This window comes from Neoarius graeffei, chromosome 26 (genome assembly GCF_027579695.1).
Source record: "Neoarius graeffei isolate fNeoGra1 chromosome 26, fNeoGra1.pri, whole genome shotgun sequence".
NCBI lineage: Eukaryota > Metazoa > Chordata > Actinopteri > Siluriformes > Ariidae > Neoarius > Neoarius graeffei.
The window spans coordinates 44,449,074-44,698,038 of NC_083594.1; the positions used below are offsets into that span (position 1 = coordinate 44,449,074).

Sequence of the window (248,965 nt, forward strand, 5' to 3'; positions counted from 1 at the left end):
CACTGATTTCAGTGTAACAATGCACTGGATGCCTTTCAGCTTGGTGAAAGGGTGACGATAACAAAACGTCTTTGTAACATTTATGAATAAATAGGTGTGAATGGCTGTTAACACAGCGTCTTACTATCAGCTGCAGCTATCGCTTTACACAACGATATCAAGTGCAGCCAGCGAAACTAGAAACTCTCCGTACTGATGCCAGCTTCACTAAAAAGGCAGTGCTGACACACCCAGTCTCGTTGGATCTCCAGTCATCCAAAGGGAATTCATAAGTGGACAGATTTATTTTAGCCGTTTCATTCTGGTGTGCATTTCAACTTATTCTACTGCTTATTAATATTCCCAGATACACTACAATATTTATCTAATACACCACGAAATATACCAAGAGGCTCCGGTTGAAATTCTGGATTCTCTGAGGTGACCGAGCAGCACAGCCTTGAAGAAAATAGTACTATGCCAGTCACTGAAGAGAATCCAGAATTCTCGGAGCCTCTCAATGCATGGTATATTTGATATATACCCCTAATCAAAAAATTCCAAGCTAAAAGTGTTAAGATTGAATCTCGGCATAAATTCACTGGAGGCAGCCATGTTTGTCGTTTACGTCGGATCAACCTTCGACCTGACCTGCACACGTGCAATGTACCGCGCTATTGTGCGCCTCGTTAGATACGTAGATTTACACACACAGAAATGCTCACAGAGCCACAGCTGTGACTCGAGTCAGCCATATAGCTTGAAATTGTGATGTCAGTTCATGGTTTAAGCCAGTATCTCACTGGGCTGCGACAGCTTGCGAACATCATTCGCGAGAGAGTTTCAAAAGTGTCTTGAAACATTCACGGGACTTCTCAATTTCCTCGCATGAGTCGCAAAGCGTCGCTCCTTCGTCGCTGAAATTTTGAACATGTTCAAAAAATTCGTGCGACAAAATTTCTCTCAAAATAGCCGCAAACGCGTCGCTGGTGTCGCAAAGCCGTCGCGAACCCTTCTCAAGTCAGTTTCCGTGAGGCTTCCTCTACTTCCCTACCTGCCGAGGGAAAGCCGGGCTGCGACAGCCTGCGACTAGTTGGAGACGCAACAATTGCGGTAAAATATGCGAATATCAATTCAGTGTGATTCCAAGTGAAAATTGTCGCTAATTCACATATTTTGTCACGGGCTGTCACAGCCCAGTGAGATACTACCCATATCCAGGATATATAACCCAGGATATACCATGACTAACTCGCATTAAATTTTTTTTTTTGACGTCATGTGATACATTGCTTAATCAATGATGGAACTATTTCATGTCACGTGAGTCATCCTTGGGCAATCCCTGCACAGGAATATTTTGATGAAGGATATAAATCTAATATACAATGCATGCACTAAGAGGCGCCAGTAATTATGGATTCTCTGAGGTGACCGACGTGGTACTATTTTCAGGGTACTTCAGAAAATAGTACTATGCCAGTCACCTCAAAGAATCCATAATTTCAACCAGAGCCTCTGAGTGCATGGTATATTTATTATTTTATTGATTGAGCTGCTTTCAAAAATACTTATTATACCGCAATAATTTATAGCATTGCACGAAGACATACTCCGCTCAGTAATCAGTTGCTCAAAAGTAGCTTGGTGTAGCCTATTATACAGGTTTATAGATTTAATGCCACAAATCAACTGCAATTCTCTCTTTATTGGTTTGTATGTATGTATGTATATACAGTGTTTGTTAACCTTTTTCCACTGTACTCTGTTTTTGACAGGTGCTCTAAAATTGCTCTACATTTTTAAGATATTTATGAATCACATGATGACATTCTATATATTCCATACGTTAAGCTACACATCACTCGAAGTGGATTTCAATGCCAGTGGATTTCTGTACTTGTAACATCGTATGAAGGACCTGTAGATGGTACGGTCTATCCATCTGCGGAACCTGGCCACAGCCGTGTAGACTCCTGGAACCCCGGTATCCCCGCAGGTGTTTCCCCAAGAGGCAAGCCCATAAAGTTGGCCATCACACACAAGCAGCTCTCCAGAATCCCACTAGAACATCACAACACAAGCAGCATTGTAGCCCTTATTGTTTACACAACATCACTAGCATCTTCACACTCATCAATCACTTAGAATCAATTAAAGGGAAGGGGATTAGGGAAGGATAGTGACGTCTGTTCTGAAGCAGGGGTTATAAATCAGTGGGATTATTGATACTAGTGGACAATTATTTAAAGATAGATACGGATTCTTTAATCAAGCACTAAAATCATTCTAAGTTGGTGTGTCAAGTGCTTGTGTGAAAAGGTTTGATACATGAAGACTCAGAATAATAAAAATAAAAGTGTGTGGTTGGAGAAACTCTTGCCGATATACAGTAAATTTTCATACGATGACAAAAAAATAAACCTTTTATGAGAATATATAAAATTCACCAGCTGGGAGATCCATATCGTGAAATACCGTGACCGAGGTCTTGAAAATACTGACCTCGGCCCAGAGGCCTTGGTCAGTATTTTCAAGACCTCGGTCACGGTATTTCACGATACGGACCGACCTTAAGCTGGTAAATAATATATTTATTTTTTTCTTTACCAAATTTTAACAGAAAATGAGAGCGCCTGAAAGGGAAACCATATTTAAAACAAACCTGCTACAAGCCCGTTTTCGGCTTTCTCCTGAAATGTTTTCTTTTATTTCGTCTTCATCAGGGTAGTAAAACTCGCTTTCGCTGTGAACACTGTCGTTATCGTTATCCATTAACGCTATTATACTGAGAAATGCGAAAATAAATGTTGACAAAAAACTGCTACTATGTTGTTGTTGTGAACGAGCGAGTCGTCAAAGGTCCGTAACCGGGGTCCGTATCGTAGGATTCTGGACCGCTCGCAAGCCAATCAGAGCGCACGATTTGATGGAAACTGGACCGCGAAAAAAATAAATAATATCACAATGCTACACAGTTAGGTACAAAGATACAAACGTTAGACACCTCATGTTTTGCTCTTGTAAAACTAAAATAGCTCGTAAACTAAATGTATCTGTAGGTGTTTCGCTAGTAAGTTCTAAAGATACAGTTTGTGTTTTATCACAAGAGTAAACTTAAATAGCTAAATGTGAGCTGGCTGATATAGATAGCCACTAAACGTGCTACCTAGACGAGTTAAGTTAGCTAGCTACTTTACTGTGCTTATCTTTTGCTATAAGAGTTAGCTACGTCGTTATCAGGTTCAACAGTTTAGTAAAGTTATATAGTTCATTTTTCTGTGACCAGAATTCAATCTCGTAGCAAAACATTAGCTGACTGATATAGTTAGTGAACTACAGTTATCTAGAGATCGAGAGCTCTGCCTGTCAGCTCATGTTATGTTAGCTCTCTAACTGTAATAATAGGAATGATCTTTGATGATTTACAAATTCAAAAGGAAAAGAGACAGAAAAGGAGGAGACGTTTGCTATGGGACATTTGTAAATGTGTTTCTCAGTCTGAGCAACAGTTAGAACATGTTAAAACTCAGAAAGGATAAAGTTAAATAGCATATTGCAACAACAATCCAAGTACTGAATTATGAGGTTTTGGAAACGTAAGAATTTCAGCAATCCATACTTCTTGAAAACATTTCAGTATATTTTAGTAAACTACTAAGGCTACATCCACATGACAACGGCAACGAGATTTTTTTTTTTAAATATTGCGTCCACATGGGCAACGGATCAGTAAAATATCAGGTACATATGGCAACGCAACGCTTGCTGAAAACGATGCAATACACATGCCACACCTCTACATGTGCTGTAAGACGGTCCCATCGGAGACACCAGAACAATAGAAGAAGTAGACGCATGCGCATAAACCCCTTCTTCTGTAGCATCAGCCACATAAAGTTTTGATTATTAATCAGTAGCGTAAAACGAAAGATGCGGAAAGAGGAATGAATGGAGGTAGATGGAAGCCGGTACGCCAACATTCTGATATCTTCCAGAATTCTTTAATGGGCCGGAATAAATTGAATGCTACACGTTGATGGATTACTTTGTTCTTCTACGCCCTTTTTGAGGAATGTATTGTCGGACTTAAACCAACATCTGAAGAGGTGAGATCGTTCCTTTTTTTTTTTTTTCCTATTTTTGCTGGCGGGATTGTTTTTGTTTTTGGAAAGCGCACGGGTGGTGCGCGGTTTGGTACTGCTTCCGCAGTGTTTGGACTAAAGACTCTGCCCTAAGGGCTATTTTCTCACTCTGTCTCTCTCTCTCTCTCACTTTGCACCATTACACAATAAATATTCACAGTGAAAATATTTTGTAAGCGCGTTTCATGAACCAAGTTATAGGATTTGTTGACAACTTGCATCGAGTTCGTTACACTTCTACCCAGCGTGAAGCACTGACAGTCATGTGGTTGTGACGTCATCGTAAACAAATCCGTTCTACTCATCCAGACGACTTCGCAATGGGGCCGTTGCCAGATTTTTCCACTCTGGAACCCGTTCTCAAAAGATTTCGTTTTGGGGCACCCAAAACGCCGGTGTCGTGTGGACGCCAGGCCGAAACGATAAACAATTTTATCAGATTCACCTGAATCCGTTGCTGTGTGGACAGGGCCTAAATCCAGTGTTGCCAAATTAGCATCTTAGCTCAACTCACAGCAAGTGGGTAAAGCCTGATTAAGTTGTGTTTGAGCTGATATCCCAATGACCAATCACACATTATTAGTGTTCCCAATGACCAATCACAGATGATTGTCTTCAACAACCAATTGCTGATCGCCATTGTTCCCAAAGACCAATCACTGATCATAATTGTTCCAAATAGCCAATTACTGTTCACTATTGCTCCCAATGACCAATCACCTTACACTACATTCATGGCATTTAGCAGACACTCTTATCCAGAGTAATCTAGAGCAGCCTGGGGAGTAATTGGGGGTTAGCTGCCTTGCTCAAGGGTACTTCAGCAATTCCTGCTGATCCAAGGAAACAAACCAGCAACCTTTTGGTCCCAAAGCTGCTTCTTCCTTTAGGCCATGGCTTCCCCATCACAAATCACCATTGTTCCCAATGACCAATCATCCTAACAAAAAAAAATCACTGTCAAGTGTCGTGTAACACATCTTCATGTAACACTCATATAACACTTCTTCATGTAACACATTTTGACATGCAAATGATCATGATGTGTCGCTGAGTCTATGACATCACCTAGACACTTCTAGCAACTTCACAGTTCACAACACTACTAAAGCCTAGATAAAGGGGAAGCCATAGCCTAAAGATTAGAGAAGCAGCTTTGGGACCAGAAGGTTGCTGGTTCAATTCCCTGAACCAGCAGGAATAGCTGAAGTACCCTTGAGCAAGGCACCTAACCCCCAACTGCTCCCCAGGGTGCTCTGGGTATGTTGTACATTGCTCTGCATAAGAGCATCTGCTAAATGCAGTTAATGTAATAAAAATCAGGTAGAAATATACTTTTCTCAGATTTTGAAAAAAATATTTATACTAACTGTCCAGTATACAGTATTATATTTTGTGTAGCATTATTGTATAACTCTTAATAGGCATATCAGACACTCACTGGCTGTGCTGTGAAAATGGTCCATGCAGACGCTCATCAAAGTTTTCAAATCTGTCATTGCTTAACTCTTGAATATTTTCTATCGTGAATAATATCATAAAAAATCTTATAATCTCTGCTTTCCAAAGAAATTTATCTCGTTAAGATCTGTTCAGTACTTTAGGAGTAACGGCAGGTTGAAGTCGGTACAACAGAGTACACTCTCTGCTCGCGGGACGTCGGGAAACTGCCGGTGCTTTCTGAGTCACGGGAAAGTGCTCAGGCTCTCCCTCTCTCTCTCTTCTGATCGGTTTCCGACTGGATTACTCATGAATATCAATCAGATAACTTTTATAGGGATGTTTTCTCGCTCTCATGGTTTCTGATGAAGTATTCAGCAAAATTTTCCATCTGCTAGTTTTGATGTTATGATTCACGGGAGACTTTGAAGTGAGTTTTCATAGCTTTACCTACTTATTTTTTCAAATCAAACTGATTCCTGTAAATAAATAACTATTTTGGAATATAACTGTAGTTGTTTTGATGAAAAATATGGAGATCTTAGTGGTCGGAATGAGATTTTAAAAAACCGGAAGTCAGAAACGCAAGTGTCAATTTCAATTCAATTAACTGGAAGTGTTTATTGGATGTGGATCACACAGTTTTTTCGTGGTTTGCCTTGAAAGCTGTGAATATTAATCGAAATAATCATTTATATTCTTTCATATCAACACTAGTAGGCTCTACTTTTGAGAAATACAAAGCCCGACAGGGCACAAAGAGGGTATTAGAAATAATCTTTTATTACTTTTTTTTTTTACTGAGTGTACCGATTTAACGATTTTACCTAGTTAGCATAATTAATACGAATTAAATGCATAAATTAAATACATCATTTGCATAGTTTGTTTTTACTAATTTTTCAAACTTCGTATTCAGTATACAACCATCTATGTGCCTGCTGATTTCCATGTAAATATCTTGAAAAATAGACGTTATTAAGAAAAAACATTTGATTTAATTCGTTAATGAGGCCCATCTTGGACTGTGTGATCCGAATCCATAATATTCCGGCAGTTTTCTAAAAATTAAGCTGTTTTTTTCAATCTTTGATTTGTAATATCTCAAGAACGGATGAACGTATTTTAATTCTGTAGAAAATATGTTGTTCTGCATTCAATTCTGAATTCAATTAGAGCAGTTTCAAGCAATTTGGACTGAATTTGAATTTTCAACCTGCAATGTCTACTGTTAAACATTTCTTGTATAGTGATACTACTACATCATCAAACCTGGAATAGAAACATCTCCAATTCTCATCCCCACAACCTGATGGCAAAACATCTTCAGGGTTATACCACAAGTTCAGTCACCTCAGCTTAAAACTACAAGACCAGAAAAATAGACATTTTAGCACCTAGGCTGACCTCAAACCCTTAAGTTCAGATACCTTGCATGCATCCTTTCCTCCAGTACTGTAGCCAGCACAGATCATATTACTTGTAATGCTTCCATTGAAGGACTTGCTGCTATTACACCTAGTTGTGGAGATGATGGGCAGAGTTACAGAGTGAAGCGTAAGGGGACTCGCACCCCTGCCCTGGCTTGTGGAACCCCAACCGGACACCTGACACTGCTGGCCAGGCAGCACTCCTGTGTTTTGTTTGGGTAGAGGAGCCAGGGAGACATACCTGTTCAGCTTTATTGGAGCCCGGAGCTAAAGCAAACATAGAAAGGGTGTAGAGATTAGAGCTGGGCATCTGGTTTATTCTCAGGCATTTAATCAGAGCATCCTTCTGGTTAGGATTAAAGATAATATTTACACTGGCACTGGTATCAATTTAAGTAATATACGGCCAGTTGGTTATTAAATTTAATATGCTGACCCATTTCAATCTTAAACGCACCTGTATGTATGATTACCACCTCAGTGAAATGGATTGGATTAGGAATAGGAAGTTCAATATGTTACTAGAAAACTTGGTCATATTTTCTATGAAGTACATAGAGGATATTACACGGTTCCACAAAGATATGAAGTTTATCTTTGGGTGGTGAATATATTCCCGAATGAACAAAGCCAACGAGTGAAAATATTTTCAACACGAGAAGATAAAAACTTCATATCTTTGCACCACCGTGTAATGTTCTTTATATATGGACACATCCAGGGAAAAAAAAAATGCAAGTTAATGAAAAGAAGTTTAATTTTGAACCGGTTCGCCATTTTGACAACACTTGTCTAGCAGTGTTGCCAGATTGGGCTGTTTTAAGTGCATTTTGGTGGGTTTTGAACATATTTTGGCTGGAAAACGTCAGCAGTATCTGGCAACGCTGGTGTCTAGTCAGTGGGAAAACACTAGGAATGACGTCATCGGAACGAAATAAGTCACTCAGATCCGTGACGTAGTTCGTATGAAAAATACGAGTTTTTCAACACGAGAAGATAAACTTCATATCTTCAAGTTAATGTGCGATTTTCTTTTTATATGACACGTTCACAAACAAAAAGTACTCAAATTTATCACAACAACTCATCGATTTCCTTACGAGTGACATATAGAGATTTGTCACAGTTTTGGTTCGAAACAAACTCAAGCCTACTTTTCATAGTGTATTATGTTTAAGTATTGATACTTTGTCACGGTACTGGATTTGTAAACAAGCTTGGTTTAAAATATATCGCAGTTTATCACATGCCTGTTAATGATTTACACTCAGAAATGAAAAGTTTATACTTTAAGTTACTTCGAAAATCAGGACAGGTCTCAGTGGGTCATATATAAACCACTATGGAAAGGATTTTGTTATTGGTAATCTATATATTATTTACCAGCTGGGAGGTCCGTATCGTGAAATACCGTGACCGAGGTCTTGAAAATACTGACCGAGGACTCTGGGCCGAGGTCAGTATTTTCAAGGCCGAGGTCATGGTATTTCACGATACGGACCGACCTTAAGCTGGTAAATAATATATTTATTTTTTTCTTTACCAAATTCTAACCGAAAATGAGAGCACCCGAAAGGGAAACCATATTTAGAACAAACCTGCTACAAGCTCGTCAAAAATCTGTTTGACAAACTACGTCAGCTTGGAATTTTTCGAAAAAAAAAACTTGATCTAGATCACTTCCCTGATCTAGGCAACAAAAATGTTGACAAAACATTGCTACTATGTTGTTTGTTGTTGTGAACGAGCAAGTCGCCAAAAGGTCCATAACCAAGGTCCGGATCGTAGGATTCCGGACCGCTCGCGAGCCAATCAGAGCGCATGATTTGATGGAAACCGGACCGCGAAAAAAATAAAATGTGTTACAAACCCCACTTATAATGCGTCAAATTCACAATGCATTATATTCACTGAACAAAAGTGGAAGGAATTTTCAAGTGTAATTATAACAATATATAAACACGAGTGTTTTACTGGGAAATATACCACTTGCGTTTTTATACGAGCTACATCCAGGACATGGAGACTCAAAATCGTGACATAAATCTCTATAGATCACCCGTGAGGAAATCGATGAATTGTTTTGATAAATTTGGGTACTTTGTGAATGTGTCTATATAATAATAATAATAATAATAATAATAATAATAATAATAAAAATCACATATTAGCTTCAAGATATGAATTTTATCTTCTCATGTTGAAAACCATCGTGGATCTGAGTAACATATTTAAATAATATTGGCTGGCTTTATTTCGTGATATATCAGATATATTCCATTCAGCTAACATGATACTGAATGAGTCGAAGACAAGTTCAATAGCATGCTAGCTAAATGGAACATATCTGCCAATATTATTATTATTATACATACACATTCCTTTTGAGTGTTCAACGCAGCTTTCTCTTTCAAAATCTTCCATATTTAACAAAACAAACCTGGCGGCCATGTTCATGTTCAAATTGATGAGTTCAATATCATGCTAGCTGAATGGAATATATTTGATAGACCATGAAAAAATGCCAGCCATTATTATTAGAATACATACACACTCGCTTCATATCACCATTCTCGAAGGCCAACACAAGCTTACCCATGACTCAGTGTTATTAACGCAGCAGTCCAGTTACCTTCCAGCCGGTGTAGCATTGAGCAGTAGCGTTAGCAAAGGCCAACGCTCACGCAGTCAAGCCAGTGCTATCAAGAGCTACTAGCACAGGCTAATGACTGAGAAACTAAGATTTCTGTCTCCAGACTCTTCTTCCATGCTCGATCGCCACAGTATTTTTCATTTATACTTAAGTATTTATTTTCCAATGTAATTTACTTAGTTACTTTTAAAATCAACATTGACAGCTACACACAACGGAGCGACCTGGCAGCCAAAATTCTCTCAAAATCTTCCATTTTTAATGAAGCGAACCTGGTGGCCATGTTTGTTTACAAATTGTCACTGTCACTTGCTAGCATGGAAGTTTTATATCTCTGACGTGTGATGTCGTGTTGTCTTGACAACATGCAATATTGTAACAATATTGCATACTCATTCTCCATTGGGTAGAATGACGGAGTACAAGTAGGATAAGTGATATGCTAACAATATTGCATGCTATTGAACCAAATGAATGAAACCCACTAGAAGGGAATAGAACACGTTTTTATTCCATGGAAAAAGTGTCCTGCATATATAATAATTAAATAATATTGGCTGGCTTTTTTTTCGTGGTATATCAGATATATTCCATTCAGCTAGCATGATATTGAACGAGTCGAAGACGAGTAGCTGAATGGAATATATCTGATATACCATGAAAAAAAAGCCAGCCACTATTATTATTATTATTATTATTATTATTATTATAATACACACTTGATGGAACAATTATAGATTTTACAAAAAGTTAAGAACAGGGCAGTAACTTATCAATATTGAATGCTGATTCTGATTGAATGTAATTCAACGTTCTGTCAATCCAATGTACTGTACAAAGTCAAAGTTCTAACAATAAAAATGGTACAAGTCCAAAAAGCCTGAACAACAACCCAACTTAGATACAAGCTATATACAGGTAGACAGTTCAAGTTCAAAGTTACTTTTGGTAGAAGTTAATTGTTATATTGCAGTTGTTCAAAACAAAAGGGCTTTGCTGAGTCAAGTCCATGAGTGAAGTCCTCTTGTAAAAGTCTCCGTCACTTTTCCTCACCTCCAAGTAGAACTTTATATTTCCGCTATTGCTCTCTTTTCCAATGTCCGTTGGTATGTTTTTCTCTTGTAAATATGCGTGAAGAATATCCAGTGAAGTTTTGGTAGCCTTTCGGGTGTTCAGCGCATCTTTCTCTTTAAATCTTCTGCTTTGAATGAAGTAAACCTTGCGGCCATTTTTGTTTTTCAAACTGTTACAGTCACTCGCGAGTGCGGAAGTTTTACGTCGCCGATGTCTCTTTTCCAGTTTTTCCATATATTTAATGTGAAAGATTAAACGCGTGAAGAATATCCAGGGAAGTTTTGGTAGCCTTTCGGATGTTCAGCGTGTCTTTCTCTTTAAATCTTCGGCTTTTGATGAAGCAAACCTTTGTGTACAAACTGTCAGTCACTCACTTGTGCCGAAGTTTTACATCTCTGACGTGTCTCTTTACCAGTTTTTTGATGTCCGTTGGCATGTTTTTCTCTTGTAAATATGCGTGAAGAATATATAACGAAGTTTTGGTAGCCTTTTGGGTGTTCAGTGCATTTTTAGTTTCAGTTTATTTATTTAGTGCTTAAACCGAGCACTAAATTGACCCCGTCTTCTCTCTTTCCCAGCTGACAAAGAAATGACTGTGTGCATACGCAACAGAAAAGTTGTCACTGGATCTTCGCGTGTGATGTCGTGTTGTCAACAATGTGCAGTATTATAACAATATTGCATGCTCATTCTCCATTGCGGAGAATGGCGTAATACATGGAGGCAGTGGCGATCCTAGAGTAATTTACTCCCCGGGCGAACCCCCCCCCCGCCCCCGCCCGTCTTGTTTTTTTTTTCGGGGGGTTTTTTTTGGGGACCTTTTTTTTGGGGGGGGGACCGTTTTTTTTTTCGCGCCCGCGCTCGTGCCCCCCCCCCGCGTTGGGCTCTGTATTAGCCAACAGAATGTTAACAGCTTTACATGGTCGTTTAAACATTTCTCGTCGTGTGTTGTATGTCGCGGACGCGGCCCGTTATAAATTTGCTGTTACCAGAATGGCAATGATCCAGTTGTAATGTATTACTTAAGACTCTGTGTAATGTCATAGTAGTGTAGTACTATGGTAGTAAAGTCGTTTTGATGACTAGTACAATGTTCCGCTGGCGGGATTGTGCATATTATGGGGCTACGACAAGTTAGGCACACACACACACACACTGATGACGTCACCCGCGCAACTTTGGTATTGGGCTTCCCCATCCAAAATGTTCACCCCCCCCGCCCGTCTTGTTTTTTTTTCGGGGGTGTTTTTTGGGGGAACTTTTTTTTTGGGGGACCGTTTTTTTTTCGCACCCGCGCTCATGCCGCCCCCCCCGCGATGCCGCCCCGGGCGGCTGCCCGGTTGGACCGCCCCCAGGACCGCCCCTGCATGGAGGATAAGTGATATGATAATATTGCATGCTATCAATAAACCCACTAGAAGGGAATAGAATACATGTTTTTATTCCATGGAAAAAGTGTCCCGTATGTATAATAATTCCTGATATTTCACTCTGATGACGTCACTCCCAGTGTTTTCCCACTGACTAGACTCACGTTGTCAAAATCTCCCTGTAATATCCTCTATGTATAAAATGCCTGAAATATAACGTTACATATTCATGTCATTAACATCGAAAGTGTACTCTGTACGCAACATAGCTGTACCTTAATGAGCATGAGGTCTGCATTATTGCTGCTCTTGTTGTACAGTGGGTGAGGTGTAATGGAGCGTGGTTTGGAATACTGCTCCATTCCTTCATACTTGCCAAGAGAGTTGTCTCCAGCCACTATCATCATCTGATCCACCCTGAGTGCAAGACATCTGCATCTCATACATGATAAATAAGTGTCATGTCACACCTGAAACTCACTACAGACCAGCGACATTCAATTCACACTCTGAAAGTGTGATAGCACAGGGACTGCTCGGTTATACTGGCCACTGAATGGACATTTTGCTGCTATGGACTTGCTTAGGTGTATAAAAAAATCTGGATAATTGTCGATACAGGGAATCTTTTGGTAAGAGTAGCTTTGCGTTACATCACATCACACCACCCCACCCCTTCATGGGTTATTTTCCTAACACAACATGTCCCATTGTGTCTTATTCATTAGATCTCTTTACTCTTCACCACGGCCATGAAAAATTATTCCAATCAATCAATCAATCAATCAATCAATCAATCAATCAATCAATCAATCAATCAATCAATCAATCAATCAATCAATCGCTCAATGACCCCCAGTCCATACTTTAGGAACCAGGAACTTACTTAATAGTTATTAAATAAGAGATGGGTTTAGAATCAAGCAAAAGGTTCATCTCATCTCATCATCTGTAGCCGCTTTATCCTGTTCTACAGGGTCGCAGGCAAGCTGGAGCCTATCCCAGCTGACTATGGGCGAAAGGCGGGGTACACCCTGGACAAGTCGCCAGGTCATCACAGGGCTGACACAGAGACACAGACAACCATTCACACTCACATTCACACCTACGGTCAATTTAGAGTCACCAGTTAACCTAACCTGCATGTCTTTGGACCGTGGGGGAAACCGGAGCACCCGGAGGAAACCCACGCGGACACGGGGAGAACATGCAAACTCCGCACAGAAAGGCCCTCGCCGGCCACGGGGCTCGAACCCGGACCTTCTTGCTGTGAGGCGACAGCGCTAACCACTACACCACCGTGCTGCCAAGCAAAAGGTTATCATCTTAATTTTATCCTATATTAACCCTTACACATAAAAAATATTTGTTATTCTTGTTTACAATTATGTTCTACAAAACTATCAATTGCTTTCATGCACTTGATTCAGGTGCCTACTGAGATACAATGGGCCAGTATGGGAGGTTTGGGGCAAGAAACTGCATTCACAACTACAGATAAGCATTTGTGTTTTTTCGTGAAACACAATAATGACACATCAAGGTTACTCTTCGTAGGATGTGCCAGTTTTCCCTGTTTGTTTTTTTTTGTGGCTTGTACTGCATCCAAAGGGTGTGCGATTGGCCCGAGACTCTGTTTCTTCCATGCCGTGATTTGTTTGCAAACAGCAAAAAAGAGAATAATTTGCCAAGTAAAGAAGGAGGGACTCACCCTTTATTACAGTGTGCAGCAGTGAGAACCCAATATTTATGCACCAGGGATCCTGCACAGAAATGCTGGCCTTTTGAGGTTTGCAAAGACACAATATATTTGATTGAATGTATTGATGGTGCGTAATCACCAGCTCTCTGGCCTTGAAAGAAATCTTGACCTGGTATAAAAAAAAAAAAGAACAGATTGCTCAAGATTTAAAGACCTTTCAGGCATCACAGATGGCTTATCTAAGACACACACACTTAAAAAAAAAAAAAAAAAACCTCAGAGAGAAGGGCAACAACAGAGTTACCCGCTGTCTAACGAGAAATGTGAATATTGAGCAGGTTGAATTTAAAAAATAAAAAATTTAAAAAATTAAAAAAACACATGAAAAGCATAAGTTGTTCTTGATTATAGAGGGAATCCTGTATATCCAGAATGTAAAGATAAACAGCTTGTAAATGAGTGCTCGACTGACATTGATGATAATCGCATCATACTAAAAACCGGCAGGCCAGCTTATAATAATCTGTGGTTGGTAGAAGAGAGCAACTGGACTTGCTTGAAAAGTCTTGAAGACGTTTCGCCTCTCGTCCGAAAGGCATCCTCAGTTCTGTCTGTCTAATCAAGTATTTATCCTCTCATGGATCATCATAGAATCCGAATCAGAATGCTGATGGCTGCATTGTAGGTGGCTGATAGATGTCTTAGACACCCACCTCTGTTCAGTGATGGTTGTTCCAGGTTGACAAAAATGAACGATCCTCTCTGGCTAAGATGTCTGCCAGTTTCCTGGAAGTCCTCTCATACTCCCGCACCAGTCGAAGGGAACTCATCCCAAAGTGCTCTCTTCTACCAACCACAGATTACTATGTACCTGGACGACTGAGTATCTTCACAGATATGTTTCTACGCACTTTGGGATGAGTTCCCTTCGACTGGTGCGGGAGTATGAGAGGACTTCCAGAAAACTGGCAGACATCTTAGCCAGAGAGGATCGTTCATTTTTGTCAACCTGGAACGACCATCACTGAACAGAGGTGGGGTCTATGACATCTATCAGCCACCTACAATGCAGCCATCAGCATTCGGATTCTATGATGATCCATGAGAGGATAAATACTTGATACTCCCTATTAGACAGACAGAACTGAGGATGCCTTTCGGACGAGAGGCGAAACGTCTTCAAGACTATTCAAGCAAGTCCAGTTGCTCTCTTCTACCAGCCACAGATTACTATGTAGCTGGACGACTGAGTATCTTCACAGATATGCCAGCTTATAATAATATTTAAGTATGCCTTTCCGCGACTACCTAAAGAATAAGTCAAAAACACATAGATTAGTTTTCCGAATGCAAGCGTTTATTAAAAATCTACTTACCGCTGACTGTGAAGACCTTCACAAGCACAAAGGACAAAAACAGTATCCTGTGCATGATGGCAAGGCAAGGCTAAAGCGTGTGACTAGACCTGGCTAAAACTGAAGAACCACCTCTCAACTCCAAGAGGAAACCACAGCAGAAGCTGTCCACAAGTATCTAAGGTTCCATTCAGGCAAAAAAAAGGAAAAAAGAAGTATGTTATCTCCTCTATTCTACTCTCCTCTTTGACCCAGCAAGGAAATACAATGCTTGTATTAGTACGGTGGCTAAAATATGTCCGTAAATTATGCTTTATAAATATTCAGTATAAAATTTCGATATATGAAGCATTTTAAAAACAAAAACTTCTTCCCAGAACATACAGCCTTTTTTTTTTTGGTGAAAATTGCATAATTCATTAATTTTCTGTGCTTCACTGATTAGTATTTCTTTACATTATATTACATTTCACAGACGCTCTTATCCAGAGCAGCCTGGGGAGCAGTTGTGTGTTGGATGCCTTGCTCAAGGGCACTTCAGCCATTCCTGCTGGTCCAGGGAATCAAACTGGCAACCTTATGGTCCCAAAGCTGCTTCTCTAGGTCATGACTTCTTGACATGGGTACAGTATATGAAACAGAGTGATATATATTTAAATAATATTGGCTGGTGTTGAGCGGTATATCAGATATGTTCCATTCAGCTAACATGATATTAAACGAGTTGAAGACAAGTTTCTGATATAACACGAAAAAAGTCAGCCAATATTATTATTATGATACATACAGTGGGGCAAAAAAGTATTTAGTCAATCACCAATTGTGCAAGTTCTCCCACTTAAAAAGATGAGAGAGGCCTGTAATTTTCATCATAGGTACACCTCAACTATGAGAGACAAAATGAGAAAAAAAAAATCCAGAAAATCACATTGTCTGATTTTTAAAGAATTTATTTGCAAATTATGGTGGAAAATAAGTATTTGGTCAATAACAAAAGTTCATCTCAATACTTTGTTATATACTCTTTGTTGGCAATGACAGAGGTCAAACGCTTTCTGTAAGTCTTCACAAGGTTTTCACACACTGTTGCTGGTATTTTGGCCCATTCCTCCATGCAGATCTTCTCTAGAGCAGTGATGTTTTGGGGCTGTCGCAGGGCAACACGGACTTTCAACTCCCTCCAAAGATTTTCTATTGGGTTGAGATCTGGAGACTGGCTAGGCCACTCCAGGACCTTGAAATGCTTCTTACGAAGCCACTCCTTCATTGCCCGGGTGGTGTGTTTGGGATCATTGTCATGCTGAAAGACCCAGCCACGTTTCATCTTCAATGCCCTTGCTGATGGAAGGAGGTTTTCACTCAAAATCTCACAATACATGGCCCCATTCATTCTTTCCTTTACACGGATCAGTCGTCCTGGTCCCTTTGCAGAAAAACAGCCCCGAAGCATGATGTTTCCACCCCCATGCTTCACAGTACGTATGGTGTTCTTTGGATGCAACTCAGCATTCTTTCTCCTCCAAACACGACAAGTTGAGTTTTTACCAAAAAGTTCTATTTTGGTTTCATCTGACCATATGACATTCTCCCAATCCTCTTCTGGATCATCCAAATGCTCTCTAGCAAACTTCAGATGGGCCTGGACATGTACTGGCTTAAGCAGGGGGACACGTCTGGCACTGCAGGATTTGAGTCCCTGGCGGCGTAGTGTGTTACTGATGGTAGCCTTCGTTACTTTGGTCCCAGCTCTCTGCAGGTCATTCACTAGGTCCCCCCCGTGTGGTTCTGGGATTTTTGCTCACCGTTCTTGTGATCATTTTGACCCCGTGGGGTGAGATCTTGCGTGGAGCCCCAGATCGAGGGAGATTATTAGTGGTCTTGTATGTCTTCCATTTTCTAATAATTGCTCCCACAGTTGATTTCTTCACACCAAGCTGCTTACCTATTGCAGATTCAGTCTTCCCAGTCTGGTGCAGGTCTACAATTTTGTTTCTGGTGTCCTTTGACAGCTCTTTGGTCTTGGCCATAGTGGAGTTTGGAGTGTGACTGTTTGAGGCTGTGGACAGGTGTCTTTTATACTGATAAGTTCAAACAGGTGCCATTAATACAGGTAACGAGTGGAGGACAGAGGAGCCTCTTAAAGAAGAAGTTACAGGCCTGTGAGAGCCAGAAATCTTGCTTGTTTGTAGGTGACCAAATACTTATTTTACCGAGGAATTTACCAATTAATTCATTAAAAATCCTACAATGTGATTTCCTGGATTCTTTCCCCCCCATTCTGTCTCTCATAGTTGAAGTATTCCTATGATGAAAATTACAGGCCTCTCTCATCTTTTTAAGTGGGAGAACTTGCACAATTGGTGGCTGACTAAATACTTTTTTGCCTCACTGTACGCATTCTTTCCGGGTGTTCAACGGGGCGCTCTCTTTCAAAATTCTCTCAAAATCTTCCATATTTAACAAAGCAAACCTGGCGGTCATGTTTGTTTCCAAATTGTCGCACTTGCTAGTGTAGAAGTTTTACGTCTCTGACGTGTGACGTCATGTTGTTTTGACAACCATGCAATATTGTAGACCATATTCAACGCTCATTCTCCATTGGGTAGAGTGACGCAATACACGTAGGATAAGCGGTATGCTAACAATATTGCATGCTATCAAATCAAATAAATGAAACCTGCTAGACGGGAACATGGTGGTGTAGTGGTTAGCACTGTCGCCTCACAGCAAGAAGGTCCTGGGTTTGAGCCCAGTGGCCGACGAGGGCCTTTCTGTGTGGAGTTTGCATGTTCTCCCCATGTCTGCGTGGGTTTCCCCCACAGTCCAAAGAGATGTAGGTTTGGCTAATTGGTGGCTCTAAATTGACCGTAGGTGTGAATGGTTTGTCTCTACGTGTCAGCCCTCTGGTGACTTGTCCAGGGTGTACCACCTCTTGCCCATAGTCAGCTGGGATAGGCTCCAGCTTGCCCGCAACCCTGCATTTTTACATTCTGCATTCATTGCAGTATGATCCTGCGTTTTTATATTTTTTAGTTCCAAGCCTTGGTTTTCTCTCTGGCTTTTCCAGCTTGAATTGTAGATTATCCCAGTTTATCGTTCCCAAACTTTTCTTTGATTTATGCCACTATGGATTTGTGATTTCACCCAAATGAAGAACATGCTGAAATTACACACTTGCCTCATGCCTCCTACTACTTCACATTCCATTTTCAAATGCGTCTTGTTACTTGAAGCACTTTCAAATCTTACAAATGTCAACTTTAATGAGCCCCTATTAATACGCCCACAATTTCAATAATGTATCAAGTATTCTGTGTAGTTGTGAAATCATATCCATCTATCTAATCAGTGGAGGTTCCATTTGGTGGGTGACCACCAAATGGAACCAAACAAATTTTTCATGAATGTGTGCCCAACAATTAACGGCATCAGGGTGAGTCCACAAAAACAGCTAACTTTTGTAACAGTACTATACAAATCACATATATCCCTCTTCTTCCATATGGATATATTACGCATGGTAAATCTAACCCGCGCTGGCCTCTCTGTGCTGGCCTGACTGCTGTATTTCAACTTGTGGGTTGTAACTTGGTTTGGACAGACATACTGTCCCGGTGTAGCTATCAGCCCAGGGGAGAAAGCAGAACAATACCATATAATGTGCACTCATTCTGTAACACTGCTTAAAGAGGTCAGGAATGAACACAGAAACAGACAGATTATAAGCTGATAATACAGTGGGAAACAGCCTGATGTCGGCAACAAAATCTAGGCATATCATCTGACTGATGACTGTGGATTAGTTCGAAGGAACTGGTTAAATTAATCTTGAATGGTACATCCAAAAAAAAATCGTGCTGGCCCCAGTGGTTGGCATAGCATGGCAAAGAGATTCGACTTTTCAGAATGCAAAATAACCTAAATATATCGTGTTATTTGAATCAAATTTCTTGAATAACATACAGTATCAATTAAAAGTGTGGACACTCCTGCTCATTCACAAGTTTTTCTCTATTTGGACTATTTTCTCCATTGTGGAACGATATTGAAGACATCAAAACAATGAAATAGCATATGGAACATAGACAGAACATCTCTATGACATGGTGGCAAGATGATATGAAGTTTATCTTCGAGTGGTGAACATATTTCATGAGTGAGTGCAGCAAACAAGTGAAATATTTTTCAACACGAGAAGATAAGCTTCATATCTTTGCACCACCATGTAATATTCTTTATATTATATGGACGCATCCACACACACAAAAAAAACATATACAAGTTAATCAAAAGGATTTTAATTTTGAACCGGTTTGCCATTTTGACAATGCACATCTAGGTCAGCAGGAAAACACGAAGAGTGACGTAGACCCTTTTCAGTCACATGACCTTCGTAAACGCGACCGCCATTTTGGACATATAGTGGGCTTCGGCTTGAATCGGTTTGAATGCGAGGAAGGCGACAAACTTAAAAGAAAACGGAGCGAGATGCAGAAAACTGTATTTACTAGTTTACTGTAATTATGATCTGGCAGCTATTTACACCGGATCCAGTGTAAATAGCTGCCGGAGCCAACGTCCGAGCTTGCCGGAGTGCGCTCCGGCCGGCCGCGAGCTAGCGCGCTCCGGAACCTCGGACGTTGGCTCCGGCAGCTATTTACACTGGATCCGGTGTAAATAGCTGCCAGATCATAATTACAGTAAACTAGAATGGAATGTTAACAGCAATGTAATGCCTTTTCTGGCTAATTTTATTCGTCTTACCTCCAACAAAGTGGTCACTACACAAGCGTTGGTGTGCCGCTATCCATCTTCTCCGTCGGTCAGCATCTACCGGGATCCGATAAAATGATAACCCTTGCCTTGTTTGTTGATGGTTACTACATCCAGGTGCACAACAATATAGTGGCATGATGGAAGTCTTGCTGAAAATAAACACTTTCTTTGCTGCCGTTCCTCAATGTTGGCTGTGGTAAACTACTGGTAGTACATGTCCAAAATGGCGGCCGCATTTGTCGTGACGTCACGTGAAAAGGGTCCATACTGTACATACAGGACACTTTTTAATTCATTTGATTTGATAGCATGCAATATTGTTAGCATATCGCTTATCCTACGTGTATTACGTCACTCTACCCAATGGAGAATGAGCGTTGAATATGGTTTACGCTATTGCATGGTTGTCAAGACAACATGACGTCACACGTCAGAGATGTAAAACTTACATGCTAGTGAACGACTGGGACAATTTGTAAACAAACATGGCCGCCAGGTTTGCTTCGTTAAATACGGAAGATTTTGAGAAAATTTTGAAAGAAAGACGCGTTGAACACCTGAAAGGAGTGTGTATGTATTATCATAATAATAATAAATATTATTGGCTGGCTTTTTTTTTTTTCATGGTATACCAGATGTATTCCATTCAGCTACTCATCTTTGACTCATTCAATATCATACTAGCTGAATGGAATATATCCAATATACCACTCATCAGCAACCAATATTATTTTAATATGTCACTCAGATCCACAATGTATTTCATCTGCAAAATGTGAGTTTTTCAACATGAGATTATTAACCTCATATCTTCAAATTATTGTGTGATTTTCTTATTATATAGACACATTCACAAACACAAAGTACCAAACTTATGAAAAAAAAATTGATCAATTTCCTCACGAGTGAGGATATTGGAAAATATGTTACTCAATATCCCGGATGTATTTTGTATGAAAAACACTCTTACCTATATAATAAATGGAATTATCTGGTAAACAAACACAAAGCGTTCAAAAACAAAATTTGTTTCATATCTTAGATTGTTTAAAGTAGCTGCCGTTTACCTTGATGGTGCTTCGTACACTATTGGCATTATCTTAACCAGCTTCATGAGGTTGTCACCTGGAATGCTTTTCAATTAACAGGCGTGCCTCGTCAAAAGTTCATTAGCGGACGAGTTTCTTGCCTTGTTAATGTGTTTGAGATCAAACAGGCCATAGTAAACAATAAAAACACAGTAAATAGCCCTATTCCACATCACAACTGTAGTAATCCATATTATGACAAGAACCGCTCAACTAAGTAAAGAGAAACGACATCCATCATTACTTTCAGGCATGAAGTGTTGCAATTAATACAAAAAGAAAGTATATAGTTCTGCCAAGTACATTAGCTCAATCCATTATTATCTTGTCAAGCTACAGAAAAACTGGAGAGGCCCAACAGTTACTGAATAAAGGGAGTCCACCAACACTATTGAAATCTGTTCTACAGGACTACGGCATTTCTTACTATTGTCTCGGTCTGTGTTGAGGAAACAATACACACGGGAAGCTATTATATCTAAGGGATGGATGTGGTTACAGTATAAAAACAAACTGAAGGTTCTCAGTGTCACCAGTGCTGAAGGACCTGCTATTCCCGAGCTGTGATGCGCGTACCAGATAGAAAGTGAGTACTGCAATTGATATTATAATAGTCATTTTTATAAGATGGTAATATACTCTAGAATTTGCATGTTAGACTGTTTGATCGATCGGGCCTTACATTTTATGGTTCTGCGTAGCTGGTTTTTAACTCCTCTAACTTTTTTGTGTTTCTGATTTTTTTTTTAAAGCATGAAGAACTGTGTTGAATATTCACTGCTTTTTGTCATTTCCATTATTCAAGGTAAAGTTTTCCTTGCTTATAATGTAAGTGAAATATATCTAATCCAAAAACACAGCGTTAAACAACCAAACTAGATTGTGTTCTATCACAATCAGCTACAGTATTGTATACAGTATCTACAGCAGGTTTGTAGTACTGGAATCTGACTCGTGCCCCAATTTTAAGGACTCGTGACTTGACTTGGACTCGTAAATTGGAGACGAGGACTCTGAATTTTTCTTTTTTTTGTAGCATGCCATAATAAATTGGCATAAGATATTTATATCTAGATTAATTTTTATACTAATTTTGTGCAAGAGAATGCACATTGGCCTGTTCATACGTCATGCTCAGGAACAAACTAACGTTAATGACGCTAAAATGCCTGGAGAGACGCCCCTAGGATTGTCCGCTTTGCTTATACAGACTTCTCGTGCAGTGGGGGGGGAAAAAAAAAAATGCACTGCTATGTGTTCCATATGTAGAAGAACTATTGAGGAGACGACGGGGACAACCTCGAACTTCAATCGTCGTTTGGCGAGACTCCACCCAGAGAAGGAAGTGACACGCTATGTTCATTGCTCTGTTGATCGCGGCGCTTGCTTGCTGACCGATGAACTAGCTAGTGTTAACCCTTTCTCATGTTATTTGCCCTGTTGATAGTGGGCGGGGCTTGATGAACAAGCTTTTTAATCTGTAGCCTATTAACTAAAATGGGGCAGTCGAGCAGTAACGTTAGTCCAACACAGTAGCAGAGAAACTTTCACAAAAAGGTAGCAACAGCCACCGTTCAAATGGTGCAGGTGGAGTCTTGTTCTTGGACTTGACTCGAAATTTTCTTTAATGACTTGGACTTGACTCGGACTTGAACACTGGGGACTTGAGACTGGACTCGGGCTCGAAGTTTAGTGACTCAACTACAACACTGATATACAGTCTATAATTATAATAATAATAATAATAATAATAGGTTTTTATCATTTGAAAAAAATCAAACTACCAACAGACAATTGTATAAGATATAGTAAAATGGTGGGGTAGAGTCTTGGGTTACACTGAGTTTCATATGTTGTCCCCATGTCTGCATGGGTTTCCTCTTATTTCCTGAAACATGCCAGTAAATAGATTCATTCATTCATTTTCAGTAACTGCTCTATCCTGGGTGGCACAGTGGTGTAGTGGTTAGCACTGTTGCCTCACAGCAAGAAGGTCCTGGGTTCGGGCCCAGCGGCCGATGAGGGTGGAGTTTGCACGTTCTCCCCGTGTCTGCGTGGGTTTCTTCCGGGTGGTCCAGTTTCCCCCCACTCCAAAGACATGTAGGTCTAAATTGACCATAGGTGTGAATGGTTGTTTGTCCCTGCAATGACCTGGCGACTTGTCCAGGGTGTACCCCGTCTCTGGCCCATAGACAGCTGGGATAGGCTCCAGCTTGCCTGCAGCCCTGTACAGGATAAGTGGCTACAGATAATGGATAGATGCTCTATCCTGTCAGTGGATCCAAAATCTGTCCCAGGAATACAGAGTACAAGGCATACCAGGATATCATACACACTCATTCACATCTGTGGGAAATTTAACCCAGAGGAAACTCATGCAAAGACAGGAACATCATGCAAAACTCCACTCTAACAGTATCTTGAGCTCAGGATTGGACCCAGGACTCTGGAGCTACACTGCATCGGTAGGTGGACTGGCTACACTAAATTGCCCAAGGTGTAAATGAGTGTGTACATGGTACCCTGTGATGAACTGGCATCCCAGCTTGGGTGTTTACTCACACCCTGGGATAGGCTCCGTATCTGCATTGACTCTGACTAGGAGAAAGTGGTTACTGAAGATGAATGAATGAATCCAACTATTGGCATGTTGATGAATGATGAATCATGAACCATGATCCCAAGTACTAGAGCTTCTTCCTATCATAGTTTCCCTACAGCAAAGGATCATTGGAGGCCCAGAGGTTAAACTGTATTCCATAAAATACCAGGCGTCGCTACAGTACAACAACCAGCACTACTGTGGAGGAACTCTTATTCACCCACAGTGGGTGGTGTCTGCTGCACACTGCTGGAAGCCGTGAGTACTGCAGCCACGTCAAATCGGCTTTAATCCAGTTGACTGCACTCTTGTTGATTCTTTTTCCTGCCTAAATCTGAGCATTTAGCTTGATAAATAGAAGCCATCAGACTAGAAAGCATTACAATGAAACAACTAATGAACATTTGCGCTTAGACTATACTAACATCTCTGATCTGCAGAAACTATTTGATCAAAGTAGTGCTGAGTGAGCACGATCTCTTCAAGAAAGAGGGAGTGGAGCAGGAGTTTAATGTCTCCAGAACCCTGGTCTACTACCTGTACAACTACAGGACATTTGATAATGACATAATGCTCCTGAAGGTAAGTGAAACCAAACATCATTTGGTGGGCCACTTCAAATTAGATTCTCCAACTGGTTTAAAACATTGTTTACAGTATAGCTTACATTACATTCTTAGAAGCAAAGAGTTTTAATTGGAACCGCTTCGGATGGGGAAACCTGTAGGTGTGTAGAATTTAGCAAGGAACGTACCTTAACCTAGCGGGGAAAGAAAAAGTCAGATTTTTAAATAAATTATCAAAAACTTAATGATCATAAACTGTTCATATTTAGCGATAACTAATTGTGAAGCAATTGAGGTTTAAAGGCCTTTCTTGCGAGTCCAGTTGAATGAATCTGGCAGTTTAGGGATTTAAACAAATCCCATTCTCATTATCTCTAGCCGCTTTATCCTGTTCTACAGGGTCGCAGGCAAGCTGGAGCCTATCCCAGCTGACTACGGGCGAAAGGCGGGGTACACCCTGGACAAGTCGCCAGGTCATCACAGGGCTGACACATAGACACAGACAACCATTCACACTCACATTCACACCCACGGTCAATTTAGAGTCACCAGTTAACCTAACCTGCATGTCTTTGGACTGTGGGGGAAACCGGAGCACCCGGAGGAAACCCACGCGGACACGGGGAGAACATGCAAACTCCGCACAGAAAGGCCCTCGCCGGCCACGGGGCTTGAACCCGGACCTTCTTGCTGTGAGGCGACAGCGCTAACCACTACACCACCGTGCCGCCTGATTTAAACAAAATACTGTGTAAATTGTAAATAAAAACAAAATGCAATAATTTGCAAATCATGGAAACCCTATATTTCATCGAAAATAGTACAAAGACATCAAATATTGAAACTGAGAAATGTTGTTTTTTGAAAAATATATGCTCATTTTGAGTTTGGTGTCAGCAACACGTTTCCAAAAAAAAAAAGGGGGGTGGGTGGGACCGGGGCATGTTTACCACTGTGTTGCATCACCTCTACTTTTAACAACACTGTAAACTTTTGGGAACTGAGGAGACCAATTGCTGTCGTTTTGAAAGAGAAATGTTGGCCCTTTCTTACCTGATATACAATTTCATTTGCTCAACAGTCCAGGGTCTCCTTTGTCATATTTTGCACTTCATAATGCTTCACGTTTTAAATGGGAAACAAGTCTGGATTGCAGGCAGGCCAGTTTAGCACCCGGACTCTTTTACAACAGAGCTATGCAGTTTTAATACGTGCCGCAACGTTTTTGGAATTGGGGTTGTAAACAATCATTTCAAAAAGTCTCATCATGATGAATCCAATTCTTTGCTTTAGGAAGCTCAGTGGGTCACTGTGCTGTGGTTGTACAGTGAAAGTATTTGCAATTTGGAAAGACCTTAAAGCTCCAGGGAACAAAAACATCCTGATGGCTGGATTGACCATACTAAATTGCCCCTAGGTGAAATGGGGTGTGTGAATTTGTGTGGAAACGGTGCTCTGCGATGGACAAGTGTCCCATCCAGTGTGTATTTATTTCAACCTTGCATCTTCAGTGTTCCTGGGATAGGCTTCGGATCCACTGCAACCCTGACTAGGATAAAGCTGTTACTTTAGATGAATGACCGAATGAATGATCGTGCTCCTGTGTGTTTCAGCTTGAACGACCAGCTAACCTGAATGCTAACGTGCAGCCGGTTCAGCTGCCAAGCACAAACATGCCACCATTCTCCAGTGACATGATGTGTGTGGTGAGTGGCTGGGGGGTCACGGAGGTCTACAGCTACCATCTGTCTCCAGTCCTACGTGCTGTAGATGTACAGATCATCCCCACATGCCAGCTCTACTATTACTACAAGATAACAAACAACATGGTGTGTGCCGGCTCTCCACTGGGAGGAAAAGACTCATGCCAGGTAAATCAGGTATAAAAACCAAATACAGATATTAAGTACACAAGTTGGGTTCAGTTCTAGTATGTACATAATGGCACTGAATGTTAATTGGACAAGGCATAATGAATCAAAATTGCCTGCTGGTGAGAGGAAAACTCTGTTGCCAGGTATGTTAGGAATAACTAAGTTTAATAAAGTCTAGAAATGGGTTACCAAAGACCTTCTTTTGCTTGTCCACCAGCCACTTTATTAGGAACACCTGCTGTTTTATCAGAATCACTTTTATTGCCAGGTATGTGGGGACACACGAGGAATTTGACTCCGGTTTCACTTAGCTCTCATAGTACAAAACAGATAAAAAGCGTATACACAAGTTCTCTAATCAGCCAATCCTTTGACAGCAGCACAATACATAAAATCATGCAGATACAAATCAAGAGCTTCAGTTAAATGTTCACTTCAAACACCAGAACGGGAAAAATTGTGATCTCAAAGTGTGACTTTCTTCCACCGTGGCATGGGTGTTGGTTTGAGCCAGATGGACTGGTTTGAGTATTTCAGAAATTGACGATCTCCTGGGATTTTCACACACAACAGTCTCTAGAGTTTATACAGAATGGTGCGGAAAAAAAAAAACGCACTGAGTGAGTGAGCGACAGTTCTGTGGGTGGAAACAAACGTCTTGTCGATAAGAGAGGTCAGAAGAAACGGCCAGATTGGTTCGAGCTGCCAGGAAGGATACAGCAGCTCATAAGTAACTATTTACAACTGTGGTGAGCAGAAAAGCATCTCAGCATGCAACAGCAGACGACCACATGGGTTCCAGTCCTGCAGCCAAGATCAGGAATCTGAGAATCAAGAACAAGTTCCTGTTAAAGTGGCCTAAGGAAGCTAAAAACCCTGAAATATATTTAAAAAATAAAAACCAAATGAGGAAGCCTTTTTACAGTACAGGTTACACTGTAGTATGCAAATTAGACTGTATTTTCCACAGAGGGTGGCGCCGTGGGTAGCACTGCTTCCTCATTGCTCCGAGGTCACAGGTTACATCCTGAGTTCTGGTTAGAGTCTGTGAAGCGGTTCACGTTATTCCTTTGTTTATGTGGGTTTTCCAGTATGGTAGGTGGATTAGCTAAACAAAATTACCCCAAGATTTGTGAAGGTATTTCCTGGGAAAGGCTCTGGATCTACAACCCTGAGCAGGATAAAACAGTTCCTGAGAATGAATGAAAATAAATGTATAAAATATGTACTACATCAAAATCCTTACACTTGGTATTAGTCACTAGTATAGATGTACAGTATATGGTATCGTCTTTCGCTACCATTGACCATAAAGTAAATCCTTCCTCGTAGGTCAATGATCATGATCAAAGACTATGGACACCGTGGCATTTTAACTTTTATTCCTTTTCATGGCAGGGTGATTCTGGCGGCCCTCTCGTATGTAACGGCTACTTTGAAGGCATCGTCTCCTGGGGCATTGGTTGTGCCAATCCATATTTCCCTGGCGTCTACACCAAAGTTCGTAACTACATCCAGTGGATCAACTGGATCATTGACACCCAAAGTGGCTAGACTGTTTTTGTTCTTTTTGCAGCTTTTTACAGGAAGAAGTGACATATCAATTGTTGAGTGAATATATCCTGCCTGGTAGAAGTCTGGGGAAACTGTCGTTCATAAATTAGTTTGGGGTCAGCGAAAATCGGACATTACGAGGTAAATTACGAAAGGTCAAAGGTAAGGGGTGTTTCTAAAACTTTGGTGGGGAATGTATGGGAACGATCACACATTTTTGGCACATAAGACTGAACAAACAAAATCCAAGGCATTTAATGGTGTTAGGTTTCACACAAGTTTCTTCATTATTACAGGTTGCAAAAGCTTTTTCTGACATTTTTGTTGGACAAGGATATTTTAGCAAGTGTTAATATCTTGAATATGAGCAAATGGATCTCTTTCTTATTATGAGAATTATAAATCAAATATAAGATTATATTCAGCCTGTTTTGTGTTTTTTTTTTTTTTTTTAGATGGGGCAGCACAGTGGTTAGCACTGTTGCCTCACAACAAGAAGGTTCTGGGTTCGAGCCCAGTGGCTGATGGGAGCCTTTCTGTGTGGAGCTTGCATGTTCTCCCCGTGTCTGTGTGGGTTTCCTCCGGGTGCTCCTGTTTCCCCCACAGTCCAAAGACATGCAGGTTAGGCTAATTGGTGGCTCTAAATTGACCGTCGGTGTGAATTGTTGTTTGTCTCTATGTGTCAGCCCTGCGATGACTTGCTGACTTTAGTCCAGGGTGTACCCCGCCTCTCACCCATAGTCAGTTGGGATAGGCTCCAGCTTGCCCGCGACCCTGTACAGGATAAGCAGTTACGGATAGTGGATGGATGTTTTCTAGAGGTTTGCCCATTTCAAGCTTTAAATTTTCTTAATTTAATGGCTAGATCATTTTGCTTCTTCTAAGAAATAAATAAAAGAAAAATCTGCCAGTAGGCTAGAACATCATGATTTCATGCTTGAAATGAGTAAAACATGTCTAGAAATAAGTTTCATAATCATATATTTGGTTGATTGTAAGCTTATAATCGGAAATACTAGACCAGTTTGTCAATATTCACTGTATTTTCACTCGCTAAGATGTTCTACAGATCCTTATTCAGATCCAACCTGGGATAACTTTTTGTTGATTATCTGACCATATAGATTGTTGATTTGTTCCAGATTTCATTTACGTTCCTGGAATTATTTTTATTTGCAGGCAAATTGTAAAGCAGAAGTCCATTTTAACGCTTTGTGTTTGAAAACCCCTTGGGGGGGGGGCACAAACTTTCACACACGCACATATATAAACACACACATAGTACTGTGCAAAAGTCTTAGGACCCCTATTTTTTTTCCATACAAACTTTGTTATAGATTTCTATTTTATGAAGTCTACATTACTGAGTCAGTACAAAAACATTTTAGAGTCCAAACGTTCGTTTTCCAGCACAAAATTAAATGTTACAGGAAAAAAATGCTAGTGTCTGAGCAGCATAGTTTATTTTATAAGAGACCACTTTGCAAATCTCATCTCATCTCATTATCTCTAGCCGCTTTATCCTGTTCTACAGGGTCGCAGGCAAGCTGGAGCCTATCCCAGCTGACTACGGGCGAAAGGCGGGGTACACCCTGGACAAGTCGCCAGGTCATCACAGGGCTGACGCATAGACACAGACAACCATTCACACTCACATTCACACCTACGGTCAATTTAGAGTCACCAGTTAACCTAACCTGCATGTCTTTGGACTGTGGGGGAAACCGGAGCACCCGGAGGAAACCCACACAGACACGGGGAGAACATGCAAACTCCACACAGAAAGGCCCTCGCCGGCCACGGGGCTCGAACCCGGACCTTCTTGCTGTGAGGCGACAGCGCTAACCACTACACCACCGTGCCGCCCCACTTTGCAAATGAAAAAAGAAAATATAATGAAGGCGACTGGGTTTTGGTGCAAATTTAAGAAGCAAGTATGACCATCCAAGTGTCCAGAAGAACTGTGGCTGGCTCTGTAAGATGCTCAGTAAAGCCTACAGCTCATTTCCTTATAAAACTGCACTCATTGTACCGGAGACGACTATTTTTCAAGCAAAGGGTCATCTCACACCAAATATTGACTTTGTTTCATTTATTATGGCTTGCTGCTGTTTGTAGTATTTTTTTAATGTTGAAACATTTCATTTAATTATTTTTAAGCCATTTTTGGTCTACAGCCTTTATTTCCATGTGCCTAAGACTTTTGCACAGGACTTTATTTATAAAAATAAAATCTTGATACTTGGGGAAAAAGGTGTTTATCTGGTTCTCCATTGGCCAATGTCTTGAGTTTGACCAAAAAAAAAAAAAAAAAAAGACTGAAAAAAAGAAAATGGAGTCAGAATGTCCGTTTGTGGTGAGCCTCGTTTGCGTTGGCTTGTGACTAAACTGACAGTTTTAATGTTTGCTAATGAAATGTCACTCTACCCTGCAAAAAGCAGTACTGTACATGAATGTGCTGTAATATAAAAATACATATAGATGGAGTATTTGTACTTAAAAAAAAGGAAGAATAAAATGGACTTTGTGTTATCACTCTGCATTGTTGCTTTTCTGCAGAATTTCAATGCCATAACCAAGTATTAAGACCAATATAATTATTTTTAAAAATGATAATCACTTGATTAATTTCCTATTGTATGAGAAAGCTTGTATCACCCAGGCACATTATTGCACATGAAGCTTTCAATTTTGAAGAACAAGTTGATTTCATTCCAGTTTCACACAAAGCATTGCAGTCATCACTCACTCAGTGCGTTTACATGCACATCCAAATCGAGCTACTGTCGGTAATCGAGCTAAGGGTCCCAGCACGGGTGCCAGAGAAATCCAATCCTACATGCACACAAGGAAATCGAGCTATTGTGTGAGGTACATTGTGCACCCGAGCCACAGGTGGCGCTACACGCCCCATCGTGTTGATACACTTCTGGTTGTCATCATGAAGAAGAGCTATTCAAGAGTATAAACAAAGTTATCAGTTCCGTGTTCACAAGAAGAACGACGACGTTCGCTCTCCTTGTTCCTCCTGACCTCTTCTGCTGCTCGCTACTACTACTGTTGTCATGCCGACCGAGGCTGTTGTTTTTCCTGCTTGTGGTCTCGTCACTCGTCACTTCTGGAAGGGGCAGTGCTGAAGTAAGTAGCTCGACTACGTAGCTCGATAGGGTTTACATGCACTAAGTAGCTCGGCTACAATCGCATAATCTAGGTCGCGTAGCTCGATTACGAGAAATCCAGTTCGATTTCAGCCGAGCTAAGGTGTTTCCATGGCATTTAGAACTTCGATTTCAGTCGCGCTACGGCAGAAATTCGATTTTCTCTATGTGCATGTAAACGCACTGAGTGACCTTCGACTTTGGTGTGGTGATGAAAGTCGTGTGTGCTCGATGCATAACGGCGCTCTGAATAACATGGGGTGGAGTAAAGGAGGAGAGAAGATCCTAGAACAGGGATTGGCTGTGTGTCAACTCAGGGTAAAGTCTGCAAAGGGATTTAAAAACAAAACACTGAGCTATAGAGGACTTTCAGTGATAATCGCAGATTTTTGCTTATCATGCAGCACCCACCATATTGCCAGGCAAACAAAGAAACGTAGCCACGACAGGTAATGAAGAAAAATCGAGAGGACTGCAGTCAGTACAATCTGTCTGAAATGATTAAATTTTTTTTTAATATCAGCAGATCATGTTACATCCAAAAACTGAGTCATGCAGGTATCACAGATCCATATAATTTACCCACAAATGTATTTATTTATTCTGCCCGCTGTTCACTCGCTCTCGCTGGCTATAGTCCCCAGGTATTTTCGCTCTCAAAAATAGTAACAGATTAATTGAAAACAACTGACTTGGATGTCATCTGGGATTTTGAATGTTGCAATATAATAATGTACCTTAGAATTGGTGTCTTTATGGTCCTAAAGGCAAGATATTTGAGTGAGAAATTATATATTTTTATTAAACTGATCAATTTTAGTGATATTTAATAGTCAATTGACACATGACTCAGTTTCCTAATGCATTATGGGTGTTGATAACTTAATAATGAGACAGAAACTGAAGTGAAGTAGCCTATGAACGCATCATGCAGCATCCAACCCACCGGTGGTGGATGATGGACGTTAAACCGGATAGTGAGTGAGTGAGAGAAGTACATACATTTAAAAAGAGCAGTGCAAACATCACTAATAAAAGATGTCATAACCTTTGAATGTGTGTGGGTGATATCTTGTAAAGTTGGATACAACCTCCCCAACCTATCTGTGCCAATCTCCCTTAAAAAATGCACACCCCAGGAAAACTGGATTTAGCCCCTGGTCTTTTCAATAGCTAGAAACAGCCCTGCTCTGTGTGTGCACGCATGCCCGCTGGTTAAATGCGGAGAAGGAATATGACAAAAATAAAGGCTTGTTCTTCTTAATTTACGCACAAATGTATTTATTTCACTTGAAGTGTTCAGCAAACCAGCTTCCTACGTGTATTATGTCACTCCACCCAATGGAGAATAAGCATTGAATATGATTTACGAAATTGCATGGTTATCAAGACATGACGCCACACGTCAGAGCTGATGAGAATATCCAATGAGAGTTTTCTGCTGCGCATGCGCAGAAACATTTCTTTGTTCGCCGACAAGTGAAAATGCCATAAGATACATATTACATGTAAAACTTCTGCGCTAGTGAGCAACTGTGACAATTTGTAAATGAACATGGCTGCCAGGTTTGCTTTGTTAAATACAGATGATTTTGAGAGAATTTTGAAAGAGAAAGACACGAATGCGTATGTATAATAATAATAATAATAATAATAAATAATACTCATCTTCGACTCGTTCAATATCATGTTAGCTGAATGGAATATATTGGCTATACCATGAAAAAAAAACTAGATAGAACTCGACGCCGACGGCGTCGATGGGGATGCCTCCGCCCGGTAGACTACACACCTTATTAAGTTGTGATTTGGGGATGGACATTTGACCTCACAGTAATCTTGACCTGGTGAAATTACCTGTATCAGCCTTGGAGATATTGTGTTCACAAGGTTTTCGGACAGACATTTGACCTCACAGTGACCTTGACTTTAGACCTTTTGATCTCAAAATCTAATCAGTTCATGTTTGTCCCAAAGTGCACAAATGGTGAAAGTTTGGTGAAATTCCTGTCATTAGCCTTTGAGATATCGTGTTCACAAGGTTTCGGGACGGACGGACAGACGCACAACCCGAAAACATAATGCCTCCTGCACCAGTGTTGCCAGATTGGGCGGTTTTAAGTGCATTTTGGTGGGTTTTGAACATATTTTGGGCTGGAAAACGTCAGCAGTATCTGGCAACACTGTCCTGCACCTTACGGTGGCGGAGGCATAAAAAAGCCAGCCAAAATTAAATATTAAATGTGTTCCAGAATGTAGTGTAGAATGTGTTACAGTATATAGTGCATAGAATGTTTATGGAATATAGTGTAGTGTGTGTTATAGAACATACTGTAGAATGCATTACAGAATACAGAAAGTCCTGTATACATAGCTACAGACACAAAGACCACAGAGTGAAATGGGAGACCTGAAAGGGGGACAGGAACTGCTACATGAGCTGACACGGGGTTCGAATATAAACTCCTCCGGGGTAAAGGAGTTGATCCGACACTCTCTGGAGGCTAAAAATTTTGCATACTGTCCCTACAGCAAGTTCCGAGTTGGGGCTGCACTTGTGGCCCATGACGGCAAAGTGTTCACAGGTGAGACTGAGGCTGTAAATAAAACAGACATTATTAGACAGCCAGTGAAAAATTACCAGATTACCAACACTTTATTTTAAACGTGTTTTATGGAATTGATGGACGCTGTGGATTGTAAAATTCAATTTAAATGAAACAACTTCTATTATATAACCTATGTACTGAAATTCTTTACATGTATTAGAGAGAGTGTGTGTCTGTGTGCGCGCGTGTGCGGCTGCGCACTAACGAGATGAGGAGGAGCTAGGGAGAGAGAGCGTGCGCAGGCGCACGACAAGGAGGAGGGGAGCGAGGGAACGACGCAGCGCACGCGGGAGAGTAACAAAGGGATCTGTAGCTTAAAACTAGTCCCAGCTAAGCCTTAAAGGAACAGTCCACCGTACTTCCATAATGAAATATGCTCTTATCTGAATTGAGACGAGCTGCTCCGTACCTCTCCGAGCTTTGCTCGACCTCCCAGTCAGTCAGACGCAGTGTCACTCCTGTTAGCAATGTAGCTAGGCTCAGTATGGCCAATGGTATTTTTTGGGGCTGTAGTTAGATGCGACCAAACTCTTCCGCGTTTTTCCTGTTTACATAGGTTTATATGACCAGTGATATGAAACAAGTTCAGTTACACAAATTGAAACGTAGCGATTTTCTATGCTATGGAAAGTCCGCACTATAATGACAGGCGTACTAACACCTTCTGCGCGCTTCGGCAGCGCATTGATACGGAGCTCAGATATCAATGCGCTGCCGAAGCGCGCAGAAGAATCTGCAGAATGCGCAGAAGAAGAGAAGAATCTGGAGACAAAAATCTTAGTTTTGTTGGTCGTTAGCCTGTGCAACTTGCTCCCAATAACACTGCTTTTTTGCGTTCACCAACACTACTGATGAACACTACACTGGCTGGAAAGTGATTGCACTACCGCACTAACAGCGCCAACTCGGGCAAGCTAACGATGGCCTTTGAATATGCTGATATGAATGGCATATCAGATGTATTCCATTCAACTACTCGTCTTCGACTTATTCAATATCGTGCTAGCTGAATGGAATATATCTGATATACCATGAAAAAAAAAGCCAGCCAATATTATTTAAACTAGTAGTTATTGCTAGTGACAGTCGAAACTCTCAGGTGTGTCGTGTTAGAGAACCTAAGTCAAATTTAACTGCTACACAATGTCGACACTGGAGACTCCTTCCAAAAAAAAAAAAAAAAAAGTGTGTCTTTACAGAAAACTTCATACCAACAATTGCACATTTTTTTTTAAATCCGTTCATCAGCCATAGCATCAAAACTACCTTTCTAATACTGTGTAGATCCTCTTGTGCCACCAAAACAGCTCTGACCTGTCAAGACATGGATGCCACAAGATGTCTGAAGGTGTGCTGCGGTATCTGGCACCAAGATATTAGCAACAGATCCTTTAAGTCCTAGTTGTGAGGTGGGGCTTCCATGGATCAGACTTGTTTGCCTCGGGCAATCCACAGATGCTCAATCGGATTGAGATTTGGAGAATTGAGAGGCCAGGTCAACACCTTGAACTGCATCAAGTTCCTCAAACCATTCTTGAATAAATTTTCTGAAAGAGGCCTCTGCCATTTGGGAATGCCGGTACCATGAAGGGGTGCATTTTGTTTGCAATAATGTCTAGGTAGGTGGTATGTATCAAACTAACATCCATATGAATTAATTCCCAGCAGAATCTAATATATCCCAGCCCTTGACAGGTGCCAATGTAACAAAACGATCAATGTTCTTCATCTGGTTTTAATGTCATGGCTGATTGGTGTATGAAATTAAAATGATAACGTGCTAGAAGGAGTGCATTAATACAAACCTTTCCTTACTTTTGGCTGGGCCCCACCCAAACTGATAATCACATCAATCAGTTTTTCTTTGGCTAATCAGACACAAGATATGCTAGAGCAGTTGGAGTTAGGTGCCTTGCTCAAGGCCACTTCAGCCAGTTGTGCTGGTCCAGGGAATTGAACCAGCAACCTATTGGTCCCAAAGCTGCTTCTCTAACCATTAGGCCATGGCTTCCCCAGTGATTTGAATTTCAGACTGAACTACCATCAAATGTGCTGTAATAAACAAATTTGATCAAATCACAATGAAAAATTCAACTCAATGCGACAATAGCAACCTGACCTTGTTTATTTTCCCCAAAATAGGCTGCAATGTTGAAAATGCCTGCTACAACCTGGGCATCTGCGCAGAGAGGACTGCCATCTCGAAGGCCGTATCAGAAGGATACAGAGATTTCAAAGCCATCGCAATAGCCAGGTACAGCGCCAGTGGTTATTATGGTTATTATATACATTCATCAGCTGTTAATATAGCAATCATTTACGTCAGACCACTTTGCCTTGACAGTGATTTGTGTGAACAGTTCATCTCCCCCTGTGGAGCGTGTCGGCAGTTCATGAGAGAAGTAAGTCAAGCATCAAATCTTTATTATTTAAATGGCTAGGAATGTGCAGGAACGACTATGTCATTTTTCATGTCATCAGTTTGGTGGCAGCTGGGTGGTGTACTTATCCAAATCAGATGGTTCGTACATAGAGAGGACAGTTGAAGAACTGCTGCCCGAGTCTTTCGGACCAGAGGATCTGAAGAGGAAGAAGATGCACACTATTCCAAAGGAGTTTTAAGATTTTAAAATAATTTGGAATAGTTACCGCAATGTTTTGCAGACTCTTTTCCCAAAATATCCAATGATACAGAATCTTATCCAAGTGGATGAAGATATAAAGGGCGCTGTTGTAGGTCCTGGTGGGAAAAAAGTTCTTCTGGGATTTAACACTTTCCCAGGATCAAGAGAAGCGGAAAGCATATGGAATGAAGGTATTTGTACAACCCCGATTCCAAAAAAGTTGGGACAAAGTACAAATTGTAAATAAAAACGGAATGCAATGATGTGGAAGTTTCAAAATTCCATATTTTATTCAGAATAGAACATAGATGACATATCAAATGTTTAAACTGAGAAAATGTATCATTTAAAGAGAAAAATTAGGTGATTTTAAATTTCATAACAACAACACATCTCAAAAAAGCTGGGACAAGGCCATGTTTACCACTGTGAGACATCCCCTTTTCTCTTTACAACAGTCTGTAAACGTCTGGGGACTGAGGAGACAAGTTGCTCAAGTTTAGGGATAGGAATGTTAACCCATTCTTGTCTAATGTAGGATTCTAGTTGCTCAACTGTCTTAGGTCTTTTTTGTCGCATCTTCCGTTTTATGATGCGCCAAATGTTTTCTATGGGTGAAAGATCTGGACTGCAGGCTGGCCAGTTCAGTACCCGGACCCTTCTTCTACGCAGCCGTGATGCTGTAATTGATGCAGTATGTGGTTTGGCATTGTCATGTTGGAAAATGCAAGGTCTTCCCTGAAAGAGACGTCGTCTGGATGGCAGCATATGTTGCTCTAGAACCTTTCAGCATTGATGGTGTCTTTCCAGATGTGTAAGCTGCCCATGCCACACACACTAATGCAACCCCATACCATCAGAGATGCAGGCTTCTGAACTGAGCGCTGATAACAACTTGGGTCGTCTTTCTCCTCTTTAATCCAAATGGCACGGCGTCCCTGATTTCCATAAAGAACTTCACATTTTGATTTGTCTGACCACAGAACAGTTTTCCACTTTGCCACAGTCCATTTTAAATGAACCTTGGCCCAGAGAAGGCGTCTGCGCTTCTGGATCATGTTTAGATATGGCTTCTTCTTTGAACTATAGAGTTTTAGCTGGCAACGGCGGATGGCACGGTGAATTGTGTTCACAGATAATGTTCTCTGGAAATATTCCTGAGCCCATTTTGTGATTTCCAATACAGAAGCATGCCTGTATGTGATGCAGTGCCGTCTAAGGGCCCGAAGATCACGGGCACCCAGTATGGTTTTCCGGCCTTGACCCTTACGCACAGAGATTCTTCCAGATTCTCTGAATCTTTTGATGATATTATGCACTGTAGATGATGATATGTTCAAACTCTTTGCAATTTTACACTGTCGAACTCCTTTCTGATATTGCTCCACTATTTGTCGGTGCAGAATTAGGGGGATTGGTGATCCTCTTCCCATCTTTACTTCTGAGAGCCGCTGCCACTCCAAGATGCTCTTTTTATACCCAGTCATGTTAATGACCTATTGCCAATTGACCTAATGAGTTGCAATTTGGTCCTCCAGCTGTTCCTTTTTTGTACCTTTAACTTTTCCAGCCTCTTATTGCCCCTGTCCCAACTTTTTTGAGATGTGTTGCTCTCATGAAATTTCAAATAAGCTAATATTTGGCATGAAATTTCAAAATGTCTAACTTTTGACATTTGATATGTTGTCTTTGTTCTATTGTGAAAACAATATCAGTTTTTGAGATTTGTAAATTATTGCATTCCATTTTTATTTACAATTTGTACTTTGTCCCAACTTTTTTGGAATCGGGGTTGTATTAAGAATGGCACCTAATTTCTGGAGAGGAAAACAAAACAAAACCAAAAACCCAAAAGATAGTGTGTTTCATGTACAACAATTTTTCCCCATCAGAAAGGGAAAAAAAAGAACCCCTTCAGGAAGCTACTATCTAAAAAATATAAACAAACAAATAAAAAACAAGATCAACTGTGAGCTACTGCTCACTTACGTATCCCCCCCGCTCTTGCTTATATCAGAATGCAAGCAATCGAAGGATTAAGACACTTATTAGGAACGTTGACTTCAACAAATAATGAACCCTGAAACGAGTAAGTAAAGAGCAGTGTCTCTCCACAGGGATTTCAAATAGCATCCTGGTAAACTGTCATTCTGAAATAGCATTTTGCTTCTTGAAATAGCATCAAAATCCACCCTATACGTTTCATAAATACATTCAGTCAGTAAACAGGAAGTTGATGTGCGACAAACCTGCAAACAGTAAACATGGTATAGAACCCCAAGCTGAAGCTCGGTACCAAATATCAAGCAGTTGTGATTTGTAGTTGCTGAGAAAAATGTGAGGAAAATTTAGTAAATCCACGCTACGCGTTTCATAAATACATTCAGTCGGTAAACAGGAAGTCGATGTTGGACAGCCCTGAAAACGGTATACAAGGTATAGAACCCCAAGCTGAAGTTTGGTACCAAGTGGCTATGATTTGTGGTTGCTGAGAAAAAGGACGTTTCGGACAGATGGACGGACAGAGGTAAATCAGTACCCCATCCCCCCACCCTTCGGAGCAGGGCTATAAATAATAATAAAAATTCCCCATATTATATATATTTACTAGGATACATCCTGGACTTAAACATTTGTGCCTCTCAAAAAGTGAACCCAGGTTTGTTATTTTTGGTGCTCATTTGTAATATGGAAAAAAATAATTTTAAATGTATTTTACATGTTGTAAATATAATTGTGTGTAAATTGTATCCTGTATTTAAGGTACATTTGTGTGCTAAATAAAGTTGATACAATCCAGTTAATGGAGATTTAATTCTGTCTTTCATGGAACTAAATCTGAAACAGCATAGATCAGAAATATTCAAAACTGGATCAAGAGAACTGATTTTCATGTTTTTTTTTAAATATATAAATTGAAATGTTTCAAAAATATAAACTCTCTTGGTTATAGACAACTAAAGACGATTAAAAAAAAATGAAAACAAGAAACGGATATATGACAGCTGCTATTGTCAATGAGCAAATCTGTCTTTTGTAGAATTGGTTTCAGATTATTGTACATGTCTATTATATGCTTATACAGTACCAGTCAAAAGTTTGTACACCCCACTCATTCATAGATTTTTCTGTGTTTTGACTATTTTCTGCATTGTAGAACAAAAGTGAAGACATCAAAACTCATCTCATCTCATTATCTCTAGCCGCTTTATCCTGTTCTACAGGGTCGCAGGCAAGCTGGAGCCTATCCCAGCTGACTACGGGCGAAAGGCGGGGTACACCCTGGACAAGTCGCCAGGTCATCACAGGGCTGACACATAGACACAGACAACCATTCACACTCACATTCACACCTACGGTCAATTTAGAGTCACCAGTTAACCTAACCTGCATGTCTTTGGACTGTGGGGGAAACCGGAGCACCCGGAGGAAACCCACGCGGACATGGGGAGAACATGCAAACTCCGCACAGAAAGGCCCTCGCCGGCCACGGGACTCGAACCCGGACCTTCTTGCTGTGAGGCGACAGCACTAACCACTACACCACCGTGCCGCCCGACATCAAAACTATGAAATAACAAATGGAACATGTATGGAATTATGTGGTAAACAAAACATATGTTTCATATTTTAGGTTCTTCAAAGTGGCCACAATTAACATGTGCCTCGCCAAAAGTTAGTGGAATTTCTTGCCTTCTTAATAAGTGAGATTAAACAGTAAATAAAAAAAAAACACAGTAAATAGCCCTATTCAACACCCCAACTGCAGTAATCCAACTTTTGACTGGTACCGTATATTTTACTGTCAAGGACGTTGGGTGGAAATACCACTATGCTACATGGTTGTAGTACAGAATAAAACACTTAGGATGTATCGTCATCAGAAAACGATCACTTACTTACATTTAATGTTGTGGAACGTCTGTGAAACTAGTTAGTTCATGTTATCACTTACCCTATAGCAGGTATAAAAGGTTGTTCCAAAAGTCACCAGCCTTTTTCCTCTCTTCTTGAATAAATTACAAAGCACTGACACTAGAGACTCCTTCCATAAAATGTTAAAACACCTCCATATCAATGATTCTCCATTTAAAAAAAAATTCATCAACACCTGACCAATCAGAATTGAGAATTTAACAGTACTTCTAAAACAAAAATAAAAATACAGCCTATTTTGTACTGTTTAGAGTTTATTTAAATTAAAACATTATGAATAAGACACAGACCAAACAAAAACAATGCGTCATCTTATAAATTAAATATATCTTTCTTTAAATTATGATATCATCTAACAAAATCTTTTGAGGTCAGGATGGTATTCGGTTAACCTCTGAAAAGAGGATCAATAGTTTAGATGCAGTGTAAGTAAACTCGTCAAACACACTTGTGTTAAATTATTTTTGGATGATGATTTACGCACGGGAAAATGTAAAAGTGAGACGTTTACATGGTCCAAGTGGTGAAATTTAAAGAAAGGGGCTACATGCTAGAAGTCAAAGCAAAACGTGGCAACCATAAGGCTTTTTTTTCCATGCAAACAACTCGAACACACAAACTCACTCATAAATGGAGAAGTAATAATGCTTTGAACAGGATTTGTTTGGTTATATATATATATAGTTTTGTTCATTTGAAAGCGCATTCATCAGCTAAAAACACTACTGACCTATCACGGCTTTTCATTCGCTGTGGAGTAAAGATTCTACAAACACGCTGGACGTTTCTGTTCCTTAATGCACTCAGTAGTAAAAGACGATCAAGCCACGTATTATGAGCAATAGTGATATTAATATTCTTAGGAAAATAATGGACAGATCATGTACATACTCTAATTTAGAGTTACATCTAAAACAGCATTTGTGGGTAAAATGAGATCATTTCCAGCACACAAAGTGCAATAATTTCCTAGAGTGTACACATCATCCCAAAAGTGGTCTTTTATCGTTACAGAGCTCATGTCTTGACAATAAACATGTGGGACCTGATCCTAGAACAACTTTCAGTCGTTACATGTATATGCGCTTTCATTCTGGCAGAATTTTCCTCTCTTGCCTGTGCATGAACCGACCTGTGAATGCTTCTACAGCATAAATCAGCAGCTAAAATAAAGTCCAAAGACTATCTCCCCCCCCCACACACACACATTGAAAATAATATGCAAGATTGGTTGGTAGTGCAGCTCCTTCTGGCAGCAAAAAGTGCGTACCTGGTGCTGCCACGAGGGAAAGACTCGGCCAGTGCATAATCCTGAAGAACTTTCTGCACAAGTACATTTTCTAATCAAGCCTCACATACTACACACAGAATGTACCTGTGGTCAACTCCCAGCCAAACATCAACAGCTCCTGCTTTCTATCGTACACACAAACCACACAGTGGAGTCCAGACCTGATATTTAAGAAACTCCCACAAGGTTTCAAACCCACCTATTTATTTGTTAGGGCTTGTGGTGTGCAGATCAGGCCAGGCAGGAATGTGATGCCTGGGCAGCGTGCCCTCTGTCAGCTTCTCCATCCATAGGTTCAGCCGGTCCAGCTTGTGCTGGAGCTTTACAGTGTCATCCTTGTCCTTGGTGAACGTGGGCCTGAAAAGGCAAAAGTACTTTTTATGGCCATTAAGGGCCAGCACATGGCCAGTGTAGTCTGGTTTACAGGAGGACACGCCCTCTTCTTCCTCGTCTTCTGAAAGCCTGGCAGAGGGCGCCAACTGCAGGAGTGAGTCCATCCACCGACTGTGCTTGTTAGTGTTAAAGAAGGAGTAGTGAAGAGTCGGATACCTAAGAAAAGGCACACAATCGGATTGGAAATATTTTACGAAATGTAAATATTACATGCAAACAACTTAACAGGAGTTCAATTGAGGTATTTCACCTGACGTCACAGGGTCACGTGACGCCCCGGTGTCCGCCATTTTGAAGGTCAAGCTAGCTAATGTCAACAACATAGTAGCTAGTATGTTACTGTAGCAATGTTTACGTTCAGCCATTTGGATGACTTAAAACCTTTCAGTCTCAAGTTTTTCCTTTATTGTATTTACTAGTTTACTGTAATTATGATCCGGCAGCTATTTACACCGGATCCAGTGTAAATAGCTGCCGGAGCGCGCTCCGGCTTGCTCCCCCTCAAATTAAGCAGCGCGCTCCGGCTTGCTCCCCCTCAAATTAAGCAGCATGCTCCGGCTTGCTCCCGGAGTGCTCCGGCCGAGGTTCCGGAGCACGCTCCGGCTTGCTCCCCCTCAAATTAAGCAGCATGCTCCGGCTTGCTCCTGGAGTGCTCCGGCCGAGGTTCCGAGCGCGCTCTGGCTTGCTCCCCCTCAAATTAAGCAGCGCGCTCCGGCTTGCTTCCGGAGTGCTGCGGCTGAGGTTCCGGAGCGCGCTCCGGCTTGCTCCCCCTCAAATTAAGCAGCGTGCTCTGGCTTGCTCCCGGAGTGCTCCGGCCGAGGTTCCGGAGTGCGCGCCGGCTTGCTCCCCCTCAAATTAAGCAGCGTGCTCCGGCTTGCTCCCGGAGTGCTCCGGGAGCAAGCCGGAGCGCGCTGCTTAATTTGAGGGGGAGCAAGCCGGAGCGCGCTCCGGCAGCTATTTACACTGGATCCGGTGTAAATAGCTGCCGGATCATAATTACAGTAAACTAGTAAATCCAGTAAAGGAAAAACTTGAGACTGAAAGGTTTTAACAGTCATTCAAATGACTGAACGTAAACATTGCTACAGTAACATACTAGCTACTATGTTGTTGACATTAGCTAGTGCTAACAGCTAGCTGCTAGTACACTGCTACAACACAGACACCGACCCTAATAATACAGTTCTTGGTCATTGCCTGGTAACAGCAAATTTATAACGGGCCATGTCTCAGCAGACTAAGAAGTTATTTCAATGACATTTAATAACATTTTGTTTATCCTGAGGACCGAAAGTAAATGAAAATGTGAACAAACCTTAGCTGTAATAAGATGGCGACCACCGGCTCCAGGGACGACCCGCTGATGTAGGCATCCAAACTCTTATACGCTTTCAGATCAATACCTGTGTATGGCGATGGATTTTTAACGACATAGGTATACAGATCATGTGGGCCGAAGTCAGGTAAAGACGAGGGCTTCGTGTACTTCCGTACGTCAGTGAACGATCCTGGTGGAAGCAGGTAAACGTCGTTCTCTAAGCCTGCTAACCTCAATTTTTGCAAATACCTCTCCCTCTGCTCGCCCTGTAAATGCCCTACGTCGCTGGATAGTGAAGGTGTTTTCTGTATCTCGCTCCTTTTTCTTTTATGTTTTTCGTTTGTCGCCTTCCTCGCATTCAAACTGATTCGAGCCGTGACGTCCAAAATGGCAGCCTAACGATGCATCACGACTTGGTCACGTGGGTGAAAAACCTCAATAGGTACAAGCGGCTCTAATCTAGCTCATTTTCCAACATGTTTAACAGTACAGTGGTAAAAGTGATCAAAAAAAAAACAACCACCCATGCTGTTTCTTTGGCCTTTTCAGCTTTTAGGAACATTAAAATGTCCTGTCGATAATAACCTTTGTTATACATTTAACCCTTTGGTGACTGACCCCTTGAAAATGGTTCCTCCAGGAACGATGACGTTTCAGTTGTCAAGACAACGGAAAAACTAAAATACAAGAGCATTTTGTTTTGTGCACAAGAGCATTGTGACGCATCTTTCTGTTTTTGTATTTTAGTTTTTCCGTTGTCTTGACAACTGAAAAGTCATCGTTCCTGGAGGAACCATTTTCAAGGGGTCAGTCACCAAAGTTAATAAAAAAAACTAGCAATAACAATTTTGATATTGCTTGTTTTTATTATTAAAGAGTAACAACACGAGGACACGAGTAAATAAAGAGCAGTGTTCTCACCAGGGATTTCAAACAGCATCCTAATAAACTGTCATTTTGAAATAGCATTTCGCTTCTTGAAAGAGCGTCAAAACCCACCGTGTGTTTCGTAAACACGTTCAGTTGGTAAACAGGAAGTCGATGTGGGACAGACCTGAAAACGGTACACACGGTATAGAACCCCAAGCTGAAGCTCGGTACCAAATATCAAGCAGTTATGATTTGTAGTTGCTGAGAAAAAAAAGTGTTACGAAAATGTTGTAAATCCACGCTATGCGTTTCGTAAATATGGTAAACAGTCGGTCAACAGATAGTTGATGTGTGACAGACCTGATAATGGTATACACGGTATAGAACCCCAAGCTGAAGTTTGGTACCAAGTGGCTATGATTTGTGGTGTTTCGGACGGACGGAGATACAGACAGCTGGATGGACAGAGGTAAATAAGTCAGTATACCCCCCTCCTATTCTATATTAAACTTCGGTCAAATATCTGTAACGTTCTGCATTCTCTACAATTTTTTTACCTTGCGCAATACCAGAAAAATTCAGTTGAAATCAAGCCATGTGAGGCGAATTGGTCCGCCTCTGAAAAAACTTGGCGTTTGAATTTCCCGGGAAACATTGATTTCCGTGACGTCATCTGCGGGACGCCTCCTTCTGAATCCTACGTCAGCGCTGGTTTGTTTATGAGAAAACGACCTGGTTTTCTGCAAATTTCTTCAACGTTATCGCGTAATTATTAAAATGGTTAACAGATGTATCGTAGGAGGGTGTAGCAACACCAATCTTGATGGGATTAGTACTCATCGTTTCCCAAAAGACCGGACAATGAGAGAGAAATGGGAGCGCTTGGTCTACACAGGCTGTGCACTGAAACCGTGCAAAGCTCTCGCAGCCTGCTGGCGCTTCCGCAGGTAACGTCACGAATCTGGCTCCAGACTCCCTTTGGGATTTTTCCAGACGCGTTTTGTTATTTTATTTTTTTCTGCTGTAGACAGATGGCCTTGTGCAAAATTACCCTTCTGGATGAGTGTGTAAAGGGACATTCTTTCATATAAAAAAAAAAAAAAAAAAAAAAAAAAAAAAACAAACATGAAATTGGTCCAGAATATGCACTTTAACGGTTAAGGCTGTGTGTTACTGATCTGAAGATCATGGATTCAAGCCCCACCACTGACAAGCGGTCACTGTTGGGCCCTTGAGCAAGGCCCTTAATCCTTTCTGCTCCAGGAGCACTGTGTCATGTACCTCCTTTGCTGGACGCCGCCCTGGATAAGAGCGTCTGCTAAATGCCTGTCATGTAATTATCATCAAACTGTTTATCTGAAACATCCTATTTCTCAGGAAACGGTTTACCATGGTGCGTTTTCTCCCACTTCTACATTTCCTACCAAAGCACGCTGCAGCTACTCCTTGGCTTTTCCTTCACCTGTTTATAAAACAGGGATGCAAACAGCGCGCCTTTTGGCGGATGGCGCCTTTTTCACGGCTGAATCGCGCAGATCCGAATTTTTTTTTAGGGGGGGCGTTGGAGTGTCTGATTATAATTTCAAAGTAAATTCTGTATTAAAATTACTAAATAAGCAAATCCGTTACAGTCCATGAAACAGGAAGTATAAGGATGAGGAAAAAAACAGTTTAAATCAGGAAGCTACGCACATTTGTGCAGCCTGAGCGGTAGGACTGCGCAAATGTGCGCAGCTTCCCGATTTAAACTGTTTTTTTTCCTCATCCTTATACTTCCTGTTTCATGGACTGTAACGGATTTGCTTATTTAGTAATTTTAATACAGAATTTACTTTGAAATTATAATCAGACACTCCAACGCCCCCCCTAAAAAAAATTTTGGATCTGCGTGATTCGGCCGTGAAAAAGGCGCCATCCGCCAAAAGGCGCGCTGTTTGCATCCCTGATAAAAACATAAATGCGTACATGTGAAAACCGTGAGCCTCACCTTGAAAATGAGTACACTTCTTTGGCAAACTTCTTCAGCAGGACCTGTTTGGATGCATCTGTGAGCACCAGCACCACATTGATGTGTCCTGGCTTTAACTTCACTAGATTGCTTGTGTAGGTCATGTCTGTCAACTCTGTTACCTCTACAAAGTTCTTCTTTGAAGGACGGCTGAACAAATGGGGAAAAACAAAACAAAAAACAGGAGACACTCTAAAGCACAGACCAACCCCAAAGTTACAGATTTTTCATTTTCGGTTATGTGCCTGTAAAATCCTCTCGTGTGTAATTTCTGCAGTAGAAATTGCGAAACTGTTCTGCTTCGTACGATTTAAGCTTTTTTAATTTGAAGAACAGGACGATCAAATCTGTCGCACCTGGATGTGTTTTCTGTATCCGAAGAGCTTCCTGCTGCCTTTTGGGATTCTTTAGCCTTCCGCTTGGCCGTTTTTTCCTCTGTGTCACTGCAAATTGGTGGAGTTTGAAAGTAAAGTCAAGGCCAAGCTACACTGTGATGAGTCAGACTTGTAATGATGTCCCGAGTGTGTTTCAGCTCCTACCTGAAAGCCTGAATGATGACGGTGCCAAAGAGGATGAAAAGCGCAGAGAAGATCAGAGATACAATGGGCATCACCTCTCGCCTGGGGGAGATAAACAAACTAAATCTCAGTGTTTTACCGCACTCTGGTTGCTCTCAAACTTGAAGCTTGCTTCTGTCTGTTCCGACAAACATATCGGCTGTATTCTATCTGAAGAACAGTTTCATCATACACCACACAAGTGTATAACTTGAATAGAAATTTAATGCTGATAGAATCTTAAAGTGCATATTCTGGACCAATTTCGTGTTTTTTTTTTTTTTTTATATGAAAGTATGTCCCTTTACACACTCATCCAGAAGGGTAATTTTGCACAAGGCCGTCTGTCTACAGCAGAAAAAAAATAAAATAACAAAACGCGTCTGGAAAAATCCCAAGGGAGTCTGGAGCCAGATTCGTGATGTTACCTGCGGAAGCGCCAGCAGGCTGTGCGAGCTTGCACGGTTTCAGTGCACAGCCTGTGTAGACCAAGCGCTCCCGTTTCTCTCTCATTGTCCGGTCTTTTGGGAAACGATGAGTACTAATCCCATCAAGATTGGTGTTGCTACACCCTCCTACGATACATCTGTTAACCATTTTAATAATTACGCGATAACGTTGAAGAAATTTGCAGAAAACCACCAGGTCGTTTTCTCATAAACAAACTAGCGCTGACGTAGGATTCAGAAGGAGGCGTCCCGCACGCGACGTCACGAAAATCAATGTTTGCCGGGAAATCCAAATGCCAAGTTTTTTCAGAGGCGGACCAATTCGCCTCAAATGGCTTGATTTCAACTGAATTTTTCTGGTATTGCGCAAGGTAAAAAAAATTGCAGAGAATGCAGAATGCTACAGATATTTGACCAAAGTTCAATATAAAACAGGAGAATTACATTGATCTTGCTCCTGAATTTACCCGTGATATGCACTTTAAAATACCAAGGTCACTATTTGTTATACTACACGTTATTACAGGTCTACAGTCAAATCTCTTCGACAAATTACGTCTCGAGTACCGTTTAAAAAAAAAAAAATTCAGGTGCTACAGGTGAGACTCCTGAAACTTCTCATACTTACCAGTTTGAGTAGAGAACGTCAAAGTAGACTTGAGAAATGTAATCACAGGCAGCATTCAACCAACGAATTAGAAAAATCTGGAATGGAGATGATGAGAATTAAAAATGAGATCGCAGACTGGGACAGTTCAGTTTACACTGTAGAACAAATCCAAATTATTTCTGAACTGAAAATTATAATGCCTCCAATCATGTACAACTCAAGAGGGTGGTTTATGGCATGGTTGTTGATACGGACACAGCAAGTACTGCATTTATGTCCTTTTTTCTAGCAAACTTTCCTGCTCAAACTGCATACTGGGGAAGAGTAAGACACCATACCGCATCTCTGAGCTTCATCAGTTCTAAATCCTGTATGATATCCTTGGAATAACCCGTGTGCGTCAGCATGATTGGTGGAGGGCTGACAGACTCACCGAGGCGAGCTCATTATTGAGTTCGGGCAGCATGGCGTCATAGGTCAGAAAAGTCGGGTCTCTCTGTAGGAGCTCCAGCTGCTTGTGGAGGCGGTGCTTATCATCGTCACTCCCATTCCAGCCACCTGTCACTGTCCGGTACAGCACCTTTCCTGTGGCACTCCGCCTCTCCAGAATGATGACCTGGTAAACGTTTGGGACAAACACATACAAACATGCACACAGACAGACATGATGTGAATATGAATACTAAATCTTAATCCTAATTTATAAATAAATAAATAAATAAATAAATATTATGTACTTATTGACCGAGTTAGGTCAGGCCAGACGTGAAAATATTTGGCTTGAGGTCATGCCGTACAAATGACCAAAGGCCAAATATTTTCCCGCCCGGCCCGACCTAACTCAGTCAATAAGCATTTTATCATATGACCTTTTTTAACGGATGTACACAGTGGAAAGCAATGACCAACGGTGTGCGAGAAACGCCTCAACTGAGCACAGTGAAAGTGAATTTTATTATCCAGATGATTTATCAGACACAGATCGAACTGAACAAGCTGAAATTGTCAATGAAAATGAAAACGAGGTACTTTTGAGTGAAGAAATTCACTTGTTTATACAATGACAACAAGAAAACACTGTAAAACGAGTGCTCCGAGAGCACAATATCCTCTGCTAGCAACTATGCCAGAACTCTGGTAAAATATGACCGAATTGAACGAAATTGGAATATGCGTATTACCGACATATAACAAAGAATCCGGTCAAGTTTCGTGAAATTCCTCCAAAAACCGTGAGAGGAGTTGATTTCAGAAGGTGAGCACCCTTCCCGGGACGGACGGACAGATATCGCCACGACATAATTCCTCTTCGGGCCTTTCGGCCAGCGTGGGATAATAAAAACTGAGGGAAGTTGATTTCAGAAAGCAAGCACACGTTGATGAAATTGCCAAAGGACAAGTTTGTTAATTATCAAGCGCTCTGGTAAAATTTACCCAAATTAAACGAAATTTCGATATACGTATAACTGTCATATAACAAAGCCTTTTGCCAAGTTTGGTGAAATTCCTCAAAAAATTGTAAGAGGAGTTGATTTCAGAAGAACGTACACCCTCATGAAATTGTCCAAGTTATTTAATCAAGGGTCAAATCTCTGGTAAAATTATAACAAACTAAATTAAATCGCAATATGCGTATTACCGTCATATAACAAGGCCTTCTGTCAAACTTCAAGAAATTCGTCCAAAAATTGTGAGAGGAGTTGATGTCAGAAGGCGAGCACACCTTCATGAAATTGTCAAAGTACAAGGTTGTTAATCAAGGGCTGTAACTCTGGGAAAATGCGATAGAACTGAATGACATTACAATATACGTACTGCCGACATACTGTACATCAATGCCTTTTACCAAGTTTCGTGAAATTCCTCCAAAAATTGTGAGAGGAGTTGATTTCAGAAAGAAAACACACTCTCAAAGTATAATTTTGTTAATCAAGGGCTGCAACTCTTCTAAAATGTAACCCAATTTAACGAAATTACAATATGCGGACTACAGACACAGAACAATGCTTCTTGTCAAGTTTCCTGAAATTCCTCCAAAAATTGTAAGAGGAGTTGATTTCAGAAGGTGAGCACCCTTCCCGGGACGGATGGAAATCGCCACGACATAATTCCTCTTTAGGCCTTTCGGCCAGCAGGGGATTTAAAAAAAAAAAAAAAAAAACCAAAGTACGACATGAATGTTTTCAAAAGATTCCTTGTTGAAGTTAAGGAGGAAAAAGACATAACAGTCACCCCCCCCCCCCCCCCAAGGACCTGGACAGCTTGCTTTGTATTTTTTTTTTATGTACAAGCTAGGGCGGCATGGTGATGTAGTGGTTAGCTCTGTCGCCTCACAGCAAGAAGGTCCGGGTTCGAGCCCTGTGGCCGGCGAGGGCCTTTCTGTGCGGAGTTTGCATGTTCTCCCCGTGTCTGCGTGGGTTTCCTCCAGGTGCTCCGGTTTCCCCCACAGTCCAAAGACATGCAGGTTAGGTTAACTGGTGACTCTAAATTGACCGTAGGTGTGAATGTGAGTGTGAATGGTTGTCTGTGTCTATGTGTCAGCCCTGTGATGACCTGGCGACTTGTCCAGGGTGTACCCCGCCTTTCGCCCGTAGTCAGCTGGGATAGGCTCCAGCTTGCCTGCGACCCTGTAGAACAGGATAAAGCGGCTACAGATAATGAGATGAGATGTGCAAGCTAAGATAAAAGGACATTTCGACTACGAACCCGACGCCTTGTCTTCCTTTTCGTGAAGTATTCAATGCTACCTTGCCAACAACAGTAGTAAGATAAACATCCTGAAAGACGAAGACTTTAAAAAGTCCAGGGAATTCTTGAAGTCCAAGTGCAGAGAGCTCAGAAAAAATGGCAAAGGCAAGAAACCAAATGCCACAGAAGCCTTGCTGATGGAGATCTTGATTGTATTTTTGAAGAAAACTATTTTAATTAATAAAATTGTTCAAAATAATACAATTCACTTTCACTGTGCTCAGTTGGATCACTCATTTTTCAGAGCAAAATGAAAACGGCGGATGCGAGGGAAACGGATCCGGGGCCGCATACGAGTTTTTCCAGACTGGATTCAAAAATCCGTATCTGTCCAGTTACGTGACTTTTCCCAATGGTTTTATTAAAGTGCCATTCCACCATTGGATGTATTCTTTGGCATAAAATACAATATATTTTATGACAACATGACTAGACAGAGAAATCTTTTAGCTTCAAAATGATATATCAAACATAATTTTTTGACAACGACAAGTATATTAATTTTGCGACCAAAGTCACCTACCCTTTTAATTTCCGCGCGGTAGTGAAACGTGATGTCATCGGCAGGTTCCCCTTCTTGTGTACCACGTGTCGGTCTATTTTTAGACCAGGAAACCCCCAAAGTGAGAGAGTCATTTCTCCTCGTATATGGGGGCCAAAAAAATTGCAAAAAATTTTGAGTTAATCTTTCAGTTAGCTAGATTTATTGGTATTAGCTAGATTTATTGGTATTATTTTTATCGCGTTCTATCCGCCATTGCTGATAATATGTGCCACGTCACACGTCACGTGGTACACAAGAAGGGGAACCTGCCGATGACATCACGCGCGGAAATTAAAAGGGTCGGTGACTTTGGTCGCAAAATTAATATACTTGTCGTTGTCAAAAAATTATGTTTGATATATCATTTTGAAGCTAAAAGATTTCTCTATCTAGTGATACCATTTATATATGTTGTCAAAATATATTGTATTTTATGCCAAAGAATACATCCAATGGTGGAATGGCACTTTAAGAGCCTGTACGAGTCATATGATAAAACGTCATACAACTGAAGCACTGAATCTGTCCCCATGCGTGTTTGACTCTGACCTGGGGTGGCCTCATGTCTCCCTTTTTGAGCAGCGTATCACAGAGAGGCTGCTGCTGCCTCTGATAGACGTAGGCGAATCTCACCACCTCTTTTGTGTTAGAAGACGCAAAGTCAAAGAAGGCGCCGTTCACAGACACAAAAGTCTCATCCTCCCCAGTGATGAGCAAGACACAGTATCTGAAAGGATGAAAGAACACATTAGTCAGTTTCCAGGCTCCAGTGAAAAGACAAACGTTTTTAAACATGTCAGTTTGCAATTCATGAGTTTGAAAAGGAATTTGAAAATGCTCCAAAAAACTAAAAACTTCTAAAAACTAGGTGCGTCAGCGTGGCTGTGAAATTCGTAAGAAAAGACACAAGCATTCAGAAACCAGCCTTATTGGACATAGCAGATGGAGGATGTATTATATAATACAAAACCCAGAGAAGAAAGAGAAAAAGAAAAGCAGGCTCTCTTACTTGCGACGGCGGTGGAACTGTTTGACTGGACACAGCTCGTCAAAGAGCTTCTGATTGACCAGTCGAGGCACCAGCAGGAAACGGTTGCTAGACACAAACTCGTCGATGGTCTGCTTTTTCAATCCCCTGGACTGAGTTTACAAAACCGGAACGCTTGACTTAAAAATGTGTTTAAAGCAACAAAGCAATCTTATATCCAGAGTAAACAAGCTCAACTGTCAGCTACTGTAAACTGTGAAATTTTGTAAATCCATGCTATATAGTTCGTAAATACATTCAGTCGGTAAACAGGAAGTCGATGTGCGACAGACCTGAAAACGGTATACACGGTATCGAACCCCAAGCTGAAGCTCGGTACCAAAGATCAAGCAGCTGTGATTTGTAGATGCTGAGAAAAGTGTTAGGAAAATGTTGTAAATCCACGTTATATATGTTTCGTAAATACATTCAGTCGGTAAACAGGAAGTCGATGTGCGACAGACCTGAAAGCGGTATAGAACCCCAAGCTGAAGTTTGGTACCAAGTGGCTTTGAGTTGTGGTTGCTGAGAAAAAGGGTGTTTCGGATGGATGGAAACACGGAGATACGGAAGGACGGACGGAGGTAAACTAGTATACCCCCCCTTCCTTCAGAACAGGGGTATAAAAAAAAAAATTTATCCATCTTCTACCACTTATCCGGATCCAGGTCGTGGGGGTAGCAGCCTAAAGCAGAGCAGCCCAGACTTCCCTCTCCCTGTCCACCTTCACCAGCTCTTCCGGGGGAATACCAAGGCGTTCCCAGGCCAGCCGAGAGATATAATCTCTCCAGCGTGTCCTGGGTCTGCCCCGGGGTCTCCTCCCGGTGGGGCATGCCCAGAAAACCTCCCTTGGGAGGCGTCCAGGGCACCTCAACTGACTCCTTTCGATGTGGAGGAGCAGCGGTTCTACTCCGAGTCTCTCCTGAATGACCAAGCTTCTCACCCTGTCTCTAAGGGAGAGCCCAGCCACCCTGCGGAGAAAACTCATTTCTACCGCATGTATCTGCGATCTCATTCTTTCGGTCACTACCCATAGCTCTTGACCATAGGTGAGAGTGGGAACGTAGATGGACCAGTAAATTGAGCGCTTTGCCTTTTGGCTCAGCCCTCTCTTTACCACAACAGACCGGTTTAACGTCCGCATCACTGCTGACGCTGCCCCGATCCTTCTGTCCAACTCCCGCTCCCCCTTACCCTCACTCGTGAACAAAACCCCGAGATACTTAAACTCCTCCACTTTAGGTAGCAACTCCCCCCTGACCTGGAGTAGGCACTCCACCTACTGTACTAAATAAAAATTATTTATCTTAACTAGAATATTTATCAATTTAGTAAGCGCACCTACCTTGTCCCATTAATACTTGAGCATTTTACGAGTTACAGAAAGTATAATATAGGAATACTTTTTCTTTTGAACCGCGAGTTGGCCTAGTGGTTAGCGTGTCCGCCTCTCGATCGGGAGATTGTGAGTTCTACTCATGGTCGGGTCATGCCAAAGACCATCATAAAAATGGTACTTACTGCCGTCTGGCAAGGCACGCTACAATACAGATGCGAGTGGGGAGTCAAACTCTCGCGGTTACCAGAGGACTAGCCAACCCCAGTGTAACCCTAGCTATGTAATAGGCGAGAGGCCGAGGGCTATGGAAACGGAGATCGGCGCCGCCCTATGCGTCACCTGGCGTGGGAAGGACTTTGAATTTTTCTTTTACTGACTTCCTGTCAAAGTTATGTTATCATCTGAATTCTGGCACCTCAAACAGTTAACCTGGTATTTGACTTACAAAAGTACAGCTCTACACTATACAGTAGGTGTTCCTAATAAATTAGTGTCATTGGCTGTTCATATGCATGCATCTAAAATCACGTCAGGCCTTCAAATACCCGAGTTAATACTAATAAATCTTCATTTGTGATACAAAAAGGAGCAATCCAAACTACAGAATCAGTATACGAGCTGACATTGAGACAGCGTTCATTACCTGGATAGCATCTGCAGGTTTCTCGGTGTTCTCTTTAAACAGCAGCATGGTGGGAGCGTACATGTCGATGCTGAACTGCTGCTGGATACGTGTCGTCCCACTGTGATCTACGTACCCAAACCGCACGAAGTCCCGATATGCAAATGCAGACAGCTACAAGCAGAGCAACACAGTAAGGCGGTTTTCCTGCTCGCAGACAGGGCATGTGTACACTAGGGCTGCATCTACTGTATTAATCAACAAAACTGACTACGCTGATGATGAAAATTCATCGACATGGAGTTTTAATAGTCATTTACTGAACCGAAAGCAAAGACCTGGGATGATGCAAAACTACAGTCCCTGATAATGAAAGAGAAGTCAAAGAAAGCACGAACTAAAATGGAAAAACGTTCATTTATCTTAGGCCACACCAATTTAATTAGTTGGTTCTCGGATTTCTTCAGGAAAAATATGAAGCGAGCGGGGGAAATTAAAAAAAAAAAAAAAAATGCTCCGATGGTAAAATTAGCGGTGGAAATAGACCAAACAATACAGGTAAACCAGTAAACAAAATTTCAACACGCCTGTCAAAGATTTCACGCTTCTGCTCGCTGAATATCCTAACAATCTCAAACACAGCCTTTGCAGGACTCCCCTCCACAGGCATGTTTCTTCCACAAGTCTTTATCGAAAGTGAAAGGGGCGATTTGATTGGTTTTCGATGTCACGTGCCCTCATGTCACATGACCTTTTCTGCTGGCGGGAGTTTGATTTCGATTTTTTTCCCCCCATTTTGCATTTTCTTCAAGCGGCGATTCCGAGAACCAACTAATTGAATTGGTGTGGCCTTAAATTAACAAATAATAATGGTAGAGAATGACAGATATATTCATTAGGGCTGTAACGATATGCGTATCGAAATCGAAATCGCAATACGCAGAGCCACGATCCGTATCGCGATACAAGAAGGCAGAATCGCGGTACACCCTTTCAAACTTCTCCTCAGCCCAAAAACAGAGGCGCTTCCAAACTTCAATTTATGAATACTTTACTTTTTATTTAAATTACATTTTAAACTTACTTAAATTACTTTTATTTTTTTATACCTATTAGTAAGTCGCTTTTTCGCCGACCTGCGACAATCTTCTGCGAGTCACGCAACGTCCACACTCGCCACTGGCAGAGCATTCATTTCTTTTAAGCGGTCGCCATTCTGGTTGCGATGCGGGGAGCGAATCTGTAAAGAAGCAGCTCATTGGCTGGCTAGGTGTGCCACAAGCCAATCGCAATCACTTGACCGGAAAGGCATGCAGTGTTGCCAGATTGGGCGGGTTTAGGTGCTTTTTGGCTGGTTTTGAACATATTTTGGGGTGGAAAACGTTAGCAATATCTGGCAACACTGAAGGCATGTCTGCTTGGGCGGAAGCCTTCTGCGGCAGTTACATTTTGACACGCGAGCAATGTTTCACTATAAAAATTCCGTAATTTCCATCTGTTTTCTGCGATCACAGAAAATCATTGGCCCTATGAGAGTGAGACAGTGAGAGAGCCACCCCTATACCCCCCCCCCAAAAAAAAATCTTAACGGATTTACACGATTTGGAAAAATGACTTTTTCAGAACCGAAAAAAACAGAGCTTCCGGCTCAACAGTATTATTTTGAGAAATAAAACAATCTTTGGATATACATTTGTTCATTTTTGCATACATATTACTCATTCTCTGCAGTGGTCTGAATTATTTATTAAACAGTTAATGTAAGTAAGTAAATGTTAATAAGTCAAATTTACTTCTTTAAAAAAACATTTTTAAAAAAAATCGTGGGCGTATCGAATCATGGGTCAAAAATCGCGATACGAATCGAATCGTGAGCTGGGTGTATCGTTACAGCCCTAATATTCATCCATACTCATTACACAAGGTTTAGTCAGTACTCTCTGGCAATACCCAAGTTTGGCAGCTAAACACTTGTGTGTCCAATGATCTGCCAAACAGCATTCGGTCAATCCAGTCTCTCTTTAGGTTTTAAGCCCAAAGTGAATAGGCAGCGGAGAGTGGGCAGGTTTAAATTATTCTGATCAGTTTAGTTTAACTGGTCTGCGGTTAGCCTTCTGCATGTTCTGCGACAGGGTTCTTGATGTGACTTGGTGCTCAACTACATAAGGCTACTCTTGGGTGCATTATAATGCGATTGTATCTTGTCTTTTATATCCACATTCAACCAGCATTTTTTTTTTTGGTGCCGTTAAAGATTTTGTGGCTACTACCTCATAGAAGTGAAGTGAGGCAGTAACCACTATGTCATCGTGTTGTAAGAATGAGCGTAACAATACCACACTGCGCATACGCATAAGCATTACAATCACCAGAACGGCGAATCATGATCTCGCGTTATCAAGTTCCACAAGAATGAGTGGCGAAGCCGCTATGTCATCGTGTTATACAAATGTACGTAACAATAGCGAAGCTTCGTACCCAATCAGCACTCATCCTGATCAAGTTCGATTACCCGTTCTACTTCTTGATAAACTTCGGAACCAATCAGAACCAGAATCAAAACCTCGTTATAACTTTGTAGTATCAGAAGATAACCGGCAGATAAAAAAAAAGATAAACGAAATTCACCTCGTGGTTCGCCAAGGCTGCTGATTCGATATCAAGTAAGTGCTGTTTATTTGAGACCTTTTGCTTATCACAGCTTTTGTTTGGTCATTCTGAAAGGTCAAATGAAAGATTTTTTTTTTAGCAGATATATTGAAAAGCCGATATCAAACTTCTGCTATTCGCATTAATTTTTTTTTAATTTTAGATTTTTACACTACGCTTGTGAAACAAAATGTGCTCATTAGTACTAAATAATGCTTCTAAGACAATTCATGAACGAGTGCTTTCTTACTATTTTGAAAATAGATCTAGTTCACGGCACCGGATTTTGAACAAAACACAGTCAGCAAAATTGGCAACCAAAACACTACAAGCCCTGATGCTGCTCACAGCTCGGTGACGCTTGCAAGAGACAAAGCGAGTATAATTGATTACGTATATGGGTCCGTCTCAGAAACTGGTCTCTCATTTGGGACATTATGGTCAAAAAATACATTTTCTAATTTTACTATTTTTTTTGCATTTACCTAACACTCAATGTTTCTTCTGTGATGTTTAATAAGCATAAAGATAGTATCTTGCTTTATCTGGCCTCCACTGTGGAAATTTTTTTGATTACAATTCAAATGCTTTTGTAAAACTGATTTACATATAAAATAACCACATCAAGAATTAAAGCCCCTCCTTCACAGATGAGTGAAAATATTGAATAAAATTTCCTCTTTTTGATTGCTTGGGTTAAAAATGCCAAGTCATGATGACTGAATTGATTATTCACTTAAATATGAATAATATGATACATTTTGGGTATTTGATATGGCGAAATAGGACACAATGGAAAAATCAAGAACACACCGGAAAGATGAGAATAACGGCGGTGGTAAAAAAAAAAACCGCGACTGTACCGGCTGAAGGTCGCGCGGGTCTCTGCTGCGGAGCGCAAGCAATGGGACATCACTACCGCACCGGACAGAGCTCGAGGCGGGGGCGGGGCAAAATGACTGGCCGTAGAGTCTATCAAAAGTTCGATCTAAATTGACCATGGTTGCAAAATATTGGCCAAAAATACGCAAACACTACGAAATATGAAAGATGAAAAAGAAACATTCTGTTGCCTTATACTGCAAGACTAAAACAAAATAAAACTGTCAAAACTCACCTTTTCAGTGATAACGTCCGAACAGATCACTCGCGTAACAGAAAGACCGCAAATGGAAGCACGATCAACTTCTAACTGTTGGAGTGGAAAATTCCATTCTACACATGCAAATTGTTAATGTGTGTCCTTCCCCGCACACAAATAACACGCTACGGTAAAAAATAGACCACAACTCATTTTATAGCTCAGAAATTCATACAAGACCAGCTACCATCGTAACATATTCTGTAAGAAACATATTCTATACCTAACTTTCAGCTTTCGTTTTAAAAAACAAAATCGCAGATTTATGACTAAATTTTTATATGGCGTAGTAATTTTAAGTTACTACTTTTGGTGAGGTAGTGACCTTGACCCTGAGGCTTTCCGTTTAGATCAAAAAACACGATCGTATTGGTTTTGGGTCTGCGGGAAATGGAGCTACGACGGTGATCAAATATTTTGCATGATGTTCTATTACGGTTATGATTATTCTGTGAGCGCACCAATCCTTAGGTGTATAAAGTTACAACTTAAAATACAATTAGTGATAACTGTAGACTTGTCAGTGGACTACAACCTTTTTAAGGGAATGCGATGTAGTCAACAATTTATCATGTCCCAGATCAAGCAGGGCTCGAAATTAACTTTTTTTCTTTGTGTCCCCCAGTGGTCCCGAATTCTGTGTTGTATTGTCCCGAATGGAAGCAATAGTGTCCCCATTTTTTTCCTTTCTGAAATAACCAGTGGTTAATATTATCATATGAAGTTACTATTATACTTGTAACTATGCGATTTTGAACCCTTTATATAATTTTTACAATAAGTCACAAAACACAAGTGACACATGTCCTATACATCATCTACTTCAAAATTACAGTTAGTGCATTTTCAGTTTATTAAACTTTGGCGATCTCACTGTATGAATAGATATCCATTTATTTAACGGGGCCAACTAGCTCATTCAGAAAATGTTTCAACTCCCTACATCTGCAGTACACTTTAGTTGAAAATAAGACCCCTTTTATGTTCATTTCATCTACTTATACCTTGAATATCTGTTGGCATATATAAGGCCAACTTATCATTTTCACCATTACCGTTATCCATTTTTATGTAATATACCTGTTGCCCCATTCAGAGATGTTTTGAAAGCCATCAGCTATACCATCAATGGATGAAATGCCCTTGAGCAAGGCACCTACCCCAACATTGCTACAGGGACTGTAACACTCTAAAAAACTGTAAAGTCACTTTGGATAAAAGTGTCGTATCATATAAGTGCAAACAAAGCAATGTAATGCAAGTTTTTTTTTATTGTAACCTTTAGTCATAGAGATCATTTACATTATTTACAGTGACTTTTCTGATTTTGCAGTCACAGCGCAGCCACGTTTATAATGGCAGTCTATGGGGCTGAGCGCCTGTCCTCTCCTCACTTTCAGCCTTCTCATGCAAAAACTCGTTTTTAACTCGCTCTAGTGACCTTAATTTTTACACTACAGACAAAAAAATTACATCGTGTTCAGGAGAGCCTTGTGGCACTCAATGTGAAAGAATTTTGTGACTATCTCCTTCCGTTTTCGTGTAAATCCCCGTTGTTTGGAGGGAGCGCTCTGAGCAATTACTGCCCTTTCTGTGTCTCTCAGCACAGCGCGCGGGTGGGGGAGGGGCTGCTTGCTCTCACACACACACAGCGCGCTGCTCCCTCTCAGAGACACACAGGCTTGTCGCCTCAACGCAAATCATTCATTCACAGAGTGCAGCTCAGGCCCTGCAATTGTGACTGCTACGCGCACTGCATCACTCTCACAATTTCCCCCATGTAGAACTTTTTTTCTAGATCTATTTTTTTCCATTGTCCCGGGATTGTCCCAGATATGATAATTTTGTGTCCTGATAACATTTTTTATGGTCCCCGGGACGTCGGGACACCGTTAGTTTCGAGCGCTGAGATCAAGCCGTCATTTTTCCACAAATATGCAGAATTTTTGCCAAATTCTGAATATTCACATCAAAGATTTAGTTTTATCTGCATTATTTCTTTCATCATTTTATTTCAAATTAAAACCATCACCATTCAAAACCGTATAATTTATTGACTGAGTATATTTAGTGGGGTACCCCCACAGTACCCAGTTTCTGAGACAGACCCATATATGGTATGCTATATTTACTGTATGGACATGGGATCAGAAAAAAATTTATTTATAAACAGTAGCCACATGTACACATAGGGTACCTATTTTTATTATTCTACTCAGTTCATTTTGCACAAATTTAGTATTGATAATACACTTAAAAAACAAAAGGTTAAACAGTCTACTAGTGCATCTCAAAAAATTAGAATATTGCGAAAAAGTTCAATATTTTCCATCAGTTATTTAAGAAAGTGAAAATGTTATATATTATAGACTCATTACACAAACTAAAATGTTTCAAGCATTTTTCTATTTTAATTTTAATCAGTATGGCATACAGTACAAAACATAAAAAGAACCATCTCAAAATATTAGAATATTTCATTTTGAGTTTGAGTAAAACAGTATGAACACAGTGTATCTCTCGGTCTAGTTCAGTACACACAACCACAATCATGGGGAAGACTGCTGACTTGACTGTTGTCCAGAAGATGATCACTGATGCCCTCCACAAGGAGGGTAAGCCACAAAAGGTCATTGCTGAAAAGGGTGGCTGGAAAAGGTGTACAAGCAACAGGGATGGCTGCAGTCTTGAGAGGATTGTCAAGAAAAGTCGATTCAAGAACTTGGGAGAGCTTCACAAGGAGTGGACTGAGGCTGGTGTCAGTGTATCAAGACCCATCACGAACAGACATCTTCAAGAAAGGGGATACAACTTTCTTATTCCTCATATCAAGCTACTCCTGAGCCAGAGATAAATGTCAGAAGTGTCTTATCTGGGCTAAGGAGAGAAAGAAATGGACTGTTGCTCAGTGGTCCAAAGTCCTCTTTTCAAATGAAAGTACATTTTGCATTTAATTTGGAAATCACGGTTCAAGAGTCTGGAGGAAGAGTGGAGAGGCACAGAATCCAAGGTGTTTGAAGTCCAGTGTGAAGTTTCCACAGTCTGTGATGATTTGGGGTGCCATGTCATCTGCTGGTGTTGGTCCACTGTATTTTATCAAGTCCAAAGTCAACACAGCCATCTACCAGGAGATTTTAGAGCACTTCATGCTTCCATCTGCTGACGAGCTTTTTGGAGATGCTGATTTCCTTTTCCAGCAGGACTTGGCGCCTACCCACAGTGCCAAAACTACTACCAAATGGTTTGCTGACCATGATATTACTGTGTTTGATTAGCCAGCCAACTTGCCTGACCTGAACCCCAGAGAGAATCTATGGGGTATTGTCAAGAGGAAGATGAGAAACAACAGACCTAAAAATACAGATATGCTGAAGGCCACTATCAAAGCAACCTGGGCTTCAATAACACCTCAGCAGTGCCACAGACTGATCATCTCCATGCCACACTGCACTGATACAGTAATTCATGGTAAAGGAGCCCCAACCAAGTATTGAGTGTATACATGAATATACTTTTCAAAAGTTGGACATTTCTGTATTGTAAATCCTTCTTTTGATTTATATCTGTGAAGATACTCAGTCATCCAGGTACATAGTAATCTGTGGTTGGTAGAAGAGAGCAACTGAACTTGCTTGAAAAGTCTTGAAGACGTTTCGCCTCTCATCCGAAAGGCATCCTCAGTTCTGTCTGTCTAATAGGGAGTATCAAGTATTTATCCTCTCATGGATCATGGATTTTTTGATTGATCTTAGGGAATATTCTAATAATTTGAGATACTGGATTTCTGATTTTCATGAGCTATAAGCCATAATCATCAAAATTAAAACAAAAAAGGCTTTAAATATTTCACTTTACATGTAATGAATATAGAATATATGAAAGTTTACCTTTTTGAATTAAATTATGAAAAAAAGGAACTTTTTCATGGTATTCTAATTTTTTGAGATGCACTAGTATATAGCAGCATCCTGAAACTTTTTTTTTTAGGACCACAATGGAAATAAGTGTTTTACGCTTTGTTGTGTGATCTTTTGTTTAGTTTCATGTATTTAGTTCAATTGGACATTAGTATACTGTCCTACTTGCATGCAATTTTACTTTAATAAAAATCCATCCATCCATCCATCTATAATAACAAAAAGTGATGCACTGTTATGACCTCATATAGAAGCATGTTGCTGATGCACAAACGTTTAAAACACAAGCTTATCCTGTACTTTATGAAAGACTAATATCATTAGCCTCATATGATCTTGTGTTTTATGGAAGGTATTTTGAAGCTGTGTCTGGAATAGAAACCTCATAGTTTAACGACAGCGGTTAAGCTAGTTTGATTTTGATTTGTTCAAACTAACAATAAGATTGCGTATCTAGGTGTAGGCTATTGATCAGAAACTTGATACATTTGCTTCTTAAAATTTCAATGTTTTTTGTCATTAGAATTAAAAATATATCGGGGCATGATGGGCGCATGATGGTGGTGTAGTGGTTAGCACTTTCGCCTCACAGCAAGAAGGTTCTGGGTTCGAGCCCAGCGGCCGGCGAGGGCCTTTCTCTGTGGAGTTTGCATGTTCTCCGTGTCTGCGTGGGTTTCCTCCGGGTGCTCCGGTTTCCCGCCCACAGTCCAAAGACATGCAGGTTAGGTTAACTGGCCTACTGCTGCAATTCTGGCCAAGTCAACCAAACATGGTTTGCCTCAAGCCTGGATCAAGTTCAGCAGTGATGACGACAGGCACGATATACAATTATAAAAATATTCATTTGATGCAGCCCTGATGAGTACATTTGCACTTTTAATATTTTATAATTTACTATAAAAAGGTACATATTTCAAATTAACAAAAAAATAATAATAATAATTATATATATATATAAATAAAATAGCGTTTTACCTTGTAAAGGAAAGGTGCTGAAGGAGCAACATGAAAGAGTAGGACGCTAGGCTTGTTCTCTTCCCGCCAACCGTTCAAAAACTGTATGTAGTTATCGTCCGTCACCTAATCAGTAAGTAAATAAAATATCAAAATCATTGTTTTATATTTAAGAATGCAACATCATATTGAAATTAAACAGTTACCCTGGAAACAACTACCCTGATAACTGGGTCCTTATATTCTAACACGATTAAAACTTTGTATATCTCATACCAGCAGTCAAACGTGTGGACACACCAATAGTAATTCAACTGTTTTTCTTTTTTATTATTATTATTAATTGTCTTATGACACGGTGGTGTAGTGGTTAGCGCTGTTGCCTCACAGCAAGAAGGTCCGGGTTCGAGCCCCGTGGCCGGCGAGGGCCTTTCTGTGTGGAGTTTGCATGTTCTCCCCGTGTCCGCGTGGGTTTCCTCCGGGTGCTCCGGTTTCCCCCACAGTCCAAAGACATGCAGGTTAGGTTAACTGGTGACTCTAAACTGAGCGTAGGTGTGAATGTGAGTGTGAATGGTTGTCTGTGTCTATGTGTCAGCCCTGTGATGACCTGGCGACTTGTCCAGGGTGTACCCCGCCTTTCGCCCGTAGTCAGCTGGGATAGGCTCCAGCTTGCCTGCGACCCTGTAGAACAGGATAAAGCGGCTACAGATGATGACATGAGATGAGTAATTGTCTTATGCCGCTTTTCCACTACCAACGCAGCTGAGTTGGGCTGAGCCGTGCCGTGCTGAGTTGGGCTGAGTCGAGCTGAGTGGGGCTGTTGGAGTTGCATTTCGACTACAACCACGCTGAACCGTGCTGGCTGGAAGTGGGTGGACACATTGGGTGGAGTTAGCGAAAGTGGGTGGACGTCACATGATGTCGTTAGGCGGCGCAAACAGTGACATCAGTGACCTTTTAAGCGGTAGTCTCACGACTCGGATAGTAAACAATAAACATGGAGGACATGGAGTCGTTAGTGTTGCTGGTCTTGGTGCTGTGGCTTGTTGTCACCGACAACGCCAACAGATACTGGCAAGAGCGTATAGATGAGGCGAGGCGCATAAGGCTTCAGAAATTCTCGTAATTCTTCTTCTTCCGGGTTTACGGTGTTTACAGATCCCAGCGTGCTCGCGGGGCGTGTTTGGGCATGTGAGGACACTCCTCCTCACCAATCAGTGCACAGGGGAGTGTCTCCTCACGCCCCTAGCCCCACTCAGCTCGGTTTGGCTCGCTTCAGCCCCACTCCAAAACCGTGCGAGTTTTGGGTGCTGAGTCGGGCTGAAGCGAGCCGAGTCATGCTGTTCTGAGGTAGTCGAAACGCGAGCCGTGTCGGGCTGAAATGAGCTGAAGCGGGCTGAAGTGAGCTGAAAAAGGGTAGTGGAAAAGGGCCATTAGTCACTTCATGTCCTAAAGTAATGATGGATGTCGTTTCTCTTTACTTAGTTGTTCGGTTCTTGACATAACATGGATTACTGCAGTTGTGGTGTTGAATAGGGCTAGGTACTGTATTTTTATTATTTACTGTTTGATCTCGAACGCATTAAGAAAGCAAGAAACTCGTCCGCTAATTAACTTTTGACGAGGCACGCCTGTTAATTCAAAAGCATTCCAGGTGACGACCTCGTGAAGCTGGGTAAGATGATGCTTTGTACACTATTGGCATTATCATTTAACACAGGGGTTTTCAAAGTGTGGGAGAGTCAGCCCCCCCTCAGAGAGCAAATAAACAACAGCACCCCCCCCACACACACACAATTTTTGTTGTTGCTATACTTAATGTTCCATTCGTATTTTAAAAAAAAAGGTTGTTGTACACAATTTTTTTCTTTTACACATTTTAAACATGTGCTTTTTGAAAACATCTTTTTTACACATTTAAAACATGAGCTTTTTTAAAAACTCTTTTTTTTTTTTTTTTTTTACACATTTTAAACATGTGCTTTTAAAAAAAAAAACATCTTGTTTTACACATTTTAAACATCTCATAGCATCGTTAGCTATCACCTCTTGGCAGACAACACACTGTGGCAGTGGAACATCTTCAGATCCAGTCCATGAAAATCCAAACTTTAAATAATCGTGGTCATACTTCCTTCCTTCTTTTTTTGCTTGGCCCAGACTCTGTCTCCTCACTCACTGTAGCTTTAGGTACTAAAAATCGATCCATTTTGTCTCTGGCAAAGGCTAGCTGAAGTTCGCTAAATGTCCGCAATAATAACTTATTCTGGTTTACTTTTCCTCACGTTGCGCCCCCCCGAAGAACTCTGGCGCCCCCTAGGGGAGGCGCGCCCCACACTTTGAAAAGCCCCGATTTAACACATTTTTGTTCACCACATAATTCCGTCTATATTATTTCCTAATTGCGATGCCTTCAGGATTGTTCTACTCTGTAGGAAAAAAAAAAAAAAGTTATGAACGAGTACGGACAGGTGTCCAAACTTTTGACCGGGACTGTACATGTCGCATGCATGCTCACATTTATTTATTTTTATATATATATATATATATATATATATATATACACACACACACACAACTTTTCCATCCAACCTTCTCCACTAGCTGATGTGGCAGCAAGCTTTCCACAAACTGCCTGAGGTTCTCTCGGGACACGGCGTTGTGGAAGGACGTCACTCTGCCGTTGATGAGCACCAGAATGGACGGGGCGCCACGGACTCCGAGATGATTAGCGAGACGCTTCTCATAACCAATATCCACAACGCCAATTCCCACACCTAAAACCAAAGAGTGGAATGCATCAGTAAACACACATTCAGCTTTTAAAAACAAATATAAAACACTTCCTAAAGATCTAGTGAGCGATGTTGAAGGTTAAATGAAGCAAGCAATTTTGAAACTCAAAAATTTATACAAATCCAAAGGAAGAGCTTTGCGAATTAACTGGCAACATGATATACAGGTGAATAGCGATGCCTCCTGGTCCTGACTGGTTGGATGTTACTGGTTTATTATGAGCGTTGGATGGCACTGGATCATCCTTTCTTCCCGAAGATGTTTTATTAAATGTGAGAACAACAACAACAACACCCAAATACTGTATTACAAAAGCTTTTAAGCCTTCAATCTTTCAAGAACCGTGCTCATTATTTTATACAAGGAATGCCATTCATGAATAAAGTAAAAATCGCAAGCGTTGCTAAAAATAATCCACATCTCCGAACGAAACTACTGCTACCACCACAAAGTGGATTATTTCATCAACGATCGCAATTTTTACTTTATTCATGAATGACACACAGTCTGTAATTACAATTAAGACTGTTGCATGATTGATCATGAGACAACTTAGTTGTCGTCATCACTTACATTAGAACAGCTATGGAGCACTTGCATGTGACGTCACAGCCGATCCAGATTGTGACAGACGCCATCTTGTCGGTCAAACGCCATATTTCCGCCTTCTACTTCTACCTTTTCTTCTGGAAAACCCTACTATATACAATTCTACTACAACGGCTGCAGCTACAAGCTCTCCCTACCTGTGCACGTTTTTTATGTGTATTTTTGCGTGTTGTTCGTCTGTACCGGACTTCAATATCCACTACAACCGTATGGACTTACTGGACATTGGTTTCCAGCAGAAAATGACGGTTTGTAGCGATTTCCATCGCATGCACAACATTCCGGACGAGATAGCGAGACCAGCGGGGTCTCCGTGGATTGTTATCGGAAGCAAAGCGAAGGAGGCAGCGCCGGGAGCGGAAGCAAAAGCGAGGCTGCAGGCAGAGCCGGCCTGTTGACTAAGCTCAGAAAACAGCCACTCAAACCTCCACTGCTAAGCCTCTACCTCTCCAACGCCAGATCCATGTAAACAACACGGACGATTTGGAATTACAGCTGGAATTACCTTATTCTATTCTATAATCGGCTGGTCAGTGCTATACTCAATACTTAAGTGACTTACCCGTCCAATGAGGATTATTATTTTCTTGTTTACAAGATGCCACATCTGAGTCGCTGACAAATCCTGAATTTCTGTAAAGATAACTGTCCAGAGATTTATAAGCACGCAGTGCTTCACCACTGAACAGCGAGGGAAAGTTAATGAGGTAATTATACACGTCCGGGTATTCCGCTGGCAGTTCAATATCCACTGACACGGTGCGAATAGCAGAAGTTTGACCAATAATACTTTTAACTTTTAGTTTTCACGAAGAAGCTGATTTATTCCCACACGGGCCTTTTGTAATTGCAAACCGAGCAGCTCGCTCAAAAGATTCCAATGTTGTTTTTGCTGCCTTCTCCAATTTTTGTGAAATGGCTGGAATTCCTGGCGTAAATATCCGCCAAAAAGCTAAAAAAAAAAAAAAAAACCTTACAAAACCTTTCATTTGACCTTTCAGAAGGACCAAACAGAAGCTGTGATAACAAAAAGGTAAATTTTCTTCAAATAAACACCACTTACTTGATATCTAATCAGCAGCCTTGGCGAACCACGAGGTGAATTTCGTTTATCTTTTTATCTACTGATTACCTTCCGATACTACGAAGTTATAACAAGGTTTCTCTTATTTCGTTTCTGGTTCTGATTGGTTCCGAAGTTTATCGAGAAGTAGAACGGGTAATCGGCGGCACGGTGGCGTAGTGGTTAGCGCTGTCGCCTCACAGCAAGAAGGTCCTGGGTTCGAGCCCTGTGGCCGGCGAGGGCCTTTCTGTGCGGAGTTTGCATGTTCTCCCCGTGTCCGCGTGGGTTTCCTCCGGGTGCTCCGGTTTCCCCCACAGTCCAAAGACATGCAGGTTAGGTTAACTGGTGACTCTAAATTGACCGTAGGTGTGAATGTGAGTGTGAATGGTTGTCTGTGTCTATGTGTCAGCCCTGTGATGACCTGGCGACTTGTCCAGGGTGTACCCCGCCTTTCGCCCGTAGTCAGCTGGGATAGGCTCCAGCTTGCCTGTGACCCTGTAGAACAGGATAAAGCGGCTAGAGATAATGAGATGAGAACGGGTAATCGAACTTGATCAGGATGAGTGCTGATTGGTTATGCAGTTTCGCTGTTGTTGGACTCGTTCTTACAACACGATGACGACATTCTTGCGTACCTCTGACAACGCGAGATCAGCTGTTCGTATCGCGAGATCACGATTCGCCGTTCTGGTGATTGTAACGCGTACGCGCAGTGTGCTACTGTTACACTCTTCCAACACGATGACATAGTGGCTCCGCCTCTATGAGGCAGTAGCCACAAAAAACAAACAAACAAAACTACAGCGTGTCATATTAGAGAAACCTGAAAGCATAAAGCTTTGAAAACTTACTGATGGTTATTAAGCGCTGACAATGGAGACTCCTTCCATAAATAATATTTTTATCATTATTATATTTAGCCTTCGATTATGTTGAAGCTCTCTATCTTGTATTACAGCAGGGATTACTGTCAGAGCTACCACTACAGAAAACGACTCAACCTCTTCTGACCAATCAGTAGTATAAATATAGACAGTATCAAATTACAGAAAATAAAAACACATTTTCACAGCACCCACCTAGTGGCTCCAAATCCTGAACCGTTTCTTTCCAGATGGGCTCAATGTGCATGCAGCTGAAACACCACTCTGAAGTAATTTTAATCAGGTAGGGCTTTTTGAAGCTATCCGGCACCACTTCATTCATATACTTCTCATACTGAAGCAGGTGCTTGCTGTCTGTGAAATCTCGAGTGGACTGTGTGAAGCGAAAGAACGACTGATCAAAGTAAAAACTGTCGTGGAAGTGGTGGAAACCATGCGGTGCCTGGTTGTGGTGTTGGTTCTCATCTGTCTGGCCGAAGCGATCATAGTTTGCTCTGCGATCCTCACTCGACAGGATCTGAAGAACACAAGACGTATTCGAGGAGACAGCCACGCTAATAGACATTCAATTATAACGCAAATCAGCACATAAAAATTAGCAACAGAGTTCTTCAAAAGTATTGTAATATACACTACCGTTCAAAAGTTTGGGGTCACCCAGACAATTTTGTGTTTTCCATGAAAAGTCACACTTTTATTTACCACCATAAGTTGTAAAATGAATAGAAAATATAGTCAAGACATTTTTCTGGCCATTTTGAGCATTTAATCGACCCCACAAATGTGATGCTCCAGAAACTCAATCTGCTCAAAGGAAGGTCAGTTTTATAGCTTCTCTAAAGAGCTCAACTGTTTTCAGCTGTGCTAACATGATTGTACAAGGGTTTTCTAATCATCCATTAGCCTTCTGAGGCAATGAGCAAACACATTGTACCATTAGAACACTGGAGTGAGAGTTGCTGGAAATGGGCCTCTATACACCTATGGAGATATTGCACCAAAAACCAGACATTTGCAGCTAGAATAGTCATTTACCACATTAGCAATGTATAGAGTGGATTTCTGATTAGTTTAAAGTGATCTTCATTGAAAAGAACAGTGCTTTTCTTTCAAAAATAAGGACATTTCAAAGTGACCCCAAACTTTGGAACGGTAGTGTATATTTAATGTGCTTCAACCTGGAGTGGCTATAGCCATTCTTAAAAAGAAGGATTGAACAAATCCAGCACTTCAGATAAGTCTAAACCTACCTCATAGGACTTAGTAATCTTGATAAACATGTCCTCTGCACTTGGATCTTTGTTCTTGTCCGGATGCCTATCATAAAGCACGACACATTCTTAACACTAATGCAGTGCAGGCATTATAAGGTTCATATGCTCAATTACAGACCAGTTTTGTTTTGTTTCCCCCCAAGTATTCCGTGAACGTCCTCATGACTACTCACCACTCTTTGACAAGCTGCTTGTAAGCCTTCCTGATTTCAACCTGACTGGCATGTTGAGACACTCCGAGCACCCTGTACGGATTGAACTCGGAAGCTGAGGCATTTCCCAAAACAAGCAAGAGTACAGCCAGACAGATCAGGAAAGGCTTGGAGAGCGCTTCCATCTTCTCAGACTCAGACAGGCTGCCTAGAAAAAGAAAGAGAAAACAAAACTATGGGTAAAATGTTGTCATGTGAAATGAAAGTGCTGAATACATAAACATATCCAGACGCAGGAGTCAAACTGGTAGACTTCTTTTCCAGCTTATTATTAACAGCATTTAGCAGACACTCTAACCCACAACAATGTACAATATACCCAGAGCCTTGCTCAAGGGCACTTCAGCCATTCCTGCTGGTCCAGGGAATCAAACCAGCAACCTTTTAGGTCCCAAAGCTGCTTCTCTAACCATTAGGACATGGCTTCCCCATTTTGAGAGAAAACATTAATAAGGAAGGTGGAAAAGAATAAGCAGCTGGCAACTGGTCAGTTTAAAATCAAAATCTCAAAATGCTCCTGCCGTTGGCAGCTTCAAATCTAGACTAAAGACCAAGCTGTTTTCAGATGCTTTCTGCTAAATTATTAATATTGTCATCTCTACATGTTTTAAACTCTTTACTTTTACAGTCTCTCCATGTTTTAAATTTTACTTAACTTTTATTCTATTTTATTCTGCTGTTTTTTTTATTGAACTTTTCTCATTTTATTATTTTATTTCTACTATTGTTTAATTCTTATTAATTTTCTTCCCCATTTATTTTATGTAATTTTATTTTCTATTGTTTACTGTTTTGCTTTTACTTCTGTAAAGCACATTGAACTGCCACTGTGTATGAAATGTGCTATATAAATAAACTTGCCTTGCCTAAACTGGATTTTAATCTGACCATCAAGGATGACAGACCTCAGTTAAACAAAAATGCACCATTTGAAGGGTTGTAGATGGGTTACAAAAAGGAGAAATCAGGCTGTCGGGTTGCCAGACATGTTTGAGATCTGAGATGAAATCTCTATTTCAATCATTGTTGGAATCTAGATCCATAACCGTTCTTTTTTTTTTTTGTATTATCCAGGCACAAATAATGAACATCATCTCCTAAAGTTAAATCTAAGAAATAAAAACGAGGACGGTGTCAATGAGATGAATTGTGTATATGACAGAGAGAGAGAGAGAGAGAATAGCGAATGTACACTTGTAAATAACAACCTTGGAAACTGGCCAGCTCGCTAATTTAGCCAGCTAATGCTACTGCGAGGGAGTAATACTAACATAACTGTTAAAGAGAAATAAAATACAAAGTCACAGCACAACACCAGAAACTCCTAAAATAGAAAACAAACAAACAAAAAAGGACTTACAAAACCTTTAACTGGTTTATTTGCATAAAAAATATACGCTCGGTGACAAGCACTCACAGGCAGATCCCGTTGCTAGGCTAACAGCTTTCCCACTAGCACTTCCGGTTCCGGTAAACGATGGGAAAACATAACTGTTAAAGAGAAATAAAATATAAAAAAAGTCACAGCAAAACACCAGAAACTCTTAAAATAGAAAACAAACAAACAAAAAAGGACTTACTCACAAAACCTTAAATTGGTTTATTTGCATAAAAATATACGCTCGGTAACAAGCACTCATAGGCAGGTCCCGTTGCTAGGCTAACAGCTTTCCCACTAGCACTTCCGGTTCCGGTAAACGATGGGAAGACATAACTGTTAAAGAGAAATAAAATACAAAAAAAGTCACAGCAAAACACCAGAAACTCTTAAAATAGAAAACAAACAAACAAAAAAGGACTTACTCACAAAACCTTAAATTGGTTTATTTGCATAAAAATATACGCTCGGTAACAAGCACTCATAGGCAGGTCCCGTTGCTAGGCTAACAACTTTCCCACTAGCACTTCCGGTTCCGGTAAATGATGGGAAGACACTCTTAGAGTTAACATAACTGTTAAAGAGAAATAAAACACAAAAAGTCATAGCACAACACCAGAAACTCTTAAAATAGAAAACAAACAAATAAAAAAGGACTTACAAAACCTTTAACTGGTTTATTTGCATAAAAATATACGCTCAGTGACGAGCACTCACAGACAGGTCCCGTTGCTAGGCTAACAGCTTTCCCACTGATACTTCCGGTTCCGGTGAATGGTGGGAAGACACTCTTAGAGTTAAAAGACCCGAGTACTGAGCTGTATGATGTACTGACTCCACTCACAAGTGATTATTAATTATAGATAGATAGATAGATAGATAGATAGATAGATAGATAGATAGATAGTAATTTTGCATACTAGATTATATAATACCATGTTACAGCATAACATACTCATTAGACCTGATGTTTTCTAGATATGATAAAATCATTTATGTTGTTTTCCTCCCCCACTACAGCTTTTCTATTTTTATTTTATGGAAGCCCCTGTTTCTGCCACTTGAAAAAAAATGGCACGTAGGATGTCATAATACGGAGAAAGTATCTCATAATTATGACTTTGTATCTTGTAATTATGATGTATGGATTGGAGACGGGGCGGCACGGTGGTGTAGTGGTTTGCACCGTCACCTCACAGCAAGAAGGTCCTGGGTTCGAGCCCAGCGGCCGGCGAGAGCCTTTCTGTGTGGAGTTTGCATGTTCTCCTCATGTCTGTGTGGGTTTCCTCCGGTTTCCTCCACAGTCCGAAGACATGCGGGTTAGGCGAATCGGTGGCTCTAAATTGACCGTAGGTGTGAATGTGAGTGTGAATGGTTGTTTGTGTCTCTGTGTCAGCCCTGCGATGTGTACCCCGCCTCTCGCCCATAGTCAGCTGGGATAGGCTCCAGCTTGCCTGTGACCCTGTACAACAGGATAAGCGGCTACAGATAATGGATGGATTGGAGACAGTACCCTTAACGAAGAGACAGGAGGTGGCAGAGTTGAGGTTTGCGATGGGAGTGACAAGGTTGGACAGGATGAGGAACGAGCACATCAGAGGGACAGCACATGTACAGAGTTTGGGAATTAAGCTAAGAGAGATGAAATTGAGATGGTATGGGCACATCCTGAGAAGAGATGCAGAGCATGTGGGAAGGAGAATGTTGAGAATGGAGCTGCCAGGGACACGAAAATGAGGAAGGCCAAAGAGGAGATACATGGATGTGGTGAGAGAGGACATGAAAGTGGCAGGTGTGGTAGAGAAGGATGCGGAAGACAGGGAGCAATGGAGACGAAAGATCTGCTGTGGCGAAATCGGGAGCAGCCAAAGAAGAAGAAGATCTTGTAATCATGAGATATTGTCATAATTAGGACTAAAATTGTCCAAATAATATTTACTATTTCATAGTAATTGAAGCATTTTCTCATAATTATGACTTACTTTCTCATTATGAGAAAGTTATTATTATGAGACATAAGTCCATCCATTATCTGTAACCACTTGTCCTGTGCTCATCCTCGACTGAGATCGCCACCTTACCGTGGTGAGGGTGTTTGCGTGCTCCAGTGACCTCTAGAGCTATGTTGGCTGGAGCTATGCTCCTGGTAGGGTCACCCATGCCGGACAGGTCGAAAGGTAGGGGCCAGACGAAGAGTGATCCCCTGGTCCTCCAGGTTGGGGGTTGGGCAAAGGGTTAATAACCCTCTCCCATAAAAAAAAAAACAGTCTATCACAGAAACCAGAAGCAGAGCAAATCCACTTAATAGAGGGAAGACTGTGGCTGCATCTCATGGAAGGGATTGTATGACACACAGAGGCCAAAGCCATCCGGACGCCCCTGGGCCGAGAAGGCCATTGGTCCACCCAAAACATGCAATGAGAATTGGTAATTGGAATGTCAGAACATTATATAGTAGTGGCAACGTTGCCCAAGCAGTAAGGGAAATGAGCAGGAGGGATATTGACATAATGGGAATCAGTGAAACTCACTGGACAGATCAAGGGAAAATGCAGCTGAGAGACGGCGAGACAATGGTTTATTCCGGGAGGGAAGATAACATCCATAGAGAGGGAGTAGGGATCCTTATGTCGAAAAATGCAGCGGTTTGTTTAATGGAATGGACTCCTTTGAGTGAAAGAATGATTCAAGCAAGATTCTACTCCAGGCACATTAAATTGACCATCATTCACATATATGCGCCTACGGAGGAAGCAGATGAACAGGTAAAAGATAAGTTCTATACACGGCTGCAGGAGGTACTGGATAAGAGGAATCAGCATGACATGTTAATCATCACTGGCGATATGAATGCGAAGGTTGGAGACCAAAACTGGGACTTTGAAAGAGTCATGGGGAAGCATGGATTGGGAGTACGTAATGATAACGGAGAACGATTATGTGAGATGTGTGACCTTAACAAGCTAGTGATAACCGGGATGCTTTTCCCGCACAGAACCATCCACAAGGCAACATGGATTTCACCAGATGGAAAGACAAAGAACCAGATAGACCATGTTTTGGTGAATAGGAGGTTCAGGAATTCAGTGGAAGACACAAGAGTAGACAGATCAGCGGATGTAGGAAGTGATCAATACTTGGTGTGTGCAACTGTGAAACTAAGGTTAAGGAAAGCCCCAGCACGGAAGAATAACATCAGGGTGAAATATGATACATCAAAATTGAAGGAAGAAGACGTGAGGAGCACATTTAGCATCAAATTGAGAAATAGGTTCCAGGCATTGGAGCAAGAGGGTGAAGAAGGGAGAGTGGAAGAAGAGGCAGATGCAGAGGACGAAGTGGAAAGGGACTTCAGTGTCATGAAGAAGGCATTTTTAGAGGTTGCAGAGACAGTTTTAGGTAAGCCTCGGAAGAAGAACAAGCCATGGATCAGCGGAGAGTCATGGAGTCTGATAGACGAAAGACAACAGATGAATGAGAAGATCTTGAGCACACGGTCGGAAAGAGTAAAGGGGCAGTTGAGAAAGAAGTATAGAGAGAAAGACAGAGAAGTGAAGCAAAGTTTGAAAGCGGACAAAAAGAAATGGTTAGAGGGCATTGCATCTGAAGCTGAAGAGGCGGTGCGTAGCCAGCATATGAAGACTTTATATGGTTTGACAAAGAAGCTATGCAATGAGAGACCAAGGCATAGCACTGCGGTGTTGGACAAGGATGGGAACCTTCTCAGTAAGAAAGAGGAAGTGCAGAAGCGGTGGACAGAACACTTCAAGGAGGTATTGAATAGGGAACAGCCAGATAATCCCATAGGACCCGAGGATGAAGTAGGATTTGAATTCGGAGAATTGATAGAGGAAATAGCCATCAGTAAACCAACTATTGGAGAAGTAAAAGATGTAATAACAAGGCTAAAGAACGGAAAGTCGCCGGGTATTGATAACATCACAGCGGAGTTGCTGAAGGCAGACACAGAATTCTCGGCCAAGCGAGTGCAGGACTACTTGGAAAAGTGTGGAGTCATGAAACCATCCCACATGGCTGGAAGAAAGGGCTAATAACAAAGCTTCCAAAGAAAGGAAATTTGAAGGAATGCAAGAACTCAAGAGGTATCACGTTATTGTCCATTGTAGGGAAGATACTTGGAAGAATTGTTATTGACAGGATACGGAATGGTGTTGACAATAGGTTAAGGAAAGAACAGGCTGGATACAGAAGAGGAAGAGGAACTATAGAGCAAGTATTTATACTGAGAAACATCATAGAGCAAGTAAATGAATGGCAAGCAACTCTGTATGTAAATTTCATAGACATTGAAAAGGCATTTGATTCCGTTCATCGTGAAAGCTTGTGGGTAATAATGCAAAAGTATGGAATTCCAGAGAAGATTATACGCATTGTGAGGCTATTTTATGAAGATTTCCAATGTGCGGTTGAAGATCAGGGTGAAACTGGAGAGTGGTTTAATATCAAGACAGGAGTGAGACAAGGTTGCAATGTCAGGTTTCATGTTTTTACTGGTCATGGACTGGATACTACGAAGAACGGTTGGAAAAGGTGAAAATGGAATAACATGGAAATTTACAACCAGACTTGACGACCTAGACTTTGAGGATGATATAGCATTACTTTCCTCCACTAAACATCACATTCAGGAGAAGACAGCAAGACTGGACGGTGAGGCCAGGCAAGTGGGATTAAGGATAAATTGGGACAAAACGAAGATGTTGAGGATAAACGCAAAGCAACATGGAAAGATTACAATCAGTGGAAAGGAGATTGAAGATGTCAGCGAATTTACTTACTTGGGAGCAAAAGTCTGCAGAGAGGGTGGGGGGATGAAGGATCTCAGAAATAGGTTATTGAAAGCAAGGAGTGCATACACTAGGCTGAAACGTATATGGAACTCAAAGAAGATCATGAGAAGAACAAAGATAAAACTCTACAAGTCATTGGTACTTTCGGTTTTGTTGTACGGTTGTGAGACTTGGAAGATGAATAAGGAGGATGAAAAAATGTTAGACATATTCCAACAGAAGTGCTTGAGAAGGATCCTGAAGATTCGTTGGGACGACCATGTGACGAACAAAGAGGTGCGGAGAAGAGCAGGCATACAGCAATTGAGCTGTGAAGTGAAGAGGAGGCAATGGAAAATGATTGGACACGTGTTGAGGCAGGATAGAGAGAATGACTGCAACGTAGCATTGACCTGGGCACCAGAAGGCAAAAGGAAACAGGGAAGACCAAAAACAACATGGCGAAGGACTGTGGAGAAGGAGAGAGGCGAGGCGGGGTGGAGGACCTGGGAGGAGGTGCGGTCAAAGGCAGCGAACAGGGAAAAGTGGAAAAGCGATGTGAAGGCCCTATGTGCCACCAGGCGTGAGGATGACAGGTAACTTATCCTGTGCAGGGTCACGGGCAAGCTGGAGCCTATCCCAGCTGACTATGGGCAAGAAGTGGGGTACACACTCACATTCACACCTACGGTCAATTTAGAGCCAGCAATGAACCTAACTGCATGTCTTTGGACTGTGAGGGAAACCGGAGCACCCGGAGGAAACCCATGCAGACACGGGGAGAACATGCAAAGTCCACACAGAAAGGCCCCTGTTGGCCACTGGGCTCGAACCCAGAACCTTCTTGCTGTGAGGCGACAATGCTAACATGGCCCCAGACAGTGAGTCCCAAGTCATTAAGTCACATCCATCCATTCATCCATTATCTGTAGCCGCTTATCCCATTCTACAGGGTCATGGGCAAGCTGGAGTCTATCCCAGCTGACTATGGGCAAGAGGCAGGGTACACACTCACATTCACACCTACGGTCAATTTAGAGCCACCAATGAACCGGTGAATGGCCTAGTGGTTAGCATGTCCACCTCTCGACTGGGAGATCGCGAGTTCTACCCACAGTCGGATCATATCAAAGGCCATCATAAAAATGGTGCCTACTGCCATCTGGCAAGGCACGCTGCAATACAGATGTGAATGGGGAGTCAAACTCTTGTGGTTACCAGAGGACTAGCCCCCTACTGTAACCCAAGCTATGTGATATAGGCGAGAGGCCGAGGGCTACGAAACGGAGATTGGCGCTGCCAAACGCACCATGTATGGTGTGGGAAGGACTTTGAAAAAAGATGAACTTAACTGCTGTCTTTGGACTGTGGAAACCGGAGCACCTGGAGGAAACCCACGCAGACATGGGGAGAACATGCAAACTCCACACAGAAAGGCCCCCGTCGGCCACTGGGCTCGAACCCAGAACCTTCTTGCTGTGAGGCGACAGTGCTAACATGGCCCCAGACAGTAAGTCACAAGTCATTACTATGAAGTCACATAGTCCGCCATAATAATGAGAATGTATCTCTTAATTATGAGATACTGTCATATTTGTGACATTGTAATAATTATGACATTTCATAATAATGAGAATATTTTCTCAAAATTATGACTTACTATCTCATTATGTCATAATTATGAGATACTAAGTTGCTATCTCATAATAATGACTTAAGTCATTACGAGATAAGATCTTGTTGTTGTTATTATGAGACTAAAAATCACAAGATCTCATTATTATGAGTTTGTATAAATACTCAGGAGATTATAGAAAAAAAACGTGCATGCTGATTGGTTGATAAATTCTGACTATTTCTTGATAATCACCTCGAGCAACTTGGCAAAATGGCGGTCAATTGCTTCGTCACCACAAGTGAAGAAGAATTACAAATTCTGAAAGAAAATATTCCTAAAAGCATAAATGATGCTACGAAGTTTGGTCTAAAACTATTCAAAGGTAAGGCAAGGGTAAGGTGGAATTGTGATTTATTTTATCGATTTCAAAATAAAGTATTTTATGTGAGTGAATCGGCACAGATAAGTGACACAAGTCTGCGCTGCACCGTTATTACATTTGCATGCCACTTTTGAAGTTTGAAGTAAATTATTTTTTATACATTTTTTAAAATAATCACCTGTACTAAAACAGTGAGGCGAAGTGGCCAAGTGGTTAGAGCGCTAGCCCACTAAGCGAATGGTGCCCGGTTCGAGCCTCGCCTCGGATGGTGATCTGGGGCTCGCCTCCTGTCCACCCAGCAGTGAATGGGGACCCGGTGGAAACACTGGGGAAGTTAAAGGCGGCGAGGAAAGGAACTGGCCACCCTACCTCACCATGCCGACGGCCTAGACAGAGTGTGCTCTCTAACAGGCACTCCCCAACGTACGTATGAAAACGTATATGGGACTCTTTAACTCTTGACAGTGATCCACCTCAGGCTCAGTGAATACCGGTGAACAATAACCTCGTCTTCATTTCAGTTATTATTCACCGATATTCACTTCACCTCAGTGAATAATTGTTAAATATTAAGTAATTATTATGAGAACTCAAGTCATAATTATGAGAAACCTTCTCATTATTATGGTGGCGGAAACGGGCTTCTATAGTATTTGTATGGCTTTAAACATATTTGTTATTTACCAGCTGGGAGGTCCGTATCGTGAAATACCGTGACCGAGGTCTTGAAAGTACTGATCGAGGCCCTCTGGGCCGAGGTCAGTATTCAAGGCCGAGGTCACGGTATTTCACCATACGGACTGACCTTAAGCTGGTAAATAATATATATATTTTTTTCTTTACCAAATTCTAACAGAAAACGAGAGCGCCCGAAAGGGAAAACCAAGCCGAGGCGCCATTTTGAATCCTCATTCACGGCTGTAATGCAAATTGCTTCCTCCTCGGTATACAAGTGCACTTCCATGGCAGGAAAAAAACTACATTTTGCCAGCTATGTAGTCCCCTATTTATACAAATAGGAGTCATTCAGGATTCAGCCATGTTTTTGCTCGGCGTTAGCAAGTTACAGGTTTTTAGCTTTCTCCTGAAATGTTTTCTTTCATTTCTTTTTCCTCAGGGTAGTAAAACTCGCTTTCGCTGTGAACACTGCCGTTATCGCTATCCATGCTGTAAAATTAATGCTATTCTCCTGAGAAATGCTGGCAAAAATTTATAAGATTTTTGATAATCTTGTAAATAAATTTTATAAAAAAAGATAAATGTTGACAAAAAACGCTACTGTGTTTGTTGTTGTTGTGAACGAGCGAGTCGCCAGAGGTCTGTAACCAGGGTCCGTACCATAGGATACGGACCCGCTCGCCAGCCAATCAGAGCGCAGGATTTGGACTGCAAAAAAAAAAAAAGTATATTATTTTGTGTTTTTTTCCCCCCATAGTACATATAAAAACACATGGCACACTAAACTATATAAATGTATTATTTATATTCAGATTTATACTTTAGTGTAATGTGCATTTCATCCATGTTCTACATAATTATAACGATATTTGGATAACAGTCAGCTTATTTTTATTTTATTTCTTATCAGCATGTTTTGTCTTTGGTATGAAGCACATTTTGGAGACGTTTTCATAACCATCACTGCTTGTTAAAGACCCTCTTCGAAGAGTGTTTTTTAGCTGATCATCATGTGATCACTCTTTAATGGTGTTTTGTGTCGTGTTTTTATTTACAATATAAATATTATCAAAAATGTTGCAAGCTCCATGTGTCTTATTGTGCTATTTTTGACTTTTCCCCCCCATTTGCCTTACTCCTGAGTGGATCTTTATTGTTACTCTTAGGCATACAGACAGGTAGTCGTCGACTTACGAATGCATTTGGTTACGATTGACCGGTCGTAAACCGATCTGGTTGTAAGTCGGCCTATGTTAAATGAACGTAAGTATATTGTGATGTGTAATAATATTGTAATCATCTTAAAGTCTTATTTTATCAACATTTTCTTATTTCATTACCTTGGCTCATTATTTGGTTTAAGTCAAACGCTGCATACTACACTGCGTACAGTACAATTCGTTTAATATGTGCAAAACAAAAAATACGAAATACAGGTGTGAAAAATAGAAAACATTTTAGTTTGAAACATTCCAAAATACAAATGTAAAACATAGCAAAATACAAAATGTAGTGACCGCTGGCATCACTGGTGCTTGGCTGTGGGTCGTCTACATCATCATCAGCTGTTGCAGCGCTCGGGCTGGCGGGAGGATTTGCTCGTTTCATAAACCAGGAGCTGGGGCGGAAACTGTATGAGGGAGCACGAGAGAGACTGCGCATGTGCCTGGAGCTGGGGCGGAAACTGTATGACGGAGTGCGCGAGGGAGCGCGAGAGAGACTGCGCATGTGCCCGGAGCTGGGGCAGAAACTGTTGTGCGCGGCGAGAGGCGCTGCCGGGAGTTGGGGCGGAAACTGTCGTACGCTCAGCTGGGAAACACTTGCCAGTCATAACCAGACGGTCGTAAAGTCGATCGGTCGTAAGTCACATAGGTCGTAAGTCGACGACTACCTGTATATGAAACTATAGGGACTAAAATGCTGTAAGTCATAAACTATATTTAAAATAAAATAAATAAAAAGCATTTGCATTTGTTCTTTACAACGTAATAGTAAAATCACAAATATAAATCTCAGATTATATTCGAACGTCGTCAAATTTAAATGTTAATCCATTTAAAGAGTTTTGAAACGATTGAGTGAACCTTCTGTTAGTTTGCGAATTTTAATGAATTATCCCTGTAGAATAACGAACAGGTTTAACGCAGCACTCTTCCATGTTAATAACCTCTAAGAGTTCTTACAAAGGTTTTGGTTATTATATTAAACCACTGAATTGAGCTAAATGTGTGTAAACTTCATTCTTCAAACTTTCTCAGGATGCAGGGCTCAACGTTAACTTTTAAACCCTTTCCCCTTATTTTGTGAGTACTAGTTTGTTTTTTTTTTAGGAAAAACCATAGAATAGTTGTGAATTGCAACATAAAATGAAGATCACACATTGAGTTGAAGTTTGGTTATTGGTTGCTTTTTACTTGCAACGAACAATAACAATTTTATCCAAAATAGTTTTTCCTGCTTTAGTCGATTTATTTCCATTTCACATGCATGCAGCTGTTGTAAAATTCAGTGTGTTTGTGTAGAACTCTCACAGACTGTAGGTTCATTACTCGATAATACAGAAATCATAAAATAGTAACCTATAAAGCTTGTATGAAGAAAATAGGGTGCCAATACTTTTGAACAATATTGTGTTTGAGAATATTTATATATTTTTTTTGTTATATATGATCCACCTCTAAGTTTAAAGAAAAAAAAACATGCTGCGTCATGACAGACAGGATAATGTTTGAGTTTAAAATGATTGTTCAGTGTGTAGGTCATGGGTGTTCTATACAGACCTGGCAACCTGTAACTGGATCAGTGCAGCTGGTCTGTCATAACGCAGCACAGGGTTTTTTTTTGTTTTTGTTTAAATGATATATATTTAAAAACAAAACTACATATAAATATTTTGCACAGGACTGTGTTCCTCTGATAACAGAAACAAAGCTCCAGCTCTCTCTGCTCTTAATCTGTTCTGTTCTTTCAGGATTTATCGCACACGTCGCTCCTTGTTGAGTTTTTTATGCCCGAGTTGTTTGAAACCAATCTGGATTTTCTGTGTCAAATAAGGAAGCGGCTTCACCTGTAAGAAAATCAAACCCTTTCATGAAGGAGCTAACTCAAATGTGAGCAGAAAAAAAAAAAATAAATGAGATTCTTAAGCAAACCCTTCCATTCTCACTTCCGACTTTGTGTTTGTAAAATACATTTTAAATACAGTCGTGAATTTCTCTGGAGTTTTCAGGCTGAGCTCCTCTCCTTGTATTCTTTAACCACTCATTTCCTCATTGTTCTTGAAGCATTTGCTTCTATTTGTTAACATTTTTCTTGATAGTGGGGAGACGGTAATGCCTTTTATCTATTTCTCTGTTTGAACAAGCAAAAACAGCGCAAAAAAATAACCATATTGAAGACAGATGAAGCCTTGCTTGCATGAAAGACGGTGTCTGTCTGACCCCAGCTGTAATTATCACGTGTTGCATGACGTCATACACAAGGGGTCTATAAACAGTACGCATACCAACAGTGGGGGTATATAAAATAACTTGCAAAGCAGTAAAGGAAACCGAGACTAAGAAAACAGCCAAGTCATAATTGCAGATACGTAGTGAGGGACGCTTTTAGGAACTGAAATAAAAGATCAAAAAGCCTAATTTTTGTGGTGCTAGTTCGTAATATACTGTACGCTCATTCCAAATTGCCCGGTCAGGCATGTCAGGGTCAGGGACATATCCCACTTGCCCGAATGCATATTTCACTTGCCCCGGGCAGTCAGGCAGTCCTTAATGTCGAGCCCTGGGATACAATGCAACAGATGAACTGACAAACCACCACACCTAGTGGTTGACGCATATAGTTATAACTTCCAGCTAGTCCTACTTTGGTTGGGATGCAAGATTGCAAAGCGCCTCGTTCACGTGACCGAAGTGTCAAAAGTGATATAGCACAAATATAAGGACACATAAATAACACCAAGTCAAACACAGGACGATTCACTTTTAAAACAGCCCGTTTATTCATTTAATTTTAAAAAATAAAAACTAAAAAGGACTATTTCATTGAAGCTATAAGAAACAGTACGGAAGCACTGATAGTCTTTGAGCCTTTCTAGCTCTTCAAGTATGTTCATTCTGTTAACGGGTTGGAGGCAGTACCTCCATCAGAGCAGGCCAACAGGAGGCTAGAGAAGCAAAGGCGGGGCAGCCTGGGTCTTTGTTAGGCCAAGAACGTTCTTATTCTATGGCCCAGTCCAGTACAGCCCAGCTTAATCAAACGCAGAACTCATTTGCACAAGCTGAAGCCATTTCTTCCAGTAATGATTATGCGGAAGTCCTGTCAGCAGCAAAGGGTCAAAAGGAGGAGGAAGAGGAACAGGACGCAACGCAGCAGGGGAAAGTGAGATTTAGAGACAGACAGATGTGCACAGTGGGGGGGGGGGGAGAGAGCGCGAGTGTGTGTGAGAGTAAAAGCAGACTGCATGGTTTTGAAAGGGAAACAAGCCGAGTGATGATAGCGAAGAGAGCTGTGCTGATGAAGCTAACGTCATCCTGTTTGCACTCGGAACACTCCAGTGTTATTTCAGTGCCGCAAAACCAGATCCTGGTTATTTGCATAAATTTTATACTTTTACTATAATTAATTATACAAGGACACCAAGCAACACAACTTGCATCACTTTCAACACCAAAGAAAAAGAAAAAAAAAAAAAACCTCTGCATTACAATTTTTTTTTCCAGTCGACAGAAAAAAAAGGTCTTCATCAAAATGTAAACAAATTCACTCCTTGGGCAAGAAACAAAAGCATAAAAAAATCATCTGTGAGATCTCTCTCGACATCCATCCTCGCTGAGCTCCGTCGTCTGGAGCTCACAGCGGCTGAGGCAGTGCGTTATCTCCGGGCCTTGCGTCAGGCCCCACCCCTTCTTTCCCTTCATAAAGCCGATATCTTTTTCCGTGCAGGTCATCTAGAGTGCAGCAAGAAACGGTCCAGGTACTGTGACATGGCCTCCCAGTTCCTCCAGAGGAAGGCCAGGACGACGACGAGGAGCACCGTGGAAAGTGTGCGGCTGCGCGTCTTCATAAGCGGGACCACACAGTTCGCCACCGTTGACACGAACACCAGCAGAACAGCCATGACCGCCAGCAGAACGTTGATGAGCTTGCCGAGCAGGGTGCGTGCCGTGGCGTTCTCCAAGCCCTCCAACTGCACCACTTGCTGCTGCTGCTGCTGCAGCTCCATCTTCGAGATGCGCGTCTGGCAGGCCTCCAGCGCCTCCTGCAGGCGAGAGTGCAAATTCAGTCAATATGAATCTAGACGAGCAGCCTGACTGAACGGTCACAACAGTTACCATTGAATGCGAAACTATTAATGCTTAGCTTAGGTCCATAAATAAGAATTCAAAATAGTGATGTTTCGGTTTACAGTAGTGCTTCATGCTAACACTTTTGAATCGAGTTACAGACTCCGCACAGATGAGAATGACTTTCAGCATTGATCGTTTTGTGTTTGTTTTTTTAACCCTCTGGGGTTTCGAATGAGAAGGTCATGCATTTAGATAAAGTTTTTATCACACAAGCACGATAAACATACCGACAAGAAAGTGTAAAGAATAAAGTTTCTCTGTGCCCACTGCCTAATAATATTATATATTTTTTAATTACCTACAAAACTTGTCACCTTACTCGGTCACAATGGAGTTGGAGCACTGAGCGTGCACTTACACATTCATAAAAGACTATTTCACATGCTAACGGCATGATAATCACTTTCACTCTTTCAGTTTTGACTGGTTTCTTTTTCGCAGTAGGAACGCCCACCATAAACAGGATAAAATCTGTCAGACATGGTTTAAGGCTACCTGTTTGGAGGTAAAGCTTGTTATGGTGAGCTGGTACGGCGATTTGATGCTCAGGACAGCGATCCAATTCATGATAGCGATCCAATTCATGATTCAAGACAGCGATCCAATTCATGATTCAAAACAGCGATCCAATTCATGATAGCGATCCAATTCAGGACATCGATCCAATTCATGATTCAGGACAGCGATCCAATTCATGATTCGACAGCTCAATCCAATTCATGATAGCGATCGAATTCAGGACAGTGATCCAATTCATGATTCAGGACAGCGATCCAATTCATGATAGCGATCCAATTCAGGACAGCGATCCAATTCATGATAGCGATCCAATTCATGATTCAAGACAGTGATCCAATTCATGATTCAGAACAGCGATCCAATTCATGATTCAGAACAGCGATCCAATTCAGGACAGCGATCCAATTCATGATTCAGAACAGCGATCCAATTCAGGACAGCGATCCAATTCATGATTTGGGACAGCGATCCAATTCATGATTCGAGACAGCGATCCAATTCATGATTCGAGACAGCGATCCAATTCATGACAGAGATCCAATTCATTATTCAGGACAGCGATCCAATTCATGATAGCGATCCAATTCAGGACAGTGATCCAATTCATGATTCAGGACAGCGAACCAATTCATGATAGCGATCCAATTCATGATTCAGGACAGCGATCCAATTCATGATAGCGATCCAATTCATGATTCAAGACAGCGATCCAATTCATGATTCAGAACAGCGATCCAATTCATGATTCAGGACAGCGATCCAATTCATGATTTGAGACAGCGATCCAATTCATGACAGCGATCCAATTCAGGACAGCGATCCAATTCATGATTCAGGACAGCGATCCAATTCATGATTCGAGACAGCGATCCAATTCATGATAGCGATCCAATTCAGGACAGCGATCCAATTCATGATAGCGATCCAATTCATGATTCAAGACAGCGATCCAATTCATGATAGCAATCCAATTCATGATTCAAGACAGCGATCCAATTCATGATAGCGATCCAATTCTGGACAGCGATCCAATTCATGATAGTGATCCAATTCATGATTCAGGACAGCGATCCAATTCAGGATAGCGATCCAATTCATGATTCAAGACAGTGATCCAATTCATGATTCAGAACAGCGATCCAATTCATGTTTCAAGACAGCGATCCAATTCATGATAGCGATCCAATTCATGATTCAAGACAGCGATCCAATTCAGGACAGCGATCCAATTCATGATAGCGATCCAATTCAGGACAGCGATCCAATTCATGATTCGAGACAGCGATCCAATTCATGATTCAAGACAGCGATCCAATTCATGATTCAAGACAGCGATCCAATTCATGATAGCGATCCAATTCAGGACAGCGATCCAATTCATGATTCAGGACAGCGATCCAATTCAGGACAGCGATCCAATTCAGGACAGCGATCCAATTCATGATTCAGGACAGCGATCCAATTCATGATTCAAGACAGCGATCCAATTCATGATTCAAGACAGCGATCCAATTCATGATAGCGATCCAATTCAGGACAGCGATCCAATTCAGGACAGCGATCCAATTCATGATAGCGATCCAATTCAGGACAGCGATCCAATTCATGATTCAAGACAGCGATCCAATTCATGATTCAAGACAGCGATCCAATTCAGGACAGCGATCCAATTCAGGACAGCGATCCAATTCATGATTCAGGACAGCGATCCAATTCAGGACAGCGATCCAATTCAGGACAGCGATCCAATTCATGATTCAGGACAGCGATCCAATTCATGATAGCGATCCAATTCATGATTCAAGACAGCGATCCAATTCATGATAGCGATCCAATTCATGATTCAAGACAGCGATCCAATTCAGGACAGCGATCCAATTCATGATTCAGGACAGCGATCCAATTCATGATAGCGATCCAATTCAGGATTCAAGGCCATGACCCAATTCATGATAGCGATCCATTCAGGACAGCAATCCAATTCATTATTCAGGACAGCGAATCGATTCAATCTTGAGAACTGCGATATGGATGATCAGTTGATATGTGCATGCTGGAGTGCATAATTTTTGCGTGCTTCTTGAGTAAATAAAATGCACACCACCACTCGTTTGCTCTCTTTTCTTCTTCTGACACTTATGATTTTGGCATGCTCTGATGTTAGTGTCAATTTCAACAAATCTAAGCGGTATTTTCAAAAAGTCATGATTTTTTTTTTGTATTCAGCACAAGTTCAGCTACAATAATATCCATGTAGTATGTCATGATTGTACTTTTAAAAATAATAACAGATAAATGAAGATGTTGTAAAAAGCAGTTTTAGAACTGTGTTGGAATGTGTGAAAAAAACATGACCTTACCCATTGTGACGAACTGTTTTGATCACTTGACCTGATGGGATTCAGAGTTGGCAGTGGGAGACGTTTTCACTCTTCTCATTGAATGGAATGGAATTTTTTACTCTTCTCATTGAACACCCCTCCCACTGCCAACCCTTTATCCTAAAACAATAGGACATAATTTTTTGATGGCCAGTTAATTGTCCAAATCAATAGAGCAGATTTAAGTTTTTGTGCTTGATCCATTCCTAAGATTGAACAGAATCACCTCAAGTGATCAAAACGGTTCAACATAATGGGCAAGGTCATGTTTTTTCACACATTCCAACACAATTCTAAAACTGCTTTTTACAACAACATCTTTGCTTATCTTTTTTTTTTTAAGGTACAATCATGACATACATACTACATAGATATTATTATAGCTGAACTTGTGCTGAATACAAAAAAAAAAAAAAAAAGTCATAGGACTTTGAAAATACTGCTTAGATTTGTTGAAACTGACAACACCACCAGAGTACGCCAAAATCATTAGTGCCAGAAAATACTCTCAGATGATTCTCGTTTAGGAAACTAGAGCTGCTGATCTAGAAACTACGGATAGATTTCTTTCATAAACATTTATCAGTTCTGGTTCGGTATCCCCTTGCTCCCAAAGTACGTGATTCAGTTAGCTGAAATACTTTATTAGGTTTGTATCTGGACCACTGTCCACTAGTTGAGGATCCCTGTTTTAAAAATAGAGTAGCACGCAACTAAGATATTTTTAAAAAAAAAAAGTTTCTCTGAAATTGTTCAGCAGGAGCTAGTTTTAGTCTCTAAGCAAATCCAGCCCCAGGTGTCTGAAAATAATCCATACGTTTCATTTTTTTCCTCCCAAACATCCAATATGACTGATGAGGTTTAGTAACCTGTATATCTCTGGCCCGTTCGTAAGACTGGTACGCGATTTTTTCTTCCATGCTGGCCAGCTCCTGCTTCAGGTTGAGTATTTCATTCTGATGGAGCTCTGTGAGATCATTCAGCTGCTCCTCTAGGCGTTCACATCTGTTCATCCGTACACACAAACAGATGGACAACACAGGCTTAAAATGGATCTTTACGTCAACAGCTTACTGAGTTCATTCATAAGTCCCATGTCACTTCTAGTCACAGATATCTAAGTGTCTATCAGTTTTCCGAAGTGTTCGAGTGTGTCGGTGTGTACCTGTATCTCTCCTCCTGCAGGGCTTGCATGATAAGTGAATAATCCCTCTGATAGTGGCTCTTCAGACTCTCAAACGACTCCTCCAGCCTGCCCTGGTTCTCCCGCAACTCCTGAATCTCATGAAACAGAGCATCAAGGCCTGAGACCTGGCCTTGCTCTAGCGTGTTGCCCTTGGAGCTCGGGGGTCCTCCAGGGGCTCCAGTGGTGCTGTTGGCTCCTGCGGAGCCTGACGTGGCGCTCGAGCAGTCGTCCTCGCTGCCGTATTTGGGGCTGGACTGCAACTGTCCAGGTGCTAGGGCTCTACTGGCTGATGTCCCGGCTCCTGGTACAACGCCTGGCACAGCCTCGTCCCCCTGCGTCTCGTCCAGAGAATCTTTTAGGGACGAGATGTTATCTGCACTGCCGAATTTGTTGCGGATGAGCGAGGCAAACTCACGGGGTTTGGACACAACAGCGCCCGCAGCTGAATGAGTGGCCTGGGAGAAGCTGGAGAGACCTCCGGTCACCTGTCAAAAACATGTAATCGCTTTATTGATTGTAACAAACTGTCATAACGGTTATAAAATGACAGCCATGGGATGACAGAAATAAAAGGACACTGCGGTAAATTCCAGTTCTTTCTACATCAAGTGACAAATTAGCATTCTTAAATCAAGATTAAAAACTCACATTGATTTTTATTTAAGAATCCTGATTTGTTGTTGAATTGGTTTTACGATTATGCTTATATTATTGGCTTCAGATCTTATTTCTGATATGGTTTCATTTCATTCCTTTATTAATTTTGCTTGCAATTTGTTTGTAAATCCACTGTCAGATTTAAAGTGCCATTCCACCATTGGATGTATTTTTTTTGGCATAAAATACAATATATTTTATGACAACATGACTAGACAGAGAAATCTTTTAGCTTCAAAATGATATATCAAACAATTTTTTGACAACGACAAGTATATTAATTTTGCGACCAAAGTCACTTACCCTTTTAATTTCCACGCGGTAGTGAAATGTGATGTCATCGGCAGGTTCCCCTTCTTGTGTACCACGTCACGTGTGACGTGGCACAGATTATCAGCAATGGCGGATAGAATGCGATTGTCAGCTTCGGAAAAGAAGCGAAGGAAAATAGCAAGTGATGCCCAAAGGAGACGGTCGATGGTGAAAATCGGCACAGCAATCGACAAGTGGAAATCGTGTTCTATCCGCCATTGCTGATAATCTGTGCCACGTCACACGTGACGTGGTACACAAGAAGGGGAACCTGCCGATGACATCACGTTTCACTACCGCGCAGAAATTAAAAGGGTAGGTGACTTTGGTCGCAAAATTAATATACTTGTTGTCAAAAAATTATGTTTGATATATCATTTTGAAGCTAAAAGATTTCTCTGTCTAGTCATGTCATAAAATATATTGTATTTTATGCCAAAGAATACATCCAATGGTGGAATGGCACTTTAAGTGCACTTCACTGGCTGGCTGGCATCAGCCAAGTTTCCAGTTCACTAGTGTTCAGTAAACTAATAAATCTTGCCAGTCTGTGTATTTTAAAAAGTCATCATTCAATGACAAATTAATGCAAAAATCGTGTATTAAATCTCTCTTTGTAAGATCACATTTGTCACGGATTTGGGAACAAAGGGGTGGCAACTGGACGCAAAATGGCTAACATTCGCTGTTAGGTTGTTAATGCTAAGTAAATAATATTTATTGAGGAAACTTTCATGGTACAGGATTTTCAAAAAGGACCTCATAAATTAAAACTACTAACAGAGTGTTTAAAACTATAAATGCATTAAAAAGCTAATTATTATGAAAACCTATTACGTAAAAACAACGTTAAGTTACGCTTAAAAATACCACCGTTCCTTGATTCTCTAATTCCCTAATTAAGTGTGTTGTAATCTTTGACTGCATGAAATTCAGTCCTTTGCTTTCCCCAGTTCCTCGGAGTTTTGAGGAGCCTGAGTTTATTAGGGCCCGAGCCCTATGGGCGAAGGCCCTATTGTTCTTGTAAGAGTTCACTATTATTATTCTTCCGTCTTCTTTATTTTTCTCCGCTGTTGGGCCATTTTCGGGGCGCTTGCCATGGGCGAAAACGCACGAAATTTGGCACCACTTCCGAGAATTGCCACCGCTACTCAGAACCAAAAGCCCAAACTTGGCCGGGGCTCAGGGCCTCTATAGCGCCCCCTAAGTCGTTGTGATTTTGGCCTCCCGCATTAAGGTGCCTGGTTGCCATATAGTTTGTAGTACTGGCATTCCATTTGGTACGCATATGTATCTCACTAAGCCGGACAAAAATGTAATGCCAATGCATTAGCCACGCCCAACAGGAAGTGAGGTAATTTCACTTTTGTGCGAAATGCATGGCCACGAAGACGGCGCAACTCCTCCTAGACCGTTCATAGGAATGTCACCAAAATTGATACACATCATCTACAGACATGGCTGACAAAAGTTACTAAATACGTTTCACGTAGGATAAACCGTTCAGAAGTTATACGTCAATCAATTTTCACTTCAAAATTTTACATGCTAAAAAATTCATAACATATCTTCTAATTGCTCAAAACTGCTCATACTTCACACGCTAATCACTCATTGGGCTTCTGACATGTTACCCAATTTCTGTGATATTTCGCCACTGGGGGCGCTATTTTTGGGCAAAAAATCCAATCTTTCCTCAAATTTGGTCAAACTTCACGGCCACCCTCTTACTACCTCCCAAGTCATGTATACCACATTTTGGGAATTTTCGTCCATGGGGGGCGCTGTTTTTGGCCGACGCCATTTCTCCAAAATGGGTTTTTGGTTAATAATTCCATAATGCTTTTCCTTCACACCACTACCTTGTGATAGTACGTTGCTGTTGTAGACACTTATTTTTCCAACTCATAATCGCTCATGTACAGCATAGCGCCACCTACTGACATGGGAAAAACCAAAAAATTTATTCTTCAAAAATCTATATCTCATCTTCTATTTACTCAATTTTCATCACACTTCATACGCAAACTCTTCATAGCTCACCTGACATATACGCCAAATTTTGTGCACTTTCGCCCCTGGGGGTGCTGGTTATGGCAGAAATGATATTGCAGCTTCTGATTTGTCAACCTTGGCAAGCAAACTCTTTACAAGACCCTTATTGGGGCGCTTGCCATGGTCGACAACGCTCGAAATTTGGCTCCTTTTTCTTAGACTGCCACCGCTACTGAGAACCAGAAGCCCAGATCCAGGCGGGCCTCAGGGCCTCTATAGCGCCCCCTAACGTGTTGTGATTTTTGCCTCTCGCATTAAGGTGCCTGGTTGCCATGTAGTTTGTAGTAGTGGCATGCCCTTTGGTACGCATATGTATCTCACCAAGCCGGACAAAAATGTAATGCCAATGCATTAGCCACGCCCTACAGGAAGTGAGGTAATTTCACTTTTGTGCGAAATGCATGGCCACGAAGACGGCGCAACTCCTCCTAGACCGTTCATAGGAACGTCACCAAAATTGATACGCATCATCTACAGACATGGCTGACAAAAGTTCCTAAATACGTTTCACGTAGGGTCAACCGTTCAGAAGTTATACGTCAATCATTTTTCAATGCAGAATTTTACATGCTTAAAAATTCATAACAAATCTTCTAATTGCTCAACACTGCTCATACTTCACAAGCAAATCACTCATTGGGCTTCTGACATGTGACCCAATTTCTGTGATGTTTCGCCACTGGGGGCGCTATTTTTGGGCAAAAAATCCAATCTTTCCTCAAATTTGGTCAAACTTCGCAGCCACCCTCTTACTACCTCCCATGTCATGTATACCACATTTTGGGAATTTTCGTCCATGGGGGGCGCTGTTTTTGGCCCACGCAATTGCTCCAAAACGGGTTTTTGGTAAATAATTGCATAATGCTTTTCCTTCACACCACTACCTTGTGATTGTACGTTGCTGTTGTAGACACTTATTTTTCCAACTCATAATCGCTCATGTACAGCATAGCGCCACCTACTGACATGGGAAAAACCAAAAAATTTATTCTTCAAAAATCTATATCTCATCTTCTATTTACTCAATTGTCATCAAACTTCATACGCAAACTCTTCATAGCTCACCTGACATATACGCCAAATTTTGTGCACTTTCGCCCCTGGGGGTGCTGATTATGGCAAAAATGATATTGCAGCTTCTGATTTGTCAAACTTGGCAAGCAAACTCCTTTCAAGACCCTTATTGAGGCGCTTGCCATGGTCGACAACGCACGAAGTGCGAGACCCTATTGTTGCCATGTGTCCAATTCTGTGCTTTGTCGCCATTGTGGGAGTAATGTCTCTTGCCGCAGAAGCTGTGGAAGGTTTTTCGCAGGGACGCATGCCCCCGCCCCCCTTGGCCGCTGGCGCGAGGGCCCGTCGAGGCCGCTTGCGGCTTTAATTCTTATTTCTTGTGTTATAGCTATGTCGATCTTGATGCCTAATCAAATTCAAATTGTGTTCTGCAATACACGTTTAACGTTACGTGCCGCAAAATTTCAGTGTGCATATATGTAACCTCAGTCTCACCTGGCTCTCGGATACAATGTCTTGCATATATATTGGTCTTAATTGGGATTATGGTCTTTGAAAACATATTCAAGGGTACCGTTCAACACGATGCTACCGCCACCGTGCTTCACTGCAGGAATGGTGTTCTCAGGCTGATAAGGGCTTTTGCTAAACTTAGCATTAAAAAAAAAGTTCAAATCTGGTTTCATCAGACCAAATAACCTTATTCAATATGTTTGTCGAGTCTTCAGCATACATTTTGATCAGCAGAATTTCATACAGCTCACCACTTTTTCAGAAAGCCCAAGCTTTGTGCAGAGGCCAAGCTATGGTGAACATTATATTACATTACAGGCATTTAGCAGACACTCTTATCCAAAGTATTGAGCAGCCTGGGGGTTAGGTGCCTTGCTCAAGGGCACTTCCGTTTCTGGTTGAGAGTACGCCGTGCGCATTCTGGCTGCCGCTTCTCACCGGAGCATTTTATTTTCTCTTTTGTGTTTGCGTAGTTTCATGTTTGCTTGAGTGTTTTTGTCCGCCGGTTGTGGTGTAGCTCTGGACCCAGTTTTGGGCGTCGGTTCCCTCCAAGTCTTGGTTCGCCGTGGGTGATGCCTGTGTTCGTAGCTATGGACTGCAGTGAGCTCGTTGCTCATTTTAACATCGTGGTTGTCCAGCGCTCTGTGCAGCAGCGCTTTAGTGCTTGGCGTGATGTTCCGAGTGACGTTGTGGTGGCTGTGCAGGCGGTTTGGGACATACCGGCGCTCTGCGTGGCGGTGCATCTATGCTCGCTTTGTGGATCCATGGCGCGGTGTTCTGAGTGATGCTGCCCAGTGGCGTCGCGGCAGCTGTGCTGGTGGTGTGAGACTTGTTTTCGTGCGCCTTCTGGTGGGACTGTGGCTGCGACACCACTGGAATGACATCCTGACCTTTATTTGGTGGACTTTTCCCCCCCATAATTGTAAAGCAACCTTGGGTTTTGAGAAAGGCGCTATATAAATTGAACTTATTATATTATTATTAGCCATTCCTGCTGGTCCAGGGAATCAAACCAGAAACCTTTTGTTCCACTTCTCTAACCATAAGGCGATGGCTTCCCCAGGGTTTCCCATCTGAGCTGTGGTTCTTTTTAGCTCCTTCAAGGTTTCTTTGGCCTGCTGGTTGCTTCAATGACTAATGCCCTTGGCTTCCTCTAGGTGTTTTGGTTGCGCCATACTCTTTATGTTTTAATAATCGATTTAACGGTGCACTGCAGGAGGTTCAAAGTCTGGATGATTATTATTTTTTTTTTAGATAATCAAAGCTTGACTGATACTTTCCCAGAGCTTTATCAAAGATTTGTTTTGACAGCTCCGAGGTCATTACGATGCAACTTGTTGAGGTATGTTCCCGAACAAACTCTGGGGCTTTCCAGGAACAGGTGTAATGATACTCAATGATAAGGAGATACTTGAATTACAGGTGGATTCCATTCAACTAATTATGTGACTTTTGATTGTCCTCATTTAAAAATAAATTCATTAATTCAAAACAATTTCATCATCCCCCCCACTTCAACATTAAGGACTATTTTATGTAGATTGAGGACACATGCAAGTCTATTTCAGTTCCAGGTTGTAACAATACATAATGTGTAGAAGTTCAAGCGGGGTGAATACTTATGCAATGCACTGTATAGTCCTTATCTCGGACTCCGCGGACTCCAAACTACTAAATACAAGTCCATGAGGACACGTCGCAGCAGCTTAAAGCGAGACAGCCTTTCGGTTTCATAAAATCGGTGAAATTTAGTTCCCTCTGAAATTGGGTCGTTGTGATACGTTTATTTCTGTAATATCTTAAATTATACAGTGCCTTGAAAAAGTATTCATACCCCTTCAACTTTTTCACATTTTTCCACCTTACAACCACAAACTTAAAAGTTTTTTATTGAGATTTTATGTGATAGACCAACACAGAGTAGCACATAATTGTGAAGTGAAATGAAAATGATAAAAGTTCTTCAAAATTTTAAACAAATAAAAATCTGAAAAATGTGGTGTGCATTAGTATTCGGCCCCCTGTTCTCCAATACCTCTAAATACAATCCAGTGCAATCAATTGCCTTCAGAAGTCATCTAATTAGTTAATAGAGTCCTACTGTGTGTAATTTACTCTCAGCATAAATACACTTGTTCTGTGAAGGCCTCAGTGGTTTGTTAGAGAACACTGAAGAACAAACAGCATCATGAAGACCAAAGAACTCACCAGACAGGTCAGGGATAAAGTTCTGGAGAAGTTTAAAGCAGGGTTAGGTTATAAAAAAAAAAAAATATCCCAAGCTCTGAACATCTCAAGAAGCACTGTTCAATCCATCATTCAAAAATGGAAAAAGTATGGCACAACTGCAAACCTACCAAGACATGGCCGTCCACCTAAACTGACAGACCGAGCAAGGAGAGCACTGGTCAGAGAAGCAGCCAAGAGGCCCATGATCACTCTGGAGGAGCTGCAGAAATCCACAGCTCAGGTGGGAGAATCTGTGCACAGGACAACTATAAGTCGTACACTCCACAAATCTGGCCTTTTTGGAAGAGTGGCAAGAAGAAAGCCATTGTTGAAAGACAGGCATAAGAAGCCATGTAGGGGACACAACAAACATGTGGAAGAAGGTGCTTTGGTCAGATGAGACCAAAGTTGAACTTTTTGGCCTAAATGCAAAGCGCTATGTGTGGCGGAAAACTAACACTGCTCATCACCCTGCACACACCATCCCCACTGTGAAACATGGTGGTGGCAGCATCATGCTATGGGGATGCTTTTCTTCAGCAGGGACAGGGAAGCTGGTCAGAGTTGATGGGAAGATGGATGGAGCTAAATACAGGGCAATCCTGGAAGAAAACCTGTTGGAGGCTGCAAAAGACTCGAGACTGGGAAGGAGATTCACCTTCCAGCAAGACAATGACCCTAAACATACAGCCAGCGCTACAATGGAATGGTTTAGATCAAAGAATATTCATGTGTTAGAATGGCCCAGTCAAAGTCCAGACCTAAATCCCACTGAGCATCTGTGGCAAGACTTGAAAATCGCTGTTCACAGACGCTCTCCATCCAATCTGGCTGAGCTTGAGCTATTTTGCAAAGAAGAATGGGCAAAAATTTCAGTGTCTAGATGTGCAAAGCTGGTAGAGACATACCACAAAAGACTTGCAGCTGTAATTGCAGCAAAAGGTGGCTCTACAAAGTATTGACGCGGGGGGCTGAATACTAATGCACATCACATTTTTCAGATTTTTATTTGTTTAAAATTTTGAAGACCATTTATCATTTTCGTTTCACTTCACAATTATGAGCTACTCTGTGTTGGTCTATCACATAAAGTCTCAATAAAAAACTTTTAAGTTCGTGGTTGTAAGGTGGAAAAATGTGAAAAAGTTGAAGGGGTATGAATACTTTTTCCAAGGCCATTCTGTGACTGGGAAGTTATTTAATTTGACTGGATTCCTGAGCAAATAACGTGCACGAAATCACTTGCTTCGCGCAGTCAAGCAGACAGAGGAAGTCCGTGTACACATGCGTAGGTTTACCTTCTTCTTCTTCTTTTGGGTTTTACGGCAGCTGGCATCCGGTGTTGCGGTCTCAGTGTTTAAGTCAAGGCTGAAAACATATCCGTTTAGTCAAGCCTTTATGAGGTAAAGGAGCACATCCGGAAGGTCCTCAGGCATAGAGTGTTTTGGTAAACTGGGATGTATGGATGCTGTCAGCTAGTCTGGCTAACGCGACTTCAAAGCTCTGCAAGCATTTGGTCTGGCAAAGATATCAAGCCCAACCGTTTCCCAAAGTGCGTGGTTGACCCGCCTCCCTGAAATGCCTCAGTTTGCTACTGGTCGAAGCCAGAAAAGGCTGTGACGAAGCTTAAACCAATCACATCACTCTTTCCTCTGACGTATGTGACACGACGGGGCTAACTGGTAGATTAAACTCTTACCGAAGCCGGTCGGGAGCAAGGCGAAAACGGCCTTCCTTTCAATAAATACCTCCAGGGCTGCTCTTTGCTCCGTTTTCAATGAGAACTTGCTCCATGTTCGTAATGTTTCTAGTGAATGAAGCGCTTCCGGCACAGATTCTGAAAACAATCTATGGCTTCCGGTCGCAGTTCTACTACGTCAGTGCCTTGAACACGCCTCTACCCAGGGCCGTTGGAGATACTCAAAGTTGATTGGCTCCCGATTTTTCGGGAGCTTGGAAGAGCTGGAGATAGCTTGCCTTGCCAGACTAAGCTCGCAACAGGCCCTCGTGTTGCGTCACACTTAGGATGGGCGGGCCCAGGCTAGCTGTCAGCCCCCGACTCACTTGCTCACTCAGGTTTGTTGACAGTGTAATGGCTGGCTGCTTTATGTCCCGGGGCTCCCTCATGCCTGCGTTACCTTCTGGCTCTCCCCTTTTAGTTATACTATCATAGTTAGTTTTGCCGGAGCCCCTGCTTGCATTCAGCGCAAAACGTATACCGTTCTTACTCATCAGGTGACATTGGGCATACCTGACAACCTGCGTTTTCTCTCTCTTTTTCTGTCCCTCTGAGTTACACGTTGATCCTGAGATCGAGATGCTGACCTCTTCTGCTCCTCGGACCTGCCTGATCCATCCTGATGCCCTACGTCTGGCTGGAGTTTCATCACATTGCTCCTGTAGAGGACGGCCCCATATGGACAGTCGAAAGTCAAGTCGCACTTGGAAGACGCTCTGGACACTCAGTTATGCTTTTATGGCTGAGGACTACAGTTAACTTTAGGACTGCGGTTGTCATGAACAGTCTGGCACTCAAATTTCCATCAGTGAACAATTTAGAATATTAACTAAACAGATTTCATGTTAAAACTGTTAAAAATGTTATAATCACATTGTTATCACTCAAATGAGGATGGGTTCCCTTTCGAGTCTGGTTCCTCTCGAGGTTTCTTCCTCATGTCGTCTAAGGGAGTTTTTCCTTGCCACCGTCGCCACAGGCTTCTCATCAGGGATAGATTAGGGATAAAATTAGCTCAAGTCATTAAAATTCTGTAAAATTGCTTTGTGACGATGTCTATTGTTAAAGTGCATATCACGGGTAAATTCAGGAGCAAGATCAATGTAATTCTCCTATTTTATATTAAACTTTGGTCAAATAGCTAACATTCTGCATTCTCTGCAATTTTTTTTACCTTGCACAATACCAGAAAAATTCAGTTGAAATCCAGCCATTTGAGGCGAATTGGTCTGCCTCGGAAAAAACTCGGCATTTGAATTTCCTGGGAAACATTGATTTCCGTGATGTCGCGTGCGGGACGCCTCCTTCTGAATCCTACGTCAGCACTGGTTTGTTTATGAGAAAACGACCTGGTGGTTTTCTGCAAATTTCTTCAACGTTATCGCGTAATTATTAAAATGGTTAACAGATGTATTGTAGGAGGGGGTAGCAACACCAATCTTGATGGGATTAGTACTCATCGTTTCCCAAAAGACCGGACAATGAGAGAGAAATGGGAGCGCTTGGTCTACACAGGCTGTGCACTGAAACCGTGCAAAGCTCGCACAGCCTGCTGGCGCTTCCGCAGGTGACGTCATGGACAGTGTTGTGCATGAACGCGTTCAAAAGAACGCGTTCACTGAACACGCTCGTTTTTCCATGAACTTTGAACTGAACGCAACAACTTTGTAATGAAAGAACTTGAACGTGAATTCGTTCAAATTATGCGACATGAACGACAAACATGAAGATGAACGAAACATGAAACCTGATGAATCGAGTGGCATGTCTCCTTGCAAGATATTTTACGTTCTACTACTTCACTGTCAGTCTGATGTTGTCACTCACTGCCCTGAGGTGCCGCGTGTGTGCAATGCATCATGGATAACGTAGTGTGAAGCCGGAGATAGTGGATGGCTCTATGATTTGGCGCCATACTACGTTACCCATGATGCAGCAGAGCAGAGTAGGCGTAACCTAGCGTTCCCTAGCTACAGGCAGCAGACAGCGCGCACACCACAGCCGGCGCACACTCACAGCAACATGGCCAGTGAAAGTTCAAGTAGCGGCACGGAGAACACAGATGAGTACAATGCCAAATAATTTTAGAAATTTGATTGTTGTGTGCATACACAGATGTGTACTGAAGAATGAGGCTATCTGAAGTTTTCCTGTTTTGTATTTTGAGAAATAAAAAGCCCTTGAGCATGCATCCCTCTGTATGATCAATATGGTTGATATGGTCAATGCTGTTGATATGGATCTTAAAATAGCACTCCTTCAGTGTATATACATATTGGCAGTCATCTTTTTAGAAACACACACATTTATGAGGAAGGCTAGTTGTCGTTTATTAAAAGTTACTGTTAGTTGAAATTGAAAGCATTTGTTTGAAGTCACGTGTAACGTTTTGGTAGCAGTACGTGGTTGAGTCAGTGAAGAAATCAAAGTATTTTGTCCTTTTTTCCATATATAGTATGTACAATAACTTCCATTTTGTGTGATAGAATATAATATCTATAATATGTGAGTAGTTTTGAGCTAGAATGTAGCATATGATTTTAGTCTTTATTTTCATATCCGGGCGGCACGGTGGTGTAGTGGTTAGCGCTGTCGCCTCACAGCAAGAAGGTCCTGGGTTCGAGCCCCGGGGCCGGCGAGGGCCTTTCTGTGTGGAGTTTGCATGTTCTCCCCGTGTCCGCATGGGTTTCCTCCGGGTGCTCCGGTTTCCCCCACAGTCCAAAGACATGCAGGTTAGGTTAACTGGTGACTCTAAATTGACCGTAGGTGTGAATGTGAGTGTGAATGGTTGTCTGTGTCTATGTGTCAGCCCTGTGATGACCTGGCGACTTGTCCAGGGTGTACCCCGCCTTTCGCCCGTAGTCAGCTGGGATAGGCTCCAGCTTGCCTGCGACCCTGTAGAAGGATAAAGCGGCTACAGATAATGAGATGAGATGAGATTTTCATATCCCACCTAAAAGTAAAATGAACTGAACTTTGAACTAGTTCAGAATTAAAACTGTGAACTATGAACGTGAACAGTTCACTTTTAACATGTTTGAACTGCACTTGAACTAGTTCAAAAAAAGTGTGAACTTGCACAACACTGGTCATGGATCTGGCTCCAGACTCCCTTGGGATTTTTCCAGACGCGTTTTGTTATTGTATTTTTTTCTGCTGTAGACAGATGGCCTTGTGCAAAATTACCCTTCTGGATGAGTGTGTAAAGGGACATGCTTTAATATTAAAAAAAAAAAACAAAAAAAAACAAAACACGAAATTGGTCCAGAATACGCCCTTTAAAAGCGCTATAGAAATAAACTTGACATTACTCAGGGTACCCCCAGGATTGTTAAACCAAAATTTAAGACTTAAGACTTTTTTAATGCCATTTCAAGTGAAATTTAATACCTTTGTCGCACTCATTAGGGAAGAATAAATCATATTGAGCACCAGATTAAACCTCAAATAATTACTATTTACGAGTGTTTGAAATAACAAAATTACATTTATTAAAATAATCAATCAGAATTCATTCTACTCACACCCCCTAGACACCATGCAGAGGAGAGCACCTCCATGTAAGTCCAGACAATCACCCCTCATACACACACACACACACACACACACACGCAAACAGCGGGAAATTCACGTCGCGCCGTAAAGGGTTCACACGAAACGAGAGCAGCAGGCACATAGAGCAGAGAGGGTGAGGGGGAGAGAGCATGGGGAAGTGCAGATAATCTGCACTTCCCCATGCTCCCTCACCCTCTCTGCTCTATGCGCCTGCTGCTCTCGTTTCGTGTGAACCCTTTACGGTGCGACGTGAATTTCCCGCTGTTTGCGTGTGAACGCTAGGGCAGCGCAAAACATTTTAGATTTTGCTTCATTTTCATCACAGAGAATTTAATCTAGGTTACGCAACGATGTTAGACTTTCTTTGGAAAATTAAGACCTCCGTGGAAAAAATTAAGACTTTCAAGATGAAATTTAATACTTTTAAGGCCTTAATTCTGGAAAATGAAATTCAATACTTTAATACTTTTAAGACTCCGCGGGTACCCTGATTACTGCCATCTACAGGTTTACCTTGACCGTGCACTGACCGTGACATCGTTCTGTCTCTAAACGAGCAGCTGATCACACCAAGGTGCTCGCTGACCGCCGATATTTATTAGTTTGGTCCTGTGTTTCCTTTCCTTCGTATATAACATAACGTCTTCTCGCTTTCTTTCTGTTACTGTAGTCGGTCTTTCACGTTTCATTCGCACACTCACGTCCTCCATTTTTCTCTCCTGTTTCAAATTTGTATCCCACAATGCCTTGAGTGAACGAGGAAAGCCCACCACGTCATGCATGACGTCGTATCTTGAATTGCGTCATGGTGAAGCAGGGAAAAATAGTGGAGAATTTAGGGCCACGTGGCTCTAAATTCATTAATTGTTCTATTTTTAAAAAACTAATAAAAATTGGAAGTCTGTGATTCGAATTCAGTAGCTTTCGATCCACTAAACAAAAATAAAATCAGGTGGTGTTGGGGAAAATTCTTTTTAATGACCTACACTTGAAAAATCTGAAAGGCAGTACAGTTTTTAACAGCCAAACTTAACCTTATCCAGGACTTCACTAATATTGTAAGAACATTTTAATCTTTTTTGTTTTCTCTCAGATCAAACAAGTTCTTACTTTAAACAATCCATTAAAGGAGTACGCCACCCCCAGGTGAAACTGAGTCAGTCCCTAGAGTTGGATGAGTGAGCCAAAGCGTTTTGTAGCCGACCCAGCCATTGCCCTGATCTAGAAACGCCCCGGTTAGCTTTAGCTTAGCGTAGTCGCTGTAATCCGGCGTGTCCAGCTAGCATGTCGTTGCAAAAGTGAATCAAATCACTCAAGATTTTTTATAATTATTTCTCATGACCTGTACATTCACAGAGTACACATATCAATGCAAATTAACACGAAGGGATTTACTAGACCAATTTATATCTGGAACTATTTTCGGCCACAGCACAGGCAAAGCACCGCTGCAGGCGCAAAGACACCACGCAGCACCTGAAAACCCTCAACTTCCGTCAATACACCAGCATGACTACTAAGTTCTCTGGTGTATTGACGGAAGTTGTGGTGCTGCGTGGTGTCTTTGCGCCTGCAGCGGTGCTTTGCCTGTGCTGTGGCCGAAAATAGTTCCAGATATAAATTGGTCTAGTACCGTATTTTTCGGACTATAAGTCGCACTTTTTTCATGGTTCGGCTAGCCATGCGACTTATACTCCGGTGCGACGTATATATGTTTTTTTTTTTTCACCGCGGAATAACTGGAGCTGATGCTGAGTCTGACGACAGCCACACAGAAGAAGAGGAAACGGCGCTTCATCTGCCGCTGGAGGCAGAGTTGTTCAGAAGCGACACCGAGGATGAGGAATTCAATGGATTTGCTGATTTGGAGTGAAATCATCAGCTTGATAAACTTGATTGACCTGTGTTTTATTATTAATGATAGGCCTATAGTTATTTAAATAAGTTATGTAGTGATTTTAGGCAGTGCTTAATTTGTGAAGTGGGAGGTCCCAGAACGCAGGAGGTGGGTGGGTCCGGCGACTCAAAAAAAAAAAAAAAAAGGCGGGGGATGGTTCACTATAACTTTACGCACATGCGCTTATTGTGTGTGTAAAATAATAATAATAATAATAATAATATCAGACATTATGATCTTAGAAAACGCTTTAGTGACAAACAGTTACAGACAGTAATATGTCGTGATATTATATTATAAAATATTAATTTTTATTAGTCTATATATTAAATTATATATTACATTTATCTTCTAAAATAACAGACTGTACTCATCACAACCGGTTTATTTCACCATTGGAGATCAGATCACACAAAACATGAGTTAAATGACTCATTTTAAGGATTTAAGTAGGGGATTTAAAAGCAGTTGTTGTTGTTGTTTTTTTTTCACTAGACGGTTGTTTTTACTACCGTACCTGTCTTTGGAGATGATCTACCTATAGCCTACTTGACCTCTGATTTGATGAAATAAAATTCGACAAAAATGAAGAATGACACTCCTCGATGATGACTACAGCTTTAATAACACAGATGAAAGAGCCATGGGGCGATAATAAGCCCTACCGGTAAAAATATTCTAAAAGCAAACTGATTAATGCATCAGTAATAGGCTACTAATATTAGTTATAATAATAATAATATAGGCTATTAGTAATAACGATAGTGATAGTATTAAAGATAGTAGTAGATATTTAAAATAATCAGACTAGGCTACTTACAGGGCAAAGGGCGCGTTATCACTGCTCAGCTGTTCATTTATTAAATAAACAATGCAGTCGCGCAGTAACCACACGCCGCTTATCAGATACAATCACAGATTCTATGGATAGAATAACCCTTCAAAAAAGTGCGACTTATAGTCCGGTGCGACGTATATATGTTTTTTTCGTCTTCATAATGCATTTTGGCTGATGCGACTTAAACTCCGGAGCGACGTATAGTCCGGAAAATACGGTAAATCCCTTCGTGTTAATTTGCATTGATATGTGTACTCGATGTGAATGTACAGGTCATGAGAAATAATTATAAAAAATCTTGAGTGATTTGATTCACTTTTGCAACGACAATGCTAGCTGGACACGCCGGATTACAGCGACTACGCTAAGCTAAAGCTAACCGGGGCGTTTCTAGATCAGGACAATGGCTGGGTCGGCTACAAAACGCTTTGGCTCACTCATCCAACTCTAGGGACTGCAGAGACTGACTCAATTTCACCTGGGGGTGGCGTACTCCTTTAAGAGTTCATGAAGATAGTCGTACCGAAGAGCCCCTTTTTATGCGGCTCCTTAGACATTTAAGTCAACTTGATGATTGAACGATCATTTCTATTCCGATGACACAATTATATGCATCAGTTCTACTCAAAAAAGTGCCATATTAATGAGACCAATTTCCATAAAATACACATCATAGTGACTTCAAATAACGAGATAAATCTGCACTACAACGGCCTATAACTTTAAATATGATGAAAAATACCTTGGCGCCAACGTCCTTCAGGCCCTGGTGCATGTCACGCAGCACGTCTTTGGGCTGGCGCGGGATGCCGTTGTGTTCCACCTCCCTCAGCTTGCGGTGGTAATGCTCCAGCTTCCTCTGCAGCTGCTGGATGGTCTGGGCTGACTTCTGATTCTTCTTCTCAAATACTTGCTTGATGCGTGCGCTCTGCTGCTTGTCAGCATTGTTGGCCAGCTTCAGGTACTCGGCTACGTTGTCGTCGCGTGCCGTCTGCTCGATCTTGATCTGTTCCGTGAGCTTGAGGATCTTCTGCTGCAGCTGTGAAATGGCTTGTTTGGTACGCTGCGGATCAGGAGCGCCATCCACCGAGTCTACGCCGTACGCGCCACCGCCATCTGAGCTGCCGGACAGAGCATTCGGAGATGCTGCCAAGCCAGACACCTCTAGACGATCCACCTGAGAGAAAGAAATAGAAAGAGAAATAAAAAGACAGACAAGGAAAAAAAACAAGAAACAGAAAGGAAGAACAGTTAACAAGGTCACATTCCTGTGCAATGACAAAACTTCATAAAAAAGAAAATAATTTAAAAAAAAAAAATCACAAAATCAATAAAAATCACCATGACTGCGAGTACGCTCTCGACGCAGGCCATGACAAAGCACACACGCTGTAGCCGCACTCCCACATGTCTTATGCGGGAACTTGCAACAGTCGCAAGAGACTCTGACTGTCTGGACCTCTGTACTATGACAAGACTCGTGCAATCCTCAGAGATAACACCTGAAGCTCGGCTCACTGATAAAAAAAATAAAAAAAAAAATAAAAAAAGTGTTGAACTGCTCCACGTTAAAGAGCACATCAACACAAACAGAATAAGCAATACCTCAGCCAGAAACAGAAAACTCCAAATCCAATTTCAGAATTTTTATTTTTTATACCGAGGGAGGAAAAAAAAAAAAAAAAAAAAAAAGGTTCATCTAGGTGTAGGGCGGCACGGTGGTGTAGTGGTTAGCGCTGTCGCCTCACAGCAAGAAGGTCCTGAGCTCAAGCCCTGTGGCCGGTGAGGGCCTTTCTGTGCGGACTTTGCATGTTCTCCCCGTGTCCGCGTGGGTTTCCTCCGGGTGCTCCGGTTTCCCCCACAGTCCAAAGACATGCAGGTTAGGTTAACTGGTGACTCTAAATTGACCGTAGGTGTGAATGTGAGTGTGAATGGTTGTCTGTGTCTATGTGTCAGCCCTGTGATGACCTGGCGACTTGTCCAGGGTGTACCCCGCCTTTCGCCCGTAGTCAGCTGGGATAGGCTCCAGCTTGCCTGCGACCCTGTAGAACAGGATAAAGCGGCTACAGATAATGAGATGAGATGAGATCTAGGTGTAGTTGATGTAACAAAAATATCTACAGTAAAGACTTTTTTTTTTTTAAACCTGCCTCCGAGCAATGTTTATAATTTTTAGAAATATACCGAAAATATCCGCAATACCTCAGAAAAAGTGTATGACAAGCTTATCAATTTATTTATATCCACATTCACTGGATATGAGCAATCGCATGCTCTGATTGGCGACTCTACTACTAGGCTATCAGCTCATATACTGTGAGTAGAGAAAAAACAAAATGGCGGAGTATGTTGCTGAACCAACCGAGGACGAAATAACCCTCCTCGAAAACAAAACGGGGAAAAAAAAAAAAAAAGGGGGACAACAAAATCAAAATGTGGAATAAAATATTTGATGGTAAGAATGTTTTTTTCCCCAAGAATTATTATGATCGCATTTTTCACAAATTGCTCCTGTCATTTCGCCGGTTTGTTTAAATTCTTCATCTTTAAGCATTAAAATTTGTTGAATTTTTTTTTTTTAGACTGATTCAAAAGCTCAAAAGACGTTTGAAAGTTACAGAACTGAAATGTTCAAGGAAGAATTAAATAAATGTCGAAAGCGATTCTATACCTCGGCACGACAGCGCTCTCTAGAAGAGAGAGAGAGGAAAAAAAAAAAACCACAGCAGCCAATTCGTGTAGCCATCGATAGGTTAAGAAGTTCGCCTAAGCAGAAATTATTTTGTCGGACATTTTGTACGAAGTTTGTGTTTATCGAATTTGCAAAAAATAAAAATGCTCCGTTTCTCAAAATCCAGTGAATGTGTATCGAATAAAACAGTTATTCCACTCAATCTTGTCGTACATGGCTTATAGCCAACTTAGCGCTACAGTATCAGCTCATGTATGACTTGATTTCGTGGAATAATTTAAACATCTCCTCATATTTCCCAGACGGAGGTTGAAATCACATTCTCTGAGGAAAAAAAAAAAAAAAAAAAATCATTATTAGCAAGGCCATCCTTTAAAAAAAATCCCTTTCCTGTCCACCGGGTGAGCAAAAAAATTTTCAGTCGGGAAGGAGGGATTTTTTTTTTTTAACTATATGGATGGATAAGAAATCGCAATGCTGTGTTTGCTTTTTCTTTCAGTACTTTTTTATTACAAAAGCAGACACATTTAATAAAATGACAGTTTAATCAACTGAAACTTGTACAAAAACTTTAAGTTAGCATTTTAAATGCTGACTGCAACATTTGCAAAACTTTCACAAAGGTACTTAAAATGTCCGACACACGGACTTTTTGTAGTTCTAAATTGACCGTTAGGCCTAGTTCGGATGAAATTACACTATTAAAATGATCACTGAATGATTTGTTTTTCCTGAATCTTTACTATTTTGTTGTTCGCTAGAATACCATTTTGCGATTTCACACTTAAGCAAATGTTTGAAAACTCCGGATATCCTTCCTTCATGGTGGCTGCCATTTTTTTGTGCCGCACGGCGCATGCGCAGAGCTGATTCAATTCTGCGCGGAATGCAGGGCTTTCCACAAGCGCCGTGACTATTATTTTTGTAGCCCACAGGCTCTAAATATTAATTTTCGATTTTAATAAAATTAAATGTTTATCTAACGGACTGACAATGTCAAACTGAACCGCACTCATTTAAGTTGTGATTCGCGCTGTTTGTACCGATAATAACCACAAATTCCCCGCCGACTCCGTTGATCGAGGGAGAATAACTCATCCGCGGCCCTGACATGCGGTGTGTGCGTGCGCACGCACTTGGCGGAGGCAGTAGTGTGTCGGGGCCGTCGGAGGGAACAGAAGCAGAGATGACGCTTATTTTGTCTCTGGTAAACCAGTCTTCTCTCGTTCAATTACGTGCTGGCATCAAAAGACACCGTTGGTTGTAAATGAAACCAAACTGAGTGGTTGGAGTGTATTTTCACACACAAATGGAGAAATGTTCGCTGAGTGTTTAATTGTGTAGCCCCACTGCAGACCGTTGTCGTTGTTAATTCATAGCATGCTCAGCTGCGTGAATGTGTCATGCACCGAAAATAAGAGATTTACAAGCCAGGAACGAGTTCGAGCCCCGTGGCCGGCGAGGGCCTTTCTGTGTGGAGTTTGCATGTTCTCCCCGTGTCCGCGTGGGTTTCCTCCGGGTGCTCCGGTTTCTCCCACAGTCCAAAGACATGCAGGTTAGGTTAACTGGTGACTCTAAATTGACCGTAGGTGTGAATGTGAGTGTGAATGGTTGTCTGTGTCTATGTGTCAGCCCTGTGATGACCTGGCGACTTGTCCAGGGTGTACCCCGCCTTTCGCCCGTAGTCAGCTGGGATAGGCTCCAGCTTGCCTGCGACCCTGTAGAACAGGATAAAGCAGCTACAGATAATGAGATGAGACAAGCCAGGAACGCCTCATGATGCAATACGCAAGAAAAGAAAGATGATTTACTGCCATTTTACTTTGTATTTGAGTAAAGTGAATAAATAAATGGTCTGTGGAAAATACATTTAATCCTGGGAACGGATTAAATGTAAAAGGAGTTTATTTTGTGTTTTACTCCCCCCCCCCGGCTGGCTACTTATTTGTCATGGCTGGCTAGTATGAGCCTTAGTGGAAAGCCCTGGGAATGCGGAAATGTCAAGTTCGATTTTAGATTTATGAACTCGAAAAAAATGTCAAAAAACCGGCGTTAAAAAAAAAAAATTAAACCGCACAAACGGCACTCACCCGGCCGGTGGACCGGAAACGGAACATTTTTTAATAATGGCCCAAGTGGCTGAACTGAACTCAAACTAATGCCGTATATTAGTTTCCTTGACGGGTTACATACAGTCAGTCAGTCAGAAAGCGATGGAAAAACTTTTACTGCCATCCATTAAAATAGTTTCAGTGCCTGGTACGAGTGTTTATATCGCTATCATTCTTTTTATTACACAGAAACTGCTATAAAAAGCACTGAGCAGCATTACATCATTCTAAAACATATGTGAACAACCTGTAAAACTGGACAGACCCTCACCACAGATGCATTTATATGAATCGGCCTTCACGCCTGGTGAATCCGCCGTGACCCTGGGTTCTTTATCTCGCACCCCATGGTTAAGTTTGATCGTGAGAGTGGGAAAAGAAAGCCGACTTTGCATGTTGAGCTGTTATGACATACCGTATTTTCTGGACTATAGAGCGCACCTGTATATAAGCTGCATCCGCTCTATTTTTTTAAAAAAATTTAAAAAAAGATATACAAGCCGCACCGGGCTATAAGCCGCAGATATCTATGTTGAAAAATTAGATATTTACTGCATGTACAGAACGATTTTGTACTGTAAATGTACATGTATGTACCTGAACAGATTCTTTCCGAACAGTGCCTTTTAACACGGCAGCAACTTTGCTGATTAAAACGGAACAGAACCAAGAGAAAATAACCGGTATTTATTTACCTTCATTTCTCCTGTGTTTGAAACCACAAGTCACTTTAATCATCTTCGCTGGATTTGAAAATAATTACCAGTTAGTAATTTGTCGTGCGTGTTCTATCTGCTAAAGATCTGCTAATTCTTCTTTGCATTGATTTTTCGTCTATCTTATTTTTGATTCTACTTCTGGTTAGAGCGCCCCTAGCGGTGGAAGAAAAATCCACAGAATAGCCGCACCTTTGTATAAGCCGCATGGTTCAAAACCTAGGAAAAAAGTAGCAGCTTATAGTCCAGAAAATACGGTATGTCTTAATAATGCAAGAAATAGTAGGAAACCGGTCACGTTGCGTTAGAAATTATAACAATGCCGCTGACTACAAACCGATGTGTGCTACCATGTTTTGAACGACAAATAATACAAGAAAAACCCTGACAGTCAAACGTATTAGCTAGTCCACTCGGCAGGCAAAAGCTACACATGCGCTACCAAGTCCTGAAGTTTACTAAACGAAAAATAGTAGCAATAGATGAGATCAGTAAGCGCGTTAATACAGACTGCAGGACACAAATTAACGTGATCATCATCCTAATCCAACAACATGTACGCCCTTGTCTTTGGCAAACGTTTCTTTTATAAGCGCCGTTTTGTCTTATCACACACACACACACAAAAAAAGTTGTTATTCAAACCAAGCAACTTACTTTACACCAGACCAGTTTTAGTACGCCTTTGCTGTTCTAACACTCTTCTGGGAAGGTTTTCCACTAGATTTGGGGGCGTGGCCGTGGGGATTTGTGCTCGTTCAGTCACAAGAGCATTAGTGAGGTCGGGCACTGATGTTGAGTGAGGAGGCCTGGGACACGGTTGGCATGCTAATTCATCCCGAAGGTGTTCAGTGGGGCTGACATCAGATCTCTGTGCAGGTCACTCGAGTTGTTCCACTCCAACCTTGTGCACACCATGTCGTCATGAACCTCATTTTGTGCACCGTCATGCTGGAACATGTCTGGATTAGGCCTCTTATCTCCGGTTAATGCTACAGCATACAAAGGCATCATATAGAACTATGGAAGAAGAAGAACCACTTATGAATGTGGTAATCAGGTGTCCACATACTTTTGACTTAGACTGGAAACGCAATCGACCGCAAAGTTGGCATTTAAGCTGCCAGCCAGCCCTGAGCGCGTGACGTCACAGCGGTAATCGGTTTTAAGGCCGAGGCCTTTGACAGCTATAGACCAAAGTCATATAAATAAAAAGTTATGGTGAAAGTAAGAAATACCGTGACTGACTTGCTCAACTAAGACTGATTTGACTTCATTGATTGTGGGTTGACTCTCATTAAAACAGGATAGGTGTTATAACTTATGCAACATGCATGCATTTTTCACTGATAAAACGTAAAAGGCTAATTAAATAATCAGATGAACTGAGACAATCACATTCTGAAGCAAATTAAATAATCTTATACCGGTAACTTAAACACACAATACAAGTTACATGTATTAATCTAAATGCAGGTAAACAACGAGTTGTTTTTGTTGTTTTGTATCCAAATGAGAGTCGGAGCTTACCCGTCTGTGTTCTCGCTTCTTGAAGGCCGACTGTTTTGAAACAATCTGACTTTCAGTTGTTCGTTCAGTTCTCTGTTCATTCGCTTCTTCCACATAAGGGCGAGATGGCAGCAATATCCAGTTTAGAAATAAGACGACTGCTCCACTCATTCTCTCCATACTGAGTACTCCGCCATTACTGCTCAGCTCAGGCAATTACTAAAACCCGGGATGGAACGGGATGTCACTGGTTTTAGCAACAACCACGGGGAGGTCACTGCCCGAGCGATATGTCCCGTCCTGGGTTTTAGCAACAACCCTCGGCTCACACTCCAGGAGGACTGGTGCAACTGAACTCACTTTAAAAAAATAAAATACTTTCCTTTCCTTGTTTTCTTTTTCTTTAACTGTCGGTACTGCACCCTCTTTCAATACAGGCTTATAGCCAACGCTCCTCAATAGATCAGAGGTCTCGTACGAGTCTTCAGTAAAACGTGCAGAGCAAAGGAGAGACCACTTCGTAGGCGCCCAATGTGCCCGTGAACTTCTCGCAAAACACTTTCAAATCTTTGCAGTTTGAACATTCTTGGGCCATGAATGCAACGTAAATCCACCTTCTGTCATGTTGCTGGCGGGTGCAGCAACACATCTATGTGGCATGGTGATAAATTAGCTCAAAGTGGAGGATCAGAGTTGCAATCAGCTGTGTTTTAGTATAGCGGAAATGGCGATGAGACCGATAGCCTTCCTCAGGGTTCTTGCAGGATTCAGGAAGTTAAATTTTAGACCTTTTAAGACCATTATGAAAATTTTTTTAGACCAACACGAAGCATTACAACCTGCCCTACCCCCGCCCTTCCCAAAAAAAGACAATCGAGTTCAATTCTCAAAACAAAGTCATTTGTACTGGTAAACTGACTATCAGGGATACAAACTGTGTGCTTATTTATGTCATATGGCAACATTAGTACAACATTAGTACATTATGTCACAGCAACAAAAGTACAAGACAATAGAGTGATAAAGGGCATTTATGCAGTAAATGCAGTCTGTAGGGATTTGGTTTTTTCCCCTAACTGCAACAGAACTCATTTAAACTTTTGATCAGTGGTGTTCTGGTAATAAAACAGCGTTATTATATAATGCACTGTTGTCAGATGTTGACTTTCTTGAATGCTCATGTGAACCCCATGCTGCAAACCACAGCATCGCAGACCTCCACTTGCTGTAGCAACCATTTCAACCATATTAACAGTAAAAATGCATACACGTCTTTTAAAACTAAATAGTTAAAACATACGTAGTATCCCCGTAACACACGTGCTTCCAGTTAAACAGCAAACTCACGCAAGGCGGCAGCGATTTACCAGTGAAATCAAGTCATACCTTGCGAGAGGTATACAAGGGAGACAGCAGGTTTTTAAGCAGTAGCGGAGCAAACAGGGGCCATTTGAGACAGAGGTGTAAAATCATTGCAAAATATGAATGCAAAATTAATAAATACTAAATAATAAAGCCAGGAAAGACACACCATTGGGGAGAGAATAATATTAAAAAAAAAAAAAGAGCACTGTTAGAAAGCTGAATACGCTGACTGGACTCATGCACTCCATGTTGTCATGGTAACGTTGACAACATGTAATGTGAACGCTAAGGCCAAGTTTACATTAGACCGTATCGGTCTCGTTTTCTTCGCGGATGCACTGTCTGTTTACATTAAACTGCCTGGAAACGCCGGGAAACGGGAATCCGCCAGCATCCACGTATTCAATCCAGATCGTGTCAGCTCCGGTGCTGTGTAAACATTCAGAATACGCGGATACGCTGTGCTGAGCTCTAGCTGGCGTCTCATTGGACAACGTCACTGTGACATCCACCTTCCTGATTCGCTGGCGTTGGTCATGTGACGCGACTGCTGAAAAACGGCGCGGACTTCCGCCTTGTATCACCTTTCATTAAAGAGTATAAAAGTATGAAAATACTGCAAATACTGATGCAAATACTGCCCATTGTGTAGTTATGATTGTCTTTAGGCTTGCCATCCTTCCACTTGCAAGTGGTAAGTGATATGCGCTGGGATCACACACACACAGCGGCTCAGTCCCGAATCACAGCTTGTGCACTTCACTCGCGCGCTCTGTGAGCTGCGCAGGGCCGGAGTGCGCACCCTCCAGAGGGCACTCGCTGTTCAGGGCGGAGTGATTTGGAGCGCAGGATGCCTGCGGAGCCGAGCGTATCCGTGTATTGGTATTGCTGTGTGCACGCAAATCGTGTATTGGTGTTGCTGTGTGCACACTAATCGTTTTAAAAACGTTAATCTGATGATCCGCTGATACGGTCTAATGTAAACATGGGCTAAGATTGTCTACAGCAAGGGTGCCCAAATTCTTCTCTACAATGGGCCAAAAATTAATTCTGTGGGTGGGCCGCGGGCCAAAAAACGAACGTCCACATTACGTTACCTTACATTTTATTGAAATGTGTCATTTTTATATAGGCTAAGATCATTAAACTCAAATGTAAATGTTTAAAGCAATTAAACACATATTTTGTATATTTATAGTAGGCCTACCTTTATTAATTTCAGAAGATGACAGAACATCCACATGGCTTATTTTAAGAGGTAGAAACATATTTGAAAGGAAAGCAACATTTCAGACTATATTACAAAAAGTGCTTTGGTAGCTTGAACAAGTTGAAAACAGTTCGATAAGGTCCAGGACAACCAAATATAGAATTCTATTTAAAAATTAACTAAAATGTGAATTGAGCAATAACACATGCCCTTGTAACACTGTGCCTTTTAAGCCATTTGAAACCAGCTGGATTGCCCAACTTATGAAACCAGAGAGAATTTACTTTAGACGGAATGTGAAATTAGATTGAGTATTAGGTATGGAATTGGACAATGTGAACTGAGCAATATAGAACACAACACAACATTTCCCTCGTGTTGTACCTGAAAGTGTCTCAAGGCCAGCCAGCTCCTGTGTCACTTCAAAATCCTCACTGACTCCGCGCAAAAACGCCATCAATTGTGCATAGTCACATATGTCGGTGCTCTCATCGCAAGCAATAGAAAAGGCCGTAAATCTGGATGCTTTACCAAAGATTTGTTCTCAGAGATCCTCAGCCATGTCCTCGATGCGGCAGGTAACTGTGTTCCATGATAAACTAATTTGCGAAAAGGCCCGTGTCTGGCTCGGGGACACAGTCTCTGCAGCCACAGTCAGGCAACTTTTAACAAACTCTCCACATGACAAAGATCTCCCAGATTTCGCTATCATTGCGCTGATCTTATCGCTGGCCTTAGTTGCATTTTCTTGAGCAGATGACGGCTGCAGTAACGTGCGTTGTTGGGCACTGAGCCTGGCTAACAGTTTGCTAGCCTTCTGCTTTCTTATTTCACCACTGTATTTCGCAAACTGAGGTAAATGTTTTGTTTCATAATGTCTACGGATGTTGTATCCTTTCAAAACTGCCACTCTCTGTCTACAGATAAGGCACACTGCCGAGGAATCGATTTCCGTGAAAAAAAAAAAAATCTTGCCAACTATTTTTGAATTTTCTTTTATCCGTGTGCCACTGCCTAACACAGCGCTCCATCGTAACCTCTGCTCCTCGCTTGTGTCATGAGCCTGCTGACAGGCAGAAGAGCCAGCAACTCAACAGCGCCCCCTTGTTCCCCCTTATAAAACTGTGGTCAGAAAGTGAACTGCAGGCAACTCTTCGGAGCCATTGGGACAGAAATTCCCAGCGGCTGGCACAGACCTGGCACTGACGGGCGGGCACAGATGGGAAAAATGAGGCGGGCCAAAAAAACCGGAACATGGGCCAAACTTGGCCCGCGGGCCCCAAATTGGGCACCCTTGGTCTACAGTGTGAAAGCTCTCCGCGCTAATGTGAGCGGCTATTTAACCAACCGTTCCAGCCCAACACAGCTCCTTTTAGCGATAGTGTGCTTCAGCCTATTGCTCGCAGAACATTCTCGTTTTTCATACTTACGGCGGTGTTTGAAAGTTTGTGAACCCTTTAGAATTTTCTATATTTCTGCATAAATATGACCTAAAACATCATCAGATTTTCACACAAGTCCGAAAAGTAGATCAAGAGAACCCAGTTAAACAAATCAGACAAAAAAATATTATACTTGGTCATTTATTTATTGAGGAAAATGATCCAGTATTACATATCTGTGAGTGGCAAAAGTATGTGAACCTCTTTACTCACTATTATTCGACGCGCTATCCACACTCTTCATCGCACTGCCAACACAACCACTAACCTTCTCTGACTGCCACAGACTGCATAAACTCGGCAGGAACTTAGAAGGTAGAACTACGGTAGGCGTAGTGGACAAACTGGACCGTTGCATACTTGCCGCGATCATCGGTGATTGAAGTTTTTTAGCAGGCAGACAACAACGCAACCGGCACATTTTTTATTAATGTTTTGCAGGCACTTCTAGGAACGGACTGAGCGGATGTAAGAATTTTAGACTTGGATAAATTAAATTTTAGACCTGGGATGAAAATGTGTGTGTTTTTTAGACATTTTAAGGCCTAAAATTTAACTTTCTGAATTTTAGACTTTTTTAGACCCCGCGGGAACCCTGCTTCCTGCAGTGACGTCACAGACGTCAAGGTCATTCACTCAGACCGCTACCTATAGAAATCACTTTAATCGTAAAAATGACTAGATTAGATTTATTGTTGACGCTTAAAACTATTCCTGTGCCATTCTTGAGGTCTCAAGGCATTTATAAACGAAAGTGAGGCCATGACTCTGCGTATACGCTTTAAGTATTAAAAGTACATTTTCTGTCAACACATTGTTATATTATTGCCACAACGCTTATAATACCGAATGCCGCTACCAAGAACAAAAATGTGAATTCACAAAATGAACGCGTGCTGTGCCATCATGGTGGTTTAACGTTAAGCTAGCTAGTCAGTGAAGCTCCACCTGACATGCTAGCAAACTCTTTTCAAACTCCAAATCATATCGGGTAGCTAACGCTACTAGAAAAGAAAGATTTCTACATTCTGTTTATTTGGCAAGATTATGCTAAAACCTATTTCTGAAAGGACTTCAGATAAGTTAACATTATTCATGTTAGCATAACTCCATGTTTACATGCTAACTAACAGGGTAAACGTTAGCCGTGGACAAGGCTACGGCAACTTGGTGGGCAAATCCGTAGAAAGTCATTTGACTAACCAGACTGCTTAGCTACACTACCGTTCAAAAGTTTGGGGTCACCCAGACAATTTTGTGTTTTCCATGAAAAGTCACACTTTTATTTACCACCATAAGTTGTAAAATGAATAGAAAATATAGTCGAGACATTTTTCTGGCCATTTTGAGCATTTAATCGACCCCACAAATGTGATGCTCCAGAAACTCAATCTGCTCAAAGGAAGGTCAGTTTTATAGCTTCTCTAAAGAGCTCAACTGTTTTCAGCTGTGCTAACATGATTGTACAAGGGTTTTCTAATCATCCATTAGCCTTCTGAGTAGGGGTGGGTATTGGCAAAGAAGTCACGATTCAATTCGAATCACGATTCACATGCTACGATGCAATACTATCACGATGCATCACGATTCTTGAATTATTGCGATATATTCAACATACTTCAGTGAAAATGTAAAAAAAAAAAAAAAAGAGCATAATTACCAGTGGCTGTGTACGATCTGGATAGTGTCTCCAATTGATGCATAACTCAGAGCAACTCAGTTCATAACTGAATTTATTGAAACGACTTTGGAGGTAGTTGCCATTAAAACAAATATTACTGTTTCCATACTTAAGTGGACACACTAATGACAAAAAGTGCATAGGATTTATAAAACTAAAAATAATAAAAGAAAACTAATAGCAGCAGTTTTCAGTTTCTTTGCAGCACCTGCAGTATGGGAGGACAAGGCAATAATAAATATCAAAATATATATACTATATTACTCAGTACATTAAATTATCATCATCATATTATTATTTGTTACATTACTTTACATTATGGCGGCACGGTGGTGTAGTGGTTAGCGCTGTCGCCTCACAGCAAGAAGGTCCGGGTTCGAGCCCCGTGGCCGGCGAGGGCCTTTCTGTACGGAGTTTGCATGTTCTCCCCATGTCCGCGTGGGTTTCCTCCGGGTGCTCCGGTTTCCCCCACAGTCCAAAGACATGCAGGTTAGGTTAACTGGTGACTCTAAATTAACCATAGATGTGAGTATGAATGGTTGTCTATGTGTCTCAGCCCTGTGATGACCTGGCGACTTGTCCAGGGTGTACCCCGCCTTTCGCCCGTAGTCAGCTGGGATAGGCTCCAGCTTGCCTGCGACCCTGTAGGACAGGATAAAGCGGCTAGAGATAAATGAGATGAGATGAGACTTTACATTATATTTAAATGCCTTATGCATTTATAGTTTGTGGAGCATCCTCAAATTAGGAAACAATACACTCACTTAGCATATTTCTTTTAGCATGTTGTAATACCGCAGCAGTTATGTCAGACTCGGCGAGTGTGCAGATGTCCTTCTCAGATTTACACATTTCTGCAGACAGGAGTGCAGCGTGGATGGCAGGCTGTTGCTCTAAAAAGCGCTCAAGCATGTCGTGCGTGCTGTTCCAGCGAGATTTGTAAACAGAGTCGCAGTCGCATATGATGTCTATGCAGAATGTCTAGTTCGCAGTAGCCCGCCGTCGGAAATGCCACTGGCATGAAGGCAGCGGGCGTCAAAAACTCCACGGCGACATCTACAGGACTGGAAGTTGTATTCTACTTGTTTTTGGTTGATGTTCGCCAACCATTCATACAATTTTATTTATTCATTTTTTAAAATTAATAATCGATATTTGGCGTCAAGAATCGATGCAGTATATCGTGAAAGTTAGTATCGCGATGCATTATGACGATTATTTTGCACACCCCTACTTCTGAGGCAATGAGCAAACACATTGTACCATTAGAACACTGGAGTGATAGTTGCTGGAAATGGGCCTCTATACACCTATGGAGATATTGCACCAAAAACCAGACATTTGCAGCTAGAATAGTCATTTACCACATTAGCAATGTATAGAGTGGATTTCTGATTAGTTTAAAGTGATCTTCATTGAAAAGAACAGTGCTTTTCTTTCAAAAATAAGGACATTTCAAAGTGACCCCAAACTTTTGAACGGTAGTGTACGTTTGCAGCGTTATCGCTAGCTCTAAAAGCACAAACAACTTCATTGCAAGCTTCTCTTGGAACAAAATGTTTATATACCTCGATATGCTTCCGCAGGTTGGACGGCGAGTTTTTGTAGGCTGTGATGTGGTTCGTTTTCGGCAAACAAAGCAAACATTTAAAACGAAACGTAGCTTTAATCCTTTCAGAAAACCTTGATAGAAATGTAGTACAGTGAAAAGTACGATATTTGCCTTTCAAATGTGGTGACGTTAAAGTCAGAAGTTGCCAAAAAAAAAAAGTACAGATACTCAAGTAAATGTACTTTGTTACTGTCCACCTCTGCAAGCAAGTAAAAAGTAAAAAAGTAAAAAAAAAAAAGTAAAAAAAAAAAAAAAACATCCTAAATTGCACGAACACAAGATCTGCTTGTTGCAGATGCCCTCGCTTGCGATATGTCCCTGTCTGATTGCTGCAACCATCCACTCAACACCTCCGGCTCATTTATAGTCTGTGGGACGTCTGGCAAACACTTGAGCCTGCCATTCCACCAAGGAGAAGCATGGACAGATGTTCTGGATGGCTCCACTGGTATCAATACCAGTTTGAGTCAAATGACTCCTGTTACAGATACCTCACTAGTAGTAGCTGGAAAGCCAACACACTGCAGTCAGAGATAGAAAGATGAAGGCAGGCAGGCACGATAAAGCAGCAGCAGCAGCACCACCTGCTGGGAAAACTTAACCTCAGACCAAACCCTTTAGAATAAAAAAAAATAAAGCGTGATCATATACCTTGAGACCACATCCTAGCCCAAAATAAAACGTACAAGGCATTCATTGGATTTATTACAGCCTGGTTCACTCATCTGGAGTACTCGCTTTGTGAAATTTGCCTTGACTTTGAAAACATAGTAACAGGTCAAAGATTATTTACAAATCATTGTTTTCAATTTCAAGTTCAACATACCGTCCCAACTTTTTCTGATTTGGGGTTGTAACTTATGTTCTTTATGTTCCTCGTTTCAGTTTGGTCTGGTCGAACAGAATACACAGATACTTTTACTAGCATTTCTGCATTCTCGGGCATATTTCAAAGTCAAATTTGCCCTGACTTTGAAGACAAAGTAAGCTTCGATAATCTTCTCAGAAAAGTCTGTCGTTGGATAAAAATTCTAGCAACCTGCTTTAACGTGCAAGGACACGAATCCTATGACTGGCATAAAAACGCTGGAAGTAAATTACGCATGCTAATGATGCAAGTTCTTGTTATTATGCAATCATGGCTGTGGTGTGAAGCAGAATAACAAAAACACAAATGTTCACACCTCCAGCCTTGTGACCGTATTCTGGTACAATGCAAGTCTTGTATTCGTTTCCGTTTGAGCCTGCCGCTTCTCACCAGAGCTTTTTCTTTTTGTGTTTGTATAGCTCGATGTTTGTTTTTGTTTGTTTGAATGTTTTGTCTGCTGGTTGTGACGTGGCTCCAGACCCGGTTTTGGGCATCGGTTTCCTTTAAACCTTGGTCCGCCGTGGGTGATGCCTGTGCTCCTCGCAATGGACTGCAGTGAGCTCGTTGCTCTTTTAACGTCAGGGTTGTCCAGCACTCTTTCCGGCAGTGCTTCTGTGCTCATTTTGTGGCTCCATGGCGCGATGTTGCTTGGCAGCGTCACGGGATTTATCTTTGTGTGCCTTCTGGTGGGACTGTGGGTAGCTACGCCACTGGAATTACATCGTGACCATCTTTTGGTGGACTCTTCCCCTCCCCACTAACTGTAAAGCGACCTTGGGTGTGAGAAAAGTGCTATATAAAATTGAACTAATTATTATTAAATGAGCATAAATACATGTTATTTACCAGCTGGGAGGTCCGTATCGTGAAATACCGTGACCTCGGCCTTGAATGCTGACCTCGGTCCAGAGGGCCTCGGTCAGTATTCAAGGCTGAGGTCACGGTATTTCACCATACGGACCGACCTTAAGCTGGTAAATAATATATATATATATATATATATATATATATATATATATATATATATATATATATATTTTTTTTTTTTTTCTCTTTACCAAATTCTAACAGAAAACAAGAGCGCCCGAAAGGGAAAACCGAGCCGCCATTTTGAATCCTCATTCACAGCTGTAATGCAAATTGCTTCCTCCTCGGTATACAAGTGCACTTCCAAGGCAGGAAAAAAAAAAAACCAAAAACTATATTTTGCCGCCGGTGGTGTAGTGGTTAGCGCTGTCGCCTCACAGCAAGAAGGTCCGGGTTCGAGCCCCGTGGCCGGCGAGGGCCTTTCTGTGTGGAGTTTGCATGTTCTCCCCGTGTCCGCGTGGGTTTCCTCCGGGTGCTCCGGTTTCCCCCACAGTCCAAAGACATGCAGGTTAGGTTAACTGGTGACTCTAAATTGACCGTAGGTGTGAATGTGAGTGTGAATGGTTGTCTGTGTCTATGTGTCAGCCCTGTGATGACCTGGCGACTTGTCCAGGGTGTACCCCGCCTTTCGCCCGTAATCAGCTGGGATAGGCTCCAGCTTGCCTGCGACCCTGTAGAACAGGATAAGGCAGCTGGGCCATAGAAGGTTCACGCTGCACGCTGCATGCTGCACGCTACACACGTGTAAAGAAAAGTGGACAAACGTAGCATGACTTGCTCTGGGCCATAGAACGGCGTTCACGTTGCATGCTGCACGCTGCACACTTCACGCGTGAAGTGAGAAATGAACATGCACACTTTTTTCTAGGCGTGAAGATGGAAATTCCAGTCAATGCATGCGGTCACCGCCGCGCCAGCCAATCAGAACGGGTCTAGGGAGATAACTCTATGCTTTCAGGGGAAAACTTCAGAAAAAATATAATTGAATGGTATAATTGAAAAATAGTTCTTCATCGGGATTGTCAAGCAGATTATAGAATGTTCGGTGAAATTCACCACGGGTTTCTCTCAGAAGGAAGTGTTCTCGGCTCCAAATTCTGTTCCTTTTTCTCTTCCTCTGTCTCAGTAAAAGCAGAATGAGGCAATCGTCGTCATCCGAAGAGTCCATATTGTTGGTTACTCGGTCAAAGTAGAACAGACGCAACACGTGAACATCCAAGCATGAAGTTTAATGGCCCAGGGTCCGGTTCTTCACGTGAACGTGTAGCGTGCAGCATGCAGCGTGAACCTTCTATGGCCCAGCTGCCTAAAGCGGCTAGAGATAATGAGATGAGATATTTTGCCGCCTATGTAGTCCCCTACTGATACAAAATTGAGTCATTCAGGTTTAGGGATGCCGAAAACTAAAAAAAATCTTGACCGACCACCGAGCCTCATTAGCCGGTTAAAGTCGGTTAACCTATGAGTTTAAACAGGGATGCAAATGGCGCGCCTTTTTCACGGCTCGTGCAGACCCGATTTTTTTGTGTGTGTGGGGGGGGGGGCGTTGGAGTGTCTGAATAATTTCATCAGAGTAAATTCTGTATTAAAATTACTACATAAGCAAATGCCGTTACAGTCCATGAAAAAGCCGTGAAAAAGTCGGCATCTGCACCTTTAGTTTGTGTGGAGAGATGTGATCTGCAGTAACATGCATTGTTGGCTACAGACCGAAACATACTTTCAGAATGCACTGGCCAAGGCAGGACTAAACTCGACGTGCCTTCTAATAATAATTAAAAAAAAACAACAACAGAATAGTAATTTGTAAGCTAAAAAGCCTGTGTCTACACTTTTTTTCTTTCACCGAGTGGCAGCTGTGTTCAACTGGGGCGGGACATGACTGAATGGGTGTTTCTGATTTGTCAGCTGTCTTTAACTGGGGCGGGACATGACTGAATGGGTGTTTCTGATTTGTCAGCTGTCTTTAACTGGGGCGGGACATGACTGAATGGGTGTTTCTGATTTGTCAGCTGTCGTCCTTACACCGCATGGCATGCCCCAAGCGTTTACAACACAGAATTGCAGGTTCTCCGCTCCAAAATCGGCAGCTTCAAAACGATTTTTTTTTTTCACCGACAACCAAAAAAAAATTAACCAGTTGACGTTGATTCGGTCAACCACCAGTCAAACGGTCCTCGGTTAACATCCCTATTCAGGATTCAGCCATGTTTTTGCTCGGCGTTAGCAAGTTAGAGGTTTTTAGCTTTCTCCTGAAATGTTTTCTTTTATTTCTTCTTCCTCAGGGTAGTAAAACTCGCTTTCACTGTGAAGACTGTCGTTATCGCTATCCATGCTGTAAAATTAATGCTATTCTCCTGAGAAATGCTGGCAAAAATTTATAAGATTTTTGATAATCTTTTAAATAAATCTTATAAAAAAAGATAAAATGTTGACAAAAAAAATCCTACTATGTTTGTTGTTGTGAACGAGCGAGTCGCCAGAAGTCTGTAACTGGGGCCCGTACCGTAGGATATGGACCCGCTCACCAGCCAATCAGAGTGCAGGATTTGATGGAAACCGCACCGCGAAAAAAATAAATTTACTTATTTCAGTGTAATAAGCAATGACTGAGCTCTTGGATTGGGACACTCCTGGGTAGCGTGTTAGAAACAAAACACCAGGAGACATTTTTCAGCTTGTAGAAATGCCCAGTATTTCCATCATACAAGAAAGGTAACTCATGCTTGCCCTGAACTGTTTCATCTTGTTCTCAAAATCAGTCAATACATGCCCGATATAAGCTCAGAAACCAGTTGGTCACATTTCTATAACCTTTTCTCCCTTGTATATTTTAGGCACTAGTTACAGTCAGGTCCAGATCTGACGACTTAGTCCTCTACAGCATTTCATGCTTTTCCTCTCTGCCCACAGCTTCGGAAACTCGTTAATTAGCCCAGGAGCAGAAAGGTGAAACAATCAAACAACGAGGATGGTCTATGGAGAGGTTTCTCAGAAGGCCGAGATGAAGACACGCAACTTTACATCCCACAGGAAGAAGCAGCTCTGACTAGCTATGAGCTTCGGCCACAAAAACATCGCGAAAACCTTTATCCGGGTCTGTAATTAAAAGAATCCATCTTGGCTACAGTGAATAAAGAAAGCAATTGGTTAATAAAAGAGGTTTTTATTACTTACTCGGTCTGATTCCTCGGTGGAGTGATAACCAGAGGTCAGGAGCATGTCGACCAAGGCAGGGCTGCTGGGAGTGTCCGTGGTGGAGGATGACCGTGGGCGTCCAGCCTGCATCAAAGCCTCCTGGGTGCTGCGCCGATGGATCTGGGGGCTGCCTTTCTGGGGGGGCTCCCCTCCCCCCCCAGTCTTGCTGCGGCGACTCTGCAGGCTGGTCCCTCGCTTCATCATGGGGGGAGCACCTCGGATCTGCTGCAGCACACGGCTCAGAGCTGCAGGAGGGGTGGAAGTGGGTGGTTGGTCAGAGTCAGGGGGCGTGATGTTAGGGGTGGAGGTTTCCCCCGACTCTGACCCTGCCTCTGCGGCCTCGGGTGCAGGGCTCGCAGAGGAAGAGGAGAGGTCTTGCGGCACCACAGATGAGCGCCGGCGCTGGGGCTGGAAGAGCTGCTTCAGGCCATGGCCGAGCGCGCCCATGTTCTCCAAGGCATTCTGAGTAATTTTGGATAAACTGTGCTCAGCCTCAGAAGCCCTCCTGCTCGCTCCCGGATCGGCTCGAGCCCCAGAGTCTGGCTCCTCCGCGGCAGGTTGCTCGCTAGTGCCCTGATCCATCTTAGAGGGTTGGCATAGGGGGCAGGGTCTAACTACGCCCCGCCACCACTAACCTTCAGAATCAAAAGCCAGGAAGCGGGGGGCTTGGCACTCGGGTGGATTCTGTGAGCGTGCATGCATCTGTGGATTGGCTCAAAGTCATGCTCGTCTACCACAGAAGGAAAACAACATGGATTGTGACATGCAGCACTGAGTGATGGAACACAAGCAACAAATACAGGAAAGCTCAAGCGAAAAACAAAGCAGAAGCACTTCGGTTGGCTTGGAGAGATGAAGGTGTGGCGATCTTTTTAATCATATTCTAAGGTGTCAGGTTCCTCGCATGATATTATTAGGATATGACTCATTGCTCGGCCAATCCCGCAAGTCTTAAGTCACCGAACAAACATGCCAAACCTGTACATTTCTCAAAGCCAAGGTACTATTGCTGCATTTGTTACACTGTTAATGACACACTCTTCTAAGCAGTAATGGGTGGTGCTGTAACAAAAACGTCAAAGGAACAACAGCTCGGAATTTCTGCAGTGCTCACAGGGAGGGTCTTCGTTGAATTTCAAAGCACCACCACGTGTGGTTTTATATAGGATTCGTCGCCATATGAACAGAAATGGTCTGATAAAATTTGCAAACCCAGAATCCGATCCCTTCGGCAAGGTTCAGTGCAGAAATTCAGCCTTGATCTATTGTTAATTATGCTTGAGGATGACATCGAAAGCATGAAGACGAGTTAAAGCAGCGTTTTAGCGTCTGCGAGTCACGTGGCGTGTGAACTGGGGCAAACTCGGGGAGCAGTTTCTCACTAGTGATACGAGGAGCCAGTAACCCTGGTACTCTCTTGCCAAAGCACTTTTCCATTAAGTGCAAAACACTGCGCTTTTAATCACGGGCAGATTAACGCTGATGCACGTTTCATATATTGTAATAACATCTTGTAAAGCAGCACTAAACATTTCAGAGAATATTTGGCAGAGAAAACATCAACCCACACAGTACATCTTTTTTGGGATGAACAAAGAACAACACACAGTTATGCATAAGAGAGAAGAGAAAGGAAAAAAATAAATAAAAAACATGGAGAGTGTTGCTTACCATCAGACCAGCCCGGCCTCCTCTGGCTCTCAATTCAGGAATGACTATGGAAGAAAATGGACGCTGTTGTCAGACTCACATCATCCAATAACCAGTCTATTCTACACCCGTGCATATCAGCCATCAGTGAAACGAAACATTAGACAGGCGCAATAATTCACAGCAGCGCAGAAAACAGGCCAGCATGCAGCATTTTCAAGCTCTCGAACCCATGCTATTACAGACTACTTTCTCCAGCCCACTGCAACCTGATGACCAGATGAACATTCTAGAAGTTCCTGGCTGACATTCATAAAGCTTGAGAATGCTCAAGTGACATCACGGTAAACAAGTCTCAAGTATGATCCCGAATCAACAGTCAACAGCCTTACCTTGTCTTTAAAAAGCTGCATTTACATTTCAATTACTTCGAATTATTCGCTGAACGCACTCGAATCCCAAACAGCTCTTTATTCACTATACATGCTCGCTACAGCGGGCTGGACAAGGCACGTCGACTGGCACGCAGAGGTCCAGATATGGACTCAGGAAAGTATTTCAGCAGACCAAATTGAGCACTTGGGGGGGGAAAAAATATTATCAACCAAATTCTTATCGCAGAAGAGATCAGCGTATTAAAAGATACCCTGTTGTTTCGGGACTCCAGTTTTCTAAACGTGAACCGGTCCGGCTTCTGTAGCAGAGACGTGATTGCTCCAAGACAGCCAATTGCATCTTTATGAACAGCTACTCATGCGGTGTCTCAGGATAGCATTATTTAAAAAAAAAAAAAAAAAAAAACACCTTAGAGAAAATTGCTATCTACCCTCTTCTGCATACATGACCACGATTGGCTAGTGTCGCTGTGATTAGCACAACCAATTTTGCTCCTTGGATTATCACTGGGATTTGAACTCCTCATCTCTCGAGGACAGAAAAAACACTTGTTTATTGCAGAGAGCCCTACGTACAGAATTTTTAAAAGACAAAATGTATGCATTTCTTCGCTTGGTATCAAATTCAGAACAGGTGTCTCACTGTTCTTGCTTTTGTCTGTCTCAGTCTCTAGTCAGAGTGGTAAATAGCCAGGCGATTATAGAAAATCGCACGCGCTGATTGGTCGAGAAATTCAGACTATTTCTCGATAATCACCTCGAGCGACTTGGCAAAACGGCGGCCGATCACGTCGCCATCGTAAGTGAGGAAGAATTACAAACGATGAAAGAAAACGCCGTTCCTAAAAGCGCTAAAGATGCTACGAAGTTTGGTCTAAAACTATTCAAAGGTAAGGTGGAATTGTGATTTATTTTATCGATTTCAAAACAAAAGTATTTTATGCGAGTGAGTCGGCACAGATAAGTGACAAGTCCGTGCCTCACCATTATAACATTTGCATGCTGCTTTTGAAGCTTGAAAATTTCTTTAATACGATTTTTTTGAAATAATCACCTGTGTATTTATACGAAAACAGTTATCCACCTCAGGCTCAGTGAATGTTGGTGAATAATAACAGTGACTTGGGCTCGATTGAATAATGGGTAATTAAGCATTGAAAGGTAACTATGGCCAAAATTCAGTCACAGTCATTCCCTGCGCAAGCAATAGGGTTCTCTAGAAAATCTTGGGGGAAAAAAAAAGTAGTATGCTGCTGTGGAATTTGCTCATGTGGGGTGGGGGGGGTGTCTGGGAGCACGACACTGTGGAAAATTTTGAAATTTACATGCCTTCTGGTAGGCTGGCAAGCCAGACTAAATGTGAATATTTAGTCTGGCCTCGCTTGTAGACATTTCCGAAGGGTGGGGGAGGAACAACCCGCTGTCTTTCAAACTGTCTCTGTGCGTATAGGCCAACGCTCTGACCAATCAGCACAACAGTGACTGTGACGAAGTCAGAGCGACAGAAAGCAGTGGGGGAGGCCTTGAAATAAATAATTTTTCAAAATGCGTATTAATTAATAAACAGGTTCTAGATATTAAGAAGTTTGGAGATAATGACCACAAGTTTGGAGTCTGTACCACATACTTAACATACACTCATTTTTTTCAAGTGTTTTTCAAGGGTTTGCTTAAACTGTTTTTGAGAGTTTTTATTTAGTGGTGTTTGGTGAAATAATTTCCCTTAAATTTAAAATAACGGGAAAATAAGAAAATCAGAAAGTAATGTTTCAAAGCTGTTTATTAATTCTTCGTACTGCACAAACTAGCCCATCCTTTTGGCTACGAGCGGAGCCAGCTGGTAGATCAGACTTTTGCCATAGCCGGTCGGCAAAACAGCGAAAACGTCCTTCTTGAAAAGGAATGAGCGGAGAGCCTCTTCCTGCTCATGTTTCAACGAAAACTCCAAGTCTAATTCTTCTAAAACTGATTCCAAAGCAGAGTCAAACGTGCGCTGTTCACTAGCCGTAGCCATCTTTCCTGTTGCGCTTTCTCCAGCGTCGTGCAGCCTTGTCGTCACTCCTGCAAAAGCCCGCCCAAAGAATCCAAACAAAAACCTTGCGTTGTGATTGGCAGGCACGATTTGATGCCCGGGGTGTTTTGTTGATATGGTGCGAGGCTAGACCCACTCGTAGGCAAAAAATATTTTTGGCCGCTAGGCGGGTGGGTCTAGTTTACTAGGCTAGCCTTATGGTAGCTTCTGGTGCATTCTTAGCGAATAAATTACCAACAATTTCCCTGTAAAATACTTGCAAAAAAAAAATACCTATGAAATTTCCTTTCAGGTGTGCGTGTGTGGCTTTCTCAGTTACACTCTGTAGTACGCTTCCTGGCTCTGTAACATAACTACATACGCTACGGCGTGGTCAGGCTCAGCCAATCAGAATGTGAGAATCGATCAACAAATATGGCGTCGCTTTCGGTCATGCTAGACCGCGAATCGAAGACAATTTCCTGGTGGAATAATTGGATTTGCAGCAATGATGATATAAAAATCACTTGAAAATTGAAAGGCAGGTTGGTTTTTGTTCCCTTCTTTTCTGGGCTTGAGTGGCTGGCGCAGAAAACCGCCGGTCGCCGGCGCTTGTGGACATCTCTGAAGCAAGGAACGTTATGCAATTGGACCTTTACGATTTTTCGTTGAATAGTTCGACGGAATAAGAAAAAGAAAGCGGTCAAATGCTTAAGAGCATTTAAAAATCGATTGCGTTAAAAGCACAATTCACAAATGGCTTCCGAGTCACTATTTGCGCTCACTACATAGAGTATAGCGTAAAGGCATTACAGAACCAGTGTAATGTAATGTAAATGTAGTGTACGAGGCGATATAATCTCAATACGTTCTGGGAGGGTGACTAAACGTTGCCAAGAAAAGAACAAGACCGAAGTTATATAGCAGAAAACAGACCGTTTTCCTGTAGCCTATCAGCAAACACAGGCTCTTTCTACACTGCTGACATATCAAGAATTATCAGACTCCCCTCATCAGCTCTTTACGCCTATAAAAAGACAAAGGATGCCGCAATCCTGTGTACACACACAAAATGACCACACTAGCCAAAATCAGATACTTCCTGGGCAAAGAAAAAGCATTTACCTGGAGAACAACACCTCGAAACATCTCCCAGCTGACACCATGGATGACTCAGAGCTGTTATTCTGGAGTGTCTGTGTCCATTTTTAAAATGTCAGTCCGAAGCTCTTTACAAGACGACACCGTCGATTAATCTTTCAGGAGAGTCGCGGAACAGTCAGCCGCGCAGAGACGCATCCTTGATTAACACGAGAGACATGTTGAGCAGCGTACATGAACTGTCAGTGACTGTGCCAACGTGTTCAATAATTAATTAACCAGATAAACAGCGACACGTTACATCCGCACACTTAGCACAGCCACCGTTACGCTCATTACCACATGTGAAACACCTGAAGGGATTGGGCTGCGAAAAAAAAAAAAAAGGTGAATGACAGCAAACAATTGGCTCAAGAAATGAGTCATGGTCCCCATATGCTGTTCAAAAACACACCCAACGCTTTGTGTGGATGAAGTGGGTCAGCTCGATCTCTGTACTACTACCCTCTCCGCCAGTCTTACTCACACACCTCGTCAAGGTCATATCAGAGATCAGCTGGTACAAACGAGCGAGCATAGCTTATCTTATTGATACAAGGCTTCGTTTTTGGTATCAGATTTTTTTTTTTAACTGTAAGAAATTTCTCAAAGCGGATCACTTTCGAATTTTTTGCAAGCAAGGACAACACACCACGGGACAAAGATAAAAGGCCGGGGCTGATTTCTTTCAAGCCCAAACTGTAGATGTTCATGCAGCCTATTAGTGACGGTCCTGTCATGTGACTATCCAGTTTAAAACACAACCTAGATTTCACGTGCACTTGGGCTGGCTCTTTTCACCCCGTTTCGTTAATACGTCTATTACACATCATCGGCAGAAGGCGCATGTGAACTGCGGCTGGATTATTTACTCTGTCATGCTTTTATTCCACATGAAAGTAAACACAGACAAAGCACACATTGTCTGATCAAATAATGAATTACATAAAAGGAGAGTTTGGTTGGTTTTTTTTTTAAAGTTTGAACAAAAAGTATACACCTTTCTTGTTTGGTATTGGGAGGAAACGTTGCACAAACCCGGTAGAGCAGGAAAGAAATCACAAATGCAGCTCGTTGTCTGTCTTTAAAAGCTGTGGGAGATCATTTTAGAAAAACCAGCAAGATTTTGAAAGTATCCAAGTGAAAAATCCCACCTGTTTCCTAACACATGAACGTGCACTGCCCGACTACTGCTGGAGCACGGGCTTTTAACAGGCCTGTGACTGCCACAGGTGACGGATTTTTCTTCTTTTTATTGTCAGAGCATTTGATTTATTCATAACTGTCATGATGTAAAGATAATTTCAAAAATAATTTTCAAAAAACAACCCAAACACCAACCCTAGCTTTAAGTGTGTGGAATAGTTTGTTCCACATTATTCTCATTACGCTATCGACGAGTCCTTGTGATATAATGCACCGCTCAACCCTGATGGCTTCATCGTCAAGCTACTGACAGATATTAGATTTCAGCCCTCCCATCTAATATCAAATCCTGTTATCACTAAAGATCAATGTGTGTTTATGTAAGCACATATCACAAAAAGAACGGTGATAAACTGCCTACTACGAACAGCGTTACACAAAGACAGCTACAAAATGTAATTAAAGGCAAAAACTCCTTAAAAGGCTTTCTCCCTTCTCATCCGAAACTGCAATCAAGTCAGAAGCCATCTCTCACAACATTGTGACCATTTTCTCGAAATGACAAGATAATTAATAACCAGTGCTGTACCTCGTCCCATTCATCAGTTCGCCCGCTCTGTCGTCTCCATTTAGAAAGATGGTGTGAATTAATCCTAGGGGGTAATCCAAAATAATCTCTTCAGGTCATAGACGAGAACTGCCGCTCGATCCAGACGGAGGGGACGGAGTAGTTCTTCTTGTTCCTGTCGACTAGTCTGGCAAGTCTGGTGATATTACATGCTGAAACACATTACAGAAAACCTGTCAGGTCGTTAAATCAGATCGGACTGGATGAGGGGGAAATAATAATAATAATAATAATTGCAGTGCCCGTATAGATCACTGCAAGCTGAGTCTCGGATCTGATCTAAGGTTAAATGTAAAACCTGCACACAATCAATCATCTCATCAAGGCAATAAAGCTTTAAAAGGCATGCAATATTTCATCACAGTTGTGCAGGGGTTGGAATATATATCATCTAGATCTTTGGATCACTATGCCTAGGACGAGCATCATATGCCTCAGACACAAGTAATCATGGTCATCATCAATTATCTGATCAAATTAGCTCACTGGGATTGTGAACGCATGATGGGCAGTTTACGCCCTTTTGGCTAGCTTGGTGTAGATCAAACAACAGAGAGATGTCAGAAGAAGATGAAGATCATGAATCTGATCTCATGCATTTGAGACAATCACATCAGCTCGGGTTATGAGCATGACACCTGTCGAAATGTCATCAGGTCCAAGTCTTGTTCGATCTAGAACAGCTAAGGTGGCAAAAACACCTGTCTCACCATTGTGTGTCCGGCTGGAACGCCAGTGTGGAGACAGGAAGGGAAGGGAAGGGAAGGGAAGGAGGACATGTAGCTATTCCAAGGAATAATACAATCATTTGACAACCGTTTAAAAACCATCCTGAAGCTCGTTAACGTGACAAACCGTGGTTTGGTTGGTTGTGTGATCAATTCCGAGATGTAATGTTGATATTAATATTAATATTCGTGCCCCTTGACGTCTTGCTAGTCCCAGCTAGCCAAAGTCATGCTTAGTGCAGAGTCTACGTATTCCGGCTAAACATGCTAACTCAGCTAGCTTAGCTAAACGCCTCAGAGATGCTAGCTTAGCATAGAGTTAGCATGCTAAGGGCAGCAGCACAGGGTTCGGTACATTAACTGACCCGACAGCAGCTCTGGTGAATAATATAACTATTAATATTCGCTGTTGGTACCGGGTGTTATTTTGTATTTAAAGAAAATACAGTGCGATACAAACTTACGTGAGCCCTGAGAGGATTGCGCTGATGACCGTTCAGTTCATTTCATTTCATTTCTCCCGTTGAGACACGCCCACGATGACGTCAGCAGCGACACACGCAAAAAAGGCACGAGCTCAGCGCGAAGAACACAACGCGTCCTCACCCAGAAGCTGCTCCCTTCAGCACGTGTTTCCATCCAGGCTATTCCACTTATTTGCTGATTTCTGGAAGCACTGCATAAACATCCACCTCTGATCTGATTTTTTTTTCTTCCCACATCACATTAAAACGAGCTTCTAAATCAGGAAACATCATGTACAGTATTTGAGGATGCATTTAGACTGACAAGCAATGTGGGTTTTTTCTGACAACATGATTCCAAAAGTAACATGGACACCTGACCAGGACACCCATGTGTGTTCCTTTTTCAAACCGTCCTAGCGAGGACGCAATTGGATAAAATGTCTTTATTAGGGCGGCACGGTGGTGTAGTGGTTAGCATGGTCGCCTCACAGCAAGAAGGTTCTGGGTTCGCAACCGGCGAGGGCTTTTCTGCGTGGAGTTTGTATGTTCTCCCCGTGTCCGCGTGGGTTTTCTCCGGGTGCTCCGGTTTCCCCCACAGTCCAAAGACATGCAAGTTAGGCTAACTGGTGACTCTAAATTGACCGTGAGTGTGAATGGTTGTCTGTGTCTATGTGTCAGCCCTGTGATGACCTGGCGACTTGTCCAGGGTGTACCCCGCCTTTCGCCCGTAGTCAGCTGGGATAGGCTCCAGCTTGCCTGCGACCCTGTAGAACAGGATAAAGCGGCTAGAGATAATGAGATGAGATGAGTTTGCATGTTCCTCTGGGTGTTCCGGTTTCCCCCACAGTCCAAAGACATGCAGTTAGGGCGGCACGGTGGTGTAGTGGTTAGCACGGTCGCCTCACAGCAACAAGGTTCTGGGTTCACAACCGGCGAGGGCTTTTCTGCGTGGAGTTTGCATGTTCCTCTGGGTGCTCCGGTTTCCCCCACAGTCCAAAGACATGCAGTTAGGGCGGCACGGTGGTGTAGTGGTTAGAACGGTCGCCTCACAGCAAGAAGGTTCTGGGTTCGCAACCGGCGAGGGCTTTTCTGCGTGGAGTTTGCATGTTCCTCTGGGTGCTCCGGTTTCCCCCACAGTCCAAAGACATGCAGTTAGGGCGGCACGGTGGTGTAGTGGTTAGCACGGTCGCCTCACAGCAACAAGGTTCTGGGTTCACAACCGGCGAGGGCTTTTCTGCGTGGAGTTTGCATGTTCCTCTGGGTGCTCCGGTTTCCCCCACAGTCCAAAGACATGCAGTTAGGGCGGCACGGTGGTGTAGTGGTTAGAACGGTCGCCTCACAGCAAGAAGGTTCTGGGTTCGCAACCGGCGAGGGCTTTTCTGCGTGGAGTTTGCATGTTCCTCTGGGTGCTCCGGTTTCCCCCACAGTCCAAAGACATGCAGTTAGGGCGGCACGGTGGTGTAGTGGTTAGCACGGTCGCCTCACAGCAACAAGGTTCTGGGTTCACAACCGGCGAGGGCTTTTCTGCGTGGAGTTTGCATGTTCCTCTGGGTGCTCCGGTTTCCCCCACAGTCCAAAGACATGCAGTTAGGGCGGCACGGTGGTGTAGTAGTTAGCACGGTCGCCTCACAGCAAGGTTCTGGGTTCGCAACCGGCGAGGGCTTTTCTGCGTGGAGTTTGCATGTTCCTCTGGGTGCTCCGGTTTCCCCCACAGTCCAAAGACATGCAGTTAGGGCGGCACGGTGGTGTAGTGGTTAGCACGGTCGCCTCACAGCAAGAAGGTTCCGGGTTCGAACCCAGCGGCCGGCGAGGGCCTTTCTGTGTGGAGTTTGCATGTTCTCCCCGTGTCTGCGTGGGTTTCCCCCACAATCTAAAGACATGCAGTTAGGTTGACGTGGGGTGGCCTTGGGCTGAGGTGCCCTTGAGCAACCCCTGACTGCCCACTGCTCTGGGTGTGTGTGCGCGCGTGTGTTCACTGCTTCAGATGGGTTAAATGCAGAGGATGAATTTCACTGTGCTTGAAGTGTGCATGTTCTTCTAGATTAGATTAGGGTGTAGTGGTTAGCACAGCAAGAAGGTTCTGGGTTCTTTCTGTGTAGAGTTTGCATGTTCTCCCCGTGTGTGCGTTGGGTTTCCTCCGGGTGCTCTGGTTTCCCCAACAGTCCAAAGACGTGCCAGAGTTTCTCAACCTTTTTTCAGTCACGGCACCGTTCAGAAGTATGCAAATTCTCAAGGCACCCCCATATAAAATATACGCAGTCCATACGCTGATCCCGGCAGTGACGTTGTGGCATGGGAAAGGGGGCCGTGAGACAAATTTTGATGATGCATGAGGCGCTGATGATCTGCATTAGTGTAATTATTGCTTTTTTGAATTTTAATTCATTTTATTTATTTCAATGTTAGAATATATAATTTTTTGACGGCACCCCTAACGAAGCCAGAAGGCACCCCGGTTGAGAAAGGCTGGGTTAGGCTAATTGAAGAAGAAGAAACCTTTATTTGTCACATGCACAATTCAAGCACAGTGAAATTCATCCTCTGCATTTAACCCATCTGAAGCAGTGAACACACACACACACACAGAGCAGTGGGCAGCTACACTAGAGCACCCGGGGAGCAGTCAGGGGTTAAGTACCTTGCTCAAGGGCACTTCAGCCCAAGGCCGCCCCACGTTAACCTAATTGCATGTCTTTGGACTGTGGGGGAAAACGGAGCACCCGGAGGAAAGCCACGCAGACATGGGGAGAACATGCAAACTCCACACAGAAAGGCCCTCGCCGGCTGCTGGGTTCGAACCCAGAACCTTCTTGCTGTGAGGCGACCGTGGTGGCTCTAAATTGACCGTAGGTGTGAATGTGAGTGTGAATGGTTGTCTGTCTATATGTGGCAGCCCTGCGATGATCTGGCGACTTGTCCAGGGTGTACCCCGCCTCTCGCCCATAGTCAGCTGGCATAGGCTCCAGCTTGCCTGTGACCCTGTAGAACAGGATAAGCGGTTACAGATAATGGATGGATGGATGGTTAGCACAGCAAGAAGGTCCTGGGTTCGAGCCCAGCAGCCAGCAAGGGCCTTTCTGTGTGGAGTTTGCATGTTCTCCCCGTGTCTGCATGGGTTTCCTCTGGGTGCTCCGGTTTCCCCTACAGTCCAAAGACATGCAGTTTAGGCTAATTGGTGGCTCTAAATTGACCGTAGGTGTGAGTGTGAGTGGTTGTTTGTCTTTGTGTCAGCCCTGCGATGACCTGGCAATTTGTCCAGGGTGTACCTCTCGCCCATAGTCAGCTGGGATAGGCTCCAGCGTGCCTGCGAACCTATATAACAGGATAAGCGGCTACAGATAATGGATGGATAGATTAGATTAAAGTTTATTGTCATTGTGCAGAGTACAGGTACAAAGCCAGTGAAATGCACTGTGTTTTGCAATACTGTGCAAAATACAGTATTATTTACAGGGAGGAAGTGGACAGGATTACAGAGTATGTAAGATTGTATGTACAGTTAGCAGTATTTAACCCATGTGTACCTGTACAATAAAGTGGCAGTGTGTGCAGCAGCAGTATAAACACGTACAATTATTTATATGTACAGTAATATCACATACTGGTAAGTGGCATAGTTTGTGCAATAATTTAAATGATCCATTTTGTGCAAGAGATCCATCCATCCATTATTCGTAACCGCTTATCCTGTGCAGGGTTGTGGGCAAGCTGGAGCCTATCCTAGCTGACTATGGACAAGAGGTGGGGTACACCCTGGACAAGTCACCAGATCATCACAGGGCTGACACAAACAACCATTCACACTCACGGTCAAGTTAGAGCCACCAATTAGCCTAACCTGCATGTCTTTGGACTGTGGGGGAAACCGGAGCACCCGGAGGAAACCCATGCAGACACAGAAAGGCACTCATCAGCTACTGGGCTTGAACCCAGAACTTTCTTGCTGTCAGGTGATAGTGCTAACCACTACACCACCGTGCCACCGTGTTACAGGTTCGCTTCATGGGAACTAACAGGCTCAAACCTGTTTCATCATGACAGTGTCCATGCGCACAAAGTGAGGTTCATGAAGACACCGTTTGCCAAGGTTGATATGGAAGAACTTGAGTCGTCTACATAGAACCCTGAGTTCAACCTCACTAATGCTTTTGGGATCCCCATGCACCATGCTCTGAATTCTAAAAGTTTCCCCAGAAGAGTGGAATGTTATAACAGCCAGGTGTAAGGGGTATGGTCAACTCTGCATTACTGTCTACGGTTCTGGAATGGCCGCATACGGAAGTGACGATCAGGTGTACACATACTTTTGGCCACAATGTCTCATCTCATTATCTCTAGCCGCTTTATCCTTCTACAGGGTCACAGGCAAGCTGGAGCCTATCCCAGCTGACTACGGGCGAAAGGCGGGGTACACCCTGGACAAGTCGCCAGGTCATCACAGGGCTGACACATAGACACAGACAACCATTCACACTCACATTCACACCTACGGTCAATTTAGAGTCACCAGTTAACCTAACCTGCATGTCTTTGGACTGTGGGGGAAACCGGAGCACCCGGAGGAAACCCACGCGGACACGGGGAGAACATGCAAACTCCGCACAGAAAGGCCCTCGCTGGCCATGGGGCTCGAACCCAGGACCTTCTTGCTGTGAGGCGACAACGCTAACCACTACACCACCGTGCCGCCTGGCCACAATGTCTGTCTGATATCTGGTCATTCGTCTCACTTGCATCCAATCATTGTTATGCAAGGATAGGCTAGGCCAAAATTCATCTTTTGGTGCTCAAACAGCACTCACAAAACATGCACGTTAGTCACTGAAGACTAGAAAAAATGTCTCATCAGTCTGAGGGGATACAACCTGGGAAATGCCATGTGTGGTGCAAACCCAACACTCTGAGAACACCATTCCTACAGTGAAGCATGGTGGTGGCGGCGTCATGCTGTGAGGATATTTTTCGTCTGCAGGGACAGGAAAGCTGGTCAGGACTGAAGGAAAGATGGGTGATACTAAATCCAGGGCAATTCTGGAGGAAAACAGAGGTTTGAGACTGGGACGTAGGTTCACGTTCCAGCAGGACAATGACCTTAAACATACTGCTTAAGCTACACTGGAGTGATTTAAAAGGAAACATTTCAAAATCTTGGAATGGCCTAGTCAAAGCCCAGACCTCAATCCAATTAGGAAGCTGTGGCATAACTTGAAGATTGCTGTACACCAATGCAACCCATCTAACTTGAAGGAGTTGGAGCAGTTTTGCCTTCAGGAAGGGACAAAAATCCCAATCGCTAGATGTGCTAAGCTAATAGAGACATACCCCAAGAGACTTGCAGCTGGAATTGCAGCAAAAGGTGGCTCTACAAAGTATTGACTTGGGGGGTGAATACCTATGCGCACTCCAGATTTCTGTTTTTTCATCTTAATTATTGTTTGTGTCACAATAAAACAAACAATTTGCACCTTTAAAGTGGTAGGCATGTTGTGGAAATCAAATGATGATAACCCCCCAAAAATCCATTTTAATTCCAGCATGTAATGCAAAACAAAAAAACAGGACAAACGCCAAGAGGGATGAATACTTTTGCAAGACATTGAATATGGAATTATGTGGTAAACAAGTGTTAAAAAACAAAATATGTTTCATCTTTCAGATTCTTCAAAGGAGCCACCATTTACCTTGATGACAGCTTTGCACACTGGAATGCGTTTCGGTTAACAGGCGTGCCTCGTCAAAAGTTAATTAGTGGATGAGTTTCTTGCCTTCTTAATGCGTTTGAGATCAAACAGTAAATAATAATACAGTAAATAGCCCTATTCCATCCACAACTGTAGTAATCCATATTATGTCAAGAACCGCTCGACTAAGTAAAGAGAAACGACATCCATCATTACTTTCAGACATGAAGTGGTTTAATTAGTGCTGTCAAGCGATTAAAATATTTAATCGCGATTAATGTCGCGACAGTCATAGTTAACTCGCGATTAATCGCAATTTAATCGCACATTTTTGTCACATAAAAAACCACTGTAATTCTTTTATCAGCATAAAAAAGTGAATGGGCTTGGTTTGTACCAATGTTTTTTTTTATTGCAAAGCATAACACGTCTTGACACAGCCACTGCAAAGTGAAACCTAAGCTGAGCACCGGCGCGGGGCTAGCAAGAGAACCATGAGTGAAATGATCTACTGTTTGAGTTAGTCTACAACTCTAATCAGAGAGATAGGTTACACAGTGACGGTAGGCTTGACATGCTTGATTATAATATAAAGTACACTATTATATTAAGTTTAAGTTGTTCGTTGATAAATATTGCATTGAATCTGATCTTTACTGTTTCAGCTCACTTAACACATTTTGTACTTTTACACTTTCTTTCTGTTGATGTGTCGCGCTGTCCAATCAGAGGCTGCCAAATTTGCATATTACAGGAAGGATTTCTGGGATAGCATTGAGTTTACACTTCAGAGGGATCTGGCTTCTTTAGACACTGTCTTCTTAAAACTGAATAAATATTTAAAAAGAGCCAAATTAGCCAGTCTTTTGAACGGCTCTTTTCAAAGAACGGATCACAAAGATGCGGATCCCATCAAAGAGCCATAAATCCCATCTCTACTAGCGCGCCCTGCCCGCGCTGGGTCTTGGGGGGGGGGGGGGGGGGGGGGGGGGGCAGAGGACTCTGGCTGTGCGGGGCGTGGCATTACAGTCTAGCTGCTATCGGTTTTCTAAGCAAAGTCTCTGTTCCAAGTTCCTGGCAGTTTCAAAAGCTTATGAAAAACCTACATCATGTCACAGAGCGTTAATCTCACGATAAAAAAATTATCACCGTTAAAATTGAGTCAAGTTAACGCGTTAATAACGCGACATTTTTGACAGCACTAGTTTTAATTAATAAAAATAAAGAAAAAACACTGAATTAGAAGCTGTGTCCAGACGTTTCACTGGTACTGTATATCATAATTTGACTGATACGGTACATAGACAGGAAAAAAAAAGAACAGAACACACAACCGAACAGGATGGTCACAAAAGATCTCATGTACTTCATACACTTCAAAATGAAAAGCTACATTGAATAGCATTAGTGAATCCCTTGCCTCTATATTTTCCATATGGCAGCATAGCACCTCTGCAAACCATAGCCTATGAACCAGTACCACCTTCCCACTAGACTATTCTAGGTAATCATCACCATGGTAACAGCTTTCTACTCAAGAAAAACCACAACCAGAGCCCAGTCTTCAGATTTCTTCTTAATTTAAACCAAGTTCAGCCTTATAAGATATATAACACGCCATTAAGAGTGAGTTGTCAGACATGAGCTCATTTGGAAGATTTGCGGAAGGATTTGTGAACTCCATTTTAAGGGTCGTGGTTTTGTGTTACGGATGTGGCACACTTTTGGCCATGCAATGTAAATAAACTGAGTAAATATAGTCAGTTTTGAGAAAACTCGACACAGACTATAGCTTCCACTGGAAAACAACTTACTGACAACACAATAAAGGAAAGCCCAGCAGGTGAGAGTATGGTTTCGTGAGGGTCTGCAGTGGGAGGGTGGTGTTTGAGGGACAAGCCACAGGGGTAAGAGTAAGAGTTAAAATGGCTCACCTTCACCTTGTTTTAGCGTGATCTCCTTTTCTCTTTCCCTGAGCAGTAATAGCAACTATGTGTGTATATATCTACAGTGGTGCTTGAAAGTTTGTGAACCCTTTAGAATTTTCTATATTTCTGCATTAATATGACCTAAAACATCATCAGATTTTCACACAAGTCCTAAAAGTAGATAAAGAGAACTCGGTTAAACAAATGAGACACAAATATTATACTTAGTCATTTATTTATTGAGGAAAATGATCCAATATTACATATTTGTGAGTGGCAAAAGTATGTGAACCTTTGCTTTCAGTATCTGGTGTGACCCCCTTGTGCAGCAATAACTGCAACTAAACGTTTGCAGTAACTGTTGATCAGTCCTGCACACCGGCTTGGAGGAATTTTAGCCCGTTCCTCTGTACAGAACAGCTTCAACTCTGGGATTTCGGTGGGTTTCCTCACATGAACTGCTCGCTTCAGGTCCTTCCACAACATTTAGATTGGATTAAGGTCAGGACTTTGACTTGGCCATTCCAAAACATTGACTTTATTCTTCTTCAACCATTCTTTGGTAGAATGACTTTGTGCTTAGGGTCGTTGTCTTGCTGCATGACCCACCTTCTCTTGAGATTCAGTTCATGGACAGATGGCCTGACATTTTCCTTTAGAATTTGCTGGTATAATTCAGAATTCATTGTTCCATCAATGACAGCAAGCCGTCCTGGCCCAGATGCAGCAAAACAGGCCCAAACCATGATACTACCACCACCACCATGTTTCACAGATGGGATAAGGTTCTTATCCTGGAATGCAGTGCTTTCCTTTCTCCAAACATAACGCTTCTCATTTAAACCAAAAAGTTCTATTTTGGTCTCATCCGTCCACAAAACATTTTTCCAATAGCCTTCTGGCTTGTCCACATGATCTTTAGCAAACTGCATACGAGCAGCAATGTTCGTTTTGGAGAGCAGTGACTTTCTCCTTGCAACCCTGCCATGCACACCATTGTTGTTCAGTGTTCTCATGAACATTAATATTAGCCAATGTGAGAGAGAAGCCTTCAGTTGCTTAGAAGTTACCCTGGGGTCTTTTGTGACCTCGCCAACTATTACACGCCTTGTTCTTGGAGTGATTTTTGTTGGTCGACCACTCCTGGGGAGGGTAACAATGGTCTTGAATTTCCTCCGTTTGTACACAATCTATCTGACTGTGGATTGGTGGAGTCCAAACTCTTTAGAGATGGTTTTGTAACCTTTTCCAGCTTGATGAGCATCGACAACATTTTTTCTGAGGTCCTCAGAAATCTCCTTTGTTCGTGCCATGATACACTTCCACAAACATGTGTTGTGAAGATCAGACTTTGATAGATCCCTGGGGCCGCATTACAGAAAGTTCCTAACTTGAGAATCTCATCTTATCTGTCTAGTTCCCGTGGCAACGGCACTTTAGGATCATATTTAGGAAAAGGCTATTACAGAACAGCCGTTCCTAACTCTGTTGTCCTATCCTATCTCAAGTTAAGAAAAGTGTATTACAGAAGCATCCTAACTTCTAAAAAAACTAAAAAATTCTTAAATACCCGTCCTAATTTTAGGATATCCCCACCGCTGTCCTAACTGTCATTTTTACTGTATAAATCAGCTAGTAGTCTACTATTAGACAGAATGGCAGGTATTTTGCTTTTGAGGCGACAACAACAACGTAACCGGAATTTGTTTATTGAAAGGCAGTTGGTAGACCAAAACGACGTTTTAAGGTTTGATGACAAAACTTTGATAAATCGCTACCGGTTACCCCGGGCCATGATCATACAGTTAGCTGATAAACTGCGGCCAGATTTAGAGAGGCCGACTCGTCGACATGGGGCTCTCCCGGTTATAACGTTTCAATTTCATCCGGTTTAAAATTTAAAGCCCGTCGTTGTTTGTCCATACTGTTTACGTCTCTTGCTGTCTCGTGTCAAGTCGTCACTTGTAGCAGGGTATTGTTTCTGTTGTAGCAGCTAGCCAGAGATCACTGGATGTTACTTCACGAGACGCAGTGTAGCTTTCGTTGCTAGGTAACAGACATTAAAGGCGATCATAGATGTTTCGATCGGTTATTTAGGAATCCTAACTCGAGATAAGATAAGAATCCTAAATGAAGTTAGGATTTGCTTCTGTAATACCAAACTGAAAAGAATCCTATCTCACAGCTGTCCCATCTTAACTTTTGACTTAAGATAGGAACTTTCTGTAATGCCGTCCCTGTTCTTTAAATAAAACAGGGTGCCCACTCACACCTGATTGTCATCCCATTGATTAAAAACACCTGACTCTCATTTCACCTTCAAATTAACTGCTAACTAATCCTAGAGGTTCACATACTTTTGCCACTCACAGATATGTAATATTGGATCATTTTCCTCAACAAATAAACGACCAAGTATAATATTTTTGTCTCATTTGTTTAACTGGGTTCTCTTTATCCACTTTTACGACTTGTGTGAAAATCTGATGATGTTTTCGGTCATATTTATGCAGAAATATAGAAAATTCTAAAGGGTTCACAAACTTTTAAGCACCACTGTATGAGCAGAGTGATGAGCAAGCTCGAATGCTGCCAAGTTATTTGTGTTGATGAAAGGTTTGTGCCACAGTCGTACACCTAAATCAAAAGCTGACATGCTGCTGTGTTTCTGAGCAGCACACACACGACGTTATTGTGCTGGTGCTGAAACCTGGGGGCTGCATGGAAAACGATGCAACACGAATTGTTGCATCAAGATTTACGTAGATATGTAAAAGGCACTGCAGTAGCAGTGTGTGAAAAATTAAGTACACCCTTACTGCTTCCATAGAAATTATGAAGGCAGTTAGCAGCCAGGTGTTGCTGATCAAATGAATTTGATTAATTGATCATCAGCAAGTGTGGCCATCTCTTAAAAAGCAGAAGTTTTGGCAATTTGCCGGTCTGGAGCACTCAGGTGTATGTTAACACAGTGCCAAGGAAGAAAGACATCAGCAATGATCTTCTCATCTCATCTCATTATCTCTAGCCGCTTTATCCTGTTCTACAGGGTCGCAGGCAAGCTGGAGCCTATCCCAGCTGACTACGGGCGAAAGGCGGGGTTCACCCTGGACAAGCCGCCAGATCATCACAGGGCTGACACATTGACACAGACAACCATTCACACTCACATTCACACCTACGGTCAATTTAGAGTCACCAGTTAACCTAACCTGCATGTCTTTGGACTGTGGGGGAAACCGGAGTACCCGGAGGAAACCCACACGGACACGGGGAGAACATGCAAACTCCGCACAAAAAGGCCCTCGCCGGTCACGGGGCTCAAACCCGGACCTTCTTGCTGTGAGGTGACAGCGCTAACCACTACACCACCGTGCTGCCCAGCAATGATCTTAGAGAAGCAATTGTTGCTGCACATCAGTCTGGGAAGGGTTATAAGGCCATTTTCAAACAACTCGAAAACCATCATTCTACTGTGAGAAAGATTATTCAGAAGTGGAAAACATTCAAGACAGTTGCCAATCTTCCCAGGAGTGGACGTCCCAGCAAATTTACTCCAAGGTCAGACTGTGCAATGCTCAGAGAAATTGCAAAAAACCCAAGAACTACATCTAGGACTCTGCAGGCCACAGTTAGCATGTTAAATGTTAAAGTTCATGAAAGTACAATTAGAACAAAACTGCGCAAGTATGGCTTGTTTGGAAGGGTTGCTAGAAGAAAGCCTCTTCTATCTAAAAAGAAGATGCATCTGAACAAGCCACAAGCCTTCTGGAACAATGTCCTTTGGACAGATGAGACCAAAGTGGAAATGTTTAGCCATAATGCACAGCGAAACCAAACACAGCATATCAGCACAAAGACCTCATACCAACCATCAAGCACGGTGATGGAGGGGTGATGATTTGGGCTTGTTTTGCAGCCACAGGGCCTGGGCACCTTGCAGTCATTGAGTCAACCATGAACTCCTCTGTATACCAAAGTATTCTAGAGGCAAACGTGAGGCCATCTGTCCAACAGCTAAAGCTTGGCCGCAATTGGGTCATGCAACAGGACAATTATCCCGAGCACACCAGCAACTCTACAGTAGAATGGCTGAAAAAGAAAAGAATCAAGGTGTTGGAATGGCCAAGTCAAAGTCCAGACCTCAACCCAGTTGAAATGCTGTGGCAGGACCTTAAGAGAGCTGTGCATAAACAAATGCCCTCAAACATGAATGAACTGAAGCAATGTTGTAAAGAAGAGTGGGCCAAAATTCCTCCACAATGATGTGAGAGACTGATAAAATCATACAGAAAATGATTGCTTCAAGTTGTTGCTGCAAAAGGTGGTTCTACAAGCTATTGAATCATGGCATGTACTTACTTTTTCACACATGGATTCTGCATTTTCCCTTAATTTTTGTTAAACAAATAATGACACGGTGGAATCTGTTGTGTGTTGCTTTACACCTGAGGTTAGATTTGCATAATTTTCAGACCTGGTAAGGATCAGATGATTTTTTTTTTGTGATGTCTTGATTGGTAAAACCATGTAACTGGAAGAGGGTGTACTTTCTTTTTCACATGACTGTACTACTGGTCAGTTACAGTTTATTGAAGTTATTTTTTTCAGTTGTACAAGCTCTTGAGGTACAGTATACCATAAGAACATGCATTTAGTTTAAAAAAACGCTGAAGGTGTAGACATGTACAGTACATTGACGCAATTATTATTTGGAGAGACACAAAGGGCATTAAGAAGTCCCCCTCATTTGGCAGAGATGACCCAGAAATCATGAAGAAAAAAAAAATTGGGAAAACAACCTCAAGAAGTGCTCGCTTGATTTGGTAGGAGTAGTAATTATTGAAAAGACAAAAAAAAAAGAAGGAAATAAGTAAAATCCATAAAAGCACATGAACAGAAAACTGAGTGTCCCTCAAGTAATATATTCAGAAATGAACTCCAAGTACAAATGAAAAAGTGAAAGCGACATCCGTGACTACAAAAAAGGAAAAACAATGGAATATGACAAGCCCGTTATTATTCTTACTTTTGATAAATGATATTTCTGATAACATCCCAGTGGACATGGGAAGGTCTCTGTTTGCAGATGATTGGGCTTTATGGAAAAAAGAAAGGAAAGGAATGTTGATCATGTGGTTAGGAAAAGTTAGGAAGAGATTAATTTCATGGGGTCATGGCTTTCTAAAGGGGGATTTAAATTTTGTGTGGAAATCTGAAATTAATTGGGAACCATCTTTAGCGAGTGTAGCCGGATGTGGTCTTCTGCTGTTGTAGCCGAGCCACCTTAAAGTGCATATCCTGGACCAATTTTGTGTTTTTTTTTATATGAAAGAATGTCCTTTTACATACTCATCCAGAAGGGTAATTTTGCACAAGGCCGTCTGTCTACAGGAGAAAAAAATAACAAAACGCGTCTGGAAAAATCCCAAGGGAGTCTGGAGCCAGATTCGTGACGTCACGTGCGGATCCGCCAGCAGGCTGCGCGAGCTTGCATGGGTTCAGTGCACAGTCTGTGTAGACCAAGTTTAGCAGCGAGCGATTTTGCATTGAAATACGGAATTGTCGCCTGAGCTTCTAAACCCATGGATTCATGTATCAGTGCTCATCTATCTATTGTTACATAAATCATATTTTTTCTAATTACTATTATGTATTTATATACGTATTTCTTCATTTAGAAGAGTACTGGCTACTGTAGGAGAAAGATTTCATAAGCTACACACATGGAATCGGCTAAGCAGGGTTGTATATACATTTAATGTGCTTGATAGGTCCCAAGATCTCAAGCCCTGACACGCATATCCCTTGATACATGTGAAGTAAGTGTTTTATCGCCCAGCGCGTTTGTGTTCTTTACTTTTGTGCGCGTCGATAAATAACATTATCTGTGTACCACACAAACACAGGAACACCTAATTTAGAGTATAGTCTCTCTTATTTCTTACCCTGGCAACAGTCAACTTGTGAATCGCCGATTTTCTTGGTCTTTTTCTCGGCTCTGCTTTGGTCCTCGGCTTCCGGGAGCCTCGCACGAAGCGCTCCCATTTCTCTCTTGTTGTCCGGTCTTTTGGAAAACGATGAGTGCTAATGCCATCATGATTGGTGTTGCTACACCCTCCTACGATACGTCTGTTAACCATTTTAATAATTCTGTGATAATGTTGAAGAAATTTGCAGAAAACCACCAGGTCGTTTTCTCATAAACAAACCAATGCTGACATGGGATTCAGAAGGAGGCGTCCCGCGCATGACGTCACGAAAATCAGTGTTTGCCGGGAAATCCAAATGCCAAGTTTTTTCAGAGGCAGATGAATTCGCCTCAAATGGCTTGATTTCGACTGAATTTTTCTGGTATTGCGCAAGGTAAAAAAAAAATTGCACAAAATGCAAAATGTGACAGATATTTGACCAAAGTTTAATATAAAAGAGGAGAATTACATTGATCTTGCTCCTGAATTTACCCGTGATATGCACTTTAAGGTTTGAAGCGACGTGCATTCCAAGATGCTTTCTGCTCACCACGGTTGTAAAGAGTGATGGAGTTGCTATAGCTCAGACCAGTTTGGTTATTCTCCTCTAATCACCCTCGATAAAGTGGTTCAGTCTGCAGAACCTCTGCACACAGGATGTTTTTCTTCACACCACTGTGTAAAAATTACAGATCAACTGTTTGAAGTACTCCCACCGGCTCATCTAGCGCCAACACCCATGCCACGCTTAACCAGACAATCCAAAGTTTAACAAGAATAGACAATGGTAATATTGACCTTTAAAACTGCACTCCCCTCATTAACATTTAGGTCCTTTAGGTGTGTGTATTAGCTGCATTGCTTTTCAATGCTAAAGGAACAACCATTTTTGCAACAAATTTGTTCTAGCATGGGCGGCACGGTGGTGTAGTGGTTAGCACAGTTGCCTTACAGCAAGAAGGTCCTGGGTTTGAGCCCAGCAGCCGACAAGGGCCTTTCTGTGTGGAGTTTGCATGCTGTCCACGTGGGTTTCTTCCGGGTGCTCTGGTTTCCCCCACAGTCCAAAGGCATGCAGGTTAGGCTAATTGGTGGCTCTAAATTGACTGTGAATGATTGTTTGTCTCTATGTGTCAGCCCTGTGATGACCTAGCGACTTATCCAGGGTGTACCCCACCTCTCACCCATAGTCAGCTGGGACAGGCTCCAGCTTGCCTGCGACCCTGTAGAACAGGATAAAGTGGAGATGGATGTACATTCCAGCACAGTTTCCTAGGGTCTGCCCATCAGATGTCTATTTTCCTTTAAGTGTTCTTTTAGAAATGATTAAGCTGCTTGGACCATCTAATATACTTAGTTGGGATAACATGAAACAACTTGAAGTATCTTTAGCGTACTGTAAATGTACCTTGTTGAATTTCATTGAATACGTTTGAAAGGAAATTTAATGAAGTACATCTATATTAAAGGGACTTCAGGTTCCAAAAACAATATTTAATTTGCTAAATTGAAACCCACACCTGTTTAGTATCCATGCCCAGGCCATGGGGGCAGCCATGGCCTGAAGGTTAGAGAAGCAGCCTTGGGCCCAAAGGGTCACTGGTTTGATTCCTGGGACTGGCAGGAAAAATGTGAGGGGAGTTGAATGAATGAATGTCACTTACACCTCCCTCAAGGGCACTTCACTGGCTGAAGTGCCCTTGAGCAAGGCACCTAATCACAAACTGCTCCCTAGGTGCTGTAGCATAGCTGCCCACTGCTCTGGGTATGTGTATGTGCTCACTGTTCAGATGTGTTCACTGCTTCAGATGCAGAGGAGGAATTCTGCTGTGTTTGAGTGTCCATGTGACCAAATAAAGGCTTCTTCTTCTTCCTCTTCTCAGAGTGCATGGGACATCCATCCATCCATCCATCCATTATCTGTAGCCACTTATCCTGTATAGGGTCGCAGGCAAGCTGGAGCCTATCCCAGCTGACTATGGGCGAGAGGTCATACAGGACAAGTCGCCAGGTCATCGCAGGGCTGACACACAGAGACAAACAACCATTCACACTCACATTCACACCTATGGTCAATTTAGAGCCACCAATTAGCCTCACCTGCATGTCTTTGGGGGAAACCCACACAGACACGGGGAGAACATGCAAACTCCACACAGAAAGGCCCTCGCCGGCCATTAGGCTCAAACCCAGGACCTTCTTGCTGTGAGGCAACAGTGCTAACCACTACACCACCGTGCTGCCCAATGTTCACATCAAAGTGGTATAATCAGGTACATTCCTGTAAATTCCCACCTCTGTGCTGGGAAGTCTTTGATCACTGTGAATCAGCGATGAGAAAATGTTCTCTAGTTCTACCTGAACACGTTTTGTTTTACAGAGCTTGATATGTCCGTCCATTAGCCACTTATCCTGTTCTACAGGGTCGCAGCGGACTATGGGCGAGAGGTGGGGTACACCCTGGACAAGTCACCAGGTCAACGCAGGGCCGACACACAGAGACAAACAACCATTCAGACCTAACCTGCATGTTTTTGGACTGTGGGGGAAACCGGACAGAGCACCCGGTGGAAACCCACGCAGACACGCCGAGAACATGCAAACTCCACACAGAAAGGCCCTTGCCAGCCGCTGGGCTCGAACCCAGGACCTTCTTGCTGTGAGGCAACAGTGCTAACCACTCCACCACCGTGCCGCCCAATGTTCACATCAAAGTGGTATAATCAGGTACGTTCCTGTAAATTCCCACCTCTGTGCTGGGAAGTCTTTGATCACTATGAATCAGTGATGAGAAAATGTTCTCTAGTTCTACCTGAACACGTTTTGTCTTATAGAGCTTGATATGTCCGTCCGTTAGCCACTTATCCTGTTCTACAGGGTCACAGCGGACTATGGGCGAGAGGTGGGGTACACCCTGGACAAGTCGCCAGGTCATCGCAGGGCTGACACACAGAGACAAACAACCATTCAGACCTAACCTGCATGTTTTTGGACTGTGGGGGAAACCCACGCAGACACGCCGAGAACATGCAAACTCCACACAGAAAGGCCCTCGCCAGCGGCTGGGCTCGAACCCAGGACCTTCTTGCTGTGAGGCAACAGTGCTAACCACTCCACCACCGTGCCGCCCAATGTTCACATCAAAGTGGTATAATCAGGTACGTTCCTGTAAATTCCCACCTCTGTGCTGGGAAGTCTTTGATCACTGTGAATCAGCGATGAGAAAATGTTCTCTAGTTCTACCTGAACACGTTTTGTTCTATAGAGCTTGATATGTCCGTCCATTAGTCACTTATCCTGTTCTACAGGGTCGCAGCGGACTATGGGCGAGAGGTGGGGTACACCCTGGACAAGTCGCCAGGTCATCGCAGGGCCGACACACAGAGACAAACAACCATTCAGACCTAACCTGCATGTTTTTGGACTGTGGGTGAAACCCACGCAGACACGCCGAGAACATGCAAACTCCACACAGAAAGGCCCTCGCCAGCAGCTGGGCTCGAACCCAGGACCTTCTTGCTGTGAGGCAACAGTGCTAACCACTACACCACCGTGCCGCCCAATGTTCACATCAAAGTGGTATAATCAGGTACGTTCCTCTAAATTCCCACCTCTGTTCTGGGAAGTCTTTGATCACTGTGAATCAGCGATGAGAAAATGTTCTCTAGTTCTACCTGAACACGTTTTGTCTTATAGAGCTTGATATGTCCGTCCATTAGCCACTTATCCTGTTCTACAGGGTCGCAGCGGACTATGGGCGAGAGGTGGGGTACACCCTGGACAAGTCGCCAGGTCATCGCAGGGCCGACACACAGAGACAAACGACCATTCAGACCTAACCTGCATGTTTTTGGACTGTGGGTGAAACCCACGCAGACACAGCGAGAACATGCAAACTCCACGCAGAAAGGCCCTCGCCAGCGGCTAGGCTTGAACCCAGGACCTTCTTTCTATGAGGCAACAGTGCTAACCACTACACCACTGTGCCGCCCAATGTTCACATCAAAGTGGTATAATCAGGTACGTTCCTGTAAATTCCCACCTCTGTGCTGGGAAGTCTTTGATCACTGTGAATCAGCGATGAGAAAATGTTCTCTAGTTCTACCTGAACACGTTTTGTTTTATAGAGCTTGATATGTCCGTCCATTAGCCACTTATCCTGTTCTACAGGGTCGCAGCGGACTATGGGCGAGAGGTGGGGTACACCCTGGACAAGTCGCCAGGTCATCGCAGGGCCGACACACAGAGACAAACAACCATTCAGACCTAACCTGCATGTTTTTGGACTGTGGGTGAAACCCACGCAGACACGCCGAGAACATGCAAACTCCACACAGAAAGGCCCTCGCCAGCGGCTGGGCTCGAACCCAGGACCTTCTTGCTGCCTAGTGTTCACAGGTACTGAACACGTTTTGTTTTAAACAGCTTGATATGTGTTCAAATGATTAAAACATTCATGGATGCCTGTTATATTAGATGATCTATTTCTATGGTTCCTAAGAATTTTTTTTCAAGACTTACCATTCATAAAAAAAAAAAAAACAATTCTGACGGGGGTCACTTTAGGGTTAAGGCACAAACCGTGGGAATTAACTCTTTCCTATGCCGTGCTTGTTCAACAAGGTGCACTTGTATTGCGCATCTCTTTCGGTCCACCTTAAGAGCCCAGTTAGGCAGTGTTTTGCAGGGGGAGGCCCTCACACACACATGCCTAGCACTTTAAGGCGGACTGGAACAAATAAAGCCGCGCTTAAAGGCATAGGCACTCCTAAATCAGGTTCCACAGATTTAGTTGAGAACATAGAGTCGACACGTCTGTGATGGTTATAAATATCTATGTGGTTGTTTTTAATATCAGAAAGAAAGGTATTGTTTAATAAACTAAAATATATGTTATAGTATGCATGGCATCCAGATGTGCACTGAGTGGTCTGTTTAATATAACCGAGACTGCATGAGAAAATAATTATGCGTGATTTTAAATCATGAATAAAAATTCCAATAAATTGCTCATGATCACACTGCACAATGGATAGATAACCTGACATGCTGTGCGCGTTCACGACAGCTTCCAGCGCGCGTTCACGGAGTGGGAATGTGCTCGTGGGCCTGCAGAGGGAGCTGCGCGCGCTCCACTGAAGCGGCGCTGGGTGCGCACAGGACAGTCCGGGGTCTCGCGCTCTCACACAAGGCCTACTTCCGTCAGCGCGCTGCTTTCGGGATTTTTTTTTTCCCCCCTTACACAAAATACTCATCTCGTTTCCAGTCGAGCGAGCCGAGGAGCCGCGTTTCGACGTTTTCTAACACGGTAGGAGCTTCATGCAACCGATAGTACAACGGTTAAAGGGTGTGTTTTAATCTCGAAATGCATATCCGCAGTGTGAAAATGCAATAAGCACACGTCACACATCATTTATTGGTATTGTTTGCTTGCACCTTAAATGGAGGAGGAAAAAAAAATAGCTCAGGGTGCGTTATAACTACACATCATGCACGGGATACGGCTACAGGATGAATTAAGACGGGCTTTGGTGGCTTTTTATTTTTTGAACGGCGTGTTTTGGCGGAAATTGATTTTGGTTTTATTTAAGGTAGCATGGCAAGATACGCGGCCGAGCTAGTTAGCATTAGTTCGCTAAGTCAGACGGGCTAACCTAGCCTAGCGTTCACTGGAATAACCATTATTACTGTTTTTTTAAAATTATCTCACACAGACTCATAAACCTAAGAGTGTATATTTCTCTTCATATTCGTGTCGACACGGTTTGTAGACGCTAATAAGGATAATTTCACAAATTCCTAAGCTAGCTAGCCTGCAAGCTAAGATTGTTTTGGTACGCTAGCATTAGCTAGCTTTTCCCCCAATCGGGCACATCTATCCGCCGCTGTTAACCTTATTAGCGCGACGTAAAAATGTTTAAATTTCACTGACTTTTAAGTGTATACGAAATATTTAGCAGCTAAACTTTTCAGTTTAGCTCGTTAGTTATTGTCACAGTATGTCTTAGTTTAGGTAGACCGAAATGGTCCAAAGTGCAGCACGGTACAAGGTTGGCACGATCCCAAATAACCCCTTGTTCACTCTAAGTGGACTACATGCATATGTAATGGCTTCTGCGCACTACGTAGTGCACTGTGAAGTCCAAGAAATAGGCGTTTGCGATTCAGCCAACTGCTGTCGTCTTTAATCTAAACTAAACAAAGCCTTTCCTTATAGTCTTTACTAACATAAACGTTTTGACATTTATAGCTGTAATCGTCTTTAATTAAAGAAAAATTCGTTAGCTTTGTACTCTGCAAAATGACATTCAGTCTAATCTTAATCACGTGTAAAACCTCAAGATGGTTTGGAAAACGTATGGGAACTCTCTTTGGTCAAAATGCTATAGATTCAACACCCTTGTGGGTTACTGATCTGAAGGTCGGTGGATCGAGTCCCAGCTCTGCCAAGCTGCTATTGTTGGGCCCTTGAGCAGGGCCCTTAACCCTATACACTCTACAAGGCACCATATCAATCTGGGATATGTGAAGAAAATAATTTCACTGTGTGATTGTGACAGGTTTATTTTATTTCTGACATGAATGCAGGTTTTGTACTTTGAATGAAATGCAATGTTTTTCTGTTCATGGTGCAGGGAGCGTTTTTACTCTCAAAATACTTTGGGTGATGTTTTTAACAAGGTGCCACCACAAAAACACAGGTGTTTTTAAAGCAGCTCATTTAGTTATTTATTTATGTAATTTGATTTGTTTGTTTTTGTTTATAAAGTAGCTATAATATCTTTTAGAAATGCTCTTGCCATGATATAGCCTCAGGCGCTGATATGGCATTTAAAAAAAAAAAATTAATGCGCTCGCTCACTGATGCAGGTAGTGACCTTTTCATAAATGAAACTAAAAACAAATGTTCTGGAAAGGTTACGAGCATAATGCAAAAAATAAAAAAAATAAAATATATAAGAACCATAATCTACTCTGGCTTTACCTTTAAAAGTTTGACAAATACAGCTGTGACAAATAAATGAGGAAAAGCCTTTAATATAATGAATATTGGATTTGCTTTGCCATGTCAAGTTGAGGTGACACTATCAGCCAGTGCTGCTGCACAATTTGGCCAAAAAGAATAGTTATACAATTATGGAATATATTTATGATGTCATGGTTAGCCATTAATTCTGTCGAGGAACTGGCACGTTCTCGGAAAACTGTCCGGAACATACCGAGCATCTCTCGTGTCAGTGCTAACAAATGTCTTCAAATTTTTCCTCACTTCTTTCAGGCTTCAGTCAGTTCAAGGTGGATTGACCTGTCATGAATGAGCCGATTGAAGGCGGTGCGATCTCGTTCGACGAGTATGTGCGGCAGAAGGCTCGCACCGTACCCCAGCACCGCATGAAGGAGTTCCTGGAGTCGCTGGCCACCAAAGGCCCCGAGATCCTCCAGGAGTTCAGCCAGCAGACCAGTGGCACCACCACTACCATGGTGTACCAACAGGGGGCCAACTGCATCTACACCGATAGCACAGAGGTGGCAGGGTCACTGCTCGAGCTGGCATGCCCAGTAAGCAACGCACACTTTTTTAAAAAGCTCCCTGAGATCACCTAACAGCTGCTGGAAATGCGTGTAATTATGCTGTACCAAGATAATGGTATAATAGTGATTCTATGATGTATACAAACCTTGAATACATTTTGTGATATTAAAAGCTATTTTAATTACTTTTTTTTTTAACGAAGCGGGTTACAAATCCGTAAGTGCATAAATTGTGATTTTTCTACAGTAGAAATTGAGTTTTCTCGAGTTGATGGTCTTATTTTTGCAGGTGCAGGTGACGTCTACGCAGATCTCGCCACAGCTGGCTGCAGCTGTGCAGCAGGCGTCTGAACAGCAGATTCAAGTCCAGGTTAGAGCCTTCTCGTTCCTCAGTAATATAAACTTTCCAAACACGATTTCTCGAAACAGATTGTATAGCCAGCCATTGTCTCCAAACATGCATAAATCATCAGAGCAACTGCATGTTAAAGGGAATGACTTGAAGAATTTGTTGGTTGAGACCGATGAGGATTTCAGATGCTGCATCAATCCAAAAAACTCCTCTATCTTTTCAGCTTTGGCCGACTGTTCATTTCTCCGCAGGTGCAGATCCAAGGTGAGCAGGGTCAGACTGTTGGTCAGGTGCTTCAGGTGGCTTCTCCTACTCAGCAGCAGCTGTCAGGGGTCACTACAACACAACTGGTGCAGCAGGGTGAGCTAACTGAGGAACAACAGCAACAGGTACTTCCACGTATACACACAGTAAGATCATAATCCTACAGTAGACTCTAATTTGGCAAGCAAATAGGTTCCAGTTAATATTTTGTTGGCGTGAAGCGATGCAACTTTTGTCACCTACAGACTTGGGCTGTCAAGCTTTTTTCAGATACAGTCAAAATGTCTATAGTCTCCTGTAGGGATCATCAATTGGAGTACTGCGGTCCAGATCTCGACCCTTAAAAGTATTTCAGCAACAGAGCCAGATACTTGAAAGATCCTCTGTTGTGGCTTTTCCAGTCACATTTAGACTAGCAACGAGGCGAAAGACGTTATGCAGTGCAGTGCATAAAATCATGGCGATAAAGGTCAAGTGCTTCGGTTAATCTTTACATCAAACATCAGAATGTGGGGAATTTTTACACACAATAGACTTGACACAGAATGGTGCAAAAAAAACCAATGCAACGAATGGTGGTTCTGAGATAAGAGAGAGTAGAGGACAGGAGATTAGACAGGCTTGTTCAAGCTGACAGGAAGGCTACAGTGGCTCAAATAACCACTCTGTACAACCGTGGTGAACAGAAAAGCATCTCAGAAAATGCAACATGCCAAAACTTGAAGTGGATCTGAGATAGCTGGAGATTGGGGGGGTGAACAAAAAAAACCCCACAGGTAATGTGTTTTTAACTCTTCTGGTGTTTCATGTAAACATGAGCGTTTTAGCTGTATCTGGATGATTTTATGCAATTGCACTGCTGCCACATGATTGGTTGATTTAGATAATACGACCCCAAATCAGAAAAACTGAAAAAGATTTGTAAATAATCATTGACAATCATTGTATTGCACTCCGAACAATACAACAGCAACTTTTTTTTTTAAAATGTTTTACCACATGAATTTTCTTGCGTGTCATCTCGTCTCCACTCCCCACCCCACACACACTTATTTCAGTTTTGATTCTCGTAAGACATTTCCAAAAAAGCTGGGACAGTAAAGCATTTACCACTTTGGAATGATGTCATTCCTTCTCACAACACTTTAAAGATGTGTATGGACTGAAGAGATGAAGTGATGAAGCGTTTTAGGTGTTTTTTCCCTTTCTTCCTGCAAACAGGTCTTAAGGTGTGCAACAGTACGGGGTCATTGTCATAATATATTTTTCATTTCAAAATTCTCCACACATTCTCTATCGAGGGCAGAGGGGACAGGCACCCTCTTCTTCCACAGCCCTGTCTTTGTAACGTGTGCAGAATGTGGTTTTGCATTGTCTTTTTGAAATCTCCCTGGAAAAGATGTTGTCTTGCTCCAAAATCTCAATGTGCTTTTCTGCATTAATGCTCCATCACAGAAGTGTAAGTTACCTTTGCCAAGGGCACTGAAACAACCCCATACCATGACGGACCCTGGCTTTTGGACTTATTGCTGGTGACAGTCTGGATGGTCCATTTCTTATGAAAGACCTGGAATACTGATTCATCTGACCACAATACACATTTCCACTGTGTGACGGTCCATCCCAGATTCCTCAGAGTCCAGAGAAGTCGACAGCACATCTGGACACAGTTAACATATGGCTCCCTTTTTATACAGTAAAATTTTCATTGTAACTCTGTATTTTAGTGCTTGACAAAGGTTTGCCAAAGTAATCCCGAGCCCATGTGGTTATATCGGCTATAGATAGTTTTCACTGACGTCACGGCATTCTGGGGAACGCCCTCCAGCCGCCATCTTGCAGGGCAAACAAAACGGACCATCGCCACTACCGGCTACGTTATCTCGGACGAATTTATTAAAGGTCCCATGGCATGGTGGTTTGTTGATGCTTTAAACGGGCTCGTGGAGGCTTCCGGATGTTATATCCGCAGCCTTTCTCGAAATGAACCCTCGGCACGTAAATATAGCCTCCTGGGAGAAAGCCCCATTTCAGCGCTTTTCCCAGTGCGTCGTTTTGCTAATGAGAACCAGGAGGCGGGGAAGGGTAGAGGGTGGGGGCGGGCCATGGGGGGAGGGGCTTGACCAAGCTGCGCGCACACATACTCGCTGCTATCGGCGCCTGTAGCCACGCTGCTAAGACAAAACCCCGTTCTCCCTCGGACTCCTTTCGTAAACTCAACGTGACACAGAGAACAGAGAATGAGTGTTCGGAGTGGTAGTTTACGAACGTATAATACCCTAGGCTTGAACACGCACTCCATAACCAAAGAGGATAGAAGCAGCAACTACAGCAACATATCGCTTATCCAACAGAAGACATGCATTGCGGAGCAATAGTCAAACATAAGCTCATAAGTTACAGTCAATTTCCAGACTAAACTCAGTTTAACAGAGCATGCTGCATGCTCTTTAGTTTTGTAGCGCAGATTACCTGGCTAACTGCAGGAAGCGGTTAGCTGCACAGCTAATGTAGCCATTGCTAGGCTAACGCACCGATTTTAAAACACGGCAAAACAACTTAACAGTTATACACTTACTTGTTCGGTGTTTGTGGCTGATGCGGCAGGGATGCTTGGTACGGACCCAGGCTTCAGTGACAGTTGATGTGCAAAACCTGCCCTGTACTGTCCCAAGTTGTGGAAACATTCCTCAGGAAAATGCTTCCGACAAACATGCACCGTCTTAGGTAGACTCGATGGCGTATTATTGAAGTAAATAAAATTAAGCCACTGCGTCTTCAGGGGCTCTCCCGTCGGCAGTAAAAACAGACTCTTTTCTGTGTTGTCACATCCATGTACAGCGCAATTTCCATGTTTCGCTCGCTTGGGTGATGCCATGTTGTGTCCTTTATGGTCTCCTCACTACAACTGGGCGGGCAATCCATACAGTGGGTGGGAATCCAGAGGGGGGGCGTGGGGTTCATCTCCCTTGCTGATGTAGTAAAGGGAAGAGCTTATCAACGCGCCGTTTTGATGCGCCATTCTCAAATGTTGGGCATAGTTTGGTTTACACATTATGAAATTTCTAGCCACTGGGGTGACTTAAGAAGGTCAGAGGAACTCATTTTAACGTTAAAAAACCTCAGAAAGTGAAAATTTCATGCCATGGGACCTTTAAGTTATATAGTCAGTTTTCTAAAATAAAGATCAATGTCGGCAAAATCAAGCAAACGGAAGTATATGGATACATTGGACGACATCTCACGACAACGGTATGCAGCCAAACTGTCCTTGATTGGGGGAATTGACCCCTACGAAGTGGACAAAGAAGCATTTTCAAGTGACTATGCAGGGCTGCCATCCATATCGTACCCTGATATTGTGAACTATTTCGTGAATAGTAAAAGTGCCTACACACTTGACGACCTCAAAGCATACAAGTCGTTGGAGTCATACAATTATTTTGTCTGTGGCTGGGTCCGTGAAGTCCACCAAAAACAAGTGAGAGCCATGTCCTAATTACAGCTAAGGTATGTACACATTGGAGTTTTAGAGCTCTCAACACGGCATATAAATGTGTGTATAATATCGAGTTGATTTAAGACAAATTTTACATCCATTAGTGGTATTACAGTACCATGTCAGTATAAACTTTGTAATATAATTAACTGGTATGTAGGCTTGTTACACGATTGTTTATTTAAACAACTTGCCACTTATAAAATGATCGGAGCAGACTTTGCTGTGTTTGGAAGGCTGAAAATCCTTGCGGTTGATTCTTGCAAGCCATAGATTTCTCCTTTGTATGCTGAGTTTCTTTGTTTGCTCGCCTTCGTGCTCCCGTACAGTGGGAATTCCATAAAAGCTCCGCTTGACGTCATCATCTGACCTATTACGACAGCTGTGAATACAACAGGTGTGCACCATTGCTAGCTTTAAATAGTAATAATGTAACTATAAATGTAAATAATATATAAATAAATGTAACTCGTGCGTTACAACGTGTGCTCAGTGACCCGTACGGTAAGCTTGCCCTACAAGATGGCCGCCACCAGGGAATCTCCGACTCTGTGACGTCATGTGAAAACTATCTATAGATGAATGACGGTTCTTGATGCAGTGCCGTCTCGGGGATTGGAGATCACGGGTGTTCAGCTTAGGCTTGCGCTCTTGTCCTTTATACACCGAAATTCCTCCAGATTCCTTGAATCGTTTAATGATGTTATGCACTGTAGAGGGTAAAATATCCAAATCCTTTCATATCTTTCTTTGAGGAACACTTTGTTCTTTAACGTTTAAGTAATTTTGTTATATATTTGTTGACAAACTGCAGACCAAACACTCGGGCTTTCCTGGATCCTGGTTTTGTACCAAATCCTGATTACAATTTAATTGTTTTATCTCCTCGTTAATCCTAAATTGCCCCGTCCCAACTTTTTTGGAATGTGTTGTAGGCTGAAATGCAGGAATGGATGAATATAAACAAATGAAATGAAGTTGACCAGACAAAACATGAAATATCTTGGGTTCATACTGTCTGCAATGAAATGCAAGTCCAATAAATTTAGAAATCACTGGGTTTTGGTTGTGTTTTTTTTTTATTTGTATTTTCCGTACCATCCCAACTTTTTTTTTTTTTAAATTTGGGGTTGTAGCATGACGCAGGGGCGGCACGGTGGTGTAGTGGTTAGTGCTGTCGCCTCACAGCAAGAAGGTCCGGGTTCGAGCCCCGTGGCCGGCGAGGGCCTTTCTGTGCGGAGTTTGCATGTTCTCCCCGTGTCCGCATGGGTTTCCTCCGGGTGCTCCGGTTTCCCCCACAGTCCAAAGACATGCAGGTTAGGTTAACTGGTGACTCTAAATTGACCGTAGGTGTGAATGTGAGTGTGAATGGTTGTCTGTGTCTATGTGTCAGCCCTGTGATGACCTGGCGACTTGTCCAGGGTGTACCCCGCCTTTCACCCGTAGTCAGCTGGGATAGGCTCCAGCTTGCCCGTGACCCTGTAGAACAGGATAAAGCGGCTAGAGATGATGAGATGAGATGAGCATGACACAGAGCAGATTCCTATTAAAGTGGCCCATTAGTGTATATGAATCAATAATGCACAGAAAGATTGTCAGATTGCTATCGTTGAATGGGTGACGTACAATATGTAAATACCAATTATTTACATACAGCCTATACCAGTAGAAATGAAGTGTGTTTGCTGTGTGTGGCTCCCAGATCCAGGCACAGTTGGTTGCAGCTGTGGCCGGAGGTCAGCAAATCCAGATCCAGACAGTGGAGGCTCTGTCTCCACCACCTCAGACCCAGCAGCAGGGTTCGGAACGCGAGGCAGAGCGTCGTGCCGGAGCATCACCAGGCGTCCTGCAGCCAGCTAAGAAGCGCAAGGTAGATGTACCTGCTGTAGTGTCTTACCAGCTAGCACAGGGCCAGCAGCTAGCCACCGTACTGGCCATTCCCCAGGGCCAACAGCAGGGCTACGTGTCGCTGAGGCCAGAGCTCCTGACTGTAGACAGTGCACACCTGTATGGCACCGCGACAGCTGGCACCATCACAGGTGCGTCAGGAGAGACCTGGACTATCCCAGTGTACCAGCAGCAGCAGGGTGTAGCACACATTGCCATCCCACAGGAGGCCTACAGCTCGGTGCAGGTGCAGGACAAAGATAAAGACAAGATGGCGACGGTTGGTACGGCCCAGGTTGCAGGTGCGGTGGCGGTGCCTGTGTCGGGCTCGCAGGAAGAGGTGGTGCACTCTCTCTTCCCGGCACAGTTCATGAACGGAAACATCCACATTCCTGTGGCGGTCCAGGCTGTCGGAGGAGGCTACGCAGGCACCACCCAGGCGCTACACATCTGGGATCCACAGCAGCAACAGCATGGCCAGGAGGCGGAAACTCAGGAGCAACAGCTCCATCTGCAGGTTAGGAGTGTGGCAAGGTGCGAGTTATTTTTAACGGGCTTGTTTTATAGCCCTTGCAAAGAGCTTGACATATGTATGTAAAACTTATGAGGCTTTGGTCTGAAAGTCAGTGTAGTAGTTTAAAGCTACTTTACACACCAGGTTTTACGTCACGGAGTTCTGATTCCGCGTTGAAAAAAATTACGCCGTTACCTCCAGTCCTATTTTCTGCACGAGCCCAGATTGATCGCGTAAGCAATGTTTTTAAAATTGCTGGTCTAACTATAAGACAGCTGAAATTGCACAGCGCAAAATGAGTTTATCCATTTGCCCCTTTAAAAACAACAACATAATATAAAACGTGTTTAGTTGTTATTGTCAAACCATTTGTATTTTTGTGTGTCATCACAGTTCCTTGACAGTGGTGACACTATAACAATAAAGCCAGTATCTCGCTGGGCTGCGACACAACAATTGCGATTAAGCTATGCGAATTCCGTTCTCGCACTTCAGCCAGTATCTCACTTCACGGAAACTGACTTGAGAAGGGTTTGCGACACCAGCGACGCATTTGCAGCTATTTTGAGGGAAATTTTGTCGCACGAATTTTTTGAACATGTTCAAAATTTCAGCGACGAAGGAGCGACACTTTGCAACTCATGCGAGGAAATCGAGAAGCCCCGCGAATGTTTCAAGACCCTTTTGAAACTCTCGCGAATGACGTTCGCAAGCTGTCGCAGCCCAGTGAGATACTGGCTATAAGGCAGAGTTGATGGAATAAAATGCAGTGTGTTGTGTATCGATTTACAAATTGACACACCCTTCCCTCTTAGAAAAAAAAAAGTTTAATTTACAAATCCTCTTCAAATAAATGAGTTACATGTTTAATTTAAAACATTTACTGACTGCTCCGACATCTGCACCTAAAAAAAAAAAAAAATTTAACGATTCTGTCTTCCTTCTCAGGCGGAGGCAGAGCCACAAGCCGAGGCTCCTCCTGAGCTGCTTCTTCCGACGGTGCTCAAACCAGAGGAAGGCCTGGAGACCTGGAGGCTTTGGGTGCAGCGCAAAAACGCAGAGCTCGATAAGAACGAACAGAACAAGTTGGCACCGATTGGCCGTGAGTGATTTTTTTTTTTTTTTTCATATAGTTAAGTGGCTTTCAGTTTTTAATAGGCTTTCTATCGACCTCATTCACCCTCTATTTCTCGAAATGGATAGTTTCAAACACGTTCCTTATGCGCGTGGGTGTTTTTGCGGTCTCTCTACAGGCCGCCAGCCTCTGCGTTTCCGAGAGGACCTGGTCTCCAGTTCAGTGGGCGAGCTTAACGTGGCTCTGTCTCTCATGACCCAGGAGGCTCGTGGTTTAGAAGGGGAGCCGTTTGAACCCGACGCGCTGTATTACATCTTCTTATGCGTACAGAAAGTACGTTGTGTGTGTGTCTGCCTTAGTTCTTTCTGCACAAACATGTTTATTCTGTCATTTTACTCAGGTGTGATCTTTTCACCTGCATTTTGTGTTTAGTACATGTTCGAGAACGGCAGGGTGGACGACATCTTTTCGGACCCATACTACTCCCGCTTCTCCCAGTGCCTACATAAAATCCTGGAGGAATGGAGGCCCAGTGTCCATCCACTAGGTAAAGAAAGCCCTGTTTTTCCTTTCTCTGTGCTGCCAAAAGTTTTGGTTGCAGGGGGGAAGCATTTAATTGCAATGCGAGACATTTTTATGCTGCCATTTGTGTGTAAATTATGGATCATGGCCTCTCCTTTCAGGTTATATTATCCCCAGCCATGTGACCGAGGAGATGTTGTGGGAGTGTAAACAGCTGGGAGCTCATTCTCCATCTACTTTACTCACAACACTAATGTACTTCAACACCAAGTGAGTCATTGGAAGAGGAATTGTATTTCGTCACGGCTTCTTATCAGCTTCGCTTTTTTCTTCTACGCCAGCGGTGTCAAAGATCCGAGCCGTGGTGATGAATTTGAATCCATGTTCTAAATTTAAACCAGAAGCTCATCTTTGTTAGGACACTAGGGGGCAAAGTAGAGCCGTAAAGTGGGCGAGTGGAAAAAAATGTGCTGCTGATACATCGTTTGTCAAGCTAAACCATAAGTATATATCTTTCTTTCCGAAAGAGATGATTTAGGGGTTGTACAGTATTTGACAGTTCTGTTTTGTTCATGTGATGTACAGTATGCTCAAGTGGTTTGTGCAAAATGTTCCTTTCTGAGAAGTGCAGATAAATAACACATTTCAGAGCATGAGATTTGATTAGTACAGTAAGCCCTCAGTACTCGCGGGGGTTAGGGACCGAACATGGCCGCGAATAAGCCAAAATCGTGAATACTTGTAAACACCCCCCCCCCCCATAAAACTGCTCACAAATGCTTATTTTGATGTCTAAAACACTCCCTATACCCTAGGCCAGGGGTGTTCAATCTTATCCACAAAGGGCCAGTGTGGCTACAGACTTTCATTCCAACCAAGTGGGAGCTACACCTGATTACACTTGTTTAATCAGTTCATCTTGGTCTTCAACCAACTATCAAGGGTGACTCCTATTTGGCTGGAACGAAAGCCTGTAGCCACACTGGCCCCTCATGGATAAGATTGAAGACCCCTGCCCTAGGCTATGATCCCAAACACTTTAGATACGTACGGTACTCTCGTTGATGCCGTAGTGACGAGCCACTGCCGCAAAACTCTTCCCTTCCTTTAGCATATCAAGAAGTCCTACCTTCTCCTGCAGCGTCATTACCTTCTTCTGGTGCTTAGGTTCCTTGGCAGGAGCCTTAGAAGATGCAAAGCGTTTAGGAGCCATTGTAGGGTGTAAAAATTATTCAAAAATACCAAGAACGCACAACACGTGAACAAGTCTGAACTACGGGAACCGCGAGACTGTACTGTACAATGCGCTCATTCGTATCAGCCAATGAGCAGCAGCCCGCCATTCAAACTTCAGCCAATAGCAAGCGAGCATTCGGCTCTGAGAATGTAGCAGTGCGTAAACGTTCTATACGTTCGCCGCAAATGACCGCGAATCGCTGAGATTTCCGCGAATGTATAGGAGATATGTTCTATATAAAATCCCGCGAATATGTGAATTTGCGAATACTGAACCGCGAATAGGCGGGGGTCTACTGTATACTAAATTTTTATATTATTTAACGTACTAGATGGTGTCTCGTGTTCGGTTAAACTAACTTGTTTCTTTCACAGGTATTTTCACCTGACTACAGTGGAGCAGCATATGAAAGTGGCCTTCTCTAAAGTGCTCCGGCACACCAAGAAGAACCCAACCAACCCAAAAGACAAGAGCACCAGCATCCGCTACCTAAAAGGAGTCGGCTCTCACCATGTCGGTCAGAAAGGCGAGTGGCGGGCGGGATTATATTTGCAATCCAGAATCAACTTTTATTTCATGCCACGATACAAAAAAAAAGGGAAACGTATTTATTATTTTTCTTTGCTGCTTCTTGCTTTAGTGACGGATGATATGTACGCGGAGCAAGCAGAGGATCCAGAGAATCCACTCCGCTGCCCCATCAAGCTCTACGATTTTTACCTCTTCAAATGGTGGGCACCTATTCAATGAAGGATTGATCATGTTTTAAGTGTTTGGCTGCTACTAACACTGACCCCTATTTAAGTTATTCCACGAAATCAAGTCGTACGTCAGCTGATAGCCGATGAGACGCGTAGCCTCGAGTTGGCTATAAGCCATGTACAGCGAGATTTGAGTGAGTGGAATAACTGGGGTTTTTTTCTATCCATATTCACTGGATTTTCAGGAACAGAGCTTTTTTTTTTTTGCAAATTCGATAAATAAACTCCATATAAAACGTTCAAAATCATTTTCTGCTTAGAATGTAAACAAACCGGCGAAATGACAGGAGCAATTTGTGAAAAATGCGATAATTCTTGAAAAATAAAGACATTCTTACCATCAAATACATTTATTTATTTTAGGAGGGGTTGTTTTCGAATAGTTTTTCCTTTCGTCCTCGGTCGGTTCAGCAACGTGTGCTGCCATTTTGTTTTTCTCTACTCGCAGTATATGAGCTGATATCCTAGTAGTAGAGTAGCCAATCGGAGCGTGCGATTGCTCATATCCAGTGAATGTGGATAGAATAAATGTTATTTACCAGCTGGGACGTCTGTATGGTGAAGTACCGTGACCAAAGTATTGGCCGAGGTCACGGTATTTCACCATACGGACCGACCTTAAGCTGGTAAATAATATATTCATTTTTTTCTTTACCAAATTCTAACAGAAAATGAGAGCGCCCGAAAGGGAAAAACGAGCCGAGGCACCATTTTGAATCCTCATTCACGGCTGTAATGCAAATGGCTTCCTCCTCGGTATACAAGTGCACTTCCATGGCAGGAAAAAAACTACATTTTGCCGCCTATGTAGTCCCCTACTTATACAAATAGGAGTCATTCAGGATTCAGCCATGTTTTTGCTCGGCGTTAGCAAGAGTTACAGGTTTTTAGCTTTCTCCTGAAATGTTTTCTTTTATTTCTTCTTCCTCAGGGTAGTAAAACTCGCTTTCGCTGTCAACACTGTCGTCATCGCTATCCATGATGTAAAATTAATGCTGTTCTCCTGAGAAATGCGAAAATAAATGTTGACAAAAATTGCTACGATGTTTCTTGTGAACGAGCGAGTCGCCCGGGGTCCGTATCGTAAGATGCAGACCCGCTTGCCAGCCAATCAGAGCGCAGGATTTGATGGAAACCGGACCGCGAAAAAAATGAAAGGTGTTATTTCACTTTGAAACAAATTAGTGAGCCTAAACTAGGATAAAGCTGTGGAACTGAAGAAAAGTAATTTCTTCATATTTATCCTGAAGAAAAATACATCAAGTATTTATGTATGTACTTTTTTTTTTCTTCAGCCCTCAGACTGCCAAAGGCCGGAATGATACGTATTACCTGACGCCAGAGCCTGTCGTAGCCCCAAACAGCCCTATATGGTACTCGACCCAGCCAATCACAAGCGAGCAGCTGGAGCAGATGCTCACACGCATCATGGTGGTGCGGGAAATCCAAGAAATAATCTCCATCACACAGGCCAACATTCAGTGAAGGAAGATGAGGGAGAAGGAGAGAGATGCTGAAAGAAAGGTTTCCACCGCCGAGCTCCTCCGTCCTCACAGCCTCACCGCGACTCGGTCGCTCACAAACTCAAAAGGAGGGAATGTAGCCATCGCCGTGCTCCGTATTTACACAACCCGAAGCACGAACCAGTGGTGGCGCATGGGCAGAGGAGGCCCTACATCTGCTTACGTGCTATAAATCATTTGGAGTAGGATTTAAAACATACTGACCCGGTCAAGGAGATTCGATTACTAACCTTAAAAAGAAAATCAGTCGGTTTACTTAACAAAAATGCAACAAATGTTTGCTAGGCATCCTTTGTTGAGCTTGCTTGTTTTATTTCAGTGCATCATTCTTAAGTGGTTCAGGGTTCAAAGAACATTCGCACGATCACTTTTGTCAGTTAATTGGATTTCTTTGGAGGTTTGCTCTGAAAAACTGCACTACGTCGCGTCATGGTCTCGATGCTATCTGAAACAGTCAGATTCTATAAGTATTTAAAAAAGGAAAAAAAAAAGCCCTTGTACACTGACTCACGATGAGTCTTTATCCACCACTTCTATAAACCTGTAGTTTCATGAAGTGCCTCCTCTGACCAGCCACCACTGGAGGACTGAACTGAACCGGACTTGCAAGCTTTTCTTTTTTTTTTTTTATAAATAAAAGATATTAATCTGTTCATGTGATGCCTGTTGGCACTACACACCTTTAACGTGCAGTTTCTCTTCGCTAGCTGTTGCTCTGTCAAATATGTATCCCCTTTGTTTCATGCTCATCCTTTAACGTCTTTTTTTTTTGGCCTCCCTAATTTGCTCGTTCTTCTGCCATTGTAGCTGGGAGAGGCGAAGAGTGTGATTTTAGACTGGAGTCATCTCTGCAAAGGGTTAAAACACAGGTTCTTTTGGGGAACACCTTACACACCCTTGACTTGGCAAGAGTGCAGTCACTTGGAGAAGTGTATTCTATACAGACTTTTTTTTTTTGGCGTTCTTGGTTTTTATTTTTTATATATGCATCTATGGTAATCTGATATGTATTGATATTATAGTGGTGCTGGAGACTGAAAGAATCGAAGCCTGTGTTTTCAAACATGCCTTTTGTACAGTGAGGTCCCTGTAATTGTGTGTAGTGTCGTTTTTTTTTTTTTTTTTTTATGGAAGGATATTGCAAAGACAAAATTTAGAGGTTTTAAGGGCTTGCACTGAAGCTCAGTTTATTTGGTTTCATTAAATCAGACATAACACAATCTTAAACTCTTATACTGTAGAAACGGAGGTCCCTTAATCACCCAAGTCAACGTAGACTTGTCTCGAAGCAATCTGATCTGCATGCTTGCATCTATCACGTGCACAGTCGACGTATCCTGTTCTCGTTTTAATAGATGCTGTTCTGACTTCCTGTAAGCCTTGGTCTCTAGTTAAAGAGTTTAGTCATATGCAAGGTGGTGGTGGTGCTCATCTCTTATGGCTTCTCTGGCAGCTGGATTTGCAGTTTTTTCAGGGCTGCTGTGAAGAACTTGGGAAGCGGACAGGACACCGTGAGGTCACAGTGACCCTTAACCCCTGGTAGGGTGATCTGTCGGACATGGAGGTGGAGAGGAAGGTGTCGGGTTTTGCTCTGCTCCAGTCCAAGCTGCCGCAGCACACCTTCCGGTAACTTCTGCAGGCAGAAACGTGATACACATGCTTGGTGAAGTGTGACCAGTGAAAAAGTCGTTACCTCAGATCACCTCTTGATGATGGGAGATTTATTTATCGTCACGTCATGGTGCTTTTAAGTGTGTCAGAATATTTTACTATTTTTAATTTCTTATTAAACCGTAAACAGTACTGAAAGTCATAACTACATGGCTAGCTTAGGAGACTTGACAACTTTTGGCAGACAAAAGCTCAACAATAGCGCCCCGGACAAAAATATGTACATCCACCAGTCAGCACTTTGGCTGGAGTATTGTATTATCTGCTTTAGAGTAGAGGAGGGTGTTTTTTTTTTTTTTTTTTCATAACCTCAAGTGGTCCGCGAGGTGATCTACAAATGTAGTCAGCGTTTTCAAGATAAGCTAGCGTATGCTTTGTAACATTATTAGAAAGTTAAATTTATCCAATCTTGTTTTTAACGGCAATCAAACGGGCCTGTAATTTCATCATTATTATTATTTAAAAAGCCTTCTGCATCTGAATTTGCACCACATAAAACTTGTAGTGTGCACGTGCTCTTATTCCGCCTCTTGTCTCTAGGCAACAGTCACCTCACAAATCTCTGCCAAACAGGCAGGCAGACCTGAAAACAAGCAAACGAAAATTCTGAACATATAATAGGCTAATCCTAACTAGCTCGTGTCCGTGGCGATTTTTTAAATTTACTGAAAGTGAAACAACAAGGATGGAGAAGTGGCTGACAGGTTCGGTTAAGAGGAAAAAACCTGACACAAGCATCAATAAGGAGAAAATGCAAAGAAAATTAGATTCAGTTAGCACAAGAAAAACAAGCTCGGCAGACTAAACCAACAGCAAAGGTGAAAAGAAAATACCACAATGAATATCTAAAGTTGGGATTTTTCTGGACTGTGTGGGGCGGGGGGTTGACAGGTGGTCCCTGGTCTGAAAAAGTTTGAGAAACGCTGTTCTACAGGGTCGCAGGCTATGAAATGAATTATGAATTCTTCGTACAAGTGTCTTCGCACATCCTTAATTGTTCTTTCTTCGAAGAATGTTTGATCAACTTGCATACATGACCGTAGTGACAGCAATGTAACTAATGCTAGAGTTTACAATGATAAACGACATGCGCGCGCGCACAGGTTTTCAGTGCAGGTGTGGCCTGTGTGCTGGGAAATGAAGGTTGCGAAATTTTGGGGCAGTCGCAGCCAGAAACAAGACTGAGAACCACTGCCGTAAGGAACTTGATCACTAAAATAAATATCTCGGAAAAAGCCAAGAGTGAGGTAAATGTCGATTAATCAATTATTCACCATGACTTAACTGTGACACCGTAGCAACCCTACTGTAGACTAATTGATCATGTTTCCTGTCCAAACACAACACAGCATTGACGGTCATGATCCACAGCGTGTATGACTCCTCACTCGGACACTTTAACTGGTCTGAACATTACCCAATCTCAATTGTAAAGAAAACCTGGGATTATTTGGAATTTGTATTATTTGCATTATATGGACTAAAACTAGAAGAAACTCAAATGTCTCAAGACACGTGAGATCTTTCCTGACCAGTTTGGTACTGTTATGAAGGACGTGTGATCATTTTTATTTGTCCCAGGTGCTTCATGCTGGCTGCTTGTTGATAGTGTGTTTAAAGGAACAGTCCACCGTACTTCCATAATGAAATATGCTCTTATCTGAATTGAGACGAGCTGCTCCGTACCTCTCCGAGCTTTGCGCGACCTCCCAGTCAGTCAGACGCGCTGTCACTCCTGTTAGCAATGTAGCTAGGCTCAGTATGGCCAATGGTATTTTTTGGGGCTGTAGTTAGATGCGACCAAACTCTTCCGCGTTTTTCCTGTTTACATAGGTTTATATGACCAGTGATATGAAACAAGTTCAGTTACACAAATTGAAACGTAGCGATTTTCTATGCTATGGAAAGTGCGCACTATAATGACAGGCGTACTAACACCTTCTGCGCGCTTCGGCAGCGCATTGATACGGAGCTCAGATATCAATGTGCTGCCGAAGCGCGCAGAAGGTGTCAGTACGCCTGTCATTATAGTGCGCACTTTCCATAGCATAGAAAATCGCTACGTTTCAATTTGTGTAACTGAACTTGTTTCATATCACTGGTCATATAAACCTATGTAAACAGGAAAAACGCGGAAGAGTTTGGTCACATCTAACTACAGCCCCAAAAAATACCATTGGCCATACTGAGCCTAGCTACATTGCTAACAGGAGTGACAGCGCGTCTGACTGACTGGGAGGTCGCGCAAAGCTCGGAGAGGTACGGAGCAGCTCGTCTCAATTCAGATAAGAGCATATTTCATTATGGAAGTACGGTGGACTGTTCCTTTAAGGGATGCATCAATACTGACGCTGGTATCGGTTTGATACAATGCCCGTTTACTTGGACTGTATTTGTACTCCATAAGTCAAACTCAACATCAACTCGGCGACAATGTGCATGTCTCCTCTACCAACAAGCCTAGTCCTTCTTGTTAGCTCATCTGGCAGAAAGGCGACGAGTTTATGCCATCATGTGTTGTCCACATTTCACGAAAATCGCTTCTTCTGTCTCAATTCTTCACCAATTTTTATTCTTTGTGGCAGGAAGGTAGGTTTGCCTGGGATGCATATACAGTGGTGCTTGAAAGTTTGTGAACCCTTTAGAATTTTCTATATTTCTGCATAAATGACCTAAAACAACATCAGATTTTCACACAAGTCCTAAAAGTAGATAAAGAGAATCCAGTTAAACAAATGAAACAAAAATATTATACTTGGTCATTTACTTATTGAGGAAAATGATCCAATATTACATATCTGTGAGTGGCAAAAGTATGTGAACCTCTAGGATTAGCAGTTAATTTGAAGGTGAAATTAGAGTCAGGTGTTTTCAATCAATAGGATGACAATCAGGTGTGAGTGGGCACCCTGTTTTATTTAAAGAACAGGGATCTATCAAAGTCTGATCTTCACAACACGTTTGTAGAAGTGTATCATGGCACGAACAAAGGAGATTTCTGAGGACCTCAGAAAAAGGGTTGTTGATGCTCATCAGGCTGGAAAAGGTTACAAAACCATCTCTAAAGAGTTTGGACTCCACCAATCCACAGTCAGACAGATTGTGTACAAATGGAGGAAATTCAAGGCCATTGTTACCCTCCCCAGGAGTGGTCGACCAACAAAGATCACTCCAAGAGCAAGGCGTGTAATAGTCGGCGAGGTCACAAAAGACCCCAGGGTAACTTCTAAGCAACTGAAGGCCTCTCTCACATTAGCTAATGTTAATGTTTATGAGTCCACCATCAGGAGAGCACTGAACAACAATGGTGTGCTTGGCAGGTTTGCAAGGAGAAAGCCACTGCTCTCCAAAAAGAACATTGTTGCTCGCAGTTTGCTAACGATCACATGGACAAGCCAGAAGGCTATTGGAAAAATGTTTTGTGGACGGATGAGACCAAAATATAACTTTTTGGTTTAAATGAGAAGCGCTATGTTTGGAGAAAGGAAAACACTACATTCCAGTATAAGAACCTTATCCCATCTGTGAAACATGGTGGTGGTAGTATCATGGTTTGGGCTATCAAAAGGCATACGCACGTCCTTTTGAGCGCAGGTTACGGCACAATTCATGGTGGCACTTTGCTGTCGTTTATTATTGACCGTTCACAAACTTTCAAGCTCCACTGTAGCTTCTACCCCAATTTGCATAATTGCAATTAATAATGAAGATACGGAGTAATTAATCAATCCCTAATGAGCAGTTTCCACACAAATCACCACTTCTCCCTCAATTCTTCACCAATTTTGATTGTTTCTGGCATGAAGGTAGGGGGACCTAGGGTGCATAGAACTTCTTTGCTTCATTACAATTATTAATGAAGTTATGGACTAATTAAGCCTTAATGAGCAGTTAAAAAAAATTGACGCTTCTCAGTCGATTCCTCACCGTTTTGGATTCTTTCTGGCAAATAGGTCGGTATTCCTGGGTGTGTGTATGTACCTCTTGTATATAGCTTGTAACATTTATTGCGCAAGGTGGCCCACTTTAGATCGTTCCTTGTGGACTAGCCGGGGCCGGCGTGAGCTACGCCGTCATTGACGGTCTCGTTACTTGTTTGTATGTCAAAGCTACCCATAAAATACACTTCAAACATAAAGAAAGCTATTAAAGAAATTCATCTCCTGATTCCAATGATAATTCCATATAAATCTTACAAGCATTTGACTCCTCGTTCTTGAAATATCTCAAGAATCATGGGTAGACACGCTGATGGATGGATGGACAGACCGATGGCAAAAATCGTCGATGGAGCTAAAAATTGGTCTCGAGTTCCTGAACATGAAGGCGTAAGTAACATCTTGGTATAACAAACAGGAAGGAAGCTATCAAAGAAAAAACTACTTCAGATATTTGACCTTGCTATGAGCTTGACCCTGTATGGATCAATTCCAAAATCTAATCGGTTCATCTCCTAGTTACAATCATAAATCCATATGGAAATACTCTCTAATGAGAATCTCAGACGGATGGACGGACAACCCGAAAACAGTGTATAAAAATGCTCCGTTGGGGCGTCGTGGCTCAGGTGGATAAGGCGCCATACCATAAATCCGGGGACCCGGGTTCGATTCCGACCCGAGGTCATTTCCCGATCCCTCCCTGTCTCTCTCTCTCCAGCTCATTTCCTGTCTCTACACTGTCCTATCCAATAAAGGTGAAAAAGCCCCCAAAAATATCTTAAAAAAAAAATGCTCCGTTACCATATTAAAGACTTAATGATCGCACCGGCATTTACGCGGTATCTTAAGGTGTTTATGAGCACGGAGCATTAGTGCTGCACACTAGTGCCGAGTGTGCGGAGAAACTGTTGCACATAAGAGCGCTTCAGTTCTGCGAGCACTGAGCACCGAGGCATATGCATGTCCTTTTACGGCACAATTCATGGTGGCACTTTGCTCTCGTTTATAATGACCGTGTTCTATAGACTCTGTATTAAATTTAAATTAAAACTCGGCACAGGGAGTTCATTTTCAGAAGCACACAGCAGCAACCAACATGAACGGAGTGAAATAAAATGTTCCGTGATTGTCACGCTCATAACTGGCCTTAAAAAAAAAAAAAACACTTCCCATCAGCAGCACCACACTGCTGCACTTTGGGTTACGCTTGGATGACGTGAACTGATAACCGTTTGCCAATCGATCCATCTTGGTAATTAATCCACGCATAAACTACCCTGTGGATATCCATGATTGTTACATTCATTCAGTATTGAATGTCAGGTATGTTTACAATTTACATACCTGAGGAGCCAGCTTCTTCCAGTGGGCGTATTTATGATCTCCCAGAATAGGGCAAGCCACAGCCAACGCCATATGAACCCGCAGCTGATGTTTCACTCCTAACACACAATATAATTCCATTATTTCATGAACTGTCTCAAAGAATTCAAATACACCCATATACAGTATCATTGCCAAAACAACAACAACCTTAATATCAATCTTTACACTGTAACATACGAACAAGATTTGACGTTTTCAGTTTCCTCAACATGGTTGATTTTTGGCTTTGGTTACAAATGCCGATTCACTGCCTGCGGATAGTGGACTCAGTAATTTTAGCCCTTGCTTCATCTTTAACTAAAGAGAGAGAGAGAGAGAGAAATGCAGCACAGCTTTAGTCCTTTAGCCAGCCCAGCTCTCTCTCCTCCTCCTCATCTGTAATTTCTGCTCAAACAGATCAGGTTCCAAAGTTTCGACTTTCATGCTAATACTGTCGTCTTGTAGCTCGGTAACTGGCCGTGCCGAGTCTCTGCTGTAACTCATACACCGATCAGCCGTAACATTAAAACCACTGACAAGTGAAGAAGTGAATAACCTTGATAATCTCATTACAATGGCACTTCCTGTCAAGGGGTGGGATATATAAGGCAGCAAGAAAGAGAACAGTCGGTTCTTGAAGTTAACGTGCTGGAAGCAGGAAAAATGGGCAAGTGTAAGGATCTGAGCAACTTTGACAAGGGCCAAATTGTGATGGCGAGATGACTGGGTCTGAGCATCTCCAAAATGGCGCATCTTGTGGGGGTGTTCCCGGTGTGCAGTGGTTAGTACCGAACAAAAGTGGTCCAAGGATCCAAAGGACAACCGGTGAACCGGTGACAGGGTCATGGGTGTCAAAGGCTCATTGATTTGCATGGGGCACAAAGGATTTCTCATATGGTCCAATCACACAGAAGAGCTATGTTTCACCTTTCTGTTTTGGCCAGCATTAACTTTTTCAACAGTTTGTGCTATCGTAGTTCTTCTGGATTGGACCATATGAGCGAGCCTTCGTGCCCCGTGTGAATCAATGAGCCTTCGACACCCATGACCCTATTGCCGGTTCACCGGTTGTCCTTTGGATCCTTGGACCACTTTTATTTGGTACTAACCACTGCACACCAGGAACACCCCACAAGATGTGCCATTTTGGAGATGCTCAGACCCAGTCGTCTCGCCATCACAATCTGGCCTTGTGAAAGTCGCTCAGATCCTTAAGGCCTCTGCATGCTCTTGCGACAAGGCTTTCGCAGACAGCTTTTCGCAGACAGTTGTAATTTATCGTTGAGCGGGGAGTAATAGGCGTGCGCGATGTTATTCACCGCTACAACGCAAGGGGGCGTGAAGTCGCGAAATCGCTAGGAGTAGTTGGTGGGTGTGGTTAGTGGAGTGTTTATCCTCCGGTTACTTATAATGACTAGAACTGGAGTCGTATAGATGTACGTACTTCCTCGATCAACCGCTCTTCGTGCTGCTCCATCTTCGCTCGTGTTCTTAAAAATGGCGGTCGTGAAAACAAACCAAACCGGGAGAGTAGGGAAGCGGAAGTGCGTGCACAGCGGATGTAGAGTGGACCAATCAGAGCCCTCTTGTCTGCGACACTGTCTGCGAGGCTTCTGCGGTGGTCACAATTTTTGGGAGGTGCGCGCAGAGCGTCTGCGAAGGTGGGGGGGGCTACGCAGACGCTATCTGCGACACCGTCTGCGAGGACTGCGTTGTCAGCATAAATTGGCCTTTACGCTTGCCCGTTTTTTCCTGCTTCCAACACGTCAACTTCAAAAACTGACTGTTCTCTTTCTTGCTGCCTTATATATGTATCCCACCCCTTGACAGGTGCCACTGTAATGAGATAATCAATGTTATTCACGTCACCTTATGGCTGACGTGAATACTGAAACTTTGAATCCGCTGAATGAGGAGTGGCGAATAGTGCAGCAGATAACATAATATTTCAGAGGAATCTTTCAAATTGTGATACAAGCACCAAATTCGGCACTTAGACATTATTCTTTTGAAAAAGTACGCGGGCCACTTGAAATTCAAGATGGCTGCCCATTTTAAAGATGGCCGCCATGTCCAGTACAGAAATATATCGTTTTGCCATAACTATGCACAGACTTGTCCGATATGGATGATTCTGGCATCAAATTATACATTTTTGACCATGTAGAATCCAAATCTGGGAGAATAAAATCACTCAGAAGCTTACTTTTGCCTTATTCGTGGCCTTTTGTAAAATAGTCCGCTAACATAGCTAGCATGCATGTTTGTATAGACTATAGCAGTAATTATAGTTTAGGGTGTAGGGTGTAGCAGTCGAGGTAGAGGATGTCCTCGTCATAGCAATCAGTGTTCTGCCTCTCCTTCAAGGGATTGGTCTGCACCAGTTGTGGGTGGCCTTTGGCCAAGGACGGAACCTGAGATGGATTCCTGTACATGACCTGCACCTCTCTTTAGGACTGGAGAAGAGCAAAGGAATACTCTTCTTCCATGCCTTCACTGGTTGCGATGTTGTATCAGGTTTCCGCAGCAAAGGGAAGAAGTCTGCATGGCAAACCTGGGATGTGTATGCTGAAGCTTCTGATGTCTTTGCCAAGCTCAGCCAGTACCCACCAACAGTAGATGATGATGATCTGGAGGTCCTGGAGAAGTTTGTGGTGACAATGTATGACAGGTCCAGTACAGTTGCACGTGTTGATGATGCCAGGCTGGATATGTTTGCTCAAAAGCAGAGGCCATATGAAGCCATCCCTCCAACTCAAGCAGCACTACTTCAGCATGCAAAGCGCGCTGCCTATCAAGCAGGCTGTATATGGAGTCAGTCAACACTGCGCCAACCAGAAACACAAAGTCCTGCTGACTGGGGATGGACAAAGAGTGGAGACACATGGAAGGTCTTCTGGACAACGCTTCCACCTGTTGCCGAGAGTTGCCAACAGCTGACCAAATGTGGATGCAAATCTGAATGCCGTGGAAGGTGCAAATGCTACCGATTCAGTCTCACCTGCACCGGACTATGTAGCTGCAAATGTGAGGACAAGTGAAACCATGCAGCTCACTGCTGGGGTGAACAGTGCATTTGTGAGCTCTGTATTTGACTCATTGCACTCTGCAGTGACAAACATTGACCATAACTAAACATTCCAGTTGTGCATTTAAAAATAAATAAATAAAATAGTTTGTAGGATATGTTCTGGTCTATGTACAACCCTGATTCCAAAAAAGTTGGGACAAAGTACAAATTGTAAATAAAAACGGAATGCAATAATTTACAAATCTCAAAAACTGATATTGCATTCACAATAGAACATAGACAACATATCAAATGTCGAAAGTGAGACATTTTGAAATTTCATGCCAAATATTGGCTCATTTGAAATTTCATGACAGCAACACATTTCAAAAAAGTTGGGACAGGGGCAATAAGAGGCTGGAAAAGTTAAAGGTACAAAAAAGGAACAGCTGGAGGACCAAATTGCAACTCATTAGGTCAATTGGCAATAGGTCATTAACATGACTGGGTATAAAAAGAGCATCTTGGAGTGGCAGCGGTTCTCAGAAGTAAAGATGGGAAGAGGATCACCAATCCCCCTAATTCTGCGCCGACAAATAGTGGAGCAATATCAGAAAGGAGTTCGACAGTGTAAAATTGCAAAGAGTTTGAGCATATCATCATCTACAGTGCATAATATCATCAAAAGATTCAGAGAATCTGGAAGAATCTCTGTGCGTAAGGGTCAAGGCCGGAAAACCATACTGGGTGCCCGTGATCTTCAGGCCCTTAGATGGCACTGCATCACATACAGGCATGCTTCTGTATTGGAAATCACAAAATGGGCTCAGGAATATTTCCAGAGAACATTATCTGTGAACACAATTCACCGTGCCATCCGCCATTGCCAGCTAAAACTCCATAGTTCAAAGAAGAAGCCGTATCTAAACATGATCCAGAAGCGCAGACGTCTTCTCTGGGCCAAGGCTCATTTAAAATGGACTGTGGCAAAGTGGAAAACTGTTCTGTGGTCAGACGAATCAAAATTTGAAGTTCTTTATGGAAATCAGGGACGCCGTGTCATTCGGACTAAAGAGGAGAAGGACGACCCGAGTTGTTATCAGCGCTCAGTTCAGAAGCCTGCATCTCTGATGGTATGGGGTTGCATTAGTGCGTGTGGCATGGGCAGCTTATACATCTGGAAAGACACCATCAATGCTGAAAGGTACATCCAGGTTCTAGAGCAACATATGCTCCCATCCAGATGACGTCTCTTTCAGGGAAGACCTTGCATTTTCCAACATGACAATGCCAAACCACATACTGCATCAATTACAGCATCATGGCTGCATAGAAGAAGGGTCCGGGTACTGAACTGGCCAGCCTGCAGTCCAGATCTTTCACCCATAGAAAACATTTGGCGCATCATAAAATGGAAGATACGACAAAAAAGACCTAAGACAGCTGAGCAACTAGTATCCTACATTAGACAAGAATGGGTTAACATTCCTATCCCTAAACTTGAGCAACTTGTCTCCTCAGTCCCCAGACGTTTACAGACTGTTGTAAAGAGAAAAGGGGATGTCTCACAGTGGTAAACATGGCCTTGTCCCAACTTTTTTGAGATGTGTTGTTGTCATGAAATTTAAAATCACCTAATTTTTCTCTTTAAATGATACATTTTCTCAGTTTAAACATTTGATATGTCATCTATGTTCTATTCTGAATAAAATATGGAATTTTGAAACTTCCACATCATTGCATTCCGTTTTTATTTACAATTTGTACTTTGTCCCAACTTTTTTGGAATCGGGGTTGTATATTTTTCATCATATTTTTGCTAGAAATGGCAGAAAGGAGCTCCCTAGAAGGTTAAGAGTGGGATTTTTAGATTTCTCATAGTCAAAAACCTACTTTTAGACACCAAGATCATTCAAATCGGTCAAAGTGGCCAGATTATATCCCATTTTCAAGTCTACAGCGGCGGCCATCTTGAAAATAAGCAGCCATCTTGAATTTCAGGTGGCCCGCGTACTTTTTCAAAAGAATAATGTCTAAGGAGTATTTGTGCCAAGTTTGGTGCTTGTATCACCATTTGAAAGATTGTTTCAGTTATCTGCTACACTAGAAAAAATAATAATAAAGCTTTTGTTCTAACAGCGAAACCAGACTCTTATCTCTTAGAGATTGTAACTGCACTAGGAATGTGCTACAAACATCAGCCTTACAAGAATAACAACCACCACACCTCCCAATAAATATTTAAAGATAAACATATTTCAGGTGTTTGTGGGTGGCGTTTTCTTATCATCTGATAGCGTGAATATGAGTCATGGTAGGTAATATCTCAGTACCTGTGATTGGCTGGAGCTCCACCAAGCTGCATCCTGAGCTGCTGTCCAGGACTTTGTAGCGCGTAACTGCGCTGTGTGCTTGGCGGTGAGCTCTCACTCGGACCAGCCCGTCTCCGTCCTCATTCGGTCTATACAGCGGACTCAGACCCATCTGCAGGACACCTCGATATCATCAGTATAGCTTTTTCAAGACGGGTCCGATAAGCTCGCCTTTTTATTCCGGGAGAGCCCCTGAAGACGCAGTGGCTTAATTTTATTTACTCCAATAATACGCCGTCGAGTCTACCTAAGACAGTGTATGTTTGTCGGAAGCATTTTCCTGAGGAATGTTTCCACAACTTGGGACAGTACAGGGCAGGTTTTGCACATCAACTGTCACTGAAGCCTGGGTCCGTACCAAGAATCCCTGCCGCATCAGCAACAAACACCGAACAAGTAAGTGTTTAACTGTTAAGTTGTTTTGCCGTGTTTTAAAATCGGTGCGTTAGCCTAGCAATGGCTACATTAGCTGTGCAGCTAACCGCTTCCTGCAGTTAGCCAGGTAATCTGCGCTACAAAACTAAAGAGGATGCAACATGCTCTGTTAAACTGAGTTTAGTCTGGAAGTTGACTGTAACTTATGAGCTTATGTTTGACTATTGCTCCGCAATGCATGTCTTCTGTTGGATAAGCGCTATGTTGCTGTAGTTGCTGCTTCTATCCTCTTTGGTTATGGAGTGCGTGTTCAAGCCTAGGGTATTACACGTTCGTAAACTACCACTCCGAACACTCTCACTCTCTGTTCTCTGTGTCACGTTGAGTTTACGAAAGGAGTCCGAGGGAGAACGGGGTTTTGTCTTAGCAGCGTGGCTACAGGCGCTGATAGCAGCGAGTATGTGTGCGCGCAGCTTGGTCAAGCCCCTCCCCCCATGGCCCGCCCCCACCCTCTACCCTTCCCCGCCTCCTGCTTCTCATTAGCAAAACGACGCACTGGGAAAAGCGCTGAAATGGGGCTTTCTCCCAGGAGGCTATATTTACGTGCCGAGGGTTCATTTCGAGAAAGGCTGCGGATATAACATCCGGAAGCCTCCACGAGCCCGTTTAAAGCATCAACAAACCACCATGCCATGGGACCTTTAAAGCTTATGAGAGATAAATAAACAATACAAAGCTACCGATATTGTCCTGAGTAATAAAAAAGGTGAGTTAGATGATAAAAATCTAGTGACGGCAGACAGAAAATGAGCACAGACTCAGCGTAGGACGTGATATGACATCATTTCTAGCGTAAACAAGCCTTAATGTTTGCTCACCTTAAAGTGATGCTGGTCCCCCGTGATTTCCTTTTCAATGATAGGGATGTCAATGACCCCTTCGGAAGGAACAGGGACACCAACGGTGATCACCCTGTGTGAAAAGAGGTCGGACATTATTACTGTATTACAGAGCCTTGCGTAAGTATTCACCCCCAACCCCGCCTGAACGTTTCCACTTTAGCAGTGTCACCACCATGAAGTGAAACGGACTTAATTGGATTCATGTCATGAAACTAAAACAAAACAGCTGGTCATAACAGAGGGGGAAAAAAAACAAAAACAACCCAAGTGCATAAGTATTCACACCCATTTCTTTGCAACCTGTAATAGTGAGATCAGACTACAGGATATTTTTGTCTTTCACGATGGTCACCATATCAGATTAGGCGATCATCGTGCCAGAAATTCTTGCTGTGCTTTGGTCCGGAGATTGATAACACTACAATTTTGACCCTGACCAATCATCATTCAGGTCCTTGGGGTGTTGTCAGGGAGGAGGGTTAAGAAGTTGTCTATCATGGCTGCAGAAGTAACGTTAAGGAACATATTGTTAGACTTGTCAAACTAGGCAAAAAAAAAATTCTGACGTTAATCTTTTCATCAGGGTGTCGTAGAGCATCCCAGACGCCACGTTGCTGTTCTTCGATGTGCTGTTTATGTCACACTTCCATGAACTAATTTATGGCCTTGATTGGTTCAGGGCCAATCAGAATTCACATCATTAGTAATTAACTGTCACACGATCTCAGTATAAATACACTGCTCAGGAGTTTGTCAGGGAAGAATATTTCTGAAGATCAAGGAACTATCAAATGCAAGCCAGTGTACAGTATATCTTCATTTATTCTATCCACATTCACTGGATATGAGCAATCGCGCGCTCTGATTGGCTACTCTGCTACTAGGCTATCAGCTCATATACCGTGAGTAGAGAAAAGCAAAACGGCGGCGCGTGTTACTGAACCAACCGAGGACGAAATAAAAACTCGACTCGAAAACAAAACCCCAAAAAATACACAAAAAAAGCAACAAAATGCGGAATAAAAGTATCTGATAGTAAAAAGGTATCTTTATTATTTTTCAAGAATTATTATTAATCGCATTTTTCACAAATTGCTCCTGTCATTTCACCGGTTTGTTTACGTTCTAAGCGGAAATGATTCTGTCGGACGTTTTGGATATTAAAAAAAAAAAGTTTTGTCGAATTTGCTAAAAATAAAAATGCTCCATTTCTCAAAATCCAGTGAATGTGGATAGAATAAAACAATTATTCCACTCAATCTCGTCGTACACGGCTTATAGGCAACTCGGTTATAGCTACGCGCCTCGTCGGCTATCAGCTCACGTACAGTATGACTCGATTTCGTGTTATAACTGTTAATTAGATAATATTAAAGCCACCAAATGTTTGGTTAAACATATTCTTTAAGATATGGAATAATAAATTTTTTAATGCACGAGTTAGAAGGTGCAGAAGAGCTTGTATTTTGTATCATAATGATCTCAAGTCGGATTTTTCCTGCGAGATTTTCAGCCCGTTGTTTAAAAAAGAAAGAATTACGCAACAATATCACACTTTACCCAGTCTGCATGCTCTGAAGGATTTAAAGACTCCGATAACTGAGTGAGAGACAGTTTCAAGGTTCTTATTAATATTCATCTTTAATCCAAACATGATTAAAGACGATCGGCCTGGCCCTGTGTAATGATGAAATACTTGTCCGTTTCATAATCACTGACATGTATGTCGTCTCTGCTTGATGTGATCTGAAGAGATTGTGTATTCGTTCGGCAGTCTCGTCCGTCCTGGCCAGGAACAAAATTCCTGTCGTGTCCTTCTCGAGATTGTAACAGACGTGCAGCTCAGATCCTCCTTTCATACCGTCAGTAATCTTGGCCAGGACCGGCAGACTCTCTGCAATGCTGTTCCTGATGCCTCCAGTACCTACGGGAAGGACCAGCCATGATTCAGAGAAGAAAGTAAATCATGACGCCCTGCTGTGAAATACTGTGTGCGTATCAGGAATATTTCTTAAACACTGACAGACTAAAAATGATTGATGAAACCCAGTCAAAAAAAAAAAAAAAAAAGTAGTTCGTTATTTTAGAGCCCAATTAAAAACAACGATGAGCAAATTTCCAGGTTTGAACTTGAAGGACACTCGGTAGAGAGCATACCTCTGCGAAGCCATATATTATCAACGTCAAAATCAAAATCACTTGAACCTAGGATAATCCTAAAGCTGTACACCAAATTTCATCCAAATCCGTTCACTGATTTTTGAGTTGTTCTGGGAACAAACAAACAAAACCCTGGATCCACATCCATATCTGCATCAAAATCTAATCAATTGTTCCTTGGCCACCTTTCCTCAAAATTTCATCGAAATCTGTTCACTACTTCCCGAGTTATTTTTGGAACAAACAAACAAACGGAGGCAAAAACATAACCTCCTCCAACAAAGCTGGCGGACATAAAAATCAGGGATCCCAGCAGTAATTGAAAAAAATAGAGGAATGTAAGAAACTATCACCGGGTGGCACGGTGGTGTAGGCTAGTGGTTAGCGCTGTTGCCTCACAGCAAGAAGGTCCGGGTTCGAGCCCCGTGGCCAGCGAGGGCCTTTCTGTGCGGAGTTTGCATGTTCTCCCCGTGTCCGCGTGGGTTTCCTCCGGGTGCTCCGGTTTCCCCCACAGTCCAAAGACATGCAGGTTAGGTTAACTGGTGACTCTAAATTGACCGTAGGTGTGAATGTGAGTGTGAATGGTTGTCTGTGTCTATGTGTCAGCCCTGTGATGACCTGGCGACTTGTCCAGGGTGTACCCCGCCTTTCGCCCGTAGTCAGCTGGGATAGGCTCCAGCTTGCCTGCAACCCTGTAGAACAGGATAAAGCGGCTAGAGATAATGAGATGAGATGAGAATCTATCAGCAGGGGTCAAGGGGGCTGCCTGAAGCTGTTGAGATTTTAACATTTAAAGATGCTATAGAACATATTTTTTACATAGATTTAACATAGAAAAGCAACAGAATTTAACCATAATGTGTATCTATTTGATGCCATATTTTGTAATCTATGACAAGTGGCAAAAAAAAATAAATTATAAAAATTAGACGAAAATGTAGCTTTGAAGAATACACTTGCCTAAATATTCCACTGATTTTGTTATAACAATAGTATCCATAGTTCATCTCATTTGTTTATTTTTTTGTTTCAAGTTAATGTCAAAACTAGTCTAATATAAGCCACATTCATTTTTCAAAAATCATGAATATGAGCAGAAATCAATGATTCAGTAATATTAGATATATACATATGTACAGCAAATACTGGAGATATTTGATTTAAACCTCTCTTTTTGAAAGGTTTCACTGCAAAGGAGTTTAATGCTCTTTTCTGGGGTGCATTCTGTCTTTCCTCCAGTTTTCTCTGCTTTTGTTTCTCTGATCTTTCCTTCTGCTTTTCTGATGTTCCTGCAGTGCTCTGAATTAAGTTCAACGCATTAGAAACAAAAGCACGAACGGAGTTAAAACATGTTTTCTAGCAAATGGGCGCAGCCATATTGTTTTCTCGTTCTATCGCGTACAGTCTCGCGGTCAGTGTTGCCAGATACTCCTGATGTTTTCCAGCCCAAAATATGTTCAAAACCCGCCAAAATGCACTTGAAACCCCCCAACTGGACGGAGAACCGCGCAATCTGGCAACACTGCTCGCGGTATTTACATCAATTTAACTTCCGAGTGTTCCCGAATGTCAACGAGAACAAACGAAGCTGACGAAAACATCGCTAAACAAGCAAACCAAATCAGAACGTATTCTGCTGGTCATTTTACTTAAACAGGGGCGGCACGGTGGTGTAGTGGTTAGCGCTGTCGCCTCACAGCAAGAAGGTCCTGGGTTCGAGCCCTGGGGCCGCCGAGGGCCTTTCTGTGTGGAGTTTGCATGTTCTCCCCGTGTCCGCGTGGGTTTCCTCCGGGTGCTCCGGTTTCCCCCACAGTCCAAAGACATGCAGGTTAGGTTAACTGGTGACTCTAAATTGACCGTAGGTGTGAATGTGAGTGTGAATGGTTGTCTGTGTCTATGTGTCAGCCCTGTGATGACCTGGCGACTTGTCCAGGGTGTACCCCGCCTTTCGCCCGTAGTCAGCTGGGATAGGCTCCAGCTTGCCTGCGACTCTGTAGAACAGGATAAAGCGGCTAGAGATAATGAGATAATGAGATGAGATTTTACTTAAACATATTTTTAATGGATATACAAGAGATAAAAAAAAACCCACTTTCGCTAGAAAATAGCGGAATTCCGCTAAATAGCGGACGTCTGGGATCCCTGAAAAATAAGCTTGAAATGAAGAAACTAACCTGATCCATGGCATATCAATATTTATGGTAACAAAAATTAGTTTTCCAGCACAAAATTAAAACAGAAAAAATGTTTGTATGTCAATAAAGAAAGCAGCATATTACATTTTTCAGATGAAAAAAGAAAACATAACGAAGGCTGCTGGGTTTTGGGGAAAAGTGAAGAAGCGAGTGCGACAGTCAAAGTGTCCAGAAGAACTGTGGCTGGTTCTGTAAGATGCTCAGTAAAACCTACAGCTCATTTCCTCACGACACAAACCGTATCCGAGACTATTATTTATCTAATGTGACTCAATAATGTAGAAGTCATGAAATAAAAATCAATAAAAGTTTATATGAAAGCAAACCAGGCTGCCAAAGACTTTTACACAGTATCGTATGTTTCTACTGAAAACCGGTAAATGGTGTCATTTATATTAGCTATAGGAAAGTGTTATCTGGGTGTCTCGCATTATCCCAGAAAATCACCAACAATTATTACAAGACTAAATACTGCACGGTATACACCGATCAGCCGTAACATTAAAACCACTGACAAGTGAAGAACGTTGATTATCTCATTACAATGGCACCTCCTGTCAAGGGATGGGATACACTACCGTTCAAAAGTTTGGGGTCACTTTGAAATGTCCTTATTTTTGAAAGAAAAGCACTGTTCTTTTCAATGAAGATCACTTTAAACTAATCAGAAATCCACTCTATACATTGCTAATGTGGTAAATGACTCTTCTAGCTGCAAATGTCTGGTTTTTGGTGCAATATCTCCATAGGTGTATAGAGGCCCATTTCCAGCAACTCTCACTCCAGTGTTCTAATGGTACAATGTGTTTGCTCATTGCCTCAGAAGGCTAATGGATGATTAGAAAACCCTTGTACAATCATGTTAGCACAGCTGAAAACAGTTTAGCTCTTTAGAGAAGCTATAAAACTGACCTTCCTTTGAGCAGATTGAGGTGGGGTTTACATTAGACCGTATCAGCGGATCATCAGATTAACGTTTTTAAAACGATTAACATGCACACAGCAACACCAATACACGATTCGCGTGCACACAGCAACGCCAATACGCGGATACGTTCGGCTCCGCAGGCATCCTGCGCTCCAAATCACTCCGCCCTGAACAGCGAGTGCCCTCTGGAGGGTGGGCACTCCGGCCCTGCGCAGCTCACAGAGCGCGCGAGTATAGCGCACGAGCAGTGATTCGGGACTGAGCCGCTGTGTGTGTGATCCCAGCGCATATCACTTACCACTTGCAAGTGGAAGGATGGCAAGCCTAAAGACAATCATAACTACACAATGGGCAGTATTTGCATCAGTATTTGCAGTATTTTCATACTTTTATACTCTTTAATGAAAGGTGATACAAGGCGGAAGTCCGCGCCGTTTTTCAGCAGTCGCGTCACATGACCAACGCCAGCGAATCAGGAAGGTGGATGTCACAGTGACGTTGTCCAATGATGACGCCATCTAGAGCTCAGCACAGCGTATCTGCGTATTCTCAATGTTTACACAGCACCAGACCAGACACGATCTGGATTGAATACGTGGACGCTGGCGTTTCCCGGCGTTTTAATGTAAACGGGCAGTGCATCCGCGAAGAAAACGAGACAGATACGGTCTAATGTAAACTTGGCCTGAGTTTCTGGAGCATCACATTTGTGGGGTCGATTAAATGCTCAAAATGGCCAGAAAAATGTCTTGACTATATTTTCTATTCATTTTACAACTTATGATGGTAAATAAGTGTGTGACTTTTCATGGAAAACACAAAATTGTCTGGGTGACCCCAAACTTTTGAACGGTAGTGTATATTAGGCAGCAAGAAAGAGAACAGTCAGCTCTTGAAGTTGATGTGCTGGAAGCAGGAGAAATGGGCAAGCGTAAGGCACGAAGGCTCACCCATATGGTCCAATCCCACAGAAGATCTACTGCAGGACAAACTGCTGAAAAAGTTAACACTGACGCCTTTCTGTTTTGGCCAGCATTAACTTTTTCAGCAGTTTGTACTACAGTAGCTCTTCTGTTCTTCTGAATTGGACCATATGGGCGAGCCTTTGTGCCCCATGTGAATCAATCAATGGCCCTTCGACACCCATGACCCTGTCGCCGGTTCACCGGTTGTCCTTTGGATCCTTGGACCACTTTTCGTGGGTACTACTTCCCACGACTTCGTGTACCTAGAATCTACCATCTCTGACTCCCTCTCTCTCGACACTGAACTCAATAAGCCAATCGGCAAAGCCTCCACCACCACGGCCAGACCAACAAAGAGAGTGTAAATGAACAGCAAGCTGACAGAGCACACCAAGGTTCACGTCTACAGTGCTTGTGTTGTGAGCACCCTCCTGTATGGCAGTGAGTCTTGGACCATACGAGCCCGACAGGAACACAAGCTCAACGCCTGCCACATGCGCGGTCTTCGACGCATCCTAGACATCAAGTGGCAGGACACAGTTCCCAACACCACCGTCCTGGAGAGAGCCGGAATTCCTAGCATGTACAGCCTGCTGAAACAGAGATGCATGTGCTAGCTCAGACACGTTGTGAGTATGGGCGATGGCCGGATCCCAAAAGACCTCCTGTATGGCGAACTGGCACAGGGAAAACAGCCCATAGGTAGACCCCAGCTGCGATACGGAGGCGTTTGCAAAAACTTGAAGGCCTTGAACATTGACACAAACATCTGGGAAACCTTAGCGAATAACCTGGCGACAAGCTTTGAAGAGACACTTGCCCAGCAGTCCGAAGACAGGAGACAGAAAGCCTCCAACCAGACTGACAGACTATCCTCAGTCTTCATCTGCCAACTATACCGGAAGGACTGCCATTCCCGCATCGGACTCATTAGTCACGCTTGACGCAGTTTCCGATCCTGATTGACAACCAGAGTGCAGACCCATAGTCTCCCAAGACTGAAGGATGCCTATTACTAATCACTGCATACCAGGAACACCCCACACGACATGCTATTTTGGAGACGCTCAGACCTAATTATCTCGCTATCACAATTTGGTCCTTGTCAAAGTCGCTCAGATCCTTACGCTTGCCCATTTTTCCTGCTTCCAACACATCAACTTCAAGAACCGACTGTTCTCTTTCTTGCTGCTTAATATATCCCACCCCTTGACGGGTGCCAGTGTAATGATATTATCAAGGCTATTCCCTTCACCTCTGAGTGGTCATAATGTTATGCCTAATCGATGTCTGTGAAGATTCTCAGTCATCCAGGTCATAGTAAACTGTGGGTGGTAAAAGAGAGCAACTGGACTTGCTTGAAGATTCTTGTAGACGTTTCACTTCTCATCCGAAAGGCTTCTTCGGTTCTGTCTGACTAATAGGGAGTATCCGGTATTTATCCTCTCATGGATGAAAAGCAATCCTAAAGTGTCGTTGAGTCATCCTGTTGGTGTGGGTCACTGGGGGCTGGGTGTGGACGGCCTAGAGAGTCGTCGGGGTGATCAATGGGTTGTTGGTTCTCTCTTGCCTCTTTTCCACCAAATCAGTTCCAGGGCTGGTTCGGGGCCAGTGCTGGTGCTGGTTCACAACTCGTTCAACTTGCGAGCCAGCTGAGAACCAGTTTGCTTTTCCATCGCTCGCGGTGCTAAGGGAAGCCACGTCATTACGTCGCTGTATACGTCAGTTACGTCGCTACGTTTGCATAAACCTTGGCGCGAATATCGAAGCAAAAACAACACGGAAGAAGCAGCAGCAACAACAACAATAATAATAATAATGGATGACTTCGCGTTTGTACAGCTGCTGCTTCTCGTCGCTTAAAAATGGCGATCTTTCATGGTCTTGTTATTGTTGTTGGTCTTAACAACTCCACCCCCCCCGCTGACGTAAGCGGTTCTTTCCTCTGGCCCAGCAGAGAGTTGGTGCTAGCCTGGAACTGGTTTTTCTGGCCCCAGAGCCAGTTCTTTGTCAGTGGAAACAGAAAACCCGGTTCCAAACTAAGCACTGGCCCCGAACCAGCCCTGGAACTGCTTTGGTGGAAAAGGGGCATCTGTCCTTCTGTGAGTCACTGAAAACAGCTGGGTTTTGATGTGCATTCAGTTGTCTGGGAAGTGTACCAAGGACTGCATTGTAGGTGGCTGATAAATGGTGTCTTAAACCACCACCTCTGTTCAGTGATGGCCATTCCAGGTTGACAAAAACAATGTTCCCAGACAACTGCACAGTGGTGTAGTGGTTAGCACGGTCGCCTCACAGCAATAAGGTCCTGGGTTTGAACCCAGCGGCCGGCGAGGGCCTTTCTGTGTGGAGTTTGCATGTTCTCCCGGTGTCTGCGTGGGTTTCCTTTGGGTGCTCCGGTTTCCCCCACAGTTCAAAGACATGCAGTTAGGTTAACGTGGGGCAGCCTTGGGCTGAAGTGCCCTTGAGCAAGGTACCTAACCCCAGGCGCTCTAGTGTGGCTGCCCACTGCTCTGGGTGTGTGCGCGTGTGTGTTCACTGCTTCAGATGGGTTAAATGCAGAGGATGAATTTCACTGTGCTTGAAGTGTGCATGTGACAAATAAAGGTTTATTTTTCTTAACTGAATGCACACCAAAACCCAGCTGTTTTTAGTGACTCACAGGAGGACGGAGAGAACCGACAACCCATTGATCACCCCGACGACTCTCGAGGCCGTTCACACCCAGCCCCCAGTGACCCACTCCAACAGGATGACTCAACGACACCTTAGGATTGCTTTTCATCCATGAGAGGATAAATACCGGATACTCCCTATTAGGCTACATCCACACGACAACGGCAACGAGATGTTATTTAAAAATATATCGCGTCCAAATGGGCAACGATCAGTAAAATATCAGGTCCATATGGCAACGCAACGCTTGCTGAAAACGATGCAATACACATGCCACACCTCTAGGGGCGCTGTAAGACGGTCCCTTCGGAGACACCAGAACAATAGAAGAAGTAAGGACACATGCGCATAAACTATTATGCGTGAGACTTCATATTAGCCACAAAGTCAGGAAAATCTGTTCGTAAAATTACATTATAATGACCAAATACAATGAAAAGTATTTTTCCAGTCTCACCTGTGAAAGGTAATCCCATGTGATCTCGTTTGGACGGCAAACCTGTTGGTACAGTTAAATGCAGCTAATCTTTATTCTCCGCTTTGACCTATCCAATATGGCGGCGAGGATGACGTATGATTCTACACGGAAGGCGGCGTCTTTAATGGTCTGGAATAAATTGAATGCTACACGTTGATGGATTAATTTGTTGTTTCTCACCTGTGAAAGGTAATCCCATGTGATCTCGTTTGGACGGTAAACCTGTTGGTACAGTTAAACGCAGCACATGAATCTTTATTCTCCGCTTTGACCTATCCAATATGGCGGCGAGGATGACGTATGATTCTACGCGGAAGGCGGCGTCTTTAATGGTCCGGAATAAACTGAATGCTACACGTTGATGGATTAATTTGCTCTTCTACGCCCTTTTTGAGGAATGTATTGTAGGACTAAAACCAACATCTGAAGAGGTGAGATCGCTCCTTTTTTCCCTATTTTTGCTGGCGGGATTGACTCTGCCCTAACTCACTCTCTCTCTCTCTCACTTTGCACCATTACACAATAAATATTCACAGTGAAAATATTTTGTAAGCACGTTTCATGAACCAAGTTATAGGATTTGTTGACAACTCGCATCGAGTTCGTTACACTTCTACCCGGCGTGAAGCACTCACAGTCATGTGGTTGTGACGTCATCATAAACAAATCCGTTCTACTCATCCAGACGACTTCACAACGGCAACGTTGTCAGATCTTTCCACTCTGGAACCCGTTCTCAAAAAGATTGCGTTTTGGGCACCCAAAACGCCGGTGCCGTGTGGACGCCAGGCCTAAACGATAAGCAACTGTATCGGAGTCACCTGAATCCGTTGCCGTGTGGACAGGGCCTTAGTCAGACAGAACTGAAGAAGCCTTTCGGATGAGAGGTGAAACGTCTTCAAGAATCTTCAAGCAAGTCCAGTTGCTCTCTTTTACCACCCACAGCCTAATCGGTGTCTAGTGAGCAGCTCATTAAGAGTTAAATTCAGTTATTACTGTATATTACTAAGTACTTACTGTAAACTGGGACTCCATATGGTTTGTTTATCGCAATGAGGTTTTGGTCTTGGTACAGAATACTCCTAGAAAGTGCTTTTGCGAAAACATTTGGATGGACAGATTGGAGCTGTTGTGTGAGCTGCTTCAGTTCTGTTACATTCCGCTGTACAGGAGATACCGGAACCTTTAAAAGGGGAGACAGGGAGATGAACGGAACACTTATGCGGTTGGACCGGAAGTTGTTAAAGTCTGGTAGGAATGATAATAAATAAGTAAAATTAATTAAAACTCTTATTAAAATAAAAATAATTAATAATTAAAAACGTGTTAAAACAAGTAAAATTCAACCACCTTATCTGTCGGCTCTGCCTTTTTCTCTTTTTCACGTCGAAGCTTTTCTGCGATATCCGCAGCTCTCAGTTTTCTTTTGCTCCCGGAAGTAACGTCTTCTTTCTTTTCTTTCGGAACCGTACTGAAATCTCTCCCAGGACATAGAAAACATCGTGTTGCTTCATTATTATTATTATTATTATTATTATTATTATTTATTCGCGTGTTCGTCAAAACGCTGGGATTAAAACAGCGACTGCTCAAGTGTCGACTTATCCTCACACCTAATAACTTTACTGTGCTCATTTCACATGTCTGACCCAAAAGACAGGATTTCGAAAAATACACGAGTACAGACTCTATACAAAGCACGAAGAAGCACACGACAATGTTGAACAGCTTAAGCTTACGGTTTTTCAAAATAAAAGTCTCTGGGCGGCCTCGAGTTTACGTGTGTTTCGCCTGAATGTATAGGAAATGTCTGGCTAAAGTGCACAAGAGGGAATTCTGCCATGTAGACAATTCCAGCATGTGTACTGAAATTATTAGAGATCACTTGTTGCTCCATGTGTGAGACAGGAGTAGGCATCTAAGTTGTGCTGAATAATGAATGGTGCCAGGTCTACAGTAGAGTGAATTATGCATGAAGCCACTAAGAGTAAAGGTACAGTGTGCTTGGCATGGCAGCATAGGCCCACCATGCATTTTGCCTGTACCTGGGACCAACTATTTAAGAATCCAAACCCTCACCACACACACACACGGCCCCAAAACTGTGTGGCACAGTGGTGTAGTGGTTAGTACGGTCGCCTCACAGCAATAAGGTCCTGGGTTCGAACCCAGCGGCCGGCGAGGGCCTTTCTGTGTGGTGTTTGCATGTTCTCCCCGTGTCTGTGTGGGTTTCCTCCGGGTGCTCCGGTTTCCCCCACAGTCCAAAGACATGTGGTTAGGTTAACGTAGGGTGGCCTTGGGCTGAAGTGCCCTTGAGCAAGGTACTTAACCCCTAACTGCTCCCCGGGTGCTGTAGTATAGCTGCCCACTGCTCTGGGTGTGTGTGCGCGCGTGTGTTCACTGCTTCAGATAGGTTAAATGCAGAGGATGAATTTCACTGTGCATGTGACAAATAAAGGCTTCTTCTTCTTAAAACCCATATTCTAATACACTGTTCAATCCTGCCTTTCACATATCGTCGCTCCTTTTTCTTTTCTTTTTCTGCACCCCGATTTATATCATAAATATCATTTATAACATCAACGAAACTGACAATGTTCAAACTGTTAATGTTATAATCATGTTGTCTGTTGTCGCCTGATCCATCCTGATGCCCTACGTCTGGCTGGAGTCTCATCACATCGCTCCTGTAGAGGACGGCCCCATATAGACACTTGGAAGACGCTCTGGACACTTACAGTAATGCTTTTATGTCTGAGGACTACAGTTGACTTGCTAACTTTAGGACTGCGGTTGTCATGAACAGTTTTGCACTCAAGTTTCTATCAATGAACAGTTTAGAATATTAACTAAACAGACTTCATGTTAAAAATGTTATCATCTGTTATCACCCAAATGAGGATGGGTTCCCTTTTGAGTCTGGTTCCTCTCGAGGTTTCTTCCTCATGTCGTCTGAGGGAGTTTTTCCTTGCCACCGTCACCACAGGCTTCTCATCGGGGATAGATTAGGGATAAAATTAGCTCATGTTTAAAGTCATTCAAATTCCGTAAAGCTGCTTTGCGACAGTGTCTATTGTTAAAAGCGCTATAGAAATAAACTTGACTTATACAACATCTTTACTTCCAGTATAACCGACATGAATGACAGCAACTAATCACCAGAAATCCTCTACATATAAGAAAATGTCTGTAATTAGCCATGAAACACTTTCAGTGAGTGTCGAAGCTCTTGCTACAGAAAGCAGCAGATCATACCATTTTTTAAAAGGAAATATTAACATATATGAAGTTGCAGAGGATGCATAGGCCCAGACCATCGTATTCCCCCATACTGATAACTTGACCACCAGCCAGCTCTCACCTATCATACCCTTCCATCCATCATCTGTAGCCGCTTATCCTGTTCTACAGGGTCACAGACAAGCTGGAGCCTATCCCAGCTGACTATGGGCGAGAGGCGGGGTACACCCTGGACAAGTCACCAGATCATCACAGGGGTGACACAGAGACAAACAACCATTCACACACACATTCACACCTATGGTCAATTTAGAGTCACCAGTTAACCTAACCTGCATGTCTTTGGACTGTGGGGGAAACCGGAGCACCCAGAGGAAACCCACGCGGACACGGGGAGAACATGCAGACTTCACACAGAAAGGCCCTCGTCAACTGCTGGCCTCGAACCCAGGACCTTCTTGCTGTGACGCGACAGCGCTAACCACTACACCACTGTGCCACCTCCCTATTATACCACAGTGACCAATCAAGAAGGGTGAAGGCTCACACGCGCTTTGTCCGAGAAATGTGAGGCCAGCCAGCCACATCTTCTGCTCATGCTGCATCACAGGCCAGAGTAACACACTCGGAGGAAAGTGCTATTTACCCTCTTCCACATACATGACCTCACGGTTACCTAGTGTTGTCATGATTAACAGGGGAGAAGCTAATTTTGCTCTGTTGGCTCCCAGCTACAGATGGCTATAGCACCACCAGGATTTGATCTTGCAATCTCCTGAAGATAGGGTGAAAAGTTTTCTATTGCACCACTCAGGAATAACCAAACTCTGGAATATAAAGTTTTTTTTTTTTAATAGACATATTTCAGGATGTCAAATGACTGCTAAACCCTACTGTGCCCCTCACTGGTTGTCCTCCCCCGACACACTCAAGACTGATTCAGAGTCATAGGCATTCCTTTTTTAAATCTATCAAGGATACTCCGATCAGAGAAGATCAGACTGAACCGAACTGTTTTGTAAGGCTCAGCGGATCAACCACACACTGAGTGTCGCGTATCAGTGACCACAGCCTGTTGGAATCTGAGCCGGGGTTGTGGGGAGGGGGGTAACCAGTTCACTGTGCACAGATCAAGTCCTCCACGTTTGCCAGTGATAGCGTGTCATTACTGTTCACATGAGAAGCTCCAGATAACCGACCAGAGTCGGAAGGTCCAAAGATGCTCCAGAGAAGCGTACTGTAGGCCCCAACTGCACAGATACCGTGTGTAATGACAGCATCAGTGTGTCTCACAGCATAGCAGCAGGTTTTTTTGAGGAGAGCTTGTATATAGCTGCAAATCCCCAGTAATGGCCATTGATACCTAAAGGACTCCAGATCCACTGACAGAGGCAATATTAAGGATACCCATCTTCCTCAGTTCTGCGGATCGAATTTCAACCAGGATTCCCCTCAGGTAAGATAGGTTAGGGGCCTTGGTATCAGTGCCATTGGAGCAGTGTGCACTGGTGACAAAAGGAGGACTCAGGAGATATCTGCACTGAACTGGAGGGCTAAAGATACTGGGAACAATGTCTCATCAAACGGGTATCCACGGTAAGTACTTACCAGTTTCTGTTCAGACTTGTCAGATTTATCATCTTCCAATCAGGTACAATAAGGGTTAATTGTTTTGCTGTTGAACGGTGTAGTATTGATCAACTTCCTTTTCCGGTGTAATGAATTGTGTATCATCATTTGGATATTTTAATCTAAACTTAACTCTTGCTTAACCTGTAAATGAACACGCACAAGAATTCAATCAGTCTTGACGATGGAGTGATGACTAAATTTCATTCACCAGCAAAAAATTCAACAATCTTTCTTATAGTGACGCTGAGGAATGAATGATATTACAGTATATTACAATATAATACACTTTCATTCCTCTTAAGCCTATGCCTACATGTGTGACGAAGGTGAGATGCAAGACATGTGAAAGAATAATTCATAGAAAATCAAATATGTTAGAAAACTACGAGCCAAAATCAAAGCTTTGCGTCAAACGTGCATAACTGGACATATACAGGAGTATTAAGAGAAATGGAAGGTTGCAATACATTTATGTGAATGGTAAGACAGTGTAACTGGAGCTCAAGGGCGGAAGCCCTACACTTCATGCATCTCACCTGAACCTACATCATTTATGAACCCTGGCCAAGTGGTTACCATGGTGAAACCATGGCACCTGCTGTCTTGACTTAAAGAAACCTTTGTCGGTATTCATTTCCTTCACTGGTTTCGTCATCTTTCAATAAGGCGACTCTTATAACTGAGCAGATTGCACAATCCACACAGCTATTATTTGCCAAACTCAGATAGAAACAATTCGAGCTAAAGGTTCTCAAACTCACTTCATCGCCTTATCTGGTGATGGAGTCAAGCATTGGTTATTTTCTTATTAAACTGTATTAAAGGTCATTTCTTTGTTTCAATCCCCAATGCATGGATTAAAGAAATACCCCAGGACTTTTCAACATAATCTTTTTTCATTTCTACTGCATCTGTAGCAGTGGTGAACCGTTACTATTAGAGCTGGGACTTCAGCTCAGCCAAAACTTAGCCGGACACCAAAACAGTAACAGGGCAAAGGATTTTGCAAGGGATTAGTGGCAGGCTGCCAGGTCGTGCCGTTGTGTGTAGTTGTCGATGTTGATTTTAAAAGAAGCGAAGTAAATGAATACAGGTAGTCGTCGACTTACGACCTATGCGACTTACGACCGATCGACTTTACGACCGTCTGGTTATGACTGGCAAGTGTTTCCCAGCTGAACTAGCTGAGCGTACGACGGTTTCCGCCCCAGCTCCCGGCAGTGCCTCTCGCCGCGTACAACAGTTTCCGCCCCAGCTCCAGGCACATGCGCAGTCTATCTCGCGTTCCTTTGCACACTCCGTCATACAGTTTCCGCCCCAGCTCCAGGCACATGTGCAGTCTCTCTCGCACTCCCTCGCGCACTCCGTCATACAGTTTCCGCCCCAGCTCCTGGTTTATGAAACGAGCAAATGCTCCCGCCAGCCCGAGCGCTGCAACAGCTGATGATGACGTAAGGTAGACGACCCACAGCCAAGCACCAGTGATGCCAGCGGCCACTAAATTTTGTATTTTGCTACGTTTTACATTTGTATTTTGGAATGTTTCAAACTAAAATGTTTTCTATTTTTCACACCTGTATTTCGTATTTTTTGTTTTGCACATATTAAACGAATTGTACTGTACGCAGTGTAGTATGCAGTGTTTGACTTAAACCAAATAATGAGCCAAGGTAATGAAATAAGAAAATGTTGATAAAATAAGACTTTAAGATGATTACGATATCATTACACATCACAATATACTTACGTTCATTTAACATAGGCCGACTTACGACCAGATCGGTTTACGACCGGTCAGTCGTAACCAAACGCAGTTGTAAGTCGACGACTACCTGTACTTAAGTCTGAATGAAAAATACTGTAGCGAGCATGCAGCATGGAAGAAAAGTCTGGAGACGGAAATCTTAGTTTCTCGGTCGTTAGCCTGTGCTACTTGCTCTCGATAGATAGCACTGGCTTGACCACTTTATTAGCATTCGCTAACACTACTGATGAACGCTACACCGGCTGGAAGGTGACTTCACGGCTACGCTGACAGCACTGACTTGCAGTTAAGCTCGCGTTGGCCTTCGAGAAAGGCCTAGGGTGATAAATTTTCGGTCCCTTCCACTATAAATCAAAATCTGATTGGTTAATTCATCTGTCACTTTCTACATAAACATACACTGCCATGGCTTTCTGTCCCAGCAATGAAGTCCTGACCAATGAGTGAGCCAGCTCTAAACTCTTCTCAGCCTAGACACAACAAACAAAAAATCTCACTGGATAACTCTATTTTAATGTTTTCAGGACAGTAGCCCTTTCATTTCTGAAGCAAATTTGGTAGAAAATGAGGCCGAATTAAAATTAGAAGAGAATAATTCGAATGAAATTATGAAAGAAATTCAAGAATGAAAGAAATTCAATATAACATTTGAAATGCTGATATGTTTGGGCCTTCTCTGAAGGCCTAGAAGGCCCTGACGGTTCTCGTCTGATCTGTAGCATATGTGCAATTACTGTGCATGAGGCAGGAATACACCCTGAATGAGACGCCTGTCCATCGCAGGGCACTGCACATGCGTTCACACACTCACTTGCATGTAGGGAGAGTTTAACATAGCCAATCCGTCTACTGGATTGTTTTGGGAGGTTGGTGGAGACCAGAGAACCCAGAAGAAACCCACACAGACATGGAGAGAATACATATAAAACTCCACACATACAGTAATCCGAGCTCAGGATAGAACCAAGGACCCTTTAAGGCAGCAATGCTACCTGGTGTGCCACTGTGCTGCCTATAATAAACATTTAAAATGGTAATAATACAGATTTAGTGTTTAATTTACCATTTAAATGCCTGTACTGTTTAAACAAAGCAGTAGTATGGTAGCTATAGATTAGGTTTCCAAATGCTGGTGTGTTCTTTCATTAGTAGTTGTGTACATATAGTAGGTAAAGTAAAGGTAGAAAACCTAATCCATCGCTGATTCCTTTTCTATCACCTTTCTAGCAACTGCAGATTTGAGGCAGTTCCTGGTCCAAGCGAGGCAAGGAGTCAGCAGAGTCATAAAGATTGTCATAAGGAGTGGTGAGTAAGAGAATTCGAGTTGCAGATGTATGTATATTCCTGATATAAGTGATGTTCAAACGTTTAGGAAGTGCAAGATAAGTTTTTAAATAACGCAGGATCTTGAATGACTGAGAAACTGCAGAGATTAAACTGACATTACGGTATTTGTGGACTGAGGACTCATCGGAGCATGGTTCAAATATGCAGAGCATGCAGTATGTGATAAAGTATTCTTCATACCATACTTACTCTGAGGCTCAGACTGATGAGCTGATTATGGTGCGTGTGTGTATGTTTAGAGCAATTGGTGTTGGGGTCCTACAGAGAGCCCTCTCAGAGCTGGGACCGAGACTATGACCCATGTGTTCTGCCTCTGTTGGACTCATTGGAGCCTTGCTACATCCTGTTCCGTCTGGACACGCAGAACCAACAGGGCTATGAGTGGCTCTTCATCTCCTGGTCTCCAGATCAGTCGCCTGTAAGCACACACACAGCTACACACTCACACACATACCTCAGATATGCACTGTATGGCACTTTGGTACTCTGATACCACTCTCTGTCTGTGTGCTCACTGCAGGTGCGATTGAAGATGGTGTACGCTGCCACTCGTGCCACACTGAAAAAGGAGTTTGGGGGAAGTCACATCAAAGATGAACTATTCGGAACCACACAAGTAGGTAGACGTGGAGACTGTTACACGTAGCACTGTATTCTGTTATATATGTCATTATTTTTGGGTTTCACTGGGTTTGACTTGTTCTTACTGTCAACTTTTGCATTATTATTATTCTCATCTCATCTCATTATCTCTAGCCGCTTTATCCTGTTCTACAGGGTCGCAGGCAAGCTGGAGCCTATCCCAGCTGACTACGGGCGAAAGGCGGGGTACACCCTGGACAAGTCGCCAGGTCATCACAGGGCTGACACATAGACACAGACAACCATTCACACTCACATTCACACCTACGGTCAATTTAGAGTCACCGGTTAACCTAACCTGCATGTCTTTGGACTGTGGGGGAAACCGGAGCACCCAGAGGAAACCCATGCAGACACGGGGAGAACATGCAAACTCCACACAGAAAGGCCCTCGCCAGCCACTGGGCTCAAACCCGGACCTTCTTGCTGTGAGGCGACAGCACTAACCACTACACCACCGTGCCACCCATTATTATTATTATTATTATTATTATTATTATTATTTTTATTATCCACTGCTATTATTATCATAAGAAAAAGTACTACTGTCTAAATATCAACAGAATAATCTCATCTCAGAATAATGTTTACACAATTTGGGAATATATATTAATTTATCCATCCATCAATCCATCTATCCATTTACACAGTGTGGGAATATACAGGGTGTTGTAAACATTTTGATATTATTTGAGATGTAAATATCCCAGAAACTGCATAGTCTAGGCAAATGAAACTGACCAGGCTTAATGTTGAGCAATATAAAATTTATTCCTCAAAATTTGAGAAATTCAAAGGTATGTAGATTCCATGAACGATTTCACAAATTTTCATTATGCGTGCCACCTGAGACACACACACACACACACACACACACACACACACACACACACACACACAGAGCCTTCCTCTTTGAAATTTTTGTGCCGTGTCCAAATCTGCATCGCAGTTGGTGCATTTTTAGAGAATTCTCTCATAAATGCACGCTGCACAGTCTCGTTCGACTGTGTTCGAGCATACTCTAACACACAACGCCTTTTCTTTTCCAGTGAATGGCATTTCTATAGCTAAAAAGATAAAAACAAAAAACATTACATGTAAAATTTGGACCTGTTTCCACACATGCTGTTAAAATTTGAGGTCAATTGAACAAGAATTGGCCAAGTTATTAGATTGTGAAATGATGTCAAATTTTTTGAAACACCCTGTATATTAATTTATCCATCCAGCCATCCATTTACACAGTGTGGGACTATCTGTTAATCCATCCATCCATCCATCCATCCATCCATCCATCCATCCATCCATCTGTCCATCCATTTACACACTGTGGGAATATCTATTAGTTTATTCATCCATCCATCTATCCATCTACACAGTGTGGGAATATCTATTAACTTATCCATCCATCCATCCATCCATCCATCCATCCATCCATCCATCCATCCATCCATCCATCTACACAGTGTGGAAATATCTATTAATGTATCCATCCATCCATCCATCCATTGACACAGTGTAGGAATATCTATTAATTTATCCATCCATCCATCCATCCATCCATCCATCCATCCATCCATCCATCCATCCATCCATCCATCCATCCATCAACACAGTGTGGAAATATCTATTCATTTGTCCATCTGCTATCCATGCATCCATTGACACAGTGTGGGAATATATATTAATTTATCCATCCATCCATCCATCCATCCATCCATCCATCCATCCATCCACATAGTGTGGGTAGATTGATCGAGCCATCCATCCATCCATCCATCCATCCATCCATCCATCCATCTCATATGAATCAAATTCTTAATTCGTTCTCTTAATTTAATTAATATCACTCAACAGTTCATGAGTCATGTACGTAAGGAATAAAAACAACAGAACTGGACAACATGTCTAGTTACAGGAAAATAATGACAAAGTGGTGTGATGAGGCCCAACACAAAGAGGAAAGATGATAATATCCAAAGTTAATTATTTTCCTACAACACCAAATACTAATGTAATATGTTCTATCGCTCATATACATTCCACAGAAATTTGCCATTGATTACAATTGTTTTATGAATGAATGACAGACTGACCATTTTTTAAATCAGTTTCTAGTTACATTTAATATTGTGGAATGCCCCTGAAACAAAGTTAGTTCCTGATAATGCTTAAGTTATAACAGCTATCAACACTCATTTTCTTCATAAGACCAAATGTGCTGATGAAATTCCATGGTGGACAATTTAAATGAACAGCATAATATAAATAAATAAATAACGCCTTACCGAAATTGTCATATCAACTATTATACTTTTTTCTTTGCAAAATAACAACATATTTTTATGCATTTATGATTATGTTTACATTATATTGAGTGTCCTGTATAGTCCCTGTGCATGAATATAGAAAAGATAATGTATTAAAACGAGCGAATTATAATTATTAACTAATGAGTTGCCTTGTAGTCGGCGTTACTGTCCAAGCCACATGGTTAAAGAACGCTACAACTGCTAATCCCAACCCATCACCTTTTCCTTAACTGGTTGCGACAAATCTACAAATATGAAACCATTTCCAAGTATATTTAAGTCTTAAAATCCTGGAGCAGCTCTGACAAGTCATCAGAAGCTTCCAGGTTAAGAGAAAATGTGCTGGTTTATCTGATTGTCCTCTTCTCTACAGGAGGATGTGTGTTTTCAGGGTTACCTTCGCCACATGTCCTCTTCCTCCAGCCCTGGTCCCCTTACTGCAGCTGAGCAGGAGCTCCATCAGATCAAAGCCACAGAGGTGAGCGCACTTCATGTTACTGGGACCTTTCATCTCAAACTAGAACATGAATGGAGAGGGGTGGGTTGTTTTTTTTTTCGTTTAAAAATCATTAATGACAGTTTATTGTTTGAAATGCACCTGACAGGACAAGGTTGTATGGGTGAGTTCTTAGTGTGATGTGGTTTAAGTTGTGAGACCGTGTGTGTGTGTGTGTGTGTGTGTGTGTGTGTGTGTGTGTGTGTGTGTACATATGCACGCAAATATATATGTATTTAAAATTACACTATATACATTATTTACTTCTTTCTTAGGAGGAGCGAAGACGAGTCACTACTCTGTCTGGGAGAGCAAAGGTAAACTGCTCTATAAATGTATAAATCATATAAAATTCCCAGTAAAAGCTTCTGCAATCCACAACAGGACTGGGGTGGGGTTCCTGAAAACCTCTTAGGGCTAAGAGCATCTTTAACTGCCTCTTAATATCCATTGTCAAGCTAACATGGTTTTCCCGAACAACATCATAGGGCTATGATGTTGTTCGGGAAAACCATGTTAGCTTGACAATGGATCTTAAGAGGCAGTTAAAGATGCTCTTAGCACTTAGTACTTTAGGTGGGGTTTACATTAGACCGTATCAGCGGATCATCAGATTAACGTTTTTAAAAACGATTAGCGTGCACACAGCAACGTCAATACACGATTCGCGTGCACACAGCAACGCCAATACACGGATACGCTAATCACATGACTAATTCAGCACGTAAGTTGAAATGTGTCAGTGCGGCTCATCGCTTCCTCCTCAGCGGCTGCGCTCCAAATCACTCCGCCCTGAACAGCGAGTGCCCTCTGGAGGGTGCGCACTCCGGCCCTGCGCAGCTCACAGAGCGCGCGAGTGAAGTGCACGAGCAGTGATTTGGGACTGAGCCGCTGTGCGCAAGTCACTTACCACTTGCAAGTGGAAGGATGGCAAGCCTAAAGACAATCATAACTACACAATGGGCAGTATTTGCATCAGTATTTGCAGTATTTTCATACTTTTATACTCTTTAATGAAAGGTGATACAAGGCGGAAGTCCGCGCCGTTTTTCAGCAGTCGCGTCACATGACCAACGCCAGCGAATCAGGAAGGTGGATGTCACAGTGACGTTGTCCAATGACGACGCCAGCTAGAGCTCAGCACAGCGTATCCGCGTATTCTCAATGTTTACACAGCACCGGACCAGACACGATCTAGATTGAATACGTGGACCCTGGCGGATTCCCGTTTCCCGGCGTTTCCAGGCGTTTTAATGTAAACGGACAGTGCATCCGCGAAGAAAACGAGACAGATACGGTCTAATGTAAACTTGGCCTTAGTTCGCTCTTAATTTACGATGGACCTGGATCACTCTTTCACAGCAAAGAATGTCTCGCTCGCAGCTGAAAACACAGAATGCGCATGGGCCTCCGAGGGACTCTCACAGTCAACAGGCGGAAACTAGTGTTGAATCTACTGCCAATATTAAATTAGTTTTCTTGTACATTGCAAATCCACTGAGTGAATTATTAAATAAATATATGAAAAATGTTATGAATAAATTTCAGTCTGTTATGTCACATTGATATCGGCACATTTTAATCAAATTTAACTCCATTAGGCAAGTGTTTATTTCATTTAGTGTCATAAACGAGACGCATTTCTGCACCTCTAACATTGTGTGTGTGTGTGTGTGTGTGTGTGTGTGTGTGTGTGTGTGTGTGTGTGAGAGAGAGAGAGAGAGAGAGAGAGAGAGAGAGAGAGATAGTTAGGTTTTGAACTGTGTGTACCAAAGGAGATTGAATTGATAAAGAATGATCTGGGAATGTAATACACAGTGGGATGCAAAAGTTTGGGCACCCTTACTGAAAATGTCTGTTACTGCGAATAGTTAAGTGAGCAGAAGATGAACTGATCACCAAAAGGCATAAAGGTAAAGACGACACATTTCTTTTCAGCGTTTTCTGCAAGATTTGTGTATTATTTTTGTTTTGTACAATTGGAGAGTGAAAAAGGAAAAGGAACACCATGCGAAAGTTTGGGCACCCCAATACATTTGAGTTCTCAGGTAACTTTTACCAAGGTTCCAGACCTGAATTAGCTTATTGAGCTGTGGCTTGTTCAAATTCTTCATTAGGAAAGGTCAGAAAATGCAGATTTCAAAGCTGTATAAATTCTCTGACTCCTCAAACTTGCCCGTAAAATCAACAACTATGGGCTCCTCTAAGCAACTCCCTCGCATTCTGAATAATAAAATAATTGATGCTCACAAAGCAGGAGAAGGCTACAAGAACATAGCGAAGTGTTTTCAGGTAGCTGTTTCCTCAGATCGTAATGTTATTAAGAAATGGCAGTTAACAGAAACAGTGGAGATCAAGGTGAGGTCTGGAAGATGAAGAAAACTTTCTGAAAGAACTGCTCGTTGGATTGCTAGAAAGGCAAATAAAAAACCCTGTTTGACTGCAAAAGACCTTCAGAAAGATTGAGCAGACCCTGGAGTGGTGGTGCACTGTTCTACTATGCAGCGACACCTGAACAAATATGACCTTCATGGGAGAGTCATCAGAAGAAAACCTTTCCTGCATCCTAGCCACAAAATTCAGCGTCTGAAGTTTGCAAACAAACATCTAAATAAACCTGATGCATTTTGGAAACAAGTCCTGTGGACTGATGAAATCAAAATAGAACTTTTTGGCCACAATGTGCAAAGGTATGTTTGGAGAAAAAAGGGTGCCAAATTCCAGGAAAAGAACACCTCTCCAACTCTGAAGCATGGGTGTGGATTGATCATGCTTTGGGGTTGTGTTGCAGCCAGTGGCACAGGGCACATTTCATTGGTCAAGGGATGCAGGGATTCGAATAAATACCAGCAAACTCTGGAAGCAAACATCACACCATCTGTAAAAAAGTTGAAGTTAAAAAGAGGACGGGTCCTACAATAAGACGATGATCCAAAACACACCTCAAAATCTACAATGGAATACCTCAAGAGGCCCAAGCTGAAGGTTTTGCCCTGGCCCTCACAGTCCCCTGACCTAAACATCATTTGAAAATCTGTGGATAGATCTCAAAAGAGCAGTGCATGCAAGACAGCCCAAAAAACTTGTAGAACTGGAAGCCTTTTGCAAGGACAAATGTGTGAAAATCCCCCAGGTAAGAACTGAAAGATTATTAGCTGGCTACAAAAAGTCTTTACAAGCTGTGATACTTGCCAAAGGGGGTGTTACTAGGTACTAACCATGCAGGGTGCCCAAACTTTTGCTTCGGGCCTTTTTCCTTTTTTTGTCATTTAGAGAATGTAAAAGATGAAAATAAAAAATTGTTTTTGATTAAAATATTAAGGGAATGAGTCATCTTTAACTTTATGCCTTTTGGAGATCATTTCATCTTCAACTTGCTTAACTGTTCACAGTAACAGCAATTTTGACCAGGGGTGCCCAAACTTTTGCATACCACTGTGTATATATATGGGGCAGCACGGTGGTGTAGTGGTTAGCGCTGTCGCCTCACAGTAAGAAGGTCCGGGTTCGAGCCCCGTGGCCGGCGAGGGCCTTTCTGTGTGGAGTTTGCATGTTCTCCCCGTGTCCACGTGGGTTTCCTCCGGGTGCTCCGGTTTCCCCCACAGTCCAAAGACATGCAGGTTAGGTTAACTGGTGACTCTAAATTGAGCGTAGGTGTGAATGTGAGTGTGAATGGTTGTCTGTGTCTATGTGTCAGCCCTGTGATGACCTGGTGACTTGTCCAGGGTGTACCCCGCCTTTCGCCCGTAGTCAGCTGGGATAGGCTCCAGCTTGCCTGCGACCCTGTAGAAGGATAAAGCGGCTAGAGATAATGAGATGAGATGAGAACATCAGTAAAAATCAGTTAAATTAAAAGCGATATTAGCTTTATTGAACTAGCTAAAGTTTGTTCGACTGTGAAGCACAGCTAGCATAGAACAAAACTCTGCTTGCTTTGTTTAGCATTCTGTCATTTTGTTTCATTGTTGTTCTACATACAGCGTACCATAAAACACGCAAACTGCATGTTTTAAAAACAAGATCTAAACCAGGAAGTGCAATTAAAACAATTAATGTTAATATTGGTTTGTTGTTGTTGATGGTGTTTTACAACTGTAGCATAAACCAGACTGTATTTTTTTGCAGAAACATTTAGAAAATCTTAATTAGGCTGAGATTTTATTTATTTATTTATTTATTTTTAAAAATAGTACCAGTATTTCACACTAAGTGCACACAGCGTTAAAGGGGAACTGAAGTCATGTTTAAACTTGCTTTATTTCTTAATTAATGTGTTATTCAATTACGTTTTTGATTTTATTAACCTTATATCGTGACTCGTATTGGCATATTATATTATACTTATCGGCCTTTTTGGTTTTTAGCCGTGTTGAACGTAGTTCCTTCGGTCCACGGCAAGCGTCGCTTATCCGTGCGATCTTCACGAGACTTGTGCGAGACTTCAAACGTGAAGTGTCGGCGCTGCCATTTTGAAAACTGTTTACACAGTGGTCAGATCGCCATATCATTCCAATTTAGGTTAATTTCGAGATTTGCCAGCTTCATCAGTGATGGCGATTATTCCATACGACTTCGAACCAACGTGGAGTAGAGAAGAGCTGGAAAGACGACAGGATAAGGACGAGTCCGTTGTGCTGTTATTTACGTCATTACTGTCGCACAATTAAAACGTGCCAGGTCAGGCGGCTGGTGGGTTTTCAAAATAATAAATACATGCATGTGTAATATTTTTGTGAAAAATACATATTACACTGAGCACATTTCCCACATAATCCTCACTAAGGTTTCGGACAGCGCTACAAAATGGCATCCTCACTATATAGTGCCCTGCGTAGTGAGTAGGGAGCGATTTCGGACACAGGGAAAACTTCCAGCTTGATTACGTCAGCATTCGAAAGAGGGCGCGCGCGCCTTTTGACGACGTTGGCAGACGTTGGTCGCTTTGATTTCCGCTGTACGTTTTACTTCCGTCCTACGATGTCTCGCACGGGTCTCAGCGAATCTCGTTTACGGCCATTGCTTTGACATACGGACTGATATATTACATAGCATATTTCAAACACTCATAACTTGCTATAGCAGTGACGAAATAGCTGTCAGAAATGCATGCTTATATTTAATAAAATGAGATAAATAGAATTTTGATAATAAAAAATTTGCCTTTGGTTCTCCTTTAAGATTGTTGATACTGCTTTAATGGCAGGTTGAGCCTGGTCTTGCTTCACATAATGGTAATAGTGTGTGTGTGTGTGTGTGTGTGTGTGTGTGTGTGTGTGTGTGTGTGTGTGTGTGTTTGTGTGTGTGTGTGTGTGTCTGTATGTATGTTTTGTAACTGGAAGACACAGATAAGTGTGGAGAGTAAGCCGCTGAATCTGCAGGGTTTGGCGTTCCCATTACAGGAGGAAGCTAAACGAGCTTTACAGCTACTCAAACAAAGGCGCATCAACTACATCCAGCTAGTGAGTCCCACACAACCCCCATCCACCCCTACACACACACACACACACACACTTAGATATGCACAAGAATGTAAAGATTAAATAGTGACACTTCATACATTTCAGCGTTAAGGAGTGTCCTACACTTCTTTCACACATTCTGACCTTTCTGTTATCATTGTGTGTGTGTGTGTGTGTGTGTTTTCTCAGAGGCTGGACACTGAGAGAGAGACAATAGAGCTGGTCCATACCAATCCTACAGAGATTCGTGAGCTGCCAGCCCGAATCCCTGCTGATGCTCCTCGCTATCACTTCTTCATGTATAAACACTCATATCAGGGCCAGAGTGTGGAGGCTGTGGGTCAGTCTCTGTGCTTTTTCTGTTGATTTTCCACTACTTTCCTGATTTCTCATCTCATCTCATTATCTCAAGCCGCTTTATCCTTCTACAGGGTCGCAGGCAAGCTGGAGCCTATCCCAGCTGACTACGGGCGAAAGGCGGGGTACACCCTGGACAAGTTGCCAGGTCATCACAGGGCTGACACATAGACACAGACAACCATTCACACTCACATTCACACCTACGGTCAATTTAGTCACCACTTAACCTAACCTGCATGTCTTTGGACTGTGGGGGAAACCGGAGCACCCGGAGGAAACCCACGTGGACACGGGGAGAACATGCAAACTCCACACAGAAAGGCCCTCACCGGCCCCGGGGCTCGAACCCAGGACCTTCTTGCTGTGAGGCGACAGCGCTAACCAGTACACCACCGTGCCGCCCCACTTTCCTATTTCTTTTGGCAAATTAGGATGTACAGTGACGCTGTCTGTATCTGTTTAGTAGGTGTGGCTTAAACTGGATGTTTTTTCCCTTCAACCTTAGCTACATTGCTTGAGTTCATAATAGCCCCCAAGCATAACTACGTCATCACTTGTTTACCGCAATGCATTGCTGGGGATAGCCGGGGTCAGTAGTTGAGCCATATGACGGATGTCAGATTCATTTTACGTAAGAGCGATGTGAGAGGAGCAATTTTGCCATGCTCTGTCGTGGAAGACGATGAAATTGGTGATTTAAAGAGGTGGATAACGTGTCGAGGATTTACAGCAGGAAAATCGGAATCCAAATCAAGCTTGGTGAGAAGGTAAGAGCCTAGACCGAGTCTACCACACTGTACAACAACATCACCATCAAATCTCAGAATGTCTTATTTCTGAGGACGTATGTTGCATCAGCTAAACTTTATTGAGAAAACAAATCTATCTGAATCTCAGGAATTGTATGTAGCCTCTCTGAAATTGGCTGTAATGTCTATAGTGTTCATGGCGAAGTTACATTAAGTCTAAGATTGCTTCGTGATCCCGGGCCCAGATGAACAGCATCAAAACATTTATAAACGAGTGATTAGTTAAATAAAACTTGATATCAGGAAACATTTAAAAAAAAATCTTTGGAAACCTGCTGATCTGCCATGTCAAGGTCAATATAAATGCATTTTCTTTAATAAATGTCGGTAGTGAGGTACACTGAATATTATACATACCTGAAAGAGAACCCTTCGTGGTTTGGGAGTTTTATCGGTCCGACAGGCTCATTTGGCTGCCGAGTGCTTCAATATGTTAAGAGGCAAAAGCCGAAGAATGCTTCTTTGTTTTACAGGCTTTGGAATATTGCTAGTTTCAGACGATGAACAGTGTCGATTGTTATAATCTTCTATAACCGAAGGCCGTTCCGCAGACCGTGGAAATATTGCTGGGTCACAGTTTAAATACGTCTTTTTCCCCACCAGAGAAATGTAAGCTACAAACACTTGTCCATTTCAATTCAGTTCGAAGGTTTTCGTTGTAAATTAAACTCATCCATTTCGTTCTTCTCTTCTTCTTGACTGGCAGCTGATAAAAGCTCAAATTAGGTGTTCTCTTTGTTGTGGAGACACAGTAAGGCACACAGCAATTCACTCTAGGCACGGTTAAAATCCGTTAGACAGAACAATGCAGTGTTTAACAAAGGCGAAAGTAAACAATACGGCAGAGCTAACCCCGGGTATCGCCCATAATGCATTGTGGTAAACAAGCAATGATGTAGTTATAGGTTAGGGTCACTGGTCGCAACTAAAGCTGTGCATCTCATGTTAATATTCATGTCCTGTGAAAATCTTTCTTTTTTATTGCAGGGTTGCAGTCCAAGTGCACACTTCAGAATCAAATTCTTAACAATCTTCGTATCCTGTTCATATCTATTTGTATCCATGTAAAACATATCCTGTTACATCTCTGGGGCAAAAATCAGGTCTTTCACACCTAAATTAAAGAAACCATAAATAGGTACAGTACAGTTGTGGATGTGTATTGCTGCCATACCAGAAAAAAAAAAAGGTCAGTATCACATTATAACATGAAGAGTTTATTGTTATAACAAGATGTTTTTAAGATTTTAACAAGATATTTTCATGTTATTATGACATACAAACTTTTATACTATTTATCTTGTTATAATGTGATAAATTATTGTTATAACATGAAACATTTCATGTTATAACAAGATAACTGTTAGGCTATAACGTGAAACTGATCTCTGAACATGGAAACAGTGTGTGGCGAACGGATCAACTGAAAAATATCGCTCATTTACACGATTTGATTATGTTCTACTTCTACCCGAAACCAACTTATCTCCCGATAAAGTGAAATGTTTCACGTTATAACAATGTTATCACATTTTAGTATAAATATGGAAGTGATTATAGAAAATCGCACGCGCTGATTGGTCAAGAAATTCTGACTATTTCTCGATAATCACCTCGAGCAACATGGCAAAATGGCGGCCAATCGCTTCGTCACTGTAAGTGAGGAAGAATTAGAAATGATGAAAGAAAACGCTGTTCCTAAAAGCACTAAAGATGCTACGAAGTTTGGTCTAAAACTATTCAAAGGTAAGGTGGAATTGTGATTTATTTTATCCATTTCAAAACAAAGTATTTTATGTGAGTGAGTCGGCATAGATAAGTGACACAAGTCTGCGCCACACCGTTATTACATTTGCATGTCACTTTTGAAGTTTGAAATGAATTTTTTTTAATATGATTTTTTTTTTAAATAATCACCTGAGTATTTATACTAAACAATTATCCGCCTCAGGCTCAGTGAATATTGATGAATAATAACCTCGACCTTGCCTCAGTTATTATTCACCGATATTCACTTCAGCTTCTGCGAATAATTGTTAATTAACATGAAACGTTTCACGCTATAACCAGATAAATAATACAATATATTGTTAAAACAATAAAAGTTGCTTCTTAGAATGTGCTAAGATAACATGAAAATATCTTATCACAAAGTCTTTATGTTATAGCATGATACTGATCTGTTTTTTTTTCTTTTTCGGGCAAGGTAGTAATACACTTCCGTGATAAATAACCAAAACAAGATGGATTTTTTTTTTTACACACATACACACACACACACACACACACACACACACACACACACACATATATATATATATATATATATATATATATATATATATATATATATATATATATATATATATCGCCCTCCACAATTATTGGCACCCCTGGTTAAGATGTGTTAAAAGCCTTAAAATAAATTCAATTTTTATTGCAGAAGCATAATCTCACACTGAAAATTGGAGAAAAATGTAACCCTTAACTCAAGTGAATTAAAAAAAAAATCCCTGACTAAGAAATAGTTATTTTTCATAAAATCACCTGTTCCACAATTATTGGCACCCATAACAATTTCTAGAAAATAAATGTAATTGAAGCATTTCTGTCATTTCTACTGTGGTTTATAAAGTTGATGAGAGTATCTAGGAACCTTTAATTAGTAATTCATCACATCCTGTTTCCCTGGGGTATAAATATGATGTGACACAGAGGCCTATTTCTCTTATCCACTCCTCAACATGGGAAAGACAAGAGAACACACCATTCAAGTAAGGCAGATGTGTGTTGACCTTCATAAGTCAGGCAATGGCTACAAGAAAATAGCCACTCGCCTACACCGGCCCGTATCTACCGTCAGAGGAATCATCAAGAAGTTTAAAACAACTGGAACAGTGGCAAACAAGCCTGGACAAGGATGCAAGTTTATCTTGCCACCACGCACAGTAAGGAGGATGGTAAGAGAAGTAAAAAGTTCTCCAAAGCTCACTGTTAGAGAATTGCATCAAAGAGTAGCATCTTAGGGTCACAAAGTCTCCACAACAACCATTAGGCGCCATCTACATGCCAACAAGCTGTTTGGGAGGCATGCACGGAAAAAGCCTTTTCTCACTTACAAGCATAAATGTAAACGTCTGGAGTTCGCTCAGCGGTACTGGGACTTCAACTGGGACCGTGCGCTTTGGTCAGATGAGACCAAGATAGAGCTTTTTAGCAACAAACACTCTAATACATCACAAAAGACGAGTATGTGGAAAAGCACCTCATGCCCACTATGAAGTATGGGGGAGGATCGGGGAGGATCGGTGATGCTGTGGGCCTGTTTCTCTTCCAAAGGCCCCGGGAACCTTGTTAGGGTGCATGGCATCATGAACTCTTTGAAATACCAGGACATTTAAATCAAAATCTGGTGGCCTCTGCCCGAAAGCTGAAGATGGGTCGTCACTGGGTCTTTCAGCAAGATAATGACCCTAAACATGTGGCCAAATCTACACGAAAATGGTTCACCAGACACAATCAAGCTCCTCCCATGGCCATCTCAGTCCCCAGACCTCAACCCAATTGAAAACCTGTGGGGTGCGCTGAAGAGGAGAGTGCATAGGAGAGGACCCAGGACTCTGGATGGTTTAGAGAGATTGTGCAAAGAGGAATGGTCGAATATCCCTCTCTCTGTATTCTCCAATCTTGTGAAACGTTATAGGAGAATATTAAGTGCTGTCTTGTTGACCAAAGGGAGTTGTACAAAGTATTAACATCAGGGGTGCCAATAATTGTGGCACACATGATTTCTTGTAAAAGAATGATTTCTTAATGTGGGATATTTTTTTCCCACTGAATAAATGCACTTGAATTAAAGGTTGGATTTTTCTCTTTTTTTTTTGCATTGTTATCCTATATTATTTTAAAAAAATTTTATTTATTAGGAGCCTAAAAACATATCTTAATGAGGGGTGCCAATAATTGTGGAGGGCGCTGTGTGTGTGTGTGTGTGTGTGTGTGTGTGTGTGTGTGTGTGTGTGTGTGTGTGTGTGTATATACCTTACTTTGGCAGTCCGTCTGCAAAGATCATGTTAGTTAAGGAGCCAGTTTAACAAGCCGAGTGATAAAACAGTCAGTTGAAAACCTTAAACAAGTCTGAGCATGATTTTCTCACACAGTGAATTTCACGCTGTGTTATAATGAAATGGACGCAAGCCTTATCAGTTCATTTTGTAATCCGGTTACCGGCTGTCAGAAAGTCTGTCATGCTCCTAAATGCTTTTTAAAGAGTTTAAAATGCTATAAATTGTGGTTGAGAAACATCTCATCTCATCTCATCTCATTATCTCTAGCCGCTTTATCCTTCTACAGGGTCGCAGGCAAGCTGGAGCCTATCCCAGCTGACTACGGGCGAAAGGCAGGGTACACCCTGGACAAGTCGCCAGGTGGTTGAGAAACATGCAAAAGAGAAACGCATTTCATAGTTTCAGAACTATCTATAGTAGCGTCGCAAATGTCACATTTTCACCTTGTGAAGGGATTTCCCAGGCCGCTACACAGTGTGTACTCTCTTATTGATTTGTTGCCGGTGTGTTGCCGGTGTGTTAACTGATGTGTTGCCAGTGCCGGGACTTGTTTAAAGGGGAACTGAAGTCATGTTTAAACTTGCTTTATTTCTTAATTAATGTGTTATTCGATTACGTTTCCGGTTTTATTAACATTATATCGTGACTCATATTGGCATATTATATTACATTTATCAGCCTTTTCGGTTTTTCTCATCTCATTATCTCTAGCTGCTTTATCCTGTTCTACAGGGTCGCAGGCAAGCTGGAGCCTATCCCAGCTGACTACAGGCGAAAGGCGGGGTACACCCTGGACAAGTCGCCAGGTCATCACAGGGCTGACACATAGACACAGACAACCATTCACACTCACATTCACACCTACGCTCAATTTAGAGTCACCAGTTAACCTAACCTGCATGTTTTTGGACTGTGGGGGAAACCGGAGCACCCGGAGGAAACCCACGTGGGAGAACATGCAAACTCCACACAGAAAGGCCCTCGCCGGCCATGGGGCTCGAACCCAGACCTTCTTGCTGTGAGGCGACAGCGCTAACCACTACACTACCGTGCACTACCAAACCCTTTTCGGTTTTTAACCATGTTAAATGTAGTTAGTTTAGTCCACAGCAGGTGTCTTCACGAGACTTATGAGAGACTTCAAACATGAAGTGTCAGTGCCGCCATTTTGAAAACTCTTTACACAGTGGCCAGATCGCCATATCATTCCAATTTAGATTCATTTTGAGATTTGCCAGCTTCATCAGTGATGGAGTGTCAGTCCTGCGTGCTGTGGTGCGTGCACCTGAAGGCGTGCCTCGGGCTGCGTGCGTGCATGCCAAGTGGACTCCAGCACGCGTGCCGTGAACAAGGCATACATGAGCTCAATTAAGGAACTATGTGTTTGCCTATTTAAGGACTGTGCTGATGCATTTGCATCGCGAAGTATTACAGTACGCATTACCGAGCATTTCTACCTGTTGTCTTGATTTCCTGTTTCACGACCCTTTTGCCTATATTCTTGTTTTTGATCTAGCCTGTCGTTTTGGATTGTTTGCCTGTGTATATATTGTCTCACTGTATATATATTCTGCACTTTATTAAACTGTATACTTCTGCACATACTGTACATCCGCCTCCCTCACGTACGTGACATGGAGATTATTCCATACAACTTCAAACCAATTGAGAAGAGTTGGAAAGACGACAGGATAAGGACGAGTCCGTTGCGCTGGTATTTGCCATTACTGTTGCACAATTAAAATGTGCCAGATCAAATGGCTGGTGGGTTTTCAAAATAATAAATACATATATTATTTACCACCTGGGAGGTCCGTATGGTGAAATACCGTGACCGAGTTCTTGAAAGTACTGAGCAAGGCCCTCTGGGCCAAGGTCAGTATTCAAGGCCGAGGTCACAGTATTTCACCATACGGACCGACCTTAAGCTGGTAAATAATATATTTATTTTTTTCTTTACCAAATTCTAACAGAAAACGAGAGTGCCCAAAAGGGAAAACTGAGCCGAGCCGCCATTTTGAATCCTCATTCACAGCTGTAATGCAAATGGCTTCCTCCTCGGTATACAAGTGCACTTCCATGGCAGGAAAAAAACTACATTTTGCCACCTATGTAGTCCCCTATTTATACAAATAGGAGTCATTCAGGATTCAGCCATGTTTTTGCTCGGCGTTAGTAAGTTACAGGTTTTTAGCTTTCTCCTGAAATGTTTTCTTTTATTTCTTCTTCCTCAGGGTAGTAAAACTCACTTTTGCTGTGAAGACTGTCGTTATCGCCATCCATGCTGTAAAATTAATGCTATTCTCCTGAGAAATGCGAAAATAAATGTTGACAAAAATTGCTACTGTTTGTTGTTGTGAACGAACAAGTCGCCAGAGGTCCATAACTGGGGTCTGTAGCGTAGGATACGGACCTGCTCGCCAGCCAGTCAGAGCACAGGATTTGATGGAAACCGGACCGCAAAAAAAAAATGCATGTATTTTTGCGATAAATACATATTATACTGAGCGCATTTCCCACATAATCCTCACTAAGGTTTCGGACAGCGCTACAAAATGGCATCCTCACTATATAGTGCTCTGCGTAGTGAGTAGGGAGTGATTTCGGACACAGGGAAAACTTCCAGCTTGATTACGTCAGCATTCGAAAGAGGGCGCTCGCGTCTTTTGGCAACGCTGGCAGACGTTGGTCACTTGGATTTCCGCCGTATGTTTTACTTCCGTCCTACGATGTCTCGCACGGGTCTCAGCGAATCTCATTTATGGCCATTGCTTTGACATACGGACTGATATATTACATAGCATATTTCAAACACTCATAACTTGCTATAGCAGTGACAAAATAGCTCTCAAAAATGCATTCTTACATTTTATAAAATGCGAAATAGAATTTTGATAATAAAAAAAAACTTGCCTTCAGTTCCCCTTTAAGAAATAAGCTTGTATACAGTCAGACAAAAGAGCTTTCTGATGAACCATTGAAAGTCCTCATTCAATACAAAGTGAGAGAGAGACGTGTATCTGCCATTCAGTTTTTTATAGTTGTAAATAAACTGTTATAGAAATTTCTTCATCAAACCATTAATTGCAGCATACAGTGGTGCTTGAAAGTTTGTGAACCCTTTAGAATTTTCTATATTTCTGCATAAATATGACCTAAAACATCATCAGATTTTCACACAAGTCCTAAAAGTAGATAAAGAGAACCCAGTTAAACAAATGAGACAAAAATATTATACTTGCTCATTTATTTATTGAGGAAAATGATCCAATATTACATATCTATGAGTGGCAAAAGTATGTGAACCTCTAGGATTAGCAGTTAATTTGAAGGTGAAATTCGAGTCAGGTGTTTTCAATCAATGGGATGACAATCAGGTGTGAGTGGGCACCCTGTTTTATTTAAAGAACAGGGATCTATCAAAGTCTGATCTTCACAACACATGTTTGTGGAAGTGTATCATGGCACGAACAAAGGAGATTTCTGAAGACCTCAGAAAAAGCATTGTTGATGCTCATCAGGCTGGAAAACATTACAAAACCATCTCTAAAGACTTTGAACTCCACCACTCCAGTCAGACAGATTGTGTACAAATGGAAGAAATTCAAGACCATCGTTACCCTCCCCAGGAGTGGTCGACCAACAAAGATCACTCCAAGAGCAAGGCGTGTAATAGTCGGCAAGGTCACAAAGGACCCCAGGGTAACTTCTAAGCAACTGAAGACCTCTCTCACATTGGCTAATGTTAATGTTCATGAGTTCACCATCAGGAGAACACTGAACAATAATGGTGTGCATGGCAGGGTTGCAAGGAGAAAGCCGCTGCTCGTCTGCAGTTTGCTAAAGATCACGTGGACAAGCCAGAAGGCTAATGGAAAAATGTTTTGTGGACGGATGAGACAAAAATATAGCTTTTTGGTTTAAATGAGAAGTGTTATGTTTGGAGAAAGGAAAACACTGCATTCCAGCATCTCATCTCATCATCTCTAGCCACTTTATCCTGTTCTACAGGGTCGCAGGCAAGCTGGAGCCTATCCCAGCTGACTACGGACGAAAGGCAGGGTACACCCTGGACAAGTCGCCAGGTCATCACAGGGCTGACACATAGACACAGACACCCATTCACACTCACATTCACACCTACGGTCAATTTAGAGTCACCAGTTAACCTAACCTGCATGTCTTTGGACTGTGGGGGAAACCGGAGCACCTGGAGGAAACCCACGCGGACATGCCACTCACAGATATGTAATATTGGATCATTTTCCTCAATAAATATAGAACCCCGATTCCAAAAAAGTTGGGACAAAGTACAAATTGTAAACTAGAAAAGCACTCGGAGAGCACAGACCTCCGCCAAGAATCCTTTAAAAAAAATCCGGGATCCAGAAGGTGATCCGGATCACCGCCAAAATTTAATGGATTGTTACTTGTGCCTAGTCACACCACTGGAAAAAATTTCAGAGCAATCCGTTCATAACTTTTTCTGTAATGTTGCTAACAAACAAACCAACAAACAAACAAACCAACGCTACTGAAAACATAACCTCCTTGGCGGAGGTAATAAAAACGGAATGCAATAATTTACAAATCTCAGAAACTGATATTGTATTCACAATAGAACATAGACAACATATCAAATGTCGAAAGTGAGACATTTTGAAATTTCATGCCAAATATTGACTCATTTGAAATTTCATGACAGTAACACATCTCAAAAAAGTTGGGACAGGGGCAATAAGAGGCTGGAAAAGTTAAAGGTACAAAAAAGGAACAGCTGGAGGACCAAATTGCAACTCATTAGGTCAATTGGCAATAGGTCATTAACATGACTGGGTATAAAAAGAGCATCTTGGAGTGGCAGCGGCTCTCGTAAAGATGAGAAGAGGATCACCAATCCCCCTAATTCTGCGCCGACAAATAGTGGAGCAATATCAGAAAGGAGTTTGACAGTGTAAAATTGCAAAGAGTTTGAACATATCATCATCTACAGTACATAATATCATCAAAAGATTCAGAGAATCTGGAAGAATCTCTGTGCGTAAGGGTCAAGGCCAGAAAACCATACCGGGTGCCCGTAATCTTCGGGCCCTTAGACGGCACTGCATCACATACAGGCATGCTTCTGTATTGGAAATCACAAAATGGGCTCAGGAATATTTCCAGAGAACATTATCTGTGAACACAATTCACCGTGCCATCCGCTGTTGCCAGCTAAAACTCTATAGTTCAAAGAAGAAGCCGTATCTAAACATGATCCAGAAGCGCAGACGCCTTCTCTGGGCCAAGGCTCATTTAAAATGGACTGTGGCAAAGTGGAAAACTGTTCTGTGTTCAGATTAATCAAAATTTGAAGTTCTTTATGGAAATCAGAGATGCCGTGTCATTCGGACTAAAGAGGAGAAGGACGACCCAAGTTGTTATCAGCGCTCAGTTCAGAAGCCTGCATCTCTGATGGTATGGGGTTGCATTAGTGCATGTGGCATGGGCAGCTTACACATCTGAAAAGACACCACCAATGCTGAAAGGTATATCCAGGTTCTAGAGCAACATATGCTCCCATCCAGACGACGTCTCTTTCAGGGAAGACCTTGCATTTTCCAACATGACAATGCCAAACCACATACTGCATCAATTACAGCATCACGGCTGCGTAGAAGAAGGGTCCGGGTACTGAACTGGCCAGCCTGCAGTCCAGATCTTTCACCCATAGAAAACATTTGGCGCATCATAAAACGGAAGATACGACAAAAAAGACCTAAGACAGTTGAGCAACTAGAATCCTACATTAGACAAGAATGGGTTAACATTCCTATCCCTAAACTTGAGCAACTTGTCTCCTCAGTCCCCAGACGTTTACAGACTGTTGTAAAGAGAAAAGGGGATGTCTCACAGTGGTAAACATGGCCTTGTCCCAACTTTTTTGAGATGTGTTGTCGTCATGAAATTTAAAATCACCTAATTTTTCTCTTTAAATGATACATTTTCTCAGTTTAAACATTTGATATGTCATCTATGTTCTATTCTGAATAAAATACGGAATTCTGAAACTTCCACATCGTTGCATTCTGTTTTTATTTACAATTTGTCCCAACTTTTTTGGAATCGCGGTTGCATGACCAAGTATAATATTTTTGTCTCATTTGTTTAACTGGGTTCTCTTTATCTACTTTTAGGACTTGTGTATGATCTGATAATGTTTTATGGTTAGGGAAAGATATGGATTTTTTTGAAAATCTGTGAACAAATTTCTTACCAATAGGTTTTTTTTTACCATGTGTTCTTACAGGTGTCTAGAGACACCTCACAATTTATCTACGGCCAAATCCCATGGGAATCTCCTGGAGAGCCTGTCAAAGTTGGGGTGCCCAGTAGGCCTGAGTAAAAATCACATTTTTTAAAGAAAACAATATTAATAATCTAACTAGGGGTTTTTAAGGGTCCTGAATCTCATCTCATCATCTCTAGCCGCTTTATCCTTCTACAGGGTCGCAGGCAAGCTGGAGCCTATCCCAGCTGACTACGGGCGAAAGGCGGGGTACACCCTGGACAAGTCGCCAGGTCATCACAGGGCTGACACATAGACACAGACAACCATTCACACTCACATTCACACCTACGGTCAATTTAGAGTCACCAGTTAACCTAACCTACATGTCTTTGGACTGTGGGGGAAACCGGAGCACCCGGAGGAAACCCACGCGGACACGGGGAGAACATGCAAACTCCACACAGAAAGGCCCTCGCCGGCCCCGGGGCTCGAACCCAGGACCTTCTTGCTGTGAGGCGACAGCGCTAACCACTACACCACCGTGCCGCCCGGTCCTGAATCTATCCCAGACATTAGTTTTGAGTAAAAAATGACTCAGAGTCCAGATAATTCAATGCAATGTGGTTTTATTGAACAATTACAAACAAAACTTCTTTAATCGGTTCATTGTAGAATCATTTCTCATCGTTTGCATCCATCTCTGCTTCCTCAACCTCCACAACATTCCTACCATCCTCATCTGTGATTATAGTATCCTTGCCAAAGCTACCACATCCATTTTTCACATTCAAGTAACAATACTTGTAATCATGGAGCTCAGCATATGATTCAGAGTATCCTAAGTCATGAATACGGTCAATCAACCACTTTGATCCAAACATGTGGTCAAGCTGAATTGTGAGTCCTAGTTGAGAGGGCATCACTCCAGATCGAGGGCGGTATGCTTTCAGCAGGTTCTGACCCCAGATTGCCACCTTTTCATCAGTTTTTACAATTGCCTTCAACAACTGTTTGAGGCTGTCAGGAATCAACTCTAGTTGACTCTATGTATTGGTCGTGCTGTCTACTGAGGGGTACTGCTTCTTGTTCAGTGGAACTCTTGCCAAATCTCCACAGATTAGGTGAATGGCAGTGGAAATGATGACCTCTTTGAGTGCTTCATCATCAGTGGTTTGTATGGGGTCAATGACCTGTTGGCGGTAATCTCATAGTATTGCCTTTGTAGTGTCTTTTAGCCACACAATGTCCCCTCTTTTCTCATCTGATGTGAAACAGAGTGATTCTTCATAATGTCCCTGAAGCTTCTTTTTGAGATACCGTCGTACATATGTGAGACTTTTGTCCTCCATGGGGTCAAGCTCTTCCATCTTCTTGTGGATCTCAGTGAGACTTGTTACTCCATGCTCCACTTCTTCATCCAACCATGTGCATAGTTTTTCAAACAGTAGCTGTCTTTCTTCATCTATGGGCCGTCCAACCTGAAGGTGGAAAATAATTTTTAATTGCAATAATTGGCTTCAGAACCTTTGTAGAGTCAGGGACTTATGGTCTTGAAAAATAATACCTCAGAGTTTGTTACTGGGCTCTCAAACGGGACCTGCACTTAAGATGATACAGTGCCTCTTCAGCTACCAAATCTATTATTCCGGACAGGCGGCCAGCAACTTCAACTCCCCAGGCATCCCCTTGTCTCTTAGCTGTCTCCAACAAATGCTCTTTTAGTCGGCCCTGGAAGCGATTGTCAGGTGCACGATACAACTTCCGGGCTTTATCTGTGTTATAAGCACACATGATTTATATTGAAAAGAGTCTTACTATGGAAAAGAAATCTTTCAAACTATTCATGTGGACATGGTAGACTAGGTTACTTACCAGGATATTTTTCGAGCTTTCCAACTTCGATGCTTTTATTGCAGAGGATACAAACATCACGGTAGACCAGGTGTGCAGTAGAACTACCAGCATTTGAAGTGCTTGGCCCAGAGACCCTGCTGCGTGTGTTCATCCTGTCTGATCTTTGGTCCTGAGCATTTTGTCCTATGGATGAAAGACAAGCTCATGAAGTTTTCATTCATGGCACAGCATGTACCTGCTATATTGTTATGATTAGTTGAAAGGATTGACAGAAAGTGGCAACAAAATTTACTGAATTAAACAAAATTTGTACTTTTTGCAGTGGATACACTTCTTGAAAGATGATACAGTTTGGTTCTGCAATCCGAATGATACATCAGCTTCGGGTCATCTCCTTCCCTCCAGTCCTCACGTAGTCTGTTAATCAGGATTGCATCATCTACGATCTTACAATAAAATAATAGCTGCTGGTAACCTTTCTGACTGACTTTTGATAGTTTTCGCGCCTCAGTACCAGAACCACCACAGATGAAGCACCTCAAACCATGGCAATCGGTGGTGTCCGATTCCATACTGTCCTAGAAGATAAGACAGCTTGGTGAACTTTTTTTCTTTCTCAACTATGCAACCGTTATATGCAAAAGACAACCACATTAATAGACTGAGTGCAATGGACACTAATCTTATTTGCATTACATTGTAATAATAGATATTATACAATGGCTACTATAAAACTATACATTTACACAAACTGACAGTGAAGTTTCACATATGGGGTAGCTAATACTACCTTAAACATTAATCATTACCTAACTTGCTAGCTGGATGCTAGCCAACAGCTTTCACTTTAGTCATCTTAACTTGAGAAAGCAAAAAGATTTACTTACCATGCCAGAAAGTAACTTTGTTGTAGTGTTGAAATGGTGGTGGTTTGGTTCCCTAATTGTTATCCATGAGACCAGGACTCAGTCCGCACAGATGGATAAGAACATCGCCTTTAAGCCAGTCACCTCTACCCTTGTGTATTGTTCATATGTAATGTTCCTGCTTTTTTCCAAATGCAGAGGGGCAATATTGAGTATGCACATTACTGGTCATTACTTAATTTGTCTTCTAGAAATGTTTTTTTTTTCTCTTCCCCAGGGTGGATTTATCTCAAATACAATAATAATCAATTTTTCACCCAGAATCCATCATGTAAACATGCAATGGTAGTATTAAAGGTTTAAGGAGTCAATTTTACTCAAAACTAATGTCTGGGATAGATTCAGGACCCCTAAAAACCCCTAGTTAGACATCTCCAAAGCTAATATTGTTTTTTCTTAAAAATCGATTTTTACACAGGCCCTCTGGGCACCCCAACTTTGACAGGCTCTCCAGGAGATTCCCATAGAATTTGGCCGTGGATAAATTGTGAGGTGTCTCTAGACACCTGTAAGAACACATGGTAAAAAAATCTATTGGTAAGAAATTTGTTCACAGATTTTCAAAAAAATCCATATCTTTCCCTAACTATTAGGTCATATTTATGCAGAAATATAGAAAATTCTAAAGGGTTCACAAACTTTCAAGCACCACTGTAGATTGTGCCATTTTGAAACACGTCGTATTCTAATAGCAGTCGTGTAAGCTGAGTTCATGTTGCACCAAAATGTGTCTGGAACCAAACAAAACCGATTTGCTTATCAGTGGAAAAAACAAAACCAAACCTGCATTGTTTGTTAGCACTTCTGGTCCGACCTGATCTGTACAGAAAATTGTAAGAAAACCTTTGACTACTGTCCAACTCTGTGTTTTTAAGCCTCATTGCTTTGTATAAATGATTGATGCAAATTTCTGTAAGAAGGAAAGGAAGGAGAGATATAAAGTCACTTTCAGGTTTTGTGTTCAATGTGTTGAAATGATTGCTTATGATAAACACCCACAATATAGAGGCAGTCAACAGACATTCAACACGCTGATATGTTTTTTTTTTTTGCTTTTTTTCCCCCTCCTCTCTTCCAGTACTTTGCTGGTCTATCAGTTATGGCCTCATTCATCTCATCTCATTATCTCTAGCCGCTTTATCCTGTTCTACAAGGTCGCAGGCAAGCTGGAGCCTATCCCAGCTGACTACGGGCGAAAGGCGGGGTACACCCTGGACAAGTCGCCAGGTTATCGCAGGGCTGACACAGAGACACAGACAACCATTCACACTCACATTCACACCTACGGTCAATTTGGAGCCACCAATAAGCCTAACCTGCATGTCTTTGGACTGTGGGGGAAACCGGAGCACCCGGAGGAAACCCACACGGACACGGGGAGAACATGCAAACTCCGCACAGAAAGGCCCTCGTCGGCCACGGGGCTCGAACCTGGACCTTCTTGCTGTGAGGCGACAGCGCTAACCACTACACCACCGTGCCGCCCAGTTATGGCCTAGTAATGCTAAACAAATTATTGGATTTCAGATATCATGAAACACATCCTGTAATACAGAAGAGAGGTTAAACTTTCTTATATTAACATTCTTATATCATCAAGCATTAACGTAAAGACTAGTCATTTCCTTGAAGTGGTTTAACCATCAATATATTGTATATTTCTCTTTCTCACTCACTCACTCACCCACTGTGCCTGTGTTTTGTGCGATTTTAGTATTCATCTACTCCATGCCTGGGTACAGGTGTAGCATCAAGGAGCGGATGCTCTACTCCAGCTGTAAGAACCGCCTGCTGGAGGAGGTGGAAAGGGATTACCACATAGAGATCAGTAAGAAGGTAATCAGGAATTAGGTCATCTATTATCAGTGTTTATAATCCCTTTTTTTTTAGTGCAACGGTCTGTAGAAGTCAAAATTAACACCACAGTCAGTAGGAAACAGGTTGCTGATGCATCCTGGAAAAAGTGGAAAAGCTGGAAATTTATAGACTGGTTTTCCAGCCTGGGAAAATGAAAAAAAAAAAGTCCTGGAAAAGTGTAAAATTGAGCTATTATGTCAGTAATAACTAACTAGGCCACTATGTCCTGAAGAATGACCAACCATACATTTTATAAACAAAGTATGTGAATTGTTTTATAATAATAATAATAATAATAATAATAATAATAATAATAAATTAGCAGAATGCAAAGTGATGGCACACAAACTGAGTACAAGAAATGGAGACATGATAAAGTAGCGTAAGTGTTACAGTACATTGGAAATTATGTCAGAAATCTGGTCATTCAATGAAAAATGGTATGAACATCAAGCTGAAGGAGTCCTGGAAAATGAAAAAGTGAAGTTACTTTGGGATGCCAAAATTCAGACGAACAAAGTTTTCAGACACTCAAGACCAGATGTTGTAGTGGTGGAAAAAGAAAGGAACATCTGTGCTACCAGAGATGTCGCCTGCCCTTTTGATACATGGGTAAAAGAAAAAGAAAAGCTCGAAGAATATAATGAGCTGAAGCATGAAATAAAGAGAATTTGGCATTGCAAGAATGTTCTCATTATTCCCATCATTATTCCAGGGGTACTTGGCACAGTGAGTACAAACTTCTCAGGTTGGCTGAAGAAAACTGAGTTGAGCACGAAGTTTAGTACGATGCAGAAAGCTTGTCTTTTGGGATCACCAAGGATCATAAGAAAGGTGCTGGATACCTAAGGTCATGGGAAATGACTTGATATCCAACAAAAGCAAAGTCCAGCAGTGAACATCAAACGCTGAGATATAGCCGAATAATAATAATAATAATAATAATAATAATTATTATTATTATTATTATTATTATTATTATTATTACTTTTTTCTTTTACTTTTTAAGCTCTAAATTAGGATAGTTTTTTTAATATTTACATATTTACATATTCAGATTTCTTTTTTTCTTCTTAACACAATTTCGTATTTCTATATAGCTTTATTGTATATATATATATATATATATATATATATATATATATATATATATATATATATACAACCCCGATTCCAAAAAAGTTGGGACAAAGAACAAATTGTAAATAAAAACGGAATGCAATAATTTACAAATCTCAAAAACTGATATTGTATTCACAATAGAACATAAACAACATATCAAATGTCGAAAGTGAGACATTTTGAAATTTCATGCCAAATATTGGCTCATTTGAAATTTCATGACAGCAACACATCTCAAAAAAGTTGGGACAGGGGCAATAAGAGGCTGGAAAAGTTAAAGGTACAAAAAAGGAACAGCTGGAGGACCAAATTACAACTCATTAGGTCAATTGGCAATAGGTCATTAACATGACTGGGTATAAAAAGAGCATCTTGGAGTGGCAGCGGCTCTCAGAAGTAAAGATGAGAAGAGGATCACCAATCCCCCTAATTCTGCGCCGACAAATAGTGGAGCAATATCAGAAAGGAGTTCGACAGTGTAAAATTGCAAAGAGTTTGAACATATCATCATCTACAGTGCATAATATCATCAAAAGATTCAGAGAATCTGGAAGAATCTCTGTGCGTAAGGGTCAAGGCCGGAAAACCATACTGGGTGCCCGTGATCTTCGGGCCCTTAGACGGCACTGCATCACATACAGGCATGCTTCTGTATTGGAAATCACAAAATGGGCTCAGGAATATTTCGAGAGAACATTATCTGTGAACACAATTCACCATGCCATCCGCCGTTGCCAGCTAAAACTCTATAGTTCAAAGAAGAAGCCGTATCTAAACATGATCCATAAGCGCAGACGTCTTCTCTGGGCCAAGGCTCATTTAAAATGGACTGTGGCAAAGTGGAAAATTGTTCTGTGGTCAGACAAATCAAAATTTGAAGTTCTTTATGGAAATCAGGGACGCTGTGTCATTCGGACTAAAGAGGAGAAGGACGACCCATGTTGTTATCAGCGCTCAGTTCAGAAGCCTGCATCTCTGATGGTATGGGGTTGCATTAGTGCGTGTGGCATGGGCAGCTTACACATCTGGAAAGACACCATCAATGCTGAAAGGTATATCCAGGTTCTAGAGCAACATATGCTCCCATCCAGACGACATCTCTTTCAGGGAAGACCTTGCATTTTCCAACATGACAATGCCAAACCACATACTGCATCAATTACAGCATCATGGCTGCGTAGAAGAAGGGTCCGGGTACTGAACTGGCCAGCCTGCAGTCCAGATCTTTCACCCATAGAAAACATTTGGTGCATCATAAAACGGAAGATACGACAAAAAAGACCTAAGACAGTTGAGCAACTAGAATCCTACATTAGACAAGAATGGGTTAACATTCCTATCCCTAAACTTGAGCAACTTGTCTCCTCAGTCCCCAGACGTTTACAGACTGTTGTAAAGAGAAAAGGGGATGTCTCACAGTGGGAAACATGGCCTTGTCCCAACTTTTTTGAGATGTGTTGTTGTCATGAAATTTAAAATCACCTAATTTTTCTCTTTAAATGATACATTTTCTCAGTTTAAATATTTGATATGTCATCGATGTTCTACTCTGAATAAAATATGGAATTTTGAAACTTCCACATCATTGCATTCCGTTTTTATTTACAATTTGTACTTTGTCCCAACTTTTTTGGAATCGGGGTTGTATATATATATATATATATATCCAGGCAAATTTTAGATTATTAACGTACCCATGTACACAAGTCTGAGCTGCACCTTTGTTACATTTGCATGCTGCTTTTGAAGTTTGAAATAAATTATTTTTTAACATTATTATTATTTCAGTGAGGTAAATCTAGTACATTTGAGATGTTTGTACATTTATACAATAAAAACGAATCTGAACTACTCACTTATTTAAGGCTTAAACCTTTAAATAAACATCCTTTAACATTGAGCATGCTGGCCAAGATAACTTTTCATGAGAAGCAGCCATCCTGCATATGAGTCATGGAACAAATCTTGGAAAGGGATTTCCAAGAAAGAGTGACGACTCTAATTATGGAGTACATTGTTTTCGTGAATAAGACTCCCTGGTGAAGCAGGCTGTGCCGATTTCTGGGTTAGGACCGACTTTTGAGCTGATGTTAAAATACTGCATGAAATCTCTCTAGCCACCTTACATACAGTGTGTGTGTGTGTGTGTGTGTGTGTGTGTGTGTGTGTGTGTTTCTGAAGATGGAAATAGAGAGTGGAGAGGGCTTGACGGAAGAGTACCTATATGAAGAAGTTCACCCTAAGCCACAGGCCCTGAAACAAGCCTTTGCCAAGCCGAAGGGCCCTACAGGGAAACGGGGTAACAAGCGTCTGATCAAGGGAGTAGGGGAGAATGGTGAAGAGAGCTAGAAGCTAGAAAAGAGCTGCGTGAACTGAGACGAAGCCTCCAGAAATTCTCCTGCAATCTGCAACTTGTCTGACTCCTCTTTCTGTTGTTCTGCCTTTATTCACACTCGTGTTCTTACTAAATGTTCTGACACCCACTGTATTCACAAGGCCACAAATATTAAACAAGACACTCTGACTATTTTGCATAATATTCAAATAAAATGTGTTTCTGTACATTTAATCTCCAGTCTGAGGTCTGCTTTGTCTGGATTCCAAGAAAAAAAAGGTCAAGCAAGTACATGCTAAGCCCTGGAATTAAAAAGAAGCACGGACTCTGTGAAAAGCTACAGAAAACTGAAATGCCTAATTTATACAGTCATCATTAATCAACACTCAATAAGTCCAGGCTTTGTGAGGCACACTGACCGATCACTTATCACACTCTTGCAAATAAAGACATTAAACTGTACTTTTCCTTGGTCCTGGCGAAGTACCACTGAGGTGACATTTACGGTAGGTTTTGTACATTTAGTGTTACCTAGAAAAGTGCATATGGTGGTCAAGAGGTCCTTCAGGCAAAACACTAGTTGAATAGGGTCATTTTGAGGCAATAGATAACACGAACCTTTGTCAACTGATTTCTGATACTCTTATTAATGGAGTATTGGAATTTTTTCAAGTTCCATTTAGTGTTTATGTAAATGAGGCTTTATGCAATGACATTTTATTTCAAAACAATTATAGCAATATTACATAATTATAGTCTTTGAATGATGCTGTGTGAAAATGTTTATTTAACTGCGATGATGCTCTCAAGGGGCGGCACGGTGGTGTAGTGGTTAGCACTGTCACTTCACAGCAAGAAAGTTCTGGGGTCAAGCCAGGGGCCGACAGGGGCCTTTCTGTGTGGAGTTTGCATGTTCTCCCTGTGTCTGTGTGGGTTTCCTCCAGGTGCTCCGGTTTCCCCGACAGTCCAAAGACGTGGATTAGGTTGATTGGGTACTCTAAATTGCCCATAGGTGTGTATGTGTACCCGCCACCAGATGAGGGTTTGGGTCCCTCTGGTGTGCTATAATCACCCAAGAGAATTCAGGGAAGCTAGCTTCCTGGATCGTTGACCCTCAACTATGAGAACAGCAACAGATAGACAGATGCTCTCACGAGAAAGACTTACATAACACTTAATTGGAAAATAATTTCTTTGCTGTTTAACAAAACAAGTTTCTCTGTAATATTCTAAATAGGAAAAGGAATGAACATGTAAAAATCTGGTCAACTACAAATCAAAATCTGACGAGTCGTTGGGTGGAAGCTTGCCAAAAACTGGAAAGAATGTGAAAAAAAGAAGGAACCCCCCCCCCAGCCAATATCTTGGATGAGCTTGTGTGCACTGCAGCCTCAGATTCTTGTTCTTGGCTGACTGGAGTGAAACCTGATGTGGTTTTCTGCTGGTGTAGCCCTCAAGGTTTAATGTGTTGTGAAATGTTTCTGAGATGCTTTTCTGCTCACCGTGGCTGCAGAGAGTGGTCATATGAGTTACCAAAGCCAACTCAACTCAAACTAGTCTCCATTCTCCTCTGTCCTCTCTTGTCAAAAAGGTGCTTTAGGGTGTAATGTACTTTCTCATTATTGAGATACTAAGTCATAATTATGAGACAGTAAGTCCATCCATTATGTGTAGCCACTTATCCTATTATACAGGATCGCAGGCAAGCTGGAGCCAATCCCAGCTGACTATGGCCGAGAGAGAGGCGGGGTACACCCTGGACAAGTTGCCAGGTTTGTTGCTATGGCTGACACATAGAAACAAACAACCATTCACACTCACATTCACACCTACGGTCAATTTAGAGCCACCAGTCGAAGAAGAAATCTTTATTTGTCACATGCACACTTCAAGCACAGTGAGATTCATCTTCGGCATTTAACCCATCTGAAGCAGTGAACACACACACACACAGAGCAGTGGGCAGCCACACTACAGCACCCAGGGAGCAGTCAGGGGTTAAGTACCTTGCATTCTCAAGGGCACTTCAGCCCAAGGTTGCCCCATGGGAAAGCGGAGCACCTGGAGGAAACCCACACAGACACATGCAAACTCCACACAGAAAGGCCCCTGTCGGCCACTGGGCTCAAACCCAGAACCTTCTTGCTGTGAGATGACGGTGCTAACCACTACACCACTCTAGCCTAACCTGCATATCTTTGGACTGTTGGGAAAACCGGAGCACCTGGAGGAAACCCACACAGACACATGCAATCTCCACACAGAAAAGGCCCCTGTCGGCCACTGGGCTCGAATCCAGAACCTTCTTGCTGTGAGATGACAGTGCTAACCACTACACCACTCTAGCCTAACCTGCATATCTTTGGACTGTTGGGAAAACCGGAGCACCTGGAGGAAACCCACACAGACACATGCAATCTCCACACAGAAAAGGCTCCTGTCGGCCACTGGGCTCGAACCCAGAACCTTCTTGCTGTGAGATGACAGTGCTAACCACTACACCACTCTAGCCTAACCTGCATATCTTTGGACTGTTGGGAAAACCGGAGCACCTGGAGGAAACCCACACAGATACATGCAAACTCCACACAGAAAAGGCCCCTGTCAGCGACTGGGCTCGAACCCAGAACCTTCTTGCTGTGAGATGACAGTGCTAACCACTACACCACTCTAGCCTAACCTGCATATCTTTGGACTGTTGGGAAAACCGGAGCACCTGGAGGAAACCCACACAGACACATGCAATCTCCACACAGAAAAGGCCCCTTTCAGCGACTGGGCTCGAACCCAGAACCTTCTTGCTGTGAGATGACAGTGCTAACCACTACACCACTCTAGCCTAACCTGCATATCTTTGGACTGTTGGGAAAACCGGAGCACCTGGAGGAAACATGCACACTCCACACAGAAAGGCCCCCGCTGGCCACTGGGCTTGAACCCAGAACTTCTTGCTGTGAGGCGACAGTGCTAACCACTACACCACTCTAGCCTAACCTGCATATCTTTGGACTGTTGGGAAAACCGGAGCGCCTGGAGGAAACCCACACAGACACATGCAATCTCCACACAGAAAAGGCCCCTGTCGGCCACTGGGCTCGAATCCAGAACCTTCTTGCTGTGAGATGACAGTGCTAACCACTACACCACTCTAGCCTAACCTGCATATCTTTGGACTGTTGGGAAAACCGGAGCACCTGGAGGAAACCCACACAGACACATGCAATCTCCACACAGAAAAGGCTCCTGTCGGCCACTGGGCTCGAACCCAGAACCTTCTTGCTGTGAGATGACAGTGCTAACCACTACACCACTCTAGCCTAACCTGCATATCTTTGGACTGTTGGGAAAACCAGAGCACCTGGAGGAAACCCACACAGATACATGCAAACTCCACAGAGAAAAGGCCCCTGTCGGCCACTGGGCTCGAACCCAGAACCTTCTTGCTGTGAGGTGACAGTGCTAACCACTACACCACTCTAGCCTAACCTGCATATCTTTGGACTGTTGGGAAAACCGGAGCACCTGGAGGAAACCCACACAGACACATGCAATCTCCACACAGAAAAGGCTCCTGTCGGCCACTGGGCTCGAACCCAGAACCTTCTTGCTGTGAGATGACAGTGCTAACCACTACACCACTCTAGCCTAACCTGCATATCTTTGGACTGTTGGGAAAACCAGAGCACCTGGAGGAAACCCACACAGATACATGCAAACTCCACAGAGAAAAGGCCCCTGTCGGCCACTGGGCTCGAACCCAGAACCTTCTTGCTGTGAGGTGACAGTGCTAACCACTACACCACTCTAGCCTAACCTGCATATCTTTGGACTGTTGGGAAAACCGGAGCACCTGGAGGAAACCCACACAGACACATGCAATCTCCACACAGAAAAGGCCCCTGTTGGCCACTGGGCTCGAACCCAGAACCTTCTTGCTATGAGATGACAGTGCTAACCACTACACCACTCTAGCCTAACCTGCATATCTTTGGACTGTTGGGAAAACCGGAGCACCTGGAGGAAACCCACACAGACACAGGGAGAACATGCACACTCCACACAGAAAGGCCCCTGTCGGCCACTGGGCTTGAACCCAGAACCTTCTTGCTAAGAGATGACAGTGCTAACCACTACACCACTCTAGCCTAACCTGCATATGTTGGGAAAACCGGAGCACCTGGAGGAAACCCACACAGACACATGCAATCTCCACACAGAAAAGGCCCCTGTTGGCCACTGGGCTCGAACCCAGAACCTTCCTGCTGTGAGGCGACAGTGCTAACCACTACACCACTCTAGCCTAACCTGCATATCTTTGGACTGTTGGGAAAACCACAGCACCTGGAGCAAACCAACACAGACACATGCAAACTCCACACAGAAAAGGCCCCTGTCGGCCACTGGGCTTGAACCCAGAACCTTCTTGCTGTGAGATGACAGTGCTAACCACTACACCACCGTGCCACCCATATGATAGTATAAAAACATGAAGAACATGTTATAAGTGCGATTTATACCAACATCTGAAAAGAAAACGAAAACAGGTTGACCAAAATTCTGTCCAGTTTGTAGTGTCAACTGGCTTATGTAAAGTTTCACACAATCAAAACACAAAATGTCTCCTTGCTGGCACCACGACAGATGGTAGTTTGGCTTTGTTTGTGAGCGTGTAGCTCCAGGCTGCTCTTCTGATCCACCGTGTCGTGAACCAGACATAATGGAAGAGTGCTTTGATCCAGCCTGTAGTGCGGTTGAGGACGCAGCCCATTCCGAGTGGCTGCTGAAGCTTTCCTGGAAAGTCTCTCACTGTACCGGGAACCCAGCTCGGCTCGACGGTTACAGAGCCGGGGACCAATCAGAGCGCGCGCCGGAGCTCACGAGCGCAGTTTCTGTGAAAGGCGCTGCTCAGAGACACACGCACGCGCCTACACAAAAGCCGTTTCTCGGAAAGCCGTTTCCGGTTCTGTTCTTTCCCCAAAACACTGCGCGCGCTGCTTCATCACACCGAGCGGACCGAGGCGCTGCTCGCCGCTGCGCCGGGGAGGAGGGCCACCTGCACTTTATTTTTATAATTCAGCATCTTTAAAGCGGTTTTTTTTTTTACTGTCATCAATTATCGTAACAATTCTGAATTAATTCGTGATGTTCTTGTGTATTCAAAGGTAAGAACTTTTTAAATACAGCTATTTCATGGATATATTTATATATAGTAACATAGACTATATTTATATTTAGGTTATAACTCATTATAACTCTCAACTCCATATATATATATATATATATATATATATATATATATATATATATATTTCTTAAGCACATGTAAAGAAATGTTGTGGACCAAAAATGGCTTAAAAATAATGAAATGAAAGGTTTCAACATAAAAAAAAATACTATAAACAGTCATCACATATATATCAGAAAATAAACCATAAATAATATAGGTAATAATAATACAATATAAAAATCAAAACAAAAGTAAAGAAAAGAAAACAAAAATACAAACAAGGATGCACTAAGCAGTTTTGAGTTTACAAGCTAGATAATCAATATAAATTGATTATCTAGCTTCCTTATACAGTATATATGGCGGCATGGTGGTGTAGTGGTTAGCGCTGTCGCCTCACAGCAAGAAGGTCCGTTTTCGAGCCCATTGGCCGGCGAGGGCCTTTCTGTGTGGAGTTTGCATGTTCTCCCCGTGTCCGCGTGGGTTTCCTCCGGGTGCTCCGGTTTCCCCCACAGTCCAAAGACATGCAGGTTAGGTTAACTGGTGACTCTAAATTGACCGTAGGTGTGAATGTGAGTGTGAATGGTTGTCTGTGTCTATGTGTCAGCCCTGTGATGGCCTGGCGACTTGTCCAGGGTGTACCCCGCCTTTCGCCCGTAGTCAGCTGGGATAGGCTCCAGCTTGCCTGCGACCCTGTAGAACAGGATAAAGCGGCTAGAGATAATGAGATTATATATATATATATATATATATATATATATATATATATATATATATATATATACCGTACACTACTGTTCAAAAGTTTGGGGTCACTTTGAAATGTCCTTATTTTTGAAAGAAAAGCACTGTTCTTTTCAATGAAGATCACTTTAAACTAATCAGAAATCCACTCTATACATTGCTAATGTGGTAAATGACTATTCTAGCTGCAAATGTCTGGTTTTTGGTGCAATATCTCCATAGGTGTATAGAGGCCCATTTCCAGCAACTCTCACTCCAGTGTTCTAATGGTACAATGTGTTTGCTCATTGCCTCAGAAGGCTAATGGATGATTAGAAAACCCTTGTATGTTAGCACAGCTGAAAACAGTTTAGCTCTTTAGAGAAGCTATAAAACTGACCTTCCTTTGAGCAGATTGAGTTTCTGGAGCATCACATTTGTGGGGTCGATTAAATGCTCAAAATGGCCAGAAAAATGTCTTGACTATCTTTTCTATTCATTTTACAACTTATGGTGGGAAATAAAAGTGTGACTTTTCATGGAAAACACAAAATTGTCTGGGTGACCCCAAACTTTTGAACGGTAGTGTGTGTATATATATATAAAAGGAAGCTAGATTATCAATTTATATTGATTTACGAAGAGGGGTGGGATTAAATAAGTTATTACTTCAGCCCATTCCTCTTCGGACATGTCAACTCAAAACTGCTTAGTGCATCCTTCCCATATTATTATATTATTATACCATGTTGGTATGTCTTGGTATGTTGGTTTTTTGTTGTTGTTGTTGTTGATTTTGCTTTCTTTTGTATATATAGTTTATTATGGTGGAAAGTGACGTTTGATTAGCGGTGGTATAGAGGGTTAGGATCTGATAAGTTATTTACTTCTTCCTAATCCTTTCTGAACAATATTATGTTATTGCCTTGTGGCTACACTATTCTGTTTATGACGATGTTTTGATGATTGCATTTTTTATTTTTTGTTTTTTTGTTTGTTTTTATATCTTCTTTACTGTTCAGAATAAAGCAATCAATCAGTTAATCAATCAATCAATCATATGGAAAAGATGTAGATAAATCTTATAAAATTTCTATGTCCTTTGTCTGAAACTTGTATGTAAAGCATACAACAGTGAAACCAGATATAAGATCCTTAGTAAATTTGAACAAAATGAAACTTGTATGATTTGCGTATTTATCAGAACAATATATGACAGTAATGCAAAAGTGGCCACTTTCAGGAGTAAATCATATTCCTTATATGATGCACAATACATGAAACATAAACTGAAGGTGATGGAAAGGTTTTTTTTTTATATTTTATAAGTTTCTTCTAATTCTTTTCCATATGGGTTGTTTGTATTTTTGTTTTCTTTACTTTTGCTTTGATTTTTATATTGCATTATTATTACCTATGTTATTTATGGTTTATTTTCTGATTTAGTGGCTTTTTACGTGCTCTTGTTGCAAATGCTGTTTTGCTTTTCTTGTTTTCTGTTTATTTATTCAGTGTTTGTTTACATGTTCGAAATAAAGATAAAGATTAAAAAAAAGATCACTAAACCATAATAAATGAAACAAAGTCAATATTTGGTGTGGGACGACCCTTTGCTTTAAAAAAAATAATAATAAAATAAAATATATAGTAGTCTGAGGTGCAAAGAGTGCAGTTTTATAAGGAAATGAGCTGTAGGTTTTACTGAACATCTTACAGAACCAGCTACAGTTCTTCTGGATACTTTGACTGTCACACTCGCTTCTTCATTCTGCCCCAAAACCCTGTAGATTTCATTATGTTTTCTTTTTTAATCTGAAACGTGAGCACCTATAAAATAAAATAAAAATATGCTGATCAAATACAAACTTTCTTTTCCTGTAACGTTTAATTTTGTGCTGGAACGTTTCCAAATGTTTGGACCTCTAAAATGTTTTTGTACTGACTCGAGAATGTAGAAGTCATAAAATAGAAATCTATAACAAAGTTTGTATGGGGGGGAGAAATAGGGGGCCAAGACTTTTGCACAGTACTGTGTGTGTGTGTGTGTGTATATATATATATATATATATATATATATATATATATATATATATATATATATATATCCATCCATTATCTGTAGCCGCTTATCCTGTCCTACAGGGTCGCAGGCAAACTGGAGCTTATCCCAGCTGACTATGGGTGAGAGGCGTATATATATATATATATATATATATATATATATATATATATATATATATATATGAATGACATTGACTATCACAGAAACAAAACAACCCTAACTCTTTTTTTTCTTGCTTAATGCGTCATTAATGCACTGTTGGGCAATTCTTCAGCAGAGAGGCCAAAATTATGAAATTATTACAACTGCCTTAACTTGTCAGCTCAGTGATATTGCTCAGTGATAAAGTATGGAATCCAAGGCAAAATGTACTGAAAACCGTATTTAAAAATAATCACCCCAATTATAACAATGTCGCTTCAGAGAAATGAGAATTTTAAGAAATGAAAGTTTATTTTTTTCTGACATAATTCAGTTCCTGACTTTTCTTTCCTCATCAAAGATTTTGCCTTCAGAGTTAAACATAGCCAATTTTTCTGTGCGTTTTTTTAAATCAAAAGCTACCCCATACAGTGTGACATTTTTATTTAATACCATTATCTTGAGTACTGCACCTAAAAATGCGACCACATTTTGCTCTTCCGTTACCGAAGAACTACCCTGTTACACTATTTCACAGATGATAATACAAAAGAGGAAACCCTATAACCTTTTATTACCACTAAAAATAACAACAATAATAACTTCACCCTTCCTCCAGTCTCATTTCAGTGTCACCTAATATTTAGCTTTACTCTTCACAGGGTAATTTGGTATGCTGTTTTAAATACGTGCCCGTCGTTATTTTTGGTCCTTACTGCTTTGTTCAGTATCAGTATAACTCATCACTTTTCAGGACCTGTTTTTTATCAAGTCTCGACATATTTCTGAAGAATTACAAAAATAAAAACATCTAGCACCAGGGTGGTGTTAATGTCAGAAGAGACTGAGTTTACAGCTTCACTTGCCTAATAATAATAATAATAATAATAATAATAATAATCTTGGAATCACAACATTTTTGGGGAACGTCCCAAGACATGTCCTTCACTGTAGATAGGACCAGGAATAAACTGCATCACATTTCAGTTGATAAGCGAGGGTGAGGTCTTAAAACGGGTGACAGTCGGCTTGAGCGTTACACTGAATGATATTGATCGAACCTTTTGCGTTGGTGTGTGTTCGGGTCAATTCAATTTTATTTGCATATAGCACTTTGAAAAATATTATCACAAGGCATCTTCACGGAAATCGGAGTGTAGGTTTAGATTCCTATTCTAGATTTCATTCTTTCTTTTGGTGCAACTGATATTACATTTATGTGTATTCATTGAAGGTTATTTTATCCTATGCAGCTTCCTAAGATGGCAGAGTTTAGCAGTTTAGGGATAATGACCTTCCTTGTACAACTTTCCCAACAAAATGTGCAGAAGCTTAAACTACTACTGCCTATAATATTCACGAACAAAACCATCCATCAATCCATTATCTGTAACCGCTTATACTGTGCAGGGTCGCAGGCAAGCTAGAGCCTATCCCAGCTGACTATGGGTGAGAGGTGGGGTACACCCTGGACAAGTCGCCAGGTCATCGCAGGGCTCATGAACAAAACCCTGTATGGAAAATCCCAACACCATGAGCATCTAATCAAACAAGAATAGGGTGTAACATGACATTCGAGACAAGCTATGAGAAGAATGTTGCTTGTGTAATCTTACAAGCATGTTGTTGGCTCATTCTCAACGCCTGACACATGGTTTTACAGTGTTCCCCTCAATCAAACCAAGTTATGCTCCTTTTTAGTCCATTTGTAAATAAAAGATTCATCTTTCCTAATAGGATTCTAGGCCCACCTTCAGTGATGGTTACTGGAGAGATGAAAGTTACAGACAATCCAGAAGTATCAGAAGATTCTTGTAACCAGCTGGTCCCGGCTTCTCCTCAGCTGTGGGACTCGTTCGATAATCTGCGATGCATCCATGCTACATTTCAGCACCTGAATACCTCAGGTACAGCACAACCAGGCTTGCATGCAGCCCTCTTGTGTTTTTTTTTTCTTTTTCAGAATCAGTTTCAGAATTTACAACATGAATAACAGAGATAAATAAGATTATTATATCCACGTTCACTGGATATGAACAATCGCTTGCTCTGATTGGCTACTCTACTACTAGGCTATCAGCTCATATACCGTGAGTAGAGAAAAACAAAATGGCGGCGCGTTTTGTTGAACAAATTGAAGATGAAATAAAAACTCTACTCGAAAACAAAACTGCAAAAAATACAAAAAAGTGACAAAATACGGAATGAAAGTATTTGATGGTAAGAATGTATCTTTTTTTATTTTTCAAGAATTATTATTATCGCATTTTTCACAAATTGCTAGTCATTTCACCAGTTTGTTAAGCGGAAACGATTTTGGCGGATGTTTTGTATCAAGTTTTTAATTCTCAAATTTGCAAAAAAAAAAAAATTCTCTGTTTCTCAAAATCCGTGCCTCATCGGCTATCAGCTCATGAACATGTACGACTCTATTTCGTGGAATAACTGTTAATTATAGCATTGTTAGCAACTTTGTCCTAGATCATCATTTTCACATATTTATGTCTAAGGATCACAAACATACAGTACAGTATACTGGTTAATTAGTTCCCTGCAAACACAATATTAATATCTTAGCTTAAATTTCGAAACCAGTTTTCTCACCAGATTTTTTTTTTTAATCGGCTAATCATAGTTCTCAAGCACTTTTAGTTGAATGAACTCAACTGTGTGATATTTGGCCTGATTTTGGAGTCACAAATAGAAGTTGCACATTATAAAAGACCTAAAATCTACTGCTCAGCGGTGGCCAATTTCGTGTCATTGTGACCAAGGACAGTCAAGAACAGTTCTAGCATTGTCCAAAATCTTTTTATAAAAATCTCAGTGTGAAACCGATGCTCTCGTCCAAAATCCACCAAAAGGAGGATGGTACAGGTCTCACGGGACAGCTATAAAAGCAATAATGGCAATAACGGAATATAAACAAAACGTGTTCTCTCACTGCGTCCCATACATTTCCGCCAAAATTTTATTGAGATCATCTAGTACAGCGTGACAAATAATACTCATTAAAGGTCACTCGAACTACAGAGTCTAAAACTAGCTTTGGCATGGTAATAAATAAATAATAGTTCTCAAGCTCATCACAATGGCCTCTCAGTGGTTCCCCATACCCATTCTTGCCATTTTCGTTGCATTTTTTCCAGTCTAATCTACATTGCTAAATTGTTCGTCAAATTAGAAAACAGTCTAACCTATTCCTTTGCATTGTTATAAGACTTCAACATAGCCTCTTTTGTTTTTCAGGCTGGTACTGGGGAAACATTTCAGCGAGCCAGGCTGGAGACGCTCTGGCAGGCACAGCAGAGGGCACGTTCCTTGTGCGTGACAGCAGCCACACACACTACTTCTTCACCCTTTCTGTGAAGACGAACAGAGGCCCCACCAACGTACGCATCGAGTACAGTGGCAACCGCTTCCGCTTGGACTACATTTCTAACACGTGTCCTCGGCTGCTGTCCTTCCCCACCGTATCCGACTTGGTGCAGCACTATGCTGGCACCAGCAGGAGAAAGGAGAGATCTAAGCCAGAGGAAGACACCCTAGGAGTACCGAAGGACAATATGGTTCTGCTGAAGCTCAGGCAGCCTCTGTATAAACCCAAAACCTTCCCCACGTTACAGCACTTGGTCCGTCTCACCATAAACAGACACACAAAGTGCCCAGAACAGCTGCCGCTACCATGTCTTCTGCTGCACTACTTACAGGACTATCCCTTCAAAGTATAACATTGACATCATGCTTCGAGTGGGTTCAGAAGGCAAAATGCACTGTATATAGTGTCTGTTCTCGTCAAACAGACCACTGGATAAGCATTGAAATGTTGCAGCAGCTGTGTACAATAGGACTTTGTGTGCTGCTAAAGATCCTAAAGTATGCTGTGAGACGTGTGTTGTGACATTCAGGCCTGAGGCCAGGGAATAAAAAAACTGAACTGAACATAATGAGTTCTGAGACCAGAAAGTATTTATTTAATGCACATATTACAAAATCGAGTCTGAATATTTAACGGCGATATAGTTTCTCATACTTCAAACATATATTGGGCTATATCACAAACCAAACCACACCACACCTATCAGTTATGAGATCTATTACATGACTCACCATGGCAAACACCTGATGTATTTAATTCAATGTCGAACACTTCTCTGGATTTCCAAACACGTATTGTGAAGGAATTTATGAAGTGTGTCGTGGCATTCAGAGAGCAAAGTATCGAGCATGATCTCAGAGACAATGACAATTATAGAAAGTGAGTGACTTTCGAATAGCAGGTCGGTAGGCCCTGACCTTGTTCTGTCTGCCTGTGAATTGCAGTCGAGTTATAACAAACTACTTCCTGCATCCTGTTTACAAATGAACGAAATTTGTTCAACTGAAACTGAATGTTCCTGTAAATATTATTGTCTGTACACCTTTTCAGTTTTTAGTAAAATATTTCAGTGAAAGTTTTCATTTTGTTCATCAAAACAGTAATGTTCCTATATTAATTTAATTTTTTATAAGAATTATACTAATGTGTTTTCTTTACATTTTACTCTTTGGGAGTTGAGGTTTTTTTTTTTATCTTTTACATCTTTTATAACCTTGTTTACGAGCTGGTAGTGTAATCTATAAGCCTGCTCTTGAAAGTAGGTCAACTCAGGATGTCCTGACACATCGCTGGAATCGGACACTGATGACATTATTCAACATTTCCGAGTAGACTTAGGTTTTATTAACTGCAGCTTTCTTAGAGTTCGGTGGTTTACATATACACACGTTTTCACTAAAACATTGTGATTGTATTGTATACCTTACGATGTAGCTTTTCTATAAACAAAACGGAGTCGAGGTTTTACGCACCAATTCTTCACTGAGGCAGTATTAATTACTGCATTTGACCCTACATCATATTTTCATCCATCCATCCAACTAAACTAGACATGGAAATAGATGTCATTCCTGAGATGTTTTCCTGGTGGGACATAATACCTGAGCAGGAGTCCATGAAATGTTCCTGAGAAAGCTGTTTCAGTGGGAATACAGCCGGAGAGATGGCTTGGAATACAGCTGCATGAGTTATACACTGTGTATTGTACATACATACACACAGGCACTCACATGTAAATAAAAGTATCAGTAAAATGTATACTTGAGGCTTTTCGGGGCTGGAACACATCTTATAGTTCGTGTAAGTGATCTGTCATTAGAGATTACTGTAGTGTTGGGCACTTTACAGAGTTATTTCTTTCAACGTATGTATTCAGGTTTAAACTTTCTGAATCATTTGATTCACTACTCAAATGCCATCCCTTTGCTTCCTCTTCCTTGCTAATTTTGCTAATAATTAAATTATGTGAAATCCACATTATTCAAATAATTTCAAGACAGCATTACCATTCCACTTAAATTGATTCAACTCACTGCAGATTAAATGGAATTAAATGGTGACTCAATTCTCACTTCAATAATTTTTAAAAAATTAATATTTAGTTTAAATCACCCGTAACAATTAAAAAAAAAAAAAACCCAGCAACTGCAAATGCACCAACAGGAACTGGATCAGACATGAGACCTAGTGCTGCAAATTTTTTTTTTTTACATGATCTACATGGTGCTGGGTCTGGGTAGATTAATAGTGTGTGTGTGTGTGTGTGTGTGTGTGTGTGTGTGTGTGTGTGTGTGTGGCTGCGAGCTCTAAAATCTCAGTTTAAAATGGCTCAACTCGCAGTACGACATGACACTTCGCACTCTAAAATCCTTTTGTTTTTACATGAGCTACATGGTTCTGGGTAGATTAACAGAGAATGTGTGTGGCATGATTTAAAACAGAGATTTTAGAGGGTGAAGTGCGCAGCGTGACAAAACACTTAATTTTCCCCCCAAAACTCCATTAATTTGAATGGAGGGAAAAAGGAATGGAAGTGAATGGGGGAAAAAGGGATTAGCGAAAAGAAAGGAAAAGATGAGTGTGGGTCAGAACCGATTGCATGTAGGTGTCGCGGGAGTAGATCATGTAAAATAAAGATTTTGCAGCGTGAAGTCTCATACTGTATCTGATCCAGTTTCTGTCTGTGACCCTCTGCCACAGCTGATCAAGCACACTCTGCATTTTCTCTGTGGAAATGCAGTCAAGTTCCAGCTTGTGCTTTCTTTTTAGCATCACTGTGGCACTTATATGCTACACAGTGAGGCATACTTATTTAAAAACTGATAAATTTAGTAAAATACTTGTAAAACTAGCAAAACTACGATGTGAACAGAGAATATAAACAGCTGAGTTGCTCCAAGCGACCACTACCTGATGTCATCGCATACGTCATATGTCACCAACGCAAGAAGCCCATCTGGCATTTTAAAGAAAATTCATTTCTCTCAAACACTATTTGGTCTCCGAAAATGAAACTTTGATTGTTGAAATCTGCACCTCCTCATCTCATTATCTCTAGCCGCTTTATCCTGTTCTACAGGGTCGCAGGCAAGCTGGAGCTTATCCCAGCTGACTATGGGCGAAAGGCAGGGTACACCCTGGACAAGTCGCCAGGTCATCACAGGGCTGACACGTAGACACAGACAACCATTCACACTCACACCTACGGTCAATTTAGAGTCACCAGTTAACCTAACCTGCATGTCTTTGGACTGTGGGGGAAACCGGAGCACCCAGAGGAAACCCACGCGGACACGGGGAGAACATGCAAACTCCGCACAGAAAGGCCCTCGCCGGCCACGGGGCTCGAACCCGGACCTTCTTGCTGTGAGGCGACAGCACTAACCACTACACCACCATGCCGCCCTCTGCGACTCCTTTTACTGAAAATAAGTTTGAGAATAAATCGGCTGGAGGATCCATTTAAGTCCTATAAGCTGAGATTTTCACACGCTTTGCTATTTGGCTATTTGTCAAAGTTGATCAGATCCTTTTTCCACCTACACACAATGACTCACTAGTTCAAGACATTGCTTTTGTTCTCAGCTTTCCCTGGTAGGGTTACATAACACATTTACGCACACAGTGTGTGTGTGTGCGTGTGTGTGTTCACTGTTACCTGCATCCACCGGGTGCAGATTATTTCACAATCACCACTTGGTGTTATAAAGTGCATAGAAAGCACAGACTTGTGCAAGAATACACTGACGTACAGTGCAGATGTACAGGAATGAATGAACTTTCAGTTTGCAGCTTTTCTCTGGAAATACTACAACAGTTCTTTGTTGCTGCTTGTCAGGAAAAAAGTACAAACCCAAATCAGAAAAAGCTGAGAAGGTATGTTGAAATTGAAATAAAAACTGGAAAAAAAAACCCGATTTGTCCTTTGACCTGTGTTGCACTTAAAACTATAAAACAGTACCTTACTTGTTTTACCTCATGAATTTTACTCTCTTTTTTTCTTTTAAACACATTTCAAAAAAGGTTGGGACAGTAAAGCATTTACCACTTTGTAATGTTGCCATTCCTTTTCACAACACTTACAGTGGGGCAAAAAAGTATTTAGTCAGTCACCAATTGTGCAAGTTCTCCCACTTAAAAAGATGAGAGAGGCCTGTAATTTTCATCATAGGTACACTTCAACTATGAGAGACAGAATGAGAAAAAAAATCCAGAAAATCACATTGTCTGATTTTTAAAGAATTTATTTGCAAATTATGGTGGAAAATAAGTATTTGGTCAATAACAAAAATTCATCTCAATACTTTGTTATATACCCTTTGTTGGCAATGACAGAGGTCAAACGTTTTCTGTAAGTCTTCACAAGGTTTTCACACACTGTTGCTGGTATTTTGGCCCATTCCTCCATGCAGATCTCCTCTAGAGCAGTGATGTTTTGGGGCTGTCGCTGGGCAACACGGACTTTCAACTCCCTCCAAAGATTTTCTATGGGGTTGAGATCTGGAGACTGGCTAGGCCACTCCAGGACCTTGAAATGCTTCTTACGAAGCCATTCCTTCGTTGCCCGGGCAGTGTGTTTGGGATCATTGTCATGCTGAAAGACCCAGCCACGTTTCATCTTCAATGCCCTTGCTGATGGAAGGAGGTTTTCACTCAAAATCTCACGATACATGACCCCATTCTTTCTTTCCTTTACACGGATCAGTTATCCTGGTCCCTTTGCAGAAAAACAGCCCCGAAGCATGATGTTTCCACCCCCATGCTTCACAGTAGGTATGATGTTCTTTGGATGCAACTCAGCATTCTTTCTCCTCCAAACACGACAAGTTGAGTTTTTACCAAAAAGTTCTATTTTGGTTTCATCTGACCATATGACATTCTACCAATCCTCTTCTGGATCATCCAAATGCTCTCTAGCAAACTTCAGACGGGCCTGGACATGTACTGGCTTAAGCACGGGGACACGTCTGGCACTGCAGGATTTGAGTCCCTGGCGGCGTAGTGTGTTACTGATGGTAGCCTTTGTTACTTTGGTCCCAGCTCTCTGCAGGTCATTCACTAGGTCCCCCCGTGTGGTTCTGGGACTTTTGCTCACCGTTCTTGTGATCATTTTGACCCCACGGGGTGAGATCTTGTGTGAAGCCCCAGATCGAGGGAGATTATCAGTGGTCTTGTATGTCTTCCATTTTCTAATAATTGCTCCCACAGTTGATTTCTTCACACCAAGCTGCTTACCTATTGCAGATTCAGTCTTCCCAGCCTGGTGCAGGTCTACAATTTTGTTTCTGGTGTCCTTTGACAGCTCTTTGGTCTTGGCCATAGTGGAGTTTGGAGTGTGACTGTTTGAGGTTGTGGACAGGTGTCTTTTATACTGATAACGAGTTCAAACAGGTGCCATTAATACAGGTAACGAGTGGAGGACAGAGGAGCCTCTTAAAGAAGTTGTTACAGGTCTGTGAGAGCCAGAAATCTTGCTTGTTTGTAGGTGACCAAATACTTATTTTACCGACGAATTTACCAATTAATTCATTAAAAATCCTACAATGCGATTTCCTGGATTCTTTCCCCCCATTCTGTCTCCCATAGTTGAAGTGTACCTATGATGAAAATTACAGGCCTCTCTCATCTTTTTAAGTGGGAGAACTTGCACAATTGGTGGCTGACTAAATACTTTTTTGCCCCACTGTAAAAGATGTTTAGGGACTGAAAACACCAAGTGATGAAGTGTTTCAGGTGTTACTTTGTTCCATTCTTCCTGCAAACAGGTCTTAAGGTGTGCAACAGTATGAGGTTGTTGTCACTTTTTTTGTTTCAGAATTCTCCACACATTCTCTAAGGCACCCTCTTCTTCCAAAGCCCTGGATTTGTAATGTATGAAGAATGTGGTTTTGCATTGTCTTGTTGAAATATCCCTGGAAAAGATGTCGTCTTGAAGGCAGCATATGTTTCTCCAAAATATCAGTGTACTTTTCTACATTAATGTTGCTACCACAAAAGTGTAAGTTACCTTTCCCAAGGGCAAGGTAACTTTTGGACTTGTTGTGGGTAACAGTCTGGATGGTCCATTTTTGTCTTTGGTCTGAAGCACACAATGTCCATTTCTTACAAAAAGACCTGGAATAATAATTTGTCTGAACACAGTACACGTTTCCATTGTGAAATGGTCCATCCCAGATACCTCCGAGCCCAGAGAAGTCAACAGCGCTTCTGGACTCAGTTAACATACAGTAAGGCTTCCTTTTTGCACAGTAACGCTTTAACTGCCATTTGTGGATGTAACTCAGTATTTTAGTCCTTGACAAAGGTTTGCCAAAGTAATCCCGAGCCCATGTGGTTATATCAGCTATAGATGAAGGGCGGTTCTTGATTCAGTGCCGTCTGAGGGATCAGAGATCACAGGTGTTCAGCTTAGGCTTGTGCCCTTTACACACCCAAATATCTCCAGATTACTTGAATCGTTTAATAATATTATGCACTGTAGAAGGTGAAATCTCCAAATCCGTTCTCATCTTTCTTTGAGGAACATTGTTCTTAAACATTTCATTAATTTTCTCATGCGTTTGTTGACAAACTGGAGATCCTCAGCCCATATTTGCTCCTCAAACACTAGGCTTTTCCTGGATACTGATTTTGTACTGAATCATGATTATAATCACCTGTTGACATCACCTGTTTCAAGTCACATCATTATTTAATTGTTTTACCTCATTACTAGCCCTAAATTTCCCCTGTCCCAACTTATTTTGGAATGTGTTGCAGGCCTGGAATGCAGGAATGGATGGATGGATGGATGGATGGATATAAACAAATGAAGTTGAAGTTCAGACAGAACATGAAATATCTTGGGTTCATACTGTCTGCAATGAAATACAAGTCAAATACATTTCGAAATCACTGATTTTTTTTTTTAATTTGTATTTTCCATACCAGGGGTGGCACGGTGGTGTAGTGGTTAGCGCTGTCGCCTCACAGCAAGAAGGTCCGGGTTCGAGCCCCGTGGCCGGCAAGGGCCTTTCTGTGCGGAGTTTGCATGTTCTCCCCGTGTCCTCGTGGGTTTCCTCCGGGTGCTCTGGTTTCCCCCACAGTCCAAAGACATGCAGGTTAGGTTAACTGGTGACTCTAAATTGACCGTAGGTGTGAGTGTGAATGGTTGTCTGTGTCTATGTGTCAGCCCTGTGATGACCTGGTGACTTGTCCAGGGTGTACCCCGCCTTTCGCCCGTAGTCAGCTGGGATAGGCTCCAGCTTGCCTGTGACCCTGTAGAACAGGATAAAGCGGCTAGAGATAATGAGATGAGATGAGATTTTCCGTACCGTCCCAACTTTTGCTGATTTAGGGTTGTATATGCCACACTTTCGACAGGTGCCACTTAACAAGATGATCAGTGTTTAACTTCACGTCTTTCTGTGGCTTGGGTATAAGGATTATATCTAGACAAGGATTATTCAAGATGCATTTAAGACACATTTCAGAGAGCAATCATACATCTGACTACACTAGGGTGACCAGACGTCCCGGTTTTACTGGGACAGTCCCGATTTGGGGTTGTGTGTCCCGAGTCCCGACAAAAGTCTGTCGGGACACGGATATGTCCCGGTTTTCGCCACTCACGATGTTTGCGACTGAGCAGCGTGGGAATCATTAGCAGAGAAATGTCTGCATTTACTATTTTGATGAATTGACAGAAATCACAAACTTTCCTGGTTACTGCCCCCTGGCCCTGTGGCATGGGTGTTTATTTAGCCACATTATTCCAGACAACAGAACGGGTTGCCATGCAACAATAAAATAAACATTAACTGGCGCGAATGTTCTTTGTCTAGCAGCCAGCAGCAGTAATGCCGCAGCAATTATGCTGAAAAGAAAATGTACCTTTTCCAAAGATTTACAGGACACCTACCCCTTCCTCCGAGAGGTGCAGAACAATGTGCACGAAGCCTACTGCACACACTGTAAGTGCTTTGTTCTTGTACTGAGTTGGGTAGCCTATGCTGCAAATGCTGTGCGCTCCTGTGGGGGCTTTCCTCGGGCTGTCGCCCCTCTCCTCCTTTACTGCTGTTTTGTTTGAGTGTATATTTACGGAAGCCGCGAGAGGCCCTTCATATAATCTTTTTTTATTCACCTTGTTATCCCGAGATAACGACATAATTAATTCAGGATCTCGAGAAAACAGCACAACTAATTCGAGATCTCGAGAAAACAAAATCGTTATTCCGAGATCTCGAGAAAACAAAACAATTATTTCATGATCTCAGCTAGATCACTGTATCTCCGTCGGTAGAGACGAAGCCGGGCCAGTCTTCTGCGGAGGTGCCGCGGACTAATTTTGAAATTATCCCTCATTAAAAGACTTAATGCAATCCCTCCCTGTGTCAACCCCTGATCAAAATATTGCCTTATTACTGTAGGTGATTGATTATTCCAGACATTCTAATGACCAAAGTTGCGTCTATACAGAATGAGAAATAGCCCCAAAGTCAGCATATCACAAGTCTCGGCGTACCTGAATGAACCATTTCTCAGCTGTTTACTCAAGATCATGAAATAACGGTTTTGTTTTCTCGAGATCTCGAATTAGTTGTGTTGTTTTCTCGAGATCCTGAATTAATTATGCCGTTATCTCGGGATAATAAGGTGAATTTAAAAAAAAGTATTATATCCTCTCTCGGCTTCTGTAGTATATATTCTCAAATCACTTGTCTCTTTTTTGTTTCTGTTTAACATACCATTCTGACAGTTTGGCCATATTGCTGTGTTGAACAGCTTGTTGCAGCTTCCATTAAAGTGTTCACTTTTGTACAGATCTTGCTTTATTCATTCAGTTGTGGGGAATGGTTAGTAAGGTTGATTCTGACCTAGGCTATGTTGAGGTCACATATCTACTTTTTAAGTTCATGCTATAGTGCGTACAATTTTAGAGCTATAGCCTGCATGTGCATAATGCATTCTTCTTGGTGTTCTCACAAACAGGTGAAATAAATCAGTTTAAATTTGGCCTATGGACATAGCCTGGCCTATTCTCAGCCATTACAAAATCTGTTGTCTGACCATAATTTAACTGATCTGTATACCGCTATGCTACTAGATAACAAAATGCCTGTTTGTTTTATTTCATGTGAGATGTTGATAAATGTGAGCTTCAACAAAATGATAAGAGCACCTCTCTGAGTGTCACGTTTACGTAAAAAAAAAAGGTGTGCGTGCACAAAAGTGTCCCGGTTTGAGACTAGGGAAATCTGGTCACCCTAGACTACACATGGCTAAAAACTTACAAGGATGCAATCTCATCTCATCTCATTATCTCTAGCCGCTTTATCCTTCTACAGGGTCGCAGGCAAGCTGGAGCCTATCCCAGCTGACTACGGGCGAAAGGTGGGGTACACCCTGGACAAGTCACCAGGTCATCACAGGGCTGACACATAGACACAGACAACCATTCACACTCACACCTACGGTCAATTTAGAGTCACCAGTTAACCTAACCTGCATGTCTTTGGACTGTGGGGGAAACCGGAGCACCCGGAGGAAACCCATGCGGACACGGGGAGAACATGCAAACTCCACACAGAAAGGCCCTCGCCGGCCCCGGGGCTCGAACCCAGGACCTTCTTGCTGTGAGGCGACAGCGCTAACCACTACACCAACGTGCCGCCCCAGGATGCAATCCAGATAGGAAATAGTAGGTAAAGTTACTAAAGTAGTTTGAGCAATCTATTTTAAATGCATTCTTATGTGGAAAAGTGTGAACAGGGTTGAACAGTATATGTGTCCATCTGATATTTGTCAGGTTTGTAATAAATGGCTTTGAAATAATGTCAAACAGCATAATTGTTGAGCTGATCTTTTACTTTGGAAAAGGCTGAGTTCATGCCATTGTCGCAGGCTTCACTCTCACCAGGATAACTGGCTGAAGTTTATTTTGAACTAGTAATGTTTTGTACAGTTACAGAACATTTTTCATTTGACCCAAGTTGTGTATTATTTTTAAAAAATGATATCTAAGTACAATCTGCTTGTTATCATCGCAACGTAGGCAGGATTTTTTAGTTTTTAGTTTTGCTAGCAGCTGACTTATTCAGCGAGTTGAGTTACTGAAAACTTTTTCCGTGTTAGTGTTTGTTTATTAGCTGCTGTAGAAATAAACAGCAGAAAACAGTCACTAGGAACAGCGTTTAAGATGAGCATTAATAATCTAACGTCAATTAAAAAAATATATGCAACGATTGTGGGGTGCCTTTGTGAATAATTAGCTGTAAGAGTCAGTTTATTTGTGAGCGTGTTTCCTGATCGTTCGGGCGCTGATGAGGAAGCGGAACACCAGCGCGGACATGCAGCGCTTTACGCAGAGAGCGAGGTGAGTTCAGCGCACGCGACTGTCTGCAGTTTCACAGAAACATTTACACAGACACTAAAGAGCCAGAGACCGGACTGACAGCTCAACACACCACTTTGGGTTTGAATTTTTAACAACTGTTTGGTGATTTTCTTTAATTAAATGTCTTGGTAAAATAATGTAATCTCTCTCTTCCTTTTCCTTCCATCCACCCATACTTCCTTCCTTCCTTCCTTCCTTCCTTCCATCCACCCATACTTCCTTCCTTCCTTCCTTCCTTCCATCCACCCATACTTCCTTCCTTCCTTCCTTCCTTCCTTCCATCCACCCATACTTCCTTCCTTCCATCCATCCACCCATACTTCCTTCCTTCCTTCCTTCCTTCCATCCATCCACCCATACTTCCTTCCTTCCTTCCTTCCTTCCTTCCTTCCATCCACCCATACTTCCTTCCATCCACCCATACTTCCTTCCATCCACCCATCCTTCCTTCCTTCCTTCCTTCCATCCACCCATACTTCCTTCCTTCCTTCCTTCCATCCACCCATACTTCCTTCCTTCCATCCATCCACCCATACTTCCTTCCTTCCTTCCATCCACCCATACTTCCTTCCTTCCTTCCTTCCATCCACCCATACTTCCTTCCATCCACCCATACTTCCTTCCTTCCATCCACCCTTCCTTCCTTCCATCCACCCTTCCTTCCTTCCTTCCTTCCATCCACCCATACGTCCTTCCTTCCTTCCATCCACCCTTCCTTCCTTCCTTCCTTCCTTCCTTCCATCCACCCATACGTCCTTCCTTCCTTCCATCCACCCATCCTTCCTTCCTTCCTTCCATCCACCCATACGTCCTTCCTTCCTTCCACCCACCCATACTTCCTTCCTTCCTTCCTTCCTTCCTTCCTTCCTTCCATCCACCCATACTTCCTTCCATCCACCCATACTTCCTTCCTTCCTTCCATCCACCCATACTTCCTTCCTTCCATCCACCATACTTCCTTCCTTCCTTCCTTCCTTCCATCCACCCATACTTCCTTCCTTCCTTCCACCCATACTTCCTTCCTTCCTTCCATCCACCCATACTTCCTTCCTTCCATCCACCCATACTTCCTTCCTTCCTTCCTTCCTTCCTTCCTTCCATCCATCCACCCATACATCCTTCCTTCCTTCCTTCCTTCCTTCCTTCCATCCACCCTTCCTTCCTTCCTTCCATCCACCCATACGTCCTTCCATCCACCCATACGTCCTTCCTTCCTTCCATCCACCCTTCCTTCCTTCCTTCCATCCACCCTTCCTTCCTTCCTTCCATCCACCCATACGTCCGTCCATCCGTCCGTCCACCCATCCTTCCTTCCGTCCGTCCGTCCACCCGTCCTAGCTTCCGTCCGTCCGTCCGTCCACCCGTCCTTCCTTCCTTCCATCCACCCATACGTCCTTCCTTCCTTCCACCCACCCATACTTCCTTCCTTCCTTCCTTCCTTCCTTCCTTCCTTCCATCCACCCATACTTCCTTCCATCCACCCATACTTCCTTCCTTCCTTCCATCCACCCATACTTCCTTCCTTCCATCCACCATACTTCCTTCCTTCCTTCCATCCACCCATACTTCCTTCCTTCCTTCCTTCCTTCCTTCCATCCACCCATACTTCCTTCCATCCACCCATACTTCCTTCCTTCCATCCACCCTTCCTTCCTTCCATCCACCCTTCCTTCCTTCCTTCCTTCCTTCCTTCCTTCCATCCACCCATACGTCCTTCCTTCCTTCCATCCACCCTTCCTTCCTTCCTTCCTTCCTTCCTTCCATCCACCCATACGTCCTTCCTTCCTTCCATCCACCCATCCTTCCTTCCTTCCTTCCATCCACCCATACGTCCTTCCTTCCTTCCACACACCCATACTTCCTTCCTTCCTTCCTTCCTTCCATCCACCCATACTTCCTTCCATCCACCCATACTTCCTTCCTTCCTTCCATCCACCCATACTTCCTTCCTTCCTTCCATCCACCCATACTTCCTTCCTTCCATCCACCATACTTCCTTCCTTCCTTCCTTCCTTCCATCCACCCATACTTCCTTCCTTCCTTCCACCCATACTTCCTTCCTTCCTTCCATCCACCCATACTTCCTTCCTTCCATCCACCCATACTTCCTTCCTTCCTTCCTTCCTTCCTTCCTTCCATCCATCCACCCATACATCCTTCCTTCCTTCCTTCCTTCCTTCCTTCCTTCCTTCCTTCCTTCCATCCACCCTTCCTTCCTTCCTTCCATCCACCCATACGTCCTTCCATCCACCCATACGTCCTTCCTTCCTTCCATCCACCCTTCCTTCCTTCCTTCCATCCACCCTTCCTTCCTTCCTTCCATCCACCCATACGTCCGTCCATCCGTCCGTCCACCCATCCTTCCTTCCGTCCGTCCGTCCACCCGTCCTAGCTTCCGTCCGTCCGTCCGTCCACCCGTCCTTCCTTCCTTCCATCCACCCATACGTCCTTCCTTCCTTCCACCCACCCATACTTCCTTCCTTCCTTCCTTCCTTCCTTCCTTCCATCCACCCATACTTCCTTCCATCCACCCATACTTCCTTCCTTCCTTCCATCCACCCATACTTCCTTCCTTCCATCCACCATACTTCCTTCCTTCCTTCCTTCCTTCCATCCACCCATACTTCCTTCCTTCCTTCCACCCATACTTCCTTCCTTCCTTCCATCCACCCATACTTCCTTCCTTCCATCCACCCATACTTCCTTCCTTCCTTCCTTCCTTCCTTCCTTCCTTCCATCCATCCACCCATACATCCTTCCTTCCTTCCTTCCTTCCTTCCATCCACCCTTCCTTCCTTCCTTCCTTCCATCCACCCATACGTCCTTCCATCCACCCATACGTCCTTCCTTCCTTCCATCCACCCTTCCTTCCTTCCTTCCATCCACCCTTCCTTCCTTCCTTCCTTCCATCCACCCATACGTCCGTCCATCCGTCCGTCCACCCATCCTTCCTTCCGTCCGTCCGTCCACCCGTCCTAGCTTCCGTCCGTCCGTCCGTCCACCCGTCCTTCCTTCCGTCCGTCCGTCCACCCGTCCTTCCGTCCACCCGTCCTTCCTTCCTTCCTTCCGTCCATCCACCCGTCCGTCCTTCCTTCCGCCCATCCATCCTTCCTTCCGCCCGTCCTTCCTTCCTTCCGCCCGCCCGTCCTTCCTTCCTTCCGCCTGCCCGCCCGTCCTTCCATCCGCCCGTCCGCCCGCCCGCCCGTCCTTCCTTCCGTCCGCCCGCCCGTCCTTCCTTCCGTCCGCCCGCCCTTCCTTCCGTACGCCCGCCCGCCCGTCCTTCCTTCCGTCCGTCCGTCCGCCCGTCCTTCCTTCCGTCCGTCCGCCCGTGCGTCCTTCTGTCCGCCTGCCCGTCCGTCCGCCCGCCCGCCCTTCCGTCCGTCCGCCCGCCCGCCCTTCCGTCCGTCCGCCCGCCCGCCCTTCCGTCCGTCCGCCCGCCTGCCCTTCCGTCCATCCGCCCGCGCTTCCGTCCTTCCTTCCGTCCGCCCGCACGCGCTTCCTTCCTTCCTTCCTTCCATCTGCCCATGCTTCCTTCCTTCCTTCCTTCCATCCGCCCATGCTTCTTTCCATCCGCCCTTCCTTCCTTCCTTCCTTCCTTCCTTCCTTCCTTCCGTCCACCCATACTTCCTTCCTTCCTTCCTTCCTTCCTTCCTTCCACCCATCCTTCCTTCTGTCCACCCATACTTCCTTACTTCCTTCCATCCGCCCATGCTTCCTTCCGTCCATCCACCCATACTTCCTTCCTTCCTTCCTTCCTTCCTTCCTTCCTTCCTTCCTTCCTTCCGTCCATACTTCCTTCTGTCCATCCACCCATCCATCCTTCCTTCCGTCCATACTTCCTTCCGTCCATCCTTCCTTCCATCCGCCCATACTTCCTTCCATCCATCTGCCCATGCTTCCTTCCTTCCTCTTTCCATCCGCCCACGCTTCCTTCCTCCCTTCCGTCCATCTGCCCACGCTTCCTTCCTCCCTTCCGTCCATCTGCCCACGCTTCCTTCCTCCCTTCCGTCCATCCGCCCACGCTTCCTTCCTTCCTTCCGCCCATGCTTCCTTCTGCCCATCCGCCCATGCGTCCTTCTGCCCATCCACCCATGCTTCCTTCCGTCCGCCCGTGCCTCCTTCCTTCCTTCCGTCCGCCCGTGCCTCCTTCCTTCCTTCCGTCCGCCCGTGCCTCCTTCCTTCCTTCCGTCCGCCCGTGCCTCCTTCCTTCCTTCCGTCTGCCCGCGCTTCCTTCCTTCCTTCCGTCCGCCCGCGCTTCCTTCCTTCCTTCCGCCCGCCCGCCCGTCCGTCCGTCCGTCCGTCCGCCCTTCCTTCCGTCTGCCCGCGCTTCCTTCCTTCCGTCTGTCCACCCATACTTACTTACTTCCGTCCGTCCACCCATACTTCCTTCCTTCTGTCCGTCCACCCATACTTACTTCCGTCCGTCCGTCCACCCATAGGGCAATTCCATGTAAATGTCAGTCTCACCATGCAAAAATAAAGCAACATGTAATACATCAAAACCACTCCCAGAGATATCACCTAGGCCTGTATTTTACAGATGTGAATAAGTTGAACCAATTTGTAACCAACCTAATGTGTCACTGTCAGTCTTTCTTTCTTATAATGTAAAACCCAAGCTAAAATCAACTTTGATCATGTACAATTCTATATTATTGCCACAAGCCACAGAAATGTACTTACTTCCTTCCGTCCGTCCACCCATACTTACTTACTTCCGTCCGTCCACCCTTCCTTCCTTCCGTCCGTCCGTCCGCCCTTCCGTCCGTCCGTCCGCCCTTCCGTCCGTCCGTCCGTCCGTGCACCCATCCGTCCGTCCGTCCACCCATCCGTCCGTCCGTCCACCCATCCTTCCGTCCACCCATCCTTCCATCCGTCCGTCCACCCATCCTTCCGTCCGTCCGTCCACCCATCCTTCCTTCCGTCCGTCCACCCACCCATCCGTCCGTCCACCCATCCTTCCGTCCGTCCGTCCGTCCACCCATCCTTCCGTCCGTCCGTCCGTCCACCCATCCTTCCGTCCGTCCGTCCGTCTGTCCGTCCGTCC

The 248,965-nt window shown here is 42.5% G+C and overlaps 10 protein-coding genes across 24 annotated transcripts in view; 6 read left to right on the forward strand and 4 right to left on the reverse strand.

The window, feature by feature from the left end:
* Positions 1–1,722: 1,722 nt before the first annotated feature.
* On the reverse strand, positions 1,723–12,534 carry si:dkey-33m11.7 (trypsin-3). Its single transcript, XM_060910847.1, has 3 exons — positions 12,367–12,534; positions 6,995–7,261; positions 1,723–2,043 (listed from the first exon to the last, which is right to left on the reverse strand). Exons 1-3 carry the CDS (start codon positions 12,532–12,534, stop codon positions 1,834–1,836), a joined length of 645 nt encoding a protein of 214 aa, XP_060766830.1. The 3' UTR covers positions 1,723–1,833.
* Positions 12,535–13,944: 1,410 nt separating this feature from the next.
* Positions 13,945–71,336, reverse strand: dnajc16l (DnaJ (Hsp40) homolog, subfamily C, member 16 like). Of its 8 annotated transcripts, none has more exons than XM_060910839.1 (19): positions 71,250–71,336; positions 71,014–71,162; positions 70,795–70,924; positions 70,628–70,701; positions 69,172–69,358; positions 68,975–69,041; positions 67,920–68,241; positions 64,965–65,149; positions 62,394–62,498; positions 53,733–53,885; positions 51,733–51,863; positions 51,273–51,450; positions 47,865–48,047; positions 47,450–47,526; positions 46,355–46,435; positions 46,172–46,258; positions 45,795–45,965; positions 41,426–41,775; positions 13,945–13,962 (listed from the first exon to the last, which is right to left on the reverse strand). In XM_060910839.1, exons 3-18 carry the CDS (start codon positions 70,848–70,850, stop codon positions 41,430–41,432), a joined length of 2,403 nt encoding a protein of 800 aa, XP_060766822.1. In that variant the 5' UTR covers positions 70,851–70,924; positions 71,014–71,162; positions 71,250–71,336; the 3' UTR covers positions 13,945–13,962; positions 41,426–41,429. The 8 variants fall into 8 exon arrangements, with proteins under 8 accessions (XP_060766822.1, XP_060766820.1, XP_060766825.1 ...); XM_060910837.1 differs by lacking the exon at positions 13,945–13,962 and adding an exon at positions 26,315–26,878; XM_060910842.1 differs by lacking the exon at positions 13,945–13,962 and adding an exon at positions 70,419–70,485 and having other exon boundaries at positions 40,172–41,775; positions 70,571–70,701; positions 70,791–70,924.
* Positions 21,455–27,633, forward strand: si:dkey-33m11.8 (trypsin-3). The gene is made up of 6 exons (XM_060910846.1): positions 21,455–21,598; positions 21,765–21,817; positions 23,722–23,872; positions 24,055–24,196; positions 25,794–26,051; positions 27,453–27,633. The coding sequence occupies exons 1-6, from the start codon at positions 21,579–21,581 to the stop codon at positions 27,606–27,608; spliced, it is 780 nt and encodes a 259-aa protein (XP_060766829.1). The 5' UTR covers positions 21,455–21,578; the 3' UTR covers positions 27,609–27,633.
* cdab (cytidine deaminase b) lies at positions 33,168–35,997 on the forward strand. Its single transcript, XM_060910848.1, has 4 exons — positions 33,168–33,351; positions 35,518–35,629; positions 35,720–35,777; positions 35,857–35,997. Exons 1-4 carry the CDS (start codon positions 33,168–33,170, stop codon positions 35,995–35,997), a joined length of 495 nt encoding a protein of 164 aa, XP_060766831.1.
* Positions 71,337–82,032: 10,696 nt separating the features above from the next.
* tmcc1b (transmembrane and coiled-coil domain family 1b) lies at positions 82,033–129,837 on the reverse strand. 4 transcript variants are annotated; one of them, XM_060910559.1, is made up of 8 exons: positions 129,732–129,837; positions 128,501–128,691; positions 123,241–123,284; positions 121,549–121,814; positions 103,041–103,475; positions 87,470–87,975; positions 87,174–87,309; positions 82,033–83,316 (listed from the first exon to the last, which is right to left on the reverse strand). In XM_060910559.1, exons 4-8 carry the CDS (start codon positions 121,771–121,773, stop codon positions 83,002–83,004), a joined length of 1,617 nt encoding a protein of 538 aa, XP_060766542.1. In that variant the 5' UTR covers positions 121,774–121,814; positions 123,241–123,284; positions 128,501–128,691; positions 129,732–129,837; the 3' UTR covers positions 82,033–83,001. The 4 variants fall into 4 exon arrangements, with proteins under 4 accessions (XP_060766542.1, XP_060766540.1, XP_060766541.1 ...); XM_060910557.1 differs by having other exon boundaries at positions 121,549–122,299; XM_060910558.1 differs by lacking the exons at positions 128,501–128,691; positions 129,732–129,837 and adding an exon at positions 126,751–126,955 and having other exon boundaries at positions 121,549–122,299.
* Positions 129,838–148,428: 18,591 nt separating this feature from the next.
* On the forward strand, positions 148,429–163,572 carry LOC132874358 (transcriptional regulator QRICH1-like). 2 transcript variants are annotated; one of them, XM_060910480.1, is made up of 12 exons: positions 148,429–148,620; positions 150,592–150,872; positions 151,135–151,215; positions 151,449–151,586; positions 156,663–157,364; positions 158,310–158,463; positions 158,615–158,769; positions 158,869–158,983; positions 159,120–159,228; positions 160,570–160,721; positions 160,836–160,926; positions 162,252–163,572. In XM_060910480.1, exons 2-12 carry the CDS (start codon positions 150,624–150,626, stop codon positions 162,439–162,441), a joined length of 2,136 nt encoding a protein of 711 aa, XP_060766463.1. In that variant the 5' UTR covers positions 148,429–148,620; positions 150,592–150,623; the 3' UTR covers positions 162,442–163,572. The 2 variants fall into 2 exon arrangements, with proteins under 2 accessions (XP_060766463.1, XP_060766464.1); XM_060910481.1 differs by lacking the exon at positions 148,429–148,620 and adding an exon at positions 148,746–148,781.
* A 59-nt stretch (positions 163,573–163,631) lies between these two features.
* Positions 163,632–187,219, reverse strand: rpusd4 (RNA pseudouridine synthase D4). Its single transcript, XM_060910482.1, has 7 exons — positions 186,868–187,219; positions 186,535–186,700; positions 177,835–178,039; positions 176,092–176,185; positions 174,800–174,950; positions 169,436–169,533; positions 163,632–164,112 (listed from the first exon to the last, which is right to left on the reverse strand). The coding sequence occupies exons 1-7, from the start codon at positions 187,150–187,152 to the stop codon at positions 163,915–163,917; spliced, it is 1,197 nt and encodes a 398-aa protein (XP_060766465.1). The 5' UTR covers positions 187,153–187,219; the 3' UTR covers positions 163,632–163,914.
* twf2b (twinfilin actin-binding protein 2b) lies at positions 174,514–222,240 on the forward strand. Of its 3 annotated transcripts, none has more exons than XM_060910484.1 (10): positions 174,514–175,234; positions 193,382–193,459; positions 193,741–193,919; positions 194,022–194,117; positions 196,829–196,933; positions 197,227–197,268; positions 202,297–202,410; positions 202,600–202,750; positions 218,412–218,533; positions 221,858–222,240. In XM_060910484.1, the coding sequence occupies exons 1-10, from the start codon at positions 175,126–175,128 to the stop codon at positions 222,023–222,025; spliced, it is 1,164 nt and encodes a 387-aa protein (XP_060766467.1). In that variant the 5' UTR covers positions 174,514–175,125; the 3' UTR covers positions 222,026–222,240. The 3 variants fall into 3 exon arrangements, with proteins under 3 accessions (XP_060766467.1, XP_060766466.1, XP_060766468.1); XM_060910483.1 differs by having other exon boundaries at positions 174,516–175,234; positions 202,291–202,410; XM_060910485.1 differs by lacking the exon at positions 174,514–175,234 and adding an exon at positions 189,136–190,353 and having other exon boundaries at positions 202,291–202,410.
* Positions 222,241–226,762: 4,522 nt separating this feature from the next.
* On the forward strand, positions 226,763–234,618 carry LOC132874374 (cytokine-inducible SH2-containing protein-like). Its single transcript, XM_060910505.1, has 3 exons — positions 226,763–227,173; positions 231,902–232,071; positions 233,414–234,618. The coding sequence occupies exons 1-3, from the start codon at positions 227,154–227,156 to the stop codon at positions 233,893–233,895; spliced, it is 672 nt and encodes a 223-aa protein (XP_060766488.1). The 5' UTR covers positions 226,763–227,153; the 3' UTR covers positions 233,896–234,618.
* Positions 234,619–243,428: 8,810 nt separating this feature from the next.
* The window catches only part of phtf1 (putative homeodomain transcription factor 1), a 36,740-nt gene continuing 31,203 nt past the window's right edge, over positions 243,429–248,965 (forward strand). Inside the window, exon 1 of one of the 2 annotated variants that reach the window (XM_060910896.1) lies at positions 243,429–243,897. The gene's annotated coding sequence lies outside the window, so the exon portion shown is untranslated. The remainder of the gene's footprint in view (positions 243,898–248,965) is intronic. The other variant, XM_060910895.1, reaches the window with a different exon arrangement.

Excerpts from the sequence above, each read along its gene's own strand:
- si:dkey-33m11.7 (XM_060910847.1), bottom strand. The coding sequence starts at position 12,534 with ATGAGATGCAGATGTCTTGCACTCAGGGTGGATCAGATGATGATAGTG. Across the intron at positions 7,262-12,366 it reads CAGACCTCATGCTCATTAAG|CTCCGGGCTCCAATAAAGCT; the intron begins GTACAGCTATGT and ends TGTTTGCTTTAG. Across the intron at positions 2,044-6,994 it reads GAGGAAAGGATGCATGCAAG|TGGGATTCTGGAGAGCTGCT; the intron begins GTATCTGAACTT and ends GTGATGTTCTAG.
- si:dkey-33m11.8 (XM_060910846.1), top strand. The coding sequence starts at position 21,579 with ATGCGCGTACCAGATAGAAA. Across the intron at positions 21,818-23,721 it reads TGTCATTTCCATTATTCAAG|TTTCCCTACAGCAAAGGATC; the intron begins GTAAAGTTTTCC and ends TTCCTATCATAG. Across the intron at positions 23,873-24,054 it reads GCTGCACACTGCTGGAAGCC|AAACTATTTGATCAAAGTAG; the intron begins GTGAGTACTGCA and ends TCTGATCTGCAG.
- cdab (XM_060910848.1), top strand. The coding sequence starts at position 33,168 with ATGGGAGACCTGAAAGGGGGACAGGAACTGCTACATGAGCTGACACGG. Across the intron at positions 33,352-35,517 it reads TGACGGCAAAGTGTTCACAG|GCTGCAATGTTGAAAATGCC; the intron begins GTGAGACTGAGG and ends TCCCCAAAATAG. Across the intron at positions 35,778-35,856 it reads GTCGGCAGTTCATGAGAGAA|TTTGGTGGCAGCTGGGTGGT; the intron begins GTAAGTCAAGCA and ends TCATGTCATCAG.
- dnajc16l (XM_060910839.1), bottom strand. The coding sequence starts at position 70,850 with ATGAGTGCTTGTTACCGAGCGTATATTTTTATGCAAATAAACCAATTT. Across the intron at positions 70,702-70,794 it reads ATAAACCAATTTAAGGTTTT|TTATGTTTTCCCATCGTTTA; the intron begins GTGAGTAAGTCC and ends TCTCTTTAACAG. Across the intron at positions 51,451-51,732 it reads CAGTTCCACCGCCGTCGCAA|ATACTGTGTCTTGCTCATCA; the intron begins GTAAGAGAGCCT and ends TCATCCTTTCAG.
- tmcc1b (XM_060910557.1), bottom strand. The coding sequence starts at position 122,151 with ATGGATCAGGGCACTAGCGAGCAACCTGCCGCGGAGGAGCCAGACTCT. Across the intron at positions 87,976-103,040 it reads TGAAGGACGTTGGCGCCAAG|GTGACCGGAGGTCTCTCCAG; the intron begins GTATTTTTCATC and ends TGTTTTTGACAG. Across the intron at positions 83,317-87,173 it reads AACGGGCCAGAGATATACAG|GAGGCGCTGGAGGCCTGCCA; the intron begins GTTACTAAACCT and ends TCTCGCCTGCAG.
- LOC132874358 (XM_060910480.1), top strand. The coding sequence starts at position 150,624 with ATGAATGAGCCGATTGAAGGCGGTGCGATCTCGTTCGACGAGTATGTG. Across the intron at positions 151,587-156,662 it reads CTGAGGAACAACAGCAACAG|ATCCAGGCACAGTTGGTTGC; the intron begins GTACTTCCACGT and ends TGTGGCTCCCAG. Across the intron at positions 158,770-158,868 it reads TCTTCTTATGCGTACAGAAA|TACATGTTCGAGAACGGCAG; the intron begins GTACGTTGTGTG and ends TTTTGTGTTTAG.
- twf2b (XM_060910483.1), top strand. The coding sequence starts at position 175,126 with ATGTTTCCACAACTTGGGACAGTACAGGGCAGGTTTTGCACATCAACT. Across the intron at positions 197,269-202,290 it reads CTCTGTCTGGGAGAGCAAAG|ACACAGATAAGTGTGGAGAG; the intron begins GTAAACTGCTCT and ends TGTAACTGGAAG. Across the intron at positions 202,411-202,599 it reads GCATCAACTACATCCAGCTA|AGGCTGGACACTGAGAGAGA; the intron begins GTGAGTCCCACA and ends GTGTTTTCTCAG.
- rpusd4 (XM_060910482.1), bottom strand. The coding sequence starts at position 187,152 with ATGAGCACAGTAAAGTTATTAGGTGTGAGGATAAGTCGACACTTGAGC. Across the intron at positions 169,534-174,799 it reads GGAGCTCCAGCCAATCACAG|GAGTGAAACATCAGCTGCGG; the intron begins GTACTGAGATAT and ends ATTGTGTGTTAG. Across the intron at positions 164,113-169,435 it reads GGAAGAAGCTGGCTCCTCAG|AAGTTACCGGAAGGTGTGCT; the intron begins GTATGTAAATTG and ends TTCTGCCTGCAG.
- LOC132874374 (XM_060910505.1), top strand. The coding sequence starts at position 227,154 with ATGTTCTTGTGTATTCAAAG. Across the intron at positions 227,174-231,901 it reads ATGTTCTTGTGTATTCAAAG|GATTCTAGGCCCACCTTCAG; the intron begins GTAAGAACTTTT and ends CTTTCCTAATAG. Across the intron at positions 232,072-233,413 it reads TCAGCACCTGAATACCTCAG|GCTGGTACTGGGGAAACATT; the intron begins GTACAGCACAAC and ends TTTGTTTTTCAG.